Here is a 287,111-nt window from a genome sequence, read left to right as displayed (position 1 = left end):
TTTCTGTGTCTTACTTTGGTTTTGGGGCTTTCTCGGTGAGGACCAGGAGCCTCCAGGGCCTTATGGTGGGGGTGCGAGGGGGCCATCTGGTGCCAGGACTGATGGTGGTGCCCCCTGTGCGAGGCATGCACTCCAGCCCTGTCCTGTGCGCTCTCTTCCAGCATTGTATTGCTATTTTTCTGTAAACACGCCCCTCACAAAGGAAGGGGTTGTGGAGTTATGGCACCTCAACCATCCTTCAGTTGATACATTGTCTTGCTCAAGAGAAGAGACTAAAGAACATCTGGAATGTTAACTTCATTGTGTCTGGTGGTTTGGGGAAGTGGGATGAAATATAAGCCATCTCAGTATTAGAGCAACACTGGAAAAGATATCCCAAGTGTGGAATTCTGCTGGCCCTGGGATTCTAGCACAGGCCTCTCCAGATCTTCAAGTAGGATGGTATGCCAGAGATCAGGCACCACACTTTCTCAGAATCATAAACTATTCAGTTAACTCTTCATAAAAGCACTGTAGCACTGTCATCCCGTTGCTCATCGATTTGCTCAAGCGGACACCAGTAACGTCTCCATTGTGAGACTTGTTGTTACTGTTTCTGGCATATCAAATACGCCACGGGTAGCTCACCAGGCTCTGCCATGCGGGCGGGATACTCTCAGTAGCTTGCCGGGCTCTCCAAGAGGGATGGAGAAATCGAACCCAGGTCAAAACTTTTGAAAATTGTCTTGAGCTTTGATTTACTCGATCTATATGCATATAGCTGTATGTGATGTTCTTTTTTTTTTCTTTTAAATTTGGGCTCCATACTTAGAAGTGTTGAAGCTCCAAGGATTGTGGCTTGGGAATTGCTCCTGGTGGTGCTTGGGGGAAGGATGCAGTGCTGGGGAGAGATCCGGAAGTCCCACATCTAGGGCATGCATGCCAGCCTGTTGAGCTGTCACTCCAGCTCCATTCAGTTGGAAGAGATAGCCTTGCTTTGCCCCCAAGCCCTGGGCATTCGAGCTGTCTTCCTGGGCAAAGGCTTCTTAGGTCATGCTTATCACCTGTAACTAATACAAGCTATCCTGCCTCTGGAAAGAGGGCACCACCACTCTTTGGCACATCTGCCCTTTCAGATTGCTCTCCAGATGTTAACAGTAACAGTTGGAGAACACAAAAAGCCTTTCATTACAATTCTCTGTGACATTTGTGTTGTTTGGATTCTTTTTTTTTTTTTTGCTTTTTGGGTCACACCTGGCAATGCACAGGGGTTACTCCTGGCTCTGCACTCAGGAATTACCCCTGGCCATGTTCAGGGGACCATATGGGATGCTGGGATTTGAACCCGGGTCGGCCGCGTGCAAGGCAAACGCCCTACCCGCTGTGCTATCTCTCCAGCCCCATGTGTTGTTTGGATTCTTTTGTCATCATTATTCTTGAGGTCAGTTCTTATTCAAACTAGTTAATACCTTTTCCATCTTACTCAAAATTATTTTGTACACGGCCAACCCGGGTTCGATTCCTCCGTCCCTTTCAGAGAGCCGGGCAAGCTACTGAGAGTATCCCGCCCACATGGCAGAGCTTGGCAAGCTCCCCGTGGCGGATTCAATATGCCAAAAACAGTAACAACAGGTCTCACAATGGAGACGTTACTGGTGCCCGCTCAAGCAAATCGATGAACAACGGGACGACAGTACTACAGTGCAGTGCTACAAGGAAAAGCCTCTTTAACAAATGGTGCTGGCACAACTGGACAACCACGTGCAAAAGAATGATCCTGCAGAAGAGATGAGAACACATAAGCTATTCCACACAAAACTACTTTTCAATAAGTGACATACAAAGATGTAGATTCCAGTGTCCTATCCTTCTGACTTCGTCTTTATCCTACTTGAAGTGTAACTAGTTTCTTTCATCCTATTTCTTAATGAAAAGAAGAAACGATTAGGAAGATCAAAAGTTTAGCGGTTTTTAAGTGTATGCTTGAGGGATATTGATTTATTCACTTTGTACCCGTTGGTGATACAAATGGAAAAGGATATCAAGTTTACTTAGAAGTTAGCAGGGTTTCCTCTTTTAGTCTTCTGTGCAATTAATTAGGACAACAGCGGAACCTTTTGTGAAAGTTGTATCTTCAGGCTTACCACATGTTCTTTCATCTTAACAGCATGGTGAGTTCTAGTTTCTTTTTTCCTACAACCCTGTAGGTTAACAAAGTGCAAAAAAGATTTTCTAATACTAAGATCATGATAGGCTAAATATGCCAAACCATCTTCCAAATATCAAGTTGATTTTTAATTTGGGGATTGGGTCATGTGGGGAGTGTCATTATATAAGTGATCCTTTTAAAACCACAGTTAATATAATTAATTTCTTTGATTTTTTTTCTCAGACATTCCTGCTCGTATTTCAGACCAGCTTCATTCAGGCCTTCTTGCTGAAGAAAAAAAAAGTCACTTTAAGACCCAAGTGGCTAAGAACCTCAGGCTTTAGTAACTAGTTTCTGAGAATGGAAAATTGCATGGAAAATGTGGGAACTTTTACTGACTATTGTTAATTAGTCTGTCCAGTACATGAAAATGCATGCTATTATTTTGATAACCTTATTTCATGCAAAGCTTTGTCAGCCAATATCAACCTAGCCTTAATCTTCAGAGAGCTTTATACACAAATGTGAAATCCTTAGTGTCTCATGGTAATCTATGAGTGTTTTAATCATTATATCTGTGTTTTCCTAGAAATCAGAATTCTAAGATGTCTCCTGGTTAATTTCTAATGTGAAGTGAACTTTTGCCAAGAGAATATATGTTGTAAGAACTTTAGTGGTGAGCATCTTTAAAGCCTTTTTGAATATCTGTAGAACTGATGTAATGCTTTTGAAATGGTACTGCACAGTAGTTTTTTCATGTTAAATGAGATGATTGGTAACTAGTGTCCAAGCTTGGGTGATCATGTTGTACAAAGTTCAGTAAAATAAGAGTTCAAACTTGTGGGATGACTATAAGGAATATAGGTGTATAGATATATGTCTTAAGTCAGGAAGATAATGGATGCAGATATCATCAGTCAGAAAAAGGAAAGAATCCTGTTAAAGTGAAGTTGATTTTTGAAATGAGATGAAGGAAAATTACAGAACAGAATGAATGTAAAGGAATGTGTAGAAGCTATGAGGTTGTGTTTGAAGGAAAGCACTGATCAAACTTTTGTTACAAGAAGCTTTTTAAATCATATGCAGAATTGTTCTAGTACCTTTTAGGTAGGATCTATGGAAAAGATATTGGATGGATTATCTGGACTCCTGTTATGGTGCTCTTAGATAATGGAATTCTTCAAAAGTTGTAGAAAATCAAGGTTTTTTTCAAATGGGTTTAAATGAATCAGACATGTTAAACTGTATACTGGACTCCTGGTACAGTGCTCTTATTAATGGAAAGTCAAAGTTTTCAACATGGGATTGAATGAATTAAACATGATGTTAAATTGTATACTTTATCTCTACAGATTTTTAACTTTTTTTGACTAGGAACCACAGCAAACAAGTATGTTACATCTCATTGTGAGTAAAGTAATGCTTGCTTTTCTCCTCTTTTGTACCTTCAGTGGGCTGGAGTGAAAGTGCAGTGGGTAGGGCGTTTGCCTTGCACAAGGCCAATCCGGGTTTGATTCCTCCACCCCTCTTGGAGAGCCCAGTAAGCTACCAGAGGATCCTGCCTGCACGGCAGAGCCTGGCAAGCTACCCGTGGCATATTCAATATGCCAAAAACAGTAACAACAAGTCTCACAGTGGAGACGTTACTGGTGCCCGCTTAGGCAAATCAATGAGCAACGGGATGAAAGTGATACAGTGGTACAGTGATTTTTTTTTTCTAGCAATAAATAGTATTGGGTGTTTGATAGGGTCTTGCGGTTTGCTCCACGTTATACTTCCTTTGTACCCAGTATAATGGAGTCTTGGGACTCTGTTAGAAGAATCTTGTTACTGCATGGGAAGAGTCAGGTGAACAGAGGGGTCCAACTGCTCCCTGAGCAGTTGCAGGGAGATTGTCAGGTGCCCTTCTTGAGCCTGTGGCTGTCATTGCCCCAGGCACGGGGAGTGATGGTGACCCCCAGCATTCAGAGCAGTTCTCCTCCCAGAGTTGCTCTCTTTCCCGGGTCATGCTCCTTCCAGACAGCAGCCTACATCCAGGGACAGGCTGCTCGAAGCCTTGGAGCAGGATCTGAGGACCATCCCCAGGGGTGCAAAGCAGTCAGTGGAATGACCAGACCTTTGTTGCAATGTCATCGCTGCCTAATCCTGTCCTTTCACTTCCCATACGTGTGGACATCCAAAACACCCCCTACTGTATCTCCTGCTTACAAAGCTGTGAACCTCGCTCCCCAAGAGACGACCCTGCAGCACCTAGTGGTGATTTATTGAACTCAGGAAACCAAGTGTTGAAACTGCTCCCAGAACTTCCAGTTACCATCAAATGAAAGCCTGGACTAACTCTCTAAAGCGTATCTATGCTTTAGAGATATATCTAAGCATATCTAAGCATCACAACAAGAACGACAATAAACCAGAAAAAGGGAAGAGGAATAGGAGGGAGGAGGAGGAGGAGGAGGAAGAAGAGAGGAGGAGGGTGCTGGGGAGATAGTCTAGAGGTTACGGCTTTGGTTTGCATGTAACTGCAGTAATGACACTGATTTGAGCACTTTAAGGTGTGGGCCCTGGCTGTAATGCCAATCTGACACTTACACACCACTGGGTGTGCCTACCACAGAGAAGAGAAAAAAGGTAAGGGCATTGCATAAAATGTAAAGTATAACTAATATCAACTGAAAAGAATGTGGAATCAAAAACCAACCACTGGGAATCAATTTCCTAAATCAATTACTAATTTGTTTGACAATACAAAGTAGATTTCCTACCAAGTATTCATTTGACAAAATAAAATATATTGCAAGTTATTCCTATTCTGAGTTCAGTTCACCAGCATTCAGCTTCTCTTTTCTCTCTTTGTGAGGTAATAGGAATCCAGGTAAATCCACTCAAATAGCTTATCTCCATCTAGAACCAGATCAGGTATTGCATAGAGGGTTGGTGGAATCATCTGAAATCAAATATTTCAAAACCAAACAATATCAAATTGCATGCCTAAATGGCAGATTTCAAGATGAAAAGGAAATTTCTTTAAAATAATTTAATGAAGACAATATTAAAAAGAAGTGTAACCATGTATAAAATTAAATCTATTCAACTAATTATATGAATTTGCTACTTAAAGTTTTACATACTTTGTGTCTTGATTATCTTCTTGGATTACTTTTGTTTGCTTTTGGGGCCATACCTGACAGTGCTCGGGACCATTTGTGATGCCAGATATAGAACCTTGGTCAGTTGTAGGCAAGTACCTTAACTCTTGTTCTATCTCTCTGCTTCTAGGGTTACGTTTTTGATGTTGATGTTGTTAAAACCACAGACGTGCTTGCACTAATCCTGTCCTTAAGGAACAAGGAGATTATAATGGTAGTAAAGATATGATTGAAATGTTTACAAATTCACAGCATCTCATCATCTTTTTAAAAAATTTTTTAAAAATTTTCTTATTTGCCTTGCACATGGCCAAACCAGGTTCTATCCCCGCTATCCCATATGGTGTCCCCAGAGCACTGCCAGGAGTAATTCCTGAGTGCAGAGCCAGAAATAACCCCTGAGCATCGCCAGGTGTGACTCAAAAAGCCAAAAGAAAAAACCTTGTTGAGGAGCGGAGCAATAGTGCTGCAGGTCGGGCGCTTGCCTTGCACGCAGCCGACACAGGTTTTGTTCCTGGCACCCTGAGCTGCACCAGGCGTGATTCTTCAGTGCAGAGCTAGGAGTTGGTGCTGAGCACTGCTGGGTGTGGCCCAAGCCCCACTCCCCCAATAAATTAATAAAAATAAAGAACAAAGAACATATTCTTTACAACAAAACATCTGCCTGTTTGTCTCCTTGCCAGTTGACCTTGAAAAACAAATATATTCTCTATCTATCTCTTTCCTAATTCTTTTAAATGCCTTGGATTACTTGTTCTCTGATGTCTCATCAACTGGGACAACCTACCATCTTAGTAACAACTTATTTTCTAGCTACTGTCCAGGAGATTTTTCCTGGCAATTTTTCCTGGAGCGTGCAGCCACGCATCCTCTTTATTTTTATTTTGTCACTGTCACTGTCATCCCGTTGCTCATCAATTTGTTCGAGTGGGCACCAGTAACGTCTCTCATTGAGAGACTTATTGTTACTGTTTTTGGCATATCCAGTATGCAAGGGTAGCTTGCCGGGCTCTCCGAGAGGGCGGAGGAATCGAACTGGGGTTGGCCTCGTGAAAAGCGAACGCCCAACCACTGTGCTATTGCTCCAGCCCATTTTTATTTAATTTATTTATTTTTTCCCTACATGGCAGAGCCTGGCAAGCTACCCGTGATGTATTTGATATTCCAAAAACAATAACAAAAATGTGCTCTTCATCTCTTCATATTCCTGGAGCGAGCAGACACCATCAGACTACACTAGCACACGACAGGGACAAATGAAGACGTTACTGGTGCCTGCTCAAGCAAATCGATGAATAAGGGAATGACAGTGATACAGTGATGCAGATTTTTATTTTGGAGAAGATACTTAGAAAGTAAGTTTTGTTTTTGTTCTGGGGGTCATAACCCACCTGTGCTTAGGGTTTACTCCTGGTTTAGTGCTCAGAAATTTATTCCTGGTTCAGTCCTGGCAGGGTTCAGGGAACCAGGTGAGATGTCAGAATTGAACCCACTGAACTACATAGCTCAAGCCCAAATTATGTAATTTAAATATATTTAAATATATTCCTTACCCATGAAGGAACTGACAGAGGAACCCAGGGATGCAGGACCCATGGCTGAGAACTCCAAGCCTGTTTGGATCAGGACTGGGCCTCCTCCACCCAGATCACCAGTTTTCCAGTAGCTTGGCAGTCACACCCACAAACTGCCCCCGGTGCCATGTAATCTCTTCAATGGCCAAGATCCAGAGACTATAAAACAAAGCTCCCAGAAGAGAGCACTGCAGAATCTTGCAGGGCAGAGCCTGGCAAGCTACCCGTGGCGTATTCGATATGCCAAAAGCAGTAACAATAATGTGCCTCATTCCCCTGACCCTGAATACAACAGAATGAATGAAAAATGAATGAATGGAGATGTTACTGGTGCCCGCTCAAGCAAATCGATGAACTACAGGACGACAGTGATCCAGTGATACAGTGATATTTAAATTAAACTTGATATGCAAGTTTATTCATAGCTGAACTTTAGACATGTAGTGTTCCAGCACTGAGGCCCAGAGGTTTTCTCTGTACCCCTGCTCCCACACATGCCTCGCTGCCCCTTCAGTAGCATCCCCTCTAGGGTGATACTTTTATTATAGCTTCTGAACTTACATTAACACATAGTACCCAGATCCATAGTTCACCTTAGGGCTCATTCTTTTCCACATACACTCTGGATTTGGACAAGCATTTAACAAAGCATCAATCAGTAAAACATGGTACAAAGCTTCTTCACTGCCCTGAAATTTCCCATGTTCCCCTTATCTTCTCCTTTCTCCTTGACCCTCTCCTCTGTCTGACTTTTACATGTATTGATACCGTAAGGATCTCGATTGATCAAGATATGATTATGTATTGACATGGGGATAACACTGTTGACTAAGATGAAAACTACTGAGATACAGGGACTTAAGTTACTAATTTTAAAAACATTCACAGGGACTGGGCGGCGATAATACAGTAGGTAGAGTGTTTGTCTTGCATGCAGCCGACCCGGGTTCAATCTTCGGCATCCCATATGGTCCCATGAGCACTGCCAGGAGTAATTCCTGAGTGCAGAGCCAGGAATTACTCTGCACACCCTGAGCATTGCGGGGTGTGACCCAAAAAGCAAAAATAAAATAGTTTTAAAAGCATTCACAGTTTACAAGAACACTGATAACAAACATGCAAAAGGCAAAACAGATTTTTAAAAACTGGCCATGCTGAGAATTCCCACCAAAATTTGAAGGAACAGGTAATCCTGATGATACGGGAAATTGGAATTGGAAGGTCTGTCCCTGTGAGTCTGAAGTTTTCTCCACATTTTGGCCAAGCCAGTGGAGACCTCTGCACAGGGTATATAAAACCACCACCCTCTCAGGCACACCTGCTTCTTGAGTCTGAGTCTGGGGCCTTGATAAGTGGTTCACATCCCTCTCTCCCTTTTACTGCCAATGAAATTCTATGCTTAAATTATTGTAATGTGGATTCCACCCACCAATAAATCCACGTTGAGCTTAGATGCAGTTAGCCTGTGTTCTGAGGAAACCTCCCTGTTAAGGTTGAAGTCAGTGCTTTGGGGACTTAAATTACACAGATCTTGGCAAACACTCATATTACACAGACCTTGGCAAAGCCTCATCTTCTTACCATCTCCATAGTTTTTTGCCTTTTTCAAATGTCACATAGTTGGAATAAGGCACCATGTAGCCTTCCAGGTTGGCTCTCACACTAAGATTCTTCCCTGTCTTTCCATGACTTCGTAGCCCATTTCCTTTTCAGCACACAGCCATAGTCTAGGAGTCCTGCAGTTTGTCTATCCAGTCATCTACTGAAGATCTCAGTTGCTTCCATGTTTTAGCAATTATGAGTAAAGCTGCTATAAATATTCATTTGTGTGGTCATAAGCTTTCAACTCCTTCAGGAAGCTGTATTGCTGAGTAAGAGGTAGAAGAAGCTGCCAAAGTATTTCTAATGTGACTACCAATTTATGTTCTCACCAGCAATGAATGAGAGTTCCTGTCACTCCTTATTTTTACCAGCATTTGTTGTTTTCAGTATTCTTCTGGACTGTGGCCATTCTAACAGGCATGGAGTTGTACCTCAGTGTTGTGTTCATTTGCATTAGTTTTAACTTTTGAATTTGGTCTACTCCTACTTTCCCTGTAAGATGCATTTTAATTTGCAAAAAAAAAAAAAAAAGGAATACTTTCAGGGGCAGGGCCAAGACCTTTGAATAGGGAAGACTGGTAAGACCTCCTTCCGTGCCAAATTTGGATTCATCTGCCCAGAAGCGGACCTTAACCCTGACCAAACAAAGATTCTATAGCTAGAAACAAAAAGTCTGCACCAAGACGACTGGCGACAAAGAGACAGCTTTGCCTGGAGGAACTTGTTACAAGCAACAAGAAGCAATCAGGAAGAGATTTCTAAGGGGGCAGAACTTCACCTTGGGGAGCTGAGGAGCAGGCATTGCTTAGGATATCCAACATTCCAATCCTTCAATGCAGCACTGGAAAGGGGAGGCAAAAGGGCCTGGAGTTGCCAATAGGCAACGTCTTGACACAAGCTTGCTGACTGCAGAGCTGATAGAGCAAGTTTGAAAAAGATCTGAACTGGAGTCAGAGAGATAGTGGCTAGGGCACTTGCCTTTTATGTGGCCAACCTGGTTTAGATCCTGATATCCCACATGGTCTCCTGAGCGTTATCAGGAGTTTTTGCTGAGTTTAGAGCCAGGAGTTACCCCATAGTGTCACCAGGCATGCCCCCTCCCCCATAAAAATCTTTCTAAAAAGGAAAAAATAGTCTTAGTAGAAATAAGTCACTGTCACTGTCATCCCCGTTGCGCATCGATTTGTTGGAGCGGGCACCAGTAACGTCTCTCATTGAGAGACTTATTGTTACTATTTTTGGCATATTCAATACGCACGGGTAGCTTGCCAGGCTCTGCTGTGCGGGCTCCATACTCTCGATAGCTTGCCAGGCTCTCTGAGAGGGGCGGAGGAATCGAACACGGGTCGGCCACGTGAGAGGCGAACACCCAACCACTGTGCTATCACTCCAGCCCAGTAGAAATAAGAGACCTAAAAAATATAGTAACTAAACTAAAAATATATAATAGAGGAGCTCAAAAGCAGAATAAACAATAAAAAGCCAAAAATAAAATCAGTGAGTCCAAAAGTAGATTAGTGGAAATCATCCAAAGAACAGCAAAAAGAATTTAAAACAATGAAGGTAAGACTAAAATGGGATAACTATCACATTACAGGGATTCTAGGAGAACAGACAGAAAAAGGAGCAGAATTCTTATTTGAAATGGTAATAGCTGGGGCCAAGGAGGTATTTGGGGGTTAAGAAACTTGCCTTGTGGGGCTGGGGGATGAAGGGAGGGAAACTGGGGACAGTGGTGCTAGGGAATGTACACTGGTGAAGAGATGGGTGTTGGAACATGGTATGGCTGAAATCTAATCAAGAACAGCTTTGTAAGGGTTTATCTCAAAGTAATTCAATTAAAAAGTCTCAAAAAAAAGAAGAAGAAGGAGAAGAAACTTGCCTTGCATGCAGCTGACTTCGGTTCCAGCCCTGGCACCATGTGGTCCCCTTAGCACCACCAGAATTGACTCTTGAGCACAGAATAGGAAGTAGCCCCTAAGTACTGCCAGATGTTACCCCAAATTCCCCTATCTCAGAAAAATAAAAAGTAAATAACTGAGAATTTCCCTAAGTTGATAAAGGAATTAGACACTTCGATCCAGGAAGCACAAAGGGTTTCAAACAAAATAAACCCAAACCAATGCATACCAAGACATACTGTAATTTAAATGAAAAAAAAAAAAAGAGCTAAAGAGAAATTCCTAAACATAGTAAGAAAACAACAAAGAATTGCATATAGCTGGGGCTGGAGTGATAGCACAGCGGGTAGGGCGTTTGCCTTGCACGCGGCCGACCCGGGTTCGATTCCCAGCATCCCATATGGTCTCCTGAGCACTGCCAAGGGTGATTCCTGAGTGTAAAGCCAAGAGTAACCCCTGTGCATCACCGGGTGTGACCCAAAAAGAAAAAAAAAAAGAATTACATATAGGGGGAATCTCCATTTGATTTTCAGTAAATTTGTCCTTTGAAACTCTATAGGCCTGGTATGTACTAGGTGCAAATGGGAAAGGCCTTGTACCAGGGATGCCCTGCCCAGCTGAACTGTCACTCCGCAGTGAAGGAGGAGTAAGAGTTTATCAGGAAAACACATTTCAGTTGCCCTAAGACTTCCACCCAGTGGTATGAACTTTGCCATATTGTGGCTCATAGGTGATCATGGGAAAGGGGCGTTACCGACACGCCCTCGGCCCAGATAAGATCCGGAGCTGCTGCTCGCAAAACAGACCCTCTGCTCCTAAAGACTGTATGATTCAAGAGGTCTTCTAACCCATTTTGGCACCCAGAGCGGCTTCTTACAGTAATGCATCTAGACTGTGAACTGAACTAAAATATCAGAAATCCAAAACCACGTGGCCACAACAGCTCATAGAGTCTTCATTCTCAGCAATGAAAAGAAATTATTAAATGATGCCTTTTCAGCAGGCCTGATTGTTAGAGAGAATTCCAAACAATAATAGTGAGTTCTCTATTGAAATATTGAGTGTATTCAAAGTATAGAGAGAATAAAATGAAGTCATTAGCTACTTAGGTGGGGGCTGGGTGGAAGGGGGGTATATTGGGGTTCTTGGTGGTAGATCATGTGCACTGGTGAAGGGATGAGGGTTCAATCATTATATGACTGAGACTTAAACCTGAAAGCTTTGTATTTTTTCAAGGTGATTCCTTATGATAAAATAAAATTTAAAAAATAATAATAATAAATAAATAAAAATAAAAATAGTTCACAGTAAAAAAAAATAAATAAATAAAATAAAATAGTAGCTTTCTGTGCCATATGTTAAAAAAAAAACACATTTCAGTTGCAGTGACTGCTGGAGGTTAGGCCCTTTGTTGTGGTGCTCACAGATCTGGCTGTCCTGTGGCTGGACATTGATTGTGCAGAAACCACTTTGGTACTAGGGTCACAGGCAACACAGAACTACCAGGACCACTTTTCAGCACATGTGGCAACACTGAGGATTGAACTCTCCACGGAGGCATGTGCTCTAGCCGAGAGCTATTTATCCGAAACCCCTATGTGGTCTTTACTGTTGTTTGGGGGCCACACCCAGCAGTGCTCAAGGTGGGTGTCACCCCCACCCCCAAAAGCTGGGTAGGCTTGGACCAGTTTCTTTACCCAGGTGCGCTTTCAACAGTAACATCGGGACACTCCCATAACATCACACGGTTTGTTGTGACAATCACATGAAGGTATGAAGCTCTGGAACAGAGCCTGACAGGCAGGAAGTGCTTATTAATGTGGATTCCCATGAACACGTCTCTAGAACATCCACACTACAAAAACGGGAGCTTTTGTTGGGGCCATTACCCTATTGCCATCAACTACAAAACATCAACAAATACTTGTGGCTAAGTTTATTTAACTCAAAAGTATCTATGAGTAATTATGATGTGCAAGTGAGATGCCAGCAATCGAATGAGAAAGAATTAGGCCGTCCTGGAGAGATAAAGATGGACAGAAATTACTGTTCTCTTAGCAATGTTCCCTTTTTTTTAAGCTGTGCCCTCTGCCAGGAATGCCTTCCATCATTCAAATCGTTAGCATTTTCTGCTCAGAGACCACACCCGATGAACCACTTCCTGATGCTTCAGTGTGGATGAACCCCTCATTTGGCTCTGCGTAAACTTCTGTCAGTTACTAGCACACGATAATTCTGGCACTGTCTTGCACTGAGCAACAGAGATCAGAAGGTGGATTCAGCTAGTGCCAACCAGAGTCTGCTCAGCAATATATGTGTAGCATATGGTTGAAAAAATTCACACCGATGAAGAAAACCTGATAATCTTTGCAAGATAAAAGGATTCTTTTTGTTTTGTCTGTGGGAGGAGCCTCCATGTGCAAGGCGTGTATTCTGCGTGAGCCACATCCCCAGCTCCCAGGAGACTGTCATAAGAATCTAATCATCGTTATTGCAAATGTTGTATTGTGCTAAAAATTATGGTTTTAAAATAACAGAATGAGCCAAATTTTATAAAATCCCCCCCCCTTTTTTTTTTACCCTTCCACACAAAAATGGTTTTTGAAAGTTTCCGAGAAGGGAATCAACAAAGTTAAATGGTAAGAAATGAAAAGAAAATGTCACTGTTGTCTCAGTGAGGTAACCAGGGAACCAGTAACACTAGACAGAAAGAGCCTAAACCCCACCACCAAACACCAGGAGCCATTTTTCTAAAGAAACATTCACTTCACTTTTTAAAACTGGTGGAGAGAGACTGATTCCCCCTCCTTGGCAAAATGCCCCCTCTTTTTATGAGAATACCTTTCACAGTGAGGAAGCAGCTAGAAGACCCCTCGTTGTTAGGGAGACATGCGAGATACTGATCTATGTCAGGAAGTGGACAGACTAGTGTTGAGGGATTAAGTGCAATGACAACACAGAGTGAGGGTTAGGGTTACCGGTGGGCAGGCTTTCTTGGGATATGTTACCATGTCAACCTGTGTTCCTGCAGAAAGGCCAGACCACAGGAAGAGGTGGTTAAGATGGGTGCTAACTAGGGCAAAGGTTTCACATTCATTTCCCTCTCTCAATTCTCCATCTCCTGCAGGCCCAAGAGCTATTTCTCCAACGGTGTCTGCCCAGCATCCCACTCAAGGTGGTCTCACCTCCAGGAGTCAGGAAACTCTTGCTTTCTCCCTACCTAAGTGAGAGAGACTATGGGTCTTGGAGTCAGTGGCATGAAGGGAAATGAAAATGCCCAGAGAGTAGCACTTATGATCCTGAGGAAAGTGGGTTGAATCTGGATAAATGTAGTCTTTGTCCAAGAAAGTGAATTTCTAATTTTCAAAATCTCAGGCATCAAGAAACATGTCTTGGACTGAGGATGGGGGTGCTTGGGGGTCTTTCCCATGACAGCTGTCTACTCCACCTATACATTTATGTGTCTATTTGTTTTGGCTTGGAGGCACATTCAAGTTGTGCTCAGGGATCACTCCTGGCAGTACTGGGGGTACTGCCCAGTTCAACTGTGTACGAAGCAAGGATTGTATACACAGGGTTATCTTTCTGGCCTGACTCCACCTATTGAGATGGCTCAGCTACCTTCAATTTCAGTTTCTATTTTATTTTTTTAGGGCTTCCTCCTTCTCCCATAGAAAACTCGCCTCAGGCTATGGTCCTTGGGGATATATAATGACATATTTTTATTTATTTATTTTTTTGCTTTTTGGGTCACACCTTGAGATGCACAGGGGTTACTCCTGGCTCTGCACTCAGGAATTACTCCTGGAAATCCTCAGGGGACCCTATGGGATGCTGGGAACCAAACCCCAGTCGGCCACATGCAAGGCAAATACCCTACCCGCTGTGCTATCACTCCAGCCCGACATACAAGGTTTTGAGAAAAACCACAGCTATGAAAACCTCAGAGTAGTCTTTCATGCAAATATTTCCTATTATCTGAAACTATCAACAAGGAATACAATTGTAACATTCCATTCCCGAATCAGAGCAATGTGACTCCACAGCCATTCTCTCTCCTCCAGCCAGGTTATCCTGAAGGCAAAAAACAACAAAGACTTGTCCAGTGTAGACAAGATGTTTGGGGGTTGTTTAAGATAATGGTTTAAGATGGTGGATTCATATTAAGCTTTCTTGTCCTTTTCCAGAATGTTTACAATCACTCCTCCCTCCCCAGGGCTTTTGGAATGAATCATCAACTTTTCTTTTTTCAAGTACACTATTAAATTAGGCTGCAGCCTGGAACTAAACATTCGTTCTTACAAGCATTTCTTTCATGCCATCAGCTGTAAGGGAATCCAGAAACTCAGTAGGCAGTTCTTATCTCCAGCAAAGCAGAAGCCCACCCAGGCCCACACTTCTGGGGTAAGGCACCATTTTTCAACCACCGTTGAAAAATCATTTTTAAGAGTTGGGGATTTAATGCCAAAGTCGGAAAAGGCCAGCTGAAATTTATATTAAAATTCATCATTTTATTTTCATTCAGAAGCAGCCTATGTCACTTATATTGAATAAAAATATTTTAATGTTCTTCTCTCATTTTCCATCTTATGTAAGGTGCCTTTAAAGGACAGCCACGTATTAAAATAAACAGTGGTTCCAAATTCCAGCTTTCAAGAATTTAAGGATGATTTCAAGTCCATTTTAATTCCTGGAGGTAGCAGCTGTTGAATACACAAACTACAGTTTAATAAAGACTCCCGTTTACTGATGTTTTATTATGAAAATCAGAGCTTTACCCTCAGATGAGAAGAGGTGACCCAAATAAAAGCACACAGGCAAGATGCAGCGATTGTCATCCCTGCGCTGTAGCAAGTAAACCACATAACCGAACTCACTGTTGTGTGGGACTGCTGTCATGGGGCGAGATGAATTAGAAACAAAATAAATCAATAAACAGATGGAGAAATGCTATTGAGTTAACAGTCTCAAAGATAAGAAAGAAGTTGCAGTTTCAGTAGGAGGGTCGGGGAGGAGAGCATTGAGTAGGATCTTCAAGGACATGTGACTTTAAAGAGAAGGACCCTAGGTAAACCTCAGTGCAAAGGCCCTGTGGCATGGCAACCTGGCAAGGGTAAGGACTTCCAAGAGTCCAGCATGGCCTCTGAAGTGAGTAGGTGGGAGGTTGTTGAGAGATTACATCCTGGGAACTTCTCGGAGGGGGTGACCAGATTATATCAACCTCACTAAGAAGTTGTGAAGACTGTGACTTTGAAGGGCATGGGGAACTACTGGAAGCTTTTGAACAGAGAAGTGAAGTGAGGCAGGGGAGATTCGGGGCTCTGCCTGACACCCAAAGGCTCTGCCTCGGGACATTTGCCATGGTCTGGTCTCCTAGTGCTCTCGGGAGCAAGCCCGGAGCAGCGAGGCACCAGCATCCCCCCGCTGGTTGTAATATATAGATAGATGATGTGACCTGATGGAAGTCTTGACAGTCTTACTTTGATGACTGTATTGCAAATAGATTTAGGGACATCAAGGATGGAAGCCAAGAGACAGGCTGATATACTGACACTCCAAAAATGCTTGTTTCTGACAAACTGCATTTTCCTATTAAGCACCCCTTGAAAAAATTATTTAGCATGCACTTACAACACTATTGAATTTAAAGGAAAGAGGCCTCTAAGGAATACCACCTCCAAACGTGTATAGAATTCACCATACCTACCACTGACATCCCAGTACCATCCCATCACTAAGAAGGTCATCTCTGGGGCTGGAGCAATAGCACAGTGGGTAGGGCATTTGCCTTGCATGCGACCGACCCAGGTTCGATTCCCAGCATCCTATATGGTCCCCCAAGCACCACCAAGAGTAATTCCTGAGTGCAGAGCCAGGAGTAACCCCTGTGCATCGTCGGGTGTGACCCAAAAGGGAAAAAAAAGGGCCATTTCCGTTCTCCTGCCCACCCTCCTAGCCCACCATTATCACTAGTAGTTTTCAGAGTATCCAGAAGTTTGCTTTTTTGCCAGTTTATTAATTCTGTCTTTTTAATACCCCATTTTAAAAATTAAGTATTTTGAGGGCTGGAGCAATAGCACAGCAGATAGGGCATTTGCCTTGCATGCGGCCGACCGGGGTTCAATTTCCAGCATCGCATATGGTCCCCTGAGCACCGCCAGGAGTAATTCCTGAGTGCAAAGCCAGGAGTAACCCCTGTACATAGCCAGGTGTGACCCAAAAAGCAAAAAAAAAAAATTAAGTATTTTTGTTTGAGGACCACACCTGGCTGTGCTCAAGGCTACTCCTGGCTTTGTGCGAGAGATCACTCCTGGCAGTGCTGAGGGAAATGTGTGTGGTGCCAGGCTCCAGCCAGGACCAGCAGCAGGCAAGGCAAGCACCTTAACCCCTGTCCCACCTCGCTGGCCCTACTTTTAAAAATTCACTTTGTTTCATAGCAGTTGAGGTCGAACTGCTTGGGTGCTGGGGATGGATGGGAGGAGTGGGTGGGTGGACCCAAGGGGCATCTAGCAAGGTCCAGCCTCCTTTCTGCTGGACTCCTGGGGCTGAGAGGCCCAACGATGCAGCCAAGGCCACATCAAAAGGTGGTAACAGCCTGGACTGGGCCGCTCCTAGCTAGTATTAGGGCTACATGCAGCATTCATTCATTTATTTATTCATTCATTCATTCCTGGCAAATCCTGAAATTAGAGGTCCTTATACATAACTAGCCCGCATGGCAGAGCCTGGCAAGCTACCTGTGGCATATTTGATATGCCAAAAACAGTAACAAGTCTCCCAATGGAGATATTACTGGTGCAGACTCGAGCAAATCAATGAACAATGGGAAGACAGTGCTACAGTTCGTATTTTTCAGATTCTGAGATTGTATTGTCTTAAAACTTGATCTTAATACAATTGTATTTCTTTAAAATTGACTGCGTTTCACACTTGTCACCACCATGCTAAACTGTTCTCTTGTTTGACTTCTCCTTTTCTTATTTTGGGCAAAGGATTAAAAATAGCTGACTCCGAAGGCAGAAACAACTGACTAAAAGAGCAGGGCCTGATACTAACCCTAACATCTTTGGCTCTATGATTGGTAGGTGGAGTGCTAAGTGTGCAACATGAACTAGCTCACTGACTCTTGGCAAGGAAAGCTGAAAGGTACTATTGTCATTCCCAGTGTCGCAGGAGAGAAGTTAAGCAATCACTTGAGGTTACACAGTTGGCAAATGGCCAGGTCTGACTGGGGGCTACTGACCTGCACAGTAGATGGCCAGGGGAGGCAATGCTTGGTTACTCTGGCGGCCCAGCCAGCCACAGCAGTGCCCGCCCTAAGAGATAGGGCAGAGGAGAGGCCTCCAGAAACGGATGCTATGAAGTCACTGGGGCTCACCTCACCTCACTGCTCGCTCTCTCTCTCTCTCTCTCTCCCTCTCTCTCCTTCTCTCTGTCTGTGTTCACAGAGGGGCCAGCGCGAAAGAGCAAAGGCTGATAGATACCTCACCATGTAGGGGAGACGGCACACTGCATTTGTTGGTGCAGTTATCCTGGCCACCCGCAGTCAGGACACGCCCTGGCTGAATGGGAGGCTCTGTGGGTTTCCTCAGATGAGCAGAACGCCTGCAGTTCCCCGATGCCGGTTAGTTTCAGTTTATAAATCAGCCTCTTTTCAGAGCTGTTTAAGCACAGCACAAATTTATTTGGGAAAAGGCTTTTGAGCTCATTTTGTGCCAACATTTTCATTCATTTAGGCTTTCCCATCTACTTGAAGAACTTAGTACAGTTTGGTAGTGAAATTTGATTTGTCATTTTGTTCTCTTAATCTATTGCATCTCAGGAATGTCTGGTCCTTAATTTATTTGTCTACCAAGGTAGGAAAAGTGAGAGTTCTGGACATTTACATTTAATTCAGATAATGTGGTATGGACTTGAGATTTATCCCTTGCTAGAACTTAGTGAGAAAACAAATTTGGAGTTTAATTAAACTAGGAGCTGACAATATTGAAAAAATAATGGCGTTTTCCTGTCTGCTTTTAGTGAACAAACTTTTCCTCAGAGGTTTGCCTCCCATCTGAATCATTGGCACATTATTTTTCTCTTGAAAATATTTGATATATTTCCTATAGTGCATATTTTTATCTGTGTATGTTTTATAGGTCCATTTATTTTTCAAGATTATTTTTATTAATGTATTAGAAGAAAGATTACACATTATTGAATAAACAGTTTCAGGAATTTTGACAGGTAAAGGTTCTTGTAAGCAAGGCCCAGACCAACAAAGAAAGTCTGTCCATATCTGTATTATTACTCCCCAAAGGAGAAAGCTATTGAGATAGCTTTCAAATCCACAAGTGAGAGTGTTTTATTTTTATTTATATTAATGTATGGCAATTATTTATTTAAAGATAAATAGAATTAACAAATCCCTAGGAGAAGTTTATCATAAAAAAAAAGAAAGCAAGGACAAGAGTAATTAGTGCCAAAAGTGGAAAAAAACAACATCACAATAGATCCCCAAAAATAAAGGTAATGTAAGAATATAAATAAAATCTTAAGTGTTAAAAATGTAGCATATTGGGGGCTGGAGCGATAGCACAGCGGGTAGGGCGTTTGCCTTGCACGTGGCCGACCCGGGTTCGAATCCCAGCATCCCATATGATCCCCTGAGCACGGCCAGGGGTGATTCCTGAGTGCAGAGCCAGGAGTAACCCCTGTGCATCGCCAGGTGTGACCCAAAAAGCAAAAAAAAAAAAAAAAAAAAAAAAAAAAGCAGCATATTGGGGCTGGAGCGATAGCACAGTGGGTAGGGTGTTTGCCTTGCACGCGGCCGACCGGAGTTCGATTCCCAGCATTCCATATGGTAACCTGAGCACCTCCAGGGGTGATTCCTGAGTGCAGAGCTAGGAGTGACCCCTGTGCATCGCCGGGTGTGACCCAAAAAGCAAAAAATTTAAAAATGTAGCATATCATAAACAAAGGGATAGACCTTCAAATTACAATTAAGGTAACATTTTAAAAGAGAGTACTGTAAAATGTCACAATCAAAAGAGCAGGTAAAATCTATACCTACTCCTATTTTTCCTTTCCAGTGAAATAAACTGGGCTAGACATTCAGAATAGAATATATAAAATATATAAGATACAGTTCAGTATTCTTTCTACAAAAAAAGGAGTTAGGACAACACGATCCATTCTCAGTACTGTAGCACTGTAGCACTGCCATCCCATTGTTTTGCTCGAGTGGGCACCATTCTCAGCAAGAAAAGAAAATTAATGTAGACCAACCCTGATTTTTATTTTTGTTTTTGTTTTTGTGCTTACTCCTGGCTCTGTGCTCAGGAATCATCTCTGAGTGCATAAGGGACTATGTGATCATGGCAGGGTTGACCACAGGCCAAGCAAGTAATTTACCTCCTTTCTATCTCTCTGGCCCCAGAAATATATAATTTAGAAGAATGAATTTCATATTATGTGAATTAGATGTCAGTAAAGCTGCAATTTCAAAATAAGACATGGGCTATGTAAAAGCTATGTGTAGAAGTGTCATTTAATGACAACATTAAGAATAAGTTTAGGGGCTGGAGAGATAGCACAGCGGGTAGGGCGTTTGCCTTGCATGCGGCCGACCCGGGTTCAAATCCCAGCATCCCATATGGTCCCCTGAGCACGGCCAGGGGTGATTCCTGAGTGCATGAGCCAGGAGCAACCCCTGTGCATCGCCAGGTGTGACCCAAAAAAGCAAAAAGCAAAAAAAAAAAAACAATAAGTTTAACATAAAATTGAACATGATAAGTCTATGAGAAGAATCCATAAATCCTAACCAATAATCAAAATCAAAGATGTAAATAAAATGATGGAACATATTTCTGCATGTATGAGGCCCAGTTTAGCTCCAAACACAATTAATTAAATAACAAATTAATTCTGATACTGGTTAAAAATATAGTATAACCATAAGACTCAGAAGAACCAATCAAACTAATATGCCCTTAAGTAAATTTAACTTAATTATTTAATTAAGTTTATTAAATAATTTATTATAGCAACAGCATTTTGATGGAGAGGGTATATTATTTCACTGGGCTCATTGAACATCTTCAACATTTCATCTCTGAATTCTTTTTTTTTAATTTTTTTTGCTTTTTGGGTCACACCCAGCGATGCACATGGGTTACTCCAGGATCCTGAGTAGGAATTACTCCTGGCAGTGCTCGGGGGACCATATGGGATGCTGGGAATCTAACCCAGGTTGATTGCATGCAAGGCAAATGCCCTATCTGCTGTGCTATCGCTCCAGCCCCTCATCTCTGAATTCTTTATTGGAGAGATTGTATATGTGAGTATTCCCTGTTGAGCCTTCTAGGCTTTTTACTTCATCCACTCCTCGTGGTGGGGATCTGTGCTGTTTCTTCGTGTTGCTGTAGTATCCCTCTGGTTCACTCTCAGTATCCCCCTCTCAGTGTGAGGGAGAATTCTGGATGAGCTAGGTCAATGGTGGTCTCCTTTCCTCCTTCAAGAATACTAACTTCCTCTTGGTGCTCCTGTGTGACTTATGTGGGGTCTCTAGTGCAGCTTCAGGAGTTGTGTTCTTTTACATTAGGTTTGTTCAGATTCTGTGTTCACCGTTATTTTGGTGAGTTTTGGGAATAGTTTGATTGGAATAGGGTAGTGGACTATTAGCCTAATGTGTTTGGGATAGCCAGGCTTTTCTTCTAAGAATTAAGTAAGGGAGGTTGAAATACGAGTCCAAAACTCTATGAAAGGGGAAAATAACTGCCACACAGACCTTGACCCCTGTACCTGTGGGGGAGGGGGTCGGCATTAAGTCCTGGATTAGAGTTCTACTTCTGGCCCACTCTTAAAACTGCAGGGGTCCCCTCTGGCCTAGGTGGGTACCTTAGCCAAGGAGAGTTTCCGCTCCCAAATTATCTGGAGAAAAGGGAGTTTAAGATGATCATATTTAATTATGATTATCTTGAGTGATAGCACAGCGGGTACGGTGTTTGCCTTGCATGCGGCCAACCCAATTTAATTCCTCCATCCCTCTCAGAGAGCCTGGTAAGCTACCGAGAGTATCCCACCTGCACGGCAGGGCCTGGCAAGCTACCCGTGGTGTATTCAGTATGCCAAAAACAGTAACAACAAGTCTCACAATGGAGATGTTACTGGTGCCTGCTTGAGCAAAATCAATGAACAAAGGGATGACAGTGCTACAGTGCTACATCATTACATAATCCTGGGCACTAAATGTTTTTCTTTTTAGCATTGTAGCATAGGCAGATTATAATAAAATAATTCATACATCTCTCTGCCTACAATAATCTTTTTATCCTGGAGATCAAATTTATTTATTTACTTATTGTTACTGAATATAAAGTGATTTTCTCAGATGCTTCTTTGCAGTACTCTAAAAAAATTATTTTTATTGTACTTTTGGTAACAGGATTACCACAGTATAAACACTCATGGCTCAGATGTGCAATATCACTGAACGTCATCACCAAAGTGCCTGAGACCATTTATTGCTGTCTGGTGTCGCTTCCAGTCCACCTCTTCCTTTACCATCTCCCCCACTGTTTGATACCTGCTGAGTTCTGCAAGGCCAACAGTCTACCATTATTCAATACTGTCCATCCTCTTTTGTTTCTCTTTATATCACAAATAAGTGAGATCATCTAGTATTTTCCTTTCTTGCTTTGACTGAAAAAAATTAAGTTCAGGGGTGCAGTGAGAGTATGAGGCTCAGGCACCTGCCTTGTTTGTGATAGTGGCCCCAAACCTGCTCTGAATGATCTGTCCCACATATATCTCCTCAGACATGGACGTCGTTCCTGTGCGAAGAGACAGGAGTATCCCCAAGCATTGCCAGGTAAGACCACCCAAAAATAAATTTTTAAAAAGTAGCTTTTAAAAACCCTTAATTTGGGGCTGTAGTGATAGCACAGCGGGTAGGGCATTTGCCTTGCACGTGGCAGACCCGGATTCAATTCCCAGCATCCCATATGGTCCTCTGAGCACCACCAGGAGTGATTCCTGAGTGCAGAGCCAGGAGTAAGCCCTGAGCATCACCAGGTGTAACCCAAAAAGCAAAATAAATAAATAAAAATAAAAAAATTAAAACCCTTAATTTAAAATGAAGACAAACTGGGAAAAACTAATTCAAATATACACAATTCTTTATAGAGACTGTTCATAAAATTATAATAAATAGGGGCTGGAGTGATAGCGCAGTGGATAGGGCATTTGCCTTGCACGTGGCCAACCCGGGTTAGATTCCCAGCATCCCATATGGTCCCCTAAGCACCGCCAGGAGTAATTCCTGAGTGCAAGAGCCAGGAGTAACCCCTGTGCAACGCCAGGTGTGACCCAAAAAGAAAAAAATATTATAATAAATATAGGGCCAAAGAGCTAATAAAGGGATTAGACACTTGACTTGCATGCAGTCAACCTAATTCAGTTCCAAACACCACATGTGGCCCCCCAACCTCCAGGAGTGATCCCCACGCACAGAGTCAGGAACAGCTCCTGGGCACCATGTAGTTGGATGTAGTCCAACCTTTCCCCACACAAAAAGTATGACAAATGGGGCTTTAAAATTTAGTTAAGAATCTTAGAACTCAATATGTAATGTTCAAAGAAAAATTTCTCTAGAAAGAAGTAATTACAGGACCATAAGCAATTAAAAAAATTAGATTCATTAGAAATCAAAGAAATGCAACTAAAACAAGTTCTGCTTTTCATCTATTTCATTAGCAAAGATAAGAAATACTCAGGTGACAAAAATATACTCAGGTGACTTGTCAGTGTTTGAGGTAAGGACATTCTCAATTACTCTTGGTGGGAATATAAATTGAAATACTTTAGCAATAAGTGGTTTTTAAAAATCTTAAATATGTACCTACTATTTGATCTAGAAGGTCCACTTTTAAGCACTTGTCCTGGAGAAATATTTTTTTGTTGCTTTATGGGTTTTGCTAGGAGGTGGGGGGAAGGGTTGTTGTTGGGTCACACCCTGTGGTGCTCAGGGCTTACTCCTCTATGCTCAAGGATCACTCCTGGTGATACTCAGGGTATTATATGCAGTGCTGGGGATTAAACCAGGTTTGGCTGCATGCAAGACAAAATACCTTTCCCTCTACTATCTCTCCAGTTCAAGAAATATCTCTGTGTTCAAATATTTATTTATGAATGATAGCCATTGATGTTTATAAATAAATGAAAATTATATATGTTAAATAACAAGATATTGATGAAAGTATGGTATGTCCATATTATAAATTTTTCTTAATCTGTTCAATGATATTCCAATGGTGTATTTATTGATATGGGCAGCACTTATTAAATATTGGTAAATTAAATTGTAAAATAGAATAAGTATATTTTCTAAAAATTACAAATGCTACACTAAACATTAATTTTCAAACATCAAAGTAAGTGAATCACCAGGATTTATTCTTGTTATTCCGATGTCAGAATTTGGGATAAGTTTTCTGTTCATTAATCCTATTTTCACTTTTCTAAAATGAAAATAAAATTGTATAATTAAGTGTTGTTTGGTACTTAAATTATTTTTGCCCAAAGATGACAAATTTTAATTTTTTTATTTAAAACAATGAATAAATAAATAAATAAAGGTTGTTTATTTTTATTTTTTTTTGCTTTTTTTTTTCTTTCAACATATAATAAATATTTATTGATTTTTTTTTTATTGAATCACTGTGAGATATACAGTCACAAAGTTGTTCTTGACTGAGTTGTAGTCATACAATGTTCCAGCACCCATCCCTTCACCGGTGCACATTTCCTGCCACCCATGTCCCCAGTTTCCCTCCCACTACTTCCCCCCTCTAGCCTCGCCTTCACAACCTGCCTCTATTATGCAGAATGGCAGAAACCTCTCTCTCTCTCTCTCTCTCTCTCTCAGTTTTCCTTTAGGCACTGTGGCTTGCAATACTGTCACTTTAAAGGTATCATGCATATCCCTTTACCTCCTTCCAGCACTCAGCTCTTGTCCAGCGTGATCATTTCCACTGTCATTGTTATAGTGGTCCCTTCTCTATCCTAAATGACCCCCCACCCCACCCCACCCCACTTGGTGGCAAGCTTCCTACCGTGGACCAGTCCTCCTGGCTCTTGTTTCTATTGTCTGTGGGCATTATCACATACTATGATTTTAAATTATTTTTAAAATTAAAAAACATTTTTTTTAAATTTATTTATTTTTAATTAGAGAATCACCGTGAGGGTACAGTTACAGATTTATACACTTTTGTGCTTATACTTCCCTCATACAAAGTTTGGGAACCCATCCCTTCACCAGTGCCCATTCTCCACCACCCGTAAACCCAGTGTCCCTCCCACCCTCCCCAATCCCATCTCCCCCCCACCCCACCCTGCCACTGTGGCAAGGCATTCCCTTCTGTTTTCTCTCTCTAATTAGCTGTTGTGGTTTGCAATAAAGGTGTTGAGTGGCCGCTGTGCTCAGTCTCTAGCCCTCATTCAGCCCGCAAATCCCTTCCCCCACATGGCCTTCGACTACAATGTAGTTGGTGATCGCTTCTCTGAGTTGACCTTTCCCCGGAACGTGAGGCCAGCCTCGAAGCCATGGAGTCAACCTCCTGGTACTTATTTCTACAGTTCTTGGGTGTTAGTCTCCCACTCTGTTATTCTATATACCATAGATGAGTGCAATCTTTCTATGTCTGTCTCTCTCTTTCTGACTCATTTCACTCAGCATGAAACTTTTCATGCCCATCCACTTAACTACAAAATTCTTGACCTCCTTTTTTCTAACAGCTGCATAGTATTCCATTGTATAGATGTACCAAAGTTTCCTCAACCAGTCATCCGTTCTGGGGCATTCGGGTTTTTTCCAGATTCTGGCTATTGTAAACAGTGCTGCGATGAACATACATGTGCAGATGTTGTTTCGATTGTACTTTTTTGCCTCTCTGGGATATATTCCCAGCAGTGGTATTGCTGGGTCAAATGGGAATTCAATATCTAATTTTTTGAGAGTCGTCCAAATTGTTTTCCAGAAGGGCTGAACCAGTCGGCATTCCCACCAGCAGTGAAGAAGGGTCCCTTTCTCCCCACATCCTCTCCAACAGCGGTTGCTTTTGTTCTTTTGGATGTGTGCTAGTCTCTGTGGTGTGAGGTGGTATCTCATGGTTGTTTTGATCTGCATCTCTCTGATGATTAGTGATGTAGAGCACTTTTTCATGTGCCTTTTGGCCATTCGTATTTCTTCCTTGGTAAAGTTTCTGTTCATTTCTTTGCCCCATTTTTTGATGGGGTTGGATGTTTTCTTCTTGTAGAGCTCAACCAGTACTTTATATACCATTGATATCAACCCCTTATCTGATGGGTATTGTGTAAATATCCTTTCCCATTCTGTGGATAGTCTTTGTATTCTGGTCACTGTATCTCTTGCGGTGCAGAAGCTTTTTAGTTTAATGTAGTCCCATTTGTTGATCTCTGTTTTTACTAGATTGCTTAGTTCCGTGTCACCTTTGAAGATACCTTTATCTTCAATATCGTGGAGGGTTTCGCCGACCTTGTCTTGAGTCACACCCGGCGATGCACAGGGGTTACTCCTGGCTGTACACTCAGGAATTACTCCTGGCAGTGCTCAGGGCACCATAAGGGATGCTGGGATTCGAACCCGGGTCGGCCGCGTGCAAGGCAAACGCCCTACCCGCTGTGCTATCGCTCCAGCCCCTGTTTTTTTTTTTTTTAAATAAGAAAGATTTATTGGGAATCTTTCTTAGATTGTCATTTCCTTAGACGGGAAAGGGAAAGAAACTTCCCAACTGGGGAGAAACAGTATAGAACAAAGTTGGGATGAAAAAAAATTTTAATGGGAAATAATCACACAAAAAAATTATAGTCTCCTCCTAAAGGCTAAATCTCCTAGTGACTAAATCTCAGGATGTGAATTAGGCTCCCTAGGTGCTGGAAACAAAAACCCTCTGGCCAAGTGTTGATCCATCCCTTCCAAGGGACTCAGTTGAGAGGAGTGCCTCAGTATTCCTTGTGGAGTGCTGCCTTGGTACTATTTTTAAAATCTTACTAATGGCTGTAAAGGAACTCGAAACGTGAATGCTAAATAAATTACAGTGACGGAAATGAATTAGTCAAAAGAATCTATGATCTGGGAATTATTATGTGTATGATAAATCAACTCAGTGTCAAAGACTTGTTTTTCAGATACAGCCACAACCCCTGCTGGGGAATTCTTAAGGAGTGCTGCCGAACTGGTGGTTGCCCTTCATTATTTACTCTTCATTTCTTCCAAGAATGTTCCAACTGAAATTAGACTTCCTGTTGTTATACTTCTTTTAAGGAACAAAAATAAATCCTAGCATAATGGGATCAAAACTCAGTTGCCTTTCATTGTAAAGCATTCAGAGATCTGTTATAATAAGCAGAGAGACTACTCCCCGTGAGAGATGAAAACATGTGGTTCCAAACAGACCTAAGGGGAATTTTTCTCTTCCACAAATGGGGCATGATACCTGAAAAGTGCATAAAGCAAGCTGGGGGTATTCAATGGTATATTCTAGCATTGAGCCTTTCTACCATATTTGACATCTCTATACCACACCTTAACTTGCACATAATGCAGAGATAGTTACATAATTTGGCTATTTGAAAATGATATTAATGAGATCTATCAGTGCTTTAGTTAGGTCCCCTAGGAAACAGACTCAGCCTCATTTTTGTATGAGTGCAGGAAGTCCATAGGGGAACAAGGCTGCTAAGAGTGTGAGGAAGTAGAGCAAAGGCAGAAGTTTGGGTTCAGCTGACTTCATGATAAGCTAAGGGGCCCATCTGGCTCATCCAAGTTGTCTCATATCAAGACAGGGTTTCAGATCTTGGTGTGCTCCCCTCCTTCCCAAGGGAAGGGACCTAACACTGGGGAAGAATTCTTTCTCAGACAAGCCTTTGGGAGTCAGTTGTGGTCAGCAGTTAACACTTCAGGCATCTCATGATCTGAGGGGATCCAAACTGAAGGAGAATTTGGCTGAGTGCAATGGGATATTTTTGAGTCTTTTCCCCACCCCACCACACTGCCAGCTTCATTCCTATCTTTGTGTTGGAACCCTAATAGCCGGTATGCTGACACCATACAGCATTTAGTTTGGAGATGAGAACTTAGGAAGGTCATTATGACTCAACTATCTCATGTAGGAAACCCCCATGATGGGACTAGTTCCCTTGTAAGAAGAGGAAAAGACACAGAAGATGGTTCTGCTTTGGTCATGTCAGACCAAGGACACACACCAAGATGTGAAAACATCAAGAGAAAGAGAGGAACTCCTCCCTAGAAAGCCAGCCATGCTGATACCCTCATCTCAGACCTCCAGCTCCCAAAACTATGAGTATATGTTTGTTGTTTAAACTACCCATTTTCTAGTAATTGTTTCTGGCAGCCTGTACTCTCTAGAACATAAGACATATCAACAGATAACACAATCAGTAACATTCTGGCTTATATACACACACACGTATATATATATATACACACACACACACACACATATATATATATACACTTATATACATTGTGATAGGTACTAAATCAATAACATTCAGTGGAATATTCCCAAAGTCTGTTACTACAATACACAGTAAGTAAATAAGAGACTCATAGGTGAAGTCTGAAATCCAAATAAAGCATCTTGTATTTTCACCCCAAATAATTTATCTCCTAGAGTGGTAAATGGAAGTACATGCTTACTTGAGTAAAGGATGCATCTTAAGGTGTTGGGAATGTGATTCACCTAGTAGAGCACATGACCACCCTGTGTGAGGTCCTGGGCTCAATCCCTGGAACCCCTGAGCTAGTAGAAGCTTGGTACCAAGGAGCAGCTCTGGGGATCACCACTACAACGAAGCATAAGTCTTAGATTTCCTAGAAAATTTTTTGCAATTTTTATATATTTTATTTTCATAAGAGTAGTTCACAGTAGTTCATTACAGTTAATATTCAAGCACCAATCCCACCATTGAGCACCTTCCCACCACAATGAGAGGGAATTGTGTGAAGGTTGCTGTATTTCATTCTGGAGCCATGTAAGCCCGTATATAAGAGAATACAAGCAAGTATGTTAAAGCCAAACAGATGTGTGCTAATTTTGTATGTAAGTGGGCTAGAGTATAAGAGGTTGCTGGCCACAAATGCAGCCATGTGCTCCAGGAAGTTTTGAGGCACTCTCTTTCGGGAGCTTTAGTTTATAGTCTCTAGGTCTTGGCCATTGATGAGCTTGCATGGCGCCAGGGGCAGTTTGTGGGTGTGGCTGCCAAGCTACTGGAAAACTAGGGAGGGGGAGGAGGTCCAGTCCCGATCCAAGCAGGCTTGGAGATCTCAGTCATGGGGCCCACATACTGGGTTTTTCTGCTGGTTACGTCTTGGGTAGGCTCATCTGAGTATGTGGAGAGTGACCTTGAGCATGGGGGCGGATGGGTTCTGGAGGTTTTCAGCTGCCGGGATTCTGCTTGGTGCAGGGAGGGAGACTCAACCTCCCCACTCTGAGGTGCCCCAGTGAAGACAGCCTGACTCAGGGTCAGGACATTCTGCTGCCTGGAAATTTTTGACATAATTTTTTCCAACAAAATGTTATGGTAGAACAAATGACATTCTTCTCTTCCTGTATATTTGTGTAATACAAAAATGAAAATGAACATTTTATTAATTTCTTTATTTTGGTAAAACCTGGGGTCACATCAGGTAATTTTTGAGGGTTGCTCCTGGATCTGTTATCTGGAGGTGCTCAGGGAATCATGTGGTACTGGGAATTGAGCTGGGGGTGGCCACATGCAAAACAAATGGCTGAATCCATGTACTATCTCTGAATCATAGGTGGCCACTTTAAAAGAGTGATTTGTTCATTTTAGCAGGGCCTCCAAGCTATGTAGTTTGAACTCTTGAGTTGTTGAGCTGATCTTTGGAATATTTCTGCTATTATCATCCTTCTAGATGGTTCTCCCTACTGTGGGCACCTCCACTTGAAATTATATCAAAAACAAAGCTCTCCATTCTTGATTTTCTTTGCAAATCCTATCTTTTCTCCTCAGCTGCTCAAGAAAATATCTAAAAATTATTCTTTTTTTTTTGGCTTTTTGGGTCACACCTGGTGATGCATAGGGGTTACTCTTGGCTCTTGCACTCAGGAATTAACTCCTGGCGGTGCTCAGGGAACCATATGGGATGCTGGGAATCGAACCCAGGTCAGCTGTGTGCAAGGCAAATGCCCTACCTGCTGTGCTATTGCTCCAGCCCCCTAAGAATTATTCTGGATTTCTCCTTTTACTCTTTGTTGACATGCTCCATTCAGTTCACCAATAAGCTTGGCTCTGTACCCCCTAACTAACTACTTCTTACCATCTCCATGCTATTTTGCTGTCCTAGTCAGTCATCAACAGACCATGCCTGAATTACTTCGATTGGTTTCTAACAGTTACCCAGTTTCTACTCTTATCACCCCTCCCCAAAGGAGAAGAATGAGTTTTTTCCTATTTTTTAAAAAATATTTTTATTAGTGAATCACTGTGAGGTACAGTTACAGACTTACAAACTTTTGTGCCTGCCTTTCAGTCATTCAATGGTCAAGTACCTATCCCTCCACCAGTGCCCATTTTCCACCACCAATGGTCCTAGCATCCCTCCTATCACCTCTACCCCGTCCGTCCACCCCACCCTGCCTCTGTGGCAGGGCATTCTGTTTTGCTCTCTCTCTCTCCTTTGGGGTGTTGTGGATTGTAGTAGAGGTATTAAGTGGCCATCATGTTCCATCTATAGTCTACTTTCAGCCCGAATCTCCCATCCTGAGCGGGCCCTCCTAGCACCCTTTACTTGGTGGTCCCTTCTCTATCTGAGCTGCCTTTTCCCCAGCATGTGAGGCTGGCTTCAAAACTGTGGAGTAATCCTGGTACTTATCTCTACTGTTCTTGGGTGTTAGTCTCCCATTCTGTTACTTTATATTCCACAAATGAGTGCAATCTTTCTATGTCTGTCCCTCTCTTTCAGATTCATTTCACTTAACATGATAGTCTCCATGTTAATTCACTTATATGCAAATTACATGATTTCATCTTTTCTAACAGCTGCATAGTATTCCATTGTATAGATGTACCATAGTTTCTTTAACCAGTTATCTGTTCTCAGGTACTCGGGTTGTTCCCAGATTCTGGCTATTGTAAACAGTGCTGCAATGAACATACAAGTGCAGATGTCATTTCTACTATACTTTTTTGCATCTCTGGGATATATTCTCAGAAGTGATATTGTTGGGTCAAAGGGGAGCTCAATTTCTAATTTTTGGAGAGTCCCTTTCTCCCCACATCCAGGCCAACACCGGTTGTTTTTGTTCTTTTGAATGTGGGCCAGTCTCTTTGGTGTGAGATGGTATCTCATTGTTGTTTTGATTTGCATCTCCCTGATGATTAGTGATCAGGAGCATTTTTTCATGTGTCTTTTGACCATTTGGATTTCAAGAGTGAATTTTTTATGTAGTTATTTTCATTAGTACATTTATGTGGTTCAAAATTTAATACACTATTAAAAGATGTGTTCATAGAAGTCTAGCACCTAACCTTGCATTCCTTACCCCAATCATCTAATGATAATCACCTAGTGATATCTTAAAAAAAACCAAATAATCCTTTAACAGTTTTTAAAGCAAATGCAAACATACAAAAATGTATTTTTCTCTTCATGATTCAAAAAGTAGCCTACCATAGACAACATTCTCTACTGTTCTAGATTGCTCCCTCCCACCCTGCCCTTTTGGCCACATCTCAAAAGAGTAACGCTCAGAGGTTATTCCTGGTTCTGCACTCAGGGTGGTGTTCCTGGGACAATACGGGATGCTAGGGATTGAACCCAAACTGACTGTGTGAAAGGTAAATGCCCTACCCATTGTACTATCACTCTGACCCCTAGATTGCTTTTTTAAGGGCTTGCCAATATGTCTTTAAACTCTCTCTTTAAATCTAGCAGTAATACAGTTCTTTCTTGTTAGTTTTTAGAGCTGCTGCTGTCAAGCCATCATCATAACTCAGTCCCTTTTGTTGAACATCATGTTTAGTTTTATTTTTTATGCTTAAAAATTAGGTAACAAGAATAAGGTAACAAATAACATAAATTCGTCACTTCATTTCTTCTGGCAATTTGTCCATATAGAAACAAAAATGACAAGAACAGACACTTTAGTATTCACCAGTTTCTAAACAAAACATTCAGAGATACATCTGATTTTCACTTCTCCTGCTTGAAGGTCTAAAAAAAAGCACATCCAGGCCAGAGAGATATTAAAGGAGATTAGGCGTTTGCCTTGCATGTCCAGTCAAATCCCCAGCATGTAGATCAAGAGTGATCCTTGAGCACAGAGCCGGGAATAAGCTCAAAACACAGTCAGGTGTGGCTGCCCAAGAAAATAAAAAAAGAAGAAAATGTCAATTAGATGAATGTGTTCATTTGTATGATGTTCAGTTCATTGACTTCATAATAACTTATTATAACTAAGAATTGGGTAGGTGCTCTTATTAGCCCCCAAACTACAAACATCCTTAGCTTTCTCTTTGCTGTGTGTTTGCGGGGCAACACCCTGCAGTGTTTAGGGGCTACCCCATATTAGATGCTCAGGAACCAAGTGGTGCCAGGGACCAAATCTGGGCTTCGTGCACGCAAAAATTTCATTCTAGCCTGTTGAGCTAGTGCAGACTTATTTGAAATTAATACAGTCTTTATACAGGGCCTAAAATTTTTTTAGGAGACTTCAATACAGAGCCTCATTGTTTGTCAACCAAATCAAGAACCAACTGTCCTTCTTTGGGAAAGGGCAGTGAGGAGAGGGAAGGCAATGACAGAGGGAAGTGGTCACTCTGGATGAGAACAGTGTGCTGAAAGAAGGTAAAGTGACATGCATGATACCTTTCTAGTAACAGTATTGCAAACCACAGTGTCTAAAAGGAAAAAGTGCCTGTCATAGAGGCAGGCTGGTGACTGGGAGGGAAACTGGGCATATTGGTGGAGAAAGGGGATACTGGTGAAGATATTGAAGTTCAATCATTGTACACGTGAAACTCAACCATGAATAACTTGGTAACTTTGGAATTCAATAGGATTCAATACTTTTTTTCAAAAAAGAGCCAGTTCTTCTTCTACATGTTACATGCTCCTATTAGCCCCCAAACTACAAACCTCCTTAGCTTTGTAGCTAAAAGCATGTGAACTAAGCTTTCTGTTTTGAAGGAACAAAGTTGGTTATCTTGGTTTCTGATCAATGAGGTTTCCACTGTAAGAGGCAAAGTTGAAGATTCATTCCACTCGTGTGCTTGTTCTTATCATTCTAGAGTATGCTTCCCTCTCCACTGCATTATTTATTCATTTATTCAACAAATATTTATTGAGTAGCTTCTATTACCAAACTCTTTACTAACTGCTGGGCACCCTCATAAGAATTAGCTTTCAAGGTACTCAGACTTACAGGAACATGACTGGTAAACAAATTTCCAACCACATAACACGTACATTGGTGGGAAAAAAACAAGGCTCAGACATAACACATAACAGCAACTGATTAACTCTCTCTGGCATCATATCCAAACTTAGACTGAAAAGGTTAGTAGATTTTTCCCAGACACACTAAGAATCATGGGGATGGGAACAACATCTAGAAGGAAATCTAGAACAGGAAACAATATACACGTTCTGAGAATGATCATGAAAGAATCTAAAAGTAAAAAAAAGGGTAAGAAGCAGGAATTTGAAGAAATCTCTTTCTAATGGCCAATGTTTCTTATTGAGCTAAGAGAGATAACACCTTACCAAAGAATGGTCAGTCTGTGGAGAAAGAAAAGCACGTACATGGAGCAGGATGGGGAGGGTCACCCACCTAGCCGGCTCAGGCCATCAGGACAGACCAAGGCCTGGAGGGAGAGTACAGAAGTGAAGTGTTTGTCTGGCCAATCCAGACTCCATCTTCAGGCCCCATATGGTCCTCCGAGCCCTGACAGAAGTAATTCCTGAGTGCAGAGCCAGGAGTAATCCCTGAGCATTGCCAAATGTGGCCCCAAAACTAACAACAAAAATAATACTGACCAGTTAGATCTATGGTATAACATAGATTTTCAGTATAACGTGATTTAACGTGATTTAACATGATTTGCAGCCAGACGGTCCTCAAACCCAGCAGTTACAAGAATGAAGGAGACAGAAACAGGGGAGTAATCTTGAAGGGAGGTTTCCAAAAGTTCTGCATTGTTTACAAAATAGAAAGAATTGGGGGAAAGTCCATTGAAAGGGGATTAGTTTAGTAGATTACAGCTTACCCACACAATGAAATACCGAGCAGTCAGGAAAAAAGGGACATAAACTGTTATGAAAAGATTTATGAGATATTTATTGGGGAAAGAAGCCAGTTGTAAAACTGTGTGAACCAAGTCAATGAGTGTGTAAAAGGCGGTGGGAAAATACTTATATTCATAAAATATTTCTGGAAGAATGCATAAGGAGGGGTAGCTTTGGCTGGGCATGGGAGAGAAGACGGATGGCGGGCAAGGCAGGGGGCACAGCACATTGCATAACTTTGAACTTAGGGTCACAGAAAATATATTTTATTCAAAATTAAAAGTAAATTTAAGTTGGACTCTAAAATATTTTAATAGAATCCGAATAATTTATAAAGGCAGTGCAAGGGAAAACAATATTTTCAGCACATGTCTATATGCCTCTGGAAACATGCACTGAAGTTTAACCAGGGGAAATACAAAACAAATTTTTGTTTGTTTGTTTGTTTCTGAGCCATACCCAGCCATGTTCAGGACTTAATCTTGCCTCTTAATCTTGGCTCTGTGCTCAGGAATTGCTCCTGGCAGTGCTCGAGAGACCATATGGGATGCTGAAGATTGAATCCAGGTCGGCTGCGTGTAAAGCAAACATCCTACCCGCTGTACTATTGCTCGGGCCCCAGGAAATGCTTCTTTTCATTAGGAGGGTTAGCTGAGTCCACTAGGGCTATCAGCCTGGTCCTGGTAGTTGGGGTCTTTGCACGCCTGGCTTCTCAGCACATCGACAGATTGCCTTGTTTCCATCAAGGCAGCGCCTTTAAAAAAAGGGTTCTGATTGGCTTACTCCATCTTTGGGTGCAAACTTTGCTGGTGCAGAGCGAGTTAAGACAGAACTCTGCTTCGGGAGCTCAGGAGTTCGGGACACCCATTTTCAGCGGTGCTCCAGCAGACGGAGAGCAAGGTCTTGCACAGCCGCACCGCCAGCTGTCGAATCAAGCTTTACACGCATAGACCCAGCCTCAGCCTCAGCACGCCCCCCGCGCCAGTGCGGGAGGGCCCCGCAGCCGCGCCGTCGGGTCCCGCCGGGCCGGCAGGGCCTGAAGGAGAGCGCCGTGGGGAGACGCGCGAGCCGTGAGCTCTGTCCTCCCGCGCGGGGGGCGCGGAGGTTCCCGGAGGACCCCGGGCCAGGGTTCGGGAGAAGCGCGGCTGGGGGAGGAGTGGGACACAGGGGCACAGCGCACCGGCCCCAGGGCCGCGGCTCGGCAGGGAGGGCCCGCTGGGGTAGGGGGGGGAGGCGGGCTTGGGCGGGGTCCTCGAGGGCCCCCAGGGCCGGCTCACGACTTCACACTTTGTCCCGTCGGGAAAACGCCCTCTTCTCAGAGAAAGTGCTGGGTCAGCCCTCCGCCCTGCTGTCCCCCTGCATAAAGTCCTTCTCAGGGCGGAGCAGGACCAGCAGAGCCGGCCAACGCCCCTGTTCCTTCTCCTTCCCCCACTTCAGATCAATAATCAAAGTCTGCTCCTCTGCCACAGACACTTCAGTATTCCCAGATCAAGGATTCGTGGGATAGGGTTGCATATACTGTCATGTTTGGACTTCAAAACACCCCCAAAAAGTCGTGTTTTAATCTAGTACTTGTTAGTAACCAGCAGGTAACTTTAGTAAACACCACACACACACACACACACATACACACACACACATACACACACACACACATACACACACGCATGCACCACACACACCACACACATGCACACGCGCACACACACACACATACACGCATCACCACACACACACACTTACACAAGCACACACCACATGCATGCACATACACGCGCACACACACATGCACACTCACAGAAACTTGGTGCTAGAGAGATAGTACAGGAGATGTAAGGTGCATGCAGCCTACTTTGGTTCTATCTCTGGCCCCACCACGACTAATTCCTGAGCACAAACCCAGAAGCACAGCTCAGTGTGACCACCCTGACTATGATTCTATTGAAAGGTATTCGGCAACTCGAGGTATTTGGCAATTTCGGGGACTGGAGCAATAGCACAGCGGGTAGGGCGTTTGCATTGCACGTGGCCGACCCAGGTTTGATTCCCAGCATTCCATATGGTCACCTGAGCATCGCCAGGGGTGATTCCTGAGTGCATGAGCCAGGAGTGACCCCTGTGCATCGCCAGTGTGACCCAAAAAGAAAAAAAAAAGAAGAAAAGATATTAGGCAACACATAGAAACTACATGAGGACCAGATTCTTCCAAGGGTGAAATGAACATTTTCCCAGAGATAAAATAGCATTATCAGCACTTTAAGAGACACTTATCCTTGGTGGGGCAAGACGTCTGTGGCAGAGAAATATAGGAAGCAGTTGGAAAAAATTGACAAAGCTAATAGCTAATTATCACATTAGAAATCACCTGCGAATAGTATAAAATAGGATCACTAAAAGCAAATATTTTGGGTTGGGGCGGCGGGAGAAGTGGGGAAAGCAAAGTGCAGTGCTGGAATTTTCAGAATCACCCACCATGACCTGCCATGCTTCTGGAGTCTAATCTCATCATAGAAGCCTCAGAGATTCTCAGACGGATCCCCTGTGTCTGCAGCATGGGCCCCTGTACAGAGAAATGGGTGAACATAACCCGCTCTGCTCATCTATATACGTCCCAGCAGCCCGAGGCAGGAAACAGCTCCCCTTGTGACTCCCTGACCTACACTGAGATACAAGCAGATTGAGAAGGATGTTTAGTTACGCAACCATACTGACAAACACCCATTCATGTACTTTGTAGACGAGGGAATAGGCTGGGGGCAGGTAGGTTAGGTTTTCAAGTTACAGGTCCAGTCATTGACAGAGCCAGGATTGAAGCCCGAGGGGATTTGTGTGCAAAATTCCACACTATTACACAGTGTTGTCTGCACTACCTTCTTGAAGCCGTCCCAGCTCTATTTCACAACTCACACACCAGTCCGGGTTCTTGTCACCTCATCTGCATTATTGCCTCCTACCTGGTCTCTCTGCTTTGTGCACCCTTATTTCAGTCCACTCTTTACCCAGTTGCTAGGATTATATTTTTTCAGTGCCATCTACATCAAGTCAGTATCTTGTTCAAAACCCTGTGACTCATCCTTTCAAGAGTCTTTCCTGACTAATATCATTCCACACTGATCACTCCCCAAGTTCTCAGTCGAATCATGTTGCTAGTGTCATCACAGAGATATAACTTATGCTACATATCTTATACTTTTTAAGAGCCTCTAGCTAACTAATTTTTCTCTTTTATTCTCCCCCCTTTATTTTCGACCACACCCAGTGGTGCTTAGAGCTTAACCCTAGCCCTGCACTCAGGCATCACTCCTGGTGGGCTCAGAGAAAGATGGTACCATATGGGATGCTGGAGATGGAACCCTGGTTGGTTGGGTGCAAAGGAAACGCCCTACCCACATACTATTGCTCCAGCCTTCTCCTTTCCCTCCCTCCCTCCCTCCCTTCCTTCCTTCCTTCCTTCCTTCCTTCCTTCCTTCCTTCCTTCCTTCCTTCCTTCCTTCCTTCCTTCCTTCCTTCCTTCCTTCCTTCCTTCCTTCCTTCCTTCCCTCCCTCTCTCTCTCTTTACTTCTCTCTCTCTTTTTTCCTTCCTCCCTTCTTTTCCTTTCTTCTTTTGCAACAAACTGCAGTGCTCAGAACTTACGCCTGGCTCTTTACTGGTGATACTGAAATCCGTCTTGGTGGTGCTGGGAATGATGCACAGTGCCAGGGCTTTAACCAGACTAATAGCCAGTGGGGCAGGAGTTTTACCTGCTGTACTGTCTCTTCAGCCTTCCAGCTAGTATATTTCTATATCTAAGGTCAGAGAGCCCATCGTCTGAAGCTTTTGTACTTGAATGGTAAATATTAACACCATGAAAGATTTTTGATTTTTAAACCCCAGAGCCTTCTAGGATATTTGCATTATCATTAGTATTATTATTTGCCAAAAATTCTCATATGTGAATTCATTATTTATCTGAAATTTCCCAGTTGCTTTCTATATTTATTTGCTATTCATTCCCTGCCCTACCAAGAATAAGTGTGCTAGAGTGTTTTCTGGGTTGGAGAGAAATACAAGATTAAGGTGCTTGCCTTGCACATAACCAAACAAATTCCTGGGGCCACATGTGCCAGGAGTGATCCCTAAGCACAGCTAAGTGTGGCCCCAGAACTAAAACATAAAAAATGTTTGCCGATTATTTTATTTTTATTTTTGGGTCACACCCAGCAATGCACAGGGGTTGCTTCTAGCTCTGCACTCAGGAATCACCCCTGGCGATGCTTGAGGGACCATATGGGATGCTGGGAATCGAACCTGGGTCAGCCGCGTGCAAGGCAAATGCCCCACCCACTGGGCTATTGCTTCAACCCCAGAAGATTTTATTTTTAGAAATGTTAAATTATATTGAAAAAATTATTATTGAGATAACATAGCAAAGTAGGTTAACATATATGCTTACGTGTATAAAATTGTTGCATCTCCATCACCACCAAGTACCAAATACCCCCCAACCACCACACACCAACCACCACATCACTGTCCTTATGTCATTTTTGGTTCACTTCTTCCTTTACCACACCCCCACCTCCAACCCACTCCCTTCCTCCCTCATCAGTTTTATAACACTTCAGTTCTTAGTCACATCTCAAGCAATTGTTATCATTAGGCACTTTCTGCCCCTTGCCTTGTTTCTTTTTGTACCACTTATGAGTGAACTCATTCTGTATTTGTCCTTCTACTAGCTTAATATCACTTAACCTGACCAGCTCTACTCTATTCAATTTGTAGCAAAGGCAAGACTTCCTTTTTTCTTATCAGGAATCACGAAATCCCATTGATCGTTGAGTGGCTCAAGCGATCTCAGTAACCTCTACATTCGTCCTATCCCTGAGATTTTAGAAACCTCTCTCTTCTCGGCCTCCCCAACGATGCCACATTGGAGACTCTTTCAGGGTCAGGGGAATGAGATTCAGCTGGTACTGGCTTTGGCATATAGATACACCATGGGAAGCTTGCAAGGCTGTCCCATGTAGGCAGGAAGCTCTCAGTAGCTTGCGAGTTTCTCCCAGAGGGAGAAGTAGGTTATAAGATATCGCTAGGTTCCGGAGGTCTTCAGCTGCCAGGAGCTCTGCTCGGGGCAGGGAGGGAAGCTGGAGCCCATCCCCTCTGAGGGGCCCCAAGAAAGACAGGCAGGCATGCGGGCAAGAGACTCTCAACTATTTTTCTTATAGTTGATTAGTATTTTATTGTGTTTATATGCAACTTCTTTATCCACTCATCTGTCATTGGACATTTGGGTTATTTCCAGATCTCAGTTATTTTGCAAAGCATGGCAATGAGCAGAGTTGTGCATATATCTTTGTTAGGTTAATGTTTTTGTGGTCTTGGGATAGATGTCCAGGAGTGGCATTGTTGGCTCATGTGGGAGTTTTATTTTTAATTTTTTGAGAAGTCTCAATATGGTCTTCTTTAGAGGCTGGCCACATTTCCATCAACACTGCTTGGTTTTGGTCATTTTGATGTGTAACATTCTCATTGTTGTGTCAAAGATGACACATAGAACAAAGGGAAATGGATCAAATGATGTGACCAAACTCTGACTAAAGAGTATGTGCTTGCTTCAGTGTTTAAAATAGTGGTTTTCACCGAGTTTAGAGAACAGAAGGACAGAGAAGGAAAGACATTAAGAGGGAGATGAAGGGAATGGGAAGTAATGGGTTACCAGGCATCAGGACCTCAGTTATACTAGAGATATGGGTGAGTGTTAGAGCTACATATCCAAAACACAGGTCCAACAACACTGCAAACATGAGATCTAAGCTGCAACCACTGAAACTTTACAATGTAACTGGCAAATCTGTCAAGGGGTGGGAGTTGGGATGGGGCTGGGTTATGTGAACACTGGTGGAGGGGCATTGACATGGCGGTGGGATTGGTGCTGAAATATTATGTCTAAAACTCAACTGTAAATAACTTTGTAAATCATAGTTTTTAATTCAATAAAAATGTATTTAGAAAATAAATAAAACAGTAGTTTTGAACTCCCAGCCCCTGACCTATCCAGGCCACAGGCTGGTTTAAAAGATCAAATGGAACTTCTGTTACTTGCATCTAAAATCACTTTACCTGATTACATGTCACTGGATTTGAAATTTGAGGATATAAATGGTGGAATAACATAGACACAGGCCAAAGGACGAACATAGTTTTCACACTAGAGATACAGGAAGCTCTTGAAGGTTTGAAACATGTTATGGAATAAGGTAAACTGATAGGGGGGCTGGAACAATAGCACAGTGGGGAGGGCGTTTGCCTTGCATATGGCTGATCTGGGTTCGATTCCCAGCATCCCATATGGCCCCCTGAGCATCGAGGGGGGATTCCTGAGTGCAGAGCCAGGAGTAATCCCTGTGAATCGCCAGGTGTGACCCAAAAAGAAAAAAAGAAAGATCAGCTGATAGGAGCTTTGGGGGGACTGCAGCAGAAGTCTGGTGGGGGGTGCTGAAACGATAGCACAGCAGGTAGGGCGTTTGCCTTGTACGGGGCCGACCCGGGTTCGAATCCCAGCATCCCATATGGTCCCCTGAGCACCACCAGGGGTGATTCCTGAGTGCATGAGACAGGAGTGACCCCTGTGCATCACCGGGTGTGACCCAAAAAGCAAAAAAAAAAAAAGAAGTCTGGTTGGGAAGGAAAAACTAACTGAGGGCCATGAAACCAGGGAGGAAAGCACCTACTTCCACTGCCTTCAGTAGTCCATTCACGGGTGCAGGTTTTAACTCCTTTTTATACCAATCTCAAAAGAGAATGATTTAAAAAAAATCTGTGAACATACGATATAGGGTGTAAATTCTTTAGACTTTTACACCTTAGAAATATAGCACCACACTGCACTGTCATCCCGTTGTTCATGGATTTGCTCGAGTGGGCACCAGTAACGTCTTCATTGTGAGACTTATTGTTACTGTTTTTGGCATATCGAGTATGCCACAGGTAGCTTGATATAGAAGCCCATAAAATTCCTTGGGGATTTGACAGAAGAGTTAAAGTTTGCTGCATTCTATGCAATCAGTAGCGCCCTGGCTTCTTACGTTTCTGTTTAAGTTTCCAATTTGTTCTGTATTTCCTTCCAACTCTATTTGTCAATGAAATCTTTTTTTCCCATTGTTTGAGGGTATTTTGTTTTTGTTTTTGCCTTCCCTTTTCACCCCTCCCCGCAAGATAATGGCAGTTGAAGAAAAAGAATAATGTTGAGTGGGTTGACACAAAATCCTAGTGTACAATGGGAACATGGTATCTGTTGAACGTGAGAAAAATTAACCCAATACTTACCAATTTTGTCAGAGAGGAGACATCTTTGATAACAAACATTGGTCCTGATCTTTTTGTCCCCCAGACTGCCAACTAAATTCTGTTGGTAGAAGATATAGGACATGTGATTCTTCTCTGTTCCATTTCACTGGGAACTGTAAAGATGTTAAGATTAATCTTTCTGGGCTGGAGCAATAGCACAGTGGGTAGGGCATTTGCCTTGCACGCAGCTGACCTGGGTTCGATTCCCAGCATCCCATATGGTCCCCTGAGCACTACCAGGGGTAATTCCTGAGTGCAGATCCAGGAGTAACCCCTGAGCATCGCCAGGTGTGACTCAAAAAGCCAAAAAAAAAATTAATCTTTCTACTTGTCATTATTGAGTTCCCTCTGTATGCCTTGCACTGTGCTACAAACTGTAACAGGAGGGAAAAACTGAGTCTTTGCTTTAAAAGGATTTAGCAGGGCTGGAGACAGTACAGAGATTGAGGCCTGAGCCTTGAGGGTAGCAGAGTCAGTAGCTGGGGTCACCTTGGTTATCCCTGAGAGCTGCTGAGGCAGGTCCCAGGCCTGCTGAGCACTGCTTGGGAGAGCCCTCCCCTACTATGAGAAATGAGAATGAGAAGTGCTTTTACTGATAACCAGGTCAGCCGTGAGACCTAGACATATACTCCAACAGTTGATTCAGATATAAAATGGCTGTATCATGTGGATCCTTGCAGGTGATGGAAATTTCACAAAGTATCATCAGATATTTACAAAGAGTATTATAAATGACCACATTAGGTCTTCGGCATCACTCACCACCCTCCAGTCAAGGCCTTTTTTGATCTCCTGTTAACAGAAATATTTATCTTCACAATGTACATAATTTTAGGTGAAAATGGATCTGAAAGCTGTCACATGTAGAAAGGGGTTGTCCTCAAAAGTTGCCATAAGATATAAAATCCCCATTCTTGAATAAAGCAACTATAGTTACAAGAAAGTTAGCTACTGATTTCTTCCAACTCCATAAATCATTCTGCCAGAACAGCAGTACATTTAACCTCTCCTGTCTCATTTCACTACTTCATAGGGTCAATCTTCATTCCTTATAAGTCCCACTTAATTCCTTTTACATTCTATTAAGCATTATTTGATGCAGAAGATTTATAGCAGAACTGGCCACATAATTGTGCACCAGAATCTGAACATAGTATTGATCTCTATTTTAAAACCTAAATCTTATCACATAAGCTTCTCTTTTTGCTCATTGAGCGCTGTAGGCAATGGTCCTTTAATAATATAATTAAGACATGGAAGGGCTGGGATACTAGTACAGGGGGTAGGGCACTTGCTTTGCACATGGTAGACCCAGGTTTGATCCCTGGTACTACTTGTGGTCCCTCAAGCCCCACCAGGAGTGATCCCTGAGTGCAGAGCCAGGAATAAACCTTCACCCTGCCGGATGTGACCCTAAGACCAAAATATTAAAATTTAAAAAATAAGGAGATGATCTTTTTCTGTTGTTTGGGTGAAAACAAGGAATCTAGCTTTTTACCAGGGAAGAATCTTATCAAGTTCTGCCCTTGACTTCACAAGAGAATAATAATAGCACTTAGCTCTTTCCGGGGCACATAAGATGTGCTGAACACACTTTTGCTGAGTGAAGAAGAACTAATGAAGATAGAATCTATGGAATTGTAAGTTGGTCTATGCTTCCTTGAATGGACCAAGGACTCTAATAGATTTAAGACTTTTGAATAGCAAACTGAGAAGTTTATTGATTACTTTTTGCTTTCAGTCAGTAACTTTATTTGGAGGCGGAAGATTAGGGGGCACACTTAGTAGTGCTCAAGGATTACTCCCTGGTCTGTGCCCAGTGATCAGCCCTGGAAGTGCTTGGGGTCATAGAAAATTCCAGGGATTGAGTGTGGGTGAGTTGTGTGGAAGGAAAGTGCCCTGGCCACGGTACTATCTCTCCCACCCCAACAACACTTCTCTGAGAGCCACCATGTCCCAAGAGTAGCCGACTCACTTTCTTCAAACCAATGAACTTGGGTTCTCAGATCTAAGGTAGATCTCCTAAGTCCGGGGCTTGTTCATTCTTTAGTCGAGTCCTGAGATACTGTATGAGCAAGTCTGTGGTGGCACAAAACTTAGTAAAGAGAAAGCAAAGAAGAAACAGAAAATTTCCTCTTTCCCTTTTTACCTCACTGTTTTATCCTATCTATTTATTTTCCCAAAGCTGGCTCCACTCTCACTTTATCCTACTCTGCCCTCCTAGTTTCTCTGCATAAATTCCAGAAGACCTGGTTTTCCTCTAAAATGTTGATGCTCTAACTCCCATTCTTTGCTGTAAGAATGCAAAATGACAGAATCCTGTTGGAAGAGAGTTTGGCAGTTTCCTACAAACACAAATATACTTTTACCGTATAATTCAGAAACAAGACTCCCTGTTTTTCATTCAAATAACAGACCATTATGGGCACACTACCTGAACACAGGGCTGGGATGTGACCCTCCCCACTCCCATGGCCTAATGTAATCCCCAGGATGGCTGTAATCCCAGCCACAAAGAGTGTGAAAATTCAAGATATTCCAACAATGACAACAACATCCAGTAAAAACTTTCTTTCTTTTTTTAAGATTCTGATCTTGAACACTTGATGTATTTGTTTGTTTTTATTTATTATTGAATCACTGTGAGATACAGTTACAAAGCTTTCATGATTGAGTTTCCGTCATACAATGATCGAACACTCATCCTTCCACCAGTGTACATTTTTCATCACTAATGTCCCCAGTTGTGTAATCACCGGGCAACTAGAAAAACCCGTGTCTCTCTCTTGCTGCCTGTGTTCGGTGGTATTGAGCTCCTCCCCCACCCAGGACAGCCGATGCCATGGGCAGATGAAGGAGTAAACGAGGGCCAAGCTGGTTGGTGATCAGTTGCCATTTATTCCATTCTCTCCACGCACCTATTCCAATCTCACTAAGCCCCCAATTCCAGTCTCACACTGCCCCTCATTCCCGTCTTCTCCTGCCCCGCCATGCTCATCTCTCTGCACTCCATCTTGCAGCCTTGGTCTCTCTCTAGTCTCTCTTCAACTCCCCCCATTGGGGGTAGCCACCACACCCAGGTCCAATCAACATATGAAAGTCCTTCTTCCACTCAAGGGCAAGATACCACTTAGGGGTGTTTCTCCTCTTAGTCCAACAACTTAATTAACATCTTAATTAGCATCTCAATTCTATTTATTAATATTAGTTATTTTGTATGGACATAGTAAGAGATCCACTAAGCTTGTAGGGTGGCTCTCTCAGGGACATCTCACTATAGATCTCAGAATACAATGCTCAGGACAGATTAATCTTTCCTAACCCTAGCAGGGTCCTAATCCAGTTGTTACTCTGGATCATGACAGTTTGTTCATGACCTTGCTCTTAACTTATAGTTAAGTATTATGGCCCTTTGGCTGGCCCATTTCGATGCCAGGGTAGCTCACAGCTTGCCCTGGGTCATCTAGTCCCTCATCAGGACCCTCTTCGGGGGTGCTAGGAAGTAAGGTCAACTGAAGTTTAAGTCCAGAGAACAGATGCCTAGGACTGAATATCATTCTGAGTCAATTAACTCCCAAGTTACAAAAGCATAGCACTAACTGTCTTCCTGTGTCTATACAAAAGGGACCTTGCTCTGAATTAACTATGCAAAGGACTTAAGGAGAAGAGAAAAGCAATATTTACAAGTTAACAGAGTCTGATTAGGAGATAAAGGTGATTGATTGGGGAAGCAGAGCACAAAGAAAGAGGTCACAAATAAGCACAGAGGAATGGGAGCACTGTGATGGGAATAACCCAATAAACCTAAGCTCCCTGGGGCAAGGCAGAAAGGACAAATCGATGTTATCCTACACCCAGCATACCTCCCACCACCCCCATCTCATTCTACCCCCTGCCTCTATGGCAGACAATTTCCTTCTTACTCTCTCTCTACTTCTGGACTTTATGGTTTGCAATACAGATCCTGAGAGGCCATCATCTTTGGTCCTTTATTGACTTTCAGCACACATCTCCCATCCCGAGCCATCCCTCCAACCATCATTGACTTAGTGCTCCCTTCTCTGTCTCAGCTGCCTTCTCCCCCAGCTCATGAAGCAGGCTACCAACTGTGGAGCAATCCTCTTGGCCCTTACCTGTACTATACTTGGGTATTAGTCTCCCATTATGTTATTTTATATTCCACAAATGAGTGCAGTCATTCCATGCTTTCCCCTTTCTTTCTGATTCATTTCACTTAGCATGATACTCTCCATTTCCATCCAGTTATAAGCAAATTTCATGACTTCATCTTTCCTAACAGCTCCATAGTATTCCATTGTGTAGATATGCCCTAGTTTCTTTAACCAGTAGTCTCTTCTTAGGCACTTAGGTTGTTTCCAGATTCTGGCTATTGTGAACAGTGCTACAATGAACATACACATGCAGATGTCATTTCTACTGTGCTTTTTTGCACCCCTGAGATATATTCTCACAAGTGGTATTGCTGGGTCAGATGAAAGCTCAATTTCAAGAATTTTGAGGAATGTGCATATTGTTTTCCAGAAAAGCTGGGTCAGTCGGCATTCCCACCAATAATGAAAGAGTCCCTTTCTCCCCACATCTGCACCAGCACTGGGTGTTCTTATTCTTTTTGATGTGTGTCAGTCCCTGTGGTGTGAGATGATATCTCGTTGTTTTGTTTTGCATCTCCCTGAGATGTTGTTTTGTTTTGCATTTCCTTTCATAGGAAAGAGCCTCAGGCAGGGCCAGCAGGGTCCCAGGTCAGAGCCAGAGTTCCAGCCTTGAACAGTGAGCCTGGCCTCGGCTCTGGCCTTGGGTAAAAGGTCATGGATGGCTGGTCTTGAGGCAGGCCTGGCCCACTGTGCCCTCGGCAGGCGTTGCCCATCAGTTGCTGCCCTCTCTCCCCTGCTGAGCTCTTAACCTGACCTTGGGTGTTTGCCAGGGCTCCAGGCAGGTGGTGCCCATCAGTCAGTGGGGCCAGTTGGTGGAGCTTCTGTCCCTCTGCTCCCCCGCCCCCACCTGCCTCTCTGCATTCGAGGTCCCCCCAGCCTGTGGCCATGTGGTTCCAAGGACCAGAACACAAGAGTGAGGGACTCCTCGGTTGCTGGAAGTCACGCCCTCGACCCACCCTCGGTGCCATCTTGCCACATTCAACAGAGAAGCAGCCAGGCGTTCCGGTGAGCAACGCGGCCAGGACAATGCTCCGGACCCGAATCGGAGCCAGCAACACTGGGGATCCAGACGGAGGAGGTACAGCCACCACACCTTCTCCAGATGGAGCCCCGGAGACACTGAGCAGCAACTAACACGGCTCCCGGATGCGGGACTGGGACACATCCGAACCGCACGGCCACCAATGCAGCCGCGCAACCTTTTCTAAAATCTGAAAACATACAATCTTTTAATGGAAAACTAATTATCAAATGCTTCCTTAGTAGGACTGTCTTTCTTGGGGGGAAACTCCAACAACAATAGTGAGTTTTGTGTTGAAATATGTAACGTAATCAAGATAAAGAGAAAATGAAGTGAAATTCATCAGTTATACAGTTGGGGGTGGGGGGCTTGGGCGGGGGGTATACTGGGGATTTTGGTGGTGGAATATGGGCACTGGTGAAGGGATGGTGTTTGAATATTGTATAACTGAGACATAAACCTGAGAACTTTGTAACTTTCCACATGGTGATAAAATAAAAATATAAAAAAAAAAGAGTGAGGGACTCCGGGCTGTGGTCCCCAAGCACATGGTGACCCACAGTGCTGTGTGGCTCGCCCGTGACTTTCCTCTCAAGAGCCCCGGGACCAGCCAGCCGCCCAGGCCGTGCACAGAGTGGGCATGTTAGGCAGCTCCCAGATGTTTAGTCTGGGTCAGCGTCACAGCGGTAATCGAGCTCACCCCCATAGGGGCCCCTTTTGCTCCTCGTGCCACTGAGCACCCGCCACTCCTCTCAGTCCAGGAAGAATCCTTAACCCATCTCAGGGAGGAGGAAACTGAGCCCGGGCACTCGAGCAAAGTCGGGTGGCACTCAACGTGGTCTCAACATCCACAGCCAGAGTAGGGCTGAGTGGACAGACACCTGGGAGGCCTTCCTGGAGGAAGTTTCCCTTAAAGACTGCTGGCTTTTTTTCTTTTTCTTCCTCTTCTTGTTTTTATTTTTTATTTTATTATTTTTTATAATTATAGCCTAGTTCTCCTTCTCAGAGAACCTGGCAAGGTACCGAGAGCATTCTGCCCACATGGCAGAGCCTGGCAAGCTCTTCATGGCATATTCAATATGCCAAAACCAGTAACAATGATGGGTCTCATTCCCCTTATCCTGAAAGAGCCTCCAATGTGGCACCGCTGGGAAGAATGAGTAAAAAGAGGCTGCTAAAATCTCAGAGCTAGGATGAATGGAGAGGTTATTGGCGCCTGCTACAGCGAATCGTTGATCAGCAAGATGACAGTGATACAATGATCTCCCTGATGATTAGCAATGTAGAACATGTTTTCATGTGCTTTTTGGCCATTTATATATTTTTTCGCAGGAAGTTTCTGTTCATTTCTTCTCCCTATTCTTTGATGGAGTTGGAGGTATTTTCTTGTACAGTTCTACTAATGTCTTGTATATCCTGGATATTAACCCCTTATCTGATGGGTATTGGGTACACAATTTTTCCCATTCTGTGGGCTTTTTCTGTATTTTGGTCACTGTTTCTTTTGAGGTGCAGAAGCTTCTTAGTTTAATGTAGTCCCATTTGTTTATGTTTGTTTCCACTTGCCTGATCAGTAGTGTTTCATCCTTAGAGATGCCTTAAGCTTCAATGTCATGGCGGATTCTGCCTACATTTTCTTCCATGTACCTTATGGATTGGATTCAGGTCTGATATTAAGGTCTTTAATCCACTTTGATCTGACTTTTGTACCTGGCGTTAGACAGAGGTCTGAGTTAATTTTTAGTAAAAGCTTTCTTTTTTTCATTTATTTAGTTTTGCTTTTTTGGGTCACACCCTGGCGGCGATGCTCAAGGGTTACTCCTGGCTCTGCACCAAGAATTACTCCTGGCTGTGCTTGGGGAAACAAATGGGATGTGGGGGATTGAACCTGGGTTGGCCACATGCAAGGCAAATGCCTTACTGGCCTGCTTGCTGTACTATTGCTCTGTCCCCCAAAAGCTTTTCTCATGTTTGCCAAAATTTGGAAGTCTTCAAAATGGCCTTCAGTGAACAAATGAATAAAAGAACTGTGGTCTATTCAAACAATAAAATATTGTTCAATACTAAAAAGAAACAAGCTATCAAGTCATGAAAAGACATGGAGGAAGTTTAAATTCCTATGATTAAATGAAAGAAGTCCATTTGAACAGGTTATACTGCATGCTTTTAACTATATGAGGTTCTGGGAAGGGCAGAATCATGGAGGTGATAAATGATCATTGCTGCCAGAGACTGGGTAAAGGGAGGGAGGGATGGATGGATGGATGGAGCACAGAAGGCATTGTTAAACCATTCTATATGATACATTATGGGGGTATGTGTCATTTAACATTTTCCCAATAAACAATATTAATGTACAATACCCGGGCTGGAGCAATAGCACAGCAGGTAGGGCATTTGCCTTGCATGCGGCCGACCCAGGTTTGATTCCTCTGTCCCTCTCGGAGAGCCCAGCAAGCAACCGAGAGTATCCCGCCTGCACAGCAGAGCCTGGCAAGCTACCCGTGGCGTATTTGATATGCCAAAAACAGTAACAAGTCTCACAATGGAGACATTACTGATGCCTGCTTGAGCAAACTGACTAGCAATGGGATGACAGTGATACAGTGATACAGTGAATGTACAATACCAGGAGTTAACCCTAATATTAAACTATGGGCAATAGATGTGTCGTTGTGGGTTGATTAAACTGTAATAAGTGTTCATTCAAGTGGGAGTATGAGGACAGGGCTATATCGAAACTCGCTATAATTTCTGCTTGATTTTTATGTGGACCTAACACTGCTTTTAAAAATAAATTGATTAAAGGGCCAGAGAGATAGTACAGAAGGGGAGAGGCCAGAGCGATAGTACAGAGGGGGAGGTGTTTCCCTGTTTGTGGCTGACCTGGGTTCAATCCCCAGCATCTCATATGATCCCCTGAACACCACCAGCAGTGATTCCTGAGTGCAGAGCCAAGAGTAACCCCTGAGTGCACAGAGCCATGAGTGAGCATCACCCAGTGTGTGGCCCCAAACCAAACCACAGGGAGAGAGTGAGAGAGAGACAGAGAGAGAGAGAGAGAGAGAGAGAGAGAGAGAGAGAGAGAGAGAGAGAGAGAGAGACAGAGAGACAGAGAGAGACAGAGACAGAGAGACAGAGAGAGACACACAGAGAGAGAGAATCAATTAGGATGGATACATTGATAGCAAAATGAACTTCACTTTGGCCCTTTGTGTATAGGAATCGATCTACTTTTAAACCAGTCTTGCCTGTGCTGAACAGTTCTGAGAGGCTGGAAAGGGAAGGTTAAGGGGGAAGCCTTGCAAAAGACCTGTGCTGGCTCTGCCAGGTGAATGGGAGAAGCACGGCCTGTGTTCTGTACTCGGGGCCTCACTGAATAATGCTTCTGGTCTCATCAGAAGTGTTAGCTGCTGGAGGAAGAGCTAGCAGGCTGCATAATCCCTGGTACTATGAAAGAAAGGGAAGTGGGTGTGATGGCGGTGGGGGGCGGGGGGCTAGGGAAACAGCGCAGAGGATGGAGTACTTCAAGGCTGTATCTACAGGTGAGGACTGCCTGGTGGGTGCAGTTCCTGCCCTGGCTGGCTGGAGGCCTGGTTCCCTTATGCACCGAGAGCATTTGCCTGCATTGCTGCATTTCCACCCTTGCATTGGATTCCCCTGTGTAGGATTCCCAGGTTACATTAGACACATTGAGTATCTTCTGCATGAGAGTCACCTCAACTGCTTTCTGAAAGTCCCTTCCCCCCAGGCCAAGTTCCCAAGAACCAAGATTCAGCTGTTCAGGAATTAGGCCCATGAATCTACATTCCCTCCCCACCTCCCCCAAGGCCCCAAGTCTTTCTGATCTGCCGCCAAGCTGCCAGCCACAAAACCTTGTGGCTGAGGGGGTCATCAGGCTTACAGTCACTGGGAAAGGAGGAGAGAAACAGTGGCGGGAAGTTTCTCTAAAGTTCCTGGAGGCAACTGAAAAGTTACTCTTTTGGAGACATTTCATCCATGTGAAGGGGCCCTGTGCTTGGTCCTGCAGGGATTTGCGAGGATGTCTGGAAGCACCCAGATGCAGACGCAGATCTGAATCAACAAGAACATTCCAAGCTCAAAACAGATTTTAGCGCTAACATTGGACCCAGAGAAATAGAACAGCGAGTAAGGCTCTTGGCTCACACCAGCCAGCCTCGTTGAATCTCCCGCCCCAACATGTTTCCCTTGAGCACTGCCAGGAGCGACCCTGGCACTGGTTCTGAGCACAGAACCAAGAGCAGCCTCTAAGCACCTCTGGGTGTGGCCCATTCGCCACCCCTCCCCCCAGTAAGTAAATAAAACAATTGACTTCAAACTCCAAGTGGAAGTTATTTTTGATTCTCTCAGATTATTTTCCCTTTGAAAAGTTGGAACGTCTGCGGCAAGTTATTTTGGCCCTGACTTGTGACCCAGTTCTGATAGTTGGATATTTCCCTTGTTTGGAGACCAAGTTCTCAGCCCCACCCCTTTTCTTCTCGCTCTCCTCCCTCCGGTTCTCGGCTCACTCCCTCTTCACGTTTCCATGTAGAGGAGCCACACTCCAGACACTGATTCAGAAAAAAAACGTATGAACATGTGCTAAGGGAAAAGCATTTTATTAAAAATACTATATTGCCAAAGGGATATTGAATTAAAATATTATTTTTTTCTATTTTTTATATTCAGGGTTAAACAAAGTATAAAAACAATAAGTGGCAGTAAAAAAATAAAAGCATCAGTTTATGTTATTGCATATTTCTCAGAATTGGGTACATTGATATAATCAATTTAATCAATATAGAACATATAACTAATATAATAGCAACTAAACTTTAATAGTTTAAAAACTCCTTTCACAAGTCAGGTGATTTCCCTTTGATTTCAATAAAATTGGGGCAGACATGATAAAATTTGTTAGCAGTTTCTCAAAAATAATTTTGAGAAATAGGCACTTGTAATTCACACTGCACACAGTTAATGATTTTAAATCATACAGTTTAGTAACTTTAGTATCTTCATCAAATTGTGCCTTCACATGCTAATCTATTCTAAAACATTTTCATCATCTCAGAAATTAGCCCACTGAGTTGTCTCCCACTACCCCCTTCCACCCCCGATGACAACTACTAATCTGATTTCTATGCCCATAAATTTGCCTATTTGGGATGTTTCCTGTAACTCTTACAATGAGGTTCATAGTCCTTAAAAGACGTCCTTACTTCTTTTAAAAAGATGTAAGAAGGTTTCCAATTTTGTTTTATTTATTTATTTTTTTTTTTACTGAGTTTCCCGTTCATGGATAGAGGATTCATTTGCCAGTTGATGGACTTTTTGACTATTATGCATAATGCTGCTATAGACCGAAACTTTCCTTTCTCTTGAGTCTAAATCTGGAAGTGGTATTGCTGGGCTTGATGATAACATTATGTTTAACTAACTGAGGAAACGCCAAACTTCTTCTAGGCGACTGCATTATTTACTGCATCATGTCTGTTGCTTACTCCTCCCCACCTCTTCCTTATTGCTGATGACAGGGAATCACAGCGAGCCGCGTGCTCACCAGAGGCTGCGTGCCAGGAGCGTCCGGCCCCACCGGGTGGTGCGCACCAGGATGGATGCGGGTTTTCACGCAGCGCTCGCCGTGGTCGCCACTCCCCAGCTGTGGCGCCCACGCACACTGGGTTGTGCTCGCCAGGGTCGCTGCAGTGCCGGACTGTGAGGGCCAGGGGGTGCACTTTAGGCCTTGGTGCTGGCACACAGTTTTTCTTTCAGCTGTGCTCCCAGTGAGTTGTGCTCCCAGTGATTGTACCCTCTGTGCACCTGGCCAGAAATCAGGTACCAGGGATCAGCAGGCTCACAGCACCAGGCTCACAGCACCGGGGATTGAACTCTGGAGCTTTTTAAATTTTGGGGGGATCACACCCGGCGATGCACGGTCTGCACTCAGGAATCACTCCTGGCGGCGCTCAGGGGACCATATGGGATGCTGAGAATCGAACCCGGGCCGGCCGAGTGCAAGGCAAACACCCTACCCGCTGTGCTATGGCTCCAGCCCAGAACCCTGGCGCTTTTGCGCGCAGAGCAGACCTGCTAAACCACCAGCTACTCCCTGGCCCTGCCTTAGATCACATTCCCCTTTTAGTGTATGAGGTGTTTCCGTTCTCCAGATCTCTGCAACATTTATTATTATTAGCCTTCATTATCGTAGCCGTCCTAGTAGTTCTGACGTTGTGAGATGAATCTCCCATTTCTTTGATGACTGAGAACGGTGGACGTCTCTTCTGTCCTTACCGACTATTCATTTATCTTTTTGGGGGACTGGCTAATCAGATCTTTTTCAATTTGAAAAACTGGATTATTTGTCATTTTATTCTGGAGTTCTTTATATTAACCTGTATTACATATCACACATCAAATAGATAATTTGTAAAAATTTTCTCCTCTGTAACTCAGAAAGTGTTCAGGGAATTGAGAGGAATTGATAACAAAAGTTCCACTGTCATCTGCTTATGAAAATGGAGCTTCTCAGTCCTTACATTTACGAAATAAAACAAAGGAATAGGATGAAACCTGCTTGCTCTAGCAAGAGACAGTATCTTTTGATAGGAGGGAACATAAAAACATAATTCTTTTTCATATAAAATAATTTTTAATTAAACATAAATTTTTTTAAAATTAAGTGAAGCAGAATAGTTTTATTCAGAAAAGTATAAGAAGAGTCAGAGAGAGAGACAGAGAGAGAAATTATACATGGCAGGTTGGAATGCCAGCAACAAAGAATGTATCAAAATTTTTTAATTCTCCTTTTCATGGTAAAATTTCAAGCACTATTTCCTTTGCCAGTATTTTACATGCAAGGGATAGTTAATATCTTAACTTCAGAAAGACAAACATCATGTTTATTATACATTTCTAGTTAAATTTTACTTTTATGTTTAATAGCTATTAAACAAATGTCTAATATGTATTCTTTAATCTTTTGTTGTATATTAACAATAGATTGTTATTGTATATTATTGTATATTAAATGTAATAATTAGAAAATGTTAAAGAAAGTTAAAAATCAAAGTTTATGAGGCCGGAGTGATAATATAGTGGGTAGGGAGTTTGCCTTGCAGGCGAACAACCTGAATTCAATCCCTGGTACCCCATATGGTCCCCAGAGCACCACCAGGAGTGATCCCTAAGTGCAGAGCCAGGAGTAAGACAGTAAGACGTGAGCACCACCAGGTGTGGCCCCCAAAACCAAAAAAAATCAGAATTTATAGCTCTAGTATATTAAGTAAATTCAAGGATTTATATCAGTAGTGTTTTTTGCGGGAGTGGGGGAGTGTTTGGGCCATACCCAGCTGTGTGCAGGGCTTACTCCTGGCTCTTTGCTCAGGGGTCATTCCTAGTGGTGTTCAGTGGACCATATGGAGGGCTGGGGATCAAACCAGGGTCAACTACATGTAAGGCAAATGCCCTCTTGCCCTTATATCTGTAGTTTCAGCTAGTATTATAGAGAGTTAAATAAAATATTAATAAATGTACAAGTATTTTTGACATGTTGATATTTACAAAATACTATAACTCAGATTTTTCCAAAGTATTTAAATGTGGGCCAGAGAGGTAGTGTAGTGGTCTTTGCCCTGCACCTCACTGAAGAGCCAGGAACACTCCTGGTTATGGTCTCCACCAAAAAAAGGTAAATGTGTACCCCCCAAATTTCAAAATTCTTAAAGTTTTAAACAAGGAGAACAATTTGAGAATCATTTTTTTTTTTTTTAGCAGATACTCCTTTTTTCTCTGGCCCCATCAGAATGCCACTATGATGGGATGCAGAGTGATTGGACCATCTTAAATTTCCCTAGAACCGATAGATGGGAGTCTTCATTCTGACCTTATGCTAGATGTGGTCTTATAAAATTGTGTGCAATTTTTTTACATGTGTTGATGTCTCCCTTTACTCCAGTAATGCCAAATGTTTACCTCATTTTAAATAAGGTCTATAGCCTAAGAAGATTCACGAATCACGAAATCCCGTTAATCACAGATTTCTCGGGTGGGCTAGTAACCTCTCATTTTGTCCTTTCCCTGAAATCTTAGAAGTCTATCTCAACTCGGCCCTCCCAACGATGTCGCACTGGGGGCTCTTTCAGGGTCAGGGGAATGAGATCCAGCTTGTTACTGGATTTAGCATATGAGTACATCATGGGAAGCTTGCAAGGCTGTCCCATGTGGGCAGGAAACTCTCAGAAGATTGTTAGTTTCTCCCAGAGGGAGAAGTAGGCTACAAGATGTCGTGCTTCTGGGAGCTTGCTTTTAAGTCTCTCTCTGGATATTGGCCATTGATGGGATTACACACACCTGGGTTCCTCTGCCGGTACCTTCATGCATGAGGCCTGTCCGAACGTGTGGCGAGGGGCCTCAAGCATGGCTGTAGCTAGGTTCCGGTGGTCTTCGGCTGCCGGGAGCTCTGCTAAGGGTGGGGAGGGAAGATGGAGCCCATCCCTCAGAGGGGCCCCAGGGAAGACAGCCAGGCGTGCCAAGAGACTCTCTGTCCTAAGAAGATTAAGAACTATTATATGGGATTACTGCCTTTCTTTCAGCTATCTACTGGACATATCATTTATCTCACACTAGGTCTCTCTCTTGCATACCAATGACTTCCATGTTGCTTCTCTGTAATGGTACTCTCTCTCTTTCTCTCTCTCTCTCTGCATATCTGAAGTTGGACAAATTCTTCCAAGGACTGCCTATCCCAGGAATAAGGGAAATTTTGATTTCAATTCTTCTCCTCCTCCAACTTCTCCTCCTTCTCCGCCTCCTCCTTCCTCTTCCTCTTTCTCATCTTCATCCTTCTTCTTCCTTCTCCTCCAACTTCTCCTCCTCCTCCTCCTCCTCCTCCTCCTCCTCCTCCTCCTCCTCCTCCTTTCCCTCCTCCTCCTCCTCCTCCTCCTCCTCCTCCTCCTCCTCCTCCTCCTCCTCCTCCTCCTCCTCCTCCTCCTCCTCCTCCTCCTCCTCCTCCTCCTCCTCCTCCTCCTCTTTCCTCTGCAGCTACTGCTTTTTTGGTTACATCTGGTCATGCTCAGGGGTAACTCTTGGTTTTTCACTCAGAAATTACTCAGGGCGGTGCTCAGGGGGCCATACAGGATGTCAGGGATCAAACCTGGGTGAGCCTCATGAAAGGCAAATACATCATGTTTCCTTATGTGCCAGCCTCTATTCCCAGGATCAGGAATACAATACATTTTCCACAGTTATTCTCTTTTTGCAAAGGGAGACTAGGTAACAAACAAAAACTAAAATTAAAACAAATAAGCTATTTCTTCAGTGTACCCACTCAGAGCAAAAATACGCTGAAGAAAATACAACAGGAAATGATAGTGTTATGAGCAGGTGAGGTACTCTAAAGGTGGAAGGATAAGGCTTCTATTAATTAAAGGAACCGTCCCAAGTAGTTTTCCGGGGACCTGAGGTCATGGCTCATTCAGTGCCAGGAATCAGACTCAGGGCTGTGTGTATGGTGGGCAGTACTCTACTACTTGAGTGGTCTCTGGGATCTCAAGATAAGTTTTTTTTCTTTTTGGGTCACTCTTGGCGATGCTCAGGGGTTACTACTGGCTTTGCACTCAGGAATCACTCCTGGAGGTGCTCAGGGGAGGATATGAGATGCTGGGAATTGAACCCGGGTTGGCCGCGTGCAAGGCAAATGCCCTACCCACTGTGCTATTGCTCCACCCCAAGATAAGTTCTTTTAAGGAGTAACATTGGATCAGAATCCTGAGCAGTAAGAGAAAAGGAGACAAGGGGTAAACACAGAGAATGCAAAGGTCACCAGAAGGAAGGAGGTTGTTGTTTCAGGGGGATGTCCCCAAAGAAAATCCTTCTGGCTTTTGTGATAAAAGTAAATTGCATGGATTTGAAGGAAAAATTTCAAGAGATGAAGGGTGTTGGTAGTAGAGGCTAGAGACTGGTGACTTGAATTAGGCAGAAATTACATGAAAACTTTCCTGAAGTATAGAGCTCATAGAACTTGTTGATTGTTTGGAACAGCTGGATGATACAGTGCATGAGATACTAGTTGAATAGATTGTTAAATACCTACCTAATGGTTAAGTGACAATGTAAAATAGTATTAGATGTGAGTCAAAGATTCAGGAGAAAGGAAAGCAATAGAAATAAGAATGTACCTCAGGGAGGTAGTGCTAGAGAGCAGGCTTTGCAGGAAAGAGCCCTGGGTTCAATGCCTTGCAGTTAATGGTCCTGAACATCGATGGGAGTGAGCTCTGAGCACTGTGACAGGAGTTTTTCATGTCCTTGAAAACTTCTGGGTAAAAAATAAAATCAAGAAAGAAAGAAAGATAGAAAGAAGAGAAATAATAATATAGGAGTCAGGAGCATATGGATGGTATTTAAAACTACTGAGGTGGCCCAGAGGAATAGCTCAGTGATTTAGAATGCCTGCCTTGCAAACATATGGTTGCAAGTTCAATTCCCAGTGCTGCCATATGTACTGAACGAGATCCTGGAAGCTTTGCTGTTGGAGTCTGGCAGCTCTGCTGTCTGGTATTCCTGGCATCACAAACAATTTTGGGCCATACTGCAGCCAGGTGTGTGCAAAATGCCACAAAGTGGGGGAGTGGTGACCCTGGTTAGCGTGTGTGAATGCCCCAAGAAGCAATCACCGGTGAGCACTGAAACCGGAGAATGCATCCTTTCATTAAAGGGCGTGAGTCATCCCTGATAAGCATGTGTGCACGCACTGAGAAAAAAAGTGCTGCCACCTGGGAGAGCAGCAGAACTCCACATCTGAGCATCACGGTCGTCATGTGTGCGGTTCCAGTCACTGCAATAGCTACATCAATAGCAGCAATGACAGACGGGGTACAGAATAACACAATGAGTTGAGAAAATCTACTGAGGCAGACTCAATTATGGTTTTCCAAGTATGTCCACATCCTACCCTAGAGAACCTAAAATCTCTATTGCCTTAAATATGTCCTTTGTAACCCTCATCACCACTTCCTAATCTAGGATTTACTCAGTAGATAGGCAGCCCAAACCTTGCGGAGGTGGAATGTCTTCTTCTGGGTGGCAGAGTTGTGACGACCTCAAACTTCTTATAGGATCTTACAGCATTTCTGCACAGATTGGAGGTGATAAAGTTGTACTGTGTGCTTTGGCACAGGTCCTTATAGCATGCTGCTTTGACTGCCAAGAACCTGCTTTAGACACACACTTTCTCGAGGCCTAGCCCATTTTTTGCCCAGCACTGGCATCGGTTTTTTTTTAAAAAAAAAACTTAAAAGAGAAACCCAACTCCAAACCCAATCCGAAACACAACAATTCTGAGCAACAAGAAATATGGGAATACGAGGGAGTCCAAGGGATGGGGCCCAGCGGGAGAGGCCCTGAGTTTGATTCCCAGCCCCATGTACAGCACAAAACCAAAATATGTTGCACACATTTGTTTCTTCACTCGGCCATTTTTGTTCTTTTAAATTGAGGTCCACTGATATTAGCTTCATGTACACGACACAAGGATTTTATTGTGAAGTGATGATCATATACATCTAGTTGATATCTGTCACCTTGCATGACTATAATTCTTGTTGTGATAGTATTTAAGATTTATTACTTCAGCAGCTTTCAAGTTTACAATAAAGTGTTAATTACATTTTAACTATAATCATGATGAGGTACATCACATTCTCATGATTTTTTTCAAATTTTAAAAAAATTTTATTGATTCACTGTGAGATATAGTTACAAGCTTTCGTGTCTGAGTTACAATCACACAATGATCAAACACCCATCCCTCCACCAGTGTACATTCCCCACCACCAATGTCCCCAGTATCTCCCCTTTTCCCACCCCTCATGATTCCTTTATTTTGGTTCTGGAAGCTTGTACTTCTGTTTGACCACCTGCACCCACCCACCCAGGCCGTGAATACAAAACATGGCTGAGATGTTGAGCATCTTCTTATGTACCACGTCTTGTCTGTATGTCTTCTTTGGTAAAATGTCTATGATTGTGCTGCCCACATTATACATTGGACAGTGCACTTGCCTTGCACATGGCTGACTGGAGTTCCCGCCCCAGGCATCAATCACATATGGCCCCTGAACCCAGCCAGGAATGTCACCTGAGTGTATTGATTGCCAAGAGTAAGCCCAGAACACAGTCAGGTGTGATTCCAACCCCGAAAAAGAAAAATGTGGGGTTGGAGCGATAATACAGCGGGTAGGGCACTTGCCTTGCACATGGCCGATCCAGGTTCGATTCCGGCATCCCATATGGTCCTCTAAGCACCTCCAGGAGTAATTCCTGAGTGCAAAGCCAGGAGTAATCCCTGAGCACCGCCAGGTGTGACCCAAAAAGCAAAAAAAAAAAAAAAAGTCTATGCTCATTTGGCCATTGTAAAATCAGTGTTTGCTTTATTTAAAACAAAAAATTATTGATTTGTTACTTTCTTTTTTTTTTGGTGGGAAGACAAAAATGCGCAGCAGTGCTAAGAGTTTACTCCTGGCTTTGTGCTCAGGGATCACTCCTGGTGGGGACTAGGGGACTATATGGGGTGCTGGGTGATTGAATCCTGGTCAGCTGGGTGAAAGGCAAGCTCTTTACTTGTACTATCACTCTGGCCCCTTTGCCACTTTTTAAAAGGTATTGACTTGTATGAGGTGTTTCTCTTTTTGTTGTTGTCAATTTTGTGTCATACCCTACCATGCACTAATGAATCACTTCTGGCCATGCTGGGGGCGGGGGGCCCTATGGAATGCTAGGACTGGGACCTTGGGCAGTTGTGTGTAAGGCAGTTGTATGTAAGGCCCTCCCCACCGTATCATCGCTCTGGCCCCAAGTGCTTCTCTAATTTGAATACTAACCCCGTATCGGATGTGATTTGTATTTTCTGATTTTCATTTTGTTGATGGGTTCTCTACTGTGCAGTTATTCAGTCACTGAGCAGTTGCTTCATGTCTTAGAACAGAAGACCAGGCTTTCACCTCCGTGTTAGAGGACCTTACTGTATCGAAGCCGTGGCAGCCACCTAGACTTGGTTGGGAAGGAAATCCTGTGCACTCCAGGAGCCTCTGAGGACTGCCCTAGTTTTACACTGAAAACCCTACATTTCAGAACTTTCTCAGTTCTAGACAAACCAGTCTAGTTCGTTTGTGACCCGGGGGGAGATGACAGTGACCAGTGCACGGGAGGGTAACCAAGGTAAGCTCAAAGTCTCCGTGTCACCATAGAGGCACAGCTGATTTTCCTTTAGGTGTGGCGAGGCCTGGCGGCTCCTTCCTGACCCGGGTCCGGGGACACTAATCCCGGTGTCTTGACAGTGAACAGGAGTCGTGATCCTCAGCTCGTAAACACAGTTGCCTCTGGTGAGAAGTGCTGACAAGCGATTCTGACAAGCCAGTACAGCAGGATAGGGGCCAGCCCTCCTCTGGCCCCAGGGCCACTTGCCCCGGGCGCCTGCTTTAGAATGCTGTAAAGGCCCATCGTCACCAGGAGCCAGCCGGATCGATCACTCCACGCCAGTCCGTGCGAGTGATTCCTGATCGAGCGGAAGGGCTCGCGGAGTCGCCGCGTGACGGGCAGCCCACACGCTGTCCACAGCGCTCTCGGGGCGAGTCAGGGTCCGGGCGGGCCCGGGACAGAGGGCACAGCTCGGAGCAAGCCTCGGCCGGCCGAGCGGAGGGGGTGGCCCAGGAGCATCTCTGGCCCACTCCGCGTGTCCGCTCGGCGGATTCCTCCCTGCCGCCTTCCCTGGCCCGAGTTGCTCGGGCCAGTCTGGCCGCGCTCCCGGCTCGGCCTGGGAGCCACTTCTGGCCGCGACTTTGCCACTTGCACCGACAGCGGCCTGAAGCGCCCCAGGGCAGGAGCGCAGAAACGTGGGCGACACGTCACTCTAGGGCGGGGAGCGGCTTTGAAAAGCTACGATTCCCAGGAGCCCAGAAACAGCGCCAGGCGGGCAGCAAGCCGCCCCCCCACGTCGCGGGCCGCTGGACAGGTGGCAGCGCGCATGCCCAGGCGCCTCTGCCGACCGGTCTTTCCGGCTCTGCGCGCCCGCGGGGCCCCGCCCCCATCTCGGAGATTTGGAGGGGGCGGGGCCTCCGGCAGGCGTGCTCTAGGGGCGTGGTTGCGTGTCCACGCGCGCGTTCACGGGAGACGGAAGGCGGGGACTGAGTCCTGGGTGTGGAAGGGCGCGGGGAGCGGGAGGGGAGGAAATGCGCGCATGCGTGCTGGCAGAAGTGCGGCCGGGATTCGGGAACTGTGCGAGGGCGGGGCGGAAGTGAGCTCCGGGCCGACGCATGCGTACGGGGCCTCCCGCGCCCCGCCTTCTTTTCCGGGTTTTTCCTCCCCCCCCCTTCCGGAAGTGCCGCCGCCCTGGCGCCTGCCCCGGCCCCCCCGCGGCGGCAGGCCCCGCCCCTGCCCCGCCCCCGGCCCTCCGCCCCCCGGCTCTCCGCCCCCTGCCCGGAGGTGGCGCCGGCCGGCGGCGCGCTCGTGGCGGTTTCGGTACCCGGGTCCGGGAGCGCCGCGTCGTTCCCGGGCGGCGGCTGGGCTATGGTGGCGGCTCCCTCGCGCCCCGCCCCGGCCGAGCAGAGTCGCCGTCGCAGGACGCGCCCGAGCGCGAGCGGCCGCCTGAGCCCGGCTCCGCGGCGCGCCCCCTCCGATGGCGGCGGAGATCCAGCCCCGGGCGCTGGTCCGAAAGCCGGTGCTGCTGCAGCGCGTGGAGGGCTCCCAGGAGGTGGTGAACATGGCAGTGATCGTGCCCAAGGAGGAGGGCGTCATCAGCGTCTCGGAGGACAGGTAGGACCGCGGGCCGCGGCCGCGCGAGGGGCGGGACCGGCCGCCCGCGTCGCCCCGGGCAGACGTGCCCCCCGAGTTTCGGGAACGGTGACGCACGCCCTGGCTGGGCCGGGGGCCGCCGAGTGCGCCCCTTGGTGCGGGCGGCGGGGCCGAGGGGGCCGGGCTCTCGCCTGCCGTGCACCGGCCCCGGGGACCCGAGGGGACGGAGAGGCGCCCCGCCCGCAGGTGCGCGGTGAGGATGCTGCGGGCCGCCGCCGCGGGCCGCCCGGGCTGGGGATCCCGTCAGTGCCGGCTCTGGGGCACGTCCCGCCCGCCCCCAGCCCCGCGGGCGTCCCTGCGAGTATCCCAGTGACTGTTGCGGGCTGTGAGCGGAGTCGCTTGGGCCTCCCCCTAGGAGTGCCCCCCCCTGCCTGTCTCCCGGGAGCGAGGGGGAACTTGCTGGGACCACGCTGCAGACGGCTCGCGGGGTCCTGCCCTTTGCACACTTCCTCTCTTTTTGCTAAATTTTTCTTGATTTGAAGAAGTGGAGTCAGTTCTGCCGTCAGCATTCGCCCTTGTTCTCATGCAATAGTGTCTTTTGCTTTTACTTACTCTTACTCCCTGTGCAGAAATGAAGCAGCCACGGCTAATTTCTGTAGAGAAGCTGCGTGAATATGTAGTTATGGCATTTGTCGGGAATTGTTGCATTAGTGGAAATGATTTAGAATTGGCATTCTAAACTATTTGACACTATACAGAGATATGACCGGGCTTTAGTCTTACACAGCAGTTAGGTTCTTTCCTGTGAATCCAGATTATCCTGAGGTACAGAATATATCATTCTTCATGACAAAAAATTGCAGTTAAAGTTTCAGTCCTTACGGTCCTTCAGCACTTTGCAGTCCGGGTGCCTCATTGCCGGGGCAGAGGGGTTGCAGCGCACCTGCGCTTACACGCGGCGGTCCTGGTTCCACCCCCGGCACCCCAGACGGGCACCTCCAGGAGGAAGCCTCGGGCACCACCCAGTATGACTGAAAAACAAGCAAAGTGACAGTAACAACAAAAATTTGCCTGCTAGGTCTATTCACTTCATAGGGTCTTCGTGATAACGAAGATGAATGTGTTAGTGACAGGTCTTGTCTCCATCATATTTTATGCAAATTGCCAGTGGTCCTTGATTCGTTGCTGATGCAGATCTCAATGGAAAGCATTCTCATACACACCCTGGCAGCAGCTTGCAGCGAACAGGAGAAATTCGTGGCTGAAATGGATCACAAGAGGTAGAAACCTTTTGAAATTCATCAAGAAGCCTTATGAGTGTTTAATTTTGGCCATAAAAATTCTGTTTAAAGACTTTTCTGGATAGAGATTTTTTTTTGGAAGGGGGTTGCTGGGGGTGCCATAGAATTGTTTTTAAAGGAGTACATTTCCAGTCTGTAGCTGTTTAAAAGTGCTTAACTTAACTGCTGTAGGAAATCATTCAGTGAGGGAGAAAGGCTGTCAAACTAAAGTTTTGTAAATAGTAGTTTAGAAACTTCGTGCTTTGGTAGATGGTTTGGGAGTAAATTAGATTTTCATAGTTTTTTGAGCTTTAACCACATTGTTTTACACATGTGAAATTCTAGGGGAGACAACTTACCTACTCAAATTCATGTAGTTGGTATTGGACAAGACATAGCACCGAAGAGATCTTATACCCATTCCAGTGTTTTTTCCTCAAGAGTTATAGCTCTAGTGAGCATGTATTTCAGAGTGTTTTAAGAATATGAAGTAGTATATATGAATGAGACTGAAGAGTCAATTTTATTTGATGACAAGATAAAAGAATTGCAATATTTAGCTATATGTTACTTAATTCTCACTTTCTGAGTGACAATGAATGTTTTATTATGGAATTACTATTATATAAATCAGGTGATTCAAAAACTTTTGTTTGCTTTTGTGCCATTCTTAAACAAGGATCACTCCTGGTGGTCCTTGGCGGGCTGATTCTCATTGCAGGGCATTAAGCCTGCAAGGCCTGGCCGCTGTGCTATCTCTCCGGCCCCAACTTCAGGATTATTCTTTGCGTATATTATTGCTTAGGTCAGCAGATCTGTGTTACTGTAGCTCATATACATACACATGGAAATAACTTGGCTATTTAGAATTTGGTTTTGATTTTTTGTTTTTTTGTTTCATTTTTGGGCCACATGCAATAGTTCTGGGGTGGTTATTCCCTTCCCGTGCTGGGGGAATGTGGATTAGGTATTGAACTGGGGGTCCCTCATGCAAAGCATGCACTTCCAATCCTCTGAACTATTTCCTAGCCCCTGATTGTGGTTTTCTTAAATAGAAAATTGATCTGAAGTCTTGCTTCTTAAGATCCACTCTTAATATCACTTGCCATAATGCTAATGGTATAAGGACATATTGATTTTTAGCAAAAATATTGATTTTTAACAAAGTCTACAAGGCCATTTCCATTAATTGCTTCATGTAGAAAGTACTTTCTTCATTTCTGAATTGGAGGATTAAGCCACAAATAATGTCCTGTTCCTGAATAGACTAGTGTCTGACAGATTATTTTAAAACCCTGTTTTCTTCTGACTTCCAGTCTTTAAACGTTTAAAAAAACTTAACATTTTTTATTTTAAGCTGTGTTACATAGAGTCATTCATTTATCTTCTCTTTTATCTTCACTAAGATGCTGCTGAGTGTGACTTACTCACTGTAGTATCTCTAGGGCTACCATAGTTAGTGTCTTGCAGTCTGTAGACCATCCTTTGTCTTATTAGTCACTAGTATACTTTTGTTGTTCTTGAAAGTACAGTATCTTAACCTATTTTAGACATTTTTTTTTTTTTTTTTGGTTTTTGGGTCACACCCGGCGATGCACAGGGGTTACTCCTGGTTCTTCACTCAGGAATTACCCCTGGTGGTGCTCAGGGGACCATATGGGATGCTGGGATTAGAACCCGGGTCGGCTGTGTGCAAGGCAAACGCCCTACCCGCTGTGCTATCGCGCCAGCCCTTATTTTAGACATTTAATGGATATTTATTCAATGAATTTTATGATAAATAAGCTAAGAAAATCCTATGTGAAAGAATATGTATCAGTGGGCCAAGGATTGGCTTTGGTGCCTTAAACTTTTCAAAGTCAACCCATTGCTTCATTCATTCTATCAACAAACCTTTGTGTTCCAACTCTATGCTAAGCACATATATTAGTGCAAATGACAAGGTCCTTTCTAGATGCTTTCACAAGAGGGGAAAATATCAGAAACTGATAAAACTGCAAACGTCAAGGGCAAGTATGGAAGGGAGGCTTTTTAGATGGACAAGGTTGTCTGCATTCCACAGTCCTCGTCCTTTAAATTTTCCTTTCCTTTGGAGGATTCTTTCACTTGGACCCAGGATTTTTACCCTGAGGCTGCCTTCAGTAGTGAATGGCTAATAATAATCTAATCCAGGCTCATGAGTGGATAAGCGTCCTTAACCTTCCCTTAACTTTCTTTCCATCTTAGAACAGATTCCATAGCCTTTACTGAATGGAGGAGAAAATACCAGGAAATATAAAAAGTATAAAAAGAATCGAAGATGTATAGGCATTTTGTTTCATTCTGTTACGGAGCCCTTTCCTGGAATTTACTGATGGGACATGAGTTTACCTTTCCTTGGTCGTATCTGGATTGCTGGATTTTCTCTAAAGGACGCTCCCTGGGGCAGAGCATGTATCTGGCCTGCACACACCCTCAGTTCAGTACCCAGTACCATCAGGAAAGGGCTACCCAATTTTGGGTTCCTAATTCTGCAGTCATTCAAAGAGTTTCACCAATTCTAGGCAGTTAGTAGTGGACAGTTGGAGGAAATAATTGTTTCATGAGGAATTTAGATTGGAGCAATGGATGGGGGAGTCACTTGGTATAAGGACAAAGCTGAGGGAGCTGCAAATTCTGCTCTGGGCTGGGTTAGAGAAAAGGAACTTCCCTCCAGCTAGGTCTCAGAGCTCGTTAAAAAAAATTAGGGTAATGTTACCAATCTCTTCTAGAAGGCCTTAGTGGCTCCTGGGTGAAATACAACAATCTCCACATACTTTCCTTTAAGAAACCTTTTTGGATCACTTTTGGCAAATTTTTCACAACAAGCAATTCAAAATAAATTGTTTCGGTTCTGCTTTGGGGGCAGGGTTTGTGGTTCGGAATGGAAATATGGTGGTGGGAAGGTGTCATGGTGGTGGGATTGGTGTTCGGATAGTAAATGTAATCAGATACTGTGAACAACTTTATAAAAATTAAATTTCAAACAAACAATGTTAGGGTTGGGTAGGGTCTGGTGATGGGATAGCTCAAGGGGCTGGAGCCAGGCCTGCCTGCCTGAGGCCTTGTTAGACCTCCAGGCACCACAGAGTCTTCTGGGCACTGCTGGGAGTGGCCCTGAACAACAAGCCTGGGGTTGTTCAATTCTGCTGGGTGGGGCATCCAAACACTAGTAACAGAAAAGCTAGGTAGAGGAAAGGGTCACTGGTCTCCGATTAGTATCGTCACAGGGGTGGGGGCACAGGAAGGAAACAACGTCCGGACTGGGCTATGGTTGGAAAAAAGATTGAGAACCCCTGGTTCAGAGTATGGACCCCAGAGCCAGTTAGCTTGAATTCTTAATAGCTCTGAGTGCCACCCATTGAGATATTTGGAAAAATTAGTGTCACCCAGGGAATAGTTCTGGTAGCAGAGATTCCTAAAAACCCTTAAGGGTAAGAATTTGGAAAGCTTTCTGGATAAAACGGTTTGGAGGGTGTGCTGGTAGGGTGTTGGCGAAGTAGCTGTCGTGGGAGCTGGGGTTGGCAGAGGATGTGGGTAGTGGGAGTGGATTGGGGTAGCTGGGGGAACTGTGGCTTTATATTCAATTTTATTGAAGACCAACTTATGCAATGTAGCTAGTTACACTCCATAATCCATGAGGTGGGCTGGATCCCTGCTGTGGATAGAGGGTAGTTATCCCGGTAGAAGGAGATCTGATCTCTAGTGCCTAGCACAAAGGAAGTGTGCGCTGTATGTTTTGAATATATCTTGAATGAATTAAGCCATGGCTGATGAATTGCCTGCTTGAAATGGAAATTGGCCAGAGAAGGGTATAGGTTTCCAGGAGCGAAGGGTTGAGTTTGGAGAAGCTTAGTAGTATGATTTAGGCCCCCATGTAATAATATTGCAAGAGACGGGGTGAAGGGGGTTGGGAATAGGGAGGATTTTAAAACTAAATTTCTAAGACCTCTTTCTCCAGCTCTAAACTCCTCTGATTATCTGATTATGTGGCCTTGACTACTTGCCTGTTTCCAGAAAAACTTTATCGTTTCTTTTTTCTCTTTTTTTTAAAAAAACAAATCCTCATTTTGTTGATGTGTTGACTGCTGATTATTTTCTTACTGGTCTTTGGGCCACACCTGGCAGTTTTCAGGGCTTATTCCTGGCTCTGCATTCAGGGGTCACTCTGGCAGGGCTTGGGGGGCTACATGGGTTGCCAGTGATTAAGCCCAGGTGTCAGGCAAGCTCCCTACCCTCTGTACTATATCTTCAGTCCCCTGATTCTTTCCCTGTAACATTGTACTATTGGTTCTCTGGTGGAAACTATTCACTAATGCTTAGATCTTGGCTTAGTTCAGTTCTCCTGATGTAGTTTTATGTACCATGCCTTTTATTGCACTTGCATAGAAATAGTTGTTAAAACACAAATCAGAGTTTTCTCATATTGCTAGAGTAGTTCTGCAAGTTAAGCCTCTTGTGATGGGGTGAGATTTCTAAAGTTGACAAAATTAGAAGTCATCCAAACTGATTCTTGAGTGTTCCGTCTCTAGTTAATGACCTAAAATTAATTAATTCTTAACTTGTGTACTTGAGGCTCATCACTTTGAAGGTGGTGATAAGTGCTGGCTTTAAGGTTCTAAAGAGGGAATTTGCACTCCCATGATTGTTGAAACGTAGACGTCTGTACTGACTCCAGAACCTGCAGCAGGCTGCCCGGCTTGCCTCCGTCTCTCCAGGTCAGAGACCAGAGGATGGTGTGAGAAAAGACCGAGAAAAGACCACTCTGGGAAAGCTCATCTAAGGAGACTCACTAGAGGAAGTTCAGCTTCTATTGGCCTCAGAGCTTTTGATGGTTCTGAATTTCCTGCTTCATTTATATACTTAAGCCAGATTTGTCCCATCACCTCAAAGTTAATCAGGATATTATTCACCAGGATATTGCGGAACAACAGAAAACATTAAGAATGGCATTTTTGAGGCTCCTAAAATGAGTGGTTCTTAAATAGTAAAATCTGGACCCACTATTCTGTTTTCCTCTTTGCATGAGATATGGGATCACACAGATTTCATGCATGCACAGCATGTCTTTTACCCCTGAGTCATGTCCCTCGCCTGGGACCAGCTCTTTTATGTCTCAACTGGTAGGGCCCTTCGAGAAGAAAAAGATAAATCCGATTTATGTGCACCATGTGACTGAAGGAAATCATATTGCTGATCTTTTCCAAGCAAAACAAATAAACTTTTAAAAAAGGAAACATGCTATGTTTTATTTGCATAATATCTTTCCCTGGCTCTGTTTGCACTTTGAATTTGGCTTTGAGAGGGAGGCATTTTCTTTCTGTAGATGAGAATCATTTTGATGTTATTAAAAAAAATAACAGTGGCATTTAGAAACCAATAAGTAAGTTGTGATTTAAGACTTTAAAGGAGTGAAATGTTCTATCAGCAACACTGCATTAAATTACATACAGTCTCGCTCACCATCAAGTTCTTAGCTGTAGCATCAGAATAGAAAGAATTCAGGAGGCAACACCCATTTATTTTACATATGTTGGTATCCTAAGAAGAGGATTAGAAATAAACTAGAAATTCTCTAGTATATAAAAAATGACGTCCCTGGTACAACTTTAACTAAACAGCCTCATTAGTTCTCTCTTTCTCTCTTTCTCCCTGTCTTTCTGTCTCTCTCTGCCTCTCTGTCTCTCTCTGTCTCTTTTTAAAGGCAGAAACATCTTTATCTATAAATGGCATTTAGTCGTGAAAATTCTGAGTATAGGAAACTAAAAGGTAAGACTGAGGGGCTGGGGCGTTAGTACAGTGGATAGGGTGTTTGCTTTGCATGTGGCCGACCCAGGTTCAATCCCCGGCATCCCATATGGTCCCCCACACACTGCCTGGAGAGATTCCTGAGTGCAGAGCCAGGAGTAACTCTTAAGTGTCTCTGGGTAGGACCCAAAAAGCAATAAATTAATTAATTAATTAAATAAATAAATAAAATATAAGTAAGACTGAGAAGGAAAAACCATTCTGTATTTGTCTTGACAAAATACGTCTAATAAGCATATGACCCCTATGTGGTACATATCCGGATATATTATACTCTGCCTTTAAATTTTATTATTATACTTTGCAGTGCTGGGGATTGAACCCAGAGCCTCAACCATACGAGGCATGTTCTTTATGGCTCAGCCACATCTTCAATCCCCACCTTTTAAATTTTGACAGAGAAAGCATTTATTTTTACCTTGGATCTACACACCACAGTGTAGCCTAGGCGCCACGTCTGGCTTGATGCTCAGGGGACCATTCAGTGCCAGGAATTGAACGTGGCCCTTTCACGTGTAAAGTATGCTTTGAACTATCCACCGGGCCTGGGAAGTGTTTAGACTTAATTCTGCCTTCCTTTGATTAACATTTCTTTCTTTCTAATTCTCCTTTGTGCCTGTAATTGGAGGATTCTTGGTAGAGAATAGGGGTTGGGAGTCTGCCCTCCACAGACTCTGCACCGATGGGCATACCCTAGAGCAAGTCATCACTGTTAGTCTCAGGTTCTCCATCTGGCAGAGGAGGGCACGGTACCTAACTGTGACCATAGTACTGTGATCCTGGATACAGTGTCTAGGTGAGTATATTGTTTCTGGGCCAGAGAAGACAGTAGAGGGGCTAAAGCTCTTACTTTGCCAAGGAGAAACTCCAGTTTGATCCCCAGCGTAACATACGGTTCCCTGAGTACAGACCCTGGAGCCCCCGAGCACAACTGGGTATGTTCCTCTGAAAAAAATAGGTGTTATTTCTAAAGTCTCCAAGAGAAAATGCAGAGGGAGAAAGCTATGTGCACTTTGGAGCAGTAAAATGATGCTTTCCAGAGTTTTGTAATGACTGTAGTTTTTTATTCCTGGATGAAATATTAAAGGGGTGTTTCTTTTGTATTGGTGCCTAATACCTTGTTGAACTGGATTCACTACGTGCCTACTTCTAATGGATCCTTTAGCTTTAAACACTAAATGTAGCTGTGGGTGGTTCTCTGGTTCCCAGGACAGACTGTGGGGTTGTCTGGAGTTAAGCTTTTGAAACTTACTAGTTTTTAAATCAAATTATTTTATCTTGCTTGATTTTGGACGGTAGAATCTCCTGCCCCCACGCCAGGTTGTCTTCACCAGGGCCCCTTTGGAGCGGGCAGGGTGAATTTCCCTCCCTACCCCAAGCAGAGCCCCAGCAGCTGAAAACCTCCAGAATCTAGCCTCAGCCATGCCCAAGGCCACTCTCCATACACTTGGACGAGCCTCACCCATGAGGGAGCCAACAGAGAAACCCAGAACCCAGCCACAGCCATGCTCAAGGCCACTCTCCACACCCTCGGACAAGCTTCACGCATGGAGGAACCAGCAGAGGACCCCAAGTGTGCGGGACCTGTGGCTGAGATCTCCACGCCTGTGTGGATCGGGACTGGGCCTCCTCCACTCAGATCCCCAGTTTTCCAGTAGTTTGGCAGTCACACCCACAAACTGCCCCCAGCGCCATGTAATCTCATCAATGGCCAAGATCCAGAGACTATAAAACAAGGCTCCCAGAAGAGAGCAACACACTTTTTTCCTGGAGCCTGTAAGGACCTGTAAGGATGATTAGAGGCCGCCCCAAAAGCCTTCGTCCTTCTCAGAGAGCCCAGCAAGCTACCGAGGATGTCCCACCCATATGGCAGAGCCTGGCAAGCTACGCAGGACTTATTTGATAAGCCAAAAACAGTAACAGTAACAACAACATGCTCTTCATGTTCCTGGAGTGAGCAGACGCCATTGGGCTAACACTAGCACATGACAGGGACAAATGAAGACATTACTGGTGCCTGCTCAAGCAATCGATGAACAGTGACAGTGACAGTGACAGTGACAGTGATTTTGGACTTAACCTGGTGGTGCTGGCGACTACTTCTGGATAGGTGCTTTGGGGTCCATGTAATGTTGGGGTTCAACTGGACCTCTTTTATGCAAAGCATGTGCTCTAGCCCTTTGAGCCATTACCCTGACCCCTATTTTTTTTTTTTACCATTTTATTTCCCCCAGTTCGAGAAACTGAATTCAAGGCCTTGCACTGAATTCAATTCTCTGCTCTACTGATGAACTACATACTTGGTCTGTACCTTTTGACAGAAAATCATGCTTAGAAATTTATTTAGCGGGGCTGGAGTGATAGCATAGCGGGTAGGGCGTTTGTCTTGCACACGGCCAACCTGGGTTCAAATCCCAGCATCACATATGGTCCCCTGAGCACCGCCAGGAGTAATTCCTGAGTGCAGAGCCAGGAGTAACCCCTGTGCATCGCCAGGTGTGACACAAAAACCAAAAAAAAAAAAAAAGAAATTTATTTAGCATTGCTACACAAAAGTTACATATTTTGACATAAACATAGAGAAACAAAGTTTTATGAAATAATATCCACTTTTTTTTTTGGTTTTGGGTCACACCTGGCAATGCACAGGGTTTACTTCTGGCTCATGCACTCAGGAATTACTCCTGGCCGTGCTCAGGGGACCATATGGGATACTGGGAATTGAACCCAGGTCGGCCGTGTGTAAGGCAAATGCCCTACCCGCTGTGTGATCCCTCTAGCCTCAAAATAATATCCTCCTAATGTAGTGTGCATGCCAATGTTTCTGTTTTGGTACAGACTTTATAGACTCCTTGTGTTGTGAATTCACTTTTTTCTTATTCATGATGGGTTGAACTTTAGGAACTTTTGATACTTTACCTTTTTTTAAATTAAAATTATTAATGAGCCATGATTTACAGTTTCTGATATTTTATCTCTTTCTTCCCATGTGTAATTTTTTTTTTTCTTTTTCGGTCACACCTGGCGATGCACAGGGGTTACTCCTGGCTCTGCACTCAGGAATTATTCCTGGCGATGCTCAGGGGACCATATGGAATGCTGGGAATCAAATCCGGGTCTGCCACGTGCAAGGCAAATGCCCTACCTGCTGTGCTATCACTCCAGCCCTCCCATGTGTGGTTTTTCTAGAAGATGATGAAGTACACTTTAATCCATGAATCTGCACCCTACTAACCATTCCCATACCTGCCTGCCCTGCCTTTCTGAATCCCCACTGTGATTATAGAATTGACCCAGTCTCATCAGAAGGCTCCATCTGGAGACAACTATTAGAAACCCTTTTCAGCTTGGAGCTTAGTAAAAACCAGAAGTGCAAAAATTGATCAGCTGTTGAATAGCTGATGTTGACTTCTTGTGATGTGTTCATTTATTAGAGTTGGGATTCAGAAATGATGCGTCTCTTCTGAATGTCATTTGCTAAACTTTCTGTATAACTTTTTTCTTTTAAAGTTTTATAGATTTATAGGTAATGTGAGGTTTGTGAACTTTTCATTAGTTACTAAAATTTTCTTCAGTTTGTTTTCTTCTTATTTGGGGGGGTTTTGGGGACACACCCAAGTAGCTCGGGGTTATTACTGGCTTGGTCAGTGCTCAGGAGAGACCCTGGTGGTGCTTGGTGGGGGTGGGGCGGGGTGGGGGGAATCATGTGCAGTTCTAGGATTAAACTGGTGTCAGCTGCTGCAAGGCTAGAACCTTGTCTCCTGTACTAATTCTCCTGCTCCTTTCTTCAGTTTTAAAGGATGACCTTATATTTTTAATTAATTATAATAACCCTTCTGGGTATGTTTATACACTAGAGAATAATTTGTACTAAATCTTAGCACAATGACTGTGATTTATATATTTCCTTCATTTTTTTTACTGTTGCTATAATAAGACAGTAGAGAAGAAAATAAGAAAAAATTAGAGTAGTTATACACTTTATATTGCTCCCCCTACTTAGAATGGTGCCACCAACTACCTGATCATTAACCATTATTTTAAGTGGCTGCATATTTTTCCTTTCCTTCAAATTCGCTCGTTTATTTAATGCTTGGACTATAGCTACTTGACATTGGTGTACTTATTGTGAACAAAACATTCTGCCTTCTAGGTTCTGTCACAGTCTAGCCATCAGTCAATGTTGGAGTTTTTATTTCCAGAGTATAAAAGTTATGACAAACACTGTTGTGCATTTTTTCTTCTCAGATTTTGGATTTTTTCTTTAGGGAAAATTGTAAGAAGATTGCCATTTTGTTTTGCACAAGGTTTGTACCACTTACATATGTTTATTGCTTACATATAAGTGACACAGCATGTAAGTAAAGGTGTGGTTACACTGCCGTCTTTCTGCTTACTGTCCACGCTTTCCTGTGTTGAGGAGGTGTGTGGCACAGACCTTTTCTCTCTTCTGTCTTGTCCTGAAAGGTGCCCGTTGCCTTTGCTGGTCTCTTGGAGGTTAAAGACGGTTTCTTCCATGTCTTCCTGGGAGCGTATGTATATATTCTCAAGGTAGAAACATTTGAATGGGAAGGTGTCCCCTGCTAAGCCTCAGATTCCTCTCTTGGGGCTCTGGCCCTGCCCACTTCAGTGTGTGGTGTGACAGGCCCCAGTGATGGCGGGAGTGGCCGAGCAGCAGGGGTTGCCCTGCCCGGGGAGACTGTCTGTCTTCCTCTGAGTCTGAAAGGCAGCATTGCCCCTTCGGATCCCTTCTGGAATCAGAAGTTGAAGCTTTTTTGTTTTTGGAAGAAGAGGAGAAAAACATAGGAAATCCATATTTCTGCAAAATTAGGTGGGGATGGATGGAGGGAAGAAGCAAAGTAAAAATTAAGGTACCATTTATTAGGGATCTGGGTGTTACCCATAAATAAAAGCTGGTGTTTGTGCCTTAGGCCGCATTTACCACTCTGTTCCCTGTTTGGAGGTACTGGGCTGTATAACAGTGTTTGGCACCCCGAAGCCTGGGTTGACTCAGCTCTGCTGTGTAGTCCTAGTTACTTCTTTGAAACCTTTGCAGTTATAAGTGGAAGTTCAAAGAATATGTTCCCCAGAGGGTTATTTTCAGGGATAAATAAAGTCTTTTTTTTTTTTTTCAGATTTCATTTTATTTTATTTTTTTTTGCTTTTGGGGTCACATCTGGCAATGCTCAGGGGTTACTCCTGGCAGTGCTCGGGGGACCATATGGGATGCTGGGAATCGAACCGGGTTGGCCATGTGCAAGGCAAATGCCCTACCCACTGTGCTACCGCTCCAGCCCCTTCAGGGATATATAAAGCAGTGAGATAAAACCCTGCACCCAGACATCATCCCAGGAGCATTAGTCTTCCCAGCCTTTTCTAATTCTTGCATAGTTATCTCTGTACTTTCTGCCACCTGCTCTCTCCTTCCCTGCACGCCAGTCTTTCCCCCCTAGGCTTCTGGAAGGACTGCTTAAGCACCTCAGGGTTAATCAGCACCTTGGGGAACTCACTTAACTCTCCTTGATTCTCATCTGAAATAGATTCCCCCCACCCTCCAGCAGAAATAGATTATTTTATAGCTCAAAAATATTTTGTAAACCTTCAGGTCCTCTGCAGGTATTAAGAGTTGTTATGGCGTAATGTGCTTTTCGTTTCCCTGATGACATACATGATGTACTGTTTTTCATGTGCTCACTCACCATCTGTAGATAATGATGAGGTGTCAGAGTCTTTGGCCCACCTTCTAATTGGGTTGTTTGTTTTCTTTTTGAGTTTTAGAATTTGATATGTATTTTGAATGCCTTTTATTAGATGTCTCTTTTGCATCTAATTAGAAAATTAGATATTTTCTCCCTGTATATGACCTTTGTTACTCTTCTGGGAGGAATCGGGGGTCTCCCAACAGGTGCTGCGGAGGCCAGGGCCCTTCTGGCTGTTCTCAGTCAGCTGGGCTGCAGCTGCGTCCGGGGTCCCTGGCTGCAGTGCTGTCTCCTGGGAGGGCCCTGGCTGCCGTGCTGGTGCAGCACCACACTTGGCAGTGTGCAGGACTCTCCAGGGTTGCATCCCGTGATGCTTGGGGGCCTTGTTGTGCCAGGGATCTTGTTGGGTCAGCTGTACGCGGAGCAGGTGCAGTAACACCTGCACTAACTCTCTGGCTTTTCTTAGCTATTTTTCTATTATCCAAAGTAACCTTTTCATTTAAAATTCCAGTTGATCCTTTTTTGTTGTTGTTGTTATGAGTTATGGTATATTTGGGGTGATGTATCTAAAAGACCCAGGGTACCATGCACAAGGTTACCTAGATTTTTCCATGTTATCTTCTAGGAGGTGCCTGGCATTAAGCTTTTGATTGGCAAGGCATCCATTTCCAAAACCATCTATCTTATTATAAATGAAAATTGCCAGTGATGGGATGCAGTTTTTGTTGAAATAACAGATGAGCAACTGAGCAGCTTCCACCCGTGAAGGCCCCTCTTCTGAAAGTCCCAGCTAACCTTGATAACTGATCTCCCGTTGCTGTGTCCCTTTTCTCTCACTCTCTCTCCTTCTCTGTGACCCCTGGGGCACTTCTGTATGTACCCCCTCAGGCCCATGAGGAGAGAGCCCTGTTCAGCAGAGTTCACTGATGTTCCTATTCTGATCTTCTGATCCACAGGAGCTGACCCAGTCCTGAATAAGAGGATAAGAGGGTGGAGCTGCTATGAGAAACATGTCCCAGCTAATAGCGCAGACATTCCTGTCACGTGCCACCAACCAGAGATAAAGGGAACAGCTGTATAGTTTGGCATGTTACTTTTAGGTGTAGGATATATATTTTTTGTTTTTTTTGTTTTTTTTGTTTTTTTGCTTTTTGGGTCACACCTGGCGATGCACAGGGGTCACTCCTGGCTCATGCACTCAGGAATCACCCCTGGCGGTGCTCAGGGGACCATATGGGATGCTGGGATTCGAACCCGGTCGGCCGAGTGCAAGGCAAATGCCCTACCCGCTGTGCTATCACTCCAGCCCCTGTAGGATACATTTTGACTTAGCTTTTCTTTTTTTTTTCCCAGGGAAGGGCTGGGGCACATCTGCTAGTGTTCAAGGACTACTCCTGGCTTGGTATTTTGGGGTTGCTCAGGTGCATGAAGCGCCAGGATCAAATCTGCACCCAAGTATCTCCCTGGCCTTTGAGTCAACTTTTGTGAAAGGTCTAAGGGCTGGGTCAGGATTCGTGCTCTTGCTTGAGGATATCCTGTTGTTCTAGAACAATTTGTTGAAGAAACTGCATTTTGCTTCATTGTATTACTGCCTTTTGCCTCTTTGTGTGGGATCAGTTGGCTATATTTATAGATTCTGTTTATGGTTTTTTTAAATTCTGTTTGGCATGTCTATTCTTTCATCCATATTGCACTGTCATTATTGCTATAACTTATAGTAAGGCTTGAGTCTTAGCATCAGTTCTTTGTCTTCGCTCTTCATTTTCATACTGTGTTGCATTTCTGGATATTTTGTCATTCCATATAAACTTTAGAATCACTTTGACCTTACCTATAAAATAGCTTGCTGGGATTTGATTTGGACTGGAGCTATAGATTAAATTGAGAAGAACTGACATATACTGAGAAGAAATGACACAATAATGATATCCCACTATTGAATCTTCTGTTTATGAACATGGAATATTTTAAAAAGTTTGTTCATTAGAACTGTTTAGTTTTCCTCATATAGATCTTGTACATACTTTGCTAGATTTACACCTTTATTTCATTTACGGAGGTGTTGCTGTAAGTGGTGTTGTGTTTTATTTTCAAATGTCACTTATCCATTGCTAGTAAATAGGAAGGCAATTCATGTCTGTCATTATTAGCCTTTAGCCCTATAGCCTTGCTACACGATCTTACTCTTTAATAATTTATAATTATTAAATGAATTTTTAAAGATTTGCCTACATCTAGAGATGTAGACTAGTATAAGTGTTAATACAAATGAACTACATATACTCTAAATGGTCAACTTGCTGATATGGGAATAAAATAATGATTTTTTTTTTTAGATTTTCCTGATCTTAGTAGCTTCAGTGGTTCAGTGAGGAGGCTGCCATCTGTTTATAGTATCCAATTAAAATTGATATATTTATATTTTGGGGTAGACCCTTTTAGATATTTTGACACTTAATTATTGGTAAATTTTGTTTTTAGATTTGAAGACCTGAACTTGAGTTTGAAAGCTTGTAGAAATTCACATTTTTTTACATTGCATAAATAGTTTATTTGGGTATGTTCTACAATCAGTATTTTGCTTCTTTCTGCTTTCCTAAAGCTTTTGCTTAAATAATTGATCTGTTGTTTTTGTTATCTAATAGTCATATATATGTGGGAAAGTGAAGTTAATGTTGGTGTCAGAGACTGGGTAGATTCACAGAGAATAGAATAAAGAGACAACAGTAAAAAACTTAAATTGCATTTAGTCTTTTGATTTGCAGTTTAACCAGGTGATTACTACAGTTTGAGAATGAATTATAGTACAAAAGACGCAATACTCGATTGACAGAACTGGGAAAGTTTCCCATGGGGAGGGACCATGGGAAATGGTGGCTGTGTCTTCTGACACTAGTGGGGGCTGGTGTCGCAGATAATGACCTCAGTACTGTGGTAACCTGTGGATCCTCATTTAAGAAAAAGAAGCAGTGCTTTAGGGTTAGGAAGAAAAATCACTCATTCGGTAATTCCTTATTTCATGGAGATTATGTAATCTATACCACAACTGAAGTTCTGAATATTGAATGAAAAACAGCATGCAAAATATTAGATAGTAGCACTTAGATTTGCACGCAATCAAACCTGTTTTTAAGGAGTAGTGTATTCATATGTGAAAATCTGAGAGTTGTCAAACTCCTTCTTTAGTGGTATTAAGATTTTGTAAAAGGAAACCGGATAAGGTTTGCGCTTGCTCTAACATGCCCTGATATGGATCTCCGTGGGCATTTCTGCTTTGGCAGTTTTCAACTTTTCACTTGTAAAACGGCTCTAGGGATTAGCAGCCCTTCCTCCTGCTCAGCCTCCTGGTCTTCTGATGGCTGCACCCCTCCACCCTGCTTCCAGGCCTTTGTTAGAAACACCTCACTTGCTCTGAGATTCCTGGTTTCTCTTCTGCTCTGGGGCCAGCGCTGTGTTTCCGCCGGCCTTGAGGCCAGGATTGCGGCAGAGTAGGCCAGCCGGGAGCAGTAGAGATTTGTGTTGTCAGTTCAGTGTGGGAGGGAGTCACTGTAAACCGGGTCTAATGACATACGCAAAATGGCTGGATCTTAAGGATTTGCCATGCGAACAGGAACCGTCGCTGGCATTTCCTGGCCGGAAATGCCTAAACATCTCTCCGAAACCAGTGACAGGGTCTGCAGACTGTAATTAAAGATGAGCCGGTCAGGACCAGGGTGTCCCCTCTCTCTGCATCTGCTTCCTTCTCCTTCCTGCTCGCCCTGGCGTCTGTTTCTTATTTAGTCCACATGGCAGTGCGTGGCTGCCAGCTGTTCCAGATTTCACGTTATCAGTAAACAGGAAAGGATTGATTCAGCCCCCGAGTCCTAGTTCCAGAATTCCCGGGGATGGGACTCACTGGCCCCCCGCTGTCCTCTCTGGAGTTGTGGCGGGAAGCGGATCAGGCTGCAGGAGGAGTATGGCCGTTGTTGCTGCAGCCTTTGACTGCAGTCGGGAGAGGAAGTTTGGGAAAGGAGAGGAGTATGTTGGTAGCCCACTTGAGCCTGCTGCACAGCGCCCGTAGCCTGGTGTGTGGTTGGCTTATTCCTCTAGCACCTGCAGAATAACGGACAGAGTTCTGTTTCACTCATGGCTTCTGTTACACCTTCTTTGCCTTGAAATCGGCTCATAAGTGCTTGGCATGTTCCAGTCACCATTTTCTCTTCAGAGCATTTTTTTTTTCTTTTTGGGTCACACCTGATGATGCACAGGTGTTACTTCTGGCTCTGCACTCAGGAATTACCCCTGGCGGTACTCAGGGTACCATATGGGATGCTGGGAATCGAACCCGGGTCGGCTGTGTGCAAGGCAAATGCCCTACCCACTGTGCTATTGCTCCAGCCCCTCTTCAGAGCTTTATTTGCTGATTTGACATGTTGACTGCTTTCCTGTCACGAGTATAAGATAGGGAACTGATAGGTGTTTCACGGTGAGGGTTTGCTGAGCAAGTGCCACTGTTAAGTGACAAATTTCAGCATTAGTGAGCAGACCCCATATGGTAACTATTTTCTAAGCTTCAAATCAAAACACAAGGGATTATTTTTCTTGCAGAGGAATTTAAGGATTTCATTATATTTTTCATACCAAAATTCACAAAAATGCCTTGAAACTGGCCTATTAAGCGCATACAGGCAGTTACTTATCCTGCTTCAAGGAGGAAACCGAGTATCTCAACGGTATTAATAGTAATTAATACTGGCTAAGATTTTCTGAGTTCTTACCAGGTGCTATGATTATCTTTTGCACCTTTGTTAATCCTCCAGTTGATTTTTTTTTTTTTTGGTGAAGAGGAAAGTTTTGGGGTCACACCCAGGTCGGCTGAGTGCGAGGCAGATGCCCTCCCCGCTGTGCTATTGCTCCTTCCCCTGAAGGCTTACTCTTGACCCTGCTCAGGGATCATTACTGGCACTGCTCAGGGGACCATATGTGGCTCTGGGGATCAGACCCGGGTTGGCTAGGTGCAAGCTAAGAGCCTTAATCCTGCACTGTCTCTTCAGCTCCCTAGCTGAGTTTGTGAAGTTAGTATTTTTCTTTTGTTTGAAGATGCGTTCAGGTAGTGGCACAGGAGGACTGTGGATTCTGGTTTGGTGAGTTCCACGGTGCTTCCACAGAGCCGCACAGAGCCGCCCCAGGCCCCCTAGGCTCTGCCGAGAAAGTGCAGATGGAGTGGAAGGGCGTCTGTAGGAAATGCACAGCAGGTTGAACTTGAATTTTCTGAGGGAAAGCAAGCAAGTCAGCTAAACAATTAACAAATTATAATGGCAATTAAGTAGATAAGCATCCCTCAGGCAGCCCTCTTAGAGAAGCTTGTGATGCTCTCCTTTTTGTTTTGTTTTTGGGCCACACCCAACAGTGCTGTGCAGTGCTTCCTGATACACTCAAGAGCCAATCTACAGGGGCTGGAGTGATAGCACAGCGGGTAGAGCCTTTGCCTTGCACACGCTGACCCAGGTTTGATTCCTCTGCCCCTCTCGGAGAGCCCAGCAAGCTACCTAGAGTATCTTGCCTGTATGGCAGAGCCTGGCAAGCTATCTGTGGCGTATTCGATATTCCAAAAACAGTAACAACAAGTCTCACAATGGAGACGTTACTGGTGCCTGCTCAAGCAAATCGATGAGCAATGGGATGACAATGCTACAGTGCTACCCAGAAGTGCTGAGGTGCTCTCCCTGCTAAGTGCTTGGGGCTCTCTCCTGGAGGTGCTTGGAAGACCACACAATGCTTCCTGTGCACCAGCCTGTTGAACTCTCTGGAACTGTGACTAAGTATTGATATTACAGAACTGTAGATTGGCTCTTTTTTTTTTCTTCTTTTTTTGGTCACACCCGGCGATGTTCAGGGGTTACTTCTGGCAGTGCTTGGGGGACCATATTGAACGCTGAGGATCAAACCTGTATCTGCCTAGTGCAAGGCAGTGCTTACCCGCTGTGCTATCGCTCTAGTCCCTATATACTGGCTCTTGAGTGTTACCAGAAAGCATTGCATTTGTTAGTGGACAGAGTATGTGAATGAGAAAGACATGGCAGGCTGAATGGAGTCTTTATCCTTGGACCTAAAGAAGCTCTAGACTTATTTTTTTCTCATGAAACAAAGCATCTGGAGTGAGGGGTTAAGGCATGTGCCTCGCACAGTTTGATTGCAGTTGGATCTCTATCACCAGATCCAGTCCCCTGAGCCCCACCCGTAGTGACCACAGAGCAGTGAGTAAGAGTAGAGGAGTAAGCTCTGAGTACCACTGGGCGTGCCCCCTCTCCCCGCCTACAAAACAATGTCAGTGTTTGAGGATTAAGAATTGAAAGAGTTGTATGTAAGACTGCTGGCCTGCAATAAAATTTTAAATATGAGAAAAAAGAAACCCACATTAATTCAGTTGATAGCTTCAATTCAGAAATTTAAGTTTCGTTTTTCGTGAAGGCTTTGTGTTCTAGTTCAAAGTTTAGTCACATGGTAAGCTACACTCAGGAGCTGGACATTGACTGAGGAATCCAAGGATTTCTGTAACTAACCCAGAATTTGTGTAACTCTATGTTGGGGAGATACTGCTTGGGGTAAAGCTGTTATTTTTATTGCTTGTTTATCTAAAGTGATGGAGCCCGGTCTGGTATTGTGTAACTAATCACTTGGGAAACAAGCACTCTGTAAGTGGTAGTTGTTATAATAATCCCCGAACTGGATCTTAAAGCAGCTGGAGGAAGTTCACTGTTCACAGTGGAGCTATCATTTAACCTTTTGTGAACAAGATAGATCTTATTTATTTCAGTGGGATATGAAAAGGAAGGTCACAACAAGCTTATAAATGCCTTATTGTAGTACGAGGTTAATTAGAACTTCTTTTCTATTAAGAATCTTCTTTTTTTTTTCTTTTTTTTCTGTGGGTCACACCTGGTGATGCACAGGGGTTACTCCTGGCTCTGCACTCAGGAATTACTCCTGTCGGTGCTTGGGGCAGTATATGAGATGCTGGGAATCGAACCCGGGTTGGCCGTGTGCAAGGCAAACACTCTATCCGCTGTGCTATTGCTCCAGCCCCCAAGAATAATTTTTGTTAAAAAAAATTACAAATATACCATACAACTTCTCCCTCCCTTCCTCCCTCCTTTCCTCCCTCCTTTCCTCCCTCCCTCCCTCCCTCCCTCCTTCCCTTTCTTCCTTCCTCCCTTCCTCCCTCCCTCCCTCCCTCCCTCCCTCCCTCCCTCCCTTCCTTCCTTCCTTCCTTCCTTCCTTCCTTCCTTCCTTCCTTCCTTCCTTCCTTCCTTCCTTCCTTCCTTCCTTCCTTCCTTCCTCCCTCCCTCCCTCCCTCCCTCCCTCCCTTCCCTCCTTCCCTCCTCCTTTCCTTCCTTCCCTCCTTCCCTCCTCCTTTCCTTCCTTTCTTTCCGCTCTCCCCCTCCTTCCTTTTCTAGGGCCTCACCCCCATGCCATAGTGTGTGCTCTATCACTGAGCCACATCTTTAGTCCCAGTTTTCACTTTTAAAATAAAATTATATACTTCATATAATAAAATTAAGATAGTTGCCACTGTTGTCACTCTTAATTTATGATTCACAGTATGTACCTGAATGATGAAGTAATTATTCTTTGCCATTTAATTCTAGAGGTTGTTAGCTTCTTTCCTAGTGAAGAGACAGATGATTTATCTTGCTCTAATACTCTGTGGCAGAAAGCAGTCTCCCTGCAGTGCCAGCGATTATTTTTTTGGTGATTTCAAATATATGAAATGTGACTAAAATCCCCAATAAGAAAACCTTTATAAGCCAAAATGTCACATATGTAATAGTCTCCTCACTAAACTTTGTTTATGTCCTTTCTCCTCTCACACCTAGTAATCTGGAATACCATATTCTGTTGATCTGAAGAGTCACTCTTTTCTCCCTGTATGTCCTTCTGAGGTCAGGATTACTGGCTTTAAGTAGCAGTCATGATTTGGGTGGGGTCCGGTGGGTTGGCTGTGCTGACTAGTGGACCTGTGCAGACTTGTCCATGTGACAAGGGTAATACAGCACACAAACACTCTTCATCTCTTGAGTCACACCAGCTATTGTCCCATTGGCTAAAACAAGTTAGAAGGTCTCGCCCTCAGTCAGCAAGTGGAAACACAGGTTGCTTCTGGCTAAGTAGAAGTCAGTAGTCAAGTCACATTGGAAGGGGTGGGTGGGAAGGAGTGTCTGAAGATGTTTCGCAAACAAGTTGTGATATTGCCATGTATATCATAGTCTAGGAGTTTTTACTTAGTGACACATAATGTAATATTTTGAGGATGGGAGGGTTGGACCACATGTGGCTGTGCTCAGGGCTTGCTGCCAGCTTTACAAGTGATCAGGGATCACTTCTGGTGGTGCCCAAGGGGTCCTATGTGGTACTGGGGATTGAACCCAGGTCAGCTATATGCAGGGCACGCTCTGCTGTATATTCTCTTTGGCGCAAAACATAATTTATTTTAAGATTGATAATGTCTTTTTGAAAATCATTTATTACTGTTATTTTTGTTTGATTATTTAATAATTTTATTTTTTATTTAATTTAATTAAAACATTTTTGGGTCACTGTGAGATACAGAGTCACAAAGCTGATCACGATCAGGTTTCAGTCATACAGTGTTCCAACATCCATGATATCTTACTGTTGATAAGGTATATCTACTGGATTTTTTTTTTTTGGTTCTCCCAGTGTGGTGGGGGTGAAGGGGTGCTGTGTTTCAGTGTGAGGACCAGATGATGCAGTGCTGTGCAGACCCAGTGGTGCTGAGGATAACCTCGGTGTATTTTGGATTTTTAATTGAAAAAAAAAAACCCCATATTCAAGGTAAGGTTTTACAGCATGCAGAAGTGTAAGAATGAGAGCACCTCTGCACTATAGGAGTGGCCCCCCAAGGCTTGCTAAATGCTTGTAGTGTTCTGAATAGTGTTCCTGGCCCAATTCTGAGATCCTGTGACTGTGTTATGTTACCCTATAAGGGGACTTTGTAGAGTGAGGAAGGTTGGGGCTATTGAGGCTGGCGGAATTTCTTGAATTATTAGATGGACTTGGTAAATTGCAAGAGTGGGCTGCACACTTAGTTGCAGTGCTTACACGTACATCGTTGTGATGGCCTGGAGATCAGACCCTGGGGATCATACCCTGGGCGTCCCAAAGAGCCGTGGGTGCTGGCCTCGCACCTGGCCATGTGGGAAATGGCTTGGATTTGTGGCCGTCCAGCGTCATGCTTGCAAGGGGGCGGCTCCTCTCCTGCCAAGCTGTCCCGTGCCCTGCGGTTCTTACTCACTGCTTCAGAAATGATCACACTCATTTCCTCTTTTCTTGTTGTTTGTTTTGGGCGGGGTGGGGAGACCCTAGTGGGGACACCCAGGGCTTACTCCTGATTTGACTCGAGGACTGCATGGGTCCTGGGGATTGCACCTGGGCCAGTGCCCTCCTCGCCTTCCTATTGCTCTGCCCCTTCTTCCCTCTTTTTTGAGCAAGTAAGGTAATACCACCCTACTGTTTGTGTTTGTAAAGAAACTTAAGTATGGGGCCAGAGTGACAGCACAGTGGGGAGGGCGTTTGCCTTGCACATGGCCTACTTGGGCTCGATTCCCAGCATCCCATATGGTCCCTTGAGCACCACCAGGAGTAATTCCTGAGTTTATGAGCCAGGAGTAACCCCTGTCCATCACTCAAAAAAGCAAAAATAAATAAATTAAAATTATTAAAAAAAAAACCCCAAGTATTTTGGGGACATTTTCCTTTTGGGATACATTGATCTACCTTATTCAGTACCATAGTGTGTGTATTTTATTATTAGGAAACATTCTGTTTTTAGTTTTTTTCTTTTCTCTCTCTTCTTTGTTTTGTCCATACCCAGTAGCGCCAGGGCCTATTCTTGGTAGAGTTTGGGGGTCCATTGTTTGTGCTGTGCTGAGAGTTTAATCTGGGATTTCTTGAGCAGTCTTCCCGCCTTCCTTCGGCTTCTCCTCCTTTTCTACAAGGGGCACTTCACTGAATCCTTTTCTAAAGTATCACCGGCCGTCACAAATAGAACTGTAAGCACTGGAGTCACTGGGGAAATTTTACCTAACTCCCTTTTATAGTTACAAAACATATAGAAAGCATATAAACTACAAACATGTATGCTAACTGCATGACTGAAAAGAAACACTCATGTAAAAAATATTGAATACTACTGGCTTCCCCAGAGGACCTTTTCTGATTAAAATCTCTAAGAGGAAAACAGTATTTTGATTTTTGTTTGTTTTGTTTACTGCTCTTGACTTTAGGAAGTACTCGGGGGTAGATCTCTGGTGTGCTTGGATCTTATAAATATTAGGACAGTGAAAAAAATTGGGATGTTTATAATGATCAAGAATAGGTACTTTAATTTTGGACTAATTATAGAAAGTCGATATAAGAACTAAGAATGAGAGTTTGGGATGTTTAGTGTTAAAGCACTAAGCAAAATTCTCTGTGTACTACTGTAGCTCCTGGGAGAGCTATATTTAAAACATCAGAAAAAAGAAGGTTCATTTACATTTAGGAATATAGGAGAATATTTTTGAAAGAATATAATATGTAAAGTGATTAAAAGCAAAAGGCATGTTACCTTGAAAATTCATTCAGAGAGATTGCCTCATTGTGCTGAGACGTCAAATTTGTGCATCCATTATATGGTGCATTAGGCAACCCAATCTTCATTTTTAAAAGCTAAATTGATTCTAAGGGCAGTTCCTGGGAGACTTGATTTAGAGCAAGCCTGAAGGTCTAGTTCTTGGTATATTGTTTTGTAAAGTCCCCAAAGTCCCCTTTCTGATTGGTGATGATCAGTCAAAGATGGAATCCAGGCTTTATTGAATCCAAGGCACATAGAATTCTCATCTTTTTTCCCTGACTTATACCCAAGCCCAGTGGGTAGAACTGAAAATGACAAACCTGAATCCCTGTGATATGAAAGACTGGGTTTGGGCCGGGGTGGTGAGTGAATGGAGACAGTTGGGCAGAGATGGGAAGCGAGCGGCCGTCTCAGACAGGTGAGCACTGCGTGGCCTGGGGCGAACTCCGCTCAGATCCTCTATTTGAGTTTGTCTGCCAATATATTTGGTTTTATTTGGCCTGTACTTTTCTGCGGATAGAAAATCTCAAGGGATTTAGAAAGCAAGTTAAAAAAAAAAATCACGAGTCTAAAGAAAGAATACTTAAGAGTTCGTCATTTGGTGTTCACTGCCACACACATAGTGACACACAAGTGGAGATAGATGGACTGACTGGACTTTAAAAATGTTTTAAATTCCAAAGTATTGCTTTCACACTGCATACAAAGTTACAAAGAATTACGTTTTATCTGAATAAAAAAAGAAAGTTAGTATAAATTTCGGTGAATATCTCTTTAAGAAGCCCCACTGAACATTTTTCAAGGAAATAAAATGTTGCTGTCCTCCCCAATAAATGTGTTTGACTATTTCTTGAGCAATATATTTCGGGAAAATTCTTTTTAAAAATAACTCAGTTTCCGAATTTGAAGAGTGCAACAACCAGACCCTCTTTGTATCTAGTAATCTTGCTGGGTGAGGATTCCTAGGAATGTTCTATCTGAGAGTCGCAGAAAATAATAGCCGTGGAGAGATCTCTTAGTGATTTGTCTTCGTATATTTTGGTTGTCTGTATCTTGCATGTATTTGCTTGTGTTTAGACTATATAGTATCAATGCTATTTTAGCTCTACCCTTTTACAAGTATCTGAGAAATGATAGCTCAGGGCTCTTTTTGGCAGTTATCCAGAACTGGGGGAAATAAAAGCAACAAAGAAGAATCCAGTTAACTCTTCCTTTGTTCTATTGGTGAGTGCATGTTAAAATTTTCCCCCTAGATTCATGAATTTATTTTTGAGCAATGTTGCAAAATAGAGGTATACAAAAGCCAAAGTTATCTTGAAAATTATGCATATTTTAATCATTTGAATTCAACATATGTTGATTAAGAATTCTTGTCTTCAAAGAGTTTATGCAGCTAAGCATCTGTAAGGCAAGGATTTTGCTTTGTTCACTAAAGTATTCCCCATGCTTAGAATAGTACATGTTCTAAGGTAGATATCCAGTGCTCAGAAATATGTGACTAAATTATGGAAGTATTGCCTGTAAAATCTATTGCTATTGTTTCATATTGTCAATCTGCAAATATTGAAACAGCATATATTCACAGTAGGTCAAAACCCTGTATTATGATTTGAAAGGTGGTCATTATTGTGGTTTTCTGTTCTGTGCTTTTTTTTTTTTTTTTTTTGGTGGAGTATCCTTTATTTCCATGTGTCTTTTTCATCATTGGGGTCTGGAGAATTATGTTTACCCTATATACAACATTCTCCTGGGATAATAATTTTTCGTATCGCTGACTCATTTTACACTTGCATTTCCCCCTTGCTTTGTCACTTATTCCTCTCTCCAGGACAGTGAAACGAGGGGTTCCGACACTGCTTCTTCTCTGCCAGTTGTCTGCTTCATTCTTTCTTGCTTATTTCATGTTTTGTCCATCCCTGTCTCTCCTAACACAGAATTGAATCCAGCCTGAGAGAGCAACTTGCCTAGAGATTGGTTTGGGAATAGGCACGTGATACCTGCTGTCCCCTCCCCTCCCTTCCCCTCCCCTCTCCTCCCCTCTCCTCCCCTCTCCTCCACTCTTCTCCCCTCCCCTCTCCTCCTCTCCAATCCTGTTCTTCTTGACTGGATGTGACCAGCCAGCTCTGAGAGCCTCTTATAGGGGTAGTGTGTGTGGGGGGGGGGGTGGGGGGGAGTAACCTGAAACCTGAAAAGTGTGTTGATCGGCCAGGAGAAAGCGGTGGAGGGAAGCAAGAAGCAGCTACCACATTCACGGACCCTGGAGCTCTGCTGCTGGATTGCGTGCTGCCAGGGGGTCGGCTGTCTCTGCTGTGGCTGAGTGCGCCCGACCTTGCGTCAGCAGACAGGGGAACCGGGAACTGCAGTGCTCTACAGCATCACGGGAGGGAGAGGGCGCTTCTGTGTTCCGTTGATTCTTGGTTTTGGGGTTATACCTGGCAGTGCTCAGCACTTACTCTAGCTCTGTGTTCAGGGATCACTCCTGGCGACGCTTGGGGTGGGGAGGACCATATGTGATGCTGGGGATTGAACCTGGGTCGGCCACATGCAGGGCAAGCACCTTACCTGCGGCACTATCTCTCCGGCTCCAAAGATGGCATTTTTGAAGCAGTGAGAACTAAGACATAAATTCTAGTTCTTTGTGGGTCTTCCTGTTCCGCTGCTCTGTTTCTTGCTTCCCTGGTTGGAAGGGAACTGGTTTACCAAATTTTAGGTAGTTGCGTTAGAAATGTATCACTATCTTTGACAAATACGGTTTTGAAATTCTTATAGATTTTGTTACCTACTTTTCTTAACTTGATGGACATGAATGGAATTTTATGTACAAATAAACAACTTGAGAATTTCTTTTATAACTAAAATTTTGAGACTTTTGTGACTCTGCATTTCACAGTTTGTTATACTCTGCCTACATTTTGGGGAAGTGTATGTCAAAAACCACATAATAGTCTATAAAAAACTTTATGGCTGGAATACTCCTTAACTGTAAGAAAAGACAGAACTGGCAGTTTGCTGCCACCTGGAAGTGGAAAGCGTCATGCTGGGTGAAGGCGTCTAGGAGAGGGAGGGAGAGGTACAGAGGTACAGCAATAGATTTTTCTCATGCGTGGGATCTAAAGAGACAGAGTAAGGAAATGACATGTCCACAGGCATCAGACCCGGAGAACTGGCCTGCAGGACCGAGCGTTAGTGGGGTGGGGGGGTCATCGCGTTGGAACTGGGACTGTGGGCTGAGTGAAACGGGCACTCTGGCCAGGGAGTGATGCCGAGACACTGCCATGAGACGCTACCCGCAGTGTCGCAACTATGGCACTGGCTTAAAATGAAACAGAAACTTAAGCAACACTTGGGTAACTTTTACATCAAGGCTAGCATGCTTTGTTGTTTGTAGCATGTAGTAGAAACTATGGAGCAAGTCTCCCTGTTCATCTAGATTTCATAAGGAGTTAAAAACACATGACCCTGCTGCTTTGATGGGAGTGAGGCTACCGAGCAACTTTGGGAGCGGTGCTGACATTTGCTGGTCTGGAGTGTAGACACGTGGCGACTCCCGCGCCCTCCCGTCCTCCATCCAGGCTGGTCACTGGCACATGCTCCGTGCTGTCTTCTGCGGCAGAGGCAGCTCAGAACAGTGTGGCGCTTGACTGAGGGAATTGATTCGCGGGTGGAGCATTCCCTGCCGAGCTCTTCATGGCTGTGTTGCTAGGAGGGCCAGGTGTTCTTCAAAAGATGATTCTTGGTGGAAGCCGCAGTGGCTGCTGAAGAGGAAGCTGCAAAGCTGACTCAGATTCTCCGCTGCCTTGCAGGGAGGGCGGTGTGCTGGCAGCACCCAGGCGAAAGGGACCCCTTTTCCCTGCGCATCTCTGCTGCTTCTCCAGGCGGAGGGCTGTGTCGCAGGGGAGAGGGGTGAAAGGGAAAAGGGTCCCCAGCCTGCTCTCCCAGTAGTCAGTCCCCCCTGCCTGCTCTTCCCTTCCCTAATGTAATGGATATTCATATTGGGTAGTAGTGGGATTTCCCTGGGGACCTGGCAGAATTTTTCCTTAATTCTTAACTTCACTTGGAGTGATAAATGAGCCTAAATTCTTGGCAACTGATTGACAAAATGGAAAAAAAAAAACCCAAAAAACAAAAAAACCTAACACCTCAATCATATGTTCTTAAGCTGTGATTGGATTCTTTTCTTTTTTTTTTCTTTTTGGGTCACACCCGGTGCTGCACAGGGGTTACTCCTGGCTTTGCACTCAGGAATTACTCCTGGTGGTGCTCGGGGGACCATATGGGATGCTGGGAATCGAACCCGGGTCGGTCATGCCCTACCCGCTGTGCTATGGCTCCAGCCTGATTTTTCTTTTTTTGAAAAGTTTCTCTCAATGAAAAATTTTGCTCCCTAAAATTTTATTTCACCACTTGAATGAGCTGTGTGGTGTCCGGAGAAGAGCACACCAGTCCCACGATGAGTAGTCGTGCACGTGCTGCTGACCGCTGCTGACCACTGCTGCTTGTGAAGGGTGTTTACTTGCTTACTCACTTGGTTTCTTAGCCCTCCCCGCCCCCCTCCCCCCCCCCCCCGTCATTAACTGAAAACAACACTTTATTTAGAAAATGAGAGCAAACAAGCAGCCTAAGCTCCAAGTGGGTGACCATCCCAAATGGGATTTCCTTGACTTTTCAGCTCTTTAAATTAAACACATCTGCGAGCAGAGAACCTGCCCTTCTCATCAGTGGGACTTCAGAAACAGGGCAGGCAGTGTTTTAATATCCAGGCGTCATGTTGAGTGGACCTTGCCTATCATTTGGGTATTACTTTCTCTCACAGTGGACAGGAAACCCAAGTCAGCAGTGTCTTAGACATGCAAAGGGGTTATTTTTTTCACTTTTTTGTCTTGGGTTGGGGGCGGTCGGGGGCCACCCAGGCAGTGCACAAGTTGTCTTCTGCCTGGTTATCTGCTCAGTGATCACTCCTGACAGGGTCCAGGGAAACATTGTGGCATCGGGAATTGGATTGGGATCAGCCACGTGCAAGGGGAGCTCCTTGACCCCCGTGTTCTTTCTCTGGCTCCCAAGCTACCTGTGCTTTTCCATTCAGTACCCCAGCAGTGCTGGTCCTCTGAGGGCTCACGACGGCTGCTCGGCACCCACACTCCGTCAGCTTCTAGCTGGACAGGGCTGGCCAGAGAGCTTACGGCAAAAGCACGGAGCAGTTGGCCCGTTCTGTCACTCTCGTCAAAGAGTTGAAAACTAGAATGAATTGTATTCTTTGTGGAAATGCTTGGAGAAATTACCTGCAAATTCTTTCTTTAAAGTTGAAAAGTCTTAATGGTCAGAGTAGATGAAAAAGCCATTACAAGTCCACAGTGAAACCAACCTATTGAAAACCAGAAACCCTGAGCAGGCGACATCTCTCCAAAGGACAGACAGACATTGCCGGGCTTCCGGGATGACTTGGTGAAAATGTGTGTGCGTGCAAATGTGAGCCCGTGAGTCTGAGCCCTGATGCTGCCCAGGGCACCAGCCCGGCCCAGGGGTGCTGCCACAGGGTGTGTGCTCTCTGGGCACAGCAGCTCACGGGCCTTAGCGGTGCAGGGACCCCGGCTCCTGTGGTTGCAGTAGCAAGTCACAGAGCAAAGGAGAGGGGCACAAGCTGTTTCTGTTTACCAACATTACCACAAATTGGAAACATTGGATCGAGCAATGTGAAGAGAAGAAACACCACTTTTGAATCCTCAGTTTGACAGATATTAAACAAATAATAAAAGCCAGTTTTCTGAGTACCTGTGGGCAAAAGGCTCTTTCTTGTGCCATTTGTTGTCTCAGTAGGTTGAACGCCTGTCGCCATCCATGTAGAAACTACGTCTCCTTTCCCTCAGCAGGCCAGCTTCGTGGGTAACTTTTACATAAAGAATAGCGTGGTTTGGAGACACGCAAACGAATCTCGAACCCGAGCAACTTGCTGCAGTAGGCCACTTTCACCAGGCCACTCCAGCTGGGGGCAGGTGCCGGCCCTCGGCCTGCCCCCTGGGAATCTCGGTGGCCGCCATCTTCTAGAACTCAGCGAAAAGCTCCTGGTACGGGTGGCGGTGGCAGCAAACGCCAGGCCTCACGGGACAGGGGAGAGGTCGGTCCTGCTCCTTACCCCCGCCCCGTAGGACTCTGAGATGACGCCCACACCCGCCACCATCTACTTAAGCTCCCATAAGGCCATGATCCAGAGACACACAAGAGAACTTCGGACCCGAGTAATTTGCTGTAGCAATCTCTCCAGACCCTAATTGTTAAAATTTTAGAATTCCTAGAGCACAGTCGTGAGAGCGGCCACACAACATTATATTGTCTCCATAACAAGCAACACAGAACACATGGTCTAGCGTTGCCTTTCCGGCAGGTATGAGTGGTGGTGGGACTGGGCTCAAAATACCAAAGGCAACCAAAGTAGAGAAAGAGAGTATTGTGCAAGGTGTCTGCCGCACGGGCAGGGGTATGTGTGGAATGGGGGTGGGGGGCGGAGGGGGGATACTGGGGACTTTGGTGGTGGAAAACATGCACTGGTGAAGGGATGGGTGTTTGATGACTGTATGATCGAAGCTCAGACATGAAAGCCCTGTTACTGTGCCTCACAGTGAATCAGTAAGAAAGGGTGGGGGGAGAATAGCATGGTTTTATAATGATGTTTATTGTAGCATGCAGTAACAAAATGTGGAACAAATCTACATGTTCATCATGGCTAGGATCATGCTTCGGTAAGTTGTTACAGTCATGGATTACAGTTATTAACTGCACAGCTGGATAGTTTAGTAGGCCAATGACAAAATAATATGTGTTGACACCTCTTCCTAAAAAAAAAAAAATTCTGGTGCCAGAGAGACAGTATGGGAGGTAGAGCACTTTCCTTCCCTGCCACTGCCCCTTTGAAGCCTCAGTGCCACGTAGTTTTACCCAAGCTCCACCAGGGGTCACTTCTGAGCACAGAGCCAGGATTAGGCCCTGCGCTCCACTTGGTGTGGACCCACTGTGTCCATTACCCACCCCCAAAGCAAAAATGTCTTGATAGTATCAAATAAAAACACAGGATAAGAGATTTGAAGGGTTTTCACTAGTCCTCATTTTTTTGGAGGCGGAGGGAGGATCAGAGAGGATTACTTAGCTATATGTGTTTTGCAATGATAAAATACTGTTGAAGTAACAACTAGCAACTTTAAGCGTTATTTTAAAAAATAATCAAAATATAAAGGAGTATATGAACTTCAGAGTTTATAGCAATGTTATTTTATAGAAATGATTTTATAGAAAAGTGCTAGAGAAAGCCGTGTTCTCTCTCTTTTTCTACTTTTTAATTGAATCACTGTGAGGTAGACCATTACGAAGCTGTTCATGATTGACTTTAAGTCACACTATATTCCAACACCCACCCCTCCAGTGTCCCATTTCCCTCCCATCACCTCCACCCCCAAGCCCCTGCCTGCCTCTGTGGCAGGAGCTTTTCTTCTCTCTCTCTCTCTCTCTCTCTCTCTCCTCCTTTTTTTCTCTTTCTCTCTCTCTCTCCCTTCCTCCTTTTGGACCTTGTGGTTTGCAATATTGATACTGAAAGGTCATCAAGGATATTCCTTTACCTATGTTTAACATGTAGGTCTTGTCCAGTGTGATCATTCCTGGCTATTATTGTCATAGTATCTCTTCTCTATCTTACCTACACTCAGCCCCACACATACTTGTGGTTAGTTCTAACCATTAACCAGTCCTCCTAACCCATTTACCTTTGCCATGGATATTAGTCTTCTACTGTATATATATATATATATATACATATATATTTAATTTATTTATTAGTGAGTCACAGTGAGGGTACAGTTACAGATTTATACATTTTTGTGCTCATGTTTCCCTCATACAAAGTTCAAGAACCCATCCCTTCACCAGTGCCCATTCTCCACCACAAATAAACCCAGCATCCCTCCCACCTCCCCAATCCCATCTCCCCCCACCCCACCCTGCCACTGTGGCAGGGTATTCCCTTTTGTTCTCTCTCTCTAATTAGCTGTTGTGGTTTGCAGTAAAGGTGTTGAGTGGCCATTGTGTTCAGTCTCTAGTCTACATTCAGCACGCATCACCCTTCCCCTGCGTGACCTCCAACCACATTTTACTTGGTGTTCCCTTCTCTGAGTTGCCCTCTCCCCAGAATGTGAGGCCAGCCTCCAAGCCACGGAGTCAACCTCCTGGTACTTATTACTGTATATATTTTTATATACCACAAATGAATGCAGTCATTCTGTATCTGTCCCTTTCCTTCCCGTGTTCTCTCTTGAACGTGTATGTTTTTTCTTCTAATGCTTTTCTCAATTTCATTCATACAATTCATGGATATTGTAGTAATAGCAGCTTCTAGATCTTAAGGGTGCTCAGCACAAAGATTTATATCTCGTGTTCATAGTTCATGACTATTGAGAGTTGTCTGGGGGTTGTGCTTCAGCGCATGCAGACTTAGGAATTTAGTTTGTGTGTTTTGTGTTTGGTTCATAGTTGGGCTGTGCTCAGGGTTTACTTCTGGCTCTGCACTTAGGAATCAGTTTCTGGCAGGTTCTGAGAACTATGTGGGGTGCAGGGGCTTGAACCCAGGTTGGCAGAGAGCAAGGCAAGATAGATGTAAGGTTTATCTACTTTCCAAGATAGATAAAAACCTATCCTTCTGGCCCTGCAGAGTTCCCCTCCCCCCCACACACCCATGCTTGTTGATGCTTAGGGCTTACTTCTGGCTTTGTGTTTAGAGTCACTTTCGATGGTGCTGGGGAACTAAATGTGATGCCAGGGATTTGAACCCGAGTCTTCTGCATTAAGCTGTAACCCCTACTATTTCTTTGGCCCCAGGATGAAGGAGTTTTACTTCATGGGGGCAGTGGTCGAGGAGGAGGGAGACGTGTGTGGAGATCCTGCACTGGATTTTAAGAATCCTCCTACAAGTGGCACACGCCCCTTCTTTTTAAGTTTTAGGGTTTTTTATTTTTTTGGCTGCATCCTGCAGGGCTCAGGGGCTACTCCTAGCTTGGTACTTGGGAGACCACACTCTGCTAGGGATGGAACCTGGATCTCCTGGGTACAAGGAATGTGTGCCAGCCAATGGAGCCGTGTTACACTCAGCCTTTCTACTTAAACTTCGTCCATCAAAGCAAGTCCCGTGGGCATGTCTTTATTTAGACAGAAAGGTACGGGGGTGTTTGTCAGTGTTTGGGGCCCAGCAGTAGGTCGCAGTAGGGTCCGTGCTCGGGGCTACAGCGTGGTGTTCTTGTAGGGCCACTTCCTGGGGGCTCTTGGGGCTGTGTGCGCTGCCAGAGATCCAAGTTGGAGCCTCTGGCATGCAAGCCTGTGCCCCTCCCCTGCACTGTCTCCGCAGCTTGCTGAGGCTGGGCAGTGTCACCCCACAATGTGTGCGGGAGGCAGGAGGAGTTTCCCAAACACCCCCCCGCCCCCCGCTTCTGTGTCACTGCAGAGAGCTCCCCTGCTAGATGAGTTTCTTAAGTATTTAAGAGGAGCTGGTGAAAGTACAGGGTTCAAGGCACCTGCCTTACAGATGGCTGATCCTGGTTTATTTAGGCATTGTGTGCGGGCCCCTGAGCCCCGCCAGGAGCGATCCCTGAGCACAGAGCCAGGTGGAAGCCCTGGACACTGCCAGGTGTGGCCCCAAATGAAAAAGAGATATGTAAGAAATGTTGTGCATATTTATTGAATCTACTGGTATTTGCTGTTTTCACGTCACTGTGCTAAACCTGTAAAAGGACTGGCATGTAGGGGCTAGGAGGTAGCTCAGAGGATGGAACCCGGGCTGTGTGTGCTAGAGAGCCCGGTTCCATCCCCAGCTGCATGCTTGGGTCGCCTTGGAGCACCGAAGGGCAGGCCTCCCCCCACTCCCAGAAGCCTTCCTTGTAGGTAGGCACTTTTATAGCCTCATTTTATGAAAACTTTTCTTAAAAGATTTTTCCCCATTCTGACTATGAGGAAAGTTTTTATATAAAGAAATTTCTGTGGGACTTCTGGTGACTTTTCACGAAACTCTTCACCAGATGGTTTAATCTGTTGAAAAATATATTCCTACTTATAGTATATACTTATAATGTATATAAAATATATTCCTACTTATCTGGGTGGAGGAGGCCCAGTCCGGATTGGGAGGCTTGGAGATCTCAGCCCCCGGTACAGCACACCTGGGTTCCTCTGCCAGTTCCTTCATTCATGAGGCTCATCCAAGCATGTGGAGAGGGGCCTTGAGCATGGCTGTGGCTGGGTTCCGGAAGTCTTTGGCTGCCAGGGCTCTGCTTGGGGCAGGAGGGAGACTCAACCCACCCCCTCCGAGGGGCCCATGTGAAGACAGCCAAGCGCGGGGACAAGAGACTCCCCCATTTTTCAGTAGTTAGGCAGTCACGGGGAGCTTGCTTGCCAGGCTCGATCAACGGGATGATGATGATGATGATGAGGAGGAGGAGGAGGAGGAGGATGATGAGGATGATGATGAGGATGAGGATGATGAGGCAGTCACACCTGCAAACTGCCCCTGGCGCCGTGTAATTCCATCAGCAGCGAACATCCAGAGACTGTAAAACCAAGCTCCTGGAAGACATCTTATAGCCCAGTTCTCACTCTCAGAGAACCTGACAAGCTACCAAGAGTTTCCTGCCCACAAGGGAGAGCCTAGCAAGCTCTCTGTGGTGTATTCATATGCCAAATACAGTAACAGTGATGGGTCTCATTCCCCTGACCCTGAAGAGCCTTTAATGCAGCACCATTGGGAAGGATGACTAAAGAGAGGCTGCTAAAATCTCAGGGCTAGGATGAATGGAGATGTTACTGAGACTGCTCAAGCAAATCGACAATCAATGAGATGATAGTGATAGTGATTCCTACTTATTTTGGGGCTGGAGCAATAGCACAGTGGGTAGGGCGTTTGCCTTGCACACAGCCAACCCGGGCTCAATTCTCAATTCCTCCGTCCCTCTAGGAGAGCCTGGCAAGTTACCGAGAATATCTCACCCACACAGCAGAGCCTGGCAAGTTCCCTGTAGTGTATTCGATATGGCAAAAACAGTAACAACAAGTCTCCCGATGGAGATGTTACTGGTGCCCACTCTAGCAAATCAGTGAACAACGGGATGACAGTGATACAGTGCTACTTATAGTAGCTCTCAGGGATGCGTTCTGTGGGAGTAACTCTTTAGCTGTGGGTGTTGGGGTCAGTTGAGTTGGGAGGGGACATTCCCAACTGAGAAAGGGAATCTTTTTGGTAGTCCCTCATTCATATGAGGGCCGAGTGCAGAGTTCTTTACTATTTACTGCTGTTCTTCCTCTTTCCTCCTTTGCCTGTGGTCTTCTCAAGTCTGGTACTCCTCAATTCTAGAAGGAGTCAACTCCTGACCATTAGTTCCATCCTTTTTCCTCAAAAATAGGCAGTTGCTTCAGATCTTTGGTTACGTTCTTTGGGGTGGTCAGAAAGACTGACCTTTCTTCTAGGATCTGGGAGGAGGTTAAAAACAAAAACAAAAGAAACCCTTCCTGCTCTTTTAGTAAAATGGTGGGTTGAATCGGGAAATTTCAAAAAAGGTGTGTGTAGTCGTACTTATTTGGGCTCTACGTAAACTTGCTACCTCTTGAGTTTTCCATGTTCACTTGTTTGGATTACTGGCTTTATTTGTCTTAATTCTCAGTTATATAGGGAACCCTCCCTAAGTTCTTGTAGTATTTAAAGAAGCTTGATAATGAAAGAGAAGTTGCCCAAGTGGCCCCTGTGTTTTGAATTACTGAATGGCTGATGTCTGTTAATTTAACCTGCTGTTACTCATGAGCCTTTGCGTTCTGCGGAACCCGGCCGTCAAGAAGAGTGCAGTCGCACCTCGGCTGCTGGAAAACTACACGGCAGCGCCACAGTCTGAGACGCCGTGAGCTCAGGGCTCCCGAATCCGACTCCTCAGACCACTTGAGTTTGTGACATGTGTCTGGGCAGCTCTTCCTTACCAGTGGGAACTGGAGAGCGGATGGAGGAAGCTCGACCTTTCCCTGTACCTCCCGCCTGGGAGGGAATCTGTGGACTGTGTGCTCTACCCTGGGCCACATTCGAGACCCCAGAATTTTTTTTTCCTTTTGGTTTCTGGGCCACTTCAGCTGTGCTTAGGGCTTACTCTTGGGTCTGTGCTCAGGAATCACTGCTGCTGGAACTCGAGGGGCCACATGCAGCATCGGGGATCAAACCTAGTCCAGCTGCTTGCAGGGCGCGTGCCTCACCCCTGTACTCCTCTCCTGTTGGATAATTAACAATTTTGAGCACTGACTACCCTGATACCCTAAGTCAGTTACCTCACTAGAAGTTTGTTCTAGGCTGGTAGACGTACCAGTGGCAGTGAAGCGGACAGTGCAGTGCCTTCTCTGCCAGTCACTGTTGCGGCTCCGGGAGTTTGCTGGCTGGCTTGGTCTTTCTCTCTGTGTGCCTTACTGGCGTCTCGTGTACCCGAGTGGAGTTGGTCAGATGACGGTTTTGGCATCTGCTGGGTGAGTGTGTAAAGGAAGAGACTCAGTCATGTACACCACAAAGTTCCTCATCTAGAGCTCTTTCTGATTTATGAATGATAAATGGATTCTGAAATCGTCAGTGGTGGTTTGCAGGTTTCTTAGGCAGCCAGTCTACTCGGATAAAAGTCAGTCTGCCTGTCCCCGTCAGTTACTGATGACAGAGCCCAGCCCTTACTTTCACACGCAGTGCCTGATGAAACTGCATTCTCACAGAATGTCGCTGGGATTTCCTTGAACACAGACCATTCCGGTTCTAAGAGGTGGGTAGCTTGCTGGGACAGGGCAAGGCTGCCTGGCCAACCCCCGCCTGTCTGCCGTGGGCGCTGGAGGAGGGAGTGAGCAGTGCCACGTGCCTTTCGTCAGGCAGCAGTCACGGGGCTGCTGGTGCCACTTCCACCTTTGGTGAGGCAGCAGAGAACAAAGTATGTGCTGCCTTTTGCTGTCTAAAAATGCTCCCGGTGAATGGCGAGCTGCATAGTGCAGGTGGGGAGAAGCCGAGGGCGCCTCTTTGCTTTCCTTTCCCAGCCACCTGTGTTCTTTTGTTACTCACAACCCCACTGCACCTCCCACAAACAGGCAAATAAAGAACTCCAGAAGGTTTTTGTTTTGTTTTGTTTTGGGTCACACCCAACAATGCACAGGAGTTACTCCTGACTTTGCACTCAGGAATCACTCCTGCCGGTGCTCGGGGGACCACATGGGATGCTGGGAATTGAACCTGGGTTGGCTGCGTGCAAGGCAAACACCCTACCCGCTGTGCTATCGCTCTAGCACCAAGAACTCCAGAAGATTTTAATAGCACTTCTCTCCCCATGGCCTTTCCAAATGAGATCATGAAACTGAGGAACCTTCATAGACGGTTGGGATGATTGTCCTTATTCTGTCTCACATGTGACCAGTTAAGAGAATCACACATGGTCAGTGAGAGTGCTGTCGTCTGTTTCTTTGTCATCTTCAGTGTGATGGGTCTGGGGAGGTGGTGGGATGGGGTGGTTGGCTGGAAATCATAGATCCACCTGGTGACCTCCGGGTCCTTCTTGGCTCTGTGGAGCAGCTGCTCTGGCTCTGGCCTGGGCTGGCGGTCCCTGAGGGATGCCGTCCCGGCTCCTCTTCTGCTTGTCACGCTCAGCCACGCTGGCGCAGCTCCTGCCCACTCTGCACCCCTCTGGCACCTGCAGGCCAACGTGGCTCTGCTCTCTGTCATTCCCTTCCTCCAGCCCTTGGCCGGGGGGACTGGCACCCTCAGTCTCTGGGGTGGCATCGCTGACCTCTTCCTAGGCCTGCTGCCAGCCCCCCAGAGTCCGGCCGCCCTGTCGCAGTCCACTTGCTTCTTTCCTGTCCTAGGGCAGGCAGGATTTTCTGGGTCTGGAGCACTGGAGCACTGTCGTCCCATTGTTCATCGATTTGCTTGAGCGGCACCAGTAACGTCTCCACTGGGAGACTTGTTACTGTTTTTGGCATATCGAATATGCCACGGGGAGCTTGCCAGGCTCTACCATGCAGGTGGGATACTCTCGGTAGCTTACCGGGCTCTCCGAGAGGGACTGAGGAATTGAACTCAGGTCGGCTTCATGCAAGGCAAACGCCCTCCCTGCTGTGCTATTGCTCCAGCCCTTTCTGGGTCTAGTGGAAACAAATCGAAAACAAATCGAACCTGAGAGTTCCGGAATTGAAAGGTAAACTCCACCATTGCCTTTCTGACTTTGATGTGGCAGGTCACCCCAGGGTCTCTGCCGGGCAGATGGCTTCTGCCTCAGTTCGCACCCTGCTCGGTCTGCGCCCAGGACCAGGCCACCCTCCTGTCCCCAACCTGTCAGATTAGAACTTCCCAGATAGGCTAATCTCCAGAATCAGCCCTGTGGCCTTTCTTATGCTTAATGAAAGTGGGGCTCCTACTGCAAAATACCTGTCTCCTGCTTGTCCCCTCTTCCCTGGCCTTTTCTCTTTTACTTTTAATGACAGAAGCCTCGTAGACAAACAGATGCCTTAGATAGGTTGGGGGTTAGCACGTGTGGTATATGTGCATTAATAGCTTAAAAATACTCTTGGTTACATTATTAGAATTAAGGGAACACTGTTTACCTAGAAAATGTCAAACTTAAAAGTAATTAAGACTCTTGACTTGCAGATTCTATGGACTCCATGCCTTGGTGTGAGTTTGTCAGAGCATGGCTGTGGACTGTGTTCACATATGCATGTATGTATGCATGTTTTGCTGGGAATTGAACTCAGGATCTCACATGTGTAGACCTGTACTCTGCCACTGAGCCATATCCTCACCAGAAATGCAGATGAATGATGTGACAGCTGCTGGGCACTTGGAGAGAAAGGTTAAAGGACTCAGTGGAATGACTGGCCAGATGGCTGCAAAAATACATAGAGGTTAGCTTGGTCCTGAGAGCCATGTGATGCTAGCGAATCTAAAACCTGGGTGAAGGATTGTGGGGGAAAAACAGAACTTCAGTATTTATATGTTTGCTAATTAATTTTGTTTATCTTCTTATTCATGTGTGTGTGTGCGCACGTGTGCGGTGGGAGAGGAGGAGAAGGAGATGAAAAAGAGGTTGTCTGGCTTCGTATGGAAACATGCAGTTTGGGTTTATAAAAATGTACTGGTATTGAAGGTAATTATTATTCCCCTATTCAGAGGTATCCAGAGGCAAACACCCTACTCACTATGCTATCACTCCAGTCCCATTACTCTGACTTGGATGAACAATTAAACTAGTCTATTACATGACTGAGCACTTTATGAGACTTAGCTCTTCTTAATAGTTTCTACACTCATTCTGTAACCCACCATCTTCAATAACCAGAAAATGTTGGGTACATTTTCTTCTTACGTATTCGATTAACTTGATGTATTTGAATAGGCAGTTTAACTCATAATAGCATATAATTTGAGGTATGCAAGAAATATGCCAGATAATTTCCTCATCAGCCACCCTCCAGATCTCACGGCTGCGCCTCCCAGAAGGGAGCATAAAATGAGGCCCCCATAATCATGCAACTGACTTTGCACCAGAGGTGCCCTAGAGGGGGGGTGGGTGAGAGCCCTCCCCACCTCAAGGGACCCACCCCTAGCAGCAGACCTCCAATACCCCACTGCCGCCACGCTCACATGCTTGTGCTGAGCCTCATGTATGAGTGAACATATTCCTGGACCTTGACACATCATCATAAAGGTAAACACACACACACACACACACACACACACACACACACACACACACATATGTCTCTCTGAGAGCCCAGCAAGCTTCTGAGAGTATCCCGCCTGCACGGAAGAGCCTGGCAAGCTCCCATGGCGTATTTGATATGCCAAATGCAGTAACAATACAGTAACAGCTGCTCCTCCCAGATGGGATTATAAGATGAAGCCCCCGTAGCCATGCCACTGGACTCTGTGCCAGGCTGTTTTTACTCTGGGCGCCCCAGAGGGGGCAGGTGAGAACCCTCCCTGCCCCAAGAGACCCAGCCCCGGCAGCCGACCTCCACTATCCAACTGCCACCATGCTCCAGGCCCTCCCTGCCCCAAGAGACCCAGCCCCGGCAGCCGACCTCCACTATCCAACTGCCACCATGCTCCAGGCCGCTGTCTGGACCAACGCAGCCACACATTATAAGACACTTCCTACCCATTTTCCATAATTACCACACCATATTTGATGGAGTTCAGACAGTAGGCAACAAATCATAGAGAGTTATATACACACATATACTTCTCAGAGAGTCTGGCAAGCTACCGAGAGTATCGCTCCTGCACAGCAGAGCCTGGCAAGCTACCCGTGGCATATTCGATATGCCAAAAACAGTAATGATAGGTCTCATTCCCCTGACCTTGAAAGAGCCTCCAATCGTTGGGAGAGACGAGTAAGGAGAGGCTGCTAAAATCTCAGGGCTGGGAGGAATAGAGATGTTACTGGTACCCGTTCAAGTAAATCGACGAACAAGGGGATGACATGATTCAGTGATTCAGAGGTACAGGATGAGTCCAGAACACATTTGTCATTCCCTCCAGGAGGGTAAATGCTGATCTTGTGGAGTTTGTTTTTTTCTTTAAGGATAAATATTTGAGTTTTTAAAAGAATGTTTCAGTGGAACTTTCTACCTTTTTTCCGTGTCTTGAGTTTCCCCCTTTCAAAATTAGCTGCTATTATTATTATTATTATTGTTATTGTTATTGTTATTATACCTTATCCCCCTGTCTTGTGAGCTTGTCCAAATGTTTATAAGCCTACGGCATTTTCTTGCAGCCACGGCTGCTCTGGTGACCAGTGCTGACTGCCCATCTGGACACTGAGGGGTTCTGTGGGGCACCGGGCGCTGAGGGGTTCTGTGGGGCACCGGGCGCTGAGGGGTTCTGTGGGGCACTGGACGCTGAGGGGTTCCGTGAGGGGTTCTTTGGGGCACTGGACACTGAGGGGTTCCGTGAGGGGTTCCGTGGGGCACTGGACGCTGAGGGGTTCTGTGAGGGGTTCCGTATGGCACTGTGCGCTGAGGGGTTCCATGTGGCACTGGGCGCTGAGGGGTTCTGTGGGGCACTGGACGCTGAGGGGTTCTGTGAGGGGTTCCGTGGGGCACTGGGCGCTGAGGGGTTCTGTGAGGGGTTCCGTGGGGCACTGTGTGCTGAGGGGTTCTGTGAGGGGTTCCGTGGGGCACTGCGCTGCTCTTCTCTATACGCTGCATGTACCTGGAGCAGTGTCCCATGGTGGAGGCGGGTTCCCTCCATTCAGTGGGAACTGACGGCTGAGAGTTTAGGGGCATAGTCACTTGCCTGCTTCTTAAACCTGCACCCACACGCGGGCGGCTGTGTGTGCCGGGCGCAGGTGCGAAGACACAGGCCCAGAGCCCTGTTGTGCAGGGCGCAGAGTTCCGTTTGAGAGGCAGCTCAGCAGGGAAGAATGATCATGTCGTTAGTCTCCTTCAGGACACCTGTGAAAGTGTCCTGTGAAGGACCACACCCCGTGATGCTCAGGGGGTCCCTCTTATGGAGTGCGGGGGGTCAGAGCTGGGCTGGCACATGCAGGGTCAGCGCCTGCCCGCTGGACTGTCACTTCGCCCTCTCCAGGACGCTCTCAGGAGTAGATGGTTGAGATGGTGAATTTTTTGTTGTGTATTTCTTGCCACAACGGAAAAATGTGTCAGTAGGTGTAGCTGCTCCTTTAGACCAGGACACAGCCCAAGGAGAGCTCCCTAGGAAGGTGTGCGGGAGCACGGAGGAGCGGGAGACTGACGGGGAGGTGACCGAGCCCTGGGTTTCCCTCCTGTCTAAAGTGGGGGTGAGTATTCGCTGGGTGAAGTCGAGGCCTAGCAATAGCATCCAGGAGCTCAGTGTATTTTTAATTCCTCACCCCCCACCCCAGTTGTCTTTGGGTGTTTGATTGCCCTTGGAGGGATGGTGTTTGTTGTGTTTTAACACAGCAGCCTTCTAACAGATGTCTGTGGTTTGCTCCTTTCCTTCATGCAGTGGGTCCCTCTCCTCTCTCCAGAGTTCTACATGGCAGGGTCCTGTCAGCTATGTTATTTCCAGTGTTCTCATTTCTTCTAGAAGTTCTGGATATTCCATGTTTTGACCAATCCTGTCATTTCTGAGTGGGCCCATATCTATCTGCCATCTCTCTCTCTCTCTCTCTCTCTCTCTCTCTCTCTCTCTCTCTCTCTCTCTCTTTTATCCATCTATCTGTCTTTCTATCTAGGATCTGTCAAGCGATGCTCAGGAGGCCAGTGGGCAGAAGTGGTGATTCTTCGTCAGTCAGGATGCAGTTCACTGTGAGGTCCTGCAGTGCTGGGGCATCGCCCAGACCACTGCGCCAGCGCTGGGGCCCCCAGGGCAGAACTCCGCCATACCTGAGGGACCACGTGACACTGGGAATTGAACCTGGGTTAGGTACAAGCTAGGCATGCTTCCTCACAGAGATACTGACCCTGGCCCTCTTTTAAACTTACGTACACACTTAGAATTGTAACAGGGGTTGTGTCTAGTGATTCTCAGGGGCTGCTTCTGGCTCTGTGCTCAGACTTGGCAGTACTTGGGCACGATCTGCGGTGCCGGGGATGGAGCCCTGGGGTGGCCACGTGCAAGGCAAGTGCCTTAGCCAGAGTTTGACTCTTTTTTTTTTTATAATCTGTTAGAAGCAACTCAGTGATTCTCCCTTTCTCTTCTACCAGCTTTTTAAGTAAAGGGACAGAACAGTAGGTCCTTACTGTCGCCTAATATGAAAGTGATTGAACTGTGTTTTGAACCCTGTTTTGAAATCATGTGATAAAGAATAAAGAATTAGAGAAAAGGTCAAGTAGGGAGATACCAGTGAGTGGTGAAATCGATTCATTTAATCAGGGGCCACTCCAGGCAATGGTTTTTTCCAGGTAACGTATGCACAGACTACTGCATTCTGTGGAATGACTTTGCTAAGTAGGATTTCAGATTTCATCTGAGATACATAATCTTATCTCCTAGGTCCTGCTCGGTTATTTATAGTGCTGTTCCCAAGGGCTGTGGTGAACAGCACTATACTCCTGTAACTCCTGGTTTGCTTTTCCTGGGCCCATTCATCACTGGGAGTGGCAGGAATCTTGTGCTTTTGCATCTGATGCAACAGTAGTAGGACACGCACACTACTAATTTTACTCTAATTCAGTAAGTGCTCAACAAATATTATAGTTGGGTGGCTGACTTTTTATCAGATGCTATTCTAGGCTAAAGGATAATCTCAGTAAAACAGCAATAGAACAGAGACCCCTACTGATGTGATGCTTATGTTCTTGTGGGGAGAAATAAACTATAATCAAAGAAGATAGGCAGAGGTTGGAGCAATAGTACAGACAGAGGGTAGAGTTCTTGCCTGGGAAGTGGCCAGCCGGGGCTTGATCCCCGGCACCCAGGTTGGCACCCAGGTATATCCCCTGAGCTCTGCCAGGAGTGATCCCAGAGCACAGAGCCAAGAGAAAGCTCGGAGCACTGCTGGGTGTTGCTGTCAGACAAAAGCAAATGAAAAAAAAATAGAGACAGAAGGTAAATAAACTGAAATTTCACTTTCTGTCTCTGAACAGCATTTGTTTGTTTTCATATCCACTTACTTGTGAGGACCCTCTAGGTCAGCAACATACACAGAAACACAGTGAGCATCTCCCAAGCGAGGCTCGTTAAATAGTGCTCTCCTCTTTATCCACTAGGGTGTAATTGGGTTCGACAATTCATCACAAATATTTATAGTTTATCTAAATATGACAAGGACGCATACAGGTATGGGGTAGGGAGGAAGTTTTCATTCATTATTATTATTATATTTTTGCAGTGGTGTGGATCTCCTATATGCATACATGTGAAGCAGGTACTCTGATTCCAAGCCACCTCCCTAACCCTGAACTTTTCCTTCTGAAAAGAAATGGTTGGGGAGTCCTCACTGAGAAGGAGATGCTCAGTTCTAGAAGGATGTGGGACAATTGCGGGGCCACTTGGGCATGAGTTGTCTTGGCAGAGGGAAGAGCCGGTACAGAGTCCTGATGGCAAGAATATTCCAGGTGTTGGGCTGCGAGGCCAGAGAGTCTGGGAGGAGAGTGAGACTTGGTAGATGTCCCAGGATGAAAGAGGGTGTCATAGACCATTACGAACGTGTTGACTTTAGTCTCTCAGGTGATATGGAAACCACTGCACAGTTTTTTTTTTTTTAAATTTATTTATTTTTAATTAATGAATCACCATGAGGGTACAGTTACGGATTTATACACATCTGTGCTTATGTTTCCCCCATACAAAGTTCGGGAACCCATCCCTTCACCAGTGCCCATACTCCACCACCAGTAAACCCAGCATCCCTCCCATCCTCCCCGATCCCATCTCCCCCCACCCCACCCTGTCACTGTGGCAGGGCATTCCCTTCTGTTCTCTCCCTCTAATTAGCTATTGTGGTTTGCAATAAAGGTGTTGAGTGGCCACTGTGCTCAGTCTCTAGCCCTCATTCAGCCCGCAACTCCCTTCTCCCACATGGCCTTCGAGTACATTATAGTTGGTGATCCCTTCTCTGAGTTGCCCTTTCCCCAGAATGTGAGGCCAGCCTCCTAGCCATGGAGTCAACCTCCTGGTAGTTGTTTCTACAATTCTTGGGTGTTAGTCTCCCACTCTGTTATTCTATATGTCATAGATGAGTGCAATCTTTCTATGTCTGTCTCTCTCTTTCTGACTCATTTCACTTAGCATGAAACTTTTCATGCCGATCCACTTAAATAAAAAATTTGTGACCTCCTTTTTTCTAACAGCTGCATAGTATTCCATTGTATAGATGTACCAAAGTTTCCTCAACCAGTCATCCGTTCTGGGGCATTCGGGTTTTTTCCAGATTCTGGCTATTGTAAACAGTGCTGCGATGAACATACATGTGCACCACTGCACAGTTTTGAGCAAAGGAGGAAGGCATTTAGCTTGCTTTACCAGATGCCCACTGAATTTCCTTGGGCATGTGCTGGGTATGGCACGGGGCTAGTGGGCACAGATGCTGGGCATCATTTCAGAGTCTGCCACTGTAGGAGAGCTGGTGCTGACAGGTGGTGAGAGCTGATAGGGGTTAGGATCGATGCACCCACCCAATTCCAACTTCACTTAGCAGTTCCTATTCAAGTACATTTTGAGTCAACACTTGAGCCACACACATTCCTGGGATTGCAGTAGAGGAGGGTTTCCTATCTTAAGAGCACAGGTGTATAATATTTGTTTGGGTCAAAGGGGTATACAACACAGTGTTTTTGCCTTAAAACTGGAAAGGTTGTAGTCTTCCTTTGGCTTCAGTTTTGTAATAAAAATCATCTTTTCATCTTAAAAGTATTGTCTTTTTAAAAAGAAAATGTTTATAGTATACAAAGCAAAATTGCAATCACTACTAAAATATAGTACCTCTTATTAATGAGTCAATGAAAAGATTTTGCTAGTTGGAGGGTTTCTTATGTTCGTTACAAAAATGGAAGTCATTTCTAGAATAATTATCTCTGAACTTGAGAGCTAAGCAAAAAGTATGACTGAAGCCAACTGAAATGATTGGAATCCAGCCAAGATTAGCTGCTCTCCCCGTGCAGCCCTGACGGGCCTGAGTGCTGACAGGACAGGGGCGAGGTGCCTCCAGGACATGGGGAGGAAATTGCTATCAACAGAGAGAATTGTTACCTGATGTAATACTTAATAATTTTTACTCCAGAGAATCACTTCTGTTTGATTGTCTTAAGTGTTGTCACACATTGTTGATCTATTTATAATAAGTCTGGGTAAGGTGTTTTATGAATGTTTGTCGTGGTTGGGCGGCCCTGAGACGCCTCGCTGCCGTGTTCAACCTGCAGAGTCATGTCGTCGTTGACCTCAACTGAGGACCAGCTCGGGTTCTAGACAAGGCAGGGAGAAGAGTGTTTTAGAATTTCATTTGCAATCTCGAACTTCTGAGAAAGGGAGAGACGCCCAAATTTGTCCTTAGACATAAATGTTTCCACACTTAGAACTAATAATTTTTCTCATAAGTACTTGTGGCAGCTTTAAGATGGTGGAGGGATGACAGGGTTTGGCGTGAGAACTGTTGTGGTTCAGATTCCAGCTTTTCTTTATGCTGCCTCTGACAGTCAAGTTAAATAAGGTCCCAGAAGAAATAAACTAAAATAATTTTTTGCCTGAAATTTGTCATATTTTATAATTTGTATTATTAGTGTGGTGGAACCTAAAATGAAATGAAACCAACCAATCTAAGAACAGTTATTCTGTGAATTTTTTGGTTTGCAATTCCTCTCTTCAGGGCCTCATGTCACATTTCTCAGAAGACCGATTTGTTTCTGCTCGTTGTGGATGGAGAGGGGCCGTGGCCAAGGGGGGCACTTGAGGGAGCACAGGTCATTTGGCTGCTTTGCTCTGTGGGTCATGAATGGAACCTTCATACTGGGAGATTTACAGTTTCTCTCAAGGACCCTGGAAACTGATGGGTCAGCATTAGAGCAGTGGGATTGGCCTACTGAGGCGCGCTCTTCTCACCCATGTCCTTGCTTCTCGTCTCTGTGTGTCTTTGCCTGCTTATTTCCACTCTGGAGAAGCCTATGTTCTCATCTGAACACAGACTTCTCTTTCCCTGCACTTTTCTCAATAAGTTTCAATAAAAACGTTTCTGCTAGAAACACTCCCTCCAACTAAAGACTGAGTGGCAGGGTAAGGACCCACAGTTAGAGCCCATCTGAAGACTTTGGCAGTCAGAACATTTCTGTTTTCAATTGTGATCCAGTTTGGTGGATAGACTCATGGATAGTGTAGGTCTTTCCTGGTCTGCTCCGATCTCTAAACATTCCTTTCATCTGGATAGATGTAGGAGCCCGGGTGGCGATTGGAGTTTGCTACTTTCCTGTTGTTAGTTTGTTTTTTGTTTTTTTTTTTTTGTTTTTGGGCCACACCTGGTAGTACTAGGACTTGCTTCTAACTCTCGGTCAGGGATCACTCCCAGTGATGCTCAGGGGACCATATTTAGTGCAAGGCAAGTAATAAGTGCCTTTCTTGCTGTACTGTCCAGCCCGCTGTTGGTATTCAGTATCTTCAAGAAACTCACAGATTAATATCTCTGATGAACTGTAGCACTGTCGTCCTGTTGTTCATCAATTTGCTCTAGCGGGCACCAGTAACGTCTCCATCGTGAGACTTGTTATTACTGTTTTTGGCATATCAAATATGCCACGGGGAGCTTGCCAGGCTCTGCCGTGCTGGTGGGATACTCTCGGTAACTTTCCAGGCTCTCCAAGAGGGACGGAGGAATCAAACCTGGGTCAGCTGCATACAAGGCAAATGCCCTACCTGCTGTGCTATCGCTCCAGCCCAGGATGAACAATATAGTTAGTAAAATTTCCCACATTTTCCATGCAATTCTCCATTCTTATCTCAAACTTTTACCATGGTGCAATGCTATGGCTTCAGAGTATCAAGTTGACATCTAAGATGAATCCATTATAACTCTTTGCTAGGTAGCTCTAGAAATTTAGTTACCAGAAGTCTTAGAGATCAAATAAAACACCAGTAGGATATGTTTTGCAACCAGTTTTATAACTCTAGAAACTCATGCTTTAAATTAAACCATTACTCTTTGAACCTGTTTTTAGGTACCACAATTATTTAAACTCAAGATTTTCTGGACCAAATAATTTTAAAATCCAAACACATACAAACGTGCACATTGATATACCAGCATAAGACCTTTGAGCCATCAATTTTTATGCAACATGAGAAAACCTTCTTTGACTTAATTTCATTAGTTCTTGTACCTTAGTAATCTCAAATCATGAGCTTTCTACACCAGATACTTGAACAATTCCACAAGAATACAAACATGCTTTCAGAGACAGAAAAAGGTCATTGTTTTGGTTTGTTTTGTTTGTATTCTTGTATCTCTGATGAACATAGATATCAAATGTTAGTGAACTGAATTTGTTAATACATGAAAAGGACCATACACTATGATTAAGTGGAATTCTTTCCAGGGAGGCAAGGATGATTCAGTATATCAGAATCAGTTATTATGATATACCACATTAATAAAAGGAAAGATTACATATGGAGAAATATTTTGACAATATTCAACACCCATTTATGATAAAGAGTCTCAACGAACAGGGATCAAAAAGTTAAAGGCCACATAGAACAAAGCTATATTTTACGTTTGGTGGTGGGTGTGGTGCAGAAGCATAGTATGCCTAGAATCTGAATATTAGTACCGCTGTAGGTCATGATGCTTCAATAAAAAAATATTCTGGAAAGTACAAATAAGTCTGCCTGTCTTGGAAATAGTGATATTAAAAGATTTGCTCTGGGCCCAGAGAGACAGCAGAGGAGTAAGGTACGTGTGGCGTGTGTCTGACTCCAGTTTAACCTCTGCCACCGCTTACAATCCCTCAAGCCCCACCAGGAGGGAATCCTGAGCACAGAGCCAGGAGTAAGCCCTGAGCACTGACACGTGTGGCTGCAAAGCAAGCAAGATTTGCTTTAAACTCTATCCTGCTCCCAATCTTAGCAAGTCAATATCATCCTATCTGTGCACTTTAGAAGCCCTGTATTTGCTCAGCGTGTGTTTCCAGGCCCTGGAAAGTGGTCAGCCTCTGAAGACATGGTTGAGCTACTCATTTAAGTAGGAATAACCTGCTTTCTAGTCTTTTTGTTTCGATCAGATCCTTTTTGTTGGAATCATTTTGATATTTGGCACTTTGATATTTACAGCCAAAATTGCTGTCTTCATTTTTTTTAATGCTAAAAAAATTCTTCTTTAGTGAGTGGATCAAATTGAGCAGTTGCATGCAGATTCATGCCCTTTATTAACCCATGCACAATTAGGTTTTTTTTTTTTTTTTTAGCAATAGGTCAGAAAACATTTGCCACCATAGTGTCTGTCAAAGTGACTGGCCATGAAAACTACACCACATTTCATCTGAAGGACATTTATGGCGAAGGTGACTCATGTTGCCATTCTCATCCACCTTACAGCATTCCAAGGCAAGCACCAGGCAGCTTGCCCTTCTGTCTCTTACACTTTCTCTTCTTGGGAGTGGTATAGGACTTACTCCTCTGTCCCCGCCTTTTGGGGGGAGTTGGGGTGGGGTGTGGCTCCCAGTGGTGCTCAGGAGATCCAGGGCCCCACCTGTGGTTGTCACCAGCTGACCACATTGGTTCAGCATAAGGGCTCAAGGATGTCGTGCTGCTTGGGCCCTGAGTATCAGGGGTACCCGGGACACCCCAGCAGTGCTGGGGCCTCCAGGACTATACCCTGTGGTGCTCAGAAGACCACATGGTGCTTGGAGTCGAACCTAGGCCAGGTGCATGATGGGCATTTGCCCTAACCACCGGACTGTCTCCCTTCCTGGCACCACCATGAACGATGTCTAAAAAGAGAGGAGTGGACTCTTTTGGATGTAGTAGTCAGAGTATGTCCATTCCGGTTAATTGCCAGCAGGGTTAATTGCCGGGAGGAGTTCCTTCAGGGTCCTGGGTGTTGTCCAAGGGTTCAACTCAGCAGTGACAATCTCACTGTGAAGTGTTTTCACACACACGAAAGAACACATACTGACCTGTAGGACTGGAGTGATAGCACAGCAGGTAGGGTGTTTGCCTTGCACGCAGCCAACCCGGGTTCGATTCCTCCGTCCCTCTTGGAGAGCCCGGCAAGAGTATCCTGCCCGCATGGTAGAGCCTGGCAAGCTCCCTGTGGCATATTCGATATGCCAAAAACAGTAACAAGGCACAATGGAGACATTACTGGTGCCCGCTCGGACAAATCGATGAACAATGGGATGACAGTGCTATAGTGCTACTGACCTGTAGCTCTACTGTAGGCTGTGAATCAGAAGGAAACTTGGGGTGGAGGGCCTGGCTGAGTGCTCTGGAGTCACTCCAGGGCCCATTCAGTGCTGGGATAGAGCCTGCTGCTCCCAAGTGAGAAACAGGACTAGCCTGTTGAGCTCACTCGACTCCCGGAAATTACCTTAAAACATGACTTGATTGAACATGTTAATTCTTTCTACATCTCATTTGTTTGTGTTTTTTTTTTGCTTTTTGGGTCACACCCAGCGATGCTCAGGGGTTACTCCTGGCTTTGCACTCAGGAATAACCCCTGGCGGTGCTCGGGGACCATATGGAATGCCGGGGATCGAACCCGGGTCGGCTGCGTGCAAGGCAAACGCCTTACCCACTGTGCTATCGCTCCGGCCCCCTCATTTGTTTTTTTGATAGTTTGATTTAAAAAATTTATTCACTGTGATTTCCAAAGCTGTTAATAACAGAGTTTCAGGCGCTTAGTATTCTAACTCACGCCACAGTGACCCAGGGTTCCTCCCTCAGCCACCCTGCCTCTGGAACAGACTCACTGGAGAGTGGGTGGTTGGGCCACACCTGGCAGTGCCCAGCTCCTCCGCCCCTCGCTCAGGGATCACTCCTCGCGGTGCTCAGGGCACCAGATAAGGTACTGGGTAAAAAACCCAGGTCAGCCGCATGCGAGGAAAGTACCTTACTTGCTATACTGTGTCTTGGCCCAAACTCATTTCTAAAAAAAAAAAATGTCCTTGCAGTTTGGGTCACATGTGTGCCCTAGTGCTGACTCTTGATGGTTTTGAGGTGTACATAGTGAACTCACTTCGACATCACTGAAATTGATGATTTCTTACCTAACCCTAACCCTAACCCTAACCCATATCTCTAAAGCATGTGAATGTAGAATGTATTTCTACAAGTGGGATTTTCAGGGCAAAGGTAATGCACTTTATTAGTTTCTTTAAAAAATTTTTTTAATGAAACACCGTGAGATACAATTACAGACTTACACACTTTTGTGATTACATTTTAGTCATGCCATATTTAGTACCCATCCCTCCACCAGTGCCCATTCTCCACCACCAATGTTCCCAGTATTTATTAGGTGTTTGACCTCTGAGAATTTTCCTTCATTTTATTGCCAGCTCATTTTGATACAAATATATATTTATTTAAATGACTTTTTAAGTATTGTAAGCTGATAAGTTTCTCTTTTTCCCCTTTTAAATGCTAGCAGTGCTTACATTGCTGTTTCTTTATACACAGTTTTGGCAACTGCTCTTATTTCTGGCACTTATGCACACATTGCCTCATTTAACTGCCCGGGAAGGGCTTGAGTGCCTGCCTTTTCTTCCCCGGGGGTGAGCAACCCTCTATTACAAGGGTGTTTCACCCCAAAATGTATACTGAATGTTTGGTCTGACCTTGGCTCTTGTTTTTTGGATTTAAGCTTTGATACTTTTTTATAGTTTATCCTTTCCTGCATTTTATTTTGCTTTATTTATCACCTTTCCTTTCCTTTAAATAGGAAACACAGTGTTCTCTTTGTGACTTGGGAGTTCTATGTCCAGCTTCTGTTCAAATTGTGGGTATAGTTTATATTTGAACTTGTTATCATTGAAATAGTATCTGTGGGGTTTCCCTAAACCATATGGTATTTCAGCACATTCCTTCCTTCCCCTTTTACCTAAATTTTGTTAAAATAATAAATGTTTGGGAATACTTAAAAAATACACATTTTGCTCTTTTAAGAATCATCTGAATTATATTACCCTTTCAACATTAGCATGCATACTTGCGACCATTCTGGTTTTGTTATGCTTTATTGTTTGTAGCTCTTTCTTTTATTCTTCTGTGTCTATGCTTTATATATTGGTACTTTCTTGTCATTGTCGTCTTCCTCCTCCTCCTCCTCTTCCTCTTCTTCTTCTTCTGAGAGAGGGGGGGGGTGGGGGGAGGGGGGATGGAGGGAAATGGGGACTTTTTATGGGAAATGTACACTGATAGAGGGACGGGTGTTGGGGTTATATGACTGAAACCCACCATGAAAAACTTTTAAACTGTGTATCTCACTGTGATTCAATTAAAACAAAAATCATCCTTTGGTGTAGATTAGATGCCTGTTTGTGCCACCCCCTTCCCCCACCTCTGCAATCAGAGATTCTTGAGTATGTGGGTATTTTGTAGTTAATTCTGCCAATTTCTAAGTGAGTTACTTCAGTTTGAAAAAAAATCATTGTCTGTTTTCACTGTTATTTTCTTAATTATTGTTTCTCTTTTTTCTTCTCTTTCATTTTCTCTTTCAGGAATTCCTATTACACCCTCATTTCATCTTCTGAATCTGTTATTCTGAGGATTTTGTGGTTCTGTGTTATTTTCTTGTGATTTCTTTGTTATTTTTTAGGCAATTTCATCCAACAGCTTTTCTCGGGTACTGAGAAAAATGTAGGTTATTTGGTAGTAGCCAGCTTGCAGTGACTCTGCTTGCCCACCAGCGTTCACTTTTTTGTTGTTGCTGTTTGATTTGGGGCCACTGCTGGCGGTGCTCGGGGCTTGCCTGGCTTCCCCTGGCTCCGTGCTCAGGGCTCACTCCTGGCGGTTCTCAGGGGATCATGGCAGTACCAGCTATTGAATCAGGGTTTGCCATGGACAAACCACGTGCCTTAACCCCCCCCCCCCCGTACTATCTTTCTAGTCCAGTTTTAACCTTCAAATTCTATTTGCAGTTTTTTTTTAATCTTTCCGCCTAGTAGCATTTATATCATGAACCACTGTTCTTAGACACCTCAGAATGCAAATTAAAAAATATTGTGCGCTTGTCTTATTCCTTATGGTTAGTTACCCTGCTTATTCATAACCTTCAGCTGAAACTGGCTCCGCCTTTTCTGCAGTCTAGTTCCTTTGCTTCTCTGTCGTCTCACACCAAGCCAGGGCTGGCGTGTTCGGCACTATTCTAGGCCACTGACATGTGCTTTGTCAGAGATTGTGTAGGTCATTGTTTAGTTCTTTGCATTACGGGCAAAAATAGGGGGAAAGTTCGGTTTATTGTCATTTCTCATCAGCAGCTTAGCGTTCTGCTAGTCCGTGTAGGGTGTTACGGGGCTCTCGGCAGTGGGAGGCAGCTGCAGGGCGAGTTCCTCTCTCTCTCGAACAGTGTCCCCTTTGTGCAGCCTTGGCAGCTCTGACCCTCTGGAGCAGCTTCCCTTCCCCTGAATAGCTGCTTTGCCCTCGTCCAGGCAGAAGCTCCAGCACGGCGCTTTGTCCCGCGCTGTCTCCAGCCTCTGCTCCAGGGCGGCTCTGAAGAGGGGATGGTGGGTTCAGCCCCTTGAGTATAGTAGCATCATTAAGGGTTTCAGCCTCAGTCTCACAGCCATTGTGCTCTGGCTTTGTTACTTATTAGCGGTTTAGCACTGAGCTCCTGCTTAACCCTCCGAGTACCAGTTTACTCATGTGTATACTGAGGGATTTTATTTTCAGCTGAGTGGAAGACCCAGTCACCGACGAGTGGCAGTCTCTGCTGCAGTGGCGCTCTAGTCACCACGCCGCTCCTGCACCATCTCTGCTGACTCTCTTTCAGGGTCCAGGTCCTGGGTGTTAATTGGTTAGGTGGTAAGATTGTCCCTGCTGAGTTCACCAGATCATTTAAGCATGTGAGTTCCAGGTTCTCACATGTAATTCTTAAATGTATTTTAATAGTGTGAGGTCAGGGTGCACTCTTTGGGAAACCCCTCAGTTAGGGAAACCCCTTTTATTGTGGTTCCCCCCATCCTGGTAATAGATTGTTTGCAGGCAAATTAGTCTGCTGTGATTGAGTCTCTTTGGGGGCTTTTTCTTGGGCCCCAGTGGTAGTCTGTGAATAGTGCTGTGATATTTGAGTTTTAGTTGCAGGCGCAGTTGTTTTTTGTTCAGATGTTTATGTCCTAATTGGAGCAGTTGGATGTATTATGGTTGGATTAAGTGGATATGATCCATCCTAACCACGGTCGGGTTTGGAGAGGGTGGGGGAAACATCAGAAGGAAGCTCTAATCCATGGTATGGCGTGGGAAGAGATGAGAGGTAATTAGGAGCTGATCATGAATGGCTCTGCCAGTCTGTGAAGTGCAGCAGCTTTTTCTGAGAGAATTACACAAAGCTGCATGCTTTTTATTAAAAAAAAAAAACAACTAAAAAAAAATCTTATGTACCTGTAGGCATATTGGAAGCAATCAAATTGAGACATAACAGTGTACATTGTTCAAAAAACTCTAAATGCCTGTGAGCCATTTCCTTAGGTTACTGTCTTTCGTTGTTACTAAATAATGAGAACTTCACCAAGCCTTCTTCACTGCACTCTGTCCTCGTGGTCTGATTTACCCCTCTGAGCAGTTACTCCACTTTGGAAATCATGGTGTGCTAAGTAAGCTTTAATCTTCGGGCAGAATGCCTCAGGGTTACCCTTGCTTCTTCCTCTTCTCAGAGATGTGGCATCTGCAGGCATTGTAGTAACCCCACTTCTAAAGTGGAAATGAAAACAGGATCCCACTCCTAGGACTTGGAGGAAGGAAAGTAAAGCATAATGCACCTTATATAACAAATGCTTTGTTGGTTCCTTGGTCAGTTTGCTGAGGAATCTTGATGTATCCAGTGACCATGAATAGAGAAATTTCATCATAGCTCTGGCATTTTGAAGATGGGGTGCAAGCAGTGGGACCTCGTTTTCCAGTTAGCTGTCTTGTAGCAGATAGGGAGAAAGATAATGAACCTGCGTTGTCTTCTCAGAATCCTAACTCATTCATGAGTTCAGATGCTCACCCACTGACAGTGTTGCCTTCGGCGTTGGATGTGAAAGGGCTGTGGGAGATAGGACACACATCGTCATTCTTGTAGCTGATAATATTTCTTTTGCTGTGTTGTTCAACTCCCAAATTCATCTGGCCTGCCTCTTATTTCTCAGAAGAAAAAATCACTCAGTGCCTCCCCAGAAAATCACTCATTTGTTCTTTTTGTTGTTGGTTTTGGACCACACCTGGAAGTGCTCAGGGGTTACTCCTGGCTTTGCACTCAGGAATTACTACTCCTGGTGGGCTCAGGGAACCAGATGGGTTTCTGGGAATTGAACCCACCATTCATTCCTCCTCCTGTCTTCCCGTTTCTGGCCAGTGCCTGAGCATTACTTCCTTTCAGACTCTGACATGCCCATATGTGCTGTAATACAGTTTCATTCTTAATGGAAGGGATGTCTGTTTAAAATTTCTGCTTTTTTATATAATGTGCTAGTTGGTCACTTTTCTCTTCCTTTATATGTCATGAAGCTTCTAGTAGTCTGAGCAATTAGTGATATTTCTTGAAATATTTTGGCTTCTGATAATGGGATTTGCGTATTTTCAGGTCTCTGTCAGTTAGCTTCAGCTACCTCTGTAACTCACGTTCATATACACACACCTACACTCATACACAGAATACACACATGCTCTGATTTGTAAACATGCTTAAGCCTAAAGAATCTGTGGGGGGGGGCTGGAGCAATAGCACAGCAGGTAGGGCGTTTGCCTTGCACGCGGCCGACCCGGGTTCGATTCTTCAGCATCCCATATGGTCCCCTGAGCACGGCCAGAAGTAATTCCTGAGTACAGAGCCAGGAGTAACCCCTGTGCATCGCCAGGTGTGACCCAAAAAGCAAAAAAAAAAAAAAAAAAAAAAGAATCTGTGGATGGTTCCTTGGCACTGCCAGGAGTCACTCCTGACCGCAGAGCCAGGAATAGACCCTGAGCATCACTGAATATGACTGATTCTCCACCCTCTCAGAGTACAATTATCTTGTTTACCCTGCCCATGGTTAGCTTCTAATCAGGAATAAACCCTGAGCATCACTAAGTATGGTTGATTTCCCACCCCCTCAAAATGTAATTAGCTGGTTACCTTGTCCGTGATTAGCTCCTGATAAAAACAGACCTCTAGGTTATGATCAGTATAACTGGGGAAGTCCTAGTCTTAACAGAGAAGGCATAAAAAGACTTTGACCTTTTTCGGCGGGACGGAAAACAGCCAGTCCTTGGACATTGTATTCTGTCATTTTCATCATAGCAAGCAAAATCAAGGGTGCAGATACCCAGAGTCGACTAATTGGAAGGACTCCTAGGGTTTCACAAAGCAGTGATACAGTGACACTTACTAAGATCTCATAAAGACAATGGATGAACGCAGCAGGCATGAGGAACATAGGCCAACACCAAGTAGGTCTGGAATATTTTGGGTCCTTAAAGATAGATATCAGATAACTTGGCCTAGACAAAAAGATCAAAACAGAGCAGAGACTCTAGAGAGACAAACATACATTTATGGTAACGATTTTTGACCAAAGGCAATTCAGTGGAAAGAGGAATGTTTTTTTCAACATTTGATGCTGGAACAATTGGGTATTTACATGTTTAAAAAATGAACCCTGACCTTTGCCTCAGCCACATACAAAATGAATCATATTGTGTGCTGAAAATAGATAATGGACCAAACGTGATGGCTTCTCAGTGTTTGTTGCAAGCTATAATGCCCAAAAGTAGAGAGAGAGTATGGGGGAAATTGTCTGCCATGGAAGTAGGGGGAGGGTGGGAAAGGGAGGGTATATAGGGGATATTGGTGGTGGGGAATATGCACTAGTGGAGGGATGGGTGTTTGTTCATTGTATGATTGTAACCCAAACATGAAAGCTTGTAACAGTATCTCACAGTGATTCAATAAAATAAATTTTTTTTTAAAAAAAGAATCATATACAAAGTCGATCATAGATATAAAATATAAAAATAAAAACATAAAGATCAAAGCCTCTAGAAGGAAAATAAGACAAAATCTTTTCTGAGAAGAATATGTGTTTTTATAAAGTCCTGAAGTTACTCATGAGCACATTAACGTTTGTGAAGTCCTGCAGGTGAGTGTTGGTGGATGAACACTAGCGTTGTTGGTAGAAAAGGCTCTGAGGGAGCTGCAGATGTTCTGGCAGGTTAGCAGGTGTAGGCGCTAAGGAAAGGGGCAGGTTTGTGCTGTAGTTTCATACACTCAACAACACTTTGAGTTTTGTAAAACTTTCATCACGCAGCAGTTTTTTTTTTATAAAAGGGTAATATGATGAGCTTTCTGTTGGAAATTTATTCAATTTTTAAAAAATTTCCAGTTATGTCCTTCATTTTTTTTTAAAATAAAAGCAATGGCAAGTTGTATGTTTTATTTGCTTTTATCTTGGCAAAATAAAAAACAGATAACTGTTTAACTTAAACTCTTTTAGTGCTTATTTTTTCCCCCCTCACCTGTGAAATCCAGCTTAAAGTTTGATTTGATAAGGTTTTGAGCAGTTTTGATGAGTAGGACCTAGAAGCAGATTGGGTCGAATTTTGGAGGGCCACGGTAGACCATGGAGTTGTATTTGAGCCCCAGATCCTTGATGTAACATTATAATGTATTTGAATTTGTGTTTTAGAAATATGACTTCAGCGACTGAATAAAGGGATCTCAGAGGAGGTGAGATAAGGACAGTGGGTAGGACGCTCTTGAAAGCATCAAAAAGAATGATTAAGGTGTTGTAGAGAGCAATAAGAGAAGGGATTTAGGAGGTGGAATTGGGGACATAGCAACCTACTGGAGGGACGAGGTAGCTTGCATTATTTAAATGATAATCACTTTAAAATTTGGCGAATTGAGTGTGCCCAAATAAATGCAAGTCAGTGCAGTTCTTAAAACTCTTAAATGGATTGATTGAAATGACTTTTGAGTAGAATGATTGAGCATCTGTGCAGAGTAGGCCCTCAAAGACAAAGAGAAGCTCATTAAAATGAGATCAGAGAGTTAATCCATCTTCACACTTAAGTACCCATTCATGAGAAGCTCTGCTGTAGGAGTCAGAAAATGCTGAGTTCATTCATTTTATGACATACATAACTCTTCGAGAGAATGCTGGCTAGTAAAAATAGTGGATGCTATGAAGGTTGTCATACTTATTTTTGTAGGATTTAATTCTATACTGCTGCATATTATATAGAGCAATAATTTTTGTATATGCCCGTTTTACAGAATGCCTTGTGGTGGAGGGCCCATGGGGTCTTCTGACTTTTGTGTAATTCTTAATGAATTCCAGAATCTTTTACAAATTAAGGAATTCTTGAAAAGAATTTTAGAAAAGAATATGGTTGCAGCTATTACTTTTACCCAACTTTCCCACAAAAGCGTAAATGAGGCTTGACTAATAAATAGAACATTCTGTTTCTCTGGATTCTCTACACGTTAATGAATTTACATGTAAGCTTTGCTATTGGGACTACATAACATCAAGCACATTTTTCCTGGGAGGTCAAGATACAGTGAATTATATCCATTAATACATGTCTTCCCAACTTAGATGTAAAGAAATTTTACTATTGTAGATTCATCTGTACCTTTTTTTTTTTTTTTTTGCACACGTACACTTGGATATGTCAGGGAAATTCTATAGAAGCTTCTGGGGAGGGTTTAATATGGAAGGAGACTTAATGTGATTTTGATTTATGAGATTTATTAACATTCATGAGTATATATTATGTATCTCAGAGCCCACAGGAAGAAAGGTTGATTATAGGAGGAGAGGCTATCTGCAACTGTTTTTTTTTTCCCAAGATAACATGAGGTTTTCTTTCAACCATTCATGCTAAATCACCTCATATCAAACAAAATTGTAGAGGGCAATGACAGTTGTTCTGTTATTTGACCTGGCATAATAAATGTAGTATCATTCATTTCTTTTTGTTTTATGCCTTTTTTGTACTACTACAAAGCACGTTTGGTGCATTTAAAATTTGTGAGAAATTTGATTAATTTTTGGTTACTTAGTAAAATAGGCTATATTGTATGTTTTTATGAGCCTGTTTAGAAACTCAGTACTTATACATTTGTCATAATGTATATGACAGTGCTTAAATATTTATCATAAAGGGGAATAGATAAACAATTTGAAATAATTAGATTATTTAATATGGAATTTGAATTATTTTATGCCATTTAGTGTTTTCTAGTGAGAATATAACTTAATAAATATAGCTTAATAAAATACACACATTTAAGCACTGCAAAAAAATTGACATTTTCATCCACTTTGCTAACTTCAGGGCAGTCCCTATGCTATTGTCTTCTACACGCTACCATAATTTGTACCTGATGATGCTTGACATGAGAACTTTAAACAATTTTCTGGCAGGATTATTCTGATGCATTGTGTCCGATTCTTTGGGCTGTACTAGAAGCCTGGTTGGGAGGATTTACTTCCTCTGGCAGTTGCGGAAGGTCTAGCTTTGTAATCCCGGCTTGAGTGAGTTTCTCACCAAGTCCGCCCTGCCGGTGAGCCTCTGGGCCTTTACTCCTGCAGGCCCCTGCAGCCGAGGTGTCAAATCCAACAGAAGCGCCTTTTCCCTTTGTTTTCTTTGTCGCACCCAGCAATGCTCAGGGGTTCCTCTTGTCCCTTTTTGAGCCAGGGCCCCAAGGACACCCCAGCATCCTCTCTTGGCTGTGTGGGGTGTCTGTGCCTGCCTCAGTGCTGCAGTCCTGCTGGGGGCCACATAAGCCAACCCATGCCAGGCACCAGAGGCTGTGTCCTGCCAGGACCCGGCTCTGCAGCTGGCCAGGCTTTTGCACTATCTCCCCGCCTTGACAGAAACGATTTCTTTATTTAAAAAAACAAAAAACAAAGAAAAAATCCCCACCTTATTTAAACACTGTGGTTTGCAGAGTTGTTCATGATGGTTTGTTACTGGCGTTCAGTATTCCAGCACCACGCCCATCACATTACACCTTCCCTCCACCACTGTCCACATTTTCCCAGCCACCTTTCAACCCTGACCATCGCAGGCCGACAGTTTATTTTATATTGCTTGTTACCCCTAAGTGGCTAATTGAATGATCCAAAAAAAAAAAAAATGAGAAACTACTTACTTATTTGACCCAACATGAACTCAACATTTAAGTCTCAAGAGTGGACAATTGTTAAAAAAAAGTAATGTGGCATTCATAACCGCTTCAGTCAGCTTAATCAGTGGCTGAATAAGTAGCAGTACTCCTACATTAAAAAAAAAGAAGAGTGAACAATTGTTAAAAATTTCTCTATTATCTAAAGTTTTGGGAATTTTCAGATTCCTCATTTTCAAACAAGTTATCAGTGTTTTAAAATAACAATCAAGAGCCTGAGTGATAATACAGGGGTTAGGGCACCTGCTTTGCATGCTTCTGATGGAGCTGACCAGCTGCTGTTTTATCCCCAGAACCACATGTGACCCTTGAGCACAATTAGGAACATCCTTGAACACTAGTGGGCGTGGTTCAACTCCCCTGAAAAACAGAAGAACAATAGAAAAACCAAATTTTAAGTTTTATCATAATTTTGATTATTTTACTTTTGTTTTCATTTACATCTATTGAGTTATTATAGTTTACAGTAGTAATGAAGGTTTACAATGGTAATCCAGAAAGTTTCCCCATGTCTGTTCTGTTACGCTGCTGGAAATCAATGGGATTTTCCAAGTTTCCTGTCTTGAAACGTTATTTGACTTTGTAAGATCTTTCCTTGTTTTCCAATTTGGATGAAGTAGCATTTGTTGCATCCTTTCTCATCATGAGAATGGTTCTCTCTGCCCGAAATATAGCCACCTCTTTTCTTTCTCCTCTTGGTTCCTTCTTCTAAGCTGTCGAGGAGTGACTCTTCCTAGTCCCTGCCCCCTGTGTTCTGATATGTGCTCTCTGCAGTAGACTTGCAGGCCTTGCAGCCTTTTCCCCCTGCTTCATCCATGCGGCTCAGCGCCGCTCAAGTAATTCAAAACACAGTAAAGACACCCCCTTTTGTTCTGTAGCCATACTCTGCACATAGTTCGGGATTCTTTGTTTCTCTTTTCCTAAGTTAGCAAGTCTGATCGCCCCCCCACCCTAGCTGGGCGTGAATGCTGAGTGGGGCCCCTGCTGCCCTCCCGGCTGGAGCAGGCAAGTGGATCGTCTCCCACATGCTCTCAGGCCAACTCTCCACGCTGGCCGCCCAGGGCCAGTCTGTCTGCAGCTGTCTTCTCCTCGCAGTTTTTCTGGCAATTCAGAAAACTTGAGTATTAGAGATTTGTTTTGTGTGTCTTTATTTATTTTTAATGTTGTAAAATAGATATAACAAGTTGACATTTGAACTGCTTTTCCGCATGTCATTGAGTGGCATTAGCTGTGTTTGTGGTGCTGGGAGCTGTCGCCACTCCCCATCCCCCGGTGCAAACTCCACATCTGTTAGCCGGGTCCCCACGCTCCCCCCCCCCATGGCTCCTGAAGTAGAAGATTCTTAGTCACTCTGCTGCCTGCGGCCGTCGTAGGAGAGAATAGTCTCAGAGGTCCAGAGTGGTCGGCAGCAGGGGCATCTTCTGAAACACTTTCAGTTCACTGTTTCATGAAGCCCCTCCTGAGTGCTTGCCGCATGCCTGCCACCGCAGCGGCCGTAGGAGTAGGGGCGGGCAGAGCGGCCCAGGCCTGCCCTCCTGCTCCCCAGCGCCCTGAGCACAGCTGCTCTTCCTCCAGGGAGCCCGTCCGTAGACGTTGAGCACTCTGGGGTGCTCGCGGCTTGCTCAGACCGGCAGCTCAAGGCTCGCACTCATGTTTCCGTTGCCCGTGAGGGACTGCAGTGAAGGAACAGATGGCGCTGCCGATGCCCAGGAAACTTCCCATCCCCTCATCTTCTGGAGCATTCCTAGTGTTCCCCTGTGACTCACCATCTTATTTGTTTTTCACTTTTTTTTTCTTTTTGTGTCACACCGGGCGATGCACAGGGGTGATGCCAGGCTCTGCACTCAGGAATTACCCCTGGCGGTGCTCAGGGGACCATATGGGATGCTGGGAATCGAACCTGGGTCGGCCGAGTGCAAGGCAAATGCTTTACCTGCTGTGCTATTGCTTCAGCTCCTTTGTTTTTCACTTTTGTTTTTTTTTTCTTTTTATATTGTATTATTTTTCCCTCAGGGCTGGCAATTAATTATTTTTTTTTTTTTGCTTTTTGGGTCACACCTGGTGGTGCACAAGGGTTACTCCTGGCTCTGCACTCAGGAATCACCCCTGGCGGTACCCAGGGGACCATATGGGATGCTGGGAATCGAACTCAGTTTGGCCACGTGCAAGGCAAACGTCCTACCTTCTGTGCTATCGCTTCAGCCCCCCAATTAATTTTTTTTTATGATTGTGATTTACAAAGTTGTTGATAGTTGAGATTTACGTGTACACTATTTTAGTATCAATTCCATCACAAATGTCAATTTTCCTTCACAAGTGCTTCTAGGTACCCCACCCCCTGCCCCCAGACTATCCCCTTAACCAGGGACATCTTTAAATTTGGTTGTACCAAGGCTCAAGGCTAACACTTTATGTATTCAGAATAGGACATTGTGGGTTTTAAACAAATGAAGCATAAATATTTAAAGATGGTAAATTTAAAACTTCAGGCTGGGATATTGGTAGAGCATGTGCCTTAGATATGTGGGAGACGAGCTCTGACCGTGACACTGCTAAGTGGGTAAACAAGCAGCAGGTCTCCATCCCTGAAGACTTTCATCACCTCATGGGCAGATGGACCCCCTGACTAGCATCTCAGCCAGTTTGACTCCTCCTGCCACAAGCTGTGATCCTGGTGCTTCATTTTGCCTGGAGAGCCCTAAAACCTTATTAATTTGGTTACATAAGATGGGACAGCAGCCATGTACGCAGCTGGGCATGGGAGTTGGGGTCTAGGACAGGGAGCTAATAAGCTTATTGATTTACTGAGTAGCTTGGGGCCACACCCAGTGGTGCTCAGGGCATTCTCCCAGCTCTGTGCTGAGAGAATCAGCCCTCATGGCGCTCAGCAAACAAAGATGGTACCAGCCATCCAAACGGGTGGATGGCATGCAAGGCAGGTGCCTTAGGCCCTGTTTTGTCTCCCTGGCCCTGGGAGATGCAACTTAAATATTAATCACCAAGAGTTAAATTACCAGGAAAATAAAATACTCAAACTATTTGCAGACACTGCAGGTTGTTTGTTATAATAAAACTACTCAGAAATAAGGCTGTTGCCACTGACAAGTAAAGACAATAAAGTCATGTGTATTAGATGGAGTTGTAATTTCTCACCTGCCTCTGAAAAAAAAAATGAAGGTATTACTTTCCTATTGTGATTTTTAAAATAATTCTACATTGTGAAGGCTCTCACTATCTTTGGTTTGAAAGAGATGACCTAGAAAGGACTTGGCCCAATATTGCCAAGGGGAAAGGATTGTAATAATAAACGCCCCTCACTGAAACACATGACCAGAATGGCTGTGACTTGTTTTTCTAAAGCAAGGGTGACATTCAGAGCTCAAGGTGGTAGAATATGAAATTACTGTATCTCTCTCCTGGCCGCTGGATTACTAGGTAGTTACAGGTAGGGGTGTGGGTGAGGAGTTGGGTGTCTGTGATTCAGCAAAGTTGTTTTGTTTTTGGGGTGGGGTGGGGGGGACACAATGGTGGTGCTTGGTGGCTACTCCCAGTGCAGTGCTCCGGAGGACCTGTGGGGCCGGATCAAACCTGGGACTCCAGCCTGCAAAGCAGACACTTTAGCCCACTGCTCTTTCTCCCAGGCCCAGCTCAGCACGGTTGGTTAGCAGCTGAGCTCTTTGGCAGAGTGGACTGGAAGCTGGACAGTGCCTGTCTTAACCCCCGAACTGTATACAGTGTTTTGGAGAAGATTGAGTTTGCTTTTTTGTTGTGATCAAAAGCTTATAGTGAGAGCTCAAATGTTTGTTCTTACTACGAATAATTAATAGGAAAGTAGGCCTTTAAGGAAATATGTAGGTTTACTGAAAACTCGTAACTAAGTTGTTAGTTTTCTAAGAATGCCTCCAACATCCTCGCCTTAAAAAGCATTGCCCCATCAGAAACCAGTCACTGTAGAGACGACAAAAACTCTGTGCACAGCCTGACTGCCTTTTCCTCAGTTGTTTCTTGCAGTTTGCATATTGTGAGGGCTGTCTTCCTATTGTTTGATTAAAAAAATATTCCCAGAACTTAGTTACTAAAATACTAAAATACAGAAACCCAAAACCAAGAGGCCGCTAAGTGTGGTCACTCGACCTCATACCTCTTCATCCTCAGCAATGGAAAACAAATTATCTAATGCTTCCTTTTCAGCAGATCTGACTTTAGGGGAGAGACTCTCCAAACAATAATAGTGAGTTTTGTTGAAATATTGAATGCAATCAAAGTGAAAGTAAAGTGAAATTTATTAGTTACACAGGCGGGGGGCCTAAGGGTGGGGGGGCTAGGGGCGTGGGGGGGTTAGGGGTTTGGGGGTGTGGGGTGGAGCTATACTGGGATTCTTGGTGGTGGAATATGTGCACTGGTGAAGGGATGGGTATTTGAGCATTGTATAACTGAGATTTAAACCTGAAAACTTTGCAACTTTCCATATGGTGACTCAATAAAAAAATTAAAATTAAAAAAAAAATATTCCCAGAAAACGTAGGGTCCCACAACATTTTAGCATCCACTACTTTCCACGGCCCCTCCCCCCCAGTTGCTTCAGTGGTGGCAAAAATAACAGTTGTCCCCTGGGAAATGAAGCCATCGCTATGGTAACTAATGAAGGTTGCATCATTCTAGGGCACATTTTTTAAAGCCTGGATTTCAACATGGGTAGACGCCCTTGTCTTATTTTATTCAGTAGCTTAGCAACCTGTGGTGTGCTGTTTGTCCCCGCCCCCAACCTTCCCTCTTCTCTCAGAAAAGTGACCTATATAGATCGTTTCTCATCATGGGCACGATCACATTGCACATTTGGTTCAGTTCTTAGGTATGTTTATAATGACCTTATTTTCTGGTTCAAAAATCAGGACACGCTCTGGGCCTGAGAAGTGCGGGATTTTTCATGTTTCCTTCGGGACCACCACGAGTGTCTTGAGAGCTTTCCCTTTCTCTGCGCTTTGTTCGTGGTGTCTGGTCTGGGTGGTGTGGCCAGCCCTCTGCTTTCCTCCTTCTGCCCTGCCCTAGCTGCTGTTGAGTCATGTTGCTGTTCAGTCACCTCTCGACCTTCAGTTCAGGTCCTGCTCTGTCCTACAGGCCGTGCAGTTCGGCCCCACACTCAAGGCTCAAGGCGGAGTCACTGTCTGCCCCGTAACCCTCAGTTACTGATGCGGTTGGGTAGTGCCCCACATTCATTTGGCTGCTCATTTGGTCCAGGTTCTGCTTTCTAAATGCTACAACTGCCCTCGTCTCTCTCCTTCGGACCTTTTCCTCCGTGGTTTACTGCCCACACCCTCCGCCCTGCTTAGTTCAAGACAAGCAGCTTTCCGCCAGGCTTGTCCCAACCAACAGGCTTGCCCCCAGACACACATGATGTTGTGACTACATGTTCTTGGGGTTCCCTCTCTCCAGGGGCATCCATGGTCCTTGGCAGCTTCCGCCCAGTGGCAGCCCGGCTTCTCCTCACCCCTGCTCTGCTCCAGCCCTGTTCTCTGGTGAATGCCTTCTCCTGCTGCCTTTTGGCCTCATCTCCGGGAGGCCGTCTGTGAAAGGCTCCCCTCAGAGCAGATGCCGCACGCGCTCCTGTGCCTGGCTGCTCGCCCTCCGCACTCACCATGTCAGATGGCGATGCTCCACGACCCTTTCCCCCGAGTACTGTGACTGCGTGGTTCCAAGTGCTCTGCACACACTAATGGGTGTTGACCCGGTGACCAGTGAATTAGCAATAAACATGTAAGTATGTGCATGCACATGTGGGACAGAATCTCTAACTTGCAGATTTTAATAGTCTCAGAAGTCTAAGATGGGAAATTCCTGTCATTTCCAGGGCTGTCCCCATCATTATTAGCAGACGTTAAAGGTGACAGAAGTGCAGAACAGAGGCGTGGTTTCGAGCTGTTCACTTGGTTGTCTTCTCCTTGTGGGAAGGTGGGTGGGTGGGCAGCGGTGTGGGGTACCAGGCCCTTTCTCATTTCTTCAGGGCACTGGTGGACTCGGACCTATAAGCCTGAAGGGTACCAGTTCCCTCCTGCCCCTCACGCTGATTTCTCAGTATCAGATCTGCTTTTCCACTGCTTTTTTTTTTTCTTTTTGGGTCACTCCTGGCGTATGCACAGGGGTTCCTCCTGGCTCTGCACTCAGTAATTACTCCTGGCAGTGCTGGGGGACCCTATCGGATGCTGGGAATCAAACCCGGTTCAGCCATGTGCAAGGCAAACGCCCTACCCGCTGTGCTATCGCTCCAGCCCCTCCACTGCTTTTCTGCACAGGTGGAACTGGAGAGCTTTCTCTCCTACACATCCCTTTTGTGTCTCTTGTGATGCCGAGGGGTTGCTGTGGTCCTTGGGCAGGGGGAGGGAGGGTGTGTCTTGGGAGTCACATGCTTTTAGTGGTGGTGCTTGCACACATGCTCACTAGGATCTCATTTCATTTTGGGTCTCTCCTGCATTCTGGTGGAAGTGCTTACAGGGGCTGTGGGGCTCCTGCATGCTGGCTAAAGGTGACACACTTGAGTTTCAGGTGTTCCACACACTGTTGTGGTTCTGGGGCTCTCCCAGACTGCAGGGCCCCCGGGCCCATCCCCAGGACATGTGGGCAGTGCCAGGGATTGAACTCATGGCTTCACCCTTGCAGGGGGGACACTTTGCCACTGATCCATTTGGGCCCCCCTCCCCTACCCCCCACTGGAGTTTTCTGATGGTGGCCTGGTATGGGTGAGTAACTGCAGGGAGGGATTTGTTCTGCACCCTTTTCATCTCACCCAAGCACAAATTTCTAGCCTGATGTGGGCCCTGGGCCTAAGGCAGGTGCCAGTGTAGCTCCTTCTTTGATAGTATTTTTTGCTTTTTGCATCACACCGGGCGATGCTCAGGGGTTACTCCTGGCTCTGCATTCAGGAATCACTCCTGGTGGTGCTCAGGGGACCCTATGGGATGCTGGGAATCGAACCCGGATCACTGTGTGCAAGGCAAACACCCTCCCCGCTGTGCTATCGCTCCAGCCCCCTCTGTTTAGCTTTAAGGTGTAAGAGCTAACATGTAAAAAACTTTTCCTTTCCTGTTGAAGCTCTAGTCTGCTCTGTCCAACAGAAGGAGATGCCTCAGCCTCAGGAGACTTCAGGCCGGCCCAGCCTGAGGGCGCTTCCTTGGCTGTCTTTGGACGAGCTCCCCGGCTCCGGCTCTCGCAGTGTCTGTGCCTGATGCTTGGGGGGAGGAAGAGGCAGGATGGCCGGGCGGGCGGGGAAGGTGCGTGGTTTTCTGAGTCACTGGGCTGTGTGTGCGGCCCTGACCGAGAGGCCTGTCTCTCCCCCAGGACACTGACCTCTGCTGGCTTCACTCAGACTCTTAACCACAGCATTTTCCCCCCCGAATCTTCTTTTTTCTCCAATGGAAAGGTTTTAATTTAACTGTTAAAGTCTTTTTAATTTTTTAAAAATATTTTTTTTTTATTCAGGTAGTGTAATTTACAGTTATTCATAGCGCCCAACTTTACAATCAGCCATGGTCAAATTCCATGTGTATCTCGCCAGTGTCTGAGATCACTGGCCTCTGGGGCCATGTGGGGTGCCCAGGACTGACCCTGGTCAGCTTCATGGCAAGGCAAACGCTGTAACCACTGTCCGATCACTGTGTTGTTTAAAAATGCAGTTTCCAGGAAAGTAAACTAGTTACAATCTTTACTTGGTCGCATTCATATTTATCTATCTATGGTTTTCAGGCCATACTCCACAGTGCTCAGGAGCAACTCTTGGCCTGGTGCTGGGGGGAGGGGCACAGTGTCAGGCATTGACTAGGGTCCCCTGCGTTCACTGCCGTCACTGCATTCACTCGGGTGCACCAGCCCTTCAGCTGTCTCCCTGCTGCTCAAATTTACATTTGCTTATGAAATTTCTAGTTACCTAGATTAACCTTTCAGTTTTGTTTGGAGAGCTCACCCAGAGGACCCAGGGTTGCTTTCTGGCTCTGTGTTCGGGGGTTGCTTCAGGCAGTGCTCAGGGGACCTTGTGTGGTGCTGGGGATTGAACTGGGCTTGTTATATGCAAGTCGCGCACCTCAGTCTCCAGCCTTCAGAATACTGTAGGATTCTGGGATGTACTACCGTTTTCTTTTTTCAAACTGATCATATTTATTTTTATCCAAACTGTCTAATAGTAATGATGTACTGTTTATTTTTACGTAATGTTTCTGTGCTATTGTAAAATTTGTCATTGTCCTTAATACATGTAAGAGGGAAGGGTCCGGGCTCTCAAATAACTACCTCTTCCTGTTTAGGAATGTCACTTAAGCTCTCTGGACCTAGGATTTTATTTCCCCCAAGGATGATTTCTGGTTTGTAGAGCTGATGGTCCAGCATTTGGATGTGGCGCTGCTCAGGCCCTGCGGTGCCTAGAATTCCTCTGGCTGCCCTGTCGTGCTGGGAAGAGGGGGTGGTCTCCAGGGTTGCCCGTCACAGTGCTCAGGGAACCGTGCCGTGCTGGCCTCAGGCAGGCATGCGCCTCAGCTCCTGTGTCAGCTTTCTCCCTGCTTTAGTTATTTTAAATTTAGTCCTCTGAAACTGAGACTTGCCATTTTCCTGCCTTCCTTCTCTCTTCAGCTTTTGGGCGGCCGTTGTGCAGAGTTGAGAGCGCCCCTCTGAAGTTATCGGGGGGCGCAGACTGTGGCTCAGGTGGCCAGAGCCAGCTGCACCTTGCTCTTACCTCCTGCAACAATCTCTCGGAGAGCCGTGATCAGACTTACTACCCTGAAAAATTGTTGGAGGCTGCACTTGAGATTTTGTTGGCCAAACCATCCCTTCAAAAGCCTGACAGACTTCTTACGTGCTTATGGTGGTGTCTGTAAGGGAGTGAACACTGCCAAGCATCTTGTGTGGTGTAAATCGTCTCTTTGTTGCCTTCTTTGTGCTCTCACCATCTTTCTCAGGTCAGCAAAGCTGCTCGGGAAGACAGGGAGAATGAATGGAGTGTCGGCAACAGGCCGTCTTCGACACATTCCACTAACAGCTACTTCATTCATCCAGCACATATTTATCCCCTGCTCGCCGGGCCCTGCATTCCCCCAGCTCTGGGTGGATGGCAGAGAGCAGGGGCCAGTGTTTTTACCCTCACGAGGCTTATTTTGTCGTGGGAGATCCAGACTGTAAACACATCTCCAAGTAGGTAGATCAACTGACAGGTTGTGGTCAGCGCCACAGAGGGCATAAGAGATGGCCCTCCCTCCGCAACTCGAATGTCCTCCATGGCCTTGGATTGTGTTAGCTACGGATAGAATAAATGTCACACACACCCGTTTCAGTGAGACATGGGTGTGCTATTTATTTGGGGCCTGTCAAGCGGTGCCTGTGACTCATTGCTGTGACCTCCCGCTTCGTGTGCGTCTTGCTAGGAGCCCACAGCGGCACCCAGGAGCCAGCCCCTGCAGTCTCCTGTTTGCAAGGCAGGTGCTCTGGCTGCTGAATTGGCTCCTGGCCTTTCTCTTCCCAGTTTTTTGGGGACTGCACCTGGTATTGCTGAGGATTACTTCTTGCTCTGAATTACTCCTGGCTGTGTTTGGGGGATCCTATGGGATGCTGGGGATTGAACCCCAGGAGATGACAGGAGATGCTTCAGCTTCAGGAGAGTTCAGCTGCCGGCTGAATTCATTGGGAGTTTTCTTGACTGTTTGAGACACGCTTTGCTGCTCTGACCTCTTCTTGCAGTGACAGTGTCTGCCTGGTGCTGTGAGCCTGGGGGAGAGGAAGAGGCAGGTGGGAGGTGTGTGGTTCCAGGATTGAGATTTTGCATGTCGTGTAGTGGTGCCACAGCATTTTACTACAGAGTGTCCTGGGGTGACAAGGAAAAGGATATTTCTCTGTTGTCATATTGGTAGCTAGTCTAGTCTACCTCTTGTTGTTTCATTCCATTCCCGAGTGACTCGCTGATCAGTTGGGAGAAACTTGAATACAGTCTGAAATTTAGGCTCGTGTGGCAACTTGGCCTCTGGGTAGTGTTCGCTCTCAGAGAAGGAAAAAGACTTCGTCTTGGGGTCTGAGAGCGTGTGCTCTAGCTTGAGCATGTGCTTTGTATGCTCCTGTCGCTGGCACAGACTGATCTCTCGAGCCCACCCGGAGTGCCCCCACTTCCATGCCTCACCCCCACATATTTGGTCCTGGTCTGCTTTTCTTTCTCGGGATGGTCTAGGAGTTTGGGATGATCTGTAGTGCTGGGGGCTAGTTTCCCTTGGTCTGATCCATGGTACTCCTTTTGTCTCTGGGGCAGTGCCCCTTTACTTCGTAGATATGCTGCGTTCCTGCTTGTGCCCTGATATCATCGCTGTTGTAAGAGTCCTGGTTCACCAGAATCTGGAGTACTCGCTATCTGGTGCTCTCATCCTCTCCTCACTGAATTCCTGCTGCTGCCTGTCCTGTATCCGTCCGTCCTGCTGGCCATTACTTCATCCGTAGCCTTTGCTGCAGGGTTACCAGGAAACTTGCTGGGCTCATTCCTCTTCCAAATAGTGGCCTGGCCAGCTGCGAGTATGGATTTGCTCTGCAGTCCTTCTGTTCGCGTCAGACACTGTATTTTTACTTCATTTTACTTCATTCGTTTCGTTTACTTCTTTCTCTGTTTTATGTGTAGATGGTCCAGTCTCACCCTTACTATTCCATTTCATTGCCAGATGGCCCACTGATTAGTTGGAGAGAAACTTGAGTGCAGTTTAAGGGCTTGGGATGATCACTAGTGAAACCTAATACCTTTCCAGGCAGATTAGGACAAGGGTCATATGGTTAGAAAGGTAAAACATCAACAAAAATAATCATTTTCAAACACTGGCACAGTCACACATGTTTGTATGACATGAGGGAATTTTTAAGGAGTCTTATGTAATTCTAAATGTACACAAGCCTTAAATATAAGCAATAGGATTTTCAGAGAGGTACATGTTATATAAGTGTTTAGATATGTGTATGTATAGTTTCACTATGTTAAGTATAAACATACATATAATTGAGAGGTTTGATTTCCATTTCTGTACATTTTTCTATGACTCAAAACCTACAGTGATTTAACACACACCTTTTCTTCTATTGCAGGACAGTCCGTGTATGGTTAAAGAGAGACAGTGGACAGTATTGGCCAAGCATATGCCATGCAATGCCTTGTAAGTATCTGGATTTCTATCTTAAAACACAGGACCAGGGAAATAGTGCTGGGGCAAGACGCTTGCCTTGCACACAACTGACTCAGGTCCAGGCCCCATACTGCATATGGGTTACCCCACGCCCTGTCGGGAGTTATTCGTGATTGGAGAACTCGGCGTAAGCCCGAACACCTTTGGTGGTGATCCAAACACTGCCTTCTCCGTACCCACTCCCCCTGCCCCACCAAATTAGAAAATAGAATTGAGGTTGGAGAGATAGTTGCAAGGGTGGATCACATGCTTTGCAGGCAGTAGGCTTAGGTTTGGCCTATGGCACCACATGGTCCCCTGAGCACTGAGCTCAAACACCCCTTTTCCCAACCCGTCAAAAAAAAAAAAAAAGACAGGGGAGAAATTTATTATTTTTTTAACAAGAAATTTAGAATAGGAGAACAAACATGGTTCTCCAACTCCTCTTTCTTCTCAGACTGCCTTCTCTGTGTTTTCCTTTTGAACAGGGATATCTGAGGGTTGGGATTACTATTAGAGTTGAAGATTCCATATGAATCTTAGATCTCATTTAGATTTTCTGGAGCTCATAGATTGTAAAATTAGAAAGTATTTCTGAAATTGACTAAATAGTCTTAGTTTCTAATAAGATGAATAGTAGAATGTCTGCGGCATGTATCACCTGATTATAACAGTTTCTGTCATTTTCCCAACTTTTTGTTCAACTTTTATCTTTCTTAGACAATTCAAAATTTGATCATATGATTATTTAGTGAAGTAAATTTATTCTTGCATTATCATATTATTTATTCCAATTTCAGACTAAACCTTCAGCTTTCAAAAGGATTTACTTAGAATAAAATGTCTTTCCCCACCTTCCCTGAGCCTGGAACAGCCTCGCACAAGTGTGCACGCACACGCACATGCATGCACGCACGCACACACACACACACTTTTTGCAGGGGGACACTTTTATCATTTTGATTTTTTTCACACTGTCTCTGTTCTGGATTTGAAAAAAATAGCAACTAGAAAATACCTCAGATAGCTAAATTACTACCTTTTTTCTCCAAATTTTATATTATTACAGCATTTACAGCATTGTGAGTTACAAAGTTATTCATAGCTGGGTTTCTGACATACAGTGTTCTATCACCGGTCCTGCCACCAGTGTCAGCTTCCCTCCACCAGCTGTCCCAGGTTCTGTCTCCTGCCCCCGCACCTCTGCCCCAGCCTGCCATCTTGACTGGCACCTTTTAAGTTTGGTTATTAAAGTTTGGGTCTTGTGATTTTCGTGTTGTTGACTTTGTGGTTTGTTATTTAGCCCTATCAAGGAATAAAGTGTTCTAATGAGATATCTTCTCTTTTCCCCAAGCTCTTACCTGAGAAACATTTCCTTGCAATCAGTGACACATCTTTCAAATATATCTTTAGTTTATGCATTTATTTGATATATCTATGATTGGTTATTAGACTTTTTTTGTCTTTTGCTTTTTGGGTCACACCCAGCAATGCACAGGGGTCACTCCTGGCTCATGCACTCAGGAATCACCCCTGGCGGTGCTTAGGGGACCATATGGGATGCTGGGATTTGAACCCGGGTCGGCCGCGTGCAAGGCAAACGCCCTACCCACTGTGCTATCACTCCAGCCCCCATGTTATTAGACTTTTTTGCTGGCTGTAGACCCTATAGGGAGAAAAGAGCCACTTCCCCAAACAGGAAGGATCTTTTTAGTCTAGTATTTTTACTTAGAATTAATAAAATTTGGGTACCCTCTTCCATATTTACTCTAGTGCAGAATAATTATTTAGAATTATTACTAGCGATATTACTAAACATTTTTTTCTTACTCTCCTTCCACCAAATCTTAATTGAATTCAAATTAAGACCCTAGAAAATCTCCCTCCCAACCTTGGCTTGTTATTTGGTCTCTGCTCGCTACTCTGGGCTCCACTTCCCATGGTGTCTCACATTTTAGTTGTCTCACTGACATGCCACAGTGTGCAACCAAAACAAATTTAAACTGAATTGTGCATGTGGTTGTTTATGCCTCAGGCAAAAGATCGCTGTAATAACTTGAACGAGTTTTGCCTGTTTATGATCAGATCATAAGTTATTAAGGATACCATGGCTTTCTGGGATTTTCAAATTTTCTTTGAGATTTAGCGTGTCTTTAGAGTTTTACATTAAATAGATGACAACCATGTAACTGAACCAAGTATTCAGTCTACATTTGTAGAGAAGAAAGTTCTTGTAATTGAATCCTTATAGTTCTGCCTTGGCTTAAGCTCCCACAGATGTCATCACAGGCTAAAGGCTGCAGGGAAACTTCGATTTTGAACAGTAGCCATGAGGAAGGCCTTGGTAGAAAAAGGGGAAAGGAATTGTCTGATTTTTCTCTGATTGTCTCTTTGTTTTGGAGTGATGAAAAGGAGCTATTCCCATTGTGTTGCTTGGGATCACTCTTGGAAGTGTTTTGGGGACCACAGGCTACAGAGGATGCCAGGGATTGAACTGTGACCTCCTGCATGCAAAGCAAGCACCCAGATCTTTGAGCCATCTCTCCGGCTCCCCTTCCTGATTTTTAAGTGGTTTAACTCATACTATTTGTGATCTAGCTGTTTCATCTTACTGGATGCAGTGTCTCACTGAAGGGGTGAGGACAGCCTGAAGTCCAGCGAGTCTGGGGCTGGAGCAGTCATACAGCATGCGAGGCTGGCACGAGGCCGGCCTGGGTCTGATCCCGACCACCCCATATGGTCCCTGAGACTGCCAGGGTTGATCTCTGAGTGCAGAGCTGGGAGTAAGACCTGAGCTTTGTGGTCCGAAAACCAAAATAAAGTCCAGCAAGCAGAGTTGAACCAGATATTGCAAGCCCCTTGATGTTGAGGGAGGAGAGACCCTCATTGTGGCAGAGCAGAATGTCGAAGCCTTGGGAATGACATCCGAGGACCATGGAAACCTTATGAGGACACAGGATCCTCAGCACTTGCCTACATGTCCTCTTCCCCACTTTCCAGTGGGTGTCACTTTCTGATGCTCTCCTTACTGGACTGTCACCGAGAACACAGAGAAGCCTCTAGTTGGATTCTCATCACCCTATAAAACACTGGAAGTCAGACTGTAATGAGTGACTGACTGCCGGTAGATATAGCGCCTGCACCTGACCTAAAGTAGATAAAGGAGCAAGACCTCTCAGTATCTGCATTGCAAACCATCAAGCCCAAAAGTAGAGAGTATGGGGAATACTGTCTGCCATGGAGGCAGGGGACGGGTGAGAAAGTGGGGGTATACCTGGGATATTGGTGGTGGGGAATGTGCACTGGTGGAGGGATGGGAGTTTGATCATTGTGTGATTGTAACCCAAACATGAAAGCTTGTAACTATCTCACGGTGATTCAATTAAAAAAAAAAATACTCGTTGAAAACCCCAGTCTGATAATGCAGATGTATTTCCTTGAGAACGTTATCGTTAATTTTCCTACTGCCTGAACACAGCTTTGGCAAGGAGTAACCTTTTATTATCTTTGCACTTTGCCTGTGGAGATGAAAAAGGAGTAAAAAGGGTTCTCTTGCTATTGAAACATTACCATCAGCACTCAGGTAATCTGAAATCTTATTAGAAATGCGAATATTGTGCCCCTTCCACGCCCCAGATCTGCAGAATCAGAATTTGCATTTTACTAAGATCCCTAATAATTTCAATGTTCTTCAGAGAAGATTGAAAAGATCATTTTGTGGTATAGCCAGCTTGCTTGTTTCTTTGAACACATGTAAAGACTACATATAAAATGTTGATTGTAAGTCATATAAACATCTACTGTATAACTTACCATATATAAGTAGGTTACATGCTACTAGATGTAAGACATGAAACTAGGTGCCAGGATGTGCAAATGCATAAAGTACTTACAGTCATGATTTTCATAGTATTTTATTAGGGATAAGGGGTTCCATCTTATAGTCTAGCCCACGATATACCTAAAGCAGCACATATGTGTTTGGTTTTAATATACTTGCTTGTATTCTCTTATATACATTCTCTGTCCCTCTCGGAGAGTCCGGCAAGCTACTGAGAGTATCCCGCCCTCATGGCAGAGCCTGGCAAGCTCCTCATGGCGTATTCAATATGCTAAATACAGTAATAATAATGGGTCTCATTCCCCTGACCCTGAAAGAGCCTCCAATTATGGCACCATTTGGAAGGACGAGTAAGGAGAGGCTGCTAAAACCTAGGGCTGGGATGAATGGAGACATTACTGGCACCTGCCTGAGCAAATTGATGAACAACGGGATGACAGTGATACAGTGATACAGAGAGGGGTTCCGTTGCTTTGTAGATGTAAAAACAAAAGGTTCTGATCTTCATAAATTGGTATGTGTGTTCCTAGTAAGCTGTGCATTCAGATGACATAGTAACTGAGCAGAAATTTAAGGTGTGTTTAACTTTAGAAGCCAGGAGAAACCGGACTGCTTTGGAGCCAGTCTGATTTTCCTGTGGGATATGCTCATTTAGAGCAAGACAGAATCTTACTGCATAAGGGAAGAAGCTACATTTTTGGTCTGTTAGAAAACCTGAAAAAGTTTTAAATTTCCAGCAGGTTGTTTTGCAGTCCTTTCCATTGAAAGGTTTCTTGTTTAGAGGTTACTCAATATTATCCTTAAATAATGGTTAAGTGGTATTGGTTACAAAATAAGTGAGAAGATCCACATATGTGGAGGCAGTCAAAATGAGCACTGCAGGGCAAGTATGGTCGCGTTCTGTTTCTAGAATTATAAATAGTATTCAGAGTATAAAGTGATTATAAAAAATAGCAAAAACACATGAAACAGATTTTATTTGTTTATATTGGCCATTAAAGTACCCTTTAACGCATTTTTTCATGTTCTGGGGCACAATAATCATGTTTTGTGGGGGTGAGAAAATTCGAAGTTGAATGGAAGAAATGGAGTAGAAGTGGAAAGGAGTGGCCTGAAGGCAAACTGTAGATTGAATTTGGGTGAGTAGTAGATGGAAAAATGAGAGCAGAAATATTTTCACCAAAAACATGGCTGCTTTCGGGTATCCTAATGATCCTGTCTTTGCTGAGAAGCTTCCACCCCCTGTAAGGAAGCCAGGAGAAACCGGACTTGCCCTTGAACCCGGCTGATTTTCCTGTGCGATATGCTAGTTTGAGCCCAGGCTGGTGGCCGCAGGGGAACCCTAGAGTTGTGCGATATTTATGTATAAAGGGTTCATCAAAGCTGATCTCTGCAAGGGGAAGTGGGGCACAGGGAGGAAGCAGTTGGGCTGGCCTGGGGGAGGAAAGTGATGCTGGGAGATTTTGCTCTGGACCCTAACCCCCTCGAGGTGACTATGCCTCTACCTTTCCACTTAAGAGACTTCCTTCTCGACACACCCACATGTGCTGACCACACCGCTGTCCTCTCTGTTTCTCTTACTTAACTTACAGGTGTGTGACTCAGTGTAACCCTTGGTGTACCACTCCTGAGACCTGTTTCTATGATCTCTGTGTATTTGGTGAGATCTTGAAAGGGAAGGAAGGAATGGAACAGGTATTGGTGTGGGTAGTTGCACTGAACAGTCTGAGGGGCCAGGAGATTGCACAGCAGCTAAGTTTTAAGCCAGCACAGTTCTATTCTTGGCACTACCCATTCCTCTGAGAACCTCTGTGCGCACTCCTCTGCTCAGGAGGACCCTGAGCACTGTGGGGTGGACTTGGAGGCCCCCAGCACCACTGGGGTGGCTCATGGGTCCTCAGCACCACAGGGTTCAGGAAACTCCTGATCCATACCAGCTCAGGATGTTGGCTAAGAATTGGTGGGCTCCACTTGGGGCCCTTGTCTCCTCCCTCCCCGCCCCCAAGCCCTTCACAATCTCCACCACAAAAAGAGAAAGAAAATAGTTTGAGAACACTAAGGGCCATTAAAGAAGAAAAGCAGACAAATTGACCCTATTTCATTTCTTTGGACAGTTTGCTTGGTAAGTGTTAAGTAGTCTTTTCTGTGTTAAACACTGTTGACATACAGAGGTATAGTGATGAAATCAGGCAGATGATCCCTGATTCTGAGTTTGTACAGTCTGGTAGGTGAGACAGAAGTGCAAACTGTGATGTTATGGTGAGTGTTAAGAATGGGACATGTGGGCTAGCGTGATCATTGCAGGGGTCTGACCCGGGTTTGATCCCTGGCATCCTCTTAGTAATCCCTGAGCGTGGAGCTAGGAGTCAGTCCTAAGTGTGGCCCTCAAACTTTTAAAGACATGGAAGTAGGTGAAATGGAAAAACAGTCACAAAAACTCCCCAAAGAAAGTCCATTTTTTAAACCTTGAGAATTTTAGGCTCATTGATTTCTTCTTTTGTAGATTCCTATAAGCTGATTTTACATCTATATAAAAAAATAAAAGCATTTCCTCATCAAATTGTCTTTTAAAAATATTATCCCCTGGGTGTATCTCAAGTGGTAGTTGCTATTGCCTGTGACAAGATCAGGTTGCAGCCTCCCCCGCTGGGACTTTCCTGGCCAGGAAGCCAGAGGGGGGCGCCCTGCAGACAGAGTTGGGGTTCCAGTTGCAGCCATAAAGTGATTATTTGTCCCAGACTTCTAAGATACCATTTCAGCCACCCCGTTTGCGCCACATTATGGGAGAAAAAAAAAACATGCGAAAAGCTCATGCATACCTGCCTTCCTGGCTGAGTTACTGGAATTTGGCAGTTGGGGAGTGGCACAGTGGGTGGAGGGGAGCATCGCAGGCAGCTGCGGCAGGAGGTGCGTGGATTTTCCTGACTCTAACCATATTAGACCCCTGTGCCTGCACCTTCCTTGCCAGCCTCTCCTGTTCCCTGTCGGGGAAGCAACATGGCTACCAAAGTTGTAGTTACTAAAGGACTGGAGTCTGAGGAGTCGGGTATCTTGGGTGTGTGGGCACCTCCCCAGGGCTGCCCGGTGGAATTTACTTTGGCTCCCAAGTGTTTATGAACTTGGCCACAAAGCGAAACAGAAGAAGTTTCTCAAAAGCAATGAAAAACAAATAGGCAGCCTAGCATAGCAATAAAATGACCTGTTTGTTTTGTTTCCAACTTGCTGCCCTGCCTGGTGACATGGCATCAGCCCAGTCTGAGATTCTGACTGGGTTCCCTTGGGCTTCGTACACCTGTGGTGGCTGCCTTCACCTCTACGCCTTTCATGTATCATCACCTAAAAACATAATCTTGAACTGTTTGCTTCCAGCCTTATATCAGAAGCATGGCTGTGAGTAAAAGCTGGTTTGGGTGGGTGACATGCAGACTCTGGGGTCCAGTTACTGCTCTCTGCAGCTCTCCCGTCCGGCAGGATCCTGTTCCCAGGGGTAGGAGTCCTCGGCCCAGACTACAGCACACGGTCAGACATGGAGTGTGGAGTCATCATCTCCCATAGTGTCCAGCACCCCTTGCGTGAGAAGGAAGAGGTTCGGTATGGACATCGGACGAAGAGCAGAGTCCTTGCGTGGCTGTTTCTAAGGCAGAGCAGCTCACCAGTGTGCTGGGTTGGGGCCTGAGCTCTCAGCCCCATGCGCAGGGGGACCCGGAGCTGGTGCCAGTCCGTCACTTCTGCTTGCTCCCAGGACCGCTGAGGTCTTATTTTCCATCTGTATCATGAGGTGAAGGCTAGGAGGAGTAGCCCTCGAGAACTGCTCTCCTGCCCTTAGGGGTAAGATGAACAGGGAGCGTATGTTTCCCCGCAGGATTTCCTTTCTGTTCCTGAGTTGATTTTCCTTATTCATAGCTTTTTGCTTATTTCTATTTTTTTGGTTATATTGTATTTTTTTTTCAAACCATTCCAAATTTCTTATGAAATGAGATAAAGAGAATCAATTAAAGACCAGTAGGGGAATAGCACTGAAACATAAGCTTACTGTTATATTAAATTTATTCCAAAATTTACACTGTTTAAGATTGGGGTATTTCAAATAGATTCTATTTCTCTGGGTGGGGCTGGGATTCTAGAGTCTGATTTTCATTCTTGCTAACATGTGCTGAGTTACTTTGGACAAGTCCTTTATTCCTTTATAATTTGCTCTGCACTGAAGCCCAACAGACAAGTGCTCACTTCCTTTGTTCTCAGATTTGTAAAAATAATTTAGTTATGAGATTTATCAAATGAGTAGACTGTTTTAATAAAGTCCACTCAGGATTTTGATGCCTGTAGCAGCAGGACTGCCTAATCTGTGAGGTGATATGGCTGTCTTGGTTTCCATTCCCTTTTGTTGGGTCTGTAATCTCAAGACAACAATAACTTGAAGTTGAGGATTTGGGAAATTAAAATGATTAATATGTTCATATTCTTTGTTTGTGGGGGATGGAAGGTTGGGGCACACTTGACGATGCTCAGGGCTTACTCTCAGCTCTGTTCTCAGGGACTGAATCAGGGTTTGTCTGCGCAGAGGTACTTTACTATCTCTCTGGCCCCAGTTCATACCCTTCTTATCTAGGATGGAAATGTTTTTTTTTTTTTTCAAAAAATTTAAATTGCAGGCATTAATTTTCTTACTGGTGGGTCAGAGGAGATCTTTGCATAATTTAAGAGTAGGTGGAGTTGGATGGTTCCTGTACTCTCCCATTGCTTATGCTGGATTGATCAATTTGGGGGGTAGTTTATGTGGGTAGATTAGTGATGTATGAAAAGATAACTTTTATTTTTAAAAGTAACCAGTATTATCAACCATTTTGGAGTCTCTCATTATTTTATATTACTTAATTTTATTACCTACATGCTTGTCTTTCATTTAGTGTTCTGCCAATCCTATTCAGGATGACTCAAGTGAACAACTTGTAGATGACGGACAACAGGCAGATCGGGCATAGTTGCCAATGTCGTGGATATCTCCCTTCTTGTACAACAAGATGGTCCTGCTGGTTTTCCATTGGGACGGAATCTTGCATTCAGACAGGTAGCATGTGAAGAGCTGAGCCAGTGTATTGACGAGTACTGTGGCAGATTCTTCAGGTGTTTGGGTCCGACCTTGTCTGGACTGGGTGCTGTATGCTTCTTTACTGACGAAATGGCATGTCGGATTTTGGAAGGGAGGACATTGGGAACAACATATCCACCCTGTGGAATTTGGTATGTGGGCAGGTGAATGTGGCTGTCGAAGAGATCCGAGTAGAAGTCGTGAATAATCCTCTCCATTGCCTTTCTGGAAGATGGGATAGATCCATAAGGACGTTGGAGGGCAGTCATCTTGGTCTTGTAGTTGGCGAAGGACAGGCGAGCGTTGCGAATACTTTTCCCAGCTTCTGCCACATTGGCTAACACTGCTGCTCTTCTCTCCTTGAGGTCTTCCTTTATCGCTTCTCTGCACAGCTTTTTGATCTTGGACATTAGCTCATGGTTGCCTGAGGCTCGTGCCAAACCACGTTGGCGAATGAGCTCTAGAGTTTCCGAAGACAGGTGACTTTTTTTGACTTTCTCACTCTCAGCATTCCTCACATAGTCATGGAGGTGCTGAACCAGTTGATTGTATTCCTCATCAATGTTGTCAACGACGGCATCTTCCCATATTGCCATAGTAGTGCCAAAGAGCTTCCAGTTGGTGGTTGTTCTGGGAGTTCTCTTCTTAAACTTTGCAGCCCTTTCTCCCTGCTCCACAAAGTAGAATTTCGCACGAAGGAGATGGTGGTCCAATCCCGTTTGGAATTTTGGGACAACAGTGACATCAGTCAGGCGAAACCATAGATTGAATATGATTTTGGTCAGTGTCATTGTGGAACTGTCCACCAGGAGACTCCCATGTCCAACATTCAGATTCGGCCTTCTGGAACGGTGAGTTACTATGGATGGTCTTGGTGGATATGATGAACTCAGACAGTCTTTCACCCTTTTCGTTCCATTCTGGGCCGTGGGTCCTGATGTGGAGTTCTTTGGGTGACCTTCTCGGTCCTCTCTTGGCATTAAAATCACCAACAATGACCTTGTAGAAGGTGTGGTCTTCTTTATAGAACCTCTCCAGCTTTATGTAGAACTTCTCAATTTCTTGTTTGTTGTAGTTGGATGTTGGTGTGTAGACGACAAAGATAGAAACTGCTGGTGATGAGCCACATCTATTCAAATGTAAGCATCCGATTCGGGTTGTTAGGTATTCGAATGAATCAGTGCTCATGGCCAAGTTCATGTTGATGAGGACACCGACACCAGCAATGCCTCTACTGTCACATGTTCCAAGGAACAGTTCTTCTCCAGTGTTGAAAACGGTGTGATGTGATTGATGCCTTCTCGTCTCAGTCAGTCCAGTGACATTGTACTTTATCTTCTGCGCTTGCACCATCAGGTCCTCGATGGATGCTTCCGATGCCAGCGTACGTGTCTTTAAAGGACAGACAGTCATTTTAGTCCTTCTTCGTTTTGGCAGCCTAGTTCGGCCCTGAGATTTTATTAGCCTCTCCTTTCTTGTCCTTTCCAACGCTGCCATATTGGAAGCTATTTCAGGGTCAGGGGAATGAGGCCATTATTGTCACTGCTTTTGGCATATAGAATATGCCATGGGTAGCTTGCCAAGCTCTGCTGTGCAGGCGGGATACCCTCGGTGGCTTGCCGGGTTCTCTGAGAGGGACAGAGGTTTTTAGGTGGCCTTTAATCACCCTTACAGGTGCTCCCAGTTTACCAAATGCAAGCTTTTGGTTGACTGGCATGTTGTAATGATCTGCATGCTAACAAACATGCACCTGCCTACGTCTCTGGGCAGCACCTGTTGGTTCGCTGTTCTTTGGTTGGCACCGTTGCCACCCCCTGCCATGATGAGGGGGGTGAACCTTGCAAGAAAGCCAGGTTCTGAGAAGAATTCAGCACGATTGACCATATCCACATGGTGACCAAGCTCATTGAGGTTTTGTGAGAGTTCGAGATGCTGCTCTGTCTAATGTTCATCAATTTAAAGAAGGTCTTTGATTCTGTTGAGACTGAAGCCGTCATCGAAACGCTAGCCAAACAGGACGTTCAAACTCAGTACATCAGGGTCCTCTGTGAGCTGTATTATGGATTCACCACCAGGATCTCACCATTCTACAAGGAAGTGATCATCAACATAAAGAGAGGGGTTAGGCAGGGTGATACCATTTCACCGAAACTGTTCAGTGTCACCCTGAGAATGTCATGCGACGACTGGAATGGGAAGGAATGGGAGTGAAGATAGATGGTCAGCAACTATACCATCTCTTCTTCGCTGATGACTTCGTTCTAATAACACCAAACATTAGCCAAGGGGCACAAATTCTGGCCGACTTCGACCGCGAGTGTGGAAAGGTTGGACTGCAGCTGAATTTCACCAAGACAATGTTCATGAAAAATGAACTAGTCCCTGACGTTCCATTTGCTCTCAACGGAATGAACATCTCCAAATGCAGCAGCCATGTGTACCTGGGTCGAGAACTCAACATGAAGAATGACTTGGCACCAGAACTGTGCAAAAGGAAGAGAGCCGCATGGAACGCCTTCAAGAGTGTCGAAGAAGTTGTTAAGAGGACGAGAACCTCCAGCTCCAGGCACATCTTTTCGACTCCACTGTTCTTCCTGCACTAACATACACCTCAGAGACCTGGGCCCTACGCAAACAGGATGAGAATGCTATTCGGGTATCCCAAGGAGGAATCGAAAGAGCTATGCTTAGAGTATCATGTTCTCTCAAGGGAGGAGAGGAATCGGAGTTCCATGATCAACGATCGAGGATCAGGGATGCTGCCTTGTTTGCCAAGGCATCAAAAATCAGATGGGCTGGACACGTAATTCTATTTGGAGACGACTGCTGGACTAGAGCTGATTCTGACACAGGAAGTCAAAAGACCATGTGGCCGCCCACCTACGAGATAGTCAGACTTCTTCAAGACCCTGAACGAACAGTTTGATGCTGTTCGTGTTCCTGGAGGAAGCAGACAGCATTGGGCTACACTAGCACAGGACAGGGACAAATGGAGATGTTACTGGTGCCCGCTCAAGCAAATTGAGGTGCAACAGGATGACAAGTGATACAAGTGAAGTGATCATTTTAGTACTATTATTTTGATGACCTTCAGACGACATTTAAAAACTCAGTTGAAGGGCTTTCTTGGCACACTGGTGGACCTATGTATGTGATTGGAAATGTTGCAGTTGTTTTAATTCATATCACTTGACCCTTGTTTCCTAATGTCTTCCTCTCTTGGTTTCTTTTTTGGTATAGGTGTTATTAAAGAATTATGAACTTAAAAAGTTTACTGTTTTTACTGGGCTAGAGTGATAGCACAGTGGGTAAGGTGTTTGTCTTGCATGTGGCCAACCCGGGTTCGATTCCTCCGCCCCTCTTGGAGAGCCCGGCAAGCTACCGAGAGTATCCCGCCCGCACAGCAGAGCCTGGCAAGCTCCCCATGGTGTATTCGATATGCCAGAAACAGTAACAAGTCTCACAATGGAGACATTACTGGTGCCCGCTCGAGCAAATCGATGAACAACGGGATGACAGTGACAGTGCTACAGTTTTTGCTATTTATCTTTCCAAAAGCAATAATGTAATCAAATCTTTAATTTTGTCCTTTGTAAGAAAAAGTACCCACAAACTTTTTATTTTTAATGGAAATAAAGGGAAACATGGATTATCCTATTAATAACAGATAATAAGTAATTTGAGTTATCAGCATTTGTTGAGCATGCTCTTGTTTGATTTACATGTGATGTGGTGTTTTGATATGTATTTATGACCACCTAAACTGATGGCTGTAACTGTAACCTAAAACTTATTTGGAAGAAAAAGTAGGTTTGTCAGTAACACTGTAATTTTGCTGCTATGCCTGGTGACATGGCATTAGACCAATCTGAAATTTTTCAATACCCACTGTACTGAAACAAGTGATAAATTTTTGTAGAATATACAACTTCTTTTAACTGGAAAATGTGTTTTACTGGCAGCACTTAAGGCATTTGTACTTTTAGTGAAATCAAGCATGGATTGAATATTGTAGACCAAAAAATAGTATCTCATGGGATACAGGACTGAATGAAATCGTATCCAGGAGCCCAGTCTTCATATTGGGAGCCCTCTTATTTTATTTATTATTTATTTAAATTTAATTTTACTTTTATAAAGTCATTCACAATCATTTATTACATTTAATATTCCAATACCAATCCCATCACCATATTTCATGTATTTCCACCCTGGCTTCCAAAGCCTGCCTCCAATGCAGGACGTAAATAATTTAGTTTGTATTGATTGCTATGAATATTCTGCTAAAAATTCTGGTAAAAATGATCCAAAAATGTTTCCTTAGAGGAGTGTGTGAAGATTGCTGTATTTCAGCCTGGAGCCATTAAGCCTTTTTCTTGGTACATCAGTGTGTAGAGTATGAGATAACGCGCTGGCTTCAGGAATTCTAGAAATTTAAATATGGTGATATAGCTGAGGTTAATTTAATATCTATGTATATATATGTTTTAACTGGATGTTGGCTTTGGGGTCTGGAGGCATCTCTGTGGTGTGTTGTGCACATTGCTCCCTTCCAGGAGATTTATTTCTGAATCTGGTCCTGGCCGTTAATTAGCTTCTGCAGCACAAGAGGCAGTTCATGGGCGTGACTGCCAAGCACAGGGATGTGGGGGTGGTCGCCCATTCCCGACTCCAAGTGAGCCTGGAAATTTTGGTCACAATTCCCAAATACCTGGGCTTTTTAGCAGGTTCAGTCATGAGTGAGGCTCCTCCTGGCCTGTAGAAATCAGCTGAGAGCATGGCTGTGATTGGGGTCTGGAGGTTTTCAGCTTCGGGGCTAGTGTGGCGGGGGCGGGGGAGGGGGAAGGCTTGCTGCCCCCTCTGGGCTGCCCTGAATGAGAGAGCCTAAGGCCCTCTTGTTCTAGGTTTGACATTTCCCTTTTCCAGGATGCCTTTAGCGCCTGATGTTTACTCATGGAAGTACCACTATTTATTTAAAGTTCCCACCAATATATCCCATAAACAGTAGTGTCTTCAGCCAGATAATACTTTTGCGTAGTAAAACAAGTAAACGTGATTAAAATCCCACGATTACCTTTCAGTGAAACTTGTGTTTATGTAAGTTTAACTCATATAAAGGGTCAGAGTGATAGTACAGCGGGTAGGGCATTTGCCTTGCACGCGGGCAACCCGGGTTCGATCCCCAACATCTCTATATGGGTCCCCGAGCACTGCCAGGAATAATTCCTGAGTGCAGAGCCAGGAATAACCCCTGAGCATTGCAGGGTGTGACCCAAAAGCCAAAAAGCCAAAAAAAAAAAAAAAAAGCTTAACTCCTCAGCAAAGGACAGAAAGAAACTATATCAATCATATATTAAGGCATTATATAAGTATAAATAATAGGGAATGGGGAATTCCTCCAAATATTTTTTGAGAATGCCTTCTTGCAACTACATGGGGTGGGGGTTGGCCTTGTGTTAATCAAGCGGTGCTCGGGAGGCCTGAGGGGCCACTTCTGGTGACTCCTGGCCGAGCAGGCTGTCAGTTCAGTGCTACATCTGAGGTGTAGTAGTGCTGATACCCCCGGCGACACCCCAGTGGTGTTCCAGTCCTTTCAGGCTTGGTGATACCCAGGAGGAAGAGGAGTGAACCTAACCCCTGAAATGTTTCCCTGGCTCCTCACCTACTTTTTTTTTTTTCCCACACCTGGCAATGTTTAGGGGTTATTTCTGGCTCTTTGTTCAGGGATCATTCCTGGTAGTGCTGAGGGGACCATATAGGATGCTGGGGATTGAACCTGGGAAGCCACATGCAAGGCAGCACCTTACCTGCTGTACTATCCCTCCAGCCCCCATAGCTACAGTTTTTAAAAAGCAGGAGCAAGTTTTTCTTTAATACCACCGTAGATAAGCATAAGCCATCTCTAAGGCACATTGAGTTGGAGTTAGTGTCTTTCTCTTCAATTCCTTTTGTCTAGTACTCATATTTATTAGACTTTTTTCCAAATTATTTGAGCAATAGTTTAATCACTCGGACTGAGAGGCTTCTCATGTATTTATTTTTCTTCAATTTGAAGTTTGATACCTGCCTTAAACTACTGAGACTTAATTTTGTATTTTAGCCTACTTATTTTCGTTTTTGTATTTTGGTTTTGGGGCTAGAGCCAGAGGCACACTGTGCTTGCTCCTGGCTCTGCACTCAGGGATCACTCTTGGTGGGCTCTCAGGAACATCTGGGATGCTGAGGATTGAGCCTGGGTTGGGCACATGCAAGCCAAACACTCTACCTGCTGGATTATCTGGTCCGCAAAGTATTAAGTTTAAAGATAAATGTTTGAAAGGCTTGATAATAAGAGGTTCCTCCCCTCCCCATTTGCCCATAGACGTGCACAAATTTGTTTGATCTTATTTGTCCTTTCGTTATCTTATTTCCTAAGGTGTTACCAGATTACCTTTTTGTGATTTTTAGAGGAAAGGGAGATGGCAAAGCTTAATTACAAAACATGGAAAATGGACTTTGTTTGTTTTAACAGAGAAGCTGCAGTCAGTTTCTCCTAGGCTGTAGCGAGAACATTGGGGAATGGGACTTGAAGCGCGGATGTAACACGAGCAAGACTTACTGCAAGGACTTGAGTTTCCCTGGCTGGTTTGTGCTGGGGCTGTCTCGGAGGAGTGAGAGTCTGAGACTAGATGACTACAGGAAGACTCTTATGGAGTCGATATGGGGGTGCATCTGCCCCTGGGGGTTATCCTCAAAGCTTAATCAGTGGGGTAATCTTTTCTCATGGGAAAACAGTTAAAAGTTGGAGGAATAAATACACCTGCGTTTTGTAGCATGCTGTTTGTGTTTCATCTAGACGTAAGGGGCATGGTTTTATGAGTTTGTCATGGGAGGGGAATTGCCTTGTGATTTTTAGGGTAGTGATCAGCCGCTTGGGCATTGGAGAATGGACTTTGAAGGCAAGACAGCAGAACAGTGTCGCAGACAGTTTTCTCCTTAAGTTTCCAGCCATCAGAGAAGCATCACATGCTTTGGGACTTCTGGCGGCTGCATCACAGAAGGTTATTATTTTATTGCCTTGTGAATTATTCATTTTAAAGCATTTGTTCCTGAATTATAAAATAATCACCATTTTTGCAGTCTAGTTACAAGTATTTCCTGTAAGCCATTGTTTCCTCCCTCGTTCCTCTGCTGGATAATTTTTTAAAACTACTTGGACCTAATTATATTACTTCATGTGACTTCCTATCCTTCCCTAGATGGTTCCACCCCTCTGTTTTTTTCTTGCATGAATTGCAGCCCATTTATATGGGCTATAATCTTTTTTTTTTTTTTTTTTTTTTTTTTTACTTTTTGGGTCACACCTGGCAATGCACAGGGGTTACTCCTGGCTCTGCGCTCAGGAATTACTCCTGGCAATGCTCAGGGAACCATATGGGATGCTGGGAATCAAATCCGGGTTGGCCGTGTGCAAGGCAAATGCCCTACCCACTGTGCTATTGCTCCAGCCCATGGGCTATAGTCTTTAGTATTTATTTTTTTATGTTAATTTCTGGTGGACTGAAATTGGGATACTTGAATGGATCTACTCGGATCCCCAGAGGAAAGACATTTACTGAACAAAAATATGAGTATCAGTATCCATTTTATTTTCATTGTTTATATTTTTTAGGGGAGTGTCACCCAAGCAAGGTTTGGGTGACCTGGACCCATTTCCAGTGATACTCAGCCAGCTGACCAGTGGTTCAGCGGGAGGGCCTGAATGCTCAGTTTCTTAGTCTCTGGGGCTGGAGGGGGTTGGGCACACATAGAGGACGTGCCCCAACCCCTGTGCTGTTTCCTGTTCTCTTAATGTTCTTTCCAATCCACTCCTGCCTCCTTGGCCTGCCAGACCCATGAGGAAGGGTCCTGATCCCGCTCCTATGCGAGTGTTCCACATTGGGAAGTGATTTGAGAAACTTCTTGAAAACTTAGGGAGGGAGGAGAGGAGGGCGTGAGGGAGGGAAGGAAGGAATTGCTGTGTACCAACTGTCTCTTTGAATTGATTGGCTGTGCCTCTGGGAGCACTTGAGAGCTAATGCGTCCTATCTGCTGTTTTGTCTCTGTAGCACACCTTGGGCTCAATCTTTGAGTTCCAGGGCAATAGAATTTCTGTTAAAATATCATTTGTTCATAGTTCTTTTTTGGAAAGTATTTCTGTTTTGAATTTCAGTGTTTTTCTTACTCTAAACATAGATTTAGACTAAGGTGGTAAAATTTGGAAGAAATCTTAATTGTTCTCCTATGTAGTCAATGTCACAATCTGCAAATTCCTTATACTTTATGTGTGTATAATAATTGTATCACATATTTGGAATTTGGTAAGCATTCCAAGTTTTTTGTTGAAAAAGTTCTAGAAAATGGGGGGAAGCAAATGGTAATGAATTTCAGTAGTAGCCTAGGTGGTACTAAAACAGTCTTTTAAATCACCTTCAAAGATGGATGGGTTTTCTCACCATTGCATAAGCAATTATGAGTGTTAGAGGAAATTACACAGAAAATACTTTTGTAAGATCAGGCAGGTGATGAGGTTATTCTGACCAGGCGATAGTCCTCTGGGCTACTTTATATGCTCATGCTTCTGGCTTAACCAAGTTAGGTATTACTGAAAATTTAAGCAGGAATAGCACAATAGAAATTGGATAGTGTTAAAAAAATAATGTCTTGAGCACAAGAACCATGCTTACATTTTCCATGTTTATTTTTGTCTGTATATACTTCAGTAATTGTAGTCACAATGCATGTTTTCTTTTCATTTTTTAAAAAACTTAACATTTTGCACATATGTGGAATTATGAGACCTGAAGTTGTGTAACATAGTTGTAGGCCAAGGGCGAGTAAGAACTAATTTTCTTAGACCAAAAAGTACACAAATATCATTTGATAATTCTTTTTCAGCAGTGTATATTTGGGAATCTAGTTTATGACTAAATTGGATTATATATCATGATTGAAATGAAAAAAGTAAGTACATGGGGGCTGGAGCAATAGCACAGTGGGTAGGGTATTTGCCTTGCATGCGACCAAACCGGGTTAAATTCCCAGCATTCCATATGGTCCCCTGAACACTGCCAGGAGTAATTCCTGAGTGCAGAGCCAGAAGTAGCCCCTGTGCATATGCCAGGTGTGACCCAAAAAACAAACAAACAAAAAGAAGTAAGTACTTCATGTAGTTTAGAAGACTTTTTGTTGTCTCAGTTTCTTTTATAGAGAATAAAAATAATATTAATTGCTGCATTATGAAGTGGCTGTCAGTGGAACTTGATATTCTTTTCTAGATTGAAGATAATCTAAACTGGGTATTTGAAAATAGGATTGTGTTTGAATTATGCCTTTGAACCTTCTCCAACTCTGTCTTTCCCCCATGTGACCTTGGGGTAGAACATCTAATCATAAATGAAAACTAGGAGTAAAAGTATTTGATATTAAGTTGATTATGAGGAATAGTTCATGGTCTGCAAGGTTACTATGAAAATAAAGGAGGCATTTAAAACTGATGTTGTAGGACTGAGTGATAGTACCACGGGTAGGGCATTTACCTTGCATGCAGCTGACCTGGGTTAGAACCCCACCGTCATATGGTTTCCTGTGCCCCACCAAGAGTGGTTCCGAGTTCAGAGCCAGGATAAGCCCTGAGCATAGCCAGGTGTTGCCCCAAAACCAACCAAACAAATAAAAACCCGATGAAGTAGAACAACTCTTTAGTATAGGACAAATAGTCCAAATGCATCCATTCATAGGAGATCTATATAGATTGAGAATTCAGCGACTGGAAACTGATGGCTTAGCCAGCACCTGTTTGCTTCCAACTTTGCTTTGATTTACATGGACTCAGGTGTACTGAGTTAGTAAGTGGTGCAGAGTGGGGAGATGCTGTTCAGGAGTTAGTGAAATGAGTCGCCGGAGTTCTTTATTACAGAACCTGACCCTGTGTTGATTTAGTTCTCAGTCTACATGTTCCAAATGAATAAAATAGAGACGGGGAGAGGGGGAGGCTGGGGAAGGGAGAGAGAGATAGAAAATGAGAGAGAGACAGACAGAGAGAGACCGAGAGAGACAGAGAGAGAGAATATGGATACTGACAGAACATCTGGAGAGAGAGAGAGAGAAGAGAGAGAAGAGAATTTGGATATCGACAGAGCATCTGGAGAGAGAGACAGAGAGAGAACTTGGATACTGACAGAACATCTGGAGAGAGAGACAGAGAGAGAATTTGGATACTGACAGAATATCTGGGGGGGAGAGAGAGAGAGAGAGAGAGAGAGAGAGAGAGAGAGAGAGAGAGAGAGAGAAGAGAATTTGGATACTGACAGAACATCTGAAACCAGGCTCTTTGGAACTTGTCCAGTTTGAGGATATATTCTTATATTCATTAAAGGATAACTAAAAAACTAGGGCTTGCTTATAAAATTGCTGCTTTTATTTTTTTGGTGAGTAGGAGTTAAATTAATGTTTTTTCAGGAAGTAATGGGGAAAAATAGCCACATACTTTTAACTGTTTACCACTCCTAAATTGAGTCATCATTTTGTTAATTTCATCAACATGTTCATTTCTTTCAGCTCCATGTTCATGCATGTCTTTTAACCCGGAAACAAGAAGACTGTCCATAGGTCTAGACAATGGTACCATCTCAGTAAGTACACATAAATAACATTTCCATTTGAAATACTTAAACTTCCTGTGGCATGTATATATATGCACTGTAATGAGAATTATTTATTAATGTTTTTCAAATGTAAAAAAGTCTTTTTTTCCCCCTCAGCAAAAGTGGAAACTGCACTGTGGCAAATTATGGGTAGGTGTGGAGAAAAGCAATCATCACTTTCGAAAGATTTAGCTTGTTGATGTACCCTATGGCTAAAATTGGTGTGGTATGAAACCAGTGAGTAAACTGATGGGCCTGTGTGTTAGAACAAGGTGATCCCAGCAGCTTTGATCAGATGGTTGACTGCGGTGTCAGGTGCCACCCTACACGAGTGACAGAACATGAGGAAAAAGTCTTCTCAGAATTGCTTGTCTGATCATGTCTTCCATACTGAACATTCCTTTTCCTCCTCCGCACTTTATTGTCTTCTTGATGTGAACAGAATTCTGTAAATGTTTGTGTATCTCTATCTGAATTCACATGCAAACATGGTAGACTCTGGGATGATAAATCTTGAGGTAAATGGAGTAATTAGAGATTGAAATAATAATTGGATTTTATCTACCTTTTTCACCTGTATAGTTTTTAATGAATATCTTAACTAGTAACAATACTGATTTGGGAAATTTTTTATTTCAGTCAATCCTTCAGTATTTGCTCTAGTCCTAAGGCATGGTCTCTCCATGCTTGGGGACCGATAATTAGGCAGTAGCTACTCTTCCCTACAGACTGAAGAGATGAGAGTCTCAAGAAAGGCCCAGGCTAAGCCTTTCTTGCCTTCACCTCCATGTTTGAAATACCCAACTCAGGCATTTCCTGTTGAGAGCCTGCTTCCGGGACTTGCCTGAACTTTCTACTAATAGTTCTGAGAAGGACAAAGTAGTAAATGCTCCATATGTACCAGGTTCACATGAATACGGCCCTCAGAATGTGGATGGAACTGGGGTATGGGAAGAGAAAAGAAGGCTGCCCGCCCGTGCATCACACTATGATGTAGAACTTAAAATTCAAAATATATACAGAATTTCCAGGTGTTCTAGCTGTTGAACTTAATTCATTACTTTTAAATATTTAGGATATGTAATGTGGGTTTTCATTTGTAGTCTTGATTTCACCTCTACATATAATAGGATGGGGGCCTGACATTTTTCATTTGACCTTCAGTAAAAACGTTGGTGACCTTTAGGGAAAATATAACAGTATTGTTAAATGTAAATGAGTCTATTGACAAATGTTTATGTAATTTCTATAAGATGCAGTTCATTAGGTTAGTTTGAATTTTTCCTTAGGAGACAGAGGTTTGTACTGCAGATCTTTACTTCAGGATTGTCATTCTGAAAAGGGAATGTGGAGGATAAATTAATCTAATTTAATTTATTTGGCTTTTGGGCCACACACAGCAGTTCTCAGGGCTTACTCCTAGCTCTCTGTTCAGGGTTCACTTCTCCTGGACTCCAGGGACCATATGTAGTGCCTAGGATTGAACTGGGTTGGCTGTGCGCAGGCAAGCACCCAACTCTCACTCCAGCCCTGGGAAAATTAGTTTTATAAGCTAAAGAGAGAAATTCAATTTCTGATTGAGCTGAAGTGTTCGTTACAAATAAAATTTAAAAAGATGAACTGAAATCCAGCAGTTCATGAAAGTGTTTATATCACACTTTCTGTGCAAAGTTTCAAGTATATGTAATGAATGGGCGATTCTTAGCACTTTTGAATTTAATGTAGGTAGTACATTCTGAGTAGTTAGGCTCTGAAGGCAAGAAAGGTCAACAAAGGAAGTTATGGAGAGTTCTCTCTGTTCTAGTTAAGAAGAAGCGCCCCCCCCCCCCCAAAAAAAAAGGGGGAAGAGGAAGAGCCATCTTACTTCTTTGGCAATGGAAATACCAGGGAACTGGAGCATAAATCAAGACCCAGGCGGAGACGCTTCTCCAGCTGTGTCAGTACAGGGTGGAGATACCAAACCTTTCCCTACCTCAAGTTTCTCAAAAAGATTAAGCTTGTAGGACATTTTATGTTGCTGATAAAAATCTCATCTGAAGAATTACAAAGATTTCTGAGTTAGGGAAAGATAGAATAGTGTATCTAAAGTTTGGAATTTCTTTATTCCCTGTGCCATAGCAGACTCTTTACAGAATATACTTACATATTTTTAGCTTTTTACTTTCTGGGCATGAGAAATGCTATTTAGAGACTACACATTCTCTGTTCCCTTGACTATGCAAATAAAAATTTAAAATATAGGTTAACCTACTGGTTGGACAAAGAAAGGTTGAAAACACAAAGTGAATCTTTATTTCACTTTATTTTGCTGAGTAAAAATATATTTAAGGTGCCATTAATCTTATGTAATAAAGTAAAGATATATATGAGTCATTTTTCCCCAAACATTTGTCCACAAAAATAGAGGCAAAATTGCACACTGCAGATGCGATAGCAGCAAGCAAGCAGCCAGTTTGAAGAATTTATCTTGGGAAAAGAACGAAGAGCTATTGAGCTAGAGGGACGAGTACAGCTCCAGGGATGGAAGCTGGGGCTGACTTTTTCTTCTTCCCATTAAATAACAAAATAGGAGGCTGGAGCAATAGCACAGCGGGTAGGGCGTTTGCCTTGCACGTGGCCGACCAAGGTTCGATTCCCAGCATCCCATATGGTCCCCTGAGCACCGCCAGTAGTAATTCCTGAGTGCAGAGCCAGAAGTAACCCTTGTGCATCACGGGATGTGACCCAAAAAGCCAAAAAAAAAAAAAAAGTCATTGTTTGGTCATGAGATTGAGAGTGTAATTTTTTTTTTGGGGGGGGGTCACACCCAGCAGTGCACAGGGGTTATTCCTGGCTCTGCACTCAGGAATTACTCCTGGTGGTGCTCGGGGGAGCATATGGGATGCTGGGAATCAAACCCGGGTTGGCCGTGTGCAAGGCAAATGCCCTACCCGCTGTGCTATTGCTCCAGCCTCAAGAGTGTAATTTTAAAACAAAATACATTTTATTAAACAGTTTTACTTATACCAGATTTTATTATTAGACTTTAAAATATTATGATTTGGTAGCATGGTTATAACAGTGTTAACACAGGGTTTTTTTTGTTTTGTTTTGTTTTGGGGGGCTCCATCTGGTGGTGCTGGGCCTGGAAGCCCAGTTGTCTGTGTGCAAGACAAGCACCTTAGCTGTTCTACTAGGGCCCCAGCCCCTTCCTTTTATTTTTGATTTAACTGCATTTCACCCCCACCAAAGTACCCAGGGCCCCTATTTCTAGTTTGCCCTTCCCCCCACTGCTTGGTAATTTCAGTTTTGTGACCCGGACACGTCTGTCACTGTTTGGTACTGTCTCTTCCCTTATTTGCTCCATATACGACAGGGAATGCGCTCATCTGCTATTGTCTTTCACACTCTAATATTTCTTTTAACACAACAGAAGGCTTTTTTGGTACCTATACTTTTTTACTCTTTCTGATGTCTCCCTTCTGCCATTTTGTTCTAATTACATTTTGGGGGGGGGGTTCTTTTGGGGCCACACCTGGAAGTATTCAGGGGTTCCTTCTGGCTCTGCATGCAGGAATTACTCCGGATGGTGCTCAGGGGACCATGTGGGATGCCAAGGCTCAAACCCAGGTTGGGCTGCATGCACAGCAAGTATCCTACCTGCTGTACTTAGCTCAGGCCCCTTGTTCTATACGAATTTATTCCAATGTTATGTTTTCTCTTTCTTGTTTTTGGACAGAAGTTACCAGAGCCCGATCCAGTGAAATCAGCCCTACACTGTACCCAGTAGGTTAGCTGCAGTGTATTCATTTTGTTTCCTGAAATGTTTTTAAGGCTGTTTCCTCCTTTAAAGTATAGCATTAGAGACTTGGTTAGGGTCCAGCTTTTATTTATTTCCTCACCCCACTGATGTTAGTGTAATTCTTGTACAGATAGGGATTAATTGTATAATTGGTGAAGTAACTAGTTGATTTAAGTGCACACATATCTTGAGCTAGTCTGTTTGTATAATTTTTTTGTCATTCAAAACTTTTTGTAAAGAATGGCAGTAGTTTATTTTATCTTGAGCTTTCAGCAATACTTTTTCCTTTAGTAGTGAACGAAGTCATTGTGCAAACTGGTATTCATGCTGAGGGCTTTAAAATTAAGTCAGCCAACAAGTATTAAATATCAACAGTGTGTAAAAGAATATACTCAGTTTTAGAGTGTGGTTTCTGCTTACAAGTTGTTTATCATTCATTTTGGGGAAAGTGAATAATGAATTTATGAAAAACAGCACAAAGTACAAATAATTACAGCAGGAGTTAGCAGTGCACAGTGGCTATGAGAGTGGCAGGGCAGCAAGGTCAGGAGAGAGGAGGAGACATTGGTCTGCGACAGCTCCTTGGAGACCGGCTGTGAGCTGGAGTTTAAAGATGGGCCAGTTGGATTAGCCAAAAATAGCACATTAACGTATTTCAGGAAAAATGAATAGCATGGGGGTAAATGGAGTCAGAAGGGGCCAGAAATGCTTAGAAAAGAATTAGAAACAGATTAATGAAGTGCAAAGAATAAAAGGTAGTCAGGGTTTGACTGTGATGGATAATTAGCATCACGGAAAGGAATTGGATCCCTAGCCGGGAATATCTCCTCCCCACTAATGCCCTGTTAATGGGAAGACTTTCTAAGATATTTAAAGGGGATAATTGATTAATGAGGAAATGTCAACAGAGTAATGAAAGAATTTCCATTCACCTATTTTTTACCAATTCTAGTAATGGCTAGGAATAATCACAGAGATTCATGTATGTTTATCTTTTTAAGAGAATATCCTTTTAAAAAAAATACTAATAGAGAGCCAATTTTTATTCATCTCTTGCCAAGATAGATATTTAGTCTTTGAAGATTTTTTTAATAAGATACCAAAATAATAAAACAAGAACAAACAAAAACTCTGTCCTTTGACACCTAATGGGGAGTTTGGTTTGGGAAAAGATGGATTCCCTGAGAGTCAGCATTCAGGGCGGTGATGATTAGAACATTAAGCGATAGTAGCCTTGTGTAGATTTGTGCTATCTGTGGATGTTTTTGTTGTAGTGGGACTTGTGATTTTCATCTTACCTGTGGCTGTCAGTACATATAGTTACCCACACACGCACCTGGCTGTTCTTGGAACCCTCTGCAGTTCTGGAGATCGGGCCAGGGCCAAGCACCTCAGCCAAGTGCCTGAATACCTGTTCTGTCTCCCTGACCCCAAGGGAGGATGTTCCATATATACAATTTACAAATTCTTTTTTTTTTAATTTCGTCTTTTTTTTTTAATTTCGTCTAAACATCACGATTAACAAAGTTTTTGGTAATAGAGTTTTAGACATAGTGTTCCCAACTCCATCCCACCACCATTGACCATGTCTCCCTATCAGTGACTCAGGGTTCCCCCAAGTCCCCAGCCCATCTCCCTGACAGACCATTTAAATCATTGGGCTCCAAAAATGACAAGTTCTTTGGGACATTTCCCTTGCTTTCCTTCCCACTCTTGATGTTGCAATGACCAAGGCTACACACGGGCTTGGCTGTTTTGCTCGTTGATCTGGTTGTGCTCATTGGTGGCTGCAAGCCACTGAGGGGCTCTCTGGAGGTCAGACTCCTTTAGGCGCGCTGCTCGTGCACACTGGTTGTGGAGTGTAACTGGAACGCATCACACCCTGGTGATGTGGCACTGGGGATCGTGGACAGCACAGCTGCCAGGCTTTGGGGCAACACCTGTGGGTGACTCTGGGGACTGAGCTCTCAGCCTGCCTATAGGAGGAGCAGAGGCCCCTCCCACGTGTGCCCCCTGCCCTTCAAAGGATTCTTGCCCAAGGCGTTAAACCCTGCCTGTTCGCCTCTTCTCTAAGTGGGTGGGCGTATCGCTTCACTGGCTGATGGTTCTGTCTCCTTCACTTGACTCTGAGGCACGTGAGGACACAGACCTAGTCGGCTTCAGTTTTAAGTCTTGTGGACCAGTATTTGTGACTAGTATTAGTGACTTTCAAGGTAGATAGAGGAAAGATGATCAGATCATCAGATTGCCAAGACCAGAGTTGGGCATTTAACTGGCAATTACCCTCAGCAGTGAAACAATACGAACAAACCTATGTTTAAATGACTGGGTTGGGGAGAGAGAATTTGTCTAAACTTTTCTTCTGAAATGTATAATCAGACGAACTTAACACAAACATCTAGGGAACGTACTTAACATATATGTGTTCCTGGCAATTTGTTGACCTAAAACATGCTATTAGGCTTTCATTGCATTGCATTTTTTTAAACTAAGACTTGAAATTTTATGAACTCCTAGGATTATTAAAGGGATATGCATTTGCACATTACTATTAGGCAAAGAATTATATCATCCAAATTAAATTAACAGCTTTATGAGTGCCACTCTTTTTAATTTCACAGTGGTGTTTCCTAGATGGTGTGATTTAAAATTGTTTTATACAATGGTATTCAGGAAGGTGTATGTTAAAAAAGAAAAGATAAGAAAGAAAGAAAAAGAAAGGTATGTCCTCACAGAGTCTCACGGATAGGGGCTCTTTGTATCCCAGATTTCTGTAATCACTCAGGAGAGTTCTGATTGGGACACGGAAGTAAAAGGTGACCCCTTTCAGAAGACTGCTGCTTCAAGGGCAAGGAATGTAGATTCTGTATGAGGGAATATTATTTTTTTAACTAAAAGGAAAATTACCTCTTTGAAAATATAATAAGAAGCATCCAGGGGGCTGGCGCGATAGCACAGCGGGTAGGGCGTTTGCCTTGCACGCGGCCGACCCGGGTTCGATCCCCAGCATCCCATGTGGTCCCCTGAGCACTGCCAGGGGTAATTCCTGAGTACAGAACCAGGAGTAACCTCTGAGCATCGCCGGGTGTAACCCAAAAAGCAAAAAAAAAAAAAAAAAAGATCCACTAGAAGGAATCTAAAAACTGTCAGAGCTGTTTCTATCACTGAAACCAGAATCTTACATTTGCAAGTGTTTTATTATATTTTGAAGGTCTAAAATAATTGGAGAATTTGTAATAGTTCTCCTGCATTGCTCCTGAGAGCAAAACGAGTCACTGCCAATTGCTGGATATCAATATCTGGTTTATTTCTTCACTGGAAACATAAGAAATTCTACAAACTTGGAGGCTTAGCACAGCAGAATTTGTTTTCTTGTCATTTGGGGACTGTAAGTCCTACATGAAGGTGTTGGCAGACCATGTTCTTCTGGGGGACTTTTAGGAGGAAATACTTTGCCTTTTTCCTTACTCCTGAAGTTGTTAGAAATCCCTGGCGTTCCTAGGCTTGCCATGTGGCACTTCAAACCCTGCTTCTCTCTTCATCTCACCTTCCCTTCTCTTGTATTCACATGGTCTTCTTAGAAGGCCCCCGGCCATTTGACTCAAGGCTTACCCTGTTAATCCACTGCAGTCTCATTTTAACTACTTATATCCGCAAAGATCTTCCTTCCATTAAGGTCCCACCCTGAGGTTCCAGGTAAACATGAATTTCGAGACGACACTATTCAGTTCTTTACATTTGATAGTATTCTCCCTATAGTACTTTCCCTGAAAGTTTCTAACATGATTAGGAAACTTAGTTTTGTCAATGTGTAATATGATGTGTTCAGAGAGAGATATCCAAAAATATTAAAAGAATGATACAAAATTCCCTTGATGAAGATAAAAGTGATTAGGCTTGAAAAGGGACCAAAGAGCAAGAGAGATGGCTTAATATATGGAGTGCATGCTTTGCTGGAAACCCTGGTTCAGTTCCTGGCACTAAATATCATCCCCTGAGCACTATCAGCAATGACCCCTGAGGACTGAGTTGAGCTGGAAATAGTGCTCCACCCCCTCCATGGGTGTGATTCTTCCCCCTGAAAGAAATCTTCCATCCACACTGCCACCCTGCCCTAAATCACATGATACCTTGGGTAGGTTGTCAACCTTCCACGTGAAAGCTTACCGTTCTCTGACTCCTGGACAGTTCTTTCCATTATGTTAGCCTGCTCTCTTTCCATCACCAGGATGACTCAAATGCAAGCATAATTACTTGATATGTTGAAAGCTTACATTATTCCATGTATCAAACTATTTTCTTTCTTGTTTTTAGTGTGTGTGTGTGTGTGTGTATGTGTGTGTGTGTGTGTGTGTGTGTTGTGTGGTGGGGTAGTTGGGCGGCCACACCCCGTGGTACTCAGAGTTACTCCTAGCATTGTGCTCAGGGATCACCCCTGGAGGGCTCAGGGGACCATGTGGAATATTGGGGATCCAATCTATGCAAAGCAAGTGTCCTGCCCACTGTACTGTCTCTGGCCCCTAATCATTTTCTTAATGTGCTAAAAAAGGTTAAGAGAAAAAAAAAAGGTCAAAGAGTCTGAGGACATTTGAGCATTTAATGAACAGAGTGTTTTGAGTGAGTTGTTTATTACTGTGGGTTATAATAAGCCTACAGGGACTGAACCCAAGTGGTGAGGTCATGTCCTACAGTGATGACAGGTAAGCTATGAATAAAGCGAGTGAGCTGTGCCCAAGTTGAGTTTCTGGTCCAGCCACTCCTGCTGGAAAGAAACTGTTTAGAAAATCTTTACTTTGATCGACTCAGAAATAGCATATCTGCACTTGTCAGACAGCATAGTACATTCCATATCTTATATTTCCCAAAGAATTGATGTTTTTTCTGAAATTTCCCTACTTTTCAGGATTTCTAGTTGATTATCATGCATGAATAATTGGCTAATCATGAGGTCATTAGAGGGAGGGTTTGAAGAAAATTTCAAGAAATTTTGTGTTCAGAGGTGTGAAACTTGGAATAGTTTGGAATCTCTGGGACCAACCTTTATAAACTGTTACATAACCTCATTATTATCTGTATGAGTTTGTGACACTCATTCTACCTCAAAGATATCAGAGTCAGTTCAAACCATGGCACTAGATTTTCTAGATCCTTTCATTCTTTATTTTTGGGAGATTTGGGGCCACACCTATCAGTCCTTGGGGGTTCCTGTCAGTTCTGTGGCTGAAGGTTGTTCCCTGCTTGGGGGATCATGCTGTCCGAAGCGAGGCAGGTCTCCGAGTGCAGGGTGAGTTGCTGAACCCCTTTACAACTCTTGCTGGCCAGAAGAGTTTTGCATAGAAAGCAGTCTCAAGGATTTTTCGGGCTGCTAATGTGTCAGTTGCTTTCTATGTATTCATATAGAATAATTCACAGAAGATGGTTCTATCCAAGAAAATACCTGTTAGGGGAGTGATTGTGCCTTCAATATTTGTGTACATCGTAGACTTTAGACTCTCTCAAGGAAAATTCTTTTTCTTCCAGTAATATCATTGACATATTTCATCTTTTAGTATTGTAATTATTTAATCTATCATCTTGTTATTTAAAAACGGGGATAAGCAGTAGTGAATACAAATACCAAGAAAGGTACTTGGCCCAAAATTATTTTGTGTTACCTTTGTGTCAATTTTGAACTTTTGAAGGTCTGATTGATATCAGTTTTAGACTATATAGATCCAATATGTGAGGGCACACACATATTGCCATATTTTAATATGGGTGCTGAGGACAGCCAGTAGAGTGTAGCGGGTTAAAATCACATCTATGCTGCCAGCAAGGAGTCATCCGCCACAAAGGGTGGCTTTAGAGAGACATTTTGTTTTATTTTCACACCTGGCAATGCTTAGGAGTGACTCCTGGCTCTGCACTCAGGAATCACTCCTGTTAGTGTTTGGGGACCATATGGGACGCTGGAGATCAAACCCAGATTGGGAGTTTGCAAGGCGAGCACCCTTCCCACTGTACTCTCTGGCTCTCTCTGGCTCCTATGGAGACATTTTTAGAGAGTCGTCACTTCTCTTGGTGACATCCAGAGTGTAGTTCTGCTTCAGAAAAGGACTGATTTGTGTATTATATTCTAGATTGCTTTCCCTTTGTTTAAAACCTTCTCTAAATCACTTTCCCCAGGATTCTTCAGATTGAAACACGTCAGTTTCTATTTATTAATGAAAACTGTGTGAAGTCACAACTCTCTTTCCTGTCACCAAATGTTTTCTTTCTTTCTCTCATTGGCAGACAAGGTATCTGTGGTGAGTTTCTGCATTTCCTCACTTTTCCTTTCCCGATGTGCACAATACTGCAGTATGTCTTTCAGCCCCAACCATCTGTCTGAACGGCTCTGACTGGTTCCAAAAGATCTCCACATGGATTTATCCAACTAACAATGTCAGATCCTGATTGTTTGACCTTCCTGGCAGCATTTAGCTTGTTCTTTGTTCCTGAAATACGTTGTTTTTTTTTTTTTTTAATGTGCCATGACTGTCCTGGTTTTCCTCCTGTTCTCGAACCCTCTTGTCTGTTTCTGTCATAAGCTGTGCTCTAGCCAGTTTTGGTGGTGTGGGGTTCCTCATCTTTGCTCAGGTGTTTGCTGCTTCTTGCTGGTCAGTGTCACTTGTGTCTTGCCCTTATTTGTTATCACACTTTATGTCTGCACTCCAACTTTTTTTTTTCCTTTTTGGGTCACACCTGGCGATACACAGGGGTCACTCCTGGCTCTGCACTCAGGAATTACCCCTGGCAGTGCTCAGGGGACCATATGGGATGCTGGGAATCGAACCCAGGTCGGCCGCATGCAAGGCAAACGCCCTACCCGCTGTGCTATCGCTCCAGCTCCCTGCGCTGCAACTTTCTTCTTAGTATTTCCCGTTGATACCTCAAAGGAGTCCTCATCGTCCCCAGGTACCGGTCAGACTCGGGGGTCCCCCACTCCTGGTCTTTCTCAGTATTACCTATGCCGCTGCTTATGGCCACTGCTCACTTTGTTGAATGAGTTGTTCTCTCCGGACTCAGTTTTCCTTTCCTGTTGAATCTGTCAGGGTTCTTAATTACTGATTTCCGCCCCCCCCCCTTTTTTGCTTTCTTTATTGAATCACTGTGAGAGACACAGTTACAAAGCTGTTCATGATTGGGTTTCAGTCATACAATGTTCCAACACCCGTCCATTCACCAGTGTATGCTTCCTACCACCAGAGTCTCCAGTTTCCCTCCTGCTATCCCACAACCCCTTCACTCGAGGCCTGCCTCTGAGGCAGGCACTTTTCTTCTTTATCTTCTCTCTGGCTCTTTCTCTCTTTCCTTATGGGCATTCTGGTTTGCAATACAGGTATTGAGTGGTTGTCATGTTTGTTTCTTTACCTATTTTCAGCACACAGTTCTTATCCAGAGTGATCACTTCCAACTATTATTGCTATAGTGGTCCCTTCTCTATCCCAACTGCCTTCTCCCCCAGCACTTGGGGCAGACTGCCAACTCTGGACCAATCCTCCTGGCCCTTTCTATTGTTCTTGGGTATTAGTCTCCTACTATGTGTTTTTTTTTTTCATATCGCACAAATGAGTACAATCATTCTATGTCTGTCCCTTTCCTGCCAATTCATCTCATGCATCATGGTACTCTCCATGTCCATCCATGTATAAGCGAATTTCATGACTTCATTTTTCCTAGTGGCTGCATAGTATTCCATTGTGTACATGTGCCATAGTTTCTTTATCCCTTCGTCTGTTCTCGGGCACTTGGGTTGTTTTCAGATTCTAGCTGTTGTGAATAGTGCTGCTATGAGCAGAGAAGTGTAAGTGTTTTTTCTGCAGTGTTTTTGGGCCCCCAGGGTATATTCTCAGGAATGGTATTACTGGGTTGTATGGAAGCTCACTTTCTAGTTTTTTGAGAAATGCCCATATTGTTTTCCAGAAAGACTTGACCTCTTGGCATTCCCACCATGAATGAGAACCTCTTTCTCCCCGCATCCATGCCAGTACTCATTTTTGTTTTTTTTTACATGTTCCAATTTCTGTGGTGTGTGATATCTAATTATTTTTTAAATTTGCATATAGAGCTTTTTTTTCATGATCCTTTTGGCCATTCATATTTCTTTGAGGAGTTTCTGTTCATTTCTTCTCCCCATTTTTGGATGGGGCTGGATTTATTTTCATGGCAAGTTCTACTAGTGCCTTATCATCTTTGTTATTAACCTCTTATCAGACGTGTATTGGGTAAATAATTTTTCTAACTCTATGAACTGTCTTTGTATCTTTTTTCTTTTGATCACTCTTTCTTTTGAGGAGCAGAAGCTTCTTAATTTGATGTGGTCCCATTTGCTTCTCTTTGCTTCCACATGCTTGGTCAGTCTGTGTAATCTTTGAAGGTGCCTTTAGCTTCAATGTCATGGAGGGTCCTGCCTATGTTTTCCTCCGTGTGCTTTATGGATTCAGTCTGATTTGAGGTAGTTAATCTATTTTGATGCGACTGTGCCTGAGATTAGAAAGGAGTCTGAGTTCATATTTTTAAATGTGGCTGCCCATTTTTCCCAGCATCACTTGTTGAAGAGGTATTTCTTGCTTTTTTGAAGATTAAATGATCATATGTTTGAGGGTCAGTGTCAGGATATTCAGCTCTATTCTACAGATCTGTAGGTCTATCTTTATTCTAATGCCATGCTGTTTTAATTACTATCACTTTGTAGTAGGGTTTGAGTTGGGGAAGGTGATGCCTCCCATCTTCTTTTCCCCGAGGATTACTTTTGCTGTTTGTGGGGTTTAATTGTTCTATATGAATTTCAGGAGTGTTTGATCTATTTCCTTGAAATATGTCATGGGTGTCCTTATAGGGACTGCATTGAGTCTGTATAATGCTTTGGGGAGTATTGCTTTTTTGACAGTGTTAATCCTTCCAATCCATGAGCAGTGGATGGGATGTGTCCATTTCCTCATGTCCTCTTTTATTTCTTGAAGGAGTGTCTTGTAATTTTCTTTGTATAGATATTTCACCTTTTCAGTTAGAGTTGATTCTGAGGCACTTGATTGCAATGACTGAGTTTTGTCTCCTTAATAATTCTCAGCTTCTTGTCTTTATCAACATCCTCATCACCTACCAGCCCTGCCCTGTTTTATCATTTCCTCCTTGGGTCCTCCAGTGACCCTCCCTCAATGGTCACATTGTACCCACTCTGCCTCGCTAGTCTGTTTTCCATATTAGAGGTGTAAGAATATTAGAGGTGGAAGAATTGTTTCAAAATACACATCGTGTCTTGTCAAATTTGTTTCCAAACCACTTCGTGGCTTCCCCTGACTCTAGGACACAGACTGAAATACTTCAATTCATATGGCCCGGCGGACCTATTGGGTCTGCTTTGCTCCACAGCCTTTCTTCAAAGCAGAATTTCACCTGTTGGTCTTTCAGCTTTAGTGATGCTCTTTTAGTCCCTGGTGCTTGAATGTGCTTTTTCTCTCTTTGGTTACTTTGTTTTCATCCTCACACCTTAGCTAAATTTTTATTTCCTTAAAAAAAAATTTTTTTTTTCATTTCCTTAGAAAAGTTTTCTGTCATCCTCTAATGGTTCATGTCTCTGGGTTATGTGCTCGTCACAGAGACTACCCCTTCTCTGTAATTTTCTGTAATGTATTTGCATTAATTTGTGGGAATTATTTGATTAGTGTATATTTTTAGCATAAGTCCTGCCCCACATTCGTCTGCTTGAATTTCTGTTACATCCTGATAACTAACAAATGCCCATTGACTACTAATGCTTATAATTACAGAATGAATGAGTGAGAATAACAGGTTTATCGATTTCATTATCTTTTCAAAGAACTTTAGTGATCTTTTGTATTGTTGTTATTTGGTTTTTGTATACTTGTTGCTTTCTTCCTACTTTAGTCTTTTGTTTCTTTTTGTTCCTCCTTTTCTAGTCATTTCAGGTCCAAGGTTAGATAATTTATTGAGGCTACTATTCTTTATTGATGTTGGCCTGAATTAGTACTGAACCTTCTTCTTGCTATTGCTTCATCTGATAACTTGCCTCTTTGTTCTCAGGTCAATTTTTATTTCTACTTTTTTTTTTTAGTTGACCAGTGTGCTTTTCAGAAGCATGTTTTTTAATTTCCAAATTTTGCGGTCTTCCTCATTTGTTTTATTGTGATTTCCAGTTTCATAGCATTGTGGATGGATGACACTTGATATAATTTCAATTTTATGTATGTGTTAAAATTCCTTTCATATACCAGCATATAATCTGTCCTTGAGAAAATTCCATGCGCATTTGAGAATAGCATGTATTCATTTGTTTTGTGATGGAATTTTCTGTATATATCTAAATTAATTACTTAATTTAGTGCCATTAATTATTAATTTTTTGTCTGGACGACCTGTTCATTGCTGTTAAATAGAATATTGAAATTCTCTACAATTACTTTGTTGCTGTTTGTGTATCCCTTGAGATCTGTTAGTAATTAAGAAAAAAAATATATATATATACTTATTTATTTTGGTGACCTCGTTGGATGCATTTATATTGAAGACTGTTGGTATCTTCTTACTTGATCAATGAATATGTAATATCTGGCCATGTCTCATTACCCTTTTTTGTTGAAATTCTGTCTTATTAATTATGAGATTTAGCAGTTCTCACCCTTTTCTCTGTGTTACTGACTTGGAACATCTTACTATAGTCTTTCACTCAGAGTTTTACACTCTCTGAGACTCTCATTTGTTAGTATATAAATGGATTATATATCTATATAGTATATAGATGAATTATATATATAGTATGTACTACGTATATACTATATAGTGTGTGTCTACACACCCCCTCCCCCCACATATATATTTAGGACCCACCTTCACTGGACCTTGGAGAGTGTGGGGCCACTCCGGGCGATGCTTGGCCCAGTGGTGCAGGTTCCACAGTGCTCAGAAAGGTGAGGTGGTGTTGCTCAGGCCTGGTGGTTCTTGGGGTCACCAGGGCTAAATGTGGTAATGCTAGGTTGGAATACGCATGTGCAAGCATGTGCTATGGAGATCGAAGTTAGGGCCTTGGACATGCTAGGCATGTGTTTACCATTCGTATTTATCTCTCCAGTTCCAAGATAGACTTTCCTCTTTAAAAAAAAAATCTATGTAGCCATTCTGTCTTTGGATTGGTGAATTCAGACTGTTCACATTTATGATTATTGATGTACAGAGCTTACTGTCGTTCCATCATGTTTTCTTGTTGTTTTATATTTCTCTTGTTTTTCTACCATTTCTTTGTCTTTCATGTGGATGATGTACCCTTATAACTCTCCAGTTTTTTTCAGTTTTTTTTCCTTCTAAATGCCTCTGCTCCAGATTTTTGTTTTATGGTTACCTTGGGGAGTGCGTTGTACTTTCTATATTTAAAAATGTCTTTTTTGTGTGCTGGTGGCATTCACTTGTCATCATCGGACTATTCTGGTTCTATTCTTTTCTTCTCCGTCTCCTTTAATATTTTGATGCTATTTCATATTGCCTTTTAAAATTTCTGTTGCTTTATTTTTATTTAATTGCCTTGCTTATGATTTTGTGATCTCTTGTTTCTTTTCATGTGAAAGAACTGTCAGTTTCTTATAAAATAGATCTGGTAGTGGTGGAAAACTCCCTTAGCTACTGCTTGTCTGAAGAAAAGTATAGCTTTCCATCATTTTTGAGTGATAGCTTCCACAGGTGAAGTATTTTTGAGTTGACAGTTTTGTCTTTTATTAGTGCATTTATGTCTTCTCACCTTTTAGGGCTTCTACTGAGAAAGAGGCCCATGGAAGTCTGGTGAAAGCCTGATTGTGGCACCTTTGAATGTTACTTTCCTTTTTCTCTAGCTCCCATCACTGTTTTTTTATTATTTAGCTTTGATAACAAAAAAATGTATTATGGGTAGTTATAAACTAAAAACTTGGAGTGTGCTCTCAGTTTCCCTGAAATTTTCTGGTTCTTGCTCGGTCTTGGGAAATTCTCAGCAAGTACTCTTTGAAGATGGTCTGTGCTCCCTTCTCATTCTCGTTACTTTCTGGATCTCCTCTAACTCTTGGACTCTTAGATTCCTCCTGAAGTCCTTCATTTTTCTAAGTCTTGTTTCTTACTCCACTTCCATTTGAACTGTTCCTGTGATTTTTTGTCTTGAACGTCATTCCTATGTAAGACCCAGTCTACCTCTTACGCTTTCCGTGTTAGACTGAGTTTCCTCCACCTGCCCATCCTACCCTGGCTTTCTGTTTGGAGTTTTTTAAGTATGTTCAGCGTTAGAAAGTCACTCATGCCCAAACGGCTCTTATTTTGGGGATAGTTTGGGCCTGCTTCTCTGACTGTTTAGTTGAGATTTCCAAAATTTGTCAGGTTTTGTTTTCTTCTCCAGTCTTTGTTACCTTTCCAGTTCTGTGTCCTTAAATTTGTCCCCTGCAGATGTGTCATTTTCCTTGAGGAATTCCATCTTATTTTTGTTTCTGGTTTTGGGTCACATCCAGTGTTGCTCAGGGCTTACTCGTGGCTCTGCACTCAGGGATCACTCCCAGCAGGGCTCTGGGCCCATATGAGATGCTGGGATCAAATCCCAAGGCAAAAGCCCTGCCTGCTGTACTGTCTCTCTGGCCATTCTGGTAATGGCTCGTTGCAGAATTTTTCTGCTTATGTATTTGGATTAGCCTCTTTTATTTTCTACCAGGTGGTGCTGTGGCCTTAGTGGTGGAATTCTCCTTTATTCTATGGCTCTGTTGGGGAGGGGGAGGTCAGTGACTATGAGGGAAATTGAAACCCCTAACCCATCAGTGTTGTCAGTGGAGATTGGGAGGGAAATAGGGGAGAGAGAGAGAGAGGGTGGGGGGAAGGGAGGGAGGGAGCAAAAAAAAGGAGGATGGGAGAGAGGGAGGGAGAGAAGGAAAGAGAGAGATGGAGGGGATGGGAGGGAGAGAGAGACAGAGAGAGAGACAGAGAGACTGACTTCCACTCTGTCCCCTTTAGTCCCCTGACCTGCCAACAGCATGCTCCCCAAGTCCCTATCTCTGTATCTCAGCTGGACACGACTGACAGCCCTTCCAGGGCTTGACTTGCCAACTGCACAGTCTCTTCCCTGGCTGGTAAACTGCTAGCCTGGTCCTTCCCCTGCTGGCTGTAGTCTGGCTGTAGTCTGGGTGTAACACTGGGTGTCGCGCTTCCCCTGTGAAGCTGTCAGTGCCTGCTGTGCCCTCAGGGACCGGCTCATGGAACATTCCTGCCCCGCCGGTCTGATCTGGGCTGCAGTGGTAACATAGGCGGGTGCAGATATTTTCCAGACATATCAGCCCGTGAGCTGGCGAGGGTTTTATATGATAGGGAGTAAATTTCTGGTTGCACCCCCAGGGGTCTCTGCTTGCCAGAGCCTGTCCTGCCAGTTCATCGGTTCTCCCTAAATTGCTGCTTTTGTATTTGTGTGACCATAATAACCGCAGTGTCTGTGTGTGTATAATTTTATACCCAGTGAGTTAGCGCATTAGATAGTTCCTGGACGTGCCGAGTAGGTTGGAAACAAGAGCTCGTGTACATTTCCTTGTTTGCTAACCTAGCCTAAACGGCTTGGAGGAGAGAAGCCTGATGGGTTTAGGTTTCCAATGCCTATTCCAGAGCCTTGCACAATTTATGCTATCAGGATTTTTTAAATAAATGCAAAAGAACTTGCATGGCTTTCATCCACAAGTTCTTTCACCTTTCATGTTTGTTCTTGAATCTAGCCTTCCTTATGGAATTCCTTGCTTTCTACCATTTCTGATATGCAGATGTTAAAATTTTATTCTCTTTCCTCCCTTTATCAGTTAGGACTTAACAAGTTCGGGGATATCCATAGTGCCTAAGTGGAAAATGAGAGAGAGGGGTGGGGAGTGGGCGGTGGGGGAGAGAAAGTATCTGTTCTAGAGGCTCTGGGGGTGAGAGGGAGACCGGGGACGTTGGTGGCAGGAAATGTGCATTGGTGACAGGAGAGGTTGGAAAATGATGGCTGGAAGAACCAGTTGGAATGGGAGATGTGTGCCAAAAATAGATAATGGACCAAACATGATGGCCTCTCACTGTCTGTGTTGCAAGCTATAATGCCCAAAAGTAGAGAGAGGGTATGGGGAATATTGTCTGCCATGAGGCAGGGGGAGGGTGGGAAAGGGGGGTATACCTGGGATATTGGTGGTGTGGAATGTGCACTGGTGGAGGGATGGGTGTTTGATCATTGTGAGATCGTAACCCAAACATGAAAGCTTGTAAGTATCTCACAGTGATTCAATAAAATTTTAAAAAATTAAAAAAAAAAAAGAAACACTATGACTGAAACTCAGTCATGAACAACTTTGTGACTGTATAGCTCACTCTGATTCAGTAATTAAAATTGAATTCAATAATCAAAAAAATGTCAGGGACAAATCATTACAATCTCTGTGGACCTGGAGAGATAGTCCAGCAGCCAAGGCGCTTGCAGTCAACCTGGGTTCCGTCCCCAGCACCACCTATGGGCATCCCGAGCACTGCCAAGAGTGACTCCTGAGCACAGCACCAGGGATAGTTGAGCACCACCAACATTGATCCAAAAAGCTAAAGCAAAATATTATTTTACACTATTATTGACACCTCAAGTTTAAGAGTCACTGTATCACTGTCATCCCGTTGCTCATCGATCTGCTCGAGCAGGCACTAGTAACGTCTCCATTGTGTGGCTTGTTGTTACTGTTTTTGGCATATTGAATACACCACGGGTAGCTTGCCAGGCTCTGCCGTGTGGGCGGGATACTCTCGGTAGCTTGCTGGGCTCTCCGAGAGGAATGGAGGAATGAAACCCGGGTCGGCCGCATGCAAGGCAAACGCCCTGCCCAGCCCAGCTTTTATCCTTAATACCATAAAAAGAAAAAAGAAAACACAAAGGTGCAGCATGTCATTTTATAGAGCTCCAAAAGTTCAGCTGAAGCAAACTGTTGTCCTTATTTTTAAAAACTGGGTAATGAGGGCCCAGAGTGATAGTACAGTGGGTAGGATGCTTGCCTTACACGCAGCCAACCAGGGTTCAATCCCCTACATCCTATATATTCCCCTTAGCACTGCCAGGTGTGGCCCCAAAAAGCAAATAAATTTAGTATGTAAATAAAATAAAAATCAGAAAGAAAACATTAAAAAAAAAAACCTGGGTAATATTACCTAAATCTGAGTTCTCTTAAAAACAACCTACTAGTCAGTACTGAGATAAGGACCTTGCTTGTGGCCAGCCCTGTTTGAATCCCCAGGACCGTGTATGGTCCCCAAAACCAACAGGGGTCGCCCCAGCACAGAGCCAGGAATAGTCCACAAAGCACTGCTGGGTGTGGCCCAAAGGGGGGAGGGGCACGGAAATCATTCCAGGCTCCTTTCCCTCTCAGACCTCCCACCCTGGGAACAGCCATAGGCATGCCACCTGCACATCCACACCCCCCACCCCAGTCTCTTCCCTTAGCCCTTCAAGTGGGCATGCATGTGCACACACACACACACACCTTGTCAGGGACCAGCAGTGGGCACACACGTACGTACGTACGTGTACACACACACACACACACACACACACACACACACACACACACACATACACACATGCTGTCTTTTCCCTTAAGTCCTTCTCTCCTCCCCTCACTAGTCTGGATCTTGCCGACTTCCTCCTGCCACACAGTCCTACAGCTCTCCTTCCCGGTCAAGGCCAGGCCTGCAGTGTGTGGGGTGGGGGAAGTGCAGCGTCTCCTCAGAGAACTGAGAAGTTCCCTTCAGAAGACAGCCCGGGCATGCCAGGCATGCACTCAGCCTAGGTTCCACACCCTGCATTACACTACTCGGTCCCCTGCACATCACCAGGTGCAACCCCGGAGGGCCCAAGCACCACCAGAGTGGCCGGGAAATCTCCCTGCACATCCTCAGTCCTGTGGCTCTGGGCCTCCTGAGCACACATCACTCCGAAAGGGCCCACATGCCCCCTCAGAAGAGGAGGCAGTCCTGTCCCCCCTCTCCCCCTGCCAGGCCAGCACAAGAGAGACCACAGCAGCCGCAGCCAGGCCAAGCACAAAGACCCCAGTGCCACAGAAGAACTCCCCAAAGGGAGGCCACCCAAGGGACAATGGCGGGGGTAGAGGGGAGTCTGCAACAGTTGGGGGCTAGAAAGACCTTGCACCCCGACTCCCTCCTTTCTCCCACATGCTCCCCACTGAATGACCCGTCCAGCCTCTTTCTGTCTCCAGATGCAGCTCAGGCAGTCTGAGCAGGAAGGAGTAACCCCTCCAGGATAGTCTCCTCCCATTGGCTCCACCTTCAGCTCTTCAGGGGGCACAGAGCCCCTTACCCAGGTCGGGATTATTTTTGGTCTTTGGGCCGAGCACCCAGGGGTGCTCAGGATGACTCGTGGTGAGGCTTGGAGGACCCTGGGGGTCTGGAGGCAGAACCTGGGTTGCCCTCCCCGCTGCCTCTCTCTCCCGCCCCGCCTGAGTTTGTTCCAGGGACCAGGATGAGGGGATGGCGGTGAGCCTGGGCAGTGTCAGCGAGGGCAAGTTGAAGAATAATTGCTTAAAATTTTATTATTTCCCCCCTTTATTTAAACACCATGGTTTGCAAAGATTTGTTCCAGGCATTCAGTATTCCAACCCCAATCCCACCACCACTGTCACCTTCCCTCCACCACTGTCTCCGTTTCCCCAGCCACCCCTCAAGCCTGCCCCCGTAGCAGGCCCACAAGAATTAATTTTATATTGTTTGTTGGCTAATGGATTGATAAAAAAATATTTCTGCAAAGAAAAAATTGTGAAAATTGTTGTATTTCACCATGGGGACATGAAGTCCTTGCCCAAAAGTTTACTGTCGTTGCAAGCTAAGCCTTCTGTGTTAGTGTTTTTGTTGGTCAAGATGGTTGGTCTCCGTTATATCCCGTCCAATCTGGTGTGCTACTACTGGGATGTAGATATTATAGGTTTGGGAGATGTTGGGTGTCCAGGAATGCGATCACGCACTCCAAAAAATCCAGCTTTTTTTTTTTTTTTTTTTTTTTTTGGCTTTTTGGGTCACACTTAGCAATGCACAAGGGCTACTCCTGGCTCATGCACTCAGGAATTACTCCTGGCGATGCTTGGAGGACCATATGGGATGCTAGGAATCGAACTCAGGTTGGCTGTGTGTAAGGGAAACACCCTACCTGCTGTGCTACTACTCCATCCCCGAAAATCCAGCATTTTTAACTGGGCACTCTGGCTGGAATTAAGATTTTAACTGGGCTGTGGTGTTAGGGTGTGGGCGCTGCTGCAGGGGCTTTGCTAGGGCCGGAGCTGACTTGTTCCTCTCCAAGATTGCCCAGAAAGTCTCAGCCAGGAATGGGTGGCCGAAAAATTTTTGCCTTTACAATAATTTTTAAAACCATTTAATTTTTAAGCTATTTTAAAGGCTGGAGAGATAGAACAGCAAGCGAGATGTTTGTCAGACATGGGTTTGACCCCTGGTGTCCTATATGATCCTCCTAGCCCTGCCAGGAGTGAGCCTGAGTGCAGAGCCAGAAGTAAGCTATGAGCACCGCTGGATGTGGCCTCCAAACAGAGAAATTTTTTTAAAAAGCAAAATCAAATTAAAAAAAAATATTTAATTTTTAAACTATTTTATATAATGTTAGTGTCATTTAAAGTTTTTATTTATTTTTGTTTTGGGGGACAACACCTAGTGATGCTCAGGGGTTACTCCTTGCTCTGCACTTAGGGATCACTCCTAGCAGGCTCCAAGGACCATATGGGATGCTGGGGATCGACACTTGTAAGGCAAACCTGCTGTCCTATCTCTCCAACCCCATAAGTGCCATTTTGGGCAAGTAAAACTGGGTTTGCTTTCTGTTTTGCTAATTATATGCTCTCTGCATTATTGCTTTGAATAATGGTCAAGACTGAAGTTTTGTGCATTAAAATCAAGAAAAAAGATAATTTAGCATTTTTGTGCTGTGATCCTGGTAACAAAATATAACTATGAAGCTGGATGCCATGTATATGTAAATATCAAATCGTTATATTGTATAGTTAATAATATAGATCAATTATATCTCATTTAAAAAATTTTTTATTGAATCACTATGAGAAAAGTTACAAAGCTTTTAGGTTTAAGTCTCAGTCATACAATGATCAAACACCCATCCCTTCACCAGTGCACATGTTCCACCACCAAGAACCCCAGTATACCTCCCATCCCACCCCACCCCCCGCCTGTGTGGCTGATGATTTTCACTTTACTCTCTCTTTACTTTGATTACATTCAATATTTCAACAGAAAACTCACTATTATTATTTGGAATTTTCCCCAACAATCAGACCTGCTGAAAAGGCATCATTAGATCTTTTGTTTTCCATTGCTGAGAATGAAGAGCATGTTCGGTTGCGTGGCCGCAATAGCGGCCACGTGGTTTTGGATTTCTGGTATTTTAGTAATTAAGTCCAGAGAAATTTCTGCCAGGAGTCACATCATTGCAAGCTTGTACCTCTGTTTAGTGGGCCTTATATGATGGCGGTCATCACGCGGCCGCAGAAAGAAAGGCCGATAGAGAAAAACCTTTCCCCTCTGGGGGCGGCATGGGGCCGTAGCTTAGTTCACAGTGTAGAGGCATTTCTGTAAGAAGCCGATGGGTGCCAAAAGTAGTTAGTGGGCATTCAGGAACAGAGGAGCTGTTCGTGTGCGGCCACTCGGGATCTCCTATATCTCATTTTTTGAGTTTGTTTTTGGGTTACATGTGGCAGTGCTCAGGATTTACCCCTGACTTTGTGTTCAGAATTACTCCTGGTGGGTCTTGGGAGACCCTATGCAGTGCTGGGGATTAATCTGGGGCCAGTTACATGCAAGGCAAATGCCCTGCCTGCTGCACTATCTCTTCAGCCCCATATCTCAATTTAAAAAAAAAAAAAAAAAAAGCAGTAGGGGCTGGAGCGATAGCACAGTGGAAAGGGCATTTGCCTTGCATGCGGCCAATTCGGGTTCAATTCCTAACATCCCATATGGTTCCCTGAGCACCTCCAAGAGTAGTTCCTGAGTGCATGAGCCAGGAGTAACCCCTGAGCATCGCTGGGTGTGACCCAAAAAGAAAAAAAAAGCAATAACTTATTGTGATTATTGTGTTTTCCTATTTAAAATATTGCTAAGTTGAAAGTTGGTGCTATTCCATCACTTGGCATTGATTCCAAGATATAATAAGTGGCTAATAGTCTCTCTTCCTTCTTTGATTATTTGAAAAGTTAGTACTTGTACATATTTCCACTCTAACCTACTATGGTAATCTGCTATGGTGAGAGGCAGTGAACCCTAAATTGAGAAATCTAGTTTCTGCTTCCAAACCTATTGTTGATGAGTGAATTACTTAATTAGTTTCTGATATTTTCTGTAAATAAAAATTTATTGTATTGTAAAATAAAAACTTATTTTTTGCAGCAGCCATCACTGATAAAAATGCATTTTGTATGTCTATGAGCATGTTATTTACTATCATTAGTTAATATCAAAATTGTTGATAGAACTACTATATGTAAATCCATATATTATATAAAATAACCATTTCATTTATGCCTTTGCTCGAGACAGCAGTTCTTTTATCCCTTTGGGTTCTTGTAGACTGGCAAGCATACTGATGAGAAAAACTAAGTTTATGAACATGTGTTATCTCCTGTTCTGTGAAAGAAATTCAATAAAACTGAGTATTAACTCAATAACTCACTGAACTGGTTTATGTTACCTTCTTAAATAACTTTAGTCCAAGACAAAGGAGGATGGTGATGGTTTGGTAGGTATGAGGACAGATGTCAGTTGTCGGGGGTTATCAGGAAAATACACCAGAAACAAAGGTATGACTGAATTTGTTTTTGTGCCAAAGTTTTGTTAGAAAGACTAGGTCTTCCTGGTATGGTGAAGGTGGATATTCTTAGAAAGGGAAAGTTTTTTCTATCTGTGTGGGTATTTCTTAGAAAGAACAACTTCTACCCCGCTGTCAGAGCCCCTCCTTGAAATGGTCCTTATGCCAAGTAGACATATTTGGGGATGGTACATTTATTTTCCCTACTCATTCAGGTTTTTTTTTAACAAAAATGCAGAATGTGTTATAGGTTCTTTGAAGCACATCAGAGAACAATGTCAGCTAATCTCTCACGTTACTCCACTCCATCAAATCTCTCACATCTGTGTTGCCTTTAGTAAACAAGATGTAAAATACCATAAATGTTAGAAGGTAGTGGAGGTCATGAGAACAGAGCAGAGGAAGGGCAGTTGGGAATGTGAAAGTGAGCTCTCGGTAGCATTGCAGGTTTAAGAAAGAATAGTTGCATTAGGCCCCATTGAGGAGGAGTCATTTGAACCAAGGACTTGAGGTTTGGGTAATGAGTCTTACTAATATCTGGGGAGAGTTTAAGACCAGATACACTCAGTGGGAGAATTTGGGGGCAGAAATGTTAGGGTTTTTTTTTTCCTTTTTGGGTCACACCCAGCGATGCACAGGGGTTGGTTACTCCTGGCTCTGCACTCTGAATTACCCCTGGCGGTGCTCAGGGGACCATGTGGGATGCTGGGAATCAAACCCGGGTCAGCCACATGCAAGGCAAATGCCCTACCTCTGTGCTATTGCTCCAGCCCCAGAAGTTTTAGTTTTTAATATTTAATGTATTTACTTTTGGTGTTTGGCCTCATCCAGTGACACTCAGGGTTAGTCCTGGCTAAGTGTTCAGGTATTACTCCTGGCAGTACTGGGGGGAGTAGGTAGTTCCATGCATCTAACCCAGGCCTCTGCAGGCAGAGTATGTGCTCCAGCCTGTTGAGCTCTCTATTTCTTGGTCTGAAGTAAGAGTTTTAATATTAGTCATTGTCACTGTCACCCCGTTGCTCATCGATTTGCTCGAGCGAGCACTAGTAATGTCTCCATTGTGAGACTTGTTGTTACTGTTTTTGGCATATTCAATACACCACAGGTAGTTTGCCAGGCTCTGCTATGTGGGCGGGATACTCTACGTAGTTTGCCGGGCTCTCCGAGAGGGGCGGAGGAAATGAACCCGGGTCAGCCGCGTGCAAGGCAAATGCCCTCCCATTGTGCTATCGCTCCTTAATATTAGTACAATTAAAATTTTGACCTGTTATTTTTTTTAAACAAGGAAATGATTTTTCCTTTATTCATGCATCTTAGTTGTTTCTTATACATTGTATAGTGGGGGAAATGTAATAAAAACACATAGAAACTCCATTTTTTCCAACTGTAGAATTAAGTTAGCAGAAACAGTAACAATAAGTCTCACTTGGAGACATTACTGGTGCCTGCTCAAGCAAATCGATGAGCAACGGGATGACAGTAGCAGTGGCAGTGACTCATATTTCTTTTTATGTAAATTATGATATATAGTATAAAAGAAGTACAGAGTCTCTTGGATTTCAATAAAGGAAAGATCCTTTCTGATCTTATGAGTGGTGAGTGATTCAATAAGCTTTGCCTAGAAGGTTAGGTTTGGAAGTGATGGAGGAAGGGAAAAGTTTCCCCAGAAAGGAGCAGAAAGGAGAGGCTAGTGAGAAGAATAGATAAAGGATAAGTAAGTGTGCAAAATACTGTCAATGACAAATGTGGTTTCCTTCAAAATGCACTGGATAGGGCTTGAGTTCAAGTAAAACGCTAAGGGTCTGGTGACAAAATGGTTGGATGAAATTGAATGGGGAGAAAGGACAGTGGACAAAGCTGACTCCTGCGCCAAAGTCTTTTCAGCCAACATGCATCTCCTGCTGCTGTCCACAGCTGCTGCTCTCCTGGTTGGCCAGTGTCCATTGGTTCTGCTTCCCGACAGGCTGTAGGGACCGAGAGGAAACTTACCCCTAACACTCTGGATTCTTGGGCACCGATGGGGATCAAACTAACATTTGACAAATTAGTGGGAGAAAATGACAAGTGTCTGGAAAAGCTACATAGACATTAGTTCTACAGAAAGTGGGACCAAAAATGAACATATTGACTTGAGCTAAGGATTGGATTAGGATCCTGGACTTAGAGAAGACAGGAAGGGGACCCACATGACCAGGAGAGAGTGACTCATCTGATGAACACCAGATGCTTTGTAATTATGTGTTTGCACAGCCATATAGGTTTCTCTGATAGTTATTACTGGTGTTTTTTTTTTTAATCTGGCTAGTACCCCAGCTTTCATTCCTTCTGGGTAGTTAAACATTGGTGAAAGTTTGTTTGAGCTTTCAGAATCTCAGTTGTCCTCTGTTGGAAACAATTCTCAAAGTGACATTTCTTTTTTTTTTTTTAAATAAGTCATTCATATTAAATCATGTACCACTTTTATGCTTTTTATACATTTTATTTTCATAAAGTAGTTCATTATAGTTTATTACAGATAATATTCAAATACCTACCCAACCAGCGAGCATCTTCCCACCACAATAAGAGGGAAGTGTGTGAAGGTGGTTGTATTTCATTCTGGAGCCATTTAAGTCCGTATATACAAGAATACAGGCAAGTATGTTAAAACCAAACACATGTGTGCTGCTTTAGGTACATCAGTGGGCTAGAGTGTAAGAGGTTGCTCCAGGAAATACTGTATTGTTCTTTTCCGGGAGCTTTATTTTATAGTCTCTGGATCTTGGCCGTTGGTGAGATTACATGGTGCCAGAGGGCAACTAGACTGCCAAGGTACTGGAAAACTGGAACTGGGGTGAAGGAAGCCCAGTCTCCATCCGAGCAGGCTTAGAGATCTCGGCCACAGGTCCTGCATACCTGGGTTCCTCTGTCGGTTCCTTCGTGGGTGAGGCTCATTCGAGCATGTGGAGAGTGGCCTTGAGCATGGCTGTGGCTGGGTTCTGGAGGTTTTTGGCTGCCACAGCTCAGCTTGGGGCAGGGAGGGAAATTCAACCTGCCCCCTTCCGAGGTGCCCTAGTGAAGACAGCCTGGCATGGGGTCAGGAGATTCAAACTGACACTTTTAAGAACAGCTATTTTAGACTTCTTGGGTGGAGGTATGCCTTTAAAGGGGTGATGATGGCAGCATTTATGGTGCTTAGTATTTCTCTTTCTTCTAATGTTTTGACATCTACATTCTCTGAAGAGCAATTGGTTTTAGAATTACACCATATATTCCTTTGCTTATAGAAGTTCAGTGAAACATTTGCCTGAGTTTTCATATCTCTTTAAAGAGAATTCCTTGAGATTTTTGTGAATCAGAACATGTTTAGATAAAAGGAAAATCAAGTGATGAATTCAAGTTTTTAGCCTGGACTCTACAGCCAACCAAGTCTATGACCTTGGCCAAGCTCCTTAATATCTCTGGACTTGTCTTTCTGGGTAAAGAATGAGTCATTGTGCTGGGCAGTCTGTGAGACCACTTACAAATTCTCAAATTCCAGGAAATACAAAACTGAACAGCCAAAGGTCCAAACTTCTTTCACCAGCTGCTTTCATAAATAGGAACAGTACTTGACTAGCCTTGACCATTAGACTAAGTTTTATTACATCAGCTAAAAGCAATTTTCAATTTCAACAGTTTTTTGTTTAGAAGAGTTTTCCAAAAGTTGTGAGCCTTTTTTTTTAAGTATTTGAAAACTTAAGTATTTGCAACTAGACTGCATGTAAACTGACCTAGTATCATTTGTTCTTTAGTGTTACAGTACAGTTTTTATTGTATACAGATATCATACAAATTTATATGATCTCTTTCACCAGTCCTGAACCATCTGGGGCCACAACATGTTTGTAACTTTCTTTGCGTCAGACATTAGTGTTCATATTTGGAGCAGGATGTTTCTGAATACATTCGTTTGTCCTTCAGATACTAAAATTTGTCAGATGCAGACTTGGAAGTGGTTACTCTCAAATTTGGGGATCTTTTTTTCTTGAACTTGCCTGTCCTTGTGGCCGGGAGATGGCTGAAAAGTCCAGCTCATCTTGTTACACTGGCCTGCATTGTGGCAGTTGTGAAAGCTCTGAAATGCTGCAGAAGTGAAGGAAGATGATGTCCGGAAACACTTAAGCAGCCAGACAAAGTTCTGGTTTACAGTGTATGTGTTGATTTGGGCAAGATTTTATAGAAGAAAATGGCAAACCTGAATTTATTTCTTTCTAGGTGATATTTTTGCATGGAGAGAGTCTAGACTAGACTAAAACTAGTCTAGTCTAATTCTGTTAGAGAGCCCTCAGTTGTCTTTTTTTCTTGATTCAGGTGCTTCCATATTTTGTTATATGTGTGCCTTCTTAGAAATGGAAGGAATGCTTTCTTTGTTTTTAACCAAAGTTCGGGGGTTTCAGAAAAACATCCCTCCCCCATTTCTTCAAATATGTGTCAGGAAAGATTCGGATTGTGAGGTATATAGGAAGGGGAAAGACACACTAGCCTCCTTGCTCCTTGATTGATAGCCAGTACTTTTTCATACTTATACAACAAATAATCTTTTTCCATACTTATAAAACAAGTAAGAATCTTTGAACACTGAAGGCAAATTGGCAGCAATCAAGCAGAAGCAGTTGAGCGATGAAGCAGCAGTGACTCTGACCATAGGTGAAGGTCATAACACCAAGATATTCCTTGCCCCTGTCACTTATTCACCAACAAGTGCAAGATGGAATGGGGAAGCAAGTGTGAAGTTTCGATTGTTTTCTCTCAAGCAGGGCAGTAATGAGATTTACAAAAATGAAGAACTGTGCCCCACTTTCCCACTTGCTTTTGCTTTCTAAAATGTAGGTTTTTAAAACAAGTAATGTAATTTTCAGGACCGGGGGATATATAGTTAAGTGGGAGAGTGTAAAAATCTGCACATAAAGAAGAGCATTTTGAAGTTCTTAATACGTTGTTCTGGTGTGGTGCCAGGGATTGAACGAAGGCCTCATCTTTTAGACATAAACTCTGCTGCCAGGCGAGATCCCAGACCCAAGGTTCTCAATACTTTTTCAATTAAATGGAACCAGTAACTAAAAATTTTGAGAACTGCTGATAATAAAACAAAAAGAACCCAGAGATACAGATTCCGGACCACTGATTATTTAAGTGTGGACACAGCTTTGAGAATGTAAAAAGCACCAGGGATCTGCTTAGAGTCACTCTTAGGGGATTGGAGTTGGTACTTTTTAAAACAGAAGAAAGAGAAAAAATTGTTTTTGTATAGAAAGGAAAAATAACGACAGTGTTTTGAAAGTGGGTCACGGAGAGAGCAGGACAGAAGACTCATGTTCACAAGATAGATTCCTCCAGTCCTGCCCGACGCACCTGTGACCTCGAGGTCAAAGAGCCTCGAGGAACCGTGGGATGAATGGGTCTCTCAGTCTTCTCATATCTGTAAAAGAATTAAGAAATAAAAATATTTCTCCCAAGTAAATATTTGCCCGGAAGACATTACTTTCTGGAATTTCTTCACAAAATTCTTCATAAGTTGGATGCACTGTGGTTTTATAAAGATGTATTAAAATAGCCTTCAACGTAGAGTCAACTTTCTTAAACTGTAAAATTGTGTTTATTTTGTTTGTCATTGTGGGTTTTGTTTATCATATTTCAGTAGATTTCAGAATGTTTTCATGGAGGCTTGCAAGATGATTGCAGTGAAATACAAGTAGAAGTAAAAATAAGAATTGGAACAAAGGCCAGAGCAAATACTGTTCTGCTCTAATATGTGGAGGCAGGCTCAAGTAAAGGGGGTTGGAGTGTGTGTGCTTGACAGGTGAACCACATGTATTGTGTCCAGTATCTCCCAGGCATGGCGTCCTGCCCTCAGGGGACCTGGGAGAAGCTGAAGATGAAGAGTTGGGTGCATCTTTGCATACAGGAGCCCAGGGTTCAGTCCGGCACTGCATTGTCCCCCGAGCACTGGGATACCATAGTTGTTCCTCTTTCCCCACATCCTTCCTCTAAAATTGCCCTGACTACAGTGCCCTGAAGTCAGAGGAGCCCGAATTAAGGCTAAGGTCACATAGTATGCAGATTACAAGGGCTAGGATAGTTTCTGTGACTAAAACTTGAATTTGAATTTGAACTTCAGTAGCCAAAACAAAAAAGAGACTGTTAATCTTGAAATAGTACATCACTTTTTAAAAGATGGCAAGTTTAATGATAATGACCCCATTCTAAAACTTCCAATTAAGCATCCTCCTAATATATGGTGGTTCCTTAAAAAATTAAAAATAGCATTACCCTGATCAATATGTACCCCCAAAGAGTTTAGAGAAGGATCTGATGGAGAGATTTGTACACTGTGCTCATTGTAGCATTACACACAGTAGCCAGGAGATGTAAGCAATACAAATGTCCATTGACAGGAATGGAGTTTTTAAAATGTGACATATACATAAAATGCAATAGTATACACCTGAACAAGAGGTTCTTTTGATTGCCACAGCATTGATGACCGACAAGGACATTGTACAGGGTGAAACTAGCTTGTCACAAGTATACAAATACTATGATTTTATTCATATGGAGTACCTACGGTAGTTAAGAACTACAGAAACTGAAAATGTAGTTGCCAAGATCTGAAAGGTGGAGAAAGGAGTGAGTATTGAGTAGGGATAGTGTTTCAGTTTGACAAGATGAAAATGTTTCTAGGGCTAGATTGTTCAGTAATATGACTATACTTAACATTGCCAAACTATATATTTATAAATGATGAAGAGGGCATAAAGTTAGGTTACTTTTGCCACAGTAAAACTCAGTTATTCTTAAAAATTAATTATTAAGGCAATAAGTTGTATATTTGAAAATATCCTGGACATTTCTGAAATGCTTTTGCAGAAATGAATCTCATATAAAATAAAAATAATTATTTTTTGTTACATAAAATAAAATACAGATAATATAGTATGATATAGATAATATAGTAACATAAGATAAGAAGTTTACCTACCCAGCCTTTCTCCTAACAAAATGTTTACTTTAGGTCAATTTCTCTTTTGTGGAGGCAGATACAGAAATACACCACCATTGTTCCCCACCAGAGATGTAGCGCTTCTGTTTACACACGTTTTATGTGTGTGTCTCTCCTTTGTAATGGCTTTGCATAGGTCTGTACTGAGCCGAGATGCGTGCTTCCCTGCAGTGGGCAGCTGAGTGGATGCCCTCCCTCCTTTCTTTATCACAGTTAGACTGAGTTAAGAACTTCTGTTTAAGTTTTATAGACTCTCGCTGGTTGATTTGAGGTCTATTTTTCTGGAAGTATTGGAAAACAAACAGAAACTGTGACTGAAATTGGCTTTTTCTCATAGAAAGTTATGCTTTTCAAGTATTAAGTTATACATGCAACAAACATGGCAATTAATAACTCAGTTTTTTTTTTCTTTTTGGGTCACACCCGTGATGCTCAGGGGTTACTCCTGGCTCTGCACTCAGGAATCACTCCTGGTGGTGATCAGGGGACCATATGGGATGCTGGCAATAGAACCAGGTCAGCCGCGTGCAAGACAAATGCCCTACCCACTGTGCTATCGCTCCAGCCCCTTAATAACTCAGTTTTTAATTATATTTTAAGAACTAAGGCCAGAGAAATAGTACCGTGGTTTAGGCACTTCCCTTACATGTGACCCACTCTGTTTCAGTTCCTGGCTCCACATTTGGTCCCCAAGCAGTGACAGGAGTGATTCCTGAGCAACAAGTCAGGAGTCAGCCCTGAGTACAACCAGGTGTGGCTCAAACCTTGGCTCCCTCCCTCCCCAAAATATGTGTATAAGGTACCAGATTCAATTATTACAATTCTTTAATAGCTATTTTTATTAAATCTTAATAAGTCAGCAGGTTGGCAATGCTGTGTGGCATTCCTTTATTGTAATTCAGATTGGAGCGTCAGGGTGGCCATGGAAAGGCAAAGGAATCTACTCTGTGTTTAAACAGCTCTTCTTGTGTGTGTGGGGGAGGGGTGTGTGAATTGGACCACATCCAGAGGTGCTCAGGGGCTGTTTCTGGCTCAGGCAGTAAGTCCTGACAATGCTCAGGGGGACCATATGTGGTGCCGAGATGGAACTTGTCGACCGGAAGTAGCTACTTTTCCTGACCTCCTCTTGGGCTTGAAAAGTTTTTTAAGTTTGCAGTTGTTGAGCATCCCTTTGAAAAAAGAAAAGAGAGATTAAAAGAAAGGGAGGGGATCGGGAATGTTGCTGAGGTGGTAGATGGAAGCCCTGGGTTCAGTCCCTGGCACCATATGGCCCTGATCTGGGTGTGGTCCCACAATACAAATTCTTCCATTTCTTCTAACACTCAGGCCTGACTGTGTGCGTCTGTTATACCTGGTTCCCCGAGGAACCCAGAAACCACATCATGGCTCTAGGTTCTGAGTCTCCTGTTCCCTTCCTTGGGTTTTAGAAGAATCCAAGATATCTCTGACAGCTTGTGATCTAGGGAGGGTGAGCTGGGGTGGGAAATCACTTTACATTTCAGTGAAGTCACAGGGGGCTACCAGTTTACATCTTAACTTTACTCACACGAAGCTGAGTAATTTAACAGCTTGACTCAAGAGAAGTGATCTGTGTTACCCATCAGGTGCTGTGGTATCTACTTGACAGATTTTTATAAACTAATAGAAAGGTATTGTTGTGAAAAATGCCATAGGATGGATGAGACTGGCATTTGTATACACAAGCTTTTGTCCTCTTGTACCTTCCTGAATGACAGGGAATGCCAACAGCTTTTTTTTTTCAGTGTGAAAGTGTCAGATAACACAATGTTATCATTTTGGTTGACTCATTCTGCAGGACCTAAAAATTTTTGAAGTATTTGAAGAGGTAAGTTGAAAAAGCATTGTCAAGTGTACAGAGTAGCTTGGTAGCATTATTCTATTTTTTATTTTTTATTCTTTTTTTTTTATTCCACCCTCAGCTCTAAATCCCTGAGAGTAGCAGTCCTTAATATTAGCACTAACCAGTCTTACTGCTTTGTGTCCTATCTTTCCTTAATTTCATCAGAAACATCACTTTGTCCTCTTTGGAATAGGCTGATGCTTCATTTTGCCTGTGGAGTTAGCAGTCCTGTTCTGTGTTCCCTGTAGTCAAGTACCCTATCAGTATTAACCACTGTCCTCTAACGGGCACAGACCCAGAGTTTCACTGGCTCCATCATGTGTCTTCCAGGAATTAAAACATCACTATTTTTTAGCCCCAATCCAAAAGTAGCACCTGTAAATTTGTCTTTTTTTTAACAGAATTTACCAAACACTAGAAAAATAAGCCCATTCATAGAAATTTAAAGACATTCTCCAAAGAAGCAATATATGAAACTTAATATTTCATAGATATTGCTATGTAGTGCCATTACAATAAAAATTCTTAATTTGATTTTTTTTGCTAAGTTAAAGGATTATTATGATCTAGCTAACCTTTTTTTTTAAGAAGAGAAATCGGGACACATAGTTTATGGGTTAGTATATATTCCATATCTGTTAATTAAATTGTTTTCATTTTGATAGTTGACTAATAAAGCAGAGTTAGATAACCTCAAATTTACCAAATTATTGGAAGAACATAAAACATGATAGACGTCACAGTCAAGCCTGGCTGGGAAAAGTTATTAAGTAAATGTTGCTGAAGTAACTGGTTTACTTTCAGGGAAAAGATCAATTTTGATTCTTACCTTCTGTCATATCCCATAATTTCTTTTGTCTTATATCAAAATAAGTTCTAGGAGATTTTAGAAGCTTTAAATATACAGTTTGCTTTTTATAAAAGCAAAGTAAAAAACTAGATGTAAATAGAATGAGCATTTATAAAAAGTAAAAAGAAATGCTGTAAGCTTCTAAAATATTGGCAATCAAAAGAAAAATACCATAGTTATAAAAAATATTCAGGGCCAAAGAGATATTACAATAGGTAGGTCACTTCCTTGCATGTGACTGGTCTTATTTAAATCCACAGCACCCCTGTAGTCCCCTGAGCACAGAGCCAGTTTATGTGCTGCCAAAATGAGCACTGAGCACAGAACGAGGAGTAAGCCCTGAGCACCACCTAGTGTGACCCCCACCAAAAACAATTCAGAACCTCCATGTAAAAAATGTACTCAATGTAGATGGTACTCTCGGGACCATAGGGTATGTCAGGATTGAACCCTGGTAGGCTGCATGCAAGGCAAACATCCTACACACTTTACTATCTCTCTGGCCTCATGAAAATACTTTTTAGGTAAGTAATATCCATAATTGATCAGATTTGGAGAAACGGCTTTTATGAGGTCCAGATGGTGAGTAGTTGAAATGTTTCAAACTTCTGGAAGGTGATCTGGAAAAGTTATTAAGATTGGATACATGCAGTTCTAGATACTCGCAGTTCCAGAAGGCCGAATCTAAACGCTGGACATGGGAGTCTCTCAGTGTACCGTTCCACAACAAAATTGACAACATCATATTCAGTCGGGGGTTTTGCCTAACCGATGTCACTGTTGTCCCAAAATTCCATACGAGATCAGACCACCGAATCCTTCATGTGAAATTCTACTTCACGGAGCGAGGAGAAAGGGCTGCAAAGTTTTAAGAAGAGAACTCCCAGAACGACCACCAACTGGGAACTCTTTGGCACTACTGCAGCAATATGGGAAGATAGTGTCGTTGACAACATCAACAATTTAGAGATGATTATGGTTACATAATACATAATATGGTTACAGGGCACAAGGGTAGTATATAGACGTCATGTACTTTCCTTGTGTACACCTATGATCTAGTGAAATTGAAATACAAAAATCAGTACTGTTTACATTGCCACCACCACCACCATCCCCAATCTAACAAAATACCTATGATCTCTACATAAGAATTGCACAGCATTGATGAACGAAATCAAAGAGCAATTAAATAACTGAAGAGATACTCCATGATTGTGGACAAGAAGATTCAGAATTGGGGCCGGAGTGGTAGAACAGCAGATAGGGCTTTTGCCTTGCATGCAGCAGACCTGGGTTCAATCCTCGGCATCTCATATGGCCCTCTGAGCACCTCAAGAGCAATTTCTGAGTGCAGAGCCAGGAGTAACCTCTGAGCATCTCTAGGTGTGATCCAAAAAGCAAAAATAAAAACCTTTAGAAAAAGAAGATTCAGAATTGTTAAAGTATCAGTTCTTCCCAATTTGATTTATAGAAATCTCTATCTATGGGAAGTCAAGAGATCAGAATAGTCAGCACAGTGTTGAAAAAGAAGATAAAGATGGAGGTCTGACGCCACAATTATACAACTACAGTCATCGAGACAGTCTGCTCTGAGCAAAAGAATAGGTGATCTACCCGTGTAACACAATAGAGAGCCCAGATGTAGGTCGACATTACTGTAGTTAACTGGTCTTTGGCAAAGTAGTCAAAAGATTGCAATAGGAAAGAGAGTTTCAACAGTGTTGCCAGAGCATCTCATCTACTTGTGAAAAAAATAAACCTAGGTGCAGACATTAGTGTTGGTACTAAGCCAGGCCATTAAGATGAGCCTCTGGACGCTGCCCTGCAAGCAGAAAGTGGAGCTGAGGCCCCACTTCTAGTTAAGTGGGCGGGCGGAAACTTGTGAGTCCGGGTGATCTGGAGACGTACAGTGTGCTCTCATGCGCCCGCCTGGTCCTACTTTATCTTGGCAGTGCAAAGCAGCAGTTTCCCCTCTCTTACACTGATTCGATCCTTAATCTGACTTGACCTTAAATCAGTATGGGCCTTCTCTTTGTTTTTTGTGTAACCGACTACGAGAATGTGGGGGATGTGATCTGCAGAGCTTTCGTGTCCAGCTCCGTATCTTCCTCTGACATTTTAATCATGATAACATGGCTTTGACAAGACATTGTTTACCCTGGTGTTCTTTTGACGATTGCTCATCCAATAACTGTTTGTGCTCTCGTTAGTGAGTCTTTCTCTGTAATGAAGTCATTAGGATGTAACTGATTAAAAATGGAATGAAAAGAGACCTCTGGCATTTGTTCTTCACCTCGAGCCAAATCGACGCCTTGACCCTCCATGCTTTCTACATTCCTCTTGCGTGTCTTGTCTCTGTGCCTCCAACCAATTGATCTAATTAGAGCCTCACAAATCTCAACTCGAAGTACATCATAGACCTAAGTATAAGTGATGGGTTTAAAAGATGAATTTTTAGATACAGTATCAAAGGTTAATCTCTAAAATGAAAATTAATAAGCTTTCCAATTAATAAGTCTTTCATTAATGTTTTCAGCTCTTAAAAAATAGGTCCTCAGCAACACCCAGCAAACAGACCCCACTGAAAGGGCAATAAAAAAGACAAATTACAGATCTGGAGAAAATAATTTGCAAAGGACATCTCATGAGGGACTTATCCAGAATATACAAAGAACTATCAGAATTCAACAGTACAACCAGTAGTCTTAATTTAAAATGTATCAAAGCCCTTAACACCTTCCAAAGAGTTATGTGTGGCAAACATATGAAAAGATGCTCTTTGAGCATATGAGATTTGCTCTCATTTAAGAGTAGCATATGCCACTAAGGAAATAAAAATTAAACAGTGGCAGTACCACTACCTGTATATTTCAGTGTCATTATCCATAAAATTCACAGCAGCTAGTTGCAGTAGGTGAGTGGCCTAAGGTTTGCCTTGCAGACCTGAGACTGTGAGTTTGATCTCCAGTATTGGTTGCATGTGCCCTTCACAGGTCCTTGGCTTCTGCTCTCTATGACCCCCAAGCACTGCACATTGCGAGGGGTCTCCAGCAAACAACCAGGTATATGGGAGCACAGCTAATATGTGGCTATCACCAGATGTGTGCAAGCATCACAACCGAAGGAGTGTGATCGAGTCACTCCCACCCCATCCCTTCCGCAACCCACAAACATGTTCAATCACCACAAAAGAGTCCGGGCACTTGGATTGCAGTGTGGCCTCTGCCTGATGTGTGCCCTCTGACAATCACCAAAACAAGTGTGTGGTCCTCCTGGCCATTGCACCACCAGCAGGAACAGGTGGGAAAGGGAAAGACACTGTGTGGGTGGGGTGTGGAGGAACGACACCTCCCTACCCAGTGACCCTGGGTAATTTGCAAAGGACATCTCATGAGGGACTTATCCGAGTGCCTCAGCCAGCCACTTGGAAGGCAGTTTGGCAGTTTGTTGCAGAGTGAGCATCTTTTTCTTTTTTAACCATACAATCCAGTAGTTGGGTTTCTGAATTTTTACTCAGAGATGCTGAAAACATATCACGGATGTTTATAGCAGCTCAGCTGATAGTTGCCAAAGCTTGGAAGTGAACAAGATGTTCTTCAACATTGTTTAACTGGTACCTCCAGACAATGGACTATTATTCAGTTCTAAAAAGAAATGAGCAATCAAGCCTTAAAGAAGAAATTTTAAAGGAAGACTGTTAAATGAGAAGTTTAGTGATCTGAAAAGTCTGAATACTGTATGATTCAAACTATTAAAAAAAATTATAAAGATGAGACTTTGGAGGCATAGAAAGATCCATGGTGCCGGGTGTTAGACAGGGATAGATGAGTGGGTGGAGCTCTGAGGGTGAGAGGACAGTGGAAATGTTGTCTGTGGTATTGCAGTGATGGGGCACATTTGCGTACATGAATGTGAAACCCTTTAGAGTCCCGATGTGCTGACATAAGTTTATGTATTGTGACAAAGGAAACACAGTGATGCCAGTCTTCATAATGGGGGGAGGGGGAAAGCTTTGTGTGGCTACTTTCCTTACAGTTCTGCTGTGAATCTCAGAAGGTTCCAAAAATGAAAAAAATTGAAAAGCAAGTGATAGATATGTAGACAGTTGGGTGGAAAGAAAACAGAAAGATGGATATACTAAATTTAATATGTGTGGCTTTGATTGGATTTCTTCTTTCCGTTTTGTTTTGGACTCAGGCTTCTCTAGGGTACCTTTTGGTCACAGCGATCAAATCCAAGGCTCTTGCATCCAAAGCATGTGCTTTAGCCCATTGAGCTTTCTCTCCAGGTTGAATTTTGGTCCATGCTACTGAAATATTCTGACCTGCAGCCAAAATTTTATAGTGCATTATTTATGTTGATAGATAAAATTTTCTAATAGCAAGTAATTGCGTAGTATATCATTTAGTAAAAGTAATATCCTCTGGTTCAAGATGGAAATATTGTTACAGATACAGAAAAATAGAATACATTTAATATGATATTGATTAAGAAAATTGGATGTGAAATAAATATTTAAGAACAGTGACAGTTATAATATATCCATATAGTCACTTAAGAGAATGAAGTTGATAAGACTATTTCTTTGGATTGATAAACATGATTTGTTGAAAGTAAAGAAAGTATTATTAGATTACATTAATGTTTTAAATACTATTAAAATTGATATTTAATATATCTTGATATGAGAGCTTTTAATGTTTATTTCTTACATTTGTCAGAACAGTATATTATTTCTTTGATCAAAATGTAATGAAAATGATGCCAACAGAAGTCTCAAATTTTTCATATTTTTCCCCTTATGTGCAAAAGAAATGAGCTACTAAATTTAGTTTAGCTATTTAGTCATCCATTAATTGTATTCTGCTTATATGTATGTAGGCATGTATGTGTTAATTCTAAATGTGTATATTCATCAAGCCATTTTATATTCTGTGTTCTAAAAGGAATCGAAGTATTAAAATTAACATGAACTCAGAACATTAGTCTCGTGTGTGTGTGTGTGTGTGTGTGTGTGTGTGTATGGTGTATTTGGAACAGAGTTCTTTTGTTTGAGACCAGGATGGTAGAGAGTAATTAAACATATATATGTTTGTTTAAGTCATACTACATGCTTCTATGGAAGTGTATTTTACTTCTTTGAAAATTAGGCTGCTCCTCATTTGTGAGTCTAACTCATCTAGAGCAAGAACTGGGTATAGTGCCACTCTTTGAAGGAATAATGATATAAATTTAAAAAGTGACAGAATGAACAATGATATTTCTGAGAAATTCATGGGGAAGAAAATCCGTCTGTAGACCAGTGTCTGTCGGGGAGGACTGAGTATAAAAGTGAGTGTGCTTCCGTTACCTTGCATGTCCCTCACATCACACTGTGCTTTACCTTTGTGGTGTTTATCACAGAAACAATTAACTGTTGCCTCTTAAAAAAATTGCACAAATTATGTGAGCTCAGCAAATAACCCAGATAGTAGGTAAGGAATTTATATGTGTTCTACCCACCCAACCATTCTTTAAGTCATCAAAGAAAGATTCTAGAAGCCTCCAAATGTTTTGAAAAGATCCATTGTTCTGCTTTTAAGCTCAGATGAAGGCATCAATTTATTATACTTTGTATCTTCCCTTATATTTGACAATTTACTGTTTAAGAGTGTGTGAATAGTTTGCATTTAAAAGATGCTAGAGGACTCTGAGTCTGACAGGGGCTTATAAGTGCTTGATTGATATCTCCATATGAGTCATTGGGGTGTGTGTGTGTGTGTGTGTGTGTGTGTGTGTATGTTTGTGTTTGTGTGTAGGGAAAGTATGTTAATGCATGCACACAATCACTCACCTTTTATGCATCTTCAAAAAATATATATATAATGTGTTTCAGAAACAATTTTATTTTTCTTTTTGGGTCACACCTGGCGATGCACAGGGGTTACTCCTGGCTCCGCACTCAGGAATTACCCCTGGCAGTGCTCAGGGGACCATATCGAACCCGGGTTGGCCGAGTGCAAGGCAAACGCCCTACCCACTGTGCTATTGCTCCAGCCCTCAGAAACAAATTTTTTTAAAACCAAATTTGACATCCCAATAAACTTTGGAGATGCCATTCACGTTTGTTTGTCCTAAGAACACTGGTGTCCTAAGAACACAGGAATGAATCAGCAAGCTTTAGCCCTGAGGAGCTTATAGTAAGGGGAAATAAATTTCTGGTTTAAGAAATTGAATCTTTAAGCTATCTAACTTCTCTAGTAAAGAGTTGCCATCCATTTTCTCACTGGCAAGAAGCTTTACAAGTTTTTGACTTGTGGTACCACTGGGAGAAAAATAACTTGGGTCCCGAATAGCAGAAATAAGTACCAGGAGGTTGTCTCCATGGCTTGGAGGCTGGTCTCTCATTCTGGGCAACTCAGAGAAGGGAACACCAAGTAAAATGTGGTTGGAGGTCATGTGGGGGAAAGATGATGCGGGCCCAATATAGACTAGAGACTGAACACAATGGCCACTCAACACCTTTATTGCAAACCACAACACCTAATCAGAGAGAGAGAACAAAAGGGAATACCCTGCCATAGTGGCAGTGTGGGGTGGGGGGAGATGGGACTGGGGAGTGGGGGAGGGATGTTGGGTTTATTGGTGGTGGAGAATGGGCACTGGTGAAGGGATGGGTTATCGAACTTTGTATGGGGGAAACATGAGCACAAAGATGTATGGATCTGTAACTGTACCCTCACGATGACTCTCTAATTAAAAATAAACTAATAAAAAAAAAGTAGATTGAGTTGAATAGTGAAATATCAATGTTATGTGTAATTCTGTCATGGTGTTTGCTTTATATAATATTTTTATCAAAATATAAGTTTTCACGTAAGAATTTCCTTTGTACCTAATAGTTTTCTTTGCTTTTGCAGGAATTTATTCTATCAGAAGATTATAACAAGATGACTCCTGTGAAAAATTATCAAGGTAAGAATAAGAGCAGTGTTTTCTTTCTTTTACATGGTCTTTGAAATGTTCGTTAATGATGTCCACTGTCACACAAGGAGACTTCACTTAAGAAAACTATAAATCAATTTTAGTTTTTTTATTAGTGAATCACCGTGAAGTATAGTTACAAACTTAAGAGCTTTCGTGTTTGCATTTCAGTCATACAGTGATCGTTTACCCATCCCTCCACCAGTGCCCTTCTCCTCTGCCAATGTTCCCAGTATCCCTCCCACCACCCCACCCTACCTCTGCGGCAGGGCATTCCCTTTTGTTCTCTCTCCTGTAGGGTGTTGTAATTTGCAATAGAGGTATTGAGTGGCCTTCATGTTCGGTCTGTAGTCTACTTTCGGCATGCATCTTTCAACCCGAATGGGTCCTCCCAACATCCTTTACTTGGTATTCCCTTCTCTATCTGAGGTGCCTTTTCCCCAGCATCTGAGGCCAGTTTCCAAGCTGTGGGGCAGACCTCCTGGTTCTTATCTCTACTACACTTGGGTGTTAGTCTCCCACTCTGTTACTTTATATTCCACAGATGAGTGTGATCTTTCTATGTCTGTCTCTCTGTTTCTGACTCATTTCACTTAACCTGATACTTTCCATGTTGATCCACATATATGCAAATTTCATGACTTCATCTTTTCTAACAGCTGCATAGTATTCCATTGTGTGGATGTACCAAAATTTCTTCAACCAGTCTTCTTGAATGTGTATTAAATGGTAAAATGTCCCCTCTTGTTCTTTGCTCAGCACACTTGAGCTATGGAAACTAAGTGTAATCTTTCATACGCATGGCAGTCTTTCAAGGATTTTAAACAACCACAAAAGTTACCACTACCCTCTCTTTTCCTTCCTCTTTCTAGCCAAAACATTTTTCATAACCTCTTCTTTTAATAACTGTTTTGACTTTGGCACATGTTGTACTTTCAGAAATATCTCACAGATTGGAGTGATAGTACAACAGGTAAGATGGCTTCACTTGGCTTGCACATGGCTGACCCGGGTTTGACCCCGGTACCCCACATGGTCCTCTGAATCCTCCAGCACTGACTCCTGAGTTCAGAGCCAGTTGTAAGCCCTTAGCATCACTGGGTGTGGCCCAGAGAACAAAATTTAAAAATAAATTAACAAAAATGTAACACAACATAGTCATCAGTCTTGAAGGCCTATACTTGATTGGCTGATTCTCTGGGATGGCAAGTCCTGGGTATCACTTCTGATGTGAGGTCTGAGGGAGGGACCTGCAGCTGCTCGCCCTTTCCTGCTCTCTTCCTTCCTTGTTCTGATGGAAGCCAGCTGCCATCCTGTTGCTGTCTTACGGAGAAGCCCATGTGGTCGCAGGTCTTGTCACCAACTACGAGAGTTTGGAAGCAGACCCTCTGTCACGCTTTCAGATGAAAACACAGCCACATCTCACACCTTGATCTCATCTAGTGAGAGACCATCAGCAAAACTACCTAGCTGAGCTGCACTAAGATTTTAAACCCACAGAATTAGACATTCACAGAGTTGGGATGTTTTAACATGACATAGTGAATGCATAGTGAATATGCATTTGTAATATGTTACATATAAAATCATATCTCCTTTCTCTTTGTACCTCTAACAGAAAGATGAATGTCTTAGCAGCTACTTTACATTTTAGGCACACATGGAAGAGTCCATTCAAAACCCTCAAGAGTCTCGTTTGAGTTCTCGTTAATCTCCTACTCTTCAAACTTGTTTTTGGTTTTGTTTTAGTGTACATAATTGATACTGCATTCTGTTATTTGTCATATGTTAACTAGTCCATCATCTGAGCATATCAAGGTATTTTGAAGTCCTGCCATTTATCCCCACCTAGGTTTGTGTTAAATCTTAAATACATGATCATAGAATAGTATTTTTTGTTATTGTTAACTGTTGTAATGTGAAAAATTTATTGTGCCTATTAAAGTTATAATTGATGAATTAAAAGTTATAAATGATGAACTTGCAATTAGAAATTCCTCATTTTATGGCATTTTCTTCTTCTGGGGTGGGAGAGTTTGTTCCACATCCAGCTCTCGTTGGGGCTCACTCCTAGCTCTGTGCTTGCAGTCAGTTCTGAGCAGACAGTATGCAGTGCCAGGATTCGGACCTGGGTGGCCATGTGCAAGGTAGTGCCTTACCTGTTGTACTCTCTCTCTCTGGCACCATCCCATGCCATTTTATTATTTAAAAATTTTTTATAGGGTAGTTCACAATATTTGCTTACATTTAATACTCAAACACTAATCCCACCACCATGACACCTTCCCACCACCAAATTTGGGATGTTTCCATCCCAAGCCCTGTCCCAAAGCATAACCAAAATCATATATTTTGTATTCTTTGTTATGAAGAACTGCTAAAAATGCTATTAAAAAGTATCCATAGAGGAAACAGTGTGAAGATTGTTTTATTTTGACAGGGTCCATTAAGACTTTCTTTAGGAAATCACTAATGTGTTGTTAACGGTTGAATGATGTGAGTTTTCCTATATATATATATATATCTGAAAATGTGTAGCACTGTAGCACTGTTGTCCTGTTGTTCATCAGTTTGCTTAAGTGGGCACCAGTAATGTCTCCATTGTGAGACTTGTTGTTACTGTTTTTGGCATATCGAGTACGCCACGGGTAGAGCCTTGCCAGGCTCTGCTGTGCGGGCGAGATACTTGGTACCTTGCCGGGCTCTCCAAGAGGGATGGAGAAATTCAATCCAGTCAACCATGTGCAAGGCAAATGCCCTACCCGCTGTGCTATCACTTCAGTCCTGAAAAAAATATATACATATATATATATATACATATTTCCCTCTATGATTGATTGCCTACTTTTTGAACCCCATCAAATGTGGTGTGGTACTCTTGCGGAATGGGTAGGGAGTGTCTTATGATGTGTCCAGGAATAGGTTCGCTTGTGCATGAGGCCCGTCGAAGCGTGTGGGGAGTGGTCTTGAGTGTGGTGGTGTTTGGGTTGTGGAAGTTTTCGGCTTCCGGGCCTGGGTCCTTTGGGGTGGGCCCGTCCCCCTCTGGAGGCCCCCGAGTGAAACAGCCTGGTGCAGGTCTGGTCGCATGGCTATGGTGGGCGGCATGTTGCCCATTTCTAGGAGAAAAAGCCATGCGATCTGGATGGTGGCGGATGACGAGACTATCAGGCGCTGGCAGGAGATGCTCTGCCGTTTGCTTTGGTTTAACTGTCAAAATATAGCTTATTAGGAATTATGAAAAATTGATAGACTTGTATAGAAATCCTTTTACTGTAAACACCTAGAGACAAAGGAAAATGACAAGTTTTGCTAATAATCTTTTTAATATAGTGCTAAACTCAAGAGAAGGTGAAAAGGAAGATTCCCACATGGCAGAAGCAAAGAGAGACCTAAACCTCAGAGCAATATAAATATGATCTGACCCTGTAGCTATTCTGGGGAGATAAATGCAGCCAGTACTAGCGAGACGCCTTTGTATGAACCTTCACTTGGGGATAGAAGATAAAGCCAAAGGCCTGCGTGAAATCAGAAATTCCAACTGGGATTTCCATACAGAGCTAAAATCCATAAAGGGCTATAAATCTATAAAGAAAAAGTTGAACTCTGCCACTCATTGTCCTACAAGACTGCACGAAAATGTATTTATTTATATCAAGTTTGAATACAGAGCAATGGTTTCATGTGATAAACCAAAATTCCTACTGAGAACTTTCGGTCTTTACAATTCTTGTTTAGGGGCCAGAGAGGTAGTACAATGGGTAGGGCACTTACCTTGCAGGTCGCTGAACAGGTCCAATCCCCAGCATCTCATATGGTCTCCCTGCCAGTAGTGGTCCCTAAACACAAATCCAGAGGTAATCTCTGGGCTTTGTTGGAAAACTAAAATACAATTCTTATCAGGGTTGCTGATGTAGCTGGTGGTAGAGAACTTACTTTATGTGTGTTTGAGGTGTGTGTGTGTGTGTGTGTATGTGTATGTGTGTGTGTGTGTGTGTGTGTGTGGTTTGATCCACAGAACTGCCCCCCACCTGCAGTTTTCATCATAAAAAATTGTAGTTATATGAGACAGTACATATTAACTTACTGTAATAATTTTTTCACAGTTCAAATTATTATGTTGTACACATTAGTGTTCTTTCTGTGTTAGTAAAAAAGAAAACTTTTGGATTTATACTGCACTTTAAAAACAGTCATGTAGTGCTAGCCTCTTTTTTTTTTTCCTGATGAGGTGGGTTTGGGGTTCAGCAGCTATTCCTGGGCTGTGCCCAGGGGTCTGTGACAGTGCTTGGGGGACCATGAGGTTCGAGGAGAAAATCCTAGGTATTCCAGGAGCAAAGAGTGTGCCCGACCTGTTGGCCTGTCTCCCTGACCTTTTAAGATATCTTTAAAAAGGGCTGGAGCAATGGCACAGTGGGTAGGGCATTTGCCTTGCATGCGGTCGACATGGGTTCGATTCCCAGCATGCCATATGGTCCCCCGAGCACTGCATGGAGGAATTCCTGAGTGAAGAGCCAGGAGTAACTCCTATGCATCGCTGGGTGTGACCCAAAAAGCAAAATAAAATAAAATATCTTTAAAAAACAATTGATGGGGGCTGGAGCAATAGCACAGCGGGTAGGGCATTTGCCTTGCACGCGGCCGACCCAGGTTCGATTCCCAGCATCCCATATGGTCCCCTGAGCACTGCCGGGAGTAATTCCTGAGTGCATGAGCCAGGAGTAACCCCTGTGCATCACCGGGTGTGACCCAAAAAGCAAAAAAAAAAAAAATTGATAATTTGACTGAAAATAAGGACTAAGTTGCATAATATTCGTTAGGTCCATAATATAAAAAATTAAATTATCTGACAAAAGTATATTGCAAAGGATTAGACAGGAGAAATAAAAGTATACTTAAGGCTCTTAGGTTATATGTAAGAAGTTATGTTTAGTATGAAGGAAGACTATAATAAGTTAAAGATGCATTTGTTAACCCTAGAGAAAATAACAAATAGAAAGGGTTCAATTAATGAGTCAGCCGGAGAGATATAGTGGAACGAAAAAGTAACTTTCCAAAAGTAATAAGGAAAAGGAAGAGGAACAGAAAGGGAAATAGAGAACAGCAAGATAAATAATTTAAATCTGACAAGGTATAGTTATCACATTATATGTACATGGTATGAATCAAATTAAAAGTCAGAAACCATCAGATCGAGTGAAAAGGGAAAACCTAAATATGAATTACTTACAGTAAATACACATCCTCAGGCTTTTACTTTGAACCACTGGCTGGGCTGGCTGGGAAATATTGGGAGGGATCCCCAGGGTTCCTGAGACCACTTAGGATTATATGTATGTGTGTATATATATGTAATATATATTAACCACAGTAGAGCCTGGCAAACACATACGTATTTGATATGCCAAAAACAGTAACAACAAGGTGCTCTTACATTCCTGGAGCGAGCAGACGCCATTGGGCTACACTGTCATGCAACACGGACAAATGAAGGCGTTACTGGTGCCCGCTCGAGCAAATCGATGAACAATAGGATGACAGTGACAGTGATACAGTAAATGTATTTAAAAACCAGTAATATGTTAATAGTAAAAGGATGGAAGTAGCTAAGCCTTGGAAATTCATCAAAAGAAAGATGGAATAAACAGGTTAATAGTAACCTAGCAGATTTCAGAGCAAAGAAAATGATGAGATATGGGGCCAGTGATACAGTATAGAGGTTAAGGCACATGCCTTAGAAGTTAAGACCTTCACCTTGAACCTCCAGCTCTTCTGGCCAAGAATTGCCAAGAGAACCACGAATTGCCAAGAATTGCCAAAAGGCCACCTGAGAACTAATTGGAAGACATTCCTCCCCCCCCCAAATAGAATATTACTATGTATAAAAAATATCATTTCAGGGCCAGAACAATATTACAGCAGGTAGGGCATTTGCCTTGCAGGCAGCCAACCTGGGTTCAGTTCTCAGTATCCCAAATGGTCCACCGAGCACCACCAAGAGTAATTCATGAGTGCAGAATCAGGAGTAACCCTGTGCACCGCCAGATGTGGCCCCCAAACCAAAAAACATATATCATTTCAAAATTAAAAGGGGTCAGTTCATCAGGAGAACACAGCATTCCTCAATATTTATTGCTGTCCAAAAATAGCCCTGAAAGTCATGAAGCAAAATCTGATAAAACTTCAGAAAGAGAAATGGTCATGTCCGTAATTTTCCTCTATTCCTGTATGGCAAAAGTAAGTTGTATTTAGAGTTAGTAGTGTACTCAGTTTAGATGATACCAGTTTTGTTGCTGACTTAGCATCATAGTCATAGCAGTACTCCATGGTCAGTAATTGATTGTATATATCTTACTAATAACTAATAGATTAAGTAAGCAGAAATTAATAAGAAATGGAAGATTGGAACAGCACTTTCAGCCAACTGTTCTATTTGGCCTTAGTAAATAAAAAAATTCTATTTAGCTTAAGCAAAATAGGTTCTTTCCAAATGTACACAGAAGATTTCACAAGGTAGAGTGTATTCTGGACTATAAACAAGATTCAGTAAATCTCAGATCACTCAGGGTATGTTTTCTGATCAAAATGGAATCAAAATGAGAGTCAATAACAGAAGTCTCTAGAAAATTCCTAAATGTTTGGAAAAGTTAAATTATTCTGAAGAATCCATCAGTCATAAAAGAAATTTCTCAAAAGAGAAATTAGTATTCTAGACAAAATGAAAATACAGCAGATCAAAATTTATGGGTTGGTGCTTGGGATAGTCCTTTAGGGAAAATTTGTAGAAGCAAGCATATTCGGAAAAAAGAAAAGTCTTATATTATCCCAGCTAAAGAGACCTAAGCTAAGTGAAAGAGAAAGCTGAAATTCATACAGTAGAAAACAGAAGAGAGAAAATGCAAATGCATAAATACATTTTTTTAAAAAATAGAGATTGGTTACTTTCTAGTTTAACACATCAAATGTGGAATGCTACTCCCGGTACACCAGTGGTGTAGAGTTTGAGATGTCACACAGCTGCAGGTGCTCCGCACACTCCAGGAATTCTAAGGTTTTCAATAGGGTGATAGAGCTAGGATTAAATTCTTAACTGGATGGTGACCTTGGGGTCTGGAGGCATCTCTGCAGTGTTGCTCTCTTCGAGGATTATTTGTGAGTCTGGAGCATGGCCGCTAATGAGGCTAGATGGCATCAGAGGCAGTTCGTGGGCGTGACTGCCTGGCGCTAGGAAGTACAGGGAGATGGGGGGCTGCCCATTCCTGACCCCACGTGAGCCTGGAGATTTCAGTCACAAGTTCCGCGTGGTTTTTTCAGCAGATTCTCTGATGGGTGAGGCTCATCTGAGCCTGCGGAGATCAGCAGTGAGCATGGTGGTGACTGAGCTCTGGAGGTTTTCAGCGGCTGGGTTTTGTTGGGGCAGGTGGTGAGACTCACCTGCACCACTCCAGGTTGCCTGGGATGAGACAGCCTGTCACAGGGTCTGGACGCATCTCTTCTCCCCATTATTGGAGGCATTAATTGTGGGATGTTGTTGTTGTTGTTGTTGTTATTGTTGAGCTTTGTGACTGCTTTGTACATCTTGAATATTGGTCCTTTTTCTGAAGCATGGGGTATGAATCCAGTAGGATGTCTTTTTACTTTAGCCTGAGTTTCTTTTGCCATGTGAAAACTCTTTAATTTGATATAAGTTCATTTGTTTATTTTAATATATTTTCTTTTCTTTCTTTTCTTTGCTACTAGAATCAAATAATTGAAAATGCTCTGAAGCCCATATACAGATTTTGGCCTATATTTTCTTTAGTGAATTTTATGGATTCTGGTCTAAATTGGGGGTCTTTAATCCATGTTGGACTAAGTTTTTTTGTATGGCTTGAGATACAGATCCAGTTTCTTTTCTTTTTTAAATATGGCTACCCATTTTTCCCAACTCCATTGATTAAATAGACTTTCTTTCATTCTCTACTTCATGCACCCAGATCCTTTCCTTAGAGTAACCCTCCATAAATATGATAGCTTATCTCTGGGCTCTCAGTTATATTCTACTTGTCTGAGAGTTATAGCAATATTATTCTTATAGCCAAAAATTGGAAACAACCTTGCTCTCCACCAGTGGATAAAGTGATTAGCAAAATGTGTCATGTCAATGAAGTAATTATTTCTTTTCATAAAAGAAGAATAAAGAACTAATCTGTGCTTGACTTTGAAAAAATGGTAAATAAGGAAGAGTAGACACAAAAAGATGATACCTGGTCATCTTTTTTGATACCAGGTCATATGTGAAATGACAACAATCAGAGAATTTGTGAGAAGGGAAATTAGTGATTACTTTAGGGGTAGTGGAAGGGACTACTAGGGATTAGGGTTTATTTTTGGAGTGACGGAAATACTCTACAAATAGAATATTTTCCATGATGACTTTCCAACATTGTGATATACGAAAAATCCCTGAATTGTAAGTAATGTAAGTGGTGAATTTTCTCTCCAAATTTAAAATTATTCAGCTATGCCAAACAAATTCATTATGAAACAGAAAAGCTATAGACTAAAGTATTAGGGAATTTACAAAATCCTCCTTCTCCCCCCCAAAAAAAAAATCTTATAAAGTATCAAAAAGAATCATATACTTCTGACCAAATGGGATTTTCCTCCAGATATCCAAAATTGTCTCAGCATTTGAAAATTAGTGGAATTCATCAGATCAAAAGACTAAAGTAGACAAGCACAGGATCATACCAATTTTTGCAGGGATGTATTTGATAAAATCTGATACCTGTTCTTGATAAAAGCATTAGGAAACTGGGCTGGAGCGATAGCACAGTGGGTAGGGCATTTGCCTTGCACGCGGCCGACCCTGGTTCGAATCCCAGCATCCCATATGGTCCCCTGAGCACTGCCAGGAGTAATTCCTGAGTGCACAACCAGGAGTAACTCCTGTGCATCGCCAGATGTGACCAAAAAAAAAAAAGCATTAGGGAACTATGAAGAAGAGTTCCTTAAATTGATAAGGAACCAGTTGTAGGAGCCTTAAAAATAGTACAGTGATGTAGGAGCTTGCATTGCCTGCAGTCAGCCGGGTTCAATCCCTAGCACTCCTGTACAGCCCCCCACAATCTGCAGGAGTGACCTGAGTGCAGAGCCCGCAGTAAACCCTGTGCACTGCCCAAAAACGGAGGGGGAAAATACTGCAGCAAAACTATAGAATATATTTTTGTTGTTGTTTCTTTGGGTTTTGGGATGCACCCAGAGATGCTCAGGGCTTATTACTGGCTCTAAACCCAGAGATATCTCCTGATGGTGTCTGGGTTGAACCTGAGTCAGCAGAGAGCAGCCTGCCGTATGCACCGGACTGTCTCTCTGTCCCGTAGAGTAATCTTCGTTATGTGATGCTTTTGGCAGCACCTGGAGCAAGACAAGGAGCTCGTATCTCACTACTTTCCTTCCGAAGTACAGTCTGACTTCAAGAGCAGGGTTTCTTCCATGACTTTCCGGAGTTTAATTATGTGTGTGTGCATGTATGTATGGATGGATGGATACACATAATAGACATAAATACACACATATATAATACACATACACACATATACACACATACACAATACATAAATATCTTAATTTAAAAGACTTCTCTTTTGCTTAAAGAGTTCTGTCACCTTAGAGAACGGGCTCTAGGGTTCAGTCCCCAACATGACATATCGTCTCCTGAGCACCTCCAGGTGTGATCTCTGTGCACCAGAGTTAGGAGCAAGCTCTGAGCACTGCCAGGTGTGGCCCAGAAACAGAAACGTACAACAGGGAGAGAGAGAGAAGGTGCTCCGATTGCTCAGAGGCATGTTTTTGTTTTGAAGTGTCACAGGCAGCTTGCCAGATAAAGGAACCAACTTCAGCTGAGAAAGAAGGGCTCCAATTCTCAGTTCAGCTCAGAGTTTGTGTTGCTTTGAACAAGTAGCTTAACATACGTGTCTTCTGTAGCATGCGGGCTCTCTCCTGCTAGAGTCCTGTTAGCCCCTGGAACTTAGACAATGACAGACACAAAGCTGAAAGCCTTTGTGTGAGAAAGAGATATAAAGTGCTGAGGGCCACTTCTGCCTGTAGTAACTCGGATACATTTGAACCTCTTACAGAGTTGTTTTTTTAAAATGCTTTCACTGGTGGAATTTGAGTTGGACATCCGATGACACAGATACAAGGAGTCACATTGTCTAACATTGAACTGACATTGAACTAATATTTGAGTTAACATGGTCACATTGAACTAACATTGTCTTTTAAAGACAATGTTGGTTTTTTTTTTTTTTTTTGCTTTTTGGATCATACCTGGCGATGCACAGGGGTTATTCCTGGCTCTGCACTCAGGAATTACCCCTAGTGGTGCTCAGGGTACCATATGGGATGATGGGAATCGAACCTGGATAGGCCGCATGCAAGGCAAATGCCCTACCCACTGTGTTATTGCTCCACCCCCGACAGTGTTGGTTCTTAATGGCGGCTGATACCTAAAAAAAAAAAGGGTCATAGATAAGTCTTAGTATTAGTGCTTTGGTATCTCCTAAGATTACTCATGCTTCAAATAGCAAAATCAGGCATTTGGTGACATGATTATTGGTACTCGGTAGGATTCTTTCTTCATTATCTTGATTATCTTGTAACTGTTCCATAGGGGCATCTTGCCAAGGCGGGGTTGAGTCTATAAAGTGAGAGAATGTTCCTCTCTGCAAGGGCCAGCCCAGTGGTTATGTGATCTCGGCCAGTAGGCCGAAACCTGGGTCTGCATGAGGTGATAGGAGCTCTGACTCGGTAGTAATCTCAGGACTGCCATAAACGGAGAAGCAGGGAGGGGAGAAAGTGGAGGGAGGAGACGGAGAGTTGTTGTTTCAGGTCTTCTAGGGACTTCGGCATAAGGCACTCTCCTCCCCCTAGAAGAAGCAGTGCTCTGGCTCTACCTGTTACGGTAGACACGACTCCTGGCGCAGAGAGCAGGGTGCTGCCTTTCCTCGGGTTGAGTCCCGCTGACCACCCTTAGGATGTTTCATGGGTTGTTTTCTTGTCTCTTGTTTTAGCACACCAGAGCAGAGTCACGATGGTCCTGTTCGTCCTGGAACTGGAGTGGGTGCTGAGCACAGGCCAGGACAAGCAGTTTGCCTGGCACTGCTCCGAGAGCGGGCAGCGGCTAGGAGGTCACCGTACCAGTGCAGTGGCCTCCGGTCTGCAGTATCCTTTGCTGGACAAAAGTCTCTTGGTGGCTGTTGACTTCTTTCATGAAAATGTGGGTATGTGCAACTTGAACGCTTTGGGTTTTATTTGCTGATTAAGATGTCCATAGACCCTCTCCCCCAGTCTTCATGTGTCTTTAGGGTAGTGAAATAGATGAACTCATTTCACCTGAATTCACCTACCCTGTTGAGGACCTTCTGTGACACAGGGGTTGACATCTGGATGGGAAACAGCTCCAGTGTGTGAGCTTCAGCTGTCGGAAGAAAGAGTTACAGGATAGAGCAAGGAAAATCATCAACAATATACTTTTATTTATTTGTGCAGAAGTATCTTATACATAAACATTAAGGTTGTGAACATCCCCGTCTGTGCCGGGCAAACAAAACACACAGACCCTATTTATTTACAAACTATTTATTCAGGAATTGCCTTGCCATACAGAGGATGTGTTAGGTGGAATCTGCGTGTAGCGCTGCAGACTTTGCTCTAGGTTTGAGATTGTTCCAGGCTATGTAGAATGGCGTCAGTGATTTTCCAGGTCTCTCTCGGGTTCCTGGGGTCCGTGAGATGCCCTGTAGGAGCGGAGACTTGACACGTTCGAGGACGCCTGGGCACTGCAGCTGACATAAGAAGTGAAGGGGCTTCAGGAGCGTAGTTCAGAAAGCCCAGGTTCTCTCTCTGCCTCTGACAAGCGAGGAAACAGGTGAGACAGATCATTTGTCAGCCAAAGCTGTAAGACTTGCTTTCATGTTTTTAGCTCCTATTTATTAACTGTCTTCGTCAGTAGTTCTCAACACTCTGACTTGGCACTGTGCTGTTTCCTTGCAGACCTTTGGCAGTAGCTGTATTTTTGTGTGTGTTTAGGATAATGTCACTCTTATTTTCCTCACTGGATGGACAAGATGAAGAACCTAACGGCCATTGTGGAAAGTCATAAAAGTGGCAAGGTACCAAGAAGACCAGAAGCTAGGGTGACAAAGAACGGGAAACAGAAACAACTCATCTTTGAGAGCGTGCACAGTCTGTTAATAAAAGCTCCAAAGCTTTCTAAAAACCAGTTTTGACAAGTAAGATGCTTAAGTTGATATATAAGAGACTTCTTGACAAAACATTAGTGATTGCTTAAGGTGTCAGGCCTGGAAGAACCCCAACGGTCTCCCAGTTCAACTCCTCCTTTCAAGATGGGTTAGTGGAAATCCAGGTACCTCATCAGGCCATGCAGCTAGTCAGAGGGAAAGATCTCCACCAGAAACAAGGTCTCCTACCCTGGACCCCTATTTTCACCTGCTGTGCTTTGATATCTCTTGAGAAAGGACCAATGGTATCCAGATAACTTGTTCCTAATATGCTGCCTTCTTTATCACCAAACTTGGTGACAAATTTTCTATGTCTTCTATATCACTTCAAAGAATGTAGAAGTAGATAACTTTTGAAACCCCCTGAAAGTGAAAATGAAGAACAAAACACACTTGCACAGAATCTAACTTATCCTGAATTGGTGGGCTGGTGGGCCTTAATCTCTCTCTCTCTCTCTCTCTCTCTCTCTCTCTCTCTCTCTCTGTGTGTGTGTGTGTGTGTGTCTGCCTTCATTTCCTCATTCACGTGTGCCTATCCCATCCAGTCCCACCTTGCTCGCACTGCAGAGAGGCACTTTCAGACTCTATCCCTGTTCAGCAGCCCGCCTCTGTGGCTCTGATTTCAGGGCCACTGTGCCAGACCTTGCTCCGCACACGTGTGTATCTGCTATTTTTCCAGTGCCACATACTGAGGCATAGCAGCTCTGCTTTTGCCAATGGGTCTCCGCCAAGAACAGTTTGACTTTCCTAAGCGTAGGTGCTTTGGCCTGTAAGCTGCCAGGCCCACAGGTTAATCAGCAGCCCACATGGTGTTAAGGGTTCACATTTGAATCCAGCTTTGAGACAGTCTCCTGGGAGCCGCCCACCTCCCCACACCCCTCCCTTTCTCTTTTGCTACACTCCATACTTTCATGAAGTTTTTGGTTTCTGGTCTGTTTGGGTTTGTTTTTTTTTAACTGATAATGGACATGATTTCTGTTGAGACACATACAGGTCTCTAAGAGCATGACCTCCACTTCTCTTCCTAGTGAACTGGTGTCGAGAGACTTCTGCACAAAAACACATTTCTCACCCTCTGCCCAAGTCACATTTGAGTCAGATTGAATTCTGAACCTTTTTCTCCCTTCAGGCCTCTTGGAAGTTGGGGCTATGCCATGAAAATAACCAAAATTTAAGTACATAAATGAAGGAAAACAGACTGCTTCGCAAATTGAATTGTCAGTTTCTGAGTAACCTCAAAATCTTTCATTTCTCTGACTAAAGATCTGAAGGTTCGAATATTAAATGACCTATAAAAATGGGAAAGGAGAGAATGAGGAAAGGAAAGGGAAAAGTAGACTCTGTCTCTCACTTTCAGTCCCTTTACATGAAATTTTACATGCTCCTACACAATGTTACTTTGATTACTATCAGAATAAGCAACAATAAGGAAAAGACACAATTCTCCAGTTTCACAGTGTAGATGCCAAGGTCTAGGAAGGTTAAGTGACTTTATCAGCAGCTCATGTCTGTTACCTAAAGAATCAGCATTAGAGTTTAGACCCATATAATCTCCCAGCTAGTGTCTGCACAGCTTATGGAATCAAGTTGAGTGGGCTCTTTCCCACAGGTGCCAGACAAGTTAGCGTCAGGGAATGGAACTGTTCTTTTTCTCCCAAGTTTCTCCCTAATCTGTGGATTTAGAAATTTGTTCAGCCTCATCTTTCAGTGTTGTCGTTTGACCGTATTTTGATCACATTTTTTTATGTTTTCACACAAATAATCCAGGTGCTCTTTACTTGAAGGTTTTATTTGTGGTATAGGTCTTGTAGGTAGGTCACACCAGTGGACAGAGTCTGTGGGATATTTCTAGTCCCAGAGAGAGTGCTGACAAGTATTAAGAGCACCTTGACTTTAATATTTCCTCATCTCATACTTATTGCCAGTCAACTGGCTTTGAGGTTGTACTGTGATTTTATTTTGGCCCTCTTCCAGATAGCCTTTATTACAATACCTTCGAGTGCTATTAATCACCTGAAATTGTTAAATATCAGATGGAGTCTTTTTTTTTCCATCTGGGTTCTTATAATCAAGATAAATTTTCATTGGTTTTATTCCTTAAACAGCTAATCTTACTTTATATGTATGTGATAATTTGTAGGGGACTACATGTCCTCCAGTGCACCTCCATTAAAACTGGAAGAATCTGTTATGCATTGTCCCCTTCATTTTTCAAAAATGTAGACATTTTATTCTGAAAACTCCCAAGCCATGCCCCAGACTGAAGAAGAGAAAGGACGCTACAGACCTGTTGCATAGCGCTGCGGTTGATGCCTTTGCCCCTGTTTCGACTTTTCCTCTCTGCTGCAACATGGTTCAAAGCTAATTCCGAGCCTGATGTCGTTTCACCCTTACACCCTCCCCTGTGCACATCTAACATCTTTAAGGACTTTTGAAAATTATCCCAGTGGTATCCTCAAAATTTAAATTGCTTCTTCATTTTTGATTTTGTTCGAGTGGGCACCAGTAACGTCTCTCATTGAGAGACTTACTGTTACTGTTTTTGGCATATCCAATACGCACGGGTAGCTTGCCAGGCTCTGCCGAGTGGGCGTGATACTCTTGGTAGCTTGCCGGGCTCTCCGAGAGGGTTGGAGGAATTGAACTCGGGTCGACCCCGCTCCAGCCCTGCTTCTTCATATCAGTGAATAATTCTTCTTTTTAAACTTTAATTTTTAAAAAATTGACTTGGAGGTGGGATTGTTTGAAATTGAGTGCACTCACTTGCACGTAGTTCATGCATGGACAGCCCCAGGGTTAGAGGATCTCTGCTCTCGAGGCATGCACTTGGCGTGGAGTGCCACCAGCCATTCTCCTATCTTCCTATGACCTGGAACTTGCCTCCAAGATCCTGATTGCTTCTGGACTCTGCTGATGAGAGCGCTGGGGGGTGGTGCTGGTGCTCCAGATTGCTTTCCTGCAGGACGCACAGAGTGTCAGGGCACGGCTGCCCTCCAGCAGGACTGAGGTTTATGGGCAGTGCGGGTGGTACCAGCAACTCCCCATGGCTCAGTCTTCCTCTCAGCCTTGGACTGAATGGTTTTAGTCAGTGCTGATCTTTGTCTCAGCAGCTTTCTTCCTTAGGCTTGCAGAATGGTAGTTTATAGTACTGTCATTTTATCTTTCCCCTTGTATTAGTTGGGGTTCTTTTATGAACTAGAATTCTCACAAATTTTCACATAACTTTCACATGTTTTCACATATTCACATATTTGGTTACCTTGAAATGCCATTAGGAAAATCCAGTAAATTATTATTTCTCTTTGATTCCTTATTTTCAGAGTAGAGATTTAGTGCTCTGGTTATCTCTAATAAGGATCATTATTTTTGTTTTTTGTCCAATATTATACATTATTAGGGTTTTTTTTAATTTGGTTGTATAGTGAGTATATTTCAGTAAATTGTCTTTTTCAGTACTCAAGTTTCCCCACCTTTGGCTTCAAAACCTCTATCATATCGTCTCCAGTGTCTTTGATATGCCCCCCCAGACATTTATAGCTTCCTGGCTTTTTCTTTCTGCCTCTTCCCCCTTCTCCCACTCCTCTTCCTTCTCAATTTTTTACATAGGGCTATTTTAGGGAATGCGTTTTCACTTCTCTCTGTACCCTGTACCAGAGCCCTCCAGAGAGCAGTATCCTTCAATCTCTTGGACTCTCCCTTCCGTACACTCGTACTTGCTAGTAACCTCACCTCTGCTTTCAGAGTCCAAGGGTTTGTGTGGCTTTTTGTGCATGTTCTAGTTTTATTTATTTATATCTCACTTACTAGTGAGATAATCCAGTGTTTTTCTGGTTCCCTCTGTCGTATTTTGCTTAGAATGAACCCTTCCAGTTCTGTCCACGTTGTAGCAATAGACAAGCGTTCTCTCTGCTCAGAGCACCGTAATACCTCATGTTTTCTTTATCCTCATTTGTCATTTGTCACTTCTTTCTAGATCTTGGCTGTAGTGAATAGCATTAAAATGAACAGGTATATGTACATCTTTTCAAATGAATGTTTTTGTGTTCTTTGCATAGATACCTAAAATCATTGGGTCCTTGGGTGATTGCTGTATCTAATTTTAATGTTTTGAGAAATCTCCACGGTTTTTCAAAAGGCTGGATCAGTTTACACTCACTTGTAGCATACGCTGTCACTCCCTTCAAAGCCTGTCAGCACCTGTCTCTGGCCTTGTTACCTATGCCACTCATCCTAGTTATGAGAGATACCTAATATGCTTTCTGGTTTGGTTTTGTTTATCATTTTCCTCATAATAAGCGATGATGAATGTTTCTTTCGTGTGCTTGCTTGCTCTCTATATATCTTTGATCAAGTGTCCGTTCAGCTTTTCCTCCCATTTCTTCATAGTTGTTTTCTTTTTTTTTTAAATTTTTTTTTAAACTTTTTATTAAATCACCATGTGGAAAGTTACAAAGTTCTCAGGTTTATATGTCAGTTATACAATATTCAAACACCCATCCCTTCACCAGTGCCCATATTCCACCACCAGAAACCCCAGTATACCCCCCGCCCCCACCCCCTACCCCCTACTGTATAACTAATGAATTTCACTTCATTTTTTCTTTACCTTGATTACATTCCATAATTCAACACAAAACTCACTATAGTTGTTGGAGTTTCCAACCAAGAGAGACAGACCTACTACATTTGATAATTAGTTTTTCATTGCTGGAAATGAAGAGATATGTAGCCCCACTGCTACAAGTACATAACTCTCTCTCTCTCTCTCTCTCTCTCTTTTTTTCTTTTTCCTTTTCCCTTTTTTTTTCTTTTTCCCCCCTCATCCCCCTTCCCGCGCCTCATAGTATGGTGTACGCCACGCCGCGTCGGCCAGCGTGGGGCTTTTGCTTAGTTCACAGTCCAGAGAGGTGGCTGCTACATTAAAAACCTTCAAAATTTCAACAAAAACTTCCTGTTATTATTTGGAGTTTCCCCCCCAAGTCAGACCTGTTCAAAAGGAACCGTTTCACATTGCTGACAATTATAAATGTTAAGTCTGCGCGGTTTTGGATTTCTGTATAAAGTCCAGGGAAAATTCTGCCAGAAATTACATAGCCCAGCTCACAGTCCCAGTGCATTGCTGTAAGAAGTCTCTGAATTCAAAGTCTTTAGGCGCAGAGGGTCCGATTCGCGCTCAGCGGCTCTGGATTTATCTGGGCCGAGGGCGTGCCGGTTACGCCCCCTTCCCATGAGTTCCTGGGAGCCCCAAAAGTAAAAACCGAATACCTCTGGGTTTGGAGTCACAGAAGATGGCGCCTGCCACGTGGGTGCTGCCAGGCCGCTGCTTTCCGTGCAGGAAGATAGGGTGGGGAGGAAAAAAATCCACCCCCGGCAGCACAGAGTTGTAGCCCAGTTCGCCGTCCCAGGGCATTGCTATCGGATGCTGCGCTGGATGCCCGAATGTGTTACATCTCTGGAATCAAAGTCTTTAGGCGCAGAGGGTCCCATAGTTGTTTTCTTATTCTTGATATTTCTGTTTTGTTTTTTGTTCCTTTTTTTTTTTTAGTTCCTTATAACCTTGCATATTAACCTTCTCAGATGTAGCACGGTAGCACTGTCGTCCCATTGCTCATCGATTTGCTTGAGCGGGCACCAGTAACGTCTCCATTGTGAGACCTGTTACTGTTTTTGGCATATCGAATACACCACAGGTAGCTTGCCAGGCTCTGCCGTGTGGGCGGGATACTCTCGGTAGCTTGCCAGGCTCTCCGAGAGGAATGGAGGAATCGAACCCAGATTGGCCGCATGCGAGGCAAACTCCCTACCTGCTGTGCTGTCACTCCAGTCCAGTCCTTTTCAGATATATGACATATAAATTTTTTCTCCCAGTCAGTGAGATGTCTTTTTTTATTTAATGATAATTTCTTTCACTGGGCAAGAAACATTTTAGTTTGTAAACCCATTTTTTTTTTTTTTGCTTTAGTTTCCCTTGCCATTCTAATTGAATTCTTGAAGACATCCCTGAAGCCAATATAGAATATGCTGTCTATTCTCTTCGTGTATTTCAGTGTATTGGGTTAATATCTATAATATTTAGTTCCTGTTTGGGCCCCAAACCCATTTTTAGTTAACTTTTGTGCATGGTGTAAGGTAGTGATTCAGCTTCATTCATTTGCATATAATTATCCATTGTTCCATTGCTGTTTGTTGAGGACACTTTCTTCAGACTCTGCTTTTGGTTCCTTTGTTGTAAATGAACTGTTTCTGTATGTGAGGATTTAATTATGGTTCTCGGTTTTATTCAGCTGATGTTTGTGTCTACATGGATGCCACCATACTGTCCTGTAATGCATCGATGACTATCTTTGAAGCATTTGAAATTGAGGCTCATGACACTTCTGTTCTCCTTTTGTCTCAGATTGCTTTGGCTCTTTGAGGTTTTTTGTGATTCTATATAAGTTTCAGTGTCATTTGTTCCATGTCTTTGAAGAATGTCATTGAGATATTGATACGGATTACATAGAATTCCTATCAAAGAGATAGGATGCTCATTTTAACAAATTAATCCTTCCAACTGATGAGCAGAGAATATCTTTCCATATCTGTATGTCTTCTATTTCTTTTAACCATTGTTTCGTTTTGTTTTTTCTTTTTTTGGGTCACACCTGGCAATGCACAGGGGTGTTCTGGCTCTGTTCTCAGGAATTACCCCTGACTGTGCTGGGGGCCATATGGGATGCTGGGAATCAAACCCAGTTCGACCACATGCAAGACAAATGCCCTACCTATTGTGCTATTGCTCCAGCCCCTCTTTTAATAGTTTTATAGTTTTTGATGGAGCAGTCTTTCACCTCTCTTGTTGTTTATTCCTAGGTACTTCATACTCTTAAGCCATTCTAAGCCACTGAGCTATCCCTGGAGCTCATCTCCTCCATTTTGTTAAGATTTTTGAATGGATGCTGAACAAATAAAATGGATAAAATGATAAATGGATAAATACTGATACAATGGATAAGTAAATAAAATGGATGCTGAATCTTATCAAAAGCTTTCTCTGCATCTGGTGATATTGATCATGTGGTTTTTCTCTTTCCTCTTGATGTATTGTTATGTTACATGAATTGATTTGTGTATGTCAAACTAGGCTTACATTTGTAGAACAAATTCCATGTAGTTACGATTTGTGCTACTTTATTGAATTAGATTTTGTTGAAGATCTTTGCATCTCTCTGCTCAGAAATGTTGTCACAGAGGTTCCGTTGTTTGTGACATCTCTACTTTTGGTTCAAGGGTAATGTTGGCCTTAAAATATGTTTGGGAGAATTTTCTTTAATTTGGAGGGAGCCCATGAGAAGTTTAAGTAAAACCTTCTAAGATTTTTTTAGGATTCATTTGCCAGACCATCAGATCCAAGTCTTGTTTTAGGCGGGAACCCTTTGGCTACTGCTTTAGCGTCCTTGCTTGTTGTTCTGTTCATGTTTTCTGCTTCCTTAATAATTTTCCATTTCTTCTAGGTTTTCTAACTTGGTGGCATAACTGTCTTGCTCTTTCTGTGGTATCAGTTGTAACTTTTCTGCTCTTTCATTTCTGACCCTATTTATTAGGGTCCTCTCTCTCTCTCACCTCTCTCTCTCTCTCTCTCTCTCTCTCTCTCTCTCTCTCTCTCTCTCTCTCTCTCTCTTGCTTAATCATCTAAGCTATGGTACATATCTTCAGTTCATCTTGTTTTTTCTCTGTGCTACTCCTAAAAGAAATCCTCTCTTTTAGTGAGGATCAGGTTCAAAAATATCTAAAGTATATATTGTTGTACTTTTCTTATTTTATTTTATTGGTTTTGGAGCCATACCTGGCTATGCTCAGAATTTACTCCTGGCTCTGCACTCGGGTCACTCCTGGTGGTGCTCAGGGAACCATATATGGTGCCAAGAATTGAACTCGGGTTGGCCACATGCAAGACAAACACCTTACATCCTGTACTATCTCTGGCCCCTGTACTATACTTTTATAAAGAAAAGGAAATAATTAGTTTGTATATCACCTTTAATTCAAATTTAGCACTGTAGGGTTTTGATTCTTTTACCCTGGGCTCCTGTTTCAGCCTAAAACATTAACATGTGTATCATAAGGTATATTTTAAAATATTTCAAAATCTTAATAGACAGTATAATAAGATTGTTGAATGGCATTTTGCATTTCTTTGCAGTTCTGCTTAGTATTTGTTCTACTAACAGGAAGCAATCAGAGTGCCATAAAGTTAGTTAAAATAATCATTTCAGCAGTGCTAATTTTTTTCACTTATTTGATAATTGGGGGTCATTCATTTTACTTTGTTTTCAGTTTTTTCTTTAGTTTTATAAATATTGTTAATATATAAGGTAGTTACAAGATTTCAAAATGAATCTATGTAACAAGCAAGTCTGTCTCTGCAGTCTATGAGCTGCCGTTTCTCTCCACAGCTATTTCTGCTTCAGAGCTTGTTTCCTAGATTCTAAAGACTTCGCACACATTTCCATCCTTCTCCTCCCATGGAGATTGGGTAACTCATAGGTCGACTCCCCCACGTGCACATCTACTTTATAGTCTGACCCAGGATTGCTCCTTGTTGGTTGGCCTTTGGTGGTGGTGGTGAGGTTGTATGTTTTGTCTTTTACGTGGAATTGTTTATTGATTTATTGGTTCCACCAGCCGACCCCTACCCACACTCAGTGGTGCCTGGGCCCCGGACCCTGCTGTGCTGGGATTGCAGCCAGGACCCCCTGCCCCCCTTCCCCTCCTTCAGCTCTCTCTGGTTGGTATAAGGTCTTTGTTTTTCGAGGGGTTTTCCTCTGCTGCACAGTAAATGCTGCTTGGATGGAGCATGGTTGATGTTTTAAGTCCCCTTTTGATGGACTTTGGGGCTGATTTCAGACGTTAGCAATTAAAATAATGATGGAGTGTGGACCTGCAGGCTCTTTGGACTGGGGGCCAGTGTGTCTCTGGGACTGCTCTCTAGAAGTCCGGTGGTTAGAGTTGTCAATCTGGGAGGCTCACTAGAGACTCGGGACCTTGAGTTCATGCCTCCGCCTGCCGTATACCAGCATTTCAGACTAGATGTGTGGTGTCCGCCGTGCTGCCATGCAGTGAGGGTCCAGAGACCCAGTCTGTGGTTCATCGTGGAGCCTTGTTGGACTCCGTGCCAGCCTCGAAGCAGCCTGTCAGAGGGTTTGCTTTGCCTCGTTCACAGGCCCGCTTCCTCTTCCCGTGCCTTCCCCTTTCTTTTTCCCTTCTTTCCCTTTCCTCTCCCCTCCCCACTCCTTCCTCCATCCTTCCCTGCCCCCCTTTAAGCGTTCTCCTTGACATCTTAATTTCTTTCTGAATTATATACATTTGTATGTTTTGTCCACTTTTTATGTTAGAGTCGTGGTATTTTTCTTCTTGATGCTCTTTCATATTAGCAATTAGGACCTTCTGTGTTATGCCATACACTTATATCAGTGTATGCTAGATTCTCTTAATTTTTTTTCTTTTTTTTTTTTGGCTATATGACCTTTAGAATTAACATCTAGTTCTACAGTAAAGTCATGTTACTAGTTTAGTAAAGATTGCATTAAATTTAAAGATCATTAAAATAGGCGTTTTATTTATGTTGTTTTCATTCAGTAATACCATATGTCTTCCATTTGGTTACATTCACTTTTGTGCATGTAAGGAGCTTGTCAGTTTCCCTCATATGGGATTTGCACAATTCTTATTTAACACTGATGCTTTTTTCCCCCCCTTTTTCACTTTGAATGTGTCCGCTGAATTGAAGGAAATAATCCTTAATGATTATATGACAGATTTGATGTTGAAACCCGACATGTGTTTATCGGTGACCAGTCAGGCCAAGTGACCATCCTCAAGCTGGAACAGGACAACTGCAACCTGGTTACAACGTTCAGAGGACACACAGGTGAGGTGGGAGCAGAGCCACAGGCGCCGAGGTCACAGTGAGATGCCCGGCAGTGCTGTGTGGGTCACAGTGAGATGCCCGGCAGTGCTGTGTGGGTCACAGTGAGATGCCCGGCAGTGCTGTGTGGGTCACAGTGAGATGCCAGCAGTGCTGTGTGGGTCACAGTGAGATGTCCGGCTGTGCTGTGTGGGTCACAGTGAGATGTCCGGCTGTGCTGTGTGGGTCACAGTGAGATGCCAGCAGTGCTGTGTGGGTCACAGTGAGATGCCAGCAGTGCTGTGTGGGTCACAGTGAGATGCCAGCAGTGCTGTGTGGGTCACAGTGAGATGTCCGGCTGTGCTGTGTGGGTCACAGTGAGATGTCCGGCTGTGCTGTGTGGGTCACAGTGAGATGCCCGGCAGTGCTGTGTGGGTCACAGTGAGATGCCCGGCAGTGCTGTGTGGGTCACAGTGAGATGCCAGGCAGTGCTGTGTGGGTCACAGTGAGATGCCCGGCAGTGCTGTGTGGGTCACAGTGAGATGTCCGGCTGTGCTGTGTGGGTCACAGTGAGATGTCGGGTATGCTGTGTGGGTCACAGTGAGATGCCGGGTATGCTGTGTGGGTCACAGTGAGATGCCGGGTATGCTGTGTGTGTGGGTCACAGTGAGATGCCAGCAGTGCTGTGTGGGTCATAGTGAGATGCCCGGCAGTGCTGTGTGGGTCACAGTGAGATGCCGGCTGTGCTGTGTGGATCACAGTGAGATGTCGGGTATACCGTGTGGGTCACAGTGAGATGCCGGCTGTGCTGTATGGATCACAGTGTGGTCTGGCCTCATGGAAAGTTGCACGTCACACAGGAGTGAGTCAGAATGGTTCAGTAAGACGCAATTGCCAACATTCTCTGCTTCACCACACACAAGTCAGGAACCAGTTTGTTTGAAAATATTGATGACTTAGTTTTCTCTCATGGTGCTTTGGGGAAGGGCAATCTTCATGAGTCAGTGAGATGCTGAGACTTAAAAAGCAATGGGCTGGAGCGAGAGCACAGCGGGTAGGGCGTTGCCTTGCATTCAGCTGACCCGGGTTCAATTCCCAGCATCCCATATGGTCCCCTGAGCACCACCAGGGTTAATTCCTGAGTGCAGAGCCAAGAGTGACCCCTGTGCATCACCGGGTGTGACCCAAAAAGCAAAAAAAAAAAAAAAAGGCAACTGTCAAACCCCAGAAGGCCAAAGGGGAAGCTCCCTCTGTCTGGCCTGGCCATCCCTGGAGTGAGAAGAAACTGTTCAAGAGAGACCGGCTTCCAAGGCAAATGACACAAAATATACTCACCAGGGGTGGATGCAATGCTCGGCCACCCTGCAGCTCTGTGCTTGGGAAACCTCTCGAAGGCTTGCATGTGGTGCTGGGGATTGAAACCGGGTCAGCTGCTCTGAGGCAAGCTCCTCAGTTCCTGCACTGGCTCTGGCCCCTCAGCTAAATGTTTCTTAGAAGTTTTTTGCCCACTTCATAGTCCTTCATCAGTAAGCCGAGTCCTACTGTGTCCCTCCTCATCTTATGTGGGGGCCAGCTGGCCTTATGCTAGGGTAGTCCTCTTGCATTTTTGTGGGCAGAGACTGGCACAGAGACTGGACTGTGCCACAAAGCAAGCACAAACTCCCTTTACTTCCTTAGGGCTCGACTCAGCTGGAAATTCAGGACCCCTCTGTGTCACTGCTACAGCAGCAAGCTAAGCACGTCCATATAAAATATCCACTCTCGGGAGACTAATACCCAAGAACTGTAGAAATAAGTACCAGGAGGTTGACCCCATGGCTTCGAGGCTGGCCTCACGTTCCGGGGAAAGGGCAACTCAGAGAAGCGATCACCAACTACATTGTAGTCGAAGGCCATGCGGGGGAAGGGAGTTGTGGGCTGAATGAGGGCTAGAGACTGAGCACAGCGGCCACTCAACACCTTTATTGCAAACCACAACAGCTAATTAGAGAGAGAGAACAGAAGGGAATGCCCTGCCACAGTGGCAGGGTGGGGTGGGGGGGAGATGGGAGTGGGGAGGGTGGGAGGGACGCCGGGTTTACGGGTGGTGGAGAATGGGCACTGGTGAAGGGATGGGTTCCCGAACTTTGTATGAGGGAAGTATAAGCACAAAAGTGTATAAATCTGTAACTGTACCCTCACGGTGATTCTCTAATTAAAAATAAATAAATTATAAAAAAAATAAATAAAATAAAATAAAATAAAATATCCACTCTCGGCCCTTGAAAGACTTGAATGGCTGATGAGAAAGACTTGAATAAATGGTGGTGGTGGTGGTGGTGGTGGTGGTGGTGGTGGTTAAACACTAGTAAGTAATGGGATTTGTAATGTGTTGTTGATCCTGGAAGAGTGTGTCCCTGGCTACATTTGTGGTTCTAACGTGCTTTTGTGTCTTCTGAAGATTTCCACCCATGCTTTAGTGCAGAAGGTTAATACTGAATTTAGATGGCATATAAGAACAAAAGTAGGAAATAAGAATGTTAAAAAGGATAGTTGACATAAATTGACAAAGGTCATAGGGGAATTCCCTAGAGACCAAAAAAAAAATGCTAAAATGGGGACATGCTATAAAGGGAAAATTGAATCCGGGGCAGGGGTGGTGGGGATTTATTTTTTTAAATTCTGAACTGTCTGTTTAGGGAGGAAGAACACAGAAATATTTTCTGTGAAGAGAACTCATCCTGTCCTTGTAGGAGTCCACCCTGGCCACACCCGTCCTAGTGGGCCCCAGAGCTGTCCCGACCCCGACTCAGGCTTTCAGGGCTGACATCAGACCTTAGTCTCTCAGCTCCCTAAACGCTTGCTGCAGCCCGCCCAGCTCTGGCCGAGAAGTCGGATTCTCAGTCCCGTCTCCCAGGGCCTCCACCCGACCGTCCCCTGCAGCCCACGGACTGCTGCTTCTCCTCGACTCTGACGCCTCCCTCCTGCCTGGCCGCCTCTGGTTTGCTCTCGGTGTCTGTGCTCCCCTCGTGCTCTCAGCTCGGAGCGGGCTGCCGGGTGCAAGCAGGGAGTCTTATGCCTCTCCCTATCGCAGTTTGTCATCCCGAGCCCCACTCCCTGACACGTCTCTTAACACCCCGCATGCTCCCTGCACCCCTCACACTTCACCCTTCTCGTGCTTCTCACCGGGTTCCCGCTCCCCAGGGCCACCTTTCCCACCGTCCCTGGAGAAGAAAGGAGTTTCAGATGAGCGCCTCTTGCGTCTCGTTTTATTTTGTTACTGTTGTTTCTGCTTTTGATTTTTTTGCTTTGGTTTTGGATCGGGGATTGCATGGGCCCCATCCAGGCGATGCCCAGGGCCACACTCGAGCTCTGTGCTTGGGAAACTCTCCAAGGCTTGTGACCGTGTGGAGCCAGGGATCGACACCGGGTCAGCTGCTCCCAGGCAAGCTCCTCAATTCCTGCGCTGGCTCTGGCCCCTCAGATAAATGTTTCTTAAAAGTTTCTTGCCCACCCCATAGTCCTTCACCAGAAAACAGAGTCCTGCTGTGTCCCTCCTCGTCTTCTTCCTGCCTGGTGCAGGGGCCTGCTGGCCTTATGCCCCGGTAGTCCTTTTGCCCTTTTGTGGGCAGAGACTAGCTCAGAGGCTAGTCTTGGATCTGTGCTCAGGACTGACTGACCCTTCACCGTGCGTGAGGGACCATTCATGGTTCTGGGATTTGAACCCGGGTCACCGCCTATACTGTCGCTCTGTACTGTACTTCCCTCGCTTTTGACCGTTTTCATTTTCTCAACCTATTGACATGTTTGATTTTCTTGCCGCTGTTAAAAGCACACAAAACCCCGCTCAGTCTCCCGTGTCTTACAATAATGATTTTCATCTTATTCTCTAATTGCAACGCTGCTTTTTTCCTGTATATATTTAAGTCGTGGTAAATTGTTTAAACTAAAATTTGCTGTGTTGAAGTGCTGTTCAGTGGCCCTAGGAGAGCAGCCATCACCACCACCCCTCCCCGGACCCTTTTGATCTAGGAAACGGCAGTGCTGTGCTGTCCCCGTTGAACACCGCTACCGTCTTCCCCACCCCCGCCCCGACAGCCACTGGTGCATTTTCTGCCTCTGTTAGGATTTTCTCTGTTCTGGCACCAGTACTGTAAGAGTGGAAATGTGCATCATTGGCTATTGTGTAGCTGGCTTATTTCACTGAGCAGATATCAAATTGTGGCAAACAGCATTTTTTTTTCCTTAAAAAAATATAATTTTCTCGGCTACTTCAAACTCTTGCCTCTTGTTTGCTTTCCAGTCACCTGCAATTTGTCTTGTCTCTATCACTCTGCTGAAACTGCTTCCCCGAGGTGGCCAGTGGTTGGGTAGGAGCTAAATCCAATGGATACGTTCATTTCAGTCTCCTCGTACATATCATTTACATTGTGATCATTCCTTCTTGCTTGTCACTGCCCTTTTCTGGCTTCTGCATCTATTCCTTCCCAATTCTTCATTTATCTTCATTTTGTCTTTTTCATCGTCCTCCGTGATACCCCTGTGTGTCTCCTCCCTCTCCTTTCCCTGTCCCTTCTCTCTGATGGGTCCCCATTTCTGCTCCCAGTGACATAAATTGTCCTCAGAAACCCGTTGAATGATTCAGCAGCTCGCCAGTAATTACAGTCCGTAGTGGTTGGGCACTTCCAAGAACAGAGGACAGGCACCTGCGTTAGGGAGTGGCGTTCCAGGAAAGGCCTCCCAGCCCGCAGACGGTTGGACATGGGACCTCTGGGAAGAGTAAGTGTTGATTTCATCTGAAAAGATGCAGGCCAAGCCTCCCAGGCCAAGTAGACCAGAACACTTCAAGACACGGGAATTGCTCTCGGGAATGCTGGGACTCTTGATCAGCAGCCGGAGTTGGGGGTGAGTGGGGGGCAGCGAAAGGAAAGCAAGCGCTGATGTCAGTAAGAAACCGGGAAAGTTAACAGTTGTTTTAGCAGTAGAGAGTGTATTGGAGAGCTCATGGGAAACTGACCCTAAAGTGTGACAGTGATAGGTAAATGTGAGAGGTAATGGGAAGGTGAGGGTTTGAGGGGCCTAGGGTCAGATTTCGGCAGAGAGCTCTCAGAAGCCTGATGGCAGGTGGGATGGTATGCAGATTTGATTTAGACAGAGGAACCCTTGGCCTGGCCTTCTGGTTCTTCAGGAGAGAGGTGTTGGCAGTATGTTTCTGTGTATCTGACAGGTGCTCTGAGTTCTGTACTGTTGCTTCCATAAAGGGTGATTAGCTGCTTCTTACCTCTGTGTTGAACCAGCTTAGAGGAATGTCGGCCTGGGTTTTCTTGTGAAATGTGAAATGTTACCATGACAGTGTATGTTTCTTTCTCCAAGAGGTCAAAGATTTTCACATAATTTTATCATGAAAAATGTTTGAGACAAACATATGACATTGGAAGGCTATTAATAACAATGAAGGCAAACGTAGCAGGTATTTAATTATCCACTACTGTTCCTATACAGGATATTTACCCATCACCACTCTGGCTACAGCCAAACTCAAAGCTAGAGCTCAAAGCTAGAGCAAGGGCATCTGGGAGTTTCCGTGGTGATTCAAACATACTTTGAAGGGACAAGAAGTTAGTACAGGAGTTAAGGTGTTTGCCTTATATGTGGTCAAACCCGATTTGTTCTCAGGCCCACGTATGGTCCCCATAGCCCTGCCAGGAGTGATCCCTGAGCACAGAGCCATGAATAAGCCCTGAGCATTCATCTGTTACTCTCTATTTCAGTACCATATTCATATTATTTTTAATGTGGGCTAGTGATGTAATCAGTCTAAAAGTTAGATCCAGAGGCAGAAGTATAACATTTGCTAATCCATGGGGACTTACGCCAGTTTTATGTTCTTATGCTCCCTCTGCTGGATTTATTTATAGAGCTCAATGCCAAGCTTCATTGTCCTTTGCTATTTCTGCAGAAATTGGAATGTTTTTCTATCAAAAAGCCATATACTGATTTCAACAAAGGTTGGAGATTTCGACAAAGGGGATGAGATCAGATTGTGACCACGTAAATTCATTATATTAGTAAAAGTTTTTTTTTCTTTTACTTCCAAAATTGTTTAGTATGACCCTGTTGGAAGAAGAGAACTTGAAAGTAAACCCACCAAAGATCCTAATTAATAGGAAGGAAGGAAGGAAGGAAGGAAGGAAGGAAGGAAGGAAGGAAGGAAGGAAGGAAGGAGGGAGGGAAGGAAGGAAGGAAGGAAGGAAGGAAGGAAGGAAGGAAGGAAGAAAGAAAGAAAGAAAGAAAGAAAGAAAGAAAGAAAGAAAGAAAGAAAGAAAGAAAGAAAGAAAGAAAAAGAAAGAAAGAAAATGAGGCTTGTTCACTGTTCGGGCTTGTTAATTAACTATTGGGAGGACCATTGGAAATAACAGAATAATATAACAAAAATAACTAAAGAAAGGCCTCTTCGAGAAATTACTCCAATTACTCTCGTTCTGCTCCGACCCCTCTCAGGAAAGTGAGCCATATGTGTTTGGTTTCCCAGTGTGTATAAAAGTTAGATTTAAACCATACTGTGCTCTATTAAGTATGCAATAGCACAATGGGTTTGTTTGCCTTGGTTTGGGGCCAAACCCAGCAGTGCCCAGGGCTTACCTCTTGCTCTGTTCTCAGGGTCACTCCTGGGAAGAATCAGGGGACCATATGGGATGCTGGTGATCAAACCCAAGGTGGCCATGTGCAAGGCAAGCATCCTACCCACTGTACTTTCACTCCGGCCCCTATGGTCTAAAAACTACACCGTCCCTATATGAAATGAAGAACGTGACACGGGTACAAAGCAGGCACATGCTGTGGGAAAGATGGTGGCCTGATTGAGACAGTGTTCCTGCAAAACTTCATTATTAGCTATTAGGAGAACCTCTGGGGAAGTGTTCCTGCAGAACTTCCAATTGGAAACAAAAAAATCAAAATAAAACTAAGTTGCTTAAAAATGCCAGAAATGAGGGATGCCTCGTATAGGTGACTAAACAAGCATAATACTGGCTCTTACTTGACCTCAGTCGTGGACTAGGGGTTACTCCAGTGACCACAGACGGTGGTCAGGGAAGGTACCCCATGCCACACAAAGGCTGCCTTGGAGAGAACACAAGGGCTCTCCTTGCTCAAAGCCAAAACGAGACTTCTAAGACAGTGGTGTTGAACGCCACCTTAGGGTTACATTTAAAGGCCTAGAGGCAGTATAGGTGTAAAGTCTGGAGTGGGAATGGGTGAGCAGCTAAAGTGAAGTCGAGGGCCCGTGTGGAAGCCGGCTCAGAGGAATACGGGCTGACACTTTAGACAGTGTTAAGAATTTTGAACATTTTCCTTAGACAGTGAGAAATGAGTGATAACGTTTTAGAGCATTAAAGCAAGAGTAGTGCTTCAGTTTCCACTGCAACCCATCACTTTGGCAGCAGCAGGTGGTGGATTGAGTGGGGACAAGAATAGACACGGAGAGACCAGTTTGAAGGTGCTATCGGAGCCTCTAAGGAAGGTGACATTGGTCTGCACTGGGGGGCGATGGCTGTCGGCCAAGGGAGAGCAGGGCCTGGAGGTCTCTTGAGATTCGGAGCAAACGGCTCTTGATATTGTGGTAAAATTAGCTTCCAGGTGTTTGTTTAGATCATTTGGGTGTGTAGTAATGCCAGTTACTGCAGCCAGGAATGGTGGCCTGGGGCAGATTCGGGAGAGAATATCTCCCAAAGGGTGCTTTGGGCGGAGTGTTTTTATTCCGGAAGCTGGTGGTCTAAGGACTTCCCTAGCAGACTCTTGTTCAGCGACCTTTAGCTACACCTTCACTTGCATCTCATGGGGTGTGATATGGCTATTTGGGGGGATTACCAGCTGGCATTCTGGTAAAGACAAGGTTGGTAACCCCTGATTTTGTTGATAGCTCCAAATAGCCTTTTACAGGCTTCGTTGTTTTAAAAATAATAAGAAGAAGAATCTCAAGAAAATCTTGGTATAATGTTATAAAATGTGAAAAATATTATTAGTCTTGGAGTCAGTTTTCCCATTTAAGTACCTTTTTTACCTAACCAGAAATATCAACAGAGTTTGTATAGTCATCTTAGAAACATGAAATGTCAAGAAAAATCAAACAGTGAAATCAGGGAAGGCACATTGATAGTTGGGATATTCTATAGCCATTAAAAGTTAAATAGGAGCAGAGGTAGTGCAGGGGTCAGAGTGCATACCGGCATACACCCAACTTGGGTTCAATCCCTGGCACCATCAGGCTGGCCTTGTTTGTTCCCACAGATCTGGGCAGCATCCTGTTCTCTGGCCTGACCACTGAGCCACAGGTCCACTTGGCTGAATATCACCAGAAATGGACCCTGGTGCACCTTAGTTCTGAAAATTTTTTAGATTTTTTAAACTTAAATATAAAAACCAACTATTTAAATACATATTATAGTAGACATACTTTTTATATGTAAAAACCTTATTTTTAGGAATGTGTTTATGTTAACAGTCAGCTACCAATAGAGTCAACAGAGATCAAAGGCAGGGAGAAGCACAGAAACACGGAGTTGAGCAGAGAGAGGGAGGAATCTGAAGTGATGTAAAATGAGACGGCAGAAATGATTTTTGTTCCATGCAGTTAGACCTTGGAAACGCACAGCTGTTGCAGCTACTGGCTTCTGTGGTCCGAGTAGTGGTGGGGGCACAAAAGGGATGCTGTGGGTTGGATAGAGCATATGGTGCAGAGGACGGCTGCCTGTGGGCGCCCGATGGCAGCAGTGCTCAGGAGAAGGGCTGCGGGTTGGGTGGCGGCGGCTGTGCCGGGCTGTGTTCTCCCCGTTTCTCTGCCCCGTCTTTTCACTCTCCTCAGACCCACTGCTCTGCCCAGCTCCTGCACAGCAGAGACTCCCAAAATGATTGGACTTTTAGCCTCCTTTTCAGAATAAAAATCCCTCAGCACCCCGCACTTGCACCCAAGGCTACACTAAAAAGTGTCGCTTTCCTAATCCCTTCTCCATTCCCAACACTTACTAAAGTTGAAACGAATCTCATTAATTTTGCTTTATATCACCCTGTTTTCTTAGATGAAAGCTGGCATAAATGTAGATGTCTAGTCTCTTCTTTGTTATTTGATCTTTTCCCATAATTTTTCTAAAGGCACTTTATATTCTTCCCGGAGATTGTTTTTCAAAGCTACACAGTACTCAGGATACACGTGCCAGTGTTGATTCACCCACTCAGTTGTGTGACCATTTGCATTGTTTCCAATATTCTGAAGTGTGAAACAATGCTGAGATGAATAGCCTTTTTGCATGCATATTTTTGCATTATTTGATGGGAAGAGGAACAATATGTTTAAATTCCTAGAAGTAAGATTACTGGATTGAAAGCCCAGTGCATATGAGTTTCATTGGCAGTGACCTCCATTTCACTGGTTTACATTCTCATCAGTAGTGTATTTGTATTTGTTTATTTTTTTGTGTGTGGTTTTTGAACCACACCAAGTGGTGCTGGAAGGATGCTGCCAACTTGGTGCTTTGGGGTTGCTCCTGACGGTGTCTGGGTCCCGTGCTGCCAGAGATCGAGGGCTCCTACAGGCAGCACATGTGCTCTAGGCTTTTGAGCTCTCCACAGTTGGGAGTCACACATTTTAACTTCTCAGCCAAGAATTCTGATAGTGACTTATACCAGGATGATGGCTGCAGAAGAGGTGAGAAGGACTTAGACTCTAGATCCAATTTCCAGGAAAAACTATTTCCATCTATATAAGAGGTGGCTTAGGAAGCCAGCGCAGCCAATGCAACAATTTTCTAGAATGTATTTTCTCAATTCTCTGGAGGAAGAGAAACTATAAAAGGGATGACTAAACCGCCTTGACCTAGAAGGAATGCAGATTACTTCCACAGATTTTGCATTCAGAACTTGATTGGAAGCTGGGGGGTGGGGCTGAGGGGAGAGGAACCCCAAAGTCTGCCACCAAGTGAGGAGGGGACTTCACGGCTAGGGTTCAGTGACTATCTAGTTGCTCATCAGTCCCTCCCATAGCTAAAACCATTCTCAGTCTCACAGGTAAGAAGGATCAGTAAATGGGTCTCACAGGTCAACCTCTTTCCAGGGACACTGTTAAGATGCTGGGGGAGGAGAGGATTAAGAGTTTAGGCAGGTGATTAGCTCTTTCAGAGTTGCGCTTTGAATACTGTGGAAGACACAATATGCACAGATACTACAGGACATTACATAGTTTTCTAAATAGGTATAGTCAAGGAATAGCAAAGAAAGAAGATGAGTGACACAGAAAAACAAGTATTTCGTTTGGAAGTCCTACATAAGCATAGTAGAGGAATTCCGAACAGCGAGATTTTCGGATGAGAACCCTGGAAATGATTGATGGCTGTGTTTTCACTACTCTGCTCCCTCTGCCCTCCCACAGCCAGCACCGGAGCCTGGTCTGTGTGAGGGATGGGGTGGTTGGGGCGAGGGGGAACAAAGAGGGAAGAAGAAAGGGGCGCCACAGGGCTCCGGGGAGGTGGGGTCGCCTCTGTGGACAGGCGTGTACTCAAGCAGGGTGTCGTGCAGGGATAGAAGGAAACTGTGGTGCGTGATCAGGACAGACAGGCATCCCCCCTTGCATCTTGAACCAAACATCCTGAACTGTTTATACAAGGGAAACATAGCTAAAAGCTTTTAAAGTACAGCACTTCATTAGAGCCATGAAAATCTAAACAAGAAAATTTTTATTCCAACAAATAAACTGTTAGGGCTAGGACAAATGGAGACGTTACTGAGACCGCTCGAGAAAATCAACGATCAACGGAATGATGATGATGATGATGATGATGATGATGATGATGATGATGATGATGATGAGGTTCTTTTAAGAATACAAGGTTCTTCAGCTTGCTCTTCAGGCCTGTGTTCTCCCGTGAACATGTATCTCACTTGCTTGTCTCTTTGCTGATTTCCACTCCAGGGAAGCCCGTGTTCTCTCTCAAACACATATTTCTCTTTCTCTCCCCTCACATCTTTCTAAAGAAGTTTCAATAAAAGCTATCTTACTTTACACACACACATATGACTTTCCAACAGTGTGAGAAATGAGTATCTCACCTAAGTACGTATGAACTTCGTCATCTTTTCATTTGGAAACCGTTATTCTTGCTATCAGGATGCACACATGATGTATAGTGGGACTTTCAGGAGGAAAATGAGTGCCTGTTTCATAGCCGCATCTGTAGAGAAGTGCTGACAAGCCACATCTGGCCTGCTCGCCACAGGCCACAGTGCGCGTGCGCCCGAGTGGCTTTGAGTATGTCTTCGAGGTAGTACCTTTTTTCCTGTCTCACAGTCGATCAAATGAAAGAACATCATTTTTCCAGAATCTATCAACTCCAGTTCCCAAAAAGACAAAATAAACTTGAAACCCTGGAATGAACATCTTATGACACTCTGACCTTCAGGGAAAAAAAAATCTACTGAGTTGTTTCATCTTGCTAATTTTAATTCCATTTTTCGTCTCTTTTTGTTGTGGTAGGAGTCAGGAGGCAGCAGTTAAGAAAATATGGTTACTATTCCCCGGCAGCACTATATTTTCCATTTTTCCCCCTAGAATTATGTCTGTTGTTGCAGGTCAGTTAATTGCTTCTTTCATTTGCCTTTGGTCTTTAGAGTAATTGATTTTATGTTTCATTAAATTTGAGGGAGATGGGCTTAAAGGGCGAAAGTTGTATTTGTAGAGCCTCTCTGGTTGACTTTGGGAACTTCCACACTTACTCTCTCAGCACCATGTTTTGTATACCCAGAACTAACCGCTCTTGCTCCCAGCTCCCTGGCGTGCACTCGTGTCGTGAATCACACAGCCACTTTGTGATGACTGTCCTGTGTGTTCTCTCAGGTGGGGTGACCGCTCTCTGCTGGGATCCTGTCCAGCGAATCTTGTTCTCCGGCAGCTCAGATCACTCTGTTATCATGTGGGACATCGGCGGAAGGAAAGGAACGGCCATCGAGCTCCAAGGACACAAGTAAGGCTGCCGGTGCTTGTGTAAGCAGGAGAGCGTCCCGCGACAGGGCGCACAGGCGCCAGGCCATCCCCAGGCAGTGTCTCAGCAGGCACAGGAACTGGGCAGAGAATGGCCTCTTTGAGTTACGTATGTTCATAACCGTGCTTACTTATTTATGCCCATTTTATTCCACCAAGGGATTGAGAGAGCTTTCAAAAATCCATAATATAAAATAATAGCAGCCAGGGAAAAAAGGAAAAAAATTAAAATCAGGTTGGAAAATTTTGAGAGTGAGTGGGGGGCAGAGCTTAGGCCATGAAGGCCTTCAGAATTTCAGCAAATGTGGCTTCAAGATTCCTGAGGCTCGGTTGCCTTCTACAGACATTTGGTATTTCACCCAATATTTGTTGAGTACTTGGCTGCTTATATCAGGCCCTTCTTCCTAAAGGGATGGTGAGGTTTCAGGGGCTTTGGAGAGGAGCAGAGGGAGCCTGCATGGCCCTGGGGCAGGTCTAGAACAGGGGAGCTGCTTGTTGGCAGGATCGGGCCCTGGTGCTGGGAGCACCAGCCCCAACCTACCGCCCCAGTCAGATTGGAAAGAATTTTAGATCTGCTATAGACCTCCTCCAAAGCTAATTTGAATTGCTTTTAGCTTGCAGAGTGTTCGGAATGATTAGGGTGACTCTAGACAGTCTTAAGTAAATGTCAGGGTGCTCCTGTGAACTGTCCTTAAGCCACTTGAGCTTTTCTTAGAATTCTGCCTGAAACACTGGCCTTAAAATACACTCCTAAGTGGTTAGGTTTGCCCTGAGCGTATAGCTCAGGATTACTGGATAGGAAGAGGATCTGCATCCAAGTACATTTCAGTGTTCGAGTTCCGTTGTAGAGGTGTGAGGTTAAGCCCTTCTTTCCCCCGCCAGTGGCAGACCAGCTCTCCGAGGCCATCCCTGGCCTTCTCAGACATCTCAGCTTAGGAGCAAAGTTGTTCCCATGTGTATATCTCCATAACAAGGGGACATGCGTGGAGATCCTGGGGAAGCAGTTGACATCATTCCTCTATGTGAAGAGAGCCAGCCACAGCCCTACTGAGTAACAGCTATTACCTGACCTGCCGAGTGTTCCTGCCACTTCAGACTCCCAGAAAGAAATTGGAGGGGTTTGGGGCTGGAGTGATAGCACAGCGGGTAGGGCATTTGCCTTGCACGCGGCCGACCCGGGTTCAAATCCCAGCATCCCATATGGTCCCCTGAGCATCGCCAGGGGTGATTGTTTTTTGGGGGGTGTTTTTGTTTGTTTGTGTTTTGGCTTTTCCAGTCATACCTGGCGATGCCCAGGGGTTACTCCTGGCTCTTCCCCCAGGAATTACTCCTGGTGGTGCTCAGGGGGCCATATGGGATGCCAGAGACCAAACCTGGGTCAGCTGCGGGCAAGGCAAACAAAGCACTACGCACTGCACTATTGGTCCAGCCCCAGCACAAAGGTTTTGAATGAAGATCAGTCATTTGTTGAACTCAGCCTTGCACGACGTATTGTCCACCAGGTGGTAACATGTCAGCAGTCCATGTGCCGGAGCCACAGCCTGTGCACTCCAGGCGCTCATGCAAAAGGTTGTTCCTGGGAAATTGAAGCCTACAGTTTAGTTTCTCACCTACTTGCTTTGGGGGAAAGGAAAAGCTGTAAGCTGAGGAGCCAGGGATGGTATATAGCTTAGGTGCTTGTCTTGCTTGCAGCTGACTCGGGTTTTGATCCCCAACACCATTACACCATTTTCAGGAGTGATCCCTGAGTATGGAAGCAGGAATCAGTCCTGAGCACTGCCCAGAAACAAAGTCCAAAAACAAAACAAGCTATAAAGTTGAGATAAAAGCCTCTCAGTCCAGAGAAATGAAAACTGGACTAATAGATCTGTCAGTTTCTAAGAAATACAAACTTGGTCTTTTAGAAAACAGAACAGACTGTACCATCCTGATAGGATCCCTCTCTTAAAAGTCAGGGGGCGGCAGACCAGTGAATTAGGAGCCAGAAGTGGCGGCTTTATAGAGGCATCAGAGCAGCAGTTCTCTGCCGGGCCCTTTATCTAATTCAAGTTCAGTAATGAACATTAAGAGGCCTCCTTGCCATCGGGGCTAGTCTGGGCCGGGTGGTAATGGTATCACACAGCCAGGGGCAGGAAACATCCTTTCAGCCAGTGTCACCGTCAGAGTGGGAGGGAATTTCCTGGTGTGGGGTCGAGGAGGCCACTGGGGCTGCTAAGAGGAGGAGGATGGGACCCAGGCTTCCCACAGGACAGGAGACGGCCTTGAGCCCTCTGTCTCGACTACCATTCCTTTGCCTGAAAATTGGCCACTGCTTGATTCTTGTATTTGCCTGTGACTTTGTCAGAGTTCGTGAAACACACAGATCCCTCTACTTCATCTTGCAGAGCCCTGGGGTAGAGGTCTGATGCCATTTTTAGATGGAAAGTTTGAGGTGTCATTCTTGAAGACCCCACTGGTGGCTGAGGACCCCAGACATCCTGGTCAGTACAGCAGAGATGGCTTTGCGTGTGTCTGCCAGAGCCCCTCAGAGTCTGTGCTCAGTGCTAAGCCCCAGACACTGGTGAAGGGATGGTGTTTGAATATTGTATAACTGAGACATAAACCTGAAAACTTTGTAACTTTCCACATGATGATAAAATAAAAATTCAGTGCTGAGCCCCAGAGAAATGCGTGTGACCAGCACATGCATGTCCACCCCACCCCCACGCAGGATGGTCCTACTTCTTTTTCTCTTTTTGCTTGTTTTGTTTGTTGTTCTGTGACGAGTCCCCGCTGTGTTCAGGACTGCTCCTGGATCCGTGCTCACTCCTAGTGGACTTGGGGGACCACCTTGGGGTGCTAGGGATCCACCCTGGGTCAGCCTTGTGCACGCAAGCACCTTAGCCTCTGTACTTCCTCTCCAGCCAGAGGCTCCTACTTTGTTTCTGTGTCGGAAGCCAGACTTGCTCCTTGGAGCTGGAGGCTGCCCGTCAGTTCTCCTCCAGCACCCAGTTACCATTCGCCAGGTGACATAGCAGAGTTCCCGGTCAGGGAATAAGACAGTGAGTTAGAAGCCGAGCAGATATCACTCTGCCCTCTGGGATGAGGTGGCCGTGTTTCCTGGTGTGGACGTGTCCCTCTGTAACTGGATGGACAGTTCCCATCTTCTCTCCCAGGTTTCGCAACTACCTACTCTGTCACCAGCAGAAATGGGACGTTTAAAAAATGTATTTGATTTGGTAAAAACCCAAAGCAGAGAAAGCGTTCATCATAGGGCGAAAATGACTGATGACAGCAAAATGTTTCCATGTGTAAGGAAATAATGCTACGAGAGTATACTTCTCTCCACGGCCATTTGCATCTGAGCATTTTGAGGTTTGGAGTCCCTGCAGCAAGTGGAAAATGATTATGTGCTAGTTCTGTGAAAAAGAAAAGCAAAGAAAAGGTTCTGGTTTCAGGGGCCACTTAGGGTTTCAAGTATCAGTTACCAGTTTATTGGCCATTATTGCAGCATAAATGTGGGCATTTATTGTCCCAGGCCCACCCTGATAAATCCAATAATGGTACTTGGGCATTTTAGATCCTTTTTTATTCTTAGATAATACCTATCATTTTATGACCAACTTTATGACTATAATTTTTCTTTCTAATAGTGTTTTGTTGAGCTTCTAGGACTTTCTGGCAATTTCTTTTAATGGCAGCTCAATGTGTAGCTGAGGTGCAAGCCGCTGACCCCTACTGTCAGGCCGTCACGGAGGCGGGCCACACGGGCAGGCATGAGGCTCCGTTCCAGGCATGACTCTGGGTTTGAGTCCTTCTGCCTCGGTCTCAGCTCTGGCTTCCCCCGCTCCTGACGAGACTTTTTGTAAGAGCCTCAAACCCTGGTGGTAAAGAAACTGGCTCTTCACACACAAACATTCACTGGGAGGCTTGGCGTCTGTGAACTGCAAGCAAAGTTCTGACAGGAAGCAGAATTCCTAAATTAGGTGAAGAATCAGGCTCCACAGTCGTAGGACTTTCTCTCTGTTTCAGCCTGGGCCTCAAAGCAGCTCTCACAGTGGGGCTATGGACATATTTAGGCTAAAAGAAAATTGTCTTTTTTCTTCCTAATTTAGCTAAACAGAGGACATTTATAAATATAAAATAGATTTATAATTAGAAATTAGAAATGAGATTGAATAAATAGAAATTATTTCTATATAATTATGGAAGGGCTGGAGCACAGTGGGTAGGGCGTTTGCCTTGCATGAGGCTGACCCGTTTCAATTTCTCTGTCCCTCTCGAGAGCCCGGCAAGCTCCCTGTGGTGTATTCAATATGCCAAAAACAGTAACAACAAGTCTCAAGATGGAGACGTTACTGGTGCCCGCTCGAGCAAATCGACGAACAACGGGATGACAATTTTACAATGAATTATGGAAATCTAGCCCAGACTGCAGGGCTGTATTGCCCGGTTTCTGTGTTGACCTCCCAGAAGGCCTCGTGGGGTCTGCGTCAGCAGCCCTCCTGCTAGTGGCCCTCACTTTTCGCAGCCTATATCACCTCTTTGATTCTCAGTTTCCTCATCTCCACAGTTGATTGTGGAAAGCAAAACTCCTAAGGCTGTCAAAAAATGAATTAAAAAATAAGAGATGTATAAAAACAAGCAGCACAGGGACAAGGGCTACTGAGGGAAGTCATTAAATTTATTAGAAATAAAAATTGTATTATTGGAACCCAAGTATTTAGACACGAGTGCCGTTTCTTTCACCTTTCATTCCGTCGGTGCTGGCTGCACCCCACCGACGTGGGCGACTCCGCAGCACGCACGTGGGGCACAGTGGCATCGGAGAACACTCTCGCTGTGAAGCTTGTGTGTGCAGGTAAAGGAGGGAGGCTTTCCAGTTTGACTGAAGTGGGACGCTTCTGTAGGGGACTCTGTCTCAGTTGGAACACGTCTCACCTGTGTGTGGAAAATAGAAGAGGCATATGTGAGACCATCACGTAAAGGAAGAGAAATCTTACACTACAGCTGGGATGTGGGGTGACTCCATAGTAGACTGTCTTGGTTGGGGGGGTTGATTGTTTATTTTAAACAATCCTTTGCTACTCTCCTCCCCCACCTCTCCACCCTCCCAGCACTGGGGGTCTAATCTGGTTTCCACCGCTGAGCCACAGCCCTGACCCATTCACCTGAACCTGAGAGGTGACAGTATTCTCACAGCCGCTGTGACAAGGTTACCCTGAATAGAAATCCGGCGTTTTCAGGGAAATGCAGAAACAGAGGTACAGTGGCTAGTCTGAACGTCCTCCCTGCCCTGAGATCACTGGCACACTGCCAGCGTGCAAACCAGAGTTTCCAGGTAGGAGACCTTGTGCCCAGGTTCAGATGGCTGTGAGCCAACTGGCTACCCTAGGTGCCCATCACCCAAGACTTCATGTGCAGGAATCATTCATCTGCTCTCTCAGACCCTCAGAAATTGAGGGAATTTCAGAATGGGGCAGTGCTAAAGAGAACAACAAGATCTCTGGTAGCAAATGTGTGACTGGGAAGAGTTACCACCTCGCACTTTTCCTCGGAGAAATGAAAGATGCTGCACCTCACAGTGCCCCTGCCCTGCAGGGCGGGAGCCACGCCACCATGGGGCAGATGTTAGCCTGGGTCTGAAGATGTGTTTCTGTGGAGACAAATGGCCTTCTCTCCCCACTCTCATGAGGAAGCAGCAACCACCATCTTCGTGGGCCTTTTTACAAGGCTCTGAAGGGCCACACTTGATTTAGTGCTTCTCTCACACCATCTGTAAATTTTCAGTAAAGGACCCTTATTGTCACTCTGCATTCGGCCCCACAAATCATGTAGTGAGGCCTCATCAAACATGCTGCCTCCGGGGCCGGTGAGGAAGGAAACGAGGCCCTCCCACTAAGTGTAGGGTTGGTGGCCGCGTGGTTGTGAAGAGAGGGGTTTTGCGCACTGCTGAGAACCTTTGCAGTGTGGTATGTGGAGCACTCATCCATGAAATAATAACCGGTTTTGAAATGCTCTCTGCTGTAATTGCTGCAGTGATGTCAGGTGAAACATGAAAGGGAGAAGAAGGCGTCTCGTTCCGTGGCAGTTTTGTCTGGGAATCGGGGGCGTTCACTCACCTGCTTTTTCAGAGCGAGGCAGCTCTGTGTGGAATCCTTAAGTCCCTGTGCCGCTTTATTACAAAGCTTGGAATCCTGCATGCATCACTGTGTTCCACTCTTCTGTGCTGGAATATTAAAGTGCTCGGGGCCCATAAATTATGTATTGTTGCAGAATATCGCTGCCAGCTACGAGTGGCAAAGCAGTTCCTTCTGTAGCGTATTTGGGTTTTACAAGCTCATTGATGTGTATCAAGATGCCTTACCAGATGAAATGTAGTTCACATCACAGGGCTGCGAGTCTGTTCCACAAGATAGATTCTCCTCCTTGCCCCTTAGATGTGAGTGTATGGAACACCACCCAGGAGAGCTAGGGAGAGTTGACTGTTTTTAAATGACTGCGTGTCAAAGATTTTATATTAGCCATTAATTAATAAAAGAGCTAGGAAGAGGCTGCAACCAGTACAGAGCAATATCCAGAGAAGAGACATGGGCGCGGGTCACGGGGATTGCAGAAATGCATTTGTAAGTAGATTCACAGGCTATTGAAGAACCAGCACCACAGGCAATGCCTTGCATTTTGACTGGGCACAAATCATTTGCAGTGATATAAATTTCATATAATTTGCCATAATTCAATTAAAGGTCCCTTGCAAGAGGCACAGAGTCCCGTCGAGTCCCAGAACCCTGGAGGGTATGCGGGGTAGCACCTGTTGTCCTGTCACAATCTATCTGACAGTTTTACCCCTTCGTCTCATCATCATCATCATCATCATCTCAAGAGTATTCCTGATTTCATAGACACAAAGGCTGGTCTCCCAAGTTTTGGCCTAATTATTTATTGGTATAGTAAGAGTGTTAATTATCCATCTAGGCCTTCTTATGTTACTGTATAGATGATTTAGTAGGCCCAAACAATTAATTTCTGTATAAATGTTTTTATAAGGCATCTAGGACTGGACTTATAGAAGCCTGTCTTTGCTGGAAAGCTGAGAAACCTAGAGCCAAGAAATTCTACCACGTTTTACCGTAGCACTGATGACTCTGGTTAATTCTTCCAGAGGTCCAGCAGCTAATGGATTCCTGGCCTGGTAGTTTTGCTGCCGCTTGTGAGGCCAGGACCCTGTGAGTAGGGATCAGCCGCTTCCCTGGGAAGTCTTTAAAAGCATTGGCTCTGTTAGTGGCTTGCTGTCTGTCTCAGCGAGCCTCATCATTCCCAGAGATGACACTGAAGGGTAGGACTTGGATTTTCCCAGTTATATCCTGTGGGTAGATTGGGGCTGTATAAGTGTGAAATACAAAGGGATTTTGTAGCGATATTTAAATTCTGGGGACTTGGATATTACTTGTAAATGCTGTAGTTTAACTTATGAAAGCAAAGTTTACTAAATTATATGTTAGTGACGCTTAAAAAATAAAGAATGTTTCTGTATATCCAGGAAATGGAATAAGTATTGGCAACCTTCATAACAAACTGCCACAGTAAAATTTCTCTCAGGTTCATTCAGAACTATGAGGGTAATCCTTGTTCTGCCAGCGTCTGGCTTCATTCTTCTCATTCATAAAGCCATAATGCTTCTAGTTATCTGCATAAAGAATCCAGAAATTTTAGGGGATTCTGGTTCAGCTCACTCGCCTATCTTAAAAATTGTAAGGGGCGCAGAGGGAGTACAGGGCAAAGCTCTTACCTTGCCTGTGGCTGACCCAGATCTGGTACCCAGAACTGTAGCGGGTTCTTAGGTTCTCTGCCAGCGCTGCTTCATAGGCACAGAGCCAGGAGCAAACCCTACACACAGCTGGGTGTGGCCCCCAAGCTAATAATAATCATAATCATAATTGTCTAAACAGTGTCAGCCCAGTAGTTTTTGTAGAAGTCTATCTTTGAAGTATCGTTTTGTTTTGTTTTGTTTTGTTTTGTTTTGGGGCCACACCCCAAACCACCCACACCCTGATGCTCAGGGCCTACTCCTGGCTCTTTGCTCAGGGCTCACTCCTATGGGATTTAAGGCAAATAGGGTGCCATGGATTAGACCTGAGTTGGCCGTGTGCAAGGCAAACACCCTGTCTGCTGAACTATTACTCCGGCTCCTGGACTATCATTATTTTAAAACATCTGGTGCAGTCAGTCTTTTTCCGTGAAATCTAGAGCTTAACCTTTCTGACCTGAAGCTCTGAGAAGAAATTCCAGGCATGAAAATTGTTTAAAAATTATATACAGATGAAAGCTTTGTAACTTTCCACATGGTGATTAAATAAATAAATAAATAAATAAATAAAATAAAGTACAAGGCAACCAAAATAAAATAAAACCATAAAAAATTATATACAGATGAGACAGACTTAATGATTAATTTTCATTGTGACAAAAAATGGAAGAGTAAAATTCTTTGTTGAGATAGCTAGTTTCCATAACTATTTCCTACAATTTTGATAGTATTTCCCCAGAGAATACAAACATATTATAGATCACCTAAGCTTTGACAGATTTCCAGGGTCTTTCCATAAAGCATACCGTCTCAGAAATACTCAACTCTAGTGACATTCTGCCTACACTGACGTGCCCAGACGAGATTGCCCCTTTGCAGACCCAGCAGCTCTTGATGTGAAATTCTTAAACTCATTAACAGCAGACAAATCAAATGAGTTGTGGTAGCTCTTTTTTGTAAAGTAGAACAGAGCTTTAGGATTTTCCAGGACTCCTTTAGGAAGTCTAGTTTTAGGTGTAAAAAAAAAAGTACCCTAAAAATTTTGTTTTTCAATTTTCTAAATAGAGAGTTCAAGCTGAGGAGCCCAAAACAAAAGAGTGGTCAGAGGCAGGTTACAGACCCAAGGCAGGTCGCTATGGAGCCACAGAGCTTGGAAAATAATCCTGGGGAGACAGAGAACCTGTGCCAGGTGGCAGGTTCCAGAGAAGGTATAGAATATCCTCTGCCTACGTCATCCATCAGTAAGCAGAAGGAAGTAAGCCGCACAGCCGAGGAAGCTGCCAGGATTGTAATATCTGTTAGCGCTCACTGCCTCTCCAGACGTGGGTATTACAAGCCAAAACAAATAAAATTTACTTTCCAACTTTTATCCTTCATTTTGCACGTTCATATTAAGTCAGACATAGAAAGAAATGCAAAATGTAAAACAAGACCATTTTTGTCATCAGTCATTATTGTTTGGGGAAATAGATGTTTTTCACAAAATACATGTTTTTTATGTTGAAATGGAATGAATTTGTCATGGCTATTCATTTGAAATTGGAATCAGTATTTTCAGATGTTCTGGTTTTAGTTCAAATACAGTAAATATGAATAGCCGCCACTCACTTAAATCTTTAGTGCCTTCAGATGAGACAAGACAAAACTATTCTTTTTCTGTCAAAACCAAAAGTATAAACTTGCTCATTCTTCTTCTTTATTTCACCTGCAGTCTCAACCAAATTTATGTTTTAATTATAATCACTAGTCAGAATTGGGCTGGAGCGATATACAGTGGAGGACATTCGCCTTTCACGCGGCCAACCCGTGTTCGATTCCTCTGCCCCTCTCGGAGAGTCCGGCAAGCTACCGAGAGTATCTCGCCTGCACGGCAGAGCCTGGCAAGCTACCCGTGGCGTATTGGATATGCCAAAAACAGTAACAATAAATCTCACAATGAGAGACGTTATTGGTACCCGCTCGAACAAATTGATGAGCAACGGGGTGACAGTGACAGTCAAAATTGGGCTGGAGCGAAAGCACAGCGGGAAGGGCATTTGCCTTACACGCAGCCAACCCAAGTTCAATTCCTCTGTCCCTCTCGGACAGCCCAGCAAGCTACCAAGAGTATCTCGCCAGCACGGCAGAGCCTGGCAAGCTACCTGTGGCATGTTCGATATGCCAAAAACAGTAGTAACAAGTCTCACAATGGAGACGTTACTGGTGCCCACTTGAGCAAACTGATGAACAACAGAAGACAGTGCAGTGCAGTGCAGTGCAAAGTTGTGTTTCATAGAGAAAATTTGGAAAGGGGGAGCATGTGGGTCATTAAAAGAGCTATCTGTCCCATACAAGCACATCATAGACTATCAGAATCACAAACAAAAATAACATACATTTCTATTGTCGTCACCTTCAAGTCTGTCTCCTTCAAGTAGCAAAACTGAAGTATAACTTCACTGAGCACATAAAAATCAGAAGCCAACAATCATAAATTTAGCATTCTGCTTTGTAATCAAAAATTCAGTGTATTAACTTACTAAAATTTATCTTGGTATCCAGTGATGATGGATTAGTTCAACTTACTATTAGTCTATTTTAAATTGCCTGAAGAGCTTGGAAATCTTATCTTTAAGCAAATATGCTATAAAACATAACTACTATTTATATAGCTATACAACTCTTGAAAATACACATTTTGATATTATTTGACATTATATAGGCATACTATTATTTGACTAGTGATCCTACTTAAGGAGTAGTTAGTTCAGGTAAAATAAACTGAACACTAGCATTTTACTTAACACTGATAAAGTAGTAAGAGAAAGGCTTCAGTGCTGGCGAGGTAGTGCAACAGGTAAGCATGTGGCCAACCTGGGTTCCGTCCCCAGTACCCCATGTGGTCCACTGAGCCTGCAGGGAGTCCCCTGATCCCTGAGTGCAGAGCCAAGAGTCCATCCTGAACACTGCTAGGTATGACCTCCCCCCCGAAGAGAGACAGAGACAGGGACAGACATGACTGATGTTTCTCCATGTGTCACTCTATATTCAGGGATCAGACGTGAAACACGCATGGTGCTAAACTGCTCGCCTCATTCCCAGCTCCATGGACTTGGATTCTTAAAATGTTACTAAATGTCAATCTTTCTATAAAATCACTTATATAGTCAGTATAAAGCTTCAGAGGTTCAGTTTCCTTGTTTTTGGTGAAGTTTGGGGAGGGTCAGGGAGGGCCAGTGGCCAAAAGCCCCTGTGACCAGAACAATGTCGTCCTCGGGTCAGAGAGATAGCACAGGGTGGGGCGTTTGATTTGCACACAGCCCACCTAGGTTTGATCCCCAGCACCCTCCCCCATGGTCTGTCTGAGCACCGTCAAGAGGGGTCACTGGCTTCAGAGCCTTGCAAGTGTGTAGACAGTCCCCATGTCTGTGTCCCTCATGTGTCAGACACAACCCAGGCCGCTCAGCTGTTTGGGACCAGTGACTGCTGCCTGTGATCCCGGCGAGCAGTTTCTGGCCACACACAGCCAAGTGCACCACAACAATGGGTGTTACCCCAGGCAAGATGTGTGGGTGCCATGGCCAAGATGAACTGCCCCTGACACGCACACATGTGTGCAAACACCACAGCCATGACTGCGTGTCTCAGGAATATGGCCAGCAGGCACCAGCAGTGAAAAGGAGACGGGACGAAACTAGATGAGGGACTGGCAGGGCGGGGACACCTGCTTTGCAAGCTGAGCCATGAGTTCAGTACCCTGGTGCTGCCCATGTGCCAGACAGGGTTTCAGTGACTCAGCTGGGCGGTGCCCCCCCATCCCCCCCAACCCCCTGCCACAGCAGAGCGCCATCTGAAGCTCACAGCTCCACACGCTTGCGCATCACGTCTCCTGGGCCACCCCTGATAAACATCATAGCCAAGGGCATTGTTGCAAGTCTGGTTTTTACAGCAGCGATGAGAGGAAGGGAGGTCATACAATGAATATAATAGACACTAAAGAAATTTTAACATAAGTGTCGTGATCTATTTTGATTTTCTTTGGAAATTGAAAAACATGCCATCCGATCGTGGTCAAATCTTTTCTGAGCTGTAGACACAAGTGTACAATGCTTAACGACTTCAGTTCTGTGACTTTAGGCGCAGCAAAAGAATATACACACAAATCATTAATTCAGATTTCTCTTTCCCGATGGGCATAAGTTTCTTAATTGACTTGATTTTCAAGTAGAAACATTCACATAGGGATGATTCAGAAACTGTTCCCTGTTTTCACCCAGTGGAGAGTAGATCTTTGGAACCTTCACGGATGATCCCAAAATGTCTGGCCATAGTGAATTCTCTCAGGGTCACCACTGAAAACTAGCTGTCAGCTACGAAGGAACTAGGAAGAAAAAGGAACACATAGAATCAACAGGGAGTGTGAAGTAGAGAGTCAGCCCAGCTCTAGTCTCACGCTGTGTTTGGGCTCATTCCGAGAACCTAGAAATGAGCTCGTGGCACGTGCCACACGCCAGCCGCTCTGCCTGGTCGGTCAGGTGAGCCCAGGGGTCATTTCCATGGGTCACCTCTGAAACTCCTCAGCACATTTCCGGCCCGAGTGATAGTACAGTGAATAGGGCACTTGCCTTGCACGTAGCTGACCTGGGCTCTGTCCCCAGCACTCCATGAGCCTGCCAGGAGTGATTCCTGAGTGCAGGGCCAGGAGGAAGCTTGAGGCACACCTGCTGTGGCCCGAAAGAGGAGAGTAAAAAATAGTAAATAAGAAGCCTGTTCAGTATATATGTATTTTTTTTTCACCTTGAACAAATAAAGCCATGAACATGAGGCTTGTATTTTATTGGCTCAGAAAGAAAGGAACCAGTAATTTGTTATAACAACAATTATGAGAGCAATCAGCAGTTCAGTGTTTTTCTTGAAGTATTGGTGGCTGGCGAAGATCATCTCCTCCTGGAGTCATCGCCTCTTCCACGGACATCTGACTCTTCTGTTCTCTGGTTTTATGGCGTTGGTGCTCAGGGGCCCATGTCGTGCCAGGCCTTGAACCTGAGGCCTCACATATGGAAGGCGCTACCACTGAGTCCACCCCAGCCTTTGGCTTTCTCTAAACCCTGCGTACCCTCCAGGTCTGTAGCACTGTCAACTCCGTCCGTCCAGTCTCTAACATCTGCTCCTGGGGCTTAGTCTTTGCTGGACTTCTTGCCTCCCCACACGCACACACCGACTCTCATTCGTTTGTCTTTTGAACTGTCGCTGACCCTTGGTTTCCTTTGCAGTGACAAAGTCCAAGCCCTCTCCTACGCTCCGCACACTCGCCAGCTCATCTCGTGTGGTGGGGATGGTGGCATTGTCGTCTGGAACATGGACGTGGAGCGGCAGGAGGTAGGTCTCACGTCTCACGGCAGGCCGGGCCTTGGCCCACAGGGGGGGAAAGGTCTGTTGTAAATGGCCGCCTTCCCTTCTGCTACTCCCTTAGTACTTTTGTGAGTGAGCCACGAATAAGCTATGTCAAGGGATAAAAGTTTTTCTAGCATAAAAGGTGCTTCCTTCTCCCCACCCCCACCAAATGGCACATGGTATTTATATAATTAAGATCCCAAAGATTTTCAGTATTTTCAGTTATATTCAAGCCAGGAATATAGCTTGTGCTAAAGCACTTCCCTAGCCCGAGTGAAGCCCTGGGTTCAATCTCTGACTGCCAAAAAAAACAAAAATCAGCCGAGACAGACTTGATTTTTTGTTTGTTCATTTGTTTGGGTTTTGACTTGGAAGCGTACCCAGCAGTGTTAAGGGACCGGCTCTTCTTGGCTGTGTGCTCAGGGTGACCTTCTGTGGTTGGGGGCCATGTGTCACGGTGCCAGGGAATCGACCCCAGGCTGATAGGACGCAAGGCCTTAACTCCTGTATTGGATCACTCTGGCCCACTGAGTTGTTGAAACTGGACATATGTTGCACCATTCACAGTAAGTAGAAGGATCTATTTTTAGGTACTTAGCCTTTTGTATAAAGTGCCCTGCAGTATCATGAGCTTTATGTCATTCAGAAGGATGGTGTCCAGTATGAAATACTATTTGTTAACAAGTTTGGTATTAGTAGAAATAGTAGAAATAACTATTTTTGAGTCACATTCAAAATAGTGTTCTACATTATGACTATATTCCTTGTCATGTTTAAGCATATATTTAGTAATTTCATAACATTCTTTTTCTTCTAATTTTCATTTGGACACATGGTTCCCAAAGTTGTTCCTAGTAGAGCTGTTCAGGGACACAGTATCCCAGCACCAACCCCGCCAGTGTCCCCAGGGTCCCTCCCACTCTCCAGCCATGGTTTGAATTTCTTTACTTACATAGGTCAAAATCATAGCATCCTTTATTAAAATGGTTTTCTTTTCACCTTTGAGTATCTTAACAAACTGATATGACTAAGTATCCCCTTTGATAAGTATTTTAAAGTAACCATTTTCTCATTTTCCTAGAATTATGCTAGAGAGACTTTCATCTTTGACAGTATATATTCTTCTCATTTATTTCTTTGCATGAAGCGAGGATTAGACAGAAAAACAACACTTTAAGGAAACAAAGCAATTTCCCAGTTTCTTTCCATGTCTTCAACCCAATCTCATTTCAAGAGAGTAGTTGCTATTACCCACAACGTAATGCCTTTCAAACACCAGTAATTAAATGCTTAAGAAGATTAAAGCTTGATTTGCTCAAGCCATAGATCCACGGGAGTTCTATTAGTAACTGATTAAAATGATCATTACTGGTAGGATGTGGGGAATTGTAGAATATTGTTTTTCAAAAGTGCCACTTGGCCCCATCTGCGTAAAATCAGGGACCTGAGTACAGTGTGTGCCAGCAGGCTCTCGGGGCCTTCTGAGGGCCCAGGGATTGCGTGGCTGCTGCTCTGGCTGAGGGACGGTCACATCTGCTCTGTCCTGGCGTCCCCCCAGGCCTGACTGACCACACCAGGGGAGGGAGGAGTGCTCAGCCCTGTTGGCCCCGGGACAGACAGCTTCCGCTCTCCACCCCCGAAGGCTGGAGGCCCAAAGGAGGAGAAAGACCGGGTTCCCAGAGGAGCAGCCGCTCGTTGGTGGTACTTTTTTGAGCCACCTTGCTTAAGTGTCACCTTTGATAGGCAGCTTGGGGCACTCAGGGTACCTGCTGGCTGTCTTGAATCGTGTTGGGCGACTGACAGCTCTTCAGAGCAGGCTGAGGATGGCACCATCCACTCTTCATACGTGTGCTGTTTCCTGAGTGTAAATGCCGATGCTGTGTCTGGGGGCGACCTTCTGGTTGCGGCAGGCCCCGGCCCACACAGCTCGGTGGGCCTGAGTGTGTCGTGGAGCAGCCCCCCCGAACCAAAGTCTCTCGGGAAGATACGTGGGAGCAAAGTCGGCCAAGGGTGAAGTGACAGAAGTGATCCCGTGGGGGGAGCCTGGGTGCTGGGTGCTCGGGAAGGCGGCACCACGCGGGCCGCTGTGTTCCGCCAAGGGCTGGGGAAGGACAGGGTGCTCAGAGACTGGTGGCCTGGCCGTGCTCTGCCCAAAACAGCCTCAGAGTGAAGGCCAGGTGGGCCGAGGCCAGGGCAGTGTGGGCGGTCCTGCATGCAGGCCGGCTGCTGGCAAGGCACCTCGAGGGACTGCAGCCCCTCCGATAAACATGTTTCTACTGTCAGTAAAATCATTGTTTCAGCATTTTATCATTTTTAGAGAATACTTAATACATATTCCGTGTAGAAAGGTTAGAGTGCCCATAATCTAATAGAAAATGTATTCGTTGGTCAAGATACCATCATCCAGAAATATCACCCTCAGCAACGTGTTGCCAAATGACTCTCCTTGGTGTTTTCCTCTGCGTCCATGTAAAAGTTTTAGGTTTTGGGGGGGGCAGGTTTTGCGGTGGGAGCCCACCTGCTCAGGAATTAGTCCTGGCCTTGCACTCAGGGACGACAGGGCAAACGCTTTACCCTCTGTACTGTCTCTCTGGCCCCAAGAGAGACATAAGATGGTTTTTAACCCATAAAATGGACTCAGATTATACTTGCTGTCTTATTTTTTCTTTTTTTTTTTTTTGGATCCATACCAGTTCCCTCCTCATATACCCACTATGCCACTTTTCATATTTTGTCATACTGGGGTTCCTGGTTTGCAATTCGGGGAAACCCTGGGATGAGGTGTATTTGTCAAGATCCTTGGTCTTGGGGATGTGTGGAAAGAGACTCCTCCATCGGTTAAATGATGGCATCAGTAGCGCTGAGCACAGAGCCCCGAGGCGAGTGCAGAATCACACCCTGCATACTCGAGAGGGGTTGTTTTTGTTTCTGTTTTGGGGGCCCCACCCGCTGGTACCTGGGAACTGTACCTGGCCCTGTGGCCCCTGCTGGTTCTCAAGGGACCAGATATCCTGCTGGGATTGACCAGGGTCAGCCACATGCAGAGCAAGTGCCTTCAGCCCTGTACTATGTTCCAGCACTATCAGGACTTGCTGAAGAAGGGCTGTGGGGGCCGGAGTCCTAAGAGAGCGGGTAGGGCGTTTGCCTCGGACACGGTCAACTGGGTTCAGTCCTTGGCACCCCAAGCACTGCTCAGACTAATTCCTGAGTGCAGAGTCAGGAGTAACCCTGGAGCATGACCGGATGTGACCCAAAAAGCTGGTGAATAAACTAATTTTTTTTATGAAAAAGAATGTATGCTTTAACACAACTTTTTTAAAATGTTTTTATTGAAATACCACTATTATGACATTATGTCCATTTTATGTACATCATCATTGTCATCCCATTGCTCATCGATTTGCTCGAGTGGGCACCAGTAACGTCTCCATTGTGAGACTTATTACTGTTTTGGGCATATTGAATACGCCATGGGGAGCTTGCCAGGCTCTGCCATGGGGGCAGGATACTCTCGGTAGCTTGCCGGGCTCTTTGAGAGGGGCGGAGGAATCGAACCCAGGTCATCGCGTGCAAGGCAAACGCCCTACCCGCTGTGCTATCACTCCAGCCCATTTTTGTACGTATCAGTATTAATACAACTTTAACCCTTTTTGACATACAGTCCTCGTGAGTGGGGCGGGAGAACAGTGAACAAAGCCAGAATACTGTTTGATGCCTGAAGCAAGAAGTATGCCCGTAGCCCTCACGGTCCTGCCATGATGGGCTGTGGGCAGGCTTTGGTCAGAGTCTGTCCTGACAGCACAGGAATCTCTGTACCATATATGCGGTCCCAAGCTGTGTATATCATACATAGTCAGAGCAGTGGCATATTGCCAGAGCACATGAGATAAAAGTCCTAGGCATGAGCATGGCTGACAAGACTCCTGTGGTTTGGTCCCATCTTGTTCCACCTTCCTTCTCTCAATGCATCGACCTGACCTTACCACCCCCAGCCCACACATCTCAACATCCAACGTTCTCAGAGACCAAGTCCAGAATCCCAGCCTGGACTGCCCCATGCTCACAGCCCTCTGTGCTTCTCCTCCCTTGGAACTGATGCTCATTTCAGGGATTATTCATTTGGTGTCTGTTCTCTCCCAACAGTGCGTAACACCCCACGTTGGTAGGTCCCTGCACCCCCAGAGCCTGCCTTAGAGGCGTCCATAAGTGTTTGTGGGTGATTGAGAGATCACAGGTCTGCATCTCATAAACGCTTCAGATCCTGCAGGTCTCCTGTGTCCGTGGCTCGGGGTCCTCACCACTCACTGTGCCCTTTTGTGTCTTTCATTTCGTAAGACTCCCGAGTGGCTGGACAGTGATTCCTGTCAAAAGTGTGACCAGCCTTTTTTCTGGAACTTCAAGCAAATGTGGGACAGTAAGAAAATTGGCCTGAGACAGGTGGGTGATCGGATGCCTTATCAGAACGTGATAGCAGAGAAACAGCTTCCTGGTATCTCACAAGGAAAGGCCCTGTGGGCGGGGGCTGTGGGATGAGTCTTTATCATTTATCAGTTGCTCGAGACTGCACACTAACTTATTTGCTTTACCTACTGTAGCTTCTTCCTGCTATGTCCAGTTTCCTTAGTGACCTGTTCAGGGATATAGTTTTAGAATTCTAGGGGCTTCTACTAAAATGCACCTTAAGTGCACCCTGAGGTCAGGCTCAGCTCCCAGTGCTACCGAATCATAAATCAGAGAATGCCTCAGTTCCTTCTTCGCTTTTACTCTCCCGCCCCCCCCCCTTGGCATTAGTTGTTTAGCCAGTGTTCCTCCACCTCGCCTGACTGTCACCAGCTTCCAGTCCTGCTTCCTACTGGTGGGCCCCTACTCTTGTGCCAGGGTCCCCTGTGAATGTGATTTTTCACCTCGGTGCCCATTGGAATATCCCGGGCCCCCCCACTGAGAAATGCTGTTTTTCCATACAGCCCTTTCACCTTTCAGTCAGATTCCATGGTTGGGTTTGGTGATGACCCATTGGCCACCAAGCTTGAGCGTGGCCAGAGTGGATACGACAGATTGACTCAGGCTTGGTCCACTGTGTTCAGCGCAGTCTGCTGGGAGATGACACTTCCTGGTCCTAAAGTGACCTGAGTGCAGGCTGCTTCCGTGGCCGTTCATCCTGAGTAACTGAAACAGAGCGATGGGGGCCATGAGGAAGGGCCGGGGCCGAGGCGGATCTCAGCAGCCCTTGTCCTGAACGGAGCCCCAAAGCACAAGCCCTTCCGCATGCAGCCCCCCACCCCCCCCCCCCCGCCCACAGCGCCATCTCTCTCTCTCCGCAGCACCACTGCCGCAAGTGCGGGAAGGCCGTGTGCGGCAAGTGCAGCTCCAAGCGCTCCTCCATCCCTCGGATGGGCTTCGAGTTTGAAGTGCGGGTGTGTGACAGCTGCCACGAGGCCATCACAGATGAAGAGTAAGTCCCAGGGGAGACGTGCTCTGTGCCCGACACCCCGCCCCCCACCTGCCACCCCTGACCAGTGCCTCCTCTGGTTTCTCCCGTGGGGTCAAGGAGAGAGTGCACGTGACGAAGATGTGTCTGTTCTTCTCCAGTCCGGGGGCTGTGCCCGACCGTGCGTGACTGAGTCCGTACCTTTGTAGGCGCGGCACGGGCCACAGAGCCGGGTAGTCAGGCACTCTCGGGCGAGGAACTCTCGAGACGTTCTGGCTGGATTCCTTATTCTGGGGGATCAGAGCACAGACATTGAGAGCATAACAACTCTGCAGTAGAACCAGAGTCATCCTCAGCCTTGGATAGTGGTTGCTTCTGTTAAACCACAGAGCACTGCTCGACAGAGCTCATGGCGAGGGAGTGGAGAAAGGCAGGGGCGGCGGCCAGCACTGTCCCCACACTGCTGCTGCCTCTGCGTCTCGCTGTTTGGTTCCCAGCAGTGCGGGGCTGAGCCTCACACGCACAGTGCTCCGTGAGCCACCGTCCGGCTGCCTGTTCCCGGTGAAAGCATCTGCCACCGGCAGTTCAGTGGCCTCACTGAGAACTGCAGACTTCCAATAATGCAAAACAAATAACTCTGTTTATTGACAGATTTTTCCACTTCTGAAAAGCACTAGGCCACCACAGAACGCTGAGGCTGCAGTTACGCGCCCTGAGAGGAGGAGAAAGGCGGGCTGCCCTTCCTGACAGGCCCGGGGCGGCTCAGCGAACACGGCCCTCTGCTCCTTAAGGAAGTGGCAGCGCCTCCCAGCTCTTCCTCGGCTCAGGCCTCGTCTGTACAGGCTGGAGGCTGACCTGCGCTGCAGTTTTTGATAAATGTTTCTCAAACTGTCAGGGGCCAGGTCATGGTCAGGTGGTAGAGTGTGTGCCAGGCGTGTGCAACACCCCGGGCTTGGTGCCTAGAAATTCTCTCCTCACTGGAAACTGGAAGTAGTGCTCAGGAGAATTTTGAACTGTGCACCATTTTGCTAAAAATTAGACGCTAATATGATCCTAAGATGTCATCACTCACATTCAGTGCCTTTCCCTCCCCCCACCACTTTTAAAAATTGAATTCTTGTGAGATGCAGTTACAAAGTTTTCATGATTGAGTTTCAGTCATAACATTTTCCAACACCCATCCCAACATCAGTGTGAATTTCCCACCACCGTGTCCACGGCTTCCCTCCACCCCCTCACCAGCCTGTCCCTATGACAGGCCCTTTTCTCTTCCCTCCTCCCTCCCCCTGCCCTCCCCTTCTCCTCTTCCCTCATCTTCCCCTCTCCCCTCTCCTCTCTCTCCTCTCTCTCTGCCTCCCTCCCTTTTAGACACTGTGGTCTGCAGTACTGTTACCAAAAGGGTACCGTGCACATTGCTTTACCTCCTTTCAGCACTCAGTTCTTGTTCAGAGTGATGGCTTCCAACTGTCCTTGTTATAGTGGTCCCTTCTCTGTCCTAACTGCACTCCTCTACTGTGGCAGGCTTCCAACCACGGACCACTCCTCCTGGACCTCATGCCTACCGTCTTTAGCTACTATTATATATACATACATATGTGTGTGTATAATATATATTCTGCAAGTGAGGGCTATAATTCTATGTCCCCCTCCCTCTGCCCATTTCCCACGGCATGATACTCCCATTGTCCACCCATGTATCAGCAAATTTTGTGACTTCATTTTTCCTAGCTGCTGTGCAGTGTCCACGTGCATGTATTTCGTTCTTTACTCTTGAAATGTCCTTGTTCCCACAGACGTGCCCCTACCGCCACGTTCCACGACAGCAAGCATAACATCGTGCACGTGCACTTTGATGCCACGAGGGGGTGGTTGCTGACTTCCGGGACTGACAAGGTCATCAAGGTAGGATGGCCCTTCCCAGACTCCCCCAGACACAGGCTTTTTATTAGTAGGACAAATTGTTTTGACTTGTTTACGTGAGAAATGGACACCAGGTAGGCTGAGTCACACCCACCTCTTCACAGAGTTGTAGTTTCTTTTCCTGGAACTTGAAAGAGTGTGTTGATGGCAACTTGAAAGATTGGCCCTGGCAACTGTCAGGCACACACTCCAGTATTAGTAACTCTCTTCTGTTTGCTATGCGTGACCACCTTCACCCATTTTGCTCATCCTCCATCCAGCACCCACCCTTCCTATCACCGCCCACAGACACTGGTCTGTGATCTGTGGGTTTGAGGGTGGTTGGCTTTTTTTGGTGGTGGTGGTGGTGGTAGTTTGTCTTTGGATTCCACGTAAGCAAGATTCGACAGTATTGGTCTTGTCTTTGACTTATTTCTGGGAACATCATGCCTTCAGAAACCATCCACGCAGTTGTAAATGGCTGGATTTCCTTTCTGATGGCAGGACAGCACTTGATCGTACCACATTCCACAGTTTCTTTACCCAGAAGTGGATTCTTGGGGTCCTTCCGTGTCTTGGCTATTGTTCATTATGCTTCGGTGCACATGGCCCTGTAGGTATCTTTTGTGTGAGTTGGGGGTGGGGGGGCATACCAGGCAGTGCTCAGGGGCAGCTCCATACTTGGTGCTCACTCCTGGCGATTCTCAGGTCCCATGCAGTGCTGGGGACCAAACCCAGCAGACAGCTTGTGCCCGCCCGCTGAGCTCTCCCCGGCCTGCAGGTATCTTTTTAAGTTCGTGTTTCCACTTCCTTCAGATAAACACCCACACGTAGAATTGCTGGGTACTATGGTGGTTCTACTTTTAACTTTCTGAAGCACTGGTGATGGTACCAGTGAATATTCTCACCGACAGCACGCAGGGCTCCTGTACCTCCCCACCCAAGCAGAGGCCTGCTGTCCTGACAGCCAGTAGCCACCAGCTCACGTGCATTGTGGCTCTTGGCTTGCAGCTCCCTGCTGACTGCCAGTGTCAGGCACCTCTCCTGTGCCTGTTGCTGATTCGTGTGTCTTCTTTGGAAAATGTCTATGCAGCCCTCTCTCTCTTTGGGGGGCTAGAGGGTGGGGTGAGGGAGAGTGCTCTGAGCCGCCAGGACTGGTCCCATTAGTGCAGGTGTTGAGGGAGAAGGTCAAGCTCAGGGCCTGGCACTTTATGAGCAAGTGCTCCACCTCATCCCAGCCTCTGCCCTTCTTTGCTTCGTTCTATTTCGGGGCATCTTACTTTGCTTTGTTTGATGGTGAAGGGATCTCCTGGGCAAGTGCCTTATGGGCCAGTCCTGGCGGTACTGGGCCTGCCTGACTGCACAGTGCAGGGCCTGGCGGCCACCAAGGGTGACTACCATACTAAGGGTCAAACTAGCCCTAATACATGCACGGCATGAGCCCCTCACCCCCAAAACATCTCCCCAGCCCTTCTTCCTGGGGGTCCCGGAGGTGCAGGGATCCAACCCATGGTTCCTGCCTGTTGGTCCCCAACCCTATCCAGTCTTTAAATTGGGGAGAAGGGTTGTTTGTGTTTTGTTTTTTGCTATTACTGTAGTATTTTTCTCTTTTTCACTTTGCTAGTACTACACATACAATCACTCTACATACTATTGACCTGTATGAGTTCTTTATGACTTTTGGGTATTGATCCTTTTCAGACAGGGTTTGCAAATATGTTTTCCTGTACTGTAGGTTGCTTTTCATTTTGTTGGGGGTTTCTTTATTGTGCAGCTTCTGAGTGTGATGTCGAATGCCAGCTGACTTCAGAAGCTTTTCCACCTTGGCCATGTGGAGACGCAGGAGCGGGCGTCTGTTCCTGGTTAGCCCGGGCACAGAGCCATTTGGAGCGCCTGTTCCTCCAAAGCTCCATGCCAGGCACTAGCTGTACACAACCACGTAGGCCGTGGCTGCTTTCTACAGGAAATGGCTAGTCTAGTGGGAACAATAAACTGTTCCTTAAAAATTAGGTTCACATTTTGTGCCAGAGAGATAAACCAGGAGGGAAAGTACTTGCTTTGTACATGGCCAAACCTGGTTCTATTGCTGGCACCACATTTGGTCCAGTGAGCATCTACAGATATGTCTCTGAGCCTCCCACCATTGCCCAGAAATTTAAAATTTAATCCCGATTAATGTGGGGAGTTTTGATGATGGTGGCGGGTAGGGGAGGGGGTGTCACACCCAGAAATGTTCATGGGTTACTCCTGGCTTTGCACCAGGAACCACTCCTGGTGGTGCTTGGGGAATTGTATGGGATGCTGGGAACCGAACCTGGGTCAGTTGTATTCAAGACAAATGCCTGACCTGCTGTACTATCACTGCAGCCTCTAGATTAACTTTTGAAAAATCATGGTAGGTCATTGGTGCTGTGGTCAAAGGGTACCACAGACAAACATGACCCTCCAGAGGAGGAGACAGTGCTGCCAGAGAGACATGGAGGCGGTAGGGCTGGAGTATTTATCGAAAGGTAGGGCTTGAATGAGCTGGCAGGTAACAAACACCATCTTTTCCCGGTGAGATCAATTAATCCATTCTTATCCCTGAAGACTACATGGATGCAGTGCCACAGCAGGGACTCACGCCAAGAGGGCCACAGCTGTGCCATTCCTGAAGAAACACCAAACACAGGCCACACAGGGAAAGCGCTTCCCAGGCCTAGTCTGGTCCATCCTTGGAAGCAGAGGGAGGCACTTGAAATAGCCCCTCAGGGCGCCTCCTGGCCTCTGAGCTCATTTAAGGTAGACAAGGAGCCTGGTGCCTTTGTATTTTGGACATGAAATCACTTGTAGGACAATTTGGAAAATAAATAAGCTACAGAAGGATACACCACGCCCTTGGTACCCATCTGGAGCCTGCTGTGTATTAGATCTCCCCCACACACACCTTCCCCACAGAGCAAATCTAAGCTGCGATTATATTTTTTTCTCATTTGCTGGATTATATTTTCTAAGTGCCATTGTCATGTCTTTGAGGTGTCTGTTCAACTTTTTTGGTGGAGAAATGCTACTTCTTATATTTAGCTCACTTGTTCTCGTGCTATGTGGTAGCGTGCTAAATCAAAAAGTTCTCTTGTTCAGTTCTAGGGACAGTGTATCCTCCATGTAATTTAATTTTCATTCATCATATTCTTCTCTTTGACAGTTGTGGGATATGACCCCAGTAGTGTCTTGATGAATCAGAAAGATAGCATCTCCTCAAGAAACGGTCGGTTCATCCAAGTCATTACCGGAGCCGTGAAAGACGCCTGAGAAGTGAGAGAAGAACCTGCCTTAGTTAGCATTACCTGTGCACACGTGAGCGCGTGGGCGACCCTCCCGAGGGAACTCTTTCAACCTGTTCATACAATATCAAAGAAGATATTTTTTTAACAAATGGTTTATACTGTCTGGCTGTGCTTCGTTGTCTTGAGTATACTGAAAACCCCGTGTGGGATGTTTAATTTTTCTATTTTTCAGCACTTCGTTTTGGCTGTGGCCCTGTGTGGTGGAGGAACGAGGCAGAGTCTGTCCAGGGGGCTGGGGTCATTATAAAAATGTTCCCGTGTGTTCTTTACTTCGGCAGGAATCACATCAGCGTCTTTCTCTCCAGCTCCCTCCCTCCCCTCTGCCGTTCTTCCGAGTGTCTCTATTCCCCCCTCTTACAGTGTTTCTGCTTTCATACGAGCCCTCAACTTAGAGGTGTAGAAAACCATTTTTGTGGATTTACCAACCGACTTCTGGAATCATGCCAGGAATGATTTGCTTGTAATGTCTCGCTCCTTCGTGTTCCCTCCGCGCAGAGATGACCTGTGTGTCCGCTTTCTGTCTTTCCTGCCCTGTGGTCAGAACTCAGCACCTCAGCCCTCGGTGCCTGGACCCTTTTAGTTCAGTTGGGCCTTCAAAGTCTTTTCTGTTTCAGTTTTACTGACTCGGCTCTTTCTCACTCATGATACTAAAAAGAAAATGAGAAGCAAAAGTCTGTCCTTCACCACAGGTTGCTAAGACATGTTTTTCCATGTGGCGTCACCTCTGACCTTGAATGTGTTAGTGACAGCAAGATTGTATGCTGCTCTCCTCGCCTTCTGTATGTGGTCCCCCTTAAGAGCTAGATATTAAAGATTTTTATCTTCCTGTATTTTTATCGGAACACTTTGCACATTTTCATACTTAAAAACAATGTGATTTCAGGCAAAAGGTACTGACTCCTATAGTTTATGCTATGTTCGTGTTGGAAATATTTTGTTGATTTTCTTAAGTGAACCTGAAGAACTCTCAATGTGAAGGGAATCCAGACACACCTGATAAAGTGAAATATTGTCATGTATAGTGACATGACAATCATACCAGCTTGGGATATGGAAATCTTTGGTTTGGGATTCGGCTTGTTTTCCTGGTGTTGCTGGGGTTCGAGTCCTGTCTCCCGCAGGCAAGCATCCCCTCTGCAGCCGAGCAGCATCCCTGGCCCCAGGCGATCTGTAAAAATAACCTTCTTTTCAGGCCAGAGAGAGAGAGGGCCCGGCCAGCTGGAGTACATGCTTTAATCCCCTAAGCATCCTAGTACTGGGAGTGACCCCCCAGTACTAGGGATAGCCCCTGAGCACTGCCAGGTGTACCAAAAACAAAAACCATTTTTTTCAAGTTCTTATGTTCACCTGTAGCTTGAATGAAAATGAGGGGTACGCATGCACTGATAAACCACCCCATCCTCCACATGTCACGGGTGCTGTCTCTTTGGGCCTCACCTGTCAGGCGCAGTAGTGGCATCCCGGGTCTCCTGTGGGTCATCAAATTACATCAAGACTGGAAAATAACAAGCCAACTACTTGCCCTTCCCCATACAAACCCTACCTCTGCATGTACACTTCGATTTGACAGTTTGGGGTAGTAGTATTAAAAAATCCTAATTTTTCTTGGAAAGAGTACCCCTCCCTGTGCCCCTCCCCCCAACGCCCCCACACACCGTGATCATTCCTTTCTCTCTAAGCTAGAGCATCTCACCAGCCAGACTTGGAGACACTCCTACCCATACCTAGTGTGCATCCTGGGCATGGAGCTTGCTAGAATGATCCTGCTGCTGTAGCATTAGGAGACAGAGCCAGTGGGTGTGGCCCTGCAGCCACAGCACAGGACAGCTGCCACCCGTGACAGCAGGCCACATCCAGAGGCCCGCAGGACGTACACTGAGGTTTCCTGCCCAGCACACACGGGAGGAGATGCCCGTCATGCCACTGTCCCCTTCCCCGCCAGCTTCGCTTCCATCAGCGAGAGCTGCCATAGAACTAATCTGAATCTTTTCTGAACAATGGCTCCGTAAGAGAGCTCCAAAAAGGGACCTCAATTGAAAAGACTCAACCCGCTATTTTGTAGGATTACTAGAACCTGCAGCCACTTTCTGAGTTGTATATAGTAGAGAACTGTGTGTGGAAATGAGGAATAAGTAATGAATCGCTCTTTTCCCTTTCCTGAGCTTTGGGGCTTGGCCTGTAGACAGACCAACACGCCTGTCCCCAGCCACAGAGCCACTCAGAGGTCAGAACCACTGACCCCTCCCTGTGACGAAGGCCATGGTGGAAACCACAGATCCATCAGGTCACCCCTGTTGCTGCCCCCTTGCTTCTCACTGGGTGGGCGCTTGGCTCTCATGAGAAGTGCCTAGCAAGCCACCCGTGTGTCTGACGCTGTGGATTCTTGCCTTCCTACCAAGTGTCTCCATGTTCGTGACACTCGCTGGGTGTCTGCCGAGCACTGTATGAAATGGAGCCTTCATTCATTAGGCGTGAGCGCTGGCCCCAGCACTCAGCTTTTTTCCTTTCTAGATTTTGCTACCAGAGTTGTTTTACCCTTACTGGATTTGCACTTATGTTTTTGCTCTGTTGTTTCCCTGTCCCGACACTTTGGCGAGAGTGCCGTGCAAGCCTGTGTAGGGAAATGGGACACGGCACCTTTTGTGCAAAGAGCTGCTTTTCTGTCATGAAACCAAGCACAGGACCTTGGTTTCTCCAAAGAACTGGTGCGACTGGAACCTTTAGCTGCCAGGGTATATCTGCACTCATAACTGTGGCTTGTAGGTGACCTAAAATCGTGTGTCTTTTGATATCCTGTCACTCCCCTGATGTATTTATCATCTGATTGAATGAATTATGTGAAGGATCATAAAAATCTCAGAACTGGAAGGGAGTGTTCCAAGCACAAAACGCTTTAGCCTTCGCAGTTGTGTAGAGTTAGCTGAGGTGTAAAAAAGAGGCTCTGAAAGTGGAATTTTCAAGGAACAGTTGTTTTTCACCATTAACCAGTAATGGCCGGGAAATGGGAGGAATGCCCCCAGCACCTTGAGACAGGGTGCCCTGCAGGATGCCGCTTTGTCCCTTTGTCATCAGCCCAGCTGACTCCACTAGACCCTGAGAGGTGAGTGGCTGGTCCCTGTGAGGGAGAGACCTCCTCAGCAGAGACCCCAGACCCACAGACCACCCTTGTGGCAAAATTGAAGGGAGTCCCGCGTGCCATGAAACACACTTTGCCTTATTAAAGTCTAGCCTTGAGCCAGGGGTTGGGGGCGGGGGACCCTCTGCGCCTCCAGCCCTGCTCTCGTGGGACATCCCTTCCATATGTGGAGATGCCTTGTCAAAGGCAGGACTTGGTTTTGCTTGGCACGAGTCCGTCTGCAAAGCCTAAAGATTGACTTGGAGGTTTTCATGTCTTTGGTTGGCCTTGTTCACCGTAGATGTATGTGACTTTGTTCACGACAGTTCTATTCTAGAGGAAAGAGAGGCATCTTGGGAAAATGTTCTTATCCTTCTCTTCTTTGAAATCATGTTCTGCTTTAATTTTTCCTGACGGGAAGGCAGGCGCCTCGCAACCTGACTGGAAAACAGAAAAGCATAGGAATGCTGGGCTGCCTGCACTCGCCGTTTCCCTCCGTCATGCTCACCGTGTGCCAAACTCCCGGGCAGAGGCCACAGACAGGCAGGTGATTGTTTCAGTACCGGGGATAAGTCCAGTGGTGGAGTGTCTGGGACCCTGGCCAGCAGGGGGCCACCAGCCCAGCGCTTGAGAAAGGACTTCCCACCTGAGTGTTGGAAGATGAGTTGGAGTTAGTGATGTGAGCAGAAAGAGAGAGAAAAACAAATGGTCCACAGGACTGGAGAGACAGCACTTGGGTTAAGGCACCCGCCTAGCATGTGGCTGACTCCTGTTCCATCCCTGGCACCACATTGGTCCCCTGAGTACCGCCAGGAGTGATCCCTGAGCCCGGAGCAGGAGTAAGCCCTTAGTTACCAACATGTGTGCCTGCCTCCCCCTCCCAGTAAGACCCAGGGTCATGATTAGGGGCCCAGCGGCCGGGTGTTGCCTTGGCTTGGGCCCCCAACTGCAGGTCCTGGAACCTGATCCCCAGAACCTGGCACCTGGGTGCCATGGCCGCAGCGGAGGCCATACACACCACACATGGGCATTGGCTCAGAAGCTCATCCAAGTTTTCCTGCCATTGAGGCTATCAGATGCTCTAGAATTGTTCCTTAAGGAGATGCAGGGTCGCCCCATTCTGCGCTCGGCACAGCCCTACATGTGGTAGGCTCCTGCAGACCCTTGCTCGTGCAGCCGTAGCAGTGCTGCTGCCCAGATTCCCTGGCCCACAGGCAGGCTGGGCTCAGCTGCCCCCTTTGTAGGAAGGAATGCAGGGGAGAGTGTTGCGAACAGCTGTGGACTTGCATCAGCACCAGGCCTCCCTGCGCACAGCAGGCGGTGCAGCCCTCTGTGTCCTTCTTGACCTCACACTGGTCTTGCCAGTGACGGGTCATTTCAGTACAGCACAGCAGATGTACTCAGCCCTTGTGACAGGGGCATACACCAAATGGGAAGGAGCGAAAGGTTTTCTCTGTGCAGGGACACTAGAAAGGGCCCGGCACCTCCTGGGAGTCCCAGCCCATCCAGAATACACCACAGATCTTGGTTGGTTCCTGTCTGCCCTTACACCCATTTGCCTTTTCTTTGAATGCCCAAGCGGCATCATTCTCATCACTTAATTCAGGAACATCCATGTTCATCGGTGAGCATTCGTGCAGCTTTACAGCCAAGAACTCGGCCACTCCTCAGGGTTTGCTCCTAATTTTGCCTTTAAACATTATCCCTTTCACCAAGTAGCCTAGAAATCTGTCAGAAATTGGGCTGGGATTCTTCCTCTGTGCTTCCTGTGTTCTGTGTTCCTCACACCTTGTCAGAGACAAGGAAAGGAAGTTCATGAGCCAAGGTTGACTTTGAGGATCCTTCTTCAGTCCTGTGATCCTGTGATCACTCACACACACACACACACACACACACACGCACACACACACGCACGCATGCACGCACGCACCTGCCTGAACTCTGCTCTCACTCACATATCTACAGTGTCTTGGTCTCCGTCCCGGGACGTGAGTTGCTCTCTTCCTTTCCTGCTAGCACCTCGCAGGTTTGCAAAGGATAGCAAAGGAGGAAGTTTGTGTTATGGTACCACCTCCTTAAAACAAATACCTCAGAGTGTTCGCCTTTGTGAGTCAAAAAGTAGGTCTGACTTTCTTGGGTGAGAAGGTGGCAAGGAATTTCAGCTGGGTTTAAAAGTCAGATTTAGAATCAGACCTTGATGTTTCTGTGTGATTCTTTTATTTTCTGTCTTGGTTCTCAGGGACTCGTGAGAAGGTGGCTGTAATCAAAAAGGGAAAAAGGTGTCTGTTTCTCTAAGTATTTCATGTATCTACACTTTGCCCCCATTTTGGTGAATGGCAGCCTTATGTCAGTAATGTACATGCCAGTGTGAACTATGGACCAAACTCCTCATGTCATCAAGACCTCTGTGCTCACGTGTGTTGTTTGGTACTTCCTTTGCTTTGTGAGTGACTTCCTTCTAGCCTGCTGTCATTTTGCAAAAGAGAGCCCTCGTCTGAGAAGAACAAAAACTGCTCTGAGCCGGACAGCAGCAAGGACAGTGCTGGCCCTTGGTGTCCACCCCCACGCCACTCCTAACCACGGACCAGCCGCCACCACCCTCCACGCTGCCCTCCGAGCCCGCCGAGGCAGCCTGTTGCTCTCGGCTCCGTTTTCATTCTTCTTTTGAAATGAGACTCTCCGAGGGCTGAGAACGGCACGAGCCTCAAGCTGGAGCAGATTTCTCTGATGTGACCCTCTGCAGTGGGCATGCCTGGCCCTCCTGTCCTCGCCTCTCCAACCCGTCCTGCCACTGACTTCCTGAATGTGACTGGGGGGAGGAACTGTCCTCCAGGGTCAAATGTCTGTTCCGGCTCTGTGGCCAGCTGCTGCTGATGCCGCGGGTGTGCAGGAACCCTCCCTCCCACTGTGCTCATGAACTGACATGTCCTTGTAACTGTTCCCAGTGTCCAGAACAATCCATGCAGCGTTGCCTCCGTGGCTTAAAATAAATCTCTGGAAACCGCCTGGCTGCTATGGCCCATCCTTGGTGCTGTGCCGTAATGTGCGACCACAGGACACAACAGCCCAGCCCTGGGGTCAGGGGTGGGAGGGTCTGGCCGCAGAGAGCACTGTTATGGCATTGCTCATCGATTTGCTGGAGCGGGCACCAGTAATGTCTCCATTGTGAGACTTGTTGTTACTGTTTTTTGGCATATCGAATACGCCACGGGGAGCTTGCCAGGCTCTGCCTTGTGGGTGGGATACTCTCGGTAGCTCTCCAAGAGGGGCAGAGAAATCGAACCCAGGTCGGCCACGTACAAGGCAAATGCCCTACTTGCTATGCTGTCACTCCAGCCCCATTTTCTTTTCTTTATGGGTCATACCCAGCGATGATGCACAGGGGTTAATCCTGGCTCTGCACTCAGGAATCACCCCTGGCAGTGCTCAGGGGACCATATGGGATGCTGGGAATCGAACCCAGGTCGGCCCTGTGCAAGGCAAACGCCCTCCCTGCTGTGCTATTGCTCCAGCCCCTACAGTCCCACTCTAAACCCGCTCGTTGGTTTTGTTCCAAGAGGTGGAACAGTCGAGGCCAACTGTGGGTGGGGTGTGATTGAGGCCCCTCCCGGCCTTATGCAGAGACAAGCCATTCCTCCTGGGACCCGGGACCCGGGATAGCCCCACAGCAAGGAGGGCCCTGTCTGCTCCCACTCTTCCTTTTGACAATGACCATCATCTTAGCTGTCCGGATTTTAAGATGATCAGACGTGCAGGCCGGTCAGAGATGTGCACAGAAAGGAAGCCTGGCCCAGCCCCAGCCATTTACTCCGAGACAGCTTCCAGCTCCTCTCTTTTATTTTTTATTTTTTAAATGTTATTGAATCAGCGTGAAATAGTTACAAGCTTTCATGTTTGGGTTACAACCACACAATGATCAAGCACCATCCCTCCACCAGTGCACATTCCCCATCACCAATATCCCAGGTATGCCCCCCTTTCCCACCTTCCCCTGCCTCCATGGCAGACAATATTCCCCATACTCTCTCTCTACTTCTGGGCATTATGGCTTGCAACACAGACACTGAGAGGTCATCATGATCCATTATCTACTTTCGGCACACGTCTCCCAGGGGGATTGCCCCATAGCTGGAAGGCTGCTTCACGGGCGGAGGGGAGAAGGCAGATGGAATAGAGAAGGGATCGCTAAGAAAATGATGGCTGGAGGAACCAGTCGGGATGGGAGATGCTTCCGGCTCCTCTCAGCAAAGGAGGCACCTGCCCAGTGCTGCTGCTCCCGGTTCCCCGAGGCCCGGGCGCTGCCCTGTGCTGGCCTGGCCTATCTAAACCTCTGAGCCATCTCGTCCAGGATTTCCATGAGTCTCTCCTCTTCCGCCGGCGAGGAGGAGGTTCTTGCAAGCGGCAAGTGTTTGGGAACTGGTTTCCGATCTGCCATGGGGAGAGCAAAAGTGTGAGCAGGGCAGCTGCAGGCACTGCCTCAAGCCCTGGTCTCACTCAGCCTCAGCGCGGCCCAGAGGGGCCACACGGGGACCCAGATGCCGTCTGGAAGAGTGGAGGGCGAGAGAGTGGGTAGGAGCAGGCAGGTGAGGAGGTGCCCTGACAGCTTCCAGCAGCCCACCTGGGCTGGCAGGGGTACTGGGGAGGGGTCAGAGCCAGAGGCCGTGTCTGGCCCGTTAGAGCCCAGCCTCCAGGAAGGACGTGGTGCTGCACAGGCCCTGCAGTTCCACTCCCGGATGCTGGACCCTGGGGGAGAGCCTGAGGCGCAGCTCTGGGCTGGCTCCACCGCCCTCGCCCCCGAGGGCAGCACCCAGCCCACCGCCTCCTCAGAACTCGCCCCTCCCAGAAGGGGAAGTGCAGGGGGGCTCCCCACTGCCACCCCAAGTGCCCCAGGGAGCAGGGTCCGCCCAGAGACCCCCGGCTGGAGCCGAAGGCAGTTGCAGGGGAGTGTGGCTGCCCTGGGACCCAGGAGTCACCTTGGAAGAAGAGGCCGCTGGGCTGCTTGGAGGCGGCGGCAGCCAGCGCCAGCCACAGCACAGTGTCCGCCCCCTGCGCCGCCGTGCGCAGCCTGTCCTTGAACCTGGCGTGGAACCCCGGCATGGCCTGCCTCACGCCTGCAGGGAGGAAGACGTGGACACGGGGAGGGGCGGGGGCAAATGAAGACGGGGCACCAGTGGGGAAGATGGGACACGGGGAGGATGGGGCATGGGGAGGACGGGACTCGGGTGGGGAGGACAGGACACGGGTGAGGACATAGGTTGGGGACACGGGTGGGGAGGGGACAGTGACCTCAAGGTGCTGAGGTGATGGCGGTGCCCAAGGTGGAGTGGAGCACTCAGGCCCTTCCTGTTCTTGGGGAGCACCAGGCCAAGAGCCTGGTGGGAACCTGGCTGGGCTGCTGGGTGGTCATGGTTACGGCGCAGCAGGGCCCATGAATCGTCCCCAAGGCTCTGTCTGCTCCGGTAAGGCCACAGGAGACTTGTCCCAAGACTCCGTCCCAGTGAGCACCACCCTCTGAGGCCCCCACCTCGCTCTCTGCACCCTGGGCGCAGGGCTGCTCCGCCGAGGGCCCTCACTCTGCCTGTCACAGCTGCCGTGCTTGGGGACAGAGGATCTCTAAATGTGCCCTCAAGTGATACACATATATCCCTGAGCTGCCTCCAGAGAGCGGCCCCAGTCAGGCACTCTTGAAAGTGCTCCCTGCCCTGGGCATTTCTTTCCCCTTCAGCCTGGGAGGGTGAGTCACAGGCACATCGGGGGGTTGGGGAGGGGCGGGGCAGGCTGCAGGAGCCCTCCACTCCTTCCTGCACCCCGGAAGCTTTGCCATCATCCCACTCCTCTCCCCTCCATGTACCCTGCAGTGGGGAGGGGGATGTCCCTGTCATTCGTCCTGGGGGGGTGCAGTGTTCCCCTGAATCAGGGGAGCCTGGTGCTGCCCCAGCCCGGCACGGAGCAAACCAGCTGCCCCCCCCACACCCACAGAAACTCGAGAGTTCCCCTGTCCACCTCCCCACAGCCTGCTCTGGCTGGAATTCGGGAGAGCCGGTAGTTCCCGATGAGCCCAGGGAAGGTGCGGGGGAATTCAAGGGTCCCACCTACCTGGGGTGTCAGCCCAGCCAGGGTGCATGGCCGAGAAGTGGATGGTGGGGTGCACACGGGCCCACTGCTCCGTCATGACCACCTGCTGCCGCTGCGGAGGGTGGAGGGCACTCAGCAGGGGGCGTTTCCACAGCATCTGCGGGGCTGGTGCGGTGAGGTCCCACCAAGAGCCACCCACGGCCGCCTGGACTTCCTGAGCCGTGCACCCACTCCCCGTGCACTCCACCCCCACCCTGGGAATCAGAGTCCCCGGGCCTGAGTCTTCCCCTCCCACAAGTCACACACTGCCCAGGCCAGGCAGGCTGGAGGTGGGCAGGGCCCGTGTGTCCTGGAAGCATGTCCTAGCATGTGCACAGTCCACCCAGGCCGGGGCAGCGTGCTCGCCATGCTTCCAGACACGGCAGGTGGCAGATGGTCTCCCCCACGGACACCCGCACTCCACCCTCAGCCGAGGGGGGCTGGCCCCATGCTGCGGAGGACGCCCCAGCTCCAGCCCTGAGCACTGCGGGGCTCATCCCGCACAGCCACATAATCCTGCCAACCTTGGGTTCTTGCTCGGGAGAAGCAAGCCATGGGGTTTTGCGTGAGAGCAGACGTGGGGCAGTGCCAGGGGGCACTGGAGGGATGTTCCCCCAGATGGGGCCGAGGTGGGGGGCGCTGGGTCACACACAATCAAGTGAGGGAGTCCAGCCCAGCCCAGTGAGGGAAGGGCCAAACCGGCTTCTTTTTCTTTTGTTCTTTGGGCCACACCACCTGGCAGTACAGTACTCGGGGAGGGGGGGGGGGGTTACTCCTGGCTCTGCACTCAGGAATCACCCCTGGTGGTGCTCAGGAGACCGCACGGGATGCTGGGAATCAAACCCAGGTCAGGTGCACGCAGGGCCAGTGCCATAGTACCCACCGGACTCTCTCTCCAGTCCCCAAGCCAGCTTTTGAAAGGTGGGGCCGGGAGCAGGGCAGGAAGTGTGGCTCAGCCGTAGACCACTTACCTGCCACCCTGACGGGGCCAAGCAGATACTGGCAGGGGTTTTTGAAGTGTGCGGCCATGAGCCGAGATCTGGCTTGTGTTGACACTTGCCATGACGCAGGGTGGACCTGAGGTCCTCCCCCGTCACCTGGCTGGCTTCAGGCCCGAGTGTCTAATGCTGATGCCTGCCCACCCCCTTTCCTCCTCTGAGATGTGTGGGTACCGACTCCCTCTCAGACTCATGTTTGGGGGGTCTCGGCACATGTTGTGGGTCTGCAGGCACCCTGGAGAAGAGTGGCCGTCTCGGGGCCTCTCCCAGGGGGGGAGCAGTCAGCAGAGGATTCACCTCGAGTGGGACCCGCCACACCCCAGTGGATGAGTGACACAGAGCCGGCCGCCTTGGCAAAGGACCCAGGTGGGCACGAGGAAAGAGCATCGGGGCCACCCTACACTCACCTTGTTCTGCGCGTAGACCATGGTGCCGTCGAAGGCCGCCCGCTCCCACTGCAGGTCGAGGGTGCTCAACTTCTGCACCAGCATTCCCCCAGAGGACACTGTCACCTGCCGCGGGCACATGGGAGCTGTGAGCCCACACATGTCCACCACCCACTCCTCCTCCCAGTCACCCCAGGGCTTCCCAGAACTGATCATAGCCTGTGGCGTGCAGCGCTCAGACGCCGCCTTCTGGAGCCTATGTCGGGGACAGTCTGTGATGGATGGAAATCAGAGCTGGGGCCAGAGCTGGTCAGCGGGGGAGGGGGAGGGAAGCCCCCCCCCCCCAGGAGAGAGCCCTGAGCACCATGGGGGTGGCTTTACGGTCCGTGGGGCCATGTTCGATCTGGAGGGTTGGACGGGTGCAGTTTCTCCCCGTTTCCTTCAGCTGGTGCTCCCTGGTCTGTGGCCAAGGCGCCCAACCTTTGCCTTCTCTCGGGACTCAGGGGGCTGCACGGTGCCGGACTGGGCAGTCCGCTCCTCTTCCCACATCAGGACTCTTCGGGACGCGCCTTGTGAGGTGACATGGCCCCGGGGTCCAGGAAGGAGCCGTGGACACCAGAACGAGGAGCCCTAAACACTGTGGTCCCCCCTTGGGAAACGGAATCTGGCTCCTGGGGTCTCTGCCATTTTGTTTTGTTTTGTTTTGTTTTTGCTTTTTGGGTCACACCCAGCGATGCTCAGGGATTACTCCTGGCTCTGCACTCAGGAATTACTCCTGGGGGTGCTCGGGGGACCATATGGGATGCTGGGAATCAAACCCGGGTCAGCCACATGCAAAGCAAACGCCCTACCCACTGTGCTATTGCTCCAGCCCAGGTCTCTGTCACTTTGACCTGCCCATGTCAGGGCATGTTCCCCAGGAAGTGACCAGCCCCACCCTGGCCTCCTCCCTGGGCACTGTGGGCTGGACACAGGGCAGCCACCCAGTCATGAGGAGGAGGGCAGGAGCAGGGAAAGGGTGGGCACACCTGGGGGAGGGGCGAGGGGTGCAGGAGGATGCCCGAGAAGCTGTTTCCTGCCAGAAGGAACATTCTGGAAGCCAGTCCCAATGTCAGGAGCTCCTCCTGCCTCCTCACCTCCACCTGGGCCCCCTTTCCGTGTGCTCCATGCTGGACCAGAAGCAAACCAATACCTGGCTTCGGAGCACTGTACCAAGAGTGAGTCATGGGGGAGGCTGCTGTGTGCCCTGTGCCCATGGGCAACACGGACACCAAGCACGGTGAGGAAAACACAGCGACCACCGGCTCCCTGCAGGGCAGAACAGCTCAGCCACTCACCACTCTGGGGTCCTGCGCCTTCTCCAGCACGGGGATCAGGGCGACGGTGAGGATGTAGATACCTGAGGGGCACAGGACACCCCAGGAGAGCTGGAGGGGGCATCCTGCACCCCGGGAGCCCCCTCCTGGCCCAGGAGCTTACCCAGCTCCAAGTGGCTCACCCTTATTTCCCTCCCCTGGATCAGAACAGACAAAAGCAAGAGAAAAATAATTGTCCCCGTGTCAGAGAAGGGAAACCCGACCCACAGACTCAAATGTGAGCTCACAGCGCAGGGGAGGGGCTAGAAGTGGGATCCTCGGCGGGTCCACTCCATCTCATCTGCGCAGGGAGAGGGCAGAAAGGGGGCGGCACAGCTAGCTCCGCCACGGGGGGCAAGGCGCACTCGTCTTTCTGTGCACTTCTGGTTAGGATTTGGATCACTTAACAGTGAGCACCTAATATCACGTGGCTCCCACAGCCACACAATATCATTTACAGGAAGAGGAAGACCTCGAGAGAGCTGATTCTCCTGATGTAAGAGCAGGAACACGGAATCCCACTGGTGTAAGGAAGGAGATGTCACGATTTAGAGAAAATCTCTGCCAGGATGATATTCTGGTGCATTTGCTTTTTTTTTTTTTTTTGCTTTTTGGGTCACACCTGGCAATGCACAGGGGTTACTCCTGGCTCTGCACTCAGGAATTGCTCCTGGCAGTGCTCAGGGGACCATATGGGATGCTGGGATTCGAACCCGGGTCGGCCGCGTGCAAGGCAAACGCCCTACCCGCTGTGCTATCACTCCAGCCCCTGGTGCATTTGCTTTTTAAGAAAAAAAAAATGTATCTGAGTGGTGGGAATATTTTTGCATGCACAGCACTGTCATTATGTGTTCTGAAATAACGGTCATGTGCCACCATGTGTTGAGCGTGGGGGAGGGGCGCATCAGTGAGAGTGTGCGTGGTACGGGGACCCGAGGCAGGGCTCTGGGCTCTGCCCTCGCCCACAGAGGTGCTATGGCAACCAGGCACTGGGCAGGGGCTCACGTGTGGTCTTTTTGGCCTCAATTCCTGACAGAAAAGGGGATGAGCTGGATGCCCACCTCATGGGTAGGAGGACTCAGGGTAACGAGTGCATGTGTGGGGCAGAGAGCACCAGAGACCGGGCATTGTCACTTGGTTCCTGGGCTGTCGCACTGCAGAAACCCAAGTCTCGACTTCCGTCCAGGAGCATGCTGGGCTGTCCCTGGCCCCCTGATCCCCGCCGCCTCTTGGTCGCTAATGGATTTTCCCGTCCCATCAGAGCCCTTGAAGGCTGTCTTTGTATTCACTGCTGGTGGCTTTCTCTGGGATTTAATTTGCGAGAAGTAGAAAGGACTTCTGCCAAATGTGCTCTGCCCATGGGCCTGGCGTGACGGATTGTCATAAATAACTCCTTTGAGTCCCTGGAATGAAAGCTGGACGCAGGCTCCACACAGCAGGCTGGCCGCCCTCTCGCCTGGTCGGCACGAACACAGCCTCTCCTCCCTCTCAGGGACACTTTGCTTCCCTTCATCCCCTAGGCCTCGCCCCCTGTGTCAGTGTAGGCGACAAAGAATCGCCAGCAGGAAGACCCCAGCCTCATGCGGGGCACACACGGGTTGAAGGTGTTTGAGAAAACACCCTCAGGGTAGGTTGCAGCAAAGACTTCTCTGTCTAAAAGCCACACACATCCTTCCGGCCAGACATAGAGTACAGGAAGTAAAGCACTTGCCCTGCAGGTGGCTGTAACAGCCACAGCCCGGGTTTGAATCCTCAGCAACACACGTGGTCTCTCGAGCAACTCCCGGGTCACTCAAGCAGGGCCAGGAACAGCCCCTGAGCAACCCTGGAAGGACCCCCAAGCACTGCCAGGCATGCTACCCACCCGCCCCCGGCAAAAGGCGAGTCTCCCCTGAGTCCTCAGGCCAACACTGAGTCCGGGGTGAGTCTGCAAGTGACCATCACCTGGGGAGACTCAGCGCCTGGATCCTGCCCCGCACCCACCCTGCTCTAACAGAGGGCAAGGCCCAGGCCCGCTCCTGCCCTGAGCCACCAGCACTGCTGAGCAAAAGGCTCCTGAGCCTGAGAGGTGCGAGGTGCCCTGTCCCTCGGGGTGGGGTGGGGAGCGCCCATTAAAAAAGAAAAAGAAGCAGCCTGGGCTGTGATTGTGCAGTGGGTGTTGGCCCTGCAGGTGAGTGGCCCAGAAACGAACACAAAGCTCTGAAACAAAACCAGCATGTGAGTGATCGCCCAAGTGGCCGCACGTGCCTCGCCTGCTGGGGCGACACCAGGGCTGAGCTGCCAGCTGGACCCACTCCGGACAGTGGCACAGGAGCCGCGTGCAGGACAGGCCTGAGTACCAGGGAGTAGTGGATCTCCCCGAGCACTGCCTGCAGGGGCAGCTGCGGGTCCAGAGACAGACACAGTCACCTGGTTTTCTGGGCACTCTTGTCCAGCCCCACCGCCTTCGCCCCGCCAATCAGCCCCTTCCTCAGTGGGCTCAAGTGCACCTGGGAATGGCCCCCGAGAATGCGCGTGTCCACTCAGAGCGCAGCTCCCCAGGCACCACGCTCCCCAGGGAATTACCCAGTGACCTTCGCTTCTTTCCTCCCCTTTCACTGCTCTTGTGTCCAGGCCGCGGCGCACATGCCAGGGTCTGACGTGGTTGGGGTGCGTGCACACGTTCCCCACGCGATTCACTCCTTTCGTTGCAGTCATCTCCACACTCTGGGGGTCGCTCTCCTGACCACCATGCACACAGTTGCTGCTGGGTGCTTGCAGGGGTCACACAATCTGCTGCTGACTCTGACTGGCATAGTCTGTCTTGGCCCCAAGGGTGCCAGATCGCAGAGCCACCAAGTTCGAAGTTGGCACATATGGGCATCACCTGGGATCAAACTTGAGGCCTCACACTCATAAGGCAGGTGCTTTGCCACCATGTCCTCCCCTAGGCCATCAACTGCCTTTATTTATTTTGGCCACACCCAGTGTTGTTCAGGGGCGAACCCCAAGTCAGAGCTTGGGGTTCTACAAGAGGGCCGTGGGTAGTCAGAGTATCCCTTCCACCATCCTCCACCCCAAAAGAAAACTCGAGGTGCTCCTGGCTCCCGGCAGAGCTCAGAGGATTATGCAGGTCCAGGGACTGAGCCCAGAACTCCTACATGCAAACACACATTTGAGCCCTTTGAGCGATCTTCCAGGCCCTTCCAGGCCCTGTTAAAATAAGAACAGGACTGGAATGATAGTACAGCAGGTGGGCATTTGCCGGCTGACCCGGGTTCAATCTCCAGCATCTCATATGGTCCCGCAAGCACCTCCAGGAGTAAATCCTGAGTGCAGAGCCAGGAGAAGCCCCTGAGCATTGCTGGGTGTGACCCAAAAAGCAAAAATAAAATAAATAAGAATATCTGCAGAGGCTCGTGAGGGATAGTGCAGAAGGTGCCTTGCATGTGGCTGACCCTACTTTGAATCCCTGGCATCATATTTCCTGAGCCCAGGAATGGTCCCTGAACACAGAGCTAGGAGTAAGCTCTGAGCACAGCCAATCCCCACCAAAGAATTGTCCTGGAAACATACAGGCAGAGCTGCATAGAAATGAGGGACTCTTGGCCACTCCACAGTACGGAGTCACCTTAGTATGAACCAGCTCGGTGACCTCCTTCTTCCAAGACTGCTTAGAGAAGGTCAGGGACAGAAAAGGGATTCAGAGTTTTGATGAGAAGAAAAAAAGGGGGGATATTTTGGGTGCAGGGTCCCAGGAGAGAGCAGGCCTGGGTACTGGGAAGGCACCTTCAGCTACTGGAAAATGCCCAAGGTTAGTCCCGTTCCCAGTAATAAGGAAAATAATTCGTTATCATTATGACTCATTAGTATTTTTAATTCACACAATGCCTTCCTTCCAAGGAGCTCATTATGTCGACGGAGGCTCATTACGGGAAAGAGATTTGGGAGTGGAATTTATGTTGGACATAGTCTTCTAAATATGGCAACAAGGACCTTTATTACATGGGTGCATGCCTTGAAGAAAATCTCTCTATAAGCTAATTAAGAGGATGTAAAAGTGTGCCGAGCTGCAGGAGGGCCGTGGGTAGTCAGAGCATCCCTTCCACCATCCTCCACCCCAAGAGAAAACTCGAGGTGCTCCTGAAACCATACAAGAACGTGGCTGTCAGATATCCTAATCGCATTGAAGGTGATCACCGATGAGAAAAATACTTAGTCAGTTTTACTTGTAGCATGGGAAATCAGGGCTTGGCTCACAAAACCTCCAGTTGGCTTGAATTAAAGCCATTTCAGCCACTGCTGGACCAATGGTGCAATCTACAGGAAAACAGAATCAGTCTGTCTCCCTGGGGAGGGGCGGGTCAACATGACAAGGAAGCGAAGAGCATGTGAGTGTGTGTGTGTGTGTGTGTGTGTGTGTGTGTGTGTGTGTGTGTGTGTGTGCCACTGACCCTTCTCCATGTGCATGACAGAAATGTTCAGGGAGGTGCATGCACAGATGACAAACCATTTCAAAGCTCCTCTTCCCCGAGGACATGGGCAGTGCAGAGTCCCAGAGGAAAGTGAAGTTCCGTGGGAGCACTGGAGTCTCCACTTCTTGTGAGATCCTCTTGTTTGGGGTGACTCCAAACTTTCCTTTTGCCCCCAGTCTCAGTTCTTTCCCTGTCGCATCCACGTGGTGTGAAGCAGCTATTAGGTAACTCGCCTGCACTCACAGGGAGACGCGTGTGGGACTGGCCCACATGCACGACAAGTTGGCATCTGGGCCAAGAATTAGAGAGGCTGGAGAGACAGCACAGCAGGTAGTACACCAGCCATGCACGCAGCAGCCCCGGGGTCAACCCCTGGTGCAGCATAGGACTCCCTAAACACCACCAGGAGTGATCCCTGAACTCAGAACTAGGAGTAAGCCCTGAACACACTGAGCATAGCCCTCAAACCCAGCATCCTCTGCCCAGCAAAGAGGGGAGGGAGGGAGAAGCCAGAAAAGTTTTAGCAGAGGGGAATGAGATAATATACTTTATATTTGTTTATTTGGGGGCTGATCACGGCTGTGCTCAGGCTTACTCTGGACTCTTCGCCCAGGAACTACTCCTGGCAGAGCTCAGGTGATGATATTCGGGATCGAGCCCACGCTGGCTGCGTGCCTGTGATACTGTCACTCCAGCCACTATCTGTTTTTTGCTTTGTTTTATTATTTTTTTTGTGGGCCACACCTGGTGATGCTCAGGGATAACTCCTGGCCTGGCACTCAGGAATTGCTCCTGGAGGTGCTCGGGAGACCATGTTGGATACCAGGGATCAAACCTGGGCCAGCCATGTTCAAGGCAAGTGCCCTACCCCCTGTACTATTTCTCCAGCCCCATAGATATCCATTTTTAATAATAAAAAGAAAAGAAAATCGTTTTGCAGCCAGATAATCAGATCAGTGTAGGATAACATAGCCTCAGGTAGTTTAGGTTTATTCCTGTGGGACGAGAAGGACCCAGGGCAAGCGGTGAGTTGTGTGCTACCCTGGCATCGAGATGGGCCTGGCCAAAGTGCCTAATGCTTAACTATAAGTTAAGAGCTTGATCATGGACAAATGCTGTCATGATCCAAACAGTGATAACTAGATTTGGACCCTGCTAGAGTGAGGAATGATTAATCTGGCCTGAGTGCTGTGGTCTGAGCCTGTGGCAAGATGTTCCCAGGAGAGCTGCCTTGCAAGCCTCAATGTATCCCTTGCTATGTCCATACAAAAATAACTAGCATTCATATGTGAATAAGTTTGGACTAAGGAAAAGAATAAAACCTTAAGAGTCAGGAAGGGCTTTGGAATGCCCTGCCCCCAGGAAGGGCTTTCTTATGTTGATTTTGCTACCTGGCTGGGTGTAGCCTAGAAGGCAAGGTGGGAGAGACAAGTAGAAGGAGAGATGAGAGAAGCCAGAAAGAAGCGGCAGTAGATCCAGAGAGAGGCCGGAGCTGGGAGAGCGGGAGATGAGAAAGATGGAAGATTGAATAAACAGTAACTAATCAGCAACCAGCTTGGTCCTCGTTCTTCCTTCGCCTTTCCTTCCTTCAGCCATCCCGATCCAGTCCACACACCTCGGTTCCAGAGCACCAAACGCGGGCGGTGAGACAGAGCCGCCCAGAGAGCCCGCGAGTGTACTCGCCCCTCGGCAAGCCTTAGTTTTTTACAGATCAGTTCTTGGCCCACGCGACAGATCCCAGATCATGGCTAGTTGCTCGCAGGCTAAGGGGGTGGGGGGGCGTTGGGGAGAAAGTGGTCCCAGACACAGAGCGAGCTGGGTCTGCCCTGGGAGCTGCCGCCACCCAGAGCACATTGTGGGCACATCATGGCCCTGAGGTCTCAACACCAGGGCGTTTCTGCTGCCTCAGCATTAGCAGAAAGCCAAGGACCAGGAGTAAAAGATCTTCACTTTGGGGTTCATTAATGCTCCCTGCTTACAGGGCTTCACAGAGCCCTGAGTACAGATGAAGTCCAAAAGCTCCGTCCTGGAGACTAAATCCTTCTGAGGGTCAAGGGCTCCTGCCAGTGGACTCCTGAGTCTCCGCCCTCCCAGTCCCCTGGCCTGTGAAATCTGTTCACCTCACCCCCCACCCTCTCAATCCTTTTGGGTAAATTGTCTTCAGAATGAGACAAGTAAGGGGCAGGCACACCTCAAAGATGCTGAAACATACTGTAAAGAATCACGATCTCCACCCAGATGTGACCCCGAGCGGCCACACACGAACCGGCTCCTCAGTTCCTGAACGCTCATGATCCCAGAGGCCAACTAACTACTTTCAGCACCCAGCGGCTTCTTGCAGAAATGTCTCTAGACTGTGAACTAAGCTATGGCCCCATGCCGCCCCAGGAGGAGAAAGGTTTTTCTCTCTCGGCCTTTCCTTTCCCCGGCGGCGTGGCAACCGACATCATATAAGGCCCACTAAACAAAGGTATGAGCTTGCAATGATGTAACTTCTGGCAAAAATTTCTCTGGACTTAATTATTAAAATACCAGAAATCCAAAACTACACGGCCATGACCTCATATGCTCTTCATTCTCAGCAATGGAAAACAAATTATCAAATGATGCCTTTTTGGCAGGTCTGATTGTTGGGGGAAAATTCCAAATAATAATAGTGAGTTTTCTGTTGAAATATTGAATGTAATCAAAGTATAAAGAGTAAATCATCAGCCACACAGGCAGGGTGGGGGGTGAGAGGGGAGTATACTGGGGTTCTTGGTGATGGAACATGTGCACTGGTGAAGGGATGGGTGTCTGATCACTGTATGACTGAGACTTAAGCCTGAATGTAACTCTTCTCATGGTGATTCAATAAAAAATTTTTAAAAATTAAAAAAAATAATCAGAAGTGAGGAGGACATTACAACCAACATTACAATCAATAGGCATTCGGTGGGAGAAACTGCACTTGGAAAGAGAAAACTGAAATTCCTGGGAATTCCCCGTGGGACAGACGTCGGCCAGCCCCAAAGGGAAGACTAGAAACTCGGAGCTGCGTCTTGTGCTGACTGAAAGGGCGGGGGGGGGGGGCAGCTTGTGCTTCCCTCTAAGGAGCTACACCCTTGTTCCCTTCGTGGATTTTTTTTTCCCAAATAAAAATTGGAATGTAGTAAAACAGACTTTTGTGATAGTTTAATGTTTTCCTGATTCTCAATTTCGGGCTCTGTGAAATGACTCGTATTGAGTGCAGAGAAAGGTAGAGCCAGCTGGGGCTGGAAGCGTGTCCACACACCTGGGCTGCCACTGTCAGGGAGTGCCCCCTCCACTCCCCACCCCCACCCCCGCCAGCCAAAAGCCCAGCTGCTCAGGCCAACCTCGCTGCTTCAGATGCCCTGAGCTCAGCTGAGCCCGGCCCACCTGGGAGAAAATACATATGGATTATTATGTGCTCTGAGATGCTGGAGTTGTTTGCTGGGCTACAATATAAACTGACAGCACAACTATCAACTTGACAGCGACTGTAAGCTTATTGTGCTTGAAAAGGCCTGTCCTTTGAAACAAGTGGGGGAAACGGAACTCCCACTCTTGGTGGGAATGTCAGCCAGTTCAACCTCTTTGTAAAACAGTCTGGACAGTTCTCAAAAACTGAGAATTGAGCTTCCACATGACCCAGAAATTCCACAAAAGCCAAGATCTGAAAACAATTTGAGTGTCCAAAAACAGATGGCCAGATAAAGAAACTGTGGTACATCTTCACAGTGGAATCCTACATGGCTGTAAGAAAAGGTGAAATTGTGCAATTCCCTGCTATGCGGGTAGACCTGGCGCAGTCAGAAGGAGAAGGACAGACACAACCTTTATCACACAAGGAAGATAAAGAAACGCAGCAAGGGAACAACAAATGCTTAGAGAAAACAGAACCTGAGAACTGCTCTACAGAACTGATCTGGTCGGGGACGGGGTATGACACGGGGCACCCTGAGACAACGGTGGGGGGAGGGTGTGGTGTGGGAGCACTGTGTGTATGAGACCTATGGTGAGTGGCGTTGTAAACCGTGTACCTCAAATTAAAAACAACAGAAAAGTATATCCTACCTGGACTCAGTTTTTCAGATGATTTCTAACCCTGCTTCCTGTTAAATCTGTAAAGTTGTCCTGGAAATTGAGATAATCCAGAGAACTTTGGGTGCTGGCCCGGCACCTGAAGTGTGTTCAGACATGCTATTGTTATTATTCTCTAGGTGTTTCTGGACGGTGGGGCCTGACTTGAAGGAGCAGTTGTCAGTGTGAATGGGCCAGTGACCAGAGAGCAGCAAACACCGCCGCATCAAGTGACAGAACATTTCCTGTGCATTGACGTATGTTCTCCCAGAATAACCTAAGTGGACTGCCTGCCCTGCCCAGTTATTAGAGTCAATTCACAGGAGCTGGGAGGACTGTGTAGGGAGATCTCAGGGCCAGGGATGAGGGCAGCGGCAGTGCGGGTCTGTGTGGCTGTCTCTGTGGCAGACTGCCAGTGGCGCGCTCAGCCAGGTCCCCTGCCCCATCTGTCTTCAGTCCTCAGCGGCAACAGCTGCTCCTCAGAATGCCAACAGGCAAAACGTCTACGATGTGGGGGACCCTGTGTGCAGGGGTGAGCCCAGCTGCCAAACAGAATCTGCCCCCTGAGCTCCCTCAGCTCTTCAGCGCAGCAGCCGGCAGCTCAGCCTGGTGCAGTGGGCACCTTCCGCGCCAGCTAACTCTCATCATACCTTCATCTGCCACCTGCCCCCACGGCACGCAAAGGAGCGTCATCTCTCAACCTCACTGATTCACACAGAATGTCTCAACAAAGAGCCATACACGGCTGCCCTCCCAGTCTCCAGCTTATAAACCCTCAGCGATGGGGCCTGCAAACCCAAAGGGTCTGTTCCATGTGCCAAATGTCAGGAACCAAATTGAGGAGTAGCTGGGAATTAGAAACGTTTCTAGAGGTCAAACGGAATCTCAGAAATCTGAAAACAACCAATTCCGTGTTGCATCAGCCAGCAGGGAAAACATGCTTCTGGTCGGGAAGGCAGCCAGCAGTGTCTCAGGGCTCAGAGAGGCGGGCTGCTGAGGGTGGCACTGATGCTGTTTTAACCTTCCTACATCTCCTCATCCATCAGAGACACGTTGAGCTGCCTGCCTCCTGCCTTGTTGCATGTTTTGTACTCTGTCAAGGTCAGGGAGATCAATAAGATTTCTAACACCAACAGGAAATAAAGGGAAGAGCTATAAAGCTCATTGGCTGCAGCCCAGATCTGTGCAAAGGTACCGCACAACTAGCAGAACAGTCAAGCTGGCAAGCGCTATAGATTGTGCTGCCTGCCCATGCTCCCAGGAGTCCTAGAAGGAGACCTCCGTCCACCTGCCCTCCCCCTGCTAAGGGCAGGTCACACCCTAAGCTTTTAGTGACAGTGAGGAGTCTGAGAATGTGAAGGCTGGGGAGCGAGGTGGCAGGGGCCCTAGACCCCTTGGTTCAAAAGAGAGACAATCCAAAAGGAGTTGGAATGCTGATTCTCTTAGTATGTATGAGGACCACCTGAAGTATAGCTTGGAAGAGATTTCTCAGTCCCGTTGCAGAGTTTTGACTTTAGCAGAGTTTGACTTTAGTGGAGGCGAAGCTCAAGAAAACATACAATTCCACTAAGTCCTGTGGCCATGCTAGTATTGTTGGTCCAAGAATACCGCACATTCATTTTGATATGCAGGCAGATTTGGAGGGTGGGGGCTGGAAGGGAGGTTGGGTCACACCTGGAGATGTTCTGGGGTTATTCCTGGCTCTGTGTTCAGGGGTCAGGGGGCATATGCAGCATCAAGGATCAAACCAGGGTCGGCCATGTGCAAGGCAAGTGCCTATAGCTCAAGCCTCAGAGATCCTACTGTGAGAACCACTGGCCTGTACTCCCACAGCGGAGCCTTGTGGTCCACCTAGCTCAACACCCTTCTTGGTCCATCTTGTCTCATGGTTGTTTCACAAGTCCTGGCCAGACATCCCCTGACTGCAATTGTGTTTCTGTTCTTCACCTGAGAACTAGTTCTTTGCTCCCAAGTAATGTGCTACTGCTGTGATTTTGAACTCTGAGCAAATTTTTCAGTAAGGCTGAGTATTATTGAACATATTACAAAAAACATGAAAGACATTGTCTTCTGAATAAAGGTAAATGCAGTGAAAGATGGAGCAAATGTAACTAGACCAAGGGCCAAGAACCCAACATGTTGGTTCTTGTTTTTCTAATCTTTCTTTGGTATCATCTGTATCTGGTTAATTTTTGCTAAAAATAAGTAAGTAAGTAAGTAAGTAAGAAAAAAACAATTTAGACTTACCTAAAGTGTTGGTAGCAAAGTTTTTTTCAAGTCCATCTTCTGTAATCTCTCTTTTGTTGACCATGCAGCCTGCATTATTAATCTAAAAATTACAGTTCCCATTTCAAAATCAAGGAAAAGAGGGCCAGATAACCTGTTTCTAAGGCCCGTGCCACGACCACTGGCCCCATCACTGATGATGACGACTAATCTGCTCATCTGGCCCTTCACTCCAAACTTCTCCCAGGAAAAACAAAAAGTCACTTATGCAGAAGACTCTGCCAAAGAACTGGGTCGAGAGTGCAGAGGGCTTGTCTGGGCAACTTAATCATGGTAAATTTCTATGGGAATTTATCTAGACCGTTGTGATCCAATAGAAATAAGAATCTCAAGTTTTCTAGAGTGTAGTCACATTTAAAAGGTTAAAAAAAGGGGGGGGGGTGGAGATGGAAAGAGAAATAGTACAGAGTTAAGGCACTTTCTTGGCACACGGCTGAGCCCATTCAATCTCAAGTTCCTGGTATTATATATGGTCTCCTGAGCACCATCATGGCTGACTTCTGGGCACAGAGCCAGGAGTAAATTCTGAGCACTACTAGATCTGACCCCAAAATCAAAAACTAACTAACAAACAAATATCAATAGCAGGGTCAGAATAATAATAATACACCCAAGCTACAAGGCTCAGAAATACAGACACACAAGTCCTCATTCCGTAGAAAATGGGGTGTGTGTGACCCCACCACACTGCTTCTCCAGGGGTTGACCCTTCTTTCCCCCTTTCACATACCAAGCCACAAGCAGACGATGACACAAAACTTCTCTTGGTAAAAGATTCTGAGCAGCCCCCACATGCCTACCCCTGTGCCTTCAGCCCACCACCACACAGGAGAGACGCACACACCCTGTGCATGCTTTTAAAACTCACCAGAACATTGAGCGTATGCTCCTGCTTGAAATTCTCAACAAACTTCCAGATTTCCTTGGGATCAGATAAGTCCACAATGTGTAGAAAGATGTTCTAAGCCAGAGAAGGTGAAAAAGGTCATAGAGCTATTCTTAAAGATAAAAACTATCACTTGCTTAGTCAAAAAAATTATCATTATACATTATATGTATGTTATACATAATATATATTTATATACTTTACATATTATATAGATGATTATCCGTCACTGTCACTGTCATCCCGTTGCTCATCGATTTGCTCGAGCGGGCACCAGTAACATCCCCATCTTGAGACTTGTTGTTACTGTTTTTGGCATATCAAATATGCCATGGGTAGCTTGCCAGGCTCTGCCATACAGGCGAGAAACTCTCAGTAGGTTGCCAGGCTCTCCAAGAGGGGTGGAGAAATCGAACCTGAGTCAGCCGCGTGCAAGGCAAATGCCCTACTGCTGTGCTATCGCTCCAGCCCATATATATGATTATATCACATAAAAATCATATATGATATCTATAACATAGATATCATATATATATTTATATGTGTGCAAGGGCCCAGAGAGATAGCACAGGGGGTAAGGCGTTCACCTTTTTTTAAAAAACATTATATATTTATTTATTTATTTATTTTATGTTACTTCACAATATTTGATTACAATTAATATTCATACACCAATCCCACCACCGTTTCACCTTCCCACCGCCAAATTCGGGATGTTTCCATCCCAAGTCCCAATCCCTGTCCCAAAACACAAATGAAACAATATATTTTATATTGTTTGTTATGAAGAGCTGCTGAACATGCTTACAAAAGAGTGTTCACATATGAAACAGTGTGAAGATTGTTCTATTTTGGCAAGAGTTAAGGCACTCACCTTGCATGTGACTGGCCCCAGACTGACCCTTGGCACTGCATATGGCTCCCAAGCACCACCAGGAGTGATCCCTGAGGACCACCGCCCACTCCTATGGTCTGACAGCTTGTTTTCAGGGGGGAAGGGTGGGGAGGAGGCACTCAGGCCAAATCATTTATATGATTTTTAGCATTAGCACTGCAGCACTGTCATCCTGTTGTTCATCGATTTGCTTGAGCAGGCACCAGTAATGTCTCCATTGTGAGACTCGTTACTGTTTTTGGCATATCGAATATGCCACAGGGAGCTTGCTAGGCTCTACCGTGTGGGCGAGATACTCTCCGTAGCTTGCCGGGCTCTCTGAGAGGGACAACGCAAACACCGTACCCGCTGTGCTATTGCTCCAGTCCATTAAATAGTTTAAAATAAAGCAAATAGAATGTTACAATCTTAAGTCCTTAAAAGTAAAATGTTGTTTATATTTTCTTGTCAATCATCAGGAATATTTTAAGCACATATAATAGATACATGTGTTTGACTGCATATCATATTACAAAGCCTTATGTATGTATAAATACATATTGTCATGGTATTCTCATTCAGTGTCCCCTTTCTATATAAATAGAATAAGACTCTGCTGTTTTTCATCCTTTCTTTTCAGTTAATATGCCTTGGCGAGGTTTCTTGTTATATTAAATCTACCTTAATCCTTTTAATGGATCTATTCTTTTTTCTATTCAGTGGCTCATACTTTTTCATGGATATGCCATCATTTTCCCCACCAAATCCTCTGTGGGTTTTGTCAATATTTCATTCTTCAGACAACAATAATGCGAGCTGTAGCAGGATGATGCTCGCTGCCTTTGTACTCAGTCCTTCACGATCTGTTTCTGCCTGTGTTCTGGCTTCCTCTGGGTGGCTCAGGAATCCTGGCAGGGGACACATGACAAATGCCCTCCCCTTCCCTCATGGCGGCGCACGCAGGCCTCTGTACTGGTGATTAATGTGCGCTGTTGCTTCCCCTTTTCCTCCGGCACCTGTGCATGAATCAGACTTAGATATTTGAGCAGCCAGTGACTGTGCGGTGTCCCCAATGTCCCTGCAGGTGAGTGTGACGGATCCCCAGGCCCAGGTGGAGGGGACTGAGAGACCAAAGCATGGTCCACAGGCAAGACGCTAAGCATCGCCCACAGTTCTCTTGGTCACGCAGAGTTAGGTGCCCTGCCTCAGTTTCCCCTGAGCCATAGAACCCAGAGCTTTGGTTAGACTTCTTTTCCCTACTGATCTTAAAACACTGTCTTTTGGCCTGAGACAACGGTACAGAGATTGAGGAAGTGGGAACTTGGCCTGATCGGGAGGGTCTGTGGTCAGCTTGGATGCTACATTTGGTCTAAGTCTGACACAGGTGAATATTCCTGTCTTCAAAGTGCGGAAGACTGCCAGTACAAGACTATGCTTTTCACATCTTACTTCTTTATGTTTGAGAGGTCACATCTGGTGGTGCTTAGGGCTTAGTCCTGGCGCTGTGCTCAGAGATCATTCTTGGTGGGCACAGGGAACCTTATGGGGTGTCAGGGATCTAACCAGAGTCTGCTGAGCTACAAGGCAAGTTGCCAGCCACTGCACTATCCCTCCAGCCCCCAGTTATGCTCTTTTAAAAACAAAGTCTTCCGAAGCACTTGCTTTCCACTCAAAGGGGGTGTGAGGGTCCAACTTGGGTGGGTCATGAGCCTCTGCTAAGGCCTGCAGTTGAGTCCAGACACTGATTCTCTCATTCTGGGCCCTTTCCTGACATTCCCAAAGCCGCCCCCACGTGGCCCCTTGCCCACCAGGGCCACTTGGCACACCCATTCAAACTGCAGGCTCACGCACAGCAACGCTTCAATAAAACTATAGTTAAGGTAGCAGAGTTAAACGTTTGTGGCATTGATGGTCACAGTCTCTGCACACCTCGCTCCTGCTCTGTCATGATCCTCTGTTCCCCTCTCCACCCCTGTGTCATCACTGGCAACATTCTTCCCCCCCACCCCATTCTCCCCATTAGCTGCTGATTCTGGCTCTAGTTCCGGTGCGTGCTGTTACCTCCTTACCACCACCATGTACTCAAGACCCTCCACTGAGGCTCCCTGTCAGTTTCCAACAACCCAGTCATTCCCTTCCCACCCCCCAAACCTGCGCTCTCTGGCCTGGATTCCAGTACCTAGGATTTATTACTGATTGATAATGTTATATCCTTGGTATATTTCTGTATGCCTCAGTGCATGCAGTCATCCCGTAGTGGTCCTTCTGCCTCTGACTTAACTCATTCAGCATGAGACCCTCCAATTCTATGCAAGTGACCATGAACTGTGTGACTTTACTTTTTCATGTGGTTGCATAGTATTCCATTATGTATTATATAAAACACAACTTCTTTTTCCACTCATCTCTTGCTGGACATTTGGGTTGCTTCCATATTCTGGCTATTGTACTTAGAGCTGTAATAAATACTGGTCAGCATACATATTTTCAAAATTAATGTATTGTGTTTGGGGTAGTATAGATAGCTTGGAGTGGAATAGCTGGGTCAAACTGGAGTTCTATTCTTTCTTTTTTGAGACATCTCCACGTTTCCCGTGGATGCTGGACCAGAGACAATCCCACAGTCAGTGAGTAAGGATGCCTTTTTTCATCATTCCCCCGTCAACACTTTTTCCCAGTGTTTTTAAACTATGCCATTCTCAGTGGTGTGAGGTGATGCCTCAGTGCTGTTTTGATTTATATTTCCGATTCTAAGTGATAATGAGCAATTTTGAATATGCTTAGTGGCCATTCATATGCCTTCTCCGTGGGAAGTGTCTATGCATCTTCCCCCCGTGTTGATGGGGTTGGTGGGTTTGTTGTTGCTGGGCTTTGTGAGTGCTTTAAAAGCAACATGCTTCAAGTACATTCGATTCGACATGGAACATTTTGCAAGCTCCATGGTTTTTCTAGACACCCGGAGGAGTCTCAGGGTTGAAAGGGAGCAGCCGTAGGGCAGAGACTAACCATCCCAGACAAATCCACCTGGAGCTGGGTGAAACGAAACATCCAGAGAGAGAGAAAGGAATCTGCCTCCTCTGGGGGAACACAGGAAGCCCGAGGCCCCCCGAGAGGCCCCCAGGAAGTAGCCCCGAGGGCCACCCTCATCCGTGCTGGTCTGGAGATGCTGCTGCTTACTTATCCCTACGTGGCTGGTCTGAGGCCACGGAGGGCGAGTCCCCTACAGGACGGCAGGAGGAGACTTGTGCCCTGTCAGTGGGGCTCACCGGCCAGTGTCGGAGCTGCGGGTGTGGGGGGTGAGGTCCGAGAGGGTGGGAAGAACCTCTCAAGTTCTCAGGCCTGGTGCTCTAGGACCCGCGCTGGCCACCTTCTACATCCTGCTCTGTTTGGGGGCACTGTGTGGTCGTGGAGTGCAGACAAACCTTTCGAGTGGGACTCCCTGATGAACAGGGAGGCGTCATGGCACGACCTGGAGGCACATGGAGTCAGGGAAACGAACCCCAGCATGGCAGCACTCGGCCTGGACCCTGGGCACCATTCACACCCTGACTGTGTTTGTGGGGCAGAAGCAGCCACAATGGCCTCCCTCCTGCCTGGCCCCTCTCAGCCTTCCTGAACATGGGAGAAGGGCTCACGTGGGAGCAGACGCATCTCATCAGCCTCCTCGTAAATCCAGGTGGGAATGGACGTGACCCAGGCCACGGGCACTGGCATGCAGGCGTGCCTCCTGCTGTGGCCCTCCCTGGCATTCCTGCTGCGTGGGGCGCAGTGCCTGGGGGTCCCGGCAGCCAGCCAGCCAGGCCTCCATCTCCCCCGCAGGGCTCCCCCACTGCAGAGGAAGGTTTAGAGACCCTCTGGCAGCCTTTCAGTCTCAGCAACGGAGGGAGGGGATGGGCGTCGGGTGAGGCAGAAGGGGACAGCCACTGCTTTGAAATGTCATTTAGAGAAGAAGGAAAAATCACCCTCCTGAGCAGAGGGAAGAAGTTCGTCCTCAGTGGGACCCAGGAGAGGCAGATGTGGCCAGGCCGTGTGTTCCCGTGTCACAGGCGCCCCGAGTCAGGGGCTCCAGTGGGGTCTGAGGCGCTGCAGGTTGGCAGGAGGTCCAGGAAGGCAAAGGTGTTTTCCGTGACAGCAGGTGAGCCCGTGGTAAGCAAGGGTCAGGCCCTGGATTCCATCCCTCCGCTTTACAGCGATGGCGCAGAGTTCCCACGCGGCCCGTTTTCTGGGGTTCGGCCCTGCATCCACTGGGCTCCATCGCCAGAGAGGCCCATGCCTGCTCAGAGTTCTGTCGGGCTTGAAACCCTTCCATTTTCTAAATCAGGCCCCCGTACTTTTAGTTCCCACTGGGCCCCACGCCCCACGTATAATGTGGCCTGTTCCCATTCTGACTCTCTCTCTCTCTCTCTCTGGACAGGAAGAGCACAAAACGTGATCCGGGGCTGACAGCCTCGTTTTGGGGGGCTGTCAGCCATGCTATCAGTAGGCACTATTTCATTTTATTCTACTTTATTTATTTGCAGTCTCTGGGGGTGGGGGACCACCCCTGGCAGTGCATGCTTGGGTGTCATCTGTTGCAGTGACTGCTGCTACTTGACGCTGGGGTCACTCCTGGCATGCTTGGGGGACCAGGCGGCTCCAGGCATCGAGTCCGGGTCTCCCACAAGCCCGTCATGCTCTCACTCCAGCCCCAGCTGTCACTCTACTGGAAGGACATCGAGTCCCTTTTCGGCTCGGGGAGCAGCCCCTGGGCCACTCTGGGTGCCTCTCCCTGCAGTGAGTCCAGTAACACATCTCCCATCTGCTGACTTGGCAAAGTGAGGCTCCAGGTCTTTGCTGCCCGAGGCTGTCCTCCATCAGGACCGCAAACACGGGCCCTGGCCCCTGACCCCCGCTCCCTGCCCCCAGGGGACGCTTGCAGCTGGCCTCCAGGCCGGAACCCCCTTACCTGGTTCCCGCTCTCCCTGAGGATCTCAGTTTGGGCAGCTTCGGAGCGCGCAGCATCTCGGCAGACCAGGTGCACTGTGCCACCTGGTGGAATTGGATGAAACCATGGTGGGTGAGCAAGCGGGGGGGGACTGGCTTCCGCGGGGAGGACCAAGCAGTGGGGAACCCCGGAAACAGACACAGTGAGGTGGGTGGGCAGAGTAATAGGGGCCCTGCCTCCAGGCCTCTCTGGGGAACTCTGAAGTCTGGGCTTTGTTCAAGGGCACGAACATATAATATATCTGCCTAGCTCCTAGCTGGCAGGCCAACCCGCTCCTGACACCAAGGCTCTTACCTGGCTTCACTTTCAACTCATTCATTCATTCATTCATTCATAGTTTTTGACCACACCCAGTGGTGCTCAGGGCTTACTTCTGGGGTTCTTAGGAGATTGAACCTGCATGCAAGGCAAGTGCCTTACCCCCTGTATTATCTTCCCAACCTTGCTCACCAGGGGCATTTTATTTTATTTTATTTAAAATTTTTTATTAGAGAATCACTGTGAGGTATAGTTACAAGCTTATGAACTTTTGTGTTTGCATTTCAGCCATACAGTGATCGTTTACCCATCCCTCCACCAGTGCCCATTCTCCTCCATCAATGATCCCAGTATCCCTCTCACCATCCCCACATTTCCCCCCGCCCCCCATCCTGCCCAGCCTCTGTGGCAGGGCACTCCCTTTTGTTCTCTCTCCTTTTGGGTGTTGTAGTTTGCAATAGAGGTATTGAGTGGCCTTCATGCTTGGTCTATAGTCTGCTTTCGGCATGCATCTTTCAACCTGAATGGGTCCTCCCAACATCCTCCACTTGGTGTTCCCTTCTCTATCTCAGCTGCCTTTTCCCCCAGCACGTGAGGCCAGTTTCCAAGCTGTGGGGCAGACCTCCTTCACCAGGAGCATTTTAAAGCTCCAGGCCCAGGTAGGCTGTCACTGGTCCCCTGAGGGGAGACTAATGTTGGGTCCTAGCTGGGGACCAAAAGCCCAACTTCCAGCAAGGACTTAATTAATTTGTACTGAGTGTCCGAACCCACCTGTGGCACTCAGACCACGCCAGCAAAGCCATCACCAGTCAAGGGTTACTGCGCCGGGGAGGAGGCAGTTAACCAGACAGAGCCTGCTTTCTTTACTTGGAGCAGCTGATTAAACAAGGTCACCCCGTGAGCAGCCACCTCTGCTTTCCCATCCCTGCACGACCCTTTCCTCTCAGGATCTGAGGGGTCCCTGCCCCTGCCCTGGCGCTGCATACTATTAAACCCAGCTCTGAACGCTGCCGCGCTGGTGCTCTGGGAAACGCCTGACTTGATTTTTGGGAACTGGGAATGGAATATCTCAAGCATCTTGAAAAGTGGCCAGCTTCTAGCCTATGTCCCTAGCTTGCATGGGGACACCAGTTTTCCTGAAGATGCTGGAAAAAAGGACAGACATTTCCAGTCCCTGCTGTGGCCTGGGTGACCCCAGGTAGTGGGAAACTGCCGGACACTGTCACGTACCCAGAGCCAGATGAGCTGATGGGAGAATGTACAGGGCACCCGAGGGCTTCTTCCAAGAAGGCTGAAAAGAGACACAGGAGTCCCTGGCCAGTCCCTCCACCCTGCAGGCTGGACCCGCCAGCAACCCCAAGACAAGGAGGGAGGAAGCATGAAGCCCTGGCCCGAGATGAGGGAGGCCTGGTTCTTAGCTAGGGGACATGGCCAACCTGCTGTGGACTCCCTCCATTCCTGTTGAGTAGATATTAGCCAGTCACTGAGCATCGTGGGTCTTTAAGTTCCAATAGTGGTTCCCTCACTGTTTGACATTGTGAGGCAGTGGCCGGGCCCTGGCTCCCCTGTGCATGAATTCACAGCTAAAGAAAAGCACCTCTGTCTTTCCACACCCACTTCCCTCCCGTCTCCACGCACAGCTAAGCAAAGGGGCAGCTGCTCTGAGCTGGGCGCCACCAAGCCACGCCCAGCTGGCTGGAGCAGGACGGTGGCCCCAGGGTGGGCAAACGGCAGGCACGCCTGGGGAAGGGACGCACTGGGACTGGCTCTCACCTCGCTTGGCTATCTCCAGGGCTGTGGCTTTCCCCAGGCCGCTGTTCGCACCCGTGACCAAGAAGGCTCTTCCAGAAACCTGGACATCCAGATCTTCCGGGCTGAAGTGCTGAGCTGCCGCCTCATAGCCGCTCCTGGACGCAGCAGACCATGGGGAGGCAGTGAGGGGCTGGGACAGCACATCCAGACAGCGCCAAAACTGCTCCCTGGTCTCCCGTCCACCCCGGCCTCCCATGCCCCTCTTTTCCCCTCATGCTCTCAAGAACAAAACCACCTGTCAGGGCTTGCAGTTTCCAGGTTTTTAGCTTTCTAAACTTTGCATCTTGAGTGCAACAATTTGGCATTGGAACCAGAGAAACCGTCCGGGAGCACTTACCTAGCACAGCGCCAACCCCAGTTCCACCCCTGGCACTGCATATGGTCTCTGAGCACCGCCAGGAGTGGTGATCCCTGAGCAAAAGGCCAGAAGTCAGCCCTGAACATGGCTGGGTATAGCCCCAAACTGACAACCTCTGATATCAGGAAGCCCCACTCCCCAACAAAGCCTCTGAAAGGGCAGAGCAGCAGTGCAGTGACTAGGGCACCCTCCTTGCATGCGGTCTAACTGGGGTCAGTCCCCGGCACCCCAAATTGTCCCTCGAGTCTTACCAGGAGGGATCCCTGAGCACAGAGATGGGAGAAACTGCTGAGCATGCAGAGTACAGTGCCCAAGCAAAATAAAACAAAAAAAATATCAAATGAAAAAACCAAAGCCTTTGACAGATGGACTGTTTCATCTGGTCCCCATCTTGGAGGGGAGAGAAAAGAACTTAGAGGCCTGTAAACATTGCAAGCCTGTAGAAGGAGTGAGGGCGGGTTTGCAGGCAGGGAAGGGAGGAGGAGGGGAGAGTCATTTGAGCTCTGCCAGAAGTCACTGCACAAATGCAGGAGCACTGTCCACTCCTGCCAGGAGGATGACACACTTGCACCAGGATGCTTACCTGACAGGTGGCAGCGGGTGTTTGGAGAAGGTATTTTTCTCCACTTGCCCAAAGGCACCATGCTGGATAAAAGCAATTCTGAGTGCATGTTTGGTTGCTGATGTGTTTTGTTTGGGGGCCACTCCTGGCTGTGCTCGGGGCTCGCTCATGGCTCTGTGCTCAGGGATCACTCCTAGAGGTATGCAGGGGACCATATGTGGAGCTGGGGATCAAACTGGGTTCAGCTGTGTGCAAGGGAAGCCCCTTACCCGCCACACTATCTCTCTGGCCAGTGCTGAGTTCCTTAACTGTTTTTCTGCTTTTTGAGAGATGGGTCTACCTTTATTTTCCCAGCAGCGCCTGGCTTTGAAATCAGCTGACTGCAGAATGGAGGTCATTTAGTAGGCGGCCCCAAGGGCTCTCCTGCTGCCCACCCCCCAGCAAGCTAGGGATGCGGGGGGGCGGGTTTGGCCTCACCAGAGAGCTAAATGGTTTCTCCTTGAAGGCTTGACAAGAATCCCAGTGCCCTCCCACGTGCCCGGCTTACGCAAGGCTGCCAACAGCTGCCTTCCTGCCCCACGATCTGGTACACCCTGCACAATTGCCAACTGCATGCCCTGGACTTGGGAGGAGGCCAAGGAATGTTTATGAGCTGGGGCTGGGTTTGGAAGTCAGTGTCACCGGGAAAGGCATCTCACACTCGAGGGAGTTGGGAGGATGCACCTGTTCCCAAGAAACTCGCCTGACCATCCAGGAAACTCAAAGAAGACCCTTCTCCTTGCTTCTGATGCTAGAGACCCAGTTCCTGGGGAAGTGAGATCATGACTGTCCCAAAGCATTCCCAAAAAAGCTGACTTGAAGCTAAAGCCAATGCCCACAAGAAGGTCTTTGGCTGGACCGGCTGGGGCTTCAGTCTCTCTCTTATCAGCTGTGCCACAACATGGACTGGTGCTTCCTTCTGAAGCCCCAACTTCTCAGCTATGGTGAGTAATCAGTAACATCTCTGGGCAGCCTAAATGAATTAGGGTGTGCAAGACATTTATCACTGCACATTGAATAAATGCAGAGAGCAATAAATGGCTGTTACTATTATTATTTGCTATATTAATAATGACCACAATACCTTCTGCATTTAAGAATGAGTGCTCACAGCGGCCTGCCCTTTAAATCATAGGGACTGCGATGATATTTTAAACTATAACCAAATATTATAACTGAAATATTTGGTTACATGAGGCCGGGAATGGGCTGGAGTAATAGTACAAGGTAAGGCATTTGCTTTGCACACAGCCAAGCCTGTTTCTATCCTGGACACTTCATATGGTACCCCAAACACACACAAGAATGATCCATGAGCACAGAACCTGAGAAAGCTGAGTGTTTTCCAAGGACAAGAAAGGAAGGAAGGAAGGAAGGAAGGAAGGAAGGAAGGAAGGAAGGAAGGAAGGAAGGAAGGAAGGGAAAGAAAGAAGGAAAGAAAGAAAGAAAGAAAGAAAGAAAGAAAGAAAGAAAGAAAGAAAGAAAGAAAGAAAGAAAGAAAGAAAGAAAGAAAGAAAGAAAGAAAGAAAGGAGAGAAAGATTTGTTTTTCCCTAACGGAAGGGGTGGTGACATCACTGTTTTGTGTATGTCACCATACACGTGGTGTATGGTGATTGGTTTGCAGAGAGTCCTCAAAGTGAGCCCTGTTGGTTGGTTGGGCAGGGGGGCGTCAATGGCAAAGGTCCCGCCAAGGAGTGGGCACTGGGGGGAGTAATGTGGAGCTTCCCAAGCCAGTAGAGAGCCAGGGGGACAGAGGCAGACAGCAGCAGGGTACAGGCCTCCCGAACTGATCCTGTTAGAGGCGAGGCTTTGCTTGAAGTGGCTCCACTGGATTAAAACGCTTCCTCAAACTGCAGGCCGTGAGCCAAGTGGGTGGTGCCTGGCCAGCCTGCAGGACAGGCCACACCCTTCCTCTGTCCTTTGTCCTCAGGCCTTTGTGCTGAATGTAAGGGTTCCATCCTGGTCCAATCTCTTATCAATACCCAGAACCAGGGAGATGGCTCGAGTGCTGTGGCACGTGCGCAGTACACGGGAGTCACTCAGTTTGGGTTCCAGCACCACAGAAGCTTCCCTGAGCACCACCAGTGGTCGCCCCAGAGCACTGCTAAGTTGAGCATCTCAGGTGGAGCTGAGTACCCAGGGGAACCGGCCCTGGGTCCCCAGCACTGCTGAGTGTGGGCTCTGGTTTTTGCTTTTAATAAGGCCAGGGAGATACACCAAGACCTGGAGTGCAGCTTTGTAGGTGGGAGGCCTGAGTTCAAGTCCCAGCACCACATGGTCTCGAGCACTACTGGGAGTCAGGCCCTAGCAATGAGTCTTTCTCCCTGGAAGAAGCCTCAGAACTGGAGGTGAGGCCCCCAAACCGTTGGTTAGCCCACCAATAACAGTGAGACTTGGCATTTAGGTGTCTCCTGCGCTCCTGGAGGACACACTTCATCCTTACACACTCCCTGTCAGCTAGTGAGCTAAAGCACTCGCCAGGGGCACGGCCAATAGGAAATAAAGCCACAGAGCAGTTCTGGGCTTTCAACCCGACCTCTCACACATCTGTGTTGGTGATGTGCTAGAGGGTCCCCAGACTAGCAGAATCAGGCACCACTTCCGGGAGGGGTAGAGTCCAGCGCTCCTCTGTAGTGCTGCTCCAGATGCGGGGGGGGTGGGGGCAGTCTGTGCTGGGGTCAGGGATCAGGCCCCCTTTCACCTGCACACATGCAGACCTGGGCCCCCATGCGCAAGGCAAGTGCTCTACCCCTGACTATCACTCCGGCCTCACGAACCGAGTGCTTCTAACGCCCGTATAGAATCATCTGTGCATCTCCGCCCAGTGTGAAATTATAAAATTTGTTCAAATTCCATTCCCACCTGCCAGGGTAAGAAGCTTCTATAATAATAATAATAATAATAATAATAATAATAATAATAAAACATGGAATTCTTAGGATCAGGCAAAAATCCGTGCACACAGAAAAGCCCTTTTTTAAAACAAAATCTCCTTTTGCCATCATGAAACATTGTCCACCCTAACAGTGGAACCAAATTCCGGTGGCGTCAGCTCCCTCCAACTGAGTAAAAGCACGCAAGGAACTGGGAGAGGGATTCTAGCGCCTTCCCAGAGTGGGCCGTGACCACGGCCAGAGCACCCCTTTTAAGAGTGCCTGTGTTGGGGCCCCGGGGCTGCCCACCCTCCTCTACCCCCGGCACTGGGCCCGGGACGCCCACTGTCCTCAGTAGCATGCGGGGCGAGGGGCCTGCGGGGCAGCGGGGCCTCTGTCTGCTCTGCTCTGCGTGTGCGGTGCTCGGGGCGCCTTCCGCGGCCGTGGGCTCCCGAGACACAGGTGAGCACAGGTGAGCACAGGGCTCACCTGACTCTTCCTGACTCTCCCCGTGAGTCCGGGCTTCGGAGAGCCTCGGAACCGCTGAAGCCTGCGCCGGGCTCCCACCCTAGAAGCCCCGGGGACCTGGGCGGGGCCAGCGCCTCGCGGGGGGCTGGACAGCGCTGGCCGGAGAGAGATCAGGGTCCACTCGCCGCTTTAACACCCCGGCAAGGCGCCGAGCCTGGGACGTGGCAGCCACTGAGAGCTGGTCGTGACCGACACCAAAGCTACCTCCGAGCGCCTGCAGGGGGTGGGGACGCGGGAGCGCGGGGGTCTCCCCCAGACGCCGGAGGGTCGCCCCCCACGCCCGCGCCGGAGCACGCCGGCCGGCCGCGACCGCCACCGTCTGGAGGTGGGCACGCTCCCGCGGCCGCGTCCCCCGCCAGGCCGGCCCACGTGACGGGCGGTGGACGCCGCCCCCGCCCCCCTGGCCGCCGCCTTACTTGGTGTATTCGCGCAGCCCCTTGGCCAGCCACACGGCGCGGCAGTACAGGGACATGGTTCGGGACACGCGCAGGGACGCGGGAGCCGCCCGCGTGACGTCACCCGTTATGCAAGCGCCCTGCGGCCACGCCTGCTCCCGGCGGGCTGCCCAGCTCGGGCTGAGGCCCCAGGCGGCGGGGAGGCCCCCGTGGCCCCCCACGCGCGGTGCATCACAGCTCTCGCATATGCATTCGCACCCGCATCCCCTGCAGCCATGGGTGCACCCCGCCTGCCGTTCCCAGGCCCCCGCCCCGCGGGGAACCCCGGTCAGCAAGGGTCGGGGGCCGCCTCTGCCTTCCTGGGGCGGCTGGGAGGTTTGAGGTCGTGGCCGTGCATCTCCTGGACTCTGGATATCGGGAAACCCCGTGGAACCGGGGTCGGCAGGGACACTAGGGAAGGCTGCCCATGGAAAGGGCATTCCGGCAAGTAATGACCAGCTAACCCTAAGGTTGTTGGCACACCTTGGGAACTCAGGAACTAAGAACCCAAAAGATTTTTTTTTTTTTTTTTTTTGCACAGGGCTTACTCCTGGCTCTGCACTCAGGAATTACTCCTGGCGGTGCTTCGGGAGCTGGGAATCGAACCCTGGTCAACTGCGTGCAAGGCAAACGTCCTCCCCGCTGTGCTATCACCCCAGCCCCACCGCAGAGACTTTTATCTGAACTAGTCCAGGCCAGGGAAGCTTGGAACAACCCTTCAAGAGAAGATCCAATCAGAACAAGGGTCAAGAAAAGGAGTTTCAAAAAGGACCATGGGTTGGGCTGGAGCGATAGCACAGTGGGTAGGGCGTTTGCCTTGCATGCGGCCGAACTGAGTTCGATTCCCAACAGCCCATATGGTCCCCTGAGCACCGCCAGGGGTGATTCCTGAGTGCAGAGCCAGGTGTCACCCCTGTGCATTGCCGGTTGTGACCCAAAAAGCAAAAACAAAACAAAAAAAAGGACATGGGCTAAATCCAGCTCTATCCCTCCTTGGCAACCACCCTAGCAACGGACTCTCATCTAGATAGAAGGCCCCTCCTAGCTCAGCTTGGAGAACCCCGTTAAGAACCAGCCTGAACAATGGAAGCATGTTGCCAAGCCCATGTGCTGCTCGTGCCCACCTGGCCAAGCACACGTGGTGCCCGGGCACATGTGCTCCTGCGTCTCCCCTCTTGAGATGTATACCAGGGCTTTCTCCTTTCTCTGCCTTTGGAGAAGCCTGTGTTCTCGTGTTCTCTCCTGACTCTCTCTCTCTCTCTCTCTCTCTCTCTCTCTCTCTCTCTCTCTCTCTCTCTCTCTTTCGCTCTCTCTCTTCCTCTCTCCTTTCCTCTCTCCCTCCTCTCCCTTCCTCAACACCTCTGCATAAAATCTATTTTTGCTTCACTGCCCGTCT

General features: G+C 45.5%; 2 protein-coding genes across 14 annotated transcripts; one reads left to right on the top strand and one right to left on the bottom strand.

The window, feature by feature from the left end:
- The first annotated feature begins 60,696 nt into the window (after positions 1–60,696).
- Positions 60,697–255,434, top strand: WDFY2 (WD repeat and FYVE domain containing 2). Of its 2 annotated transcripts, XM_004604482.2 has the most exons (12): positions 60,701–61,020; positions 131,310–131,377; positions 150,895–150,968; positions 191,263–191,317; positions 202,381–202,531; positions 213,408–213,520; positions 225,360–225,486; positions 238,542–238,647; positions 242,998–243,099; positions 243,984–244,114; positions 245,884–245,992; positions 249,174–255,434. In XM_004604482.2, exons 1-12 carry the CDS (start codon positions 60,884–60,886, stop codon positions 249,201–249,203), a joined length of 1,203 nt encoding a protein of 400 aa, XP_004604539.1. In that variant the 5' UTR covers positions 60,701–60,883; the 3' UTR covers positions 249,204–255,434. The 2 variants fall into 2 exon arrangements, with proteins under 2 accessions (XP_054980028.1, XP_004604539.1); XM_055124053.1 differs by lacking the exon at positions 213,408–213,520 and having other exon boundaries at positions 60,697–61,020; positions 202,381–202,590.
- An 828-nt stretch (positions 255,435–256,262) lies between these two features.
- Positions 256,263–285,839, bottom strand: DHRS12 (dehydrogenase/reductase 12). 12 transcript variants are annotated; one of them, XM_055122232.1, is made up of 11 exons: positions 285,698–285,783; positions 281,862–282,033; positions 280,882–281,015; positions 278,812–278,894; positions 272,975–273,067; positions 272,068–272,149; positions 261,266–261,327; positions 259,950–260,054; positions 258,527–258,662; positions 257,404–257,647; positions 256,264–256,858 (listed from the first exon to the last, which is right to left on the bottom strand). In XM_055122232.1, exons 2-11 carry the CDS (start codon positions 282,008–282,010, stop codon positions 256,753–256,755), a joined length of 1,194 nt encoding a protein of 397 aa, XP_054978207.1. In that variant the 5' UTR covers positions 282,011–282,033; positions 285,698–285,783; the 3' UTR covers positions 256,264–256,752. The 12 variants fall into 12 exon arrangements, with proteins under 12 accessions (XP_054978234.1, XP_054978207.1, XP_054978195.1 ...); XM_055122269.1 differs by lacking the exon at positions 285,698–285,783 and adding an exon at positions 281,258–281,331 and having other exon boundaries at positions 256,265–256,858; positions 281,862–283,263; XM_055122220.1 differs by lacking the exon at positions 285,698–285,783 and having other exon boundaries at positions 281,862–283,265.
- Positions 285,840–287,111: the final 1,272 nt, after the last annotated feature.

The sequence above is a fragment of the Sorex araneus genome, chromosome 1, assembly GCF_027595985.1.
Source record: "Sorex araneus isolate mSorAra2 chromosome 1, mSorAra2.pri, whole genome shotgun sequence".
Lineage (NCBI taxonomy): Eukaryota > Metazoa > Chordata > Mammalia > Eulipotyphla > Soricidae > Sorex > Sorex araneus.
This window is presented reverse-complemented; position numbering and strand designations above follow the sequence as displayed.

Excerpts from the sequence above, each read along its gene's own strand:
- DHRS12 (XM_055122220.1), bottom strand. The coding sequence starts at position 282,055 with ATGGTCCCCTGCATACCTCTAGGAGTGATCCCTGAGCACAGAGCCATG. Across the intron at positions 272,150-272,974 it reads AGCATACGCTCAATGTTCTG|ATTAATAATGCAGGCTGCAT; the intron begins GTGAGTTTTAAA and ends TGTAATTTTTAG. Across the intron at positions 257,648-258,526 it reads TGGCTGGGCTGACACCCCAG|TCCCGTCCTCCCCATGCCCC; the intron begins GTAGGTGGGACC and ends TCCCCACCCGAG.
- WDFY2 (XM_004604482.2), top strand. The coding sequence starts at position 60,884 with ATGGCGGCGGAGATCCAGCCCCGGGCGCTGGTCCGAAAGCCGGTGCTG. Across the intron at positions 191,318-202,380 it reads TCCTGTGAAAAATTATCAAG|CACACCAGAGCAGAGTCACG; the intron begins GTAAGAATAAGA and ends CTCTTGTTTTAG. Across the intron at positions 213,521-225,359 it reads AACGTTCAGAGGACACACAG|GTGGGGTGACCGCTCTCTGC; the intron begins GTGAGGTGGGAG and ends GTGTTCTCTCAG.